Source organism: Stenella coeruleoalba, assembly GCF_951394435.1.
Source record: "Stenella coeruleoalba genome assembly, chromosome: 15".
Taxonomy (NCBI): Eukaryota; Metazoa; Chordata; class Mammalia; order Artiodactyla; family Delphinidae; genus Stenella; species Stenella coeruleoalba.
Genome location: NC_137161.1, coordinates 49,444,138 through 49,699,099, shown reverse-complemented (window position 1 = coordinate 49,699,099; position 254,962 = coordinate 49,444,138). Strand labels below are relative to the sequence as shown.

Below are 254,962 nucleotides of genomic sequence, written 5' to 3'. Positions count from 1 at the left end.
CCACCCTGTGGGCCACAGCAGAGGTGGCCACGCTGGGCCTGCCTGGACTGACCTCCAAGCAGGTGGAAATAAGCTCCTGGCAAGCGCAGAACACACGGGTTCAGATGCCTCTTCCAAAGGAAGGTCCAGCATCCCGGGGTTGGGGGCACCTCGGCTGTCTGGCGCCCACACGTGCGGTCTCGCTTGCCTGTCCCCACCCCCTCCCCGAGGACACCCAGCAGCACGGCTGCTCTGAGGAGCCAAGATGACACCAGGAGGACACCATCTGGCTGCAGGACCCCCGGCCCCCTGCCCAGAGCTGTGGCGGGTCCTGCCGGAGCCCCCAGCCCAGTCTGTGGCTGCACTGACTGACCCACCCAGGGCAGCTGTGGCAGCAATGAGCCAGGGTACGAGCCCCCAGTGCACACAGCCAACCAGCTCCTTCCACGTTTGCTGGTGTCACAGGGTCTTGGCTGGTGGGACACAGTTATCAAGGGGGTTCCCTTCTATCATCCCTGAGTGCTGGGGCAGGAATGGCTGCAAAGCCCAGAGGGGGCTTCCAGGTGGAGGCAGAAGCTAGAGGCCCTGACGCGGCTCTGCCCGCTGACCCCACCGAGACTCAGCACCTAATTACTCCTGCTCCCGTCCCAGGGCTGGCAGAGGATGCCCTGGAGGGGCTACCAGCCAGGCCATGCTCTAAGGGTCAGGGGGACAGCTGCCCGGAGAGGAGGGGACGACACCTGAGACCACAGGCACCTCCTCTGCCTCAAAAAGGAAGACGCCAGGATCCCTGGACGCAGAGGCATCTGTCTTCCCCGGGTCAGGTTAGCAGGGAGATGGCAGAGCCAGGAAAACCCGGCACACAGCCGCCTCTTCACAGGATGAGAGGGGCAATGCCCCACCCGAGGCTGGGGGGACAGCTGGCCCGCCACTGTTGGGGCTCAGGCACCACAGCTGCACAGGCAGCCGAACCCCACTCAGACCCAGGAAGCAGAGTGCACACTGCCCGGAACTCCTATCTGTACCGCGCAGCTGGCAAGGGCCAGAGGCAGCTCACGGCGGGAGCGGTGGGGGGGGGGGGGGGGGGGTTGGGGCTGGCATCGTCCACCCTTGGTCAGGGTGCCCACAGGTCCCTAAACAAGGTGGGGCACTGAGCCCAGGTCCCGGCAAGCAGCACAGGGTACAGCGGCCCATCCCTTCCCGAACGGGCGCCCAGGGCCAGTGCTGAGCCATCCTTACCAGCCTGCAAGGTGGGAACCCACATGCACCTCACAGCTCAGGGACAGAAGCCGAGGGGCTTTGTGGAAAGACTTGCCCACCCTGATGATCCCGCAGCCCCAGCCTCTGAGCTGAAACCGGCGAGTCTCTCGCAGCCTTCTCAGGACCAGTGGGTCCAAGCTGGGGCCAGGAAAGGAAGGCACCCTTGCACCGACAGGAGCAGGGCACACCCCACACCTGGGGCCACACCAGAGAGCAGCCCACAGGGCCGGGCAGCAGGGGAGGCCGCTGCCAGGGCCCCATCATCCTGCCTTACCGGGATAGGCCCCAAATCCAATGACAGTGTCCTTACAGGAGACAGAAGAGGACAGACACAGACTGAGAAGAAGTCACGTGAAGGTGGAGATGGGAGCCCCCAGAAGCTGGAAGAGGCTGGAAGGATCCTCCCATGGAGCCTCTGTCTTGGTCTGACTTCTGGCCTCCAGACTGTGAGAGGATGAGGGTCTGCTGTTCTCACCACCCAGGTTGTGGTGATTTGATCTGGCAGCCCCAGGACACTAGCACACCCACCATCCCACTCTAGTGTGGATGTGATGGGGGCAGCCCCCTCCCCAGGCTTCTTCCGACTTCTCTGGTCAGCCCTGGGGGCACACCCTTGGCCCCGGCTTCAATGGACACACCCAAGTCAGAAGCAGAAACGCCCCTCCTTTGATAACTTAGATGAAATGGACCAATTCCCCCCAAATCACAAACAACCAAACTCACCCAAAATGTAATAGATACTGAATGGTACTATAATTGTCAAAGACGTTGAATTTGCAGTTAAAACTATGGAAGAGAAATGTCCAGGCCCAGGTGGTTTTACTGGTGAATTCTACCAAACATTTAAAGAAAAAGTAACACCAATTCTACCCGATCCCTTCCAGAAAGTAGAAAAGGAGGGAACACTTCCGCGGTCAGCATTACCCAAATCAAAGCCAGAAAGGACAAACAAGAAAACCACAGACCAACATCACTCATGAAATAGAAAATGAGCCAGCAACCAAGTGGGCTCAGCTTCAAAATTTGAAAATCAAAAGACCAAATAAGAAACACCATATAATCATATCAACAGATGAAGAAAAAACATTAGACAAAATTCAATATCTATTCATGATAAACAACAACCACCACCTCTCAGCAAATCAGAACAAGAACTTCCTGAACCTGACAAAGGGCATCTACACACCCACAGCCGCCCCTCTCCCCCATGCCCCTCCTCAGTGGAGAAAACCATACAGCGGTCTGGCTGGGAACCGACCCCTCTGTTCTGAGGAGCTGGGCAAGAGCGGGGAGGGGGCAGACAGTCCAGAAAAGGCAGGACGCCACCACTGTCAGATGGGAGAAGCTGGCAGACAAGCTCCGTGTCTCAGCCAGAGCATCACACAAAGGCCACCTCCCCCAGGGCAGGGGCCCCGGCCCAGGAGACACCCCTGTGTCCCAGGGTCTAGTGCTGAACCATGGTCAGGCCCAGGGTGGGCCTGCAGACGCCCCCGCCCCCTGGGGTCCTCAGAGGCTGGGTCTGAAGGAGCTGCACCCCTGGTGTGGTTGCCCTCAGGTCCAGGCTCAGCCCGGGTGTGCCCTCCCAGCGGCTCTCAGGTGGGGGACCCTGAAGGGGCGTCAACACATCAGCAGGACCCCTAGGGACTGTCATAGGCGACAGCTGGAGGTGAGAGGCTGGAGCTAGGCCTCGAACTTGCAGGTTCACAGCTCACAGCGTCTAGGCCAAGCGGCCTCCCCACGCATCATTCCAACATGTCAATAACTTCATGGGGATTTTCGTCCTCCTGAGGTGAGAGCTTGACAAGGCCTGTGTATCGGCCGCAGGGCATCCCCCAGAGCCAGGCCCTCCAAGAAGGGCCTTGACTGGCCTGTGGCTTCGGACCCTGGCCTCACTCGGACTGACGTCCAGTGCCCGCGGGCAGCGCTCAAGGACAGAGCTGGGCCGAGGGACCCCGGCCTCCCAGCTCACAGCCCAACGTAGTGTAAACATTTGGTAGAATCTCAGTGAAGCGGCCTGGGCGTTCCTCCAGGGAGGTTTTTAAATCACTAACCTAATCTATTTCTTACAGGTCTTAGCTTCTGACAGTGAGAAAAGGCAAAGGGAAAAATAACAAATAACGAAAAGCACACAGATGTGAGTCTCCTGGTCTTCCTCACACAGGAGAGAAGGAACCCGCCTCCTTCCTGGCTGTTTCCCGACCAAATGTGATTCAAACATCACCTCTCCTGATGACGCCGTTCCTGACAGATGTGGCAGCGGGGACCCTTGTCTCCAGGTCTCTGTCCTGTGGAGACGCCTCCAAACAGGAAAGCGGCAAATCCCCTGACGGTCCCGCGGTCAGGATTCGGCCCCTGCAGGTGACCCGGCCTGCTCGGAGTCTGCACCTGGCCCCAGCCTGACCCCACACAAATGACCGAGGAGACCCCAGACACATCCAGGCCCCCTACCCGGGCACATCAAGCTGACGGCGACCCCCGCACGTCACGTCCAACACCTGACCCTCACCCTGCTTCCCTGCCCCCTGCCCCCTACCCCAGCCCCACGCCTTCCCCTCACAGCCCCCCTCCCCGCCATTGCCTCCACCCCACCCAAAGCGCGCCCCCCACCACAGCTCCACCTGCCCAGCCTGAGCCTCTCCCCCATCCACTCACAAGCCCCCACCTCCCCATGGCCCCACATACGCTGTCATCCCCAGGGGACCAGCCCAACAGCGGGTCAGCACAGCGCAAATCAACCGGGACCCCGTCCCTTGAACGTACCCACCAGCTCACTCGATTTCTCTTCCCTCATCTCTGAACGGACGCTGGAGACCTCGTGCACAATCAGCAGGAAAGCAAGCCCACCACCTGCGGACAACCATACTCAGGCCTCCCCCTCCGAACCGCTCACCTTTCTGCTCAGGGCGCACGCAGGTGGGGAGGGGGCGCAGGGTGGGGGTCCCAGCGGAGAGAGGACGAGCCCCATTGACCACAGCCCAGGCCCAAGCGGGGCCCAGACCCTACTGTGACCAGGGCCCTGAATGCGGGTGGGGCCTGCCACAGGACTTGAAAAAGGTGCTAGGACTCCTGTGATTACCCTCGCCAAGGGCTTCACGCCACCCACCTGAGCCTCGTTGAGACGCCCACACACAAAGACTGCAGCCTCCACCTGTACTGCCCTAGTGGGGCTAGCTGGGCGGGGCCTCACACCCACGGACCTGAGAGATGATGGTAAACAGGTGTGGCTCAAGCCGTGGAATTGTGGAAATCTGTTACACAGCCACAGAAATCTAATTCAGTCACAAAGGAAGCATCAGCGAGTTCCATGAAGTAGAAATGTTATAGAACTGATCATGATGCAATAAGACCACAAGTTGTTAACAGTGTCAAAAAGCAGACAGAAAAAGACTTTCATGTGGAAAATTTTTTTTAAACTATTAACTCTTGGATGAGTGGGGAAATACAACCGAAAGTATAGAATTTCTAAAAAAAATAATGACGTGAAAACACTACACATCAGAATCTATGAAATACATTTAAAGCACTAATCATAGAGCAATTCACAATATTAAACATTTTTATTTAAAAAGATGAAAACAAGTTAAATTCCCAACTCAAACAAAGCTTAGAAAAAGAACTAAGTAAATCAATAGAGAGCATAAGAGAGGAAATAATAAAAATGAGAAGAGGCATTACAGGGTAAAGAACAGAAAAAACACAATTATGATTAGTAAACCAAAATCCTAATTTTTAAACTAACAGAATAGGTCATCCATTAGTTAACTTAATTGAGAAAATAGAAGAAAACCAAAAATAATAATAATAATAATAAGAGGAGGACTTCCTTGGTGGCACAGTGGTTAAGAATCCACCTTCCAGGGCTTCCCTGGTGGCGCAGTGGTTGAGAGTCCACCTGCCGATGCAGGGGACACAGGTTCGTGCCCCGGTCCGGGAAGATCCCACATGCCGCAGAGCGGCTGGGCCCGTGAGCCATGGCCGCTGAGCCTGCGCGTCCGGAGCCTGTGCGCCACAACGGGAGAGGCCGCAACAGTGAGAGGCCCGTGTACCGCAAAAAAAAAAAAAAAAAAAAAAAAGAATCCACCTGCCAATGCAGGGGACACAGGTTCGAGCCCTGGTCCGGGAAGATCCCACCTGCCGTGGAGCAACTAAGCCTGGTGCCACAACTACTGAGCCTGCACTCTAAAGCCCGTGAGCCACAACTACTGAACCCACATGCCACAACTACTGAAGCCCACGCACCTAGAGCTCATGCTCCATAGCAAGAGAAGCCACTGCAATGAAAAGCCCACACACCGCAATGAAGAGTAGCCCCCGCTCACCGCAACTAGAGAAAGCCTGCACAAAGCAATGAAGACCCAACGCAGCCAAAAATAAAAATAAAAATTAATTAATTAATTAATTAAAAAAAAACTGGCCCTGTTAGAGATGGAAACCTTAGACCCATTTCCATGGAAGAAATAAAGTTACCAGGAAACACTCAGCCCCCTGTCCCCACAAAAAGGCAATAGGCACAGGTAATTTCATAGATAAATTCTACCAAATCTTTAAGGACCAGATGGTCTTTTTCTTTTTATTTGGAGTACAGTTGCTTTACAATGTTGTGTTAGTTTCTGCTGTACAGCAAAGTGAATCGGCTATACATATACATATATCCCCTATTTTTTGGATTTCCTTCCTATTTAGGTCACCACAGAGCAAGGGACCAGATGGTCTCAAAGCTTTACAAATTATCCCACAGCATTGAAGATGAGGGGAAAACTTTTATATTCTTTTTCTAAAGCAAGAAGAACATTGGTAACCTAACTATAATAAAGACAGTATGAAAGAAGACATTTACAAGCCAATATCACTTATGAATATTGATGCAAAAGCACCAACTAAAACATTGCCCATCAGAATACAACCCCATACAAGGAAAATAAGACACCACAGCCAAGGGGGATTTATCCCAAGACTCCAAAGTTGCTTCACTATCAGACATTCCAGACATAAAATTCACTATATTGACAGATTTCAGGTGAAAAATCATGATTCTCTCCATAAGTGCAAAAAAAGCCCTGACAAAATTTAATGCCCGTTCCTGATAAAAATATAAACAGTAAGGAAAATAGATATTGATAGATAGATACTTTCTTCACAAAACAAAATATATATACCATTTCCTAAACCCACCACCCCCCTGAACAAGAGATGCTACTGTCAGCACTGTACAGAGGCATTAGCCATTGTAATCAGACAAGAAAAATCAGTGAGGATCATACGAACTGGAAAAGAAATGAAACTTTCTCTATTTGCAGAGGCTATGATCGTCTACCTGGAAAAGCTTAGAGCAATGCTGTGCAATTAAACTTTTTGTGATGATGGAATGTTCCACATCCTCCATGTCCAAAACAGGACCCACCAGCCACATGCAGCTATTGAGCTTTGAAATAGGGCTCCTGTGACTGAGGAACCGAGTGTTTGGTTTCATTTCATTTTATTTTATGTGCATACATACATTTATTTATTTATTTATTTATTTATCTTGGTTGCGTTGGGTCTTCGTTGCTGTTCGCGGGCTTCCTCTAGTTGCAGCGAGCGGGGGCTACTCTTCACTGTGGTGCGTGGGCTTCTCACTGCAGTGGTTTCTCTTGTTGTGGAGCATGGGCTCTAGGCGCGTGGGCTTCAGTAGTTGTGGCATGTGGGCTCAGTAGTTGTGGCTCGCGGGCTCTAGAGCACAGGCTTCGTAGTTGTGGCGCACGGCCTTAGTTGCTCCACAGCATGTGGGATCTTCCCAGACCAGGGCTCAAACCCGTGTCCCTTGCATTGGCAGGTGGGTTCTTAACCACTGTGCCACCAGGGAAGTCCCTGCACATATATTTGTATCAGCAATGGGCATTAAATTTTGTCAGGGCTTTTTTTGCACCTATGGAGAGAATCATGTGATTTTTCTCCTGAAATCTGTCTATATAGTGAATTTTATGTATAGAGTTTCTGATAGTGAAGCAACTTCGGAGTCTTGGGATAAATCCCCCTTGGTTGTGGTGCTTTATTTTCCTTATATAGGGTTGTATTCTGATGGCCAATGTTTTGGTTAGTGCTTTTGCATCAGTATTCAACAGCTACAAGTGACTATCACATTGGACAGCAGGTCTGGCCATAGAGAATCAATGGGGAAAATTGACTCAAACAATAAGCGAGTTCACAAAGGCATGAAATTATCACACAGAAATCCAGAGCTTCATGTCCACACAAAATAACTCCCATCAACATCAGACACCAAGAAGATGAAACACTTTGGAATTAACCTAACAAGTGTGCAAAAGTCATTATTGGGACAATTAAAGAAATGTGAGTACAAATTGCAGATTAGAGAACACCTAGTATTGTATCGAGGTTAACATCCCGATTTTGACTTATGCTTCGGTCATAGGAGAATGAACGCCCATGTTTAGGAAACACACCCCTGGAATATTTAGGGTTGAGGGGGGCACCATTATGCAACTTAATCTCTGAAGACAAACATAGGAAACATTGACTTTTGGGTAATCTGGGAGAAAGGAATGCAGGATTCACTGACCTATTTTTGCAACTTTTCTCTAAATGTGAGATCATTTCACAATAAAAAGTTAAAGAACTGAATTATAAATGCCACGCTCTATGACCTGGCACTTCCTTGCAAGAACTTGGGTCACACTTGTGCCTGTGAGAACAGCTTCTACGAAGAGCTTCTCTGTTATGTCCAATACTTTCTACTACATTCTAACATCACTAAATTATGTGCGTCCTAACACGGCGGCTCCTTACATCCACCAAAGAAGGGCCGGGCAGATGGAGACAACCCCCCACACACAGACCACAGAAGGTGCAGAAGGGTGTGTGTGTGGAGGGCTGTGGAGGGCTCTGTGCACACAGAATGTCCCCAGGACACCGAGAAACGCGGGGTGGCCATCTCTCGGGGAGGAACTCGGAGCACTGGGGTGGGGAAAAAATTCATGTTTCAGTACATATCCCTGAAAATTAAATATTTAAAAACTTAAATAATTTTGATACTGTCAAATACAAGATGGTACAGCCGGAACCCTGCTATGGGCTGAATTGTGTCCCCAAAAATAGATGTTGACATCCTGACCCACAACATCTCAGAATGGGACCTTGTCTGGAAACAGGGTCTTTGCAGATGTAGTTAGTTAAGATGAGGTCTTACTGGAGCAGGGCGGCCCTAATCCGCTAAGACTGGTGGCCTTCTAGGAGGAGGAGGCAAGACACAGCCGTATGAAGACGGAGACGGATGGGGGATACGTCCAAAGGCCAGGACGCCAAGGGTTGCAGGCAGCACTAGAAGCTGGAAGAGGCAGGAGAAGCCTCCCCTGGAGCCTCAGAGGGAGCGGCCTGATCTGACTTCTGGCCTCCAGACAGTTAGGGGACGCACTTCTGTGGTTTGAAGCCCCAGCCTGTGTGTTAGGCAGCCCTGGGAAAAGTAACACAGACCCTGAAAGCAAACAGGCCTGAGCCCAAGGTGCAAACATCAGCCCATCAGCCAGCCTGCAAGCTCCGGCCCAGGAGCAAGGACACCCCCTCCCTGGTCGGTCCCTGTCACAGGATGTAGACTTGGCCCCACTGCTGTAGCCAGAAACCACCTCCGGTTTGTCAAGTCCAAACGTGGGCTCTTTCAAATGCTAATTGGGATGCATAGGGGGCTCCCCAAAGGAAAAGAAATAATGGGCAAAGCAGGGCCCTAAAGGAGCTGTGAGGGGAGAGAAGGGACGGGAGGCAGACAGGAAGCAAGGACACGCAGACAGGGGGTCTGCACACACTGTGCCACGTCTGTGCGCTGCCCGAGGGGGTGGGGTCCAGACCAGAGAGCGGCGGGGACGGCGACAAAGAGCCCAGCAGAAAGTCTAGTGACGGCAGTGTCCAGCACAGGTAGGAACTCAGCCGCACCGACGTTTGCAGGGCGACCCCAGGTGACCAGCCCTGCTAAGCAGAGTTGTGTCCACCAAGAGAGGACTTTGTCAGCCCCGGGTGTCACTGGGGTCGTCCACTCACCGGAGGAGCCAGGCAGGGCCCCGCTTCACATGCAGATGCAGGAGCAGGTGCCGCGGCCAACACGCCTCACCCTGGTTCCACACATTAGTGTCTTAGCTGTGCCAACATGCTCACACACATACACACATGTGCACACGCACACCCCAGCTTTGAGGAGCCCTTCTGCCTCCTTATTCACTTACTCCCAGACCAGCTTTGCCCTTTCTAGATGGGTCGGAACAAGGCAGGCATCCTTACCAGGGACAGGAGCCACAGAGCAGGCGTCCACAGCCGCAGGGCTGTGAGTGGTTACGCCGGAGGACCGAGAACAGAGACAAGTGCTCTGACCAGCAGGACTAGGGTTCCGCTGTTGAGGTAGCGAGTCACTCACACACTCAGGCAGAAATTCGAGGGAGGCTGTGGAGTTGGGTGGAATCGGGAGGCATATGGGTGTGAACTCAGTTTCAATCCAAGTGGCTACAGACCAAAGTGCACAAACGTGTGTGTGCACGTTCACGTGTTCCTTAGCTCCGTCCAAGAGCATCTAGAGTACTTTCCAAATCCTACCTCTCACTGAAGGCACCAGGCTCTGCAGAGTGGCCACGTCCAGGGCTGGGCGGGGACAGAAGAGCCTGAACACCTTCAGTCCAGAGTAAGGATAGACCCACAAAGAGGGGCTCCCACCGGCCAAGGCCCAGACTCTGGGGCAGGAGCATGAAATAGGACATTGAATGAATGAATGAATGAATGGAGAGTCCAACAAGGAGCAAGACCTTTGGAGTTCTAAGGTTACGGCGGGGGAAAGAGGCATGGCGGACACGGTGCTGATGGACCATCACAGTGAACACTGCCAGAAACAAGCCACATGGAAATCACGCCCTCCCAATCCTGCTTAGGTGAACACGCGTGAACCCCCTGTCCTGAGGCAACATTAGACACACCCAAACTGAGGTCCCCACGAGGCCATAGTCCCCGCTCTTCAAAAGCTTAAGGTCACCAAGTCCAGACAGAGGGGACGGAGATGTTCGCATGCTGGCCTGTCCTCCAGGCCCACCATGCATCATGACTGACACAGGGTCCACCCAGGTGGGCTTGGGGCGTGCTGACTTGTCATAGCGCCTTCCCTTCCCAAAAGACCCTAGAGCACAGATTAGCTTTTATGTTGAATTTGCTTTGGCTTTTCCCTAAGAACTTGGTGACCCTCCCTCAGCACAGAGACCTCCCAGAATCCAGGGGGCAGGACCCAGAGGGAAGACCTCAAGGATATTTTGCTCCAGGCAAGACCTCTGCTCTCAGAGGGTGGGCGCGGGAGGTCTGCCTTCGGAGCAAGTTCCTCCCTCCCAGGGGTGCAGGCAGAGCCACAGCTCTGGGCCAGGGCCAGTGTCAGCTCTGGGCCAGGGCCAGGGTCAGCTCTCAGAGAGAAGACCCTTCCTTTCTTCCCAGCCATCTGACCTACCCCAAATGGGCACCCCTCACAGTGTTTTCTAGGAAGCCATTTCTCCATCCTCTGATCCCCTGCGGCATCGAATGGGACCCCTGAGGCACTGTCACCCTCACTATGGCCAGGGCGGGGGCGCGGCAGGGGAGTGGGGGGGACAAGGAACCTGGTGTGTTTTCCGGGCCAGTGACAATGAAAGCAGACCTCCCCTAAACCCGACAGCCCGCTCGGCCCCTCTGCCTGTGGGGACTCACCCCGCGTGGCCCAGGCTGGGGCTCCAGGCAGCAGCGCCAGCTGGTGGAGCCGCAGCTCCTCCTCCAGAGTGTGCCCCCAGGCCCATCCTGCCTGCTCCCCACAGCTGCCTGGGGCAAGCTCGCTGCTTCTCTTCTCTGTGTGTATTTTCTCTGGAGCCCGACCCATGGGCTTTTCTGCATTCTCTTTGAGATAAAAATCAAAAACAAATCTTTAAAGACCATCTCCAAAAACCACAGAATGGCTGGAATTAAATAAAAATAAAGCTTGTGGTTTTCCTTTCAGGAACTTCCTGCTTATCTGAAAGGCACAGAGTCAGCAGCACCTCGGAGCCCGGATGGAGGTTCCCGGGGTCTCAGCCTTGGGATGGGGGTCATCCCAGCAGGTGACTGGCCACCCTGTCCCGGTGTGCATCACGGGAGGGGGACAGTGGCCAGACCTGCTGGCCTAATGCCAATGTACACGTGTGTGCAGTCCACGTGGGGGCTGACGAGTGTCCCCAAATATCCACATCCACCCTGATCTGTGCCCAGACTGTTCTGTGTTCTTATGAGACGGTCGGACATGTGTGGGCACAGAAGAATAGCTCGGGAAGACAAAGTTTATTAGACTCAGGGGTCCTAGAGATGAGGCCACACATGCAGGGCCATGGGGAAACACCCGAGTGGAAGCAGGAGTCAGGGGGAGGCCTAGGAGAGCCTTTATCAGTTCCGGGGGCGCTGGGGTTGTCCCCAGCTGTCTGGTCCCTCTTCCTGGGTGATTAAGGGCAAGGGGGAATGTTGGCACCGTGTGTGAGAGGTGGATAAAGAGGTGGTGTGGGGTCTGGAAGCAAAAGATTTCTTAAGATGTCAAGACATCACAAGGTACAGAAAATTGTAAAACATGATGAATACAACCTGAATATCAGGTTATGACTTATTTGGAAACGGGGTCCTTGCAGACGTAATAAAGTGAAGGATCTTTAAGATGAGATCATCCTGGATCAGGGCGGCCCTCAATCCAACGACTGGAGTCCTGACAGAGGAGAAACCACGCAAAGATGGAGGTAGAGGCTGGAGTGACGCGGCCACAGCCCAGGGACACCTGGTGCCCCAGAGGCTGGACCCTCCCCCTTCCAGCCCCCGAGAGCCTCCACAGGCAGCGCAGCCCTGAGACACCTGAATCTCTGATTCAGGCTCCAGACTGCAAGAGAACCAGTGTTGTCTCGGGCCCCCAGTTGGTGGTGATTTGTTGTTCCCTGAATCCGCGGTCCCAGAAACATTCCAAGGGATTTCGGCATCATCTTGAAACAGCCTTGAGAAACCAATAAAACTGTCCATTAAACTTTCCTTTCAGCTGCCATGAGAGCACCTTTGGGACGACATTAAAATTTGGGGGCAGGAGGACGGAAAGGATGCTTTTTGGTGGGTGCTGTTAGTCTGCCAAAACTGGCACCACAGAAGGATAATCGGGAGGTTTTCACCTGGAAAGCCTGTCGTTTATGACCAGGTCCTTCTGACCGCGTCCCGGACCACAGGTTCCTCCCAGGCGCCAGGTAACACATACTGGGATCCGCCCACGTCTGAATACAGCACAAAAATCTCCCTTGTTGCAAATGGAGAGCTTTCCCACACGATTAATTTAAGATGCCGGGACACATGGGGGCGAGGCATCTGAAACCTGCTCAAGATCTCTGCTGAATTCCACGTGGAATTTATGCGTATCTACGGATTGCCAGGAATAGATCTATCATACTAACGACTGCGGTCCTTAACAGCACTCACACACTTCTAGTGGCAAGTAACAGAACTGCAGGAACAAAGGTGAAAAGGAGAATCTGGCAGCTTTAGAAGCAGTCTTGTGCTCATCACAAAATTCCCACCTGTACTTGTCTCTCCCTACCCTGAAGATCACTCTCTTAGAATGTATATTCCACGCAGCCTTATCAGCCAGGAAGACTTTGTCATACTTTCTGATCCACGTTAGTACTGTGAAATAAAAATGAGTTTTATTTTTAGAAAATTTTCCAAATGCAAACCATAACGTAAAATTTAATGTGATTTTTCTTTCAGGCCATATTGTCTCAAAATCCTGACAGAGCCTCCTAGAGGTGGGGGCCGGGTACCCATCTGAAAATCACTCTTCTGGGAAAACTGACTTAATGATCATGAAAAGATATGGACTGCTTCACACACTTGCGTGTCATCCTTGCACAGGGGCCGTGCTAATCTCTGTATCGTTCCAGTTTTAGTGCACGTGGTGCTGAAGCCAACACCATGTGGAATTTAAACCAACACTCGCATGAATAACGCCGATGTCCGCGCCCCCTGTAAACAACAACCGCCTTAGGGGGCTTCCCCAATGTGTTTCATCAGCTCCTCCAGACCAATCTAAGTCTTAGTTTTTGTGCAGAATAATCTTTCTTCCTTGTATTGATGCGGGAAGAAATAATAGTTGTTTTCACAATTCACCATCCATACACGGTAACAGAAGACAGTCGCCTATCAGAACACAGCTTTGCTAAAAGTGGCTGGTTGGGAGGCAAACTCCTAATTGTACTTGGATGGGACAGTGGGTTAACTTTGCCAAGAAGGAGAGTTTGGAAGAGAAAAGAAGATACAGACAAGGAATCAGATTAATTTCTTTTGTGCAGCAAAATATTCTATCAGCTTACGGCTATAAAGTTCTAACAACTAACAAGCTTTACTGAAGAGAAGAAAGAAACCACACACTGGCCAACATGGAGCCCAAGGCCCAAAGCTGTCTTCGACTTGAAGAGATTGGAGCAAAAGCAAAGTCACTCGTGAAACAAAAGCAGAGAGGCTCGAAGGGAGCTGCACACATCAGTATTTTCAACGAATAAACATCCGCAGGCACCTGTTTGCTGGGAACCAAGAAAGAAGAGCAAAGACTTTAGAAAAAAGCAGGGAGTGAGGCGCGGGCCATGGGGACTAAAAGTCATCTAATTTTATCTGGCTTCTTTCCAACGGCAAAATCTAATCCATCATTTTCTCTGGGTGAAAGCTCTTAATGAGAATTTAGAAAGTGCAATTGAAATTCAGAATTCTCTGGGGATTCTGCTGGGAAGATATCTAACAGCCACACAAAACTCACCGCAGCCAAACCTGTCAAGAGAACAGACCACGTGGGAAGCCGTGGGGCTGTACCGTGGCTCCCGGACCTCCGTGCCCCTCGCCACCACAGGAAACATCCTCCTCCTGCTGGGGAGGAGGGGTTGGCTCCTCTAAGACCCCAGCTTACAGCTCTCAGCTCGTGAAACCCTATGGGAAGGGCCGGATGGAGAGAGGCGGCCTCTCAGCACCACACACTTGCACCCTTGACACCATCCCCTGTCCTCACTCGGACAGATGGGGAAGGAGTCTCGCTGGTCTCCCTCGTGCAACCATCACACCTGTCTAGTTCCGGACTTTTCCATCACCCAAAATGAAACCCCACACCCATTAGCAGTCACTCCCCACCCCCTCCCCCAGCCCCTGGCACCCGCTGATCTGTTTTCTGTCTCTCGATTTACCTGTCCTGGATGTTTCACACACAAGTGAACTCATGTCATGTATGTGGCCCTTTCTGTCTGGGCTCTTTCACTTAGAATAATGGTTTCAAGGTTCATCCACATTGTAGTGTGTCAGCACTTCATTCCTTTTTACAGCGGGATGATGCCCCCTTGTACGGATGACCACGTTCTGTTTATCCATCATTCGTCAATGGACACGGGCTCTTTCCACCTTACGGCTGCAGTGACTGTGCAGGAATGACCGTGGGCAGGCAGGTATGTGCTCAGGTGCCTCTTTTCAATTCTCGGGTGTGCACCCAGGAGTGGAGTTGCTGGGTCACCTGGTAACTCTGTGCTTAACCTTCTGAGGAACCTCCAGACTGTTTCCCACCAGCCATGCACGAGGGTTCCAATTTCTCCACATCTACGCCAGCACTTGTCATTTCGCATTTTTATTATAACCACCAGAGAGGGGGCAAATGGTATCTCGTGGTGGTTCTGATTTGCATTTTGCCAAGTATCTTTTCAGGTGCTTGGTGGCCATCTACCTATCTTCTCTGGGGAAGTGCATTTGAATAGTCTTTCTCCTGTTTCCACTTGCCTTTCTGTAGCCCTGTATGTAGGAGGCTTGGGCGTGCAGGGTCCCAGTGCTCACGTGAGGCTCGCAGGGTCGTCCAGCATGCCCTCCAGTACACAGGCTGTGACCTTTGGTCAATGTTTGGAAACAGGGGGAGGGGTGATCTCAGCCTTTTAATGATCTCCTGGGTGTTCCCTTGTTAAGGATCTTTGATCAAAGGACATTATCATCCAGTATATTTTATATTTTATTTTCTCCTGGGAAGAAATGGACCCCAGTAATCCCAGAGCATAAGGAATGACCCAGAGGTCAGGTTGACACCTCAAGCTGAGTAATGTAAGACAGCAGCCAGGGCTTCCACACCATTGAAACCTGAGCCCACTGCCGCCTCCAATCCCGGAGAGGGTTTGAAGAACCAAAATTCAACTGAAAAAGCCAGAAAACACGTAGTGATACCAGATGTCACCATTAAGCTTATAATAGTGACAAATAATTTTTCTACCACTTCCAAGTTGTGCCACCACGTCCATTCCCTGCACCACGAGCTCAGTATCTCCTTAATTTTCCGCCTTTGATAAACAGGCAATTCGGATTTGTTTCCACAAAAGCAGGGCCCACGCAAAATTCTCAACAGATGTACTCCAAGCACACACGATGCTAGAGAGCCGTGTTAAAGCATTTTGCATCTTAACTCTCTTACGTTCTGGAGTGTCTCGCCCTGAAAAACCAGATGATTTAAGGGAGCTCCCCAAAATTCAGAAAATATGTTCTTCTGTATCTACGTGAAAATACGGGTATGACCTCTCACACTTGCAACCTGAACATTAGGTTTCCAATGATAAACATTCTAAATCATCTCAGCAAACCTCCGCCCAGCACATCTGCACCTGGTTAGGGTGTGGCTTCCAGAAGGAGGGGCAGACGTCCTGCACACAGGTTGCTCCCAGCTCCTCCTGAGGGCAGAGGTCACCAGAGCTGGCTGAGGCCCAGTGGCTCCTGTTGGCTCAGGTGATGGAGCCGATGGACTCACTGTTCTCTCTGAGCGCCAAGGAGATGACAAGTTCAGGGTGCAGTGGGAGCACACAGCAAATTCCCCTTTTGTTTCCTATGTGGGACATTTTGAACCGAATTTAAACCAAACACAGGAAAAAGCTAAAATTTTTTTCAGTTTTCTGACACGTGTAGCCCCCAAGACGATGACGCATCGCCCGCCCTGTAGAAGGCACGCCCCTCCCTTCTCTACAACCCTTACCTGCCTTCGCTGGGACCTCTCTTCTCACTCACCTTCCTGCCTGACAATGTTTTGTTTCTGATGAAAAGCCATCTTTTGTCTGCCTAGGGGATCAATCTCCATCTTCCCACTCATTCTGGTGAGTTTTTGAGTGTGATGTCACACATAAGGGGAGGAGGGGCAGTCCCGGCTCCTGCCCTCACATCCCCATGCCCCCTCCACCTGCATCGCCTCACCCCACCTCCATGTCTGGCCAAGTTACGGAGCCTCTGTGGTGAAGGAAGCTGTAGGGTAGGAAATACCTTTTCCTTTACCCTCTCACGTTCAGTAACTGACGTGTGTGGACTAAACTGACAACAGATTTAACAGAAGAAAAAAGTTCATTCATATGCACATGGGAGCCAAGAAAAGTAGCTGGCTCAGTAAATGGTTTCAATTAGATGCTTATATACCTAATTTAATAGGGGAAAGGGAGCCGGGAGAAAAGCCTTCCTACAGGAAAAACAAGTCTCTTTAGGAAAGACAAACGGGTTTTAAGAGAACAATTGAAACATAAAAAGGTATGTGATAATGTCTCCGAGAAGGAACTTGGGATAGGATTTATTCACAGTATCGCCCCTGGAAGCAGACAGGCCCGACAGAAATTTACAGCAGCCTTATTTCCCAGAAGTTGCTCTTATTCAGATGAGGGACGCTCCAGAAAGGCCTCTTTCTGCATCTATTGATTCTCGAATGCCTTCAGCTCAAAATAAACCTCACGCCAAGGTGCTATATTTTGGCTCGGCATATCCTGATCCCCTTCACGGCCCTTAACCACACGTTTGCCCTGTCACCCAGCACTGGCCAAGTCCCCGGGGTCTGCAGGACTCGCTGCTGCACAGGCTCCATCTGCTCTTTCCTCCAAGACCAGGCCCAGCAGATCTTTTAAGGGCCACTCAATCTCCCACATGATTAGAACACCCAGTGAAGAAGGAACCAACAAGGGAGTGTGGCCCCCACGGCAGCCTGGGAGCCCATTGTGGAGCAGAGGAGAGGAACCGTGTCAGGTCCTCACTCCAGGAAGCCGGTGACAGAGGTGAGGAAGCGGGTGGCCAGACATGCCAGAGCCTCCCCCAACCCAGGCCGAGCCGGTGGCCCACGGCCCATGATACCCTAAGTACTGGTCACAAGAACGCCCTCTGACAGAGACCCTTCAGCTGGCTGCTTCCTGGAACCCTGGCTATACCGATGCTGCTGAGCGGCTTGGATAAGCATCCTGCTCACATGTGCTGCCTCCCCATCACCTCCAGCATCCCGTCGCTCCAGGGTTTACTCTTCCAGTGAAACCATGGTTGTGTTTAGAGCCTCTGATAAAGTTTTGCGACAATAACAAAAGACAAGATTTCTGTCCTGATACATCAGATATTCTTCCACTTGGAATAAGATGAATAAATTCCCCTCCCCTTCCAAAATAAATAAAGACACAAGCATTCTTAAATTCCTATACAAGACATGTGCTTGGAAATGCCTGAGACCTAAATATTTTGTCAATTCAGTACGTACTGGGGCACCAAAAAAGACCAAGCAGCGAGTCCTTTTATGATCCTCTAAATTATGTTTTGACTTTTGAGTTTATACACATCTTGTTTGTTTTTACACGGGACCCATTATATTCCTTCATATGTGTTTCTTTTCTAATATGAGAAAAACAAAGGAGATGAAATGGAATGTTATTACATTACAGTCCCACATGTTTCCACAGTCAAAGTCAGGTGGTTGGAAAGAATGGAGCTAGGACTGGGTCTATGGGATGGCGGTCTGGCATCCTCTAAATAAGTCCCGGCAGTTAGGAGTAGCTCCAGGACCTGGTTCAGTCAAGGCTGAAAAGTCCATCATCAACATCACCAACATCATCATCACCATCATCAAAATCACTGTCACCATAATCATCACCAATATCATCATCACCACTATCAGCACCACCATCATCACCATCACCATCATGATCATCATCACCATCACCACCATCATCATCATCACCACCATCATCATCATCACCACCATCATCACTAGCACCACCATCATCACCACCATCATCATCATCGTCATCACCACCATCATCAAAATCACCTTGGGGGCTTCCCTGGTGGCGCAGTGGTTGAGAGTCCGCCTGCCGATGCAGGGGACACGTGTTCGTGCCCCAGTCTGGGAAGATCCCACATGCCGCAGAGCGGCTGGGCCCGTGAGCCATGGCCGCTGAGCCTGCACGTCCGGAGCCTGTGCTCCGCAACGGGAGAGGCCACAACAGTGAGAGGCCCGCGTACCGCAAAAAAAAAAAAAAAAAATCACCTTGGGGTGACACTTACACAGCACTGACCATTAGCCCCTTCCATGATTTAATTTATCTAATCCTCACACCCTGTGGGGTTAACCCCAGTCCACAAGTGAGGAAACGAGGGCACAGAGAAGTTGAAGCCACACAGCCAGGAGGAGACAACACCAGAATGTGAACCCCAGCAGTCTGGCTCCAAAATAAGGCCCATCCCTGAAACACCAGACCATTTGTGAGCCCAGCTCCCAGGGCACAGAAGGCTCCTGGGAGCATGATCAGCAGGGGCCATCCTGCTTTCCTTTCTCTCACCTCCCTCTGTTTCTTACACAGCGAGCTCTGAGCTCTCCAGCAGTGAAATGGGGTAGCCTGTGTCATGCACAACCAAAGCACCTCTGACCCTCACTAGGGAGGGAGAAATGAGGCGTGTGGATATTGAAATGGGAAGGTCTGGCTGTTCACCCATGGCTGAAGCAATCCAGATGAGCCCAACTCAACACCTGGTTTGCTTTTCTGAAGATAAACAACAAAAAGTTCAATTTCTGGGGGGCAGGGCTGGTTCTGTTTCTGCTTTAAATGCTAAGCAGATTCCTCGGCTGGGCAGCCACGGGGCGAAGAGATGCACACAGGTGGAGGGTCTGGGAGAAGCCATGAGCCAACAGAAAAGAAGGGTCCGGAGACCGTCTCTCAAAGGCAGCAAGAACCTCTGCGACCACATCCTGCTGCCCGGGGGGTGGGGGGCTGCCTCGGCGGGTCCTGCAGATGGGAAGACTGCCCATCAGCTGTGCCTGAGAGACAACAAGAAACAGAGGCTCATTAAGAACATTTATGAAAAGCCAGGAGCCTCGATCCTCACTCAGCATCCTCACTCATTAAGGACATGTCAGTGGAGAGTGGAGCCAAACATTCTTTTTCTAGGAAGGAAACAGGCTTTTCCACAAACCAGTTGTCACCAGGACAATGAGGGGTAAGGCCCAGACTGCCATACGGTTCCAGGCTGCTCCCACCCCAAGTGCTGGGAAGGTGACAGGGACAGCCTGGAGTGGGGCCCCCACCTCCCAATCCAGCCCAGAGTATCCACCAGCCCCTACAGTCACCACCTCGTCAGTGCACACACCCATGCTCCCCAACACCCCTCCTGCCTGCTCCCTGTGGAGCCTGGCCCTCAGCAGGAGCTGGTCACCCATGACTAGCACCATCGGGGGCCTCAGAGCCTCATGGGGATCCTGAGGGGCAAAGCAGGTGAAAGCAGTGGCTCAAGGCCCTGAGGCCAGAGTGAGGCCTCCCAGAAAAGCCAAAGGGGGAGTCTGAGGAGACGACAGCCTGAACTCACAATCCCATTAGCTCACCTGAGAGCAAGCCCAGTGGGGAGACAGCAGGCTGGTTGCCCACTGGATCCAGGGAACATGGGCTGAGCTGGGAGGACATGTGATCCCCGGACAGAGCTCAGCCACCAGGACCAAGGAGTCCCTCACCAAAGCAGAGCCTCGGCTCCCCCTGAGATGAGGCCTCAGACCAGAGGGGCTGCAGGGCTCCTCACCAGGTGCTCCCACCAGATGCTCCACCAGATGCTCAAGGGTATTGGGCCTCCATCTCCCTCAGCCCTGCTTTGCTGTTGCTGCTTCTATGACACCACATGCTCTCCTGGCCCCGGGCTGCCATCCCCTCAGGCTCTCGCCCCTTCCCTCTCTCTTTCTCCCTTTGAGGAGGACAGGAAGGACCCTGTTCAGTACCTCTAGCCCCTCTCAATCTTAGGGGAGGGAAGCAGGACATACAGAAAGGTCGTGGTCCGAGCAGCAGTCACCATCTCTCTGCCTAACCATGAGAAAAACATCTGACAAACCCCAGTTGAGGGGCACCCTACGAAATCCCTGACCAGCACACCTCAGAATGGTCAAGGCCATCAAAACTAAGCCAGAGACCCTATCCCAGAGGAGCCCAGGAGATGTGAGGACCACACATCACGGGGGCCTGGCACAGGAAGAGGATGCTACTCAACACTGTGCTGGCGTTGGTTCATAACCGTGATGAGCGCACCTCACAAGCGCAGAGGTTAGTGACGGGGGGTGCGCAGGGCAGGGGACACACAGGGACTCTGTCTTTCCTGCTCAGTTTTTCTGTAAACCTAAATCTGCTCTAAGAAAGTTTTAATTAAGTCTATACTTAATTTTTTTAAGTAGCAAGATGTCCCCACAATCACAGCAGCCCAGTCTCTCCATAGACCCCAAAAGGTGAAAGGACCAAGACCCTCACAATCACCCAGTCTCTGACACAGACGGTGTCCTCTGGGAATCTCAAATATCTGGGCCTCAGCAAGACCAACAGGCAGAGTAACCTTGATTACAAATCAGATTTCCACAAGCTCATTTCTCCTCATAAAATTATACTAAATATTTTATGACTGACCCCCCTTATCTTCAACAAAAGGAATCAAAAAGCAGCAAATTTGGGCTTCCCTGGTGGCGCAGTGGTTGAGAGTCCTCCTGCCGATGCAGGGGACACAGGTTCGTGCCCCGGTCCGGGAAGATCCCACATGCTGCGGAGCGGGCTAGGCCCGTGAGCCATGGTCGCTGAGCCTGCGCGTCCGGAGCCTGTGCTCCGCAACGGGAGAGGCCACAGCAGTGAGAGGCCTGCGTACCGCAAAAAAAAAAAAAAAAAAAAAGCAGCAAATCAATGGGGACAGAACACCAGAAAGGGCATGAGTCAACCATACGTGGTTCACGAGGTGGGTCCAGGGTCATAGGGCTGCGAAGAACTATATGTTCTCACCCCTGACCTCTCGAAAGGGTACAGTGGGATATTCCAGAGGCTATGTACCTGACAAGCAAAGTCGGAACCGACTCAGCAGAAGCAGAGCCAAGAATGCAGCTCCTTTAAGAGATCTGCACAAACATAAAACGATGGGAAAATAATGCTGTTTTTCTTTAAAACGTGATGTTTACATGTAGTGGATTTATTAAGGAGAGTTAAGGGGTCCTGAGACCGAATTTGAAAGCTAGGTCCAGCGTTTGCAACGTAGGGAGGTGATTGCATGGGCCTGTGGCTCCACCTAGTGCCAGGCAGGGGACACGGGTGGCCCAGCCAGCCGAGGATGGAGCCACCTGACACCACCATACAAAGTCGTGGAGATTCAAGAGGTATCTTTTTGGGATTCGGGTGAATGTAACATGAAACTCTGTCCTGGCAGGGCTGCTGGGACCCTCCTCCGAGATGCAGCTCCACAGACCTCGGCACAAGACCGGCTCAGAGCCTCCAGACACCGCGGGGAGCACTCTCACCCTGCCATTGACGCATTTGCCCGTTAGAGATGGGCCCCCCAGAAGGTGGGACTTGGCTACCTGCACAACCCAGGCCCTGCCCAGGACCAGGCCAGGGGGCTTAAGGAGGGAGGGGCTGTGGAGGAACAAGGAGAGGCGGCCTCCAAGTTAGAACTCAGGGACTCACCAAGATAGGGTGGCAGTGGGGCCCCCTGTGGGTGTTGAGCAGCACCCCTAGCCTCCACCTCCCAGACGCCACAACTACTCCCAGTGGGAGCCGCCATCTACACCCTAGCAGACGGTGGTGGGGCAAGATTGGATGTGGATCCCAGGAGACCAGCTTCACAGGTGTGCAAAAGGTCACGGCTCCTTTGCTGTGCCTTGATTCACCAAATTTTGTCTCCAACACGTCCCTCTCCCTCCCTGCAAGCCTGCTCTACTTGCTGTCCAAGCCACAGGCCACCGGGACAGCGCCCCAAGTCCTTAACTGACTCATGCTGGAATACAAGCTTTGTCCACCGTCACCTATCTTCCCAGCCTGTAAGTTTTACACAAAACTGCCTGGTGTCCACTCCATGACACACCTCAAAAAGCACCTGGAACAATAATTAAGTGGCTAGCTCAGGTTTCCAGAACAGCCCTTTAGGAGGGAGGGAGGGTGTCCCTCGAAAGGGGCAACGTGGGGAGGGGAGACTTGAGAGGGAGGACCTGAGGAAGGGTCCTGAGAGGGGGGGACCTGCGAGGGGGGACATGGGTGGGGGGACCTGAGAGGGAGGACCTGAGAGGAGGGACCTGAGGCAGGGGACCTGAGAGGGGGGACATGGGTCAGGCAGAGGCACCCTGCCGGCTCTGTCGCCTGACTCTAACATCGCCCCTTTTTTCACGGAGTCCCGCGGCCGTTCACGCTCACCAATGCTGCCGTGAGGGTGTCCGGCCCCCTCAAAGGTCACCTACCATAACTTGACAGGAGCCTGGGAAGCCAGATCAAGGGAACACCTGAGAGTCACAGACGTGACAACACCGGCTCCCTCCACGCCACACTTCCGCCCTGAGGACGCCATCGCCCGGCTCCAAGATGGCTGCGCCACGCACGACGTCGTACCACAGAGGCCCCGCCCATCAGCCGGAGGGCGGGCCCTCTGAGCGCTCCGCCCCCTCCGCGCTTCGACCCGGAAGGGATCTCCCAAGCCGGCAGCGAGCTTCCAGTGCTACAGGCAGTTGAAAAAAGGGCAGCGGCGGGGATCGTGGACCTGCCCAGAGTTTGGCGGCCCGGAACCTCCTGCAGGGCCTTCCCTCGCGGAGCCGTACAGTACTTTCTTCATGATAAACACCCCACGTTAACACCAGTAAGACCGCCGGAAACCTTTGTTTGGCTCAAGCTTTCTAGATAAATGGGCCGTCAGCCTCCGTGCTAGGAGTCCTCGTCCAGTAAGGACTTTTGATAACGACATCTGTCGCGCGGGGTTTCCTGCCGAAATCCTGGCTTTGAGTGGAAGCCCACTGACCTTGTTCTACGGTCCCGGCGGCCGAGCGGCCAGGGCCCCGCGGTGCGTGGGCTCCTCCCGAAGCCGAGTCCCAAGAGCAGATTTGTCCTGGGTGAACCCGAGCAGCGAGCCTGGCACATCCTGGGGCCGTGAGCGTGGGGAGGGCCCGGCGGGTGTGCCCTCGGTGCCGCTCCCGCCCGTCTCCACCCCGCGAGCTCCGCTGCCCAGGGCGCGCTCCTTGCGTGGACTCCCGTTGGCTTCGTCCTCTCCCGTGTCACATGACAGACGCTCCGCCCCCCTCCCCGGGAGATTTAATTCCGGGGGTGGGAGGGGTGTCTAGATTCCTGTAACTCTAGTGTCTGCCTCTGAGGCTTCAAGTTCTGCACCCCATCTGGCCAGAGCAGCCTGCACAGACTGCATCTCCAGGTGGCAGACACGGCCCAGGGGAGGGAGCCCCACGCTGGACCTGGGAGGGGTCAACGTCCACAGTCCCCATGGAGACCTCACCCCCTGGCACAAGACGGGGGTCCTTTCTGGGAAGAGAGCTTTGTAATAGTTGAGGGTGCCCATTCACTCACTTGCACTGTGCAGTCACCAGAGCTCTTCTGCAGCTTCTGATGAAATGAGCAGATGGCCAGGGATTCCAGGTATTTGAGGGAAGTCACTAAATGAATGACACAACACCCACAGAAGAGGGTGGGACCTGGGCAAGCCCCAGAGCCTCAGTTTCCTGCTCAGCACAGGGGCCAGTTCATCAGACTACCCTAGACGGCGAGTAATGCTGGACATTGTCCTTGCCTTGGGAGGCGGCCCCTGCCTGACAGAGGTGTCTCCTCCCTTTGCTTTTGTGGAAAACCTCTGGGGACTGAAATTGTTTCTAGGAGGCCTCTTTCATCCACCCCCACGTGGTGGTCGTATTGCTTGGGACTAGAAGCACACGTGCTGAAGGTGCAAGTCCCACTGTGCTTGGCCACTGGCCCAAGGGCAGAGGAGGGGCGGGGGAGGGTGGCTGATAGGCTGGTCTGCACCTGTTTCCTCTGTGAGGCAGCAGAGGTGAACTGCTCCTGGAAGTGGCCCACTGCACTGGGCCAGCCTTGCTCCACCTCATCAGGGGGTGCATGTGTGGGGTCAGCTGTGAGACAGAGTGCGGGGGGCCCTCCACACGCCCCCAGCCCCACTCGCGTAGCTGCACGCTGCCGCTGCCCCATGCTCAGGTAGAACTCTCTGCAGTGCTGCAGACCTGGGGGGTGCAAGTCAAGAGGGAAGGCTGAGAGCCATGCCCAGGCCTTTGTAAGGACACACCGGTGGCCCGATGTATGCGTCTGCCCCACTCACCCACCTTCGTGGTGCATGGCCCTTTGGGGGTGCAGACCGGTAGACTCACCAGCAATGCACAGGACCACTGAGTGGCATCGGCCTCATCAGGAGGGGACCCCCATGGCCTGTGGGCACTGGAGTGTTCGGTGCCTCGGAGTCCCGAGATACAGACCATGTGCGTCTTCCTGTTCCACATGCTGGCAGGAGCCAGCATCACAGGAGGACTGGAGCGGGCGAGGAAGGAGATGGAGTCACCTGTGGACCGCAGAGCCGTTAGAATAAACCACTTAACCAGAGTCACTTTCCTGAGACTTTATGACTCAGAGCTTGTGCCAACTAGAGCCCATGGTTCCCTGGAATCATTTGTTGTATATTTTGCACACATGAGTCTAACAGCTTAAATTATTTTTGAAAATCGTTTTCAAAGATTATCCAAGAACTACCTAGTTTTTTGTGAGCTCTTTAACTGGGTGAAATAAAGCTTCTTTGGTATCTTCCAGTCCCTGTGTTCGCTTCTGCTGGTTTTGTTTCCAGGGACAGGAAACAAGTAGGCACATCCCCCGGGGCCACTGTTACTGTGCCTCAGGAGCGTGTCAGCCTGTTGTAATACCAAGGGTCCCACGCCCACCCTGGGACGGAGTGCTGTCAGGCTGGGCCCCCGCCAGGCCTGGGTCCTGCAGCATGGAACACTTGTCTTTTAGTTTCCTCACTGGAGGCCAGTTGTATGTAGGGTCTGACCTCCCCAAGGTCTGAAGCGAAGCTGCAGACACGGGGGAGGTGGTCTCACTCAGGCCTCATCATGCCTGCATGTGGGGCTGGATCTGCCCAGGCAGGGCACTCCATTGCTGGGGCACCATGTGGAAGAGAGCCCTGGTCTCAGGAGGACCCTGAGCAGGGAGCTGGGTCGCCAGCATGCCCAGAAGGGACCAGGTGAGAGGCCGGCCTCAGCTCTGGCCCCGCCCAGCAAGGCCATGGGTTGGAGTGGCATTGAGACAGCACCAGGCTGCAGGTCCCATCTGGTGGGGGCGTTTCCTGCCCCTGCTCCCTGAGCCCTCCTTGGGGACCCTGCCCAGAATGGGTCAGAGCACCCCATACACACCACTGTCTGATTCTTCCTGAGCACTAAACCTAGCACAACCTAGACCCTGCCTCAGGGTCTCACTGCACCTCCCCCCATGCCCACCCTGTCCCCAGGAGCCCAGCCCACACCCCCGCCCCAGTCAGGAGCCCTGCAGGTGTGGGGCCTGGAGCAGCCGTTTCTAGGCCAGTCAGGAGCCCTGTTGGTTCTCACCAGCAGCCCAGTTAGTGGAGATAATTTCAGAAAGGCTGCTGGTCTCCCGGGATCTGCTCTGGGCAACTGCAAGGTGGCGTCAGCTGGAGCACAAGCCGTCACTGCTTCTGGAGCGTCCTCCTCCCACCGCAAATCACTGGGCCTTTGCTCATTCCAGACCCACCCGGTACCCCTGGGGTTCACAAGTCCAGCCTCCCAGGAAAGTGAGAAATAGGAGTTGCTGGGTCCCCCAACTCTCACCAAGGACGGGAGCTTCACAGGCTCACATGAGCAGGCATGCGTCAGCTCGACCACCGCGTGGAGTTTTGGCCTCTGCCACATGAGGCCACCAGGGTCAGCACAGGGACCACTTCTGAACCCTGAGGGTCCACAGGGCAGCGGGTGTGACCAGCACTCACAGACAGGAAACAGTACCTCAGAGCAGGAGTGCAGACCCTGTGCCCCACACAGCTCCCTCCTGCAGGCCAAGCTCCCGCCATCCTGATGACTTGACGATGCCCAGGTATGTTCAAGTGTCATCACTAAGGCCTGTGTGCAGCTCTAAGGCTGATTTCAGCTGTGGTTACAGTGGAGCTCTCTGATCCACGGAGGAGAGATCAAACAGCGCCTGCAATGCAGGCCCCGGAGCAGACCACAGGGGCCATGCCCTGCCGGGTCACACCAGGGCATCTTCCAGAGGACTCTCAGGACACTGTTGTGCCAGAACCTGGTCCTGGGTTCCCTGTTCTGCCCACACCCTCAAGGGAAAGGCATGGGTGGTGGCAGGCCCTGGCTGGCCTGGGTCTCAGTCTAAATCTTGAGCCAGTTCTGGGGGCTGACTCGACACCCTGCCCCGAGCCCCCACCCCTTGTGAGCTGGGCCCACAGCCACAGGAGAGCCCCAGGTAGCCCAAGCAACACAGTGCACGCCCAGTCACAGGGCACCCAAGGGGCCAGGCAGGGGGGTGGAGTGAGGCCAGCATTGCCAGCCATCTGCCCTGAGGAGGATGCTGGCACCCTTGGCTCTAAGCTCTCCAACCCCCATAAATCCATAATAAAAATAATCCCTACTTTTCCTAACATGGCCCAGTTCACGAAGTGCCTCCTGATCCGTCATCACACTGATGTGCCAGAGGGGCCGGGGAGGCGCAGCTGACCTTGTTTTATGCGGTCACAACAGGGAGGGCCCAGGAGCCCAAGGCAGGCAGGGAACACCCCCTACCCTGTCCTGCCTTCTGAGTGGGCGCAGAGTCAGCCAGGGGAGGCTGCAGGAGCACCTGCCGAGGGTCTGGCCCCGGCTGCCCTGAGGAGCTGTGGGGTCTGGCCTCTGAAGGGATTGGTTGGTGAGCTGGGCCCTGCCACCCACTATAGCTGCCCAGTCTGCCTGCCTCTGGCCTGGGAATGCAGGGCAGGGGCCGGAGCAGGAAGCAACTCCACCCAGGCCCAGGTGGCCTGGCCAGAACAGGCTCACACTGTGGTGGGTCAGCTCTGGCCCTATCAGTGGACACTGCTGAAGCCCCAGGGGGATGTAGCATCTTGACCCCATCCTTGCTATTCCCACCTGGCCTGGTGACTCCAGCCCACGAGAGGCAGCAGTGGCTGAGATACAACCTAACAGCTGATGGTCTTTGGTGCTGCACAACGTGACAGCCCAGCCCATCCAGCCCAGTGGGAGGACACGTCACCCAGGGCCAGAGCTGACCCCACACTGCTCCCGGATGCATCTGCCACCCCCAGCTGGTGCCCCAGCAATGGAGTGCCCTGCCTGGGGCTGGCAGAGTGTGCCTGATGAAGCCAGATTCCCAGGGGCAACCCAGCCCTGAGGAAGGAGGGCAGAGAGTGGGGGCGGTGCTAGGGCCTGGCCCAGGTGGCAGGAGTGGGCGGGGCACCTGCCTGGGCTCTGCCCGCCTGTGTGCCCGGCTCACTCGTCCATCACTTCGCCCTCGCCATCACTTGGCCCTTGCCATCTTTGCCCTAGCGGTCACCGTCCAAGGTAGGTCTGGTGAACTGGCTCCTTGCGCTGAGCAGGAAACCGAGGCCTGGGGCTCTGGGACTTGCCCAGGTCCCATTGGGCTGACCTGGACCACCCTAACCCCCGAGGCACCCTTGCCTGTCCGTCTGCGGGCGAGGGCAGCCGCCCTGCGTGTCGCAACGGGCCGGCCTGACCGGTGGAGAGGACCCCTCCGTCCGCGGGCTGGCTGCGTGGGGAGCCGCGTCCGTGCGCCGTGCGCGCCGCCCGCGCCGCCCGCAGTGCCCGCCGAGCCAGCGCCGTGCGCCGAAGCCGGGGGCGCGCAGGGCTGGCGGCGGCGGCTGCGGCTGCGGCGGCTGCGCGCAGGTAAGGCTGGCGGAGACGGGGGAGGGGGCTGCGGACCGGGCTGCCACCGCCCCCAGCCTGGGAAGCCCCCGCCCACGTGACTCTCTGAGAACCTGAGCCGCCGGGTGGGGTGCTGGAACTCGGGGTCTCGAGGAGGGAGCCCCTGCTCGCCCCCCTGGCTGCCCCTGAAAAGTCCCCCTATTCCCCCGGCTCTCACCCTCACTCCTGGCTGACCCTCCCAGGAGCTCCCTCCACGGCCTGAGGCAGGCGAGGTCACACTCCTGGCAGGACCTGCCCACACTTCCCAGGTCAAGGAGGTCGGTTCTCTGGCTCCCAGCCTCAGTGATGAGGGCAGGGGATGGAGGACAGCAAGGGGCTCCCTGGACCCCTTGAGTGGGCTGCAGCAAGGGAGACAGGAGCGACCTGCCCTCACTTGGCCGCAGCTGGCCGGGTTTCCTGAGAGGTCTGAACCTGTGGCTGTGATGGGCGGGCCCACCCTCAGAGACGGGACCAGGGTCTTGTAGGCAGGTCAGAGGAGACACTGGGCAGTGGGAGGCTGCAGGGGTTCCAAGTCTTGGACCAGCTGCTCAGCCTGGGACCCCAAAATCCCCAGCACTTGCCCCCAGCCCCCTGGCCAGAGATGCAAATAGCAGCCTCACTCTCCTGGCCCCTGGATTAACCTGCCCTCGGGGTGGGCTTTGCCCATGCAAAGCAGGGGGAGGCACGTGTGGGTGTGGGTATGGGTGTGTGTGTCAGGGTCCCACCCCTGACACGATAGGTTTCTGCTACCGGGAGTGGAAAGTGGGTCTTGCAGGTGGAGGGTCAGGGGACCTGTCCTGTTCTGCTATCCCCCAGCACCAGGACATTACCCCACCTTCTCCAAGCCACAGGCCCAGCCTTGGTGAGGCTTTGCTGGTGGGTAGGGGTGGAAAGTTTTCTCTGCAGTTAATTAGCCCCATGGGAGGTGGGGGGCAGGCACACAGGGCCTCATTAGTGGGGCCTCAGCTCCAGCCCTGTACCCTGGTGAGTGGCATGGGCTGTGGGGGCCTCCCTAGGCAGTGAGCTGGTGTCAGTGTGATAGGGTGGGGGCTCCCTCCCTCCTTTTGTTGGGGGGGTGGGAGGGGGCTCACCAGTAGGGATGGAGCATCTGGAGGGTGATCGTAGGCTGGCAGCCCCCTGGCTCTGTTGATTCCTCCCATACCTTCTAGCCCCAGGCTGGCCACTTCCGAAGCCCCGGATGCCATGGAGGAGTGGGACGTGCCCCAGATGAAGAAAGAGGTGGAGAGCCTCAAGTACCAGCTGGCCTTCAAGAGGGAGATGTCATCCAAGACTATCCCTGAGTGAGTCCCCAGGACCCCATGGAGCCCCGGCCACACCCCACCCAAGGCCAGCCATGATCTGCATCTCGTTTCCCTGCTCTGTGCTCATTTGTATGAGCCAAGACCACACCCCCACACACTGCCATCAGGCAGCACTTGAGGGAGGGCAGGTGCCCTCGTGCTCACCCTCCCCTCCCCACCCACAGGCTCCTCAAGTGGATTGAGGACGGGATCCCCAAGGACCCCTTCCTGAACCCCGACCTGATGAAGAACAACCCGTGGGTGGAGAAGGGCAAGTGTGCCATCCTGTGAGGCCCCCACACCCCAGACTCACGCTTCCCTGTGAAGAGAACAACTGTAAAAGTGTGACTTTTATAAAGAGTTTTCAAGCATGTACATGCTTTTGTACATTTTCTAGGAGAGAGAAAGCAACACCCAGGCACCCAGTGTGTATCTGAGGACATCTGGTGTGGCTCCAGGGTGGCCGGTGTGGATCCAGGGTGTCTGGCACAACCCCAGAGTGTCCGGCATGGACAGGGGGGTCTGGCACGGCCCCCACAGTGTCCAGCATAGATCCTGGGGACGTCAAGTGTGGGTCAGAGTATCTAGCACAGCCAAGGTGGGGGCTTGGTGTGGCCCAGGCTACAGCAGGTCCCTGATGCACAGGCTGCGCCGCACGGCGTTGGAGACGCCCTCCTTGAAGCGGAACCAGACGTCGCTCCTGCCCACCGCGGTGCCCATGCGCTGCTCGGCCGTGTCAGTCTCAGGGGCTGCGTGCTCTGCAGGGACCACACGGTCGTTCCTCCACCCGACCCTGACCCCAGTCCCTCAACCACCCCCACCTCCCCACACACCTGTGCTCGGGGCTGCCGCTCTCTTGACAACCACACGACCGAAGAAGTCCCTCTCGGGCTAAAGGAGATAGGCCGGTCAGGTTCACGGGGGCTGACCCACAGCGGACAGCCCCCTACCTGGTGGGAGGGCCCAGAGGCCATCTCCCAGGGAGGAGGGGTCTCGTGGCACCTCTGGGCAATGGCCCCCTACCCTCACCCCAGCGCGGACCCTCTCTGCAAGTGTTCCCTCCACCCTTCACCACCCTCACAGTCGCCTGCTCCCTGCCAAGGTCAGGTCCAGGGTGGGAGGTGCCAGCATCCTGCCCAGATGAGAAACTGAAGCCAGGTGGAACCATCGTGCTGAACAGCAGGGAGCTGGACCTCCAGGACTTAGAACCATAGCACTCCAAGGTCGCCCACCCAGGCCCACGTGGCCCCACCCTCTGGCCACCTAGCCCCGCCCCCCCATTAGGGTTAGGGTTACCACACCTGCTCCTCCAGGGCAGCTCTCTTCAGGATGCACTCCAGCCGCTGCTCGTGGCTGCATGGGGCAGATGGCTGCGCCCCTTTCTCCCCAGTGCCCCCCAGGGGACCCCCGTCCACCTACAGGAAGTCACGTACAGTGAGCGCTGACTGGGCAGAATCATACCAGGGACGGTGTCCACTCTGAGGGCCCTGCTCTGCTCAAAGCCTGGGGTGGGCTCACCTGGGGGCCGACCCTAGCCCGGGCCAAGGCCTCCACCCGCCGCATCTTCTCCACTTCAATCTCACGGGCAATGAGCTGCTTGGCCTGGTAGGTGAGGGGCTTGCGGGTGGGCAGCTCGGGAAAGCGGCAGACATCCTCCACGTTCCTGCTCTCGGGGTGAGCAGGGCAGGGCAGGACACCAGGGCACTCAGTCAGCAGAGACGGGGCAGGAGCTACTCACTAGCACCAACCCCAACTGCCGGAATGCAACAATGCAGGACCGGGTCCAGTCCTGTCCCTGCCGCACCCAGCTCTGTGGCAGCAGGGGTGTTATCCACTCTGAGCCTCTGTTTCCCCAGCTGTATGTGGGCTTGAAGAAGGCTGCAAGGGAGGAACTGACACAACGTGGCATGGCCTGGATTCAGGCCTGGGGCTGGGTGCTTGGGAACCAGCATCATTACTGCCTCAAGGATCTGCATCTGGACACCACGGCTGCCGGTCCTCCATCCCCACGACCCTCTCAGGACAGAGAAACAGGGCCCTGGGAAGCTCAAGGGCCCTCTGGGGGTAGCTCCTGGGGGCACTGAGAGGCTCTGCAGTAAACCTCAGGTCCCAGGGCTGTGCCCACCCCCCAGTCACATCTGGGCAAGGAATGAGCTAGGACTGACTCTCCCACCCTCCAATGGGGAAACAGACTCACACCTCCAAAGCCATGCATTTAGACTCACGCCGAGCAATCACCATGGCACTTGGAGCCCAGCCCCCCAGCCTCCTGCCCCCAGGCACCCCCACCCCAGGTGCTGCACAGACTCACGGCTCCAGTCTGTAGACATACTGCCCATCGGGCGTGCGCTCCTGGCAGTAGGTGAGGCTATAGGCGAGCATGGTGCCCACGAGGCTGGCCAGCTGCTGTTTCTCTCGGGCGCTGTACAGCTGTGTGCTCACCTGTGGGATGGTGGGCAGCAGGCAGGGGTGCTAAGCGTGGCCAGGGGCCTGCCCCCACCAGGAGCCACAGCCCTTCCAGGCAAGGCACTCACAGGGCGCAGCTTGGGTGCGAGGATGTCCAGGAGCAGGCAGAGGGTGTCCAGGATGAGCGCCTGCGGTGCAGCCCGGCTGCGGGTGGCTGGCGTGATGCCCGACACCAGCGTCTGCATCAGGTTGTGTGTCCGGCTCATCCGATTCTGGGCCTGGGGTGGAGGGCGGACGAGGACCAAGTCACCCAGGGCCCCGGTGTTAGACCCTGGGTATGGGCAGGGCGTGGGGCGTACCTCCTGCTGGCTGGTGGGAAAGGTGATCCTCGGCACATGGCTGGAGGCAAAGAGCAGGTGGAACGCCGGGGGCAGGAAGGGCAGGTAGCGCAGCAGCTGGAAGCTCTGGCCGTGGTGGGCAGCCCGGCTCAGCAGGTCGTCGAAGGCGAGCCAGTCAAGTGCTATGCACACGGCTGCCAAGCTGGAGTCCCGCAGCCTCAGCCGCAAGAAGTTGTCGAAAAGGCCCTGCGGGCAGGTGGACAGGCCAGTTCCCTGAGCCCCTCCAGCCTCACGCCCCCCCAGCCCACAGCACAAGCACCACACAGTGGGACCCTTCCCCTCCCACCTGCCTGCAAGGCCCAGGGTCTCAGGCACAGCTGCAGACACCAGCAAGTAGCCACAGGGCCCTGGGGATGGGGGTGGCCAGGAAGGCCCACCCTGCCACCCCAACTCTGGTGTGACCAAGACCCTGAGACATGTGAGAAAGAAGCCCCCAACCCCTCCCTAAAGGAAGTTCTGTTCACCAGAATCAAGGACACAGAGCCCCCACTCTTGTTCCATGTGGGAATCCCTCCCCTCCAGCCACCACACTGCCCTCCACACAGTGGATTTCCAGATTTGCAAGGATCCCCAGCTGCTAATCCAAAGCTGCTTAGCCAGGGAGGCAACTTACACCAGGCTTCCCAGGGGATGGGGGGCATCCACCACCTGCTCTCCACCCCACGTGCACCCACGTCCTTGTTCCCACAGCTCACATCCAGAATCCAGCCCCTTCCAGCTACTGCCGGGGCCCTTCAGATAGTTCCCCAAGAGCAGCCAGAGTGACCCCATCATACGACCCCACGCTGGCCATCCCCCTCCTGCCAGGGTCAGTCCTTCCTCCCAGCCTGTCCCTGCTCCCACCCCTTCTCAGAAGCCTCCCGATGCCCCGTGTCCACTCCCCGCCCTCCCACCCGCCTGTTTCTCCTCGGGCTCAGCACCATCTGAAGCGTGTCCCACTCACTGTCTGGGGATGAGAAACACTGCCAGATGCTGGCCTCTTGCCCCTCAGCCCCCCGCAAAGGTTTGAGGTAGAGCATGGTTACCTGGACCACCTTTTCGTGCTCACCCGCAGAAGCGGCCACATGCAAGATGTGGTAGAACCGCTGAGAGGCCGCGGTCAGGGGCACCTTGGTAGCGAGGGGCCCTGAACCCACGTGCCCATCACCGAGCAGGAGTGTGTGGGAGGGCAGGGTCGGGTCCTGACCCACGCGGTGCCTGCAGAGAGGGCCCTGAGGCTGGAGTGGAGCCCCCGCCCCATCACCCTGGACCCAGCCCTGCCCACCCTTTCCCTCCCAGCGGCACCAGCTTGTATACGTTTACGATACCCTGAGGTCCCCGAGAAGGGACAGTGAGGGAGGCTGAGGCAGAACCAAGCAGCCCCCAGGGCCGTGCAGCCTCACACCCCGTCAGCAAAGGCAGAGCTGGCTAGCATCCCAGACTGGGGCTGGCCTACCTACCTCCGGGCCTGGGGCAGCTGGAAGACCTCCTGCCACACGGAGAAGAGGCCCTTGCGCTGGTCCTTGAGGCCAATGCGTGTGGTCTGCACAGCCTGAACGCTCAGCTCCCGCTGGCCCCGCCCATGCAGGAACTGGACATGGGGTGGGGGGTGGGGCGGTGAGAGTGGCTGACCCCCCCACCCGTGTAGAAACTAGACACGGCGGTGGTGTGGGGATGGGGGAGTGCTGGCTGCTGGCTGCCCCTGCCCCACCCCCGCCACGGCCACCTGCCCACCTGTAGGGCATTGATGCAGGCGCGGATGTCGTTGTCTGTCTTCTCGCAGAGGGCCGCCAGCGCGCCAGGGTCAGGCCGCATGCCCCGCCGCAGGGAGATCTGCAGGGAAGTGAGAGGGTGAGTGTCCCCCCGACCCCCACCCTAAAGCCACCTCCTCCCTAGAAACAGGGGTCAGCTCTTGTCCTATGGGAAGCAAAGGCCGAAAATCCCTGAGGAAGGACCTCGGTCACTGCTTGGAACCACCCACCACCAGAGACCAAACTGTCCCAGCACCTCCACCCCATATCCTGGGACCAGCTGGGAGGCTGGGGGCCTGACGGCAGAGGGAGGGCAGCCCTCACGGACCTCCTGGAGCCGCTGTGTGAGCCTGGAGGGCAGCGTGGGCGGGAAGTGGAGCAGGAGTGCCTGCTGCTTCAGCTGCCGAAGGGAGGGCACGAACCTGTGGGATGAGCGGTTTGCACAGCGAGCCCACCTGGCCAGGGCCGCCAGGGTGCGTGCCACAGCCCAGCAGGCGTGGGGCACGCCCACCCAGCGGAGACCCCGTCCCGCCCCGCCCCACTCACTGGTCATTGCAGATGCAGATGATGGGCCTCATCAGGATCCCCCCTTCCGCCCGGCGCCGCCGCCCCCCGCCCGTGGGCACAGCGGGGCCCCCTGGCTCTGCCTCCTGTCGGCCCTGGCGATCCAAGATGCTCAGGAGAACATTGATGGCGGCCTGAGGGGACATGCAGACGGAGGTGAGTCACAGCCCCCACTGCCTGCCCACCCGGCCGCAGCACACCCAGGAGGCCCACCGTGGGGGCCCCGTCGATCTCATCGATAACCAGGCAGTTGGGCCTCCCACCAGTGCCCAACACCGACTCCATCTGCGTGGCTGCCTCGATGCGCGTTCGGAAGGCCTCAGGGCTGCGGTCATCACTGGAACCAAGAGGCCAGGGAGGGGCTGTCAGGGCAGCCATGGCCTCAGCCAGTGCAGCAGCCATGGCCTCAGCCAGGGCAGCAGCCAGTGTCCCCAGCAGGACAATTTCCCAGGGCAGAGCCACCACGTGTACAACTCACGGATACTACACAAGGCCACCCCATGACACTGTGGCCAAATCCCAGTGAGCCCTGAGGATGGACAATTCCACAGCCCACCACCCCCAGGCTTTCAGGGTTGTATCCCAGGCTCGACCAGACATACCAGGACAAAAGGAGACCTGGCCCTCCCCCAACTCACCTCGCGTTCATTTCCACCACAGAGTACCCAGCATGCCGTGCAATCACATGGGCCAGGGTGGTCTTGCCCAGCCCTGGGGGCCCACACAGCAGCGCCACCTGCAGCCAAGGCAGGAGAAAACGTGCTGTAACCCACACCACCTCACGGACTCTGGGAGACCCTGACCCAACCGCCAGAGACTGAAAATCCTATCCCGTGAAGCTCAGTGCTAAGAGATGTTCTCCTGCCCTGCCCCAGTCACCAAAGGAAAACAAGCCCCTGCCTGCTGGTCGTGCAGAGCGAGAATAAAGCCTTACCTGAAGTGAGTGACATTTGTACCTGACAAGGACACAGCTGTTACTGACGTGACTAACAGCCAGAACCCACACACAGTCCAGCATAATCACTGTGGGGAGGTGCAGGGCCCTGCAAGGAGTGCTAGTCTTATCTAAGTCATTAGGAGAAAGGACTCAATTCCCAGCTCACGTTGCTGACACTCCTCACCTAGACCCTGACATCGTTCCACCTACACCCTCGGGGGCAGTAAATGTGCCTCATGGCCCCCAGAGGCTGCAAAGGTGCCAGCCATCCAGAGAACAGCCCACAGCCAGGTGGGCTCACCTTCTGCCGGGGCCGCCCGCTTGGATCCAGCTCAGCCTCCAGCATCTCCTCTAGCACCTGTCCGTGGCTTTTCCACTTGCTGGAGGCTGTGGCCTCCTTGCCACCACGGGCCGGTTCCACACTGGGTCTGGGCTTCCGGGTGGGCCACTCTCGGCCAAACACCACCAAGTCCCACAGCTTCAGCCACTTGAGGAGGCAGCGGTTGGTGAACTGCAAGAAGAGAGGCCCAGCCTGGGGGGGCGGCCACCAGCACCAAGGACTCCTAGTGCCTGCCCCTCATGTCACCCTACTGTCATGAGCCCAAAGACACACACAGTGATGCTGAGGCTGAATGACAAGTGATGACCAGTGAAAGGCTCTGTACTGGCCTCAGTTTCCCCACCTACAATTCAACGAGGCTGGTCAAATCCCTTCTCCAAATCCTGACCCCTCTGTGGGCTGGCAAAATGAAGACCTGCTAGGCCCTAAGTACTTTTCTCTCGGCAACAAAGAAGCCAGTCACACTCCACTTAAGCAAAAACAGGACCTCACGTCGTCACTGAGCAGCTCCGTATAGCGTTGGGGTGCGAACTCATCCACCCAGAGGCAATGCTGGGAAGCATCTTGGCTGTCAGCCGGCTCCTCCTCAGAGGCCCCCGAGGGCTGGGGCCCCTCCTCCACCTCCTCTGACCTAAGACTGGAGAGCATTGTGCCCTGAGCCACTGGGCCTTAACCCCATGCAGGGATCACACCCCCCAGAATACATGCTGGTGGTCAGCAGTCCAAGGACCGGTGAGGACCTCAGAGGTGGAGGGGCCCACTGTGTCACCTGCACAGTGTGTCCGAGAGCCGCTGGGCCTCTTCCAGCAGTCGCTGCCGCCGCTGTGCAGACAATGGGGTTGGAATCAGGATGGCTCAGCCAGCCATTCACCCCTGAGCTACCTCTCCCTTCCCAGCAAACCCCAGCAGACCCTACCTCGCTGTCGATCTTCTCCTTCAGGGAGGCAAAGGACACACCCAGCAGGTCCAGCTGGCCACGGCCACGCCACCGGATGTCAAGAAGAGGGCTCTGCAGGGAAGGGAGAGCATCAGTCACCCTCCTCTAGGTTATGGGATTTCTACAACCCCCCTCCCAACAGTGTTCAGGGACCTAGATGGCATTTCCTAGCATCAACGGGCCACAAGGAGCCCCTTCTCACCAGGGACCCCAAGGGATCATTGGAATGACAGCAGATCTAAGGTGGAGGAGAAGAGAAAAGAAGAAAAGAAGTAAAAAAAAGGAGAAGAAGAAAAAAGAAGAGAAAGAGGAGGAAAGTGAAGGAGAAAGATGGCTCTCCCGAGTGGAAGACTAGAGGCCAGATGGACCTCTAGAGGGGTTCCCAGGGTCAGGGTAGGGGATGTGATGTCCAGGCCCCCGCTCGTGTCTGCACAGCACCCACCTGGACCCCAGTGCCCACTGGGTCAGCCCGAAGCACTAGAAAGGCCCGGTCGCCGTCGGTGGAGGTCACATTGATGTAGTCCTCCAAGACAGGGGGCCGCCTCAGGACAGGATTGCGGGCGGCTGGCGAGGCCTTAGTGAGACCCACATCAGCCCCAGTGTCCAAGGGCCTGGGAAGGGACCATGACCATCTTGGGGATTCCTGGGGAAGGGACTTGGATCCACTGCTGGCTACCCAGCCCTCCCACAGACCCCCAATCCCCAGCCCTCAAGACGTTGTCGAAGAAACCAGATCCTTCCAAGATACTGAGATACCTGTACCCCAAGCTACACACCCCTTGCCCCATAGTTCAGCAGGGACCTCAGGACTCGGCGGGGGGGTGATGTCCTGAGTCGGGGAGTCAGGAGGCAGCGGCTCTTCCATCTCATCGGACCTGAAGTTCAGTCTCCTGGCAGCCTCCAGCCTGGACCGTTTGACCTTGGGGGCTGGGGAGACACATGGAAGGAACAGAGGTCCTTCTCCAGCCTCGAACCCCACCCCTATGCTCTAGGCCCCCGGAAAACATACTAGGGGGCAGGGGTCTGTCCCCGTGGATGTCAGCGGCCAGCTGCCTCTTCCTGGCACCGCCCTTGCTGTTCCTTGGAGGTCCGCCTGGAGAGCAGTGAGTGGCAGCGTTCCCTCCAGCAATGGTCTCCTCGAACGTCAGGCGGGGCCGGCCCACGGTGGGCCAGGGGTCCCTGGAAGGCGACATGGCGGTTGTCCCTGCGGAGAGAAAACTCACAGCAGTCATGCGGAGCATTTCGTCTGCACACAGTCACGGCCCCCGAGGTCGGCGGCGCTGCAGGGCCCTGCTCTCTCTCAGGTTGTTGCTGCCTCCCGGCCTTCGCGCCTCCCCTCCGAGCAGCCCTCCTGGAATCCCCGGGTGGGCCAGACCCCTGTCGAGCTACGGGGGACGAGGCCACGGCAGTGCCCACGCCTACCTTCCAGCTCGGCCAGCACCTCGAGCTCGGCCGCGAACTGGCTGTGGAAGTCATCCTCGACGCCGTACAGCTCCCGCTCGTAGTCCTCCATGGCCGCCCGCCGCCGGCTGCGAACCTCCCGCGCCCAGCGCGCAGCTCCTGCCCAAAGCGACCCGGCGCCGCCAATCAACGGCCGGCGTATCCGGACGCTCGCCATTGGTCAGCGGGAGGGGCGGGGCGTGGGCGGGGCTGCGCGCGCAGGCCGGGCGGGGCTGAGTCCGTACGTTGGAGCTGGAGCGGCGGGATCCGGGCGCTCTCCATTGGTCAGCACGGCCGCCCGTCTGCGCCGTGGGCGGGACGTGGGCGGGACGTGGGCGGGACTGAGCGCCCAGGCTGGGCCCGGCGAGGCGCACCTCTGTGGTCCAAGTGACTGCTCCGGGGCTGCTGGGCCACGAGGCAGGGAGACGCGAGGGCAGGAGCCAGGGCCGGGCAGCAGCATCGGGGGCCCAGACGGCGCAGCTCAGCTGCAGGTCGATCTCGGAATGGGCAGGGGCGCGGGAAGTGTTCGCAGTGGAGTCCGCCGGGCACCTCTCCGCCTGTGCCCATCAGACGCGGGAGGCGAGGGTTCCTCGGAGGGGAGGCAGGGCAGGGGACGTCTACGTGGGAGAGGGAGAGCCCCATCCCCTGCCCTGCACCCCACCCCACTCAGGAAAAGGCTCCTATCGCGCGTCCGTGGCCCGTCCGGGAAGGGTCCGTGGGAGCAGGCTGGAGGGCAAGACTGCTTCTCCCCAGGCCCGGGTCTGGCAGGACTAACCCACAGCCAGAGCCTAGGGCAACACTAGCTCCCCTGATATTGGCCAGACCCCTGCTACTTGACACCCTGCTACTTGACTCACAGGTGGGAGTGCAGGCACACAGTAGGTCTGCAAGCTTGCCTGACACAGCCTCGGTGGCTTCAGACCCAGGGCCCTGGGGAGCAGGGGTGTCCACGCCAGGTGGGCAGGACCCTGATGTGGGCTGGGCACCCCATGACCCCACTCCATGCACTTGCCCTGCATTGCAGCCACCATGGAGCCAGGCAGCGTGGAGAACCTGTGTGTCGTGTACCGGAGCCGTGACTTCCTGGTGGTGAACAAGCACTGGGATGTGCGCATCGACAGCAAGTCCTGGTGGGAGACGCTGACCCTCCAGAAGCAGCTGCGGCACCGCTTCCCAGAGCTGGCCGACCCTGACACCTGCTACGGGTTCAGGTACCCACAGCAGCCTCCATCGGTGGGAAGCGGCCCACGGCCCAGTCACCACTGATCCTCTGCCCCATGCCAGGTTCTGCCACCAACTGGACTTCTCCACCAGCGGGGCACTCTGTGTGGCCCTGAACAAGGCAGCCGCAGGCAGTGCCTACAGGTGCTTCAAGGACCGGAGAGTCACCAAGGCTTATCTGGCTCTGGTAAGGCCCAGCTGGTCCTTGGAGCAGGAGACTCCAACTCTCAATCCACTTTGATAGCCTCTGGCTGTCAGATGGGTTTCCCAGCAGTGGTGGGTGACCCCGTGAGCAGCGTGTGACCCCCTTCCTGGCAGGTGCGGGGGCACGTCCAGGAGAGCCGAATGACCATCAGCTATGCTATTGGAAAGAACAGCACAGAAGGCCGGACCCACACCATGTGCATTGAGGGCACACAGGGTACGGAGGGCAGGGGGTGGGGGCCAGGGACACAGTCGTCCAGTGGGGACCCTGGGTAGGCTGGGGCAACCCGGGCAGGCGACCTGGGATTGGGGTGGACTCAGCCATGGAGCTGGCCCAGCCAACTCTCTGGGCTTTCCTTGCTCCCTTCAGGCTGTGAGAACCCAAAACCAAGCCTCACTGAGCTGGTGGTCCTGGAACACGGACTGTATGCAGGTGATCCTGTCTCCAAAGTGCTGTTGCAGCCTCTCACGGGTGTGTCCAGGGCGCGTGTGCCCAGGTCTCCTTGCTATCTGCTGATGGTGTTCTGCCTTGGGCATCTCCTGGCACAGGGCACCGAAGTGTCCCCATCACACAGGAAAGGAACCTGCCCAGGGTCTCCCAGCATTGCTGGCCAGGCTGACTCCTCCCCCACACTCAGCCTCACAGCCTGCAGCCTCTTGCCCTGTACGAGGTCGCTCTGGCCTGGGTTCTCTAGTTGATCGAGCATCGCCCTGGCCTCACCAGGGGCAACCCCAGAAGTCGCTTCTGTTCTGAGTTCTGACGTCTTTGTGGCATGAAACGGGGAGGTCTGCTGCCCCCAGGGGTTGTGTGAGGCTTCAAGGACGGTGCTGGGCATGACGTGAATGGGTAGGGGGTGGGCATGGGGTGGCGCCCCCGCCTGACTGGCCCCCTCTCCTCCCCAAAGGACGGACGCACCAGCTGCGCGTGCACTGCAGCGCCCTGGGCCACCCCATCGTGGGGGACCAGACCTATGGCCAGGCCTCGAACCAGGAAGACCAGCCCTTCCGCATGATGCTCCACGCCTTCTACCTGCGCATCCCCACATGCACCGAGTGCGTGGAGGCCTGCACGCCCGACCCCTTCGTGCCCACCCTCGATGCCTGCTGGAGCCCCCACACCCTGGTGCAGCCACTGGACGAGCTCGTCCAGGTCCTGCGGGCTGCCCCAGACCCTGACCCCACAGAAGGGGGCCCCAGGCCCTGCAGCCCCTCCACGCCCCTGCCCGGGCCGGGCCGGCCCCCACCGCCCCCTGCCAAGCTCCCTGAGACAGAAGCACAGCGGGCCTCCTGCCTGAAGTGGCTGTCGGAGTGGACGCTGGAGCCGGACAACTGAGAGCATCGTGCTGGGGTGGGGATGGCAGGCTGGGACTCCAACGGTTGGGGGCTGCAGGTCAGAGTCCTGGACACATCCCTGCAATGGCCAGGCCTGGCCAGCAGGGGGAGCCAGGCAGCTGCAATTCCAGAGGATTAAGCTCTTGGGCTGTGGGACCCACATGGGCCTCCCTCCCAACACCCCAACCCCCACAAACTGCCCCAGAGCACCTCCCTGGTTCTAGAGCCTCAACCCCAGGAACTTATTTGTAGACTTGATCGGGGTCACTCTGGAAGAGGCAGAGCCAGGACCTGGGCCACCCTCAAGGTGGGCTCCTCCTGGGCCCCCAGCCAACACCCCAGAGCACCGTGCTCCACGCTGCTTTGCTTGGATCCTCTGTGGCCATCACCCCAGCCTGGCTGGGTTCTCCATCTGCAGACCTCAACCCTCCTTGCTAGGCCCGTCTGACCTTGTGCCTTTGCTTCTGCTAGACTCTGCCCCCTCCACCTGCATCCTGAGCGTCTCACATGGAGGTGGGTGTGGGCCACACTCCTCAGCCCCCACCTCACGTGCCATCCCTCCAGGCCTGCCCTGAGCGCTGCTCCATGGGGTCTTCCGGGCCCCTAATTGCGGCTGCTGCCTCCGTCACCTGCCTGGCAATTTCCAGGCAGGACCTCAGCCTGGGAGCAAGGGCAGCCCACCAGCCCCCCCCTCCTCCATCCCCACAACACGGCCACGCCTCCCCAGCCATAGCTGAGCTCTGAGAACTGGGAATAAACGCTCAATGACTGACCCTGCAAGTGACCATGAATGTGCCTGATGTGGGGATTTCAGGGGGCTCACACCCCCACCCCATCCCTTCACTGGACAGACCTTTGCCCTAGACCCCAACAGGAGCCAGGATGGACCTTATAATCCTAGCTGCTGACCTGCCCACCCCCCATTCAGTGAACACCCTGCAGCCCTGGTGTGGGGGCTGGGCTCTGAGTAGGGGACAGAGCTGGGTCAGCTGCATCCCTGGAGGACCCCAAGACCCACAGCCAAAACCATCAGAGCATCCACCTGGTCCCACCAGGGTTCTCCGTAGAGCTGCTGCCCTCACAGTGCAAACCTTGGGGCCCTCCAACACCTCAGAATGCCACGGGAGGGCTGGCGCCTAGGCCTCCAGCCAGTTTGAGGTCACACACCATGTCCCTGTGCCCAACTAGGCTAGGCCCCTCCTCTTGGCCGGCCAAGGCAGACAGGCCCTATTGTGGGGCTCCTGGGCTCACCCCACCTGTAACCACAGCAAGCTCTCAGCCCGGGTGGAGCCAGAGGCAGCCCCCCACCCCACCCCCACCCCGCATGGGGGCTCTGCAGAGACCCAGGCCCCAGCCTCTGCTCCCCCGTCTCCTCATCTGTAACAGGATCGGAGGGACCCACGGGGCAGCAGCCCGGACAGATGGATGGCTACTGTGATGTGCCCAGCACAACCCTTTCTTGTCAGATGGGGGCGGGGTGGGAGAGCATCACCTTCCTGGCACTCCCAGCACCTCACCTCCTTGCTGAGGACTGCCCCACCTCTCCCCCCACCACCCTCCGCTCCACCTCCTTCCCACTACCTTCACCCTCTGCCCTCCTCTCCCCGCCACCATCTGCCCCCCCACACCCTAATGCCCTCCTCTGCCATCAACTCTTACCTGTTTCACCTCCTTCTCAGCATTTCACCACTGTCTCCTCCTTAGGTCCCTGCGGAGCATCAGCCCCTCACCCCCAGCGTGGCCCGGCCCACAGACCCTGCTCAGTGAGTGTGTATAGAGAATGAAAGAATGGTCCCCAAAGGACTCAGGGCCGTGAGCCCACTTTGTGCAGGCTTCCCGCCTCTCCCCACGCCCCCTCCTCACGGCCCCACCCCCTACACCTCTGGGCGGTGCTCAGCCACTGTCATGCCTGCTGTTGCCACACGGGGTCACTGCTGACCCCGGCCCCTCATAGCCCTGTCCTCTTGAGACTGCGGTGACCTTTGGAAGTTCCATTTCCCATGGACACACCCAGGTGCTTCTCAACTGCTGGCACCTGCCAGAGGGTCTGGACCTACAGGGGCTGTGGCCAAGCCAGGACCACCCTGACAGCCCTTCCTTCCAGGGGCCCCCAGGGGCCCCTCCCCACCCAGCTCAGGCAGGGCTACCCCACAACACCCCAAAGGGTGGCCAGGTCTTCCTCCCTGTGCCCCAGCGACTGGCCACATGTTGGGGCCCTCCCTGGGGCACAGGTCCTGAACTCTGGAGGGCGTTTCTCATGCCAGGACAGAAAGAATCATTTTTCTTCAGCTGGCTGGCATCATTGCTGTCCCCCCGCTCAGGTCCCAGGAAGCTGCTGGTGAGGCCAGGGAGCCAAGGGTCACCCCCATCCCCACCCTTCTGTAGCCAGAAGTCTCGGCTGGGCCAGGAACCAGCCTCCAGGGCCCCCACCCCCGACCCCAGCCACAGGGACGGGAGCACACAGCCGACGCCACCACGTGGCCCTGGGGCTCCAGCCCCTGCTTACTGCCAAATGGCCTGAGGAGGTCAGCCAGGTTGGGGCCTTGGGACGACCCTGACTGATGGTCTGCAGGGTAGGACCAGTTGGCTGAGGAGGGGCCTAGGGGAGAGCGGAGGGCAGGCGTGACCCGCCGCAGAGCACTGACCTGGGCATGACAGCCTGGCTCAGGGCCCATGGGCTGAGCCTGCAGAGCAAGCGACAAGACAGACAGGAAGAGGGGTAGACTGGACAGACAGACAGGCAGCCACGGAGGGAGGGAAGGCAGGATGGAAGGGCAACAGGGGCCCATGGGTAGGAACTGCCCTGGGGATGTTCCATGTATATTTCCCCTCTCCCCACAGCCTGGCTCCTCCCCCTGAAGAGCCCTGTCAGCCCCTCTGAGAACCCCCAGGACCACAGATCCCGACCTTGCTCCCTACAGGTATGCTGCCTCTCCCGTTGGCCCCAGGACATGGAGTCCACCCAGTCCATCTGCCCCCCACAGCCTACTGTGGGGCAGCCCGTGAGCGGTCATGCTCCAGGGGGCACAATGCCGGCAGGTCAGGAGCACACCCAAGTGCCCAACCCTGCCCCTGCTCACTCTGTGTGGACAGGGACAAGCCGTCAGCCAGCGTGGGCCTCAGTCTCCTCGTGTGTACGGCGAGCATTGTGCCGTGCTGCTGGCGGGGGCCGGATTCCACGAGCAGTACAGGACAGAGCTGGGGATGGGTGTGACTCTCTACAGCCCAGCACTCGCTCTGTTGCTGTGGTCATTTGTCCACCCGGGGCCTTGGGCTTCCCTAGAGGCCAAACCCAAAAGGGGCAGCCAGCATCTGGCCTCCTGCACTCACTGGCCTATGGGGAGTGTCCTTCAGCCAGGCCTGGACCCTGAGGTGGGTGGAGACCCCACCATCAAGTGACATCCCACCCCCACAGACCCCTCAGCACCCAGAGCTCCAGCAAGCCCTCAGCCAAAACTGACTGCTCCAGAGCTGACCAGCCAGCCTCAGGGGGTCAGTGCTAGAGCCCAGGGTGAGCCTGCCCACCTCCAGTGGGACCTGCTCCCTGGACCCCGCCCCCCTCCAGACCCTGGGGGTCACTGTCCTCACTGCCACACACCCTGCCAAATGGAGCTGAGCTGGCCCTCCTGGTGGCCAAGGGGCCCTTGGAAGCCCATCCTGGGCCAGCTGGACGGGGAGTCACTGGACAGTTTTCAGGGGAGAGGGGCTGTCACCACAAGCTCTGGGTGCCCTCCAGCTCTAGATGCTGCAGCTGGACTCCCATGGGGCCTATCCAGGGGCCGGGGAGCGATCCTCAGCTGGTCCCTCCAGCTGCCGGTCCCCCAGGGTCAGCACCTCTGCTTGTCTGCGGGGCTGGCTCGATGGGCATGTGTGGCCCTTGATGCAGGTGGTAGTTGTTCAGCGGCTGAACCCATGTCATGGGGGCTCAAGGCCCCAGAGCCCTCTTGGTCCTGCCAAGCAGGGGCAGATGTGGTGAAAGCTGGGGCCAAGGGCCAGCCTGGGGCACCCAGCCCGCCCCACCTCAGCTGGGGAAGAAGTGTCTGTGGGCACCTTCATTCCCAACCCTCCCGCAGCCACACCTCCTGCTCTGCCTTGGAGACCTGCCCTGTGGAGCCGTCCCTGTCCTGGGCCCCAGGGTGCTGGGCCCCAGGGCCACACGTGTGGCAGGCACAGCTCTCCCATTGAGGCTGCCTGCACACCCTCCCTGCCCCACAGTGCACACACGTGTGGACATGCATAGCCGGCTCTGCTCCAGTATCCACAGTACAGAAACACGCCACATGTCACTCAACCCAGGCCCCACAGTGGGGCCACGTGTGCCTAAGATCCCTGCAGGGGACACATGAACCACATGCACCACGTGTGCACATAGATGTGTGTGCTCCTCGGTGCACACGGATGTGCATGTGTGCTCACACATGGATGCCGGCACACGTCAAGTGCAGGTGTACACGTGTACAAACGCAGGTGCGACCCTCAGGGCAAGGTCATGGCTGAGCCAGGCCCCCCAGGGGAGGGGTGTGTGCTGGGCAGCCGCCAACTGGGAGCTAAGCCTCCCGCTCCTGTGAGGCTGGGGAGCAGGTGCCCACTGCTCTTGGGGCCTCCAGGGGCTGACAAGGCTGCATCACCTGGTATAGCCCCAGCCCCTCCCCTACACATCTGCCTGGCAGGCGTCACTGCAGGAGTGGGTGGCTGGCAGGGCAGGGTGCTGAGCGAGCCATGGAGGTGAGCGGAGACCGTGGTGCCCCCACCCTGCACCACACCTGCGCCCCGAAGCTCAGTTGCAGGGGCTGACACAGAGCGGGGTGGGACCACTGGTGTCTGGAGCTCCTGGCGCCACGTCTACAATATCCCCGCTTCTGATATCTGCCACCTGGACCTGGAGCAGCCTCCTTCTAGGACAGACAGAGTTCTTGGTGCTCAGGTGAGGGGCGGGGGTGGGACGGGAGCCGCGACCAACTGGACGCACAGGGCCCCAGCTGTGAGTCTGGCCTCTGTGTGGCCCTGGGCAGGTAGCTGAGCCCCTCTGAGCCTCCGTCTTGGCCCCCACTTGGGGCGGTTACCTCCCTATATTCCTCCTGGGCCATGCAGAGTCCAGAGGCGCACAGGTGCCCCAAGCCAGCAGCCCGTGCAAGGCCGTGGTCCAGGAGCCAGCAGTGTGGACCAGGCTCCCTGGCGCAACCTCCTCCCCAGGCCTCGGTTTCGGTCTCCACCACGGCCAGAGCTGCCAGCAGGCTGCAGCATGGGCTGTGCCCGGGGCCAAGTCTCACTGGGCATCCGAGGCCCTGAGAAGGGAAGGGGGCTGCCTGGGCCACCTGGTGTGGGGGTGAAGCTGGGGCTGCACCAGGTCAGGTTGGGGGCCAGCAGGCCTCTCACCCCAGCTGCTGCAGGGTCTCACTGGGACCGCCGCCCACCCCCACCTCCGAGCTGTTGAGAGAGCTGTCCACTGGAGACACAGTAGCCCAGCTGCAGATCCCCTGAGCCCTGACCTGTGATAAGAAAGCCGGGATTTGGCCTGGCTCCCCCTCTGCTGCTCCCTTTTGTTCCAGAGACACATTGCTTGTGGGTTGTGCCCTCCTGAAAGACGAAGAGACACGGCTGCAGCCCAAGGTTCGGGGTCACCTGCCCTGCATGGCACCTGTCCTGTGTGACCCTGGGTGGTGACCTCCCCTCTGTACCCTGCCCCGGCCTCACCACCTCCTGTCTCCTCTCCAGCTTGACCCAGACCCTCTGCCTGTGACCCCGGTGCCTTCCTGCCAGGATGACCAGTGGGCACCACACAGCCATGGGCCCCAGAGCAGGTGAGATGACTCTCCCTCCCCCTCTTGGGGGGCAGCTCCCATGGCCGGCTCCTCGGGGTAGCAGGACCACCCTCTTTCCTCCTGAGCCTCTACTGGGGGTCTGGGAAGGGAAGGGGGTGGCACAGATGGGGCACTGCGGGTGGGGGTCCTGTTGGGGACAAGGCAGGGACAAGGCGGGCCATGGCTAGAAGGGACTGAGCAACCGAGGAGCAGGAGAAGGTGGTAGCTGACCCCTGTCCCTCTGCTCGGGGGTTTCAGGGCTCAGACTGTGAAGACAGAGCCACAGGGGGTGGAGGGAGAAGGTGCACACACGTGGACACGGGTAGGCATGCATACAGGCCATCACATAGGTGTGTACATGCTTCCAGACACACAGTCACATGCCACCAGCTACACATCGTCACAGAATGTATACACTGCCACACCAGCAGGCACACAGGTCTACTGTGTAGTCATGCATGCCATCCCACACATGTACACCCCACCATACTTGTGTATACACCACCACCACTGTACATACCATTAGGGGCACAGGCATGCAGCATCAGACAGCCGTGTATACAGATAGACACACTGCCACACATGTTCACCTGGTCACACAGCACGCTCAGACCCAGGCTGGCACACAGGTGACCAGCACCGTGGAGCTCCCAAGGACTCCGTATTGGGGCTGTCACAGGCCCACCCGGGACACAGGGAGCCCTGGGGAGACCGACACTGGACGCTCCCACACAGATGCTTATGGCCTGTTCTGTTCCAAGTGCCCTGGTGAGCCCAGGCCTCACCTTCCTGGTGTCACTCACTGCCCACTGCTCTCATCCCCAGGCCGAGGGTGCCACCCAGGGAGGGCTGGATGTCAGCAGGGCCAACATGTGGGCCAGGTGAGTGCAGGTTCGGAGTCACAATCAAGTTTCCCCAGCAGATTCCTTGGCAGGCCTGGGTGGGGGTGAGAAGGAGGGACCATCTCCAGGGTCTGCATTTGACGGCCCAGACATGGCCGGGGCAGGACTGACTCCCGGCTCCTATATGGGGGGCCTGGCCCTGCCTGCCCAGGTCACTCGCTGGAGATGGCTCAGGGCAGCTGGTGTCCTTCATCAGAGTCACACCCACATGGCTGGGACAGGACCCCAGGCCATCGCGGCTGGCTGGGGCCCGGGTCCCCCACCTCGGCCCGGCAGACAATCACTTTTTGTTTTTCTGGGGGGTGCCGCGTCATGCGGCATGTGGGATCTTAGTTCCCCGACCAGGGATCAAACCCATACCCCTTGCATTGGAAGCACGGAGTCTTAACCACTGGACTGCCAGGGAAGTCCCGACAATCACTTCTTGTCCTGAGGCCTCTCAGCTTTCTTCTTTCTGCCCCAAGCTTTGCTGCCCTCTCAGGTCCCAAACTGAGACTCTGTCCTGGTGGGGGTTGGAAGCCACTGATCTGCCATCAATCAATTGATCAGTCAGTTGACTGATCAGGCAGGGCTGGAGGCCAAGCTGGACCAGCTGGGCCCAGGCTAAGGTCTCATGAGACCTAACCCTCCCCTGTGCACGGATCTTACTAGATTCACATCACGAGGAAGGCCTGGCTGCAGACACCCAACAGGTGCCCTTCAAAACCTCAGCCATCGCTGGGACCTCAGAGCCCCAAGCTCTGGAACTGGGCCTCAACCAGACCCTGAGTCTGGACAGGGGCCACTTTTAAGCCCTGCTCATAGCTCAGAGCCCAGCACCAACAGGGCGCCCTCGGGGGAAATGTGTGGTATGCATATGCTGACAGCCAGAGCCTTGCTGTCCACACCTCCTGGGTCTCTCACCCCCACCCTGTGTTGAGGAGTCTGACCTCCACCCCAAATGCTGCAGTCTGGGACCCCTACTCCCTCTGCCCCTCACTGTCTATCTCCTTTCTGCCCAGTGCCAACACCTCCCTCCTGCAAGGCTTCTGGTGCCAGCCGGCCAGTCAGCTAGCCCGGGACCAGCTTGCCGCTCTGATCAGGAGGATGGAGACGCAGCATGTCCTCCTCGGAGCCTGGCAGGTCAGCGGCGGCCCTTGCCAAGACTGCCTGGGTGTCGAGGGCAAGGGCAGACTCCCTGGAGAAGGGCCCCGGGGACGGGCAGGAAGGGAGGCATCCCTGGCAGAGGACCCAGGCAGCAAGGGCCAGGAATGTGGTGCCAGGACACGGAGTAGCTCTCCTGAGCACAAGGGCCCTGTGCTGGAGAGCTGCACGATTGTCTCTAGCTGACACAAGATGCGCCCCTCAGGTCACCCAGCGGACAGGAAGTTAGCCTCTGAGGTGGGCTTCTCCCTCCCCTGGATGATGTTCCAGTGTGGCCCACTTTGGACTGTTTCCAGGACTTCTCACCAATCACCCACAGACTCCTGCCTCTTGTTCTTCGTTTGGTGAGGGCTTGCCTACCTGGCCTCCATCTGGCACCTGTGGCAGGTCCTCCAGGCTCCCCGAGGGCGAGGGATCTTCCAGCCTGCTGGCCTCTCCTCCACCTGGGCTGTGAGAGGGGCCAGCTGAGCTCACCTGGACCCACAGCTGACCCAAGCGTCACCAGTCCCTGAGTTTAATAAAAGGAAGGAAAAAAAGAAAGCTATTATTTTGTCTTATTATAAAATTAATATAAAATTAGTAATAAATCTGAAACAACCCCAAAGTAGGCCAAGTAAGTGGGACAAGACGTCCAGGCAGGGGTGCATTGGATAAGCAGATCCTCAGTGAGCCAATGTGGTGCAGTGGGGGCTGGGGTGGGCAAGGGCCTGATGCCAGAGGAGAGGGGGCTCTCAAGCTGGGTTTGACCCGTTCTGAGGCCGGTTCTCGTTGTGGAGGTTGAGGCAGGAAGAGGAAAACATGAAGTCCAGGGACAGAGAGCCAGCAGGCAGAAGGAGGGGACGGGTGGACGTGGGGACGGGGGCTGAGAGGTAGGTGGGGGGCCCTAAGATGGGCAGAGGGAAAGGGGCTTGGCAAGCCCCCGGCCGGGCAAGGAAGCGACACGCTGCCTGCCCTGCCTAGCTCAGCTGTCTGGCCAACCTGGCCGCCCGGCAAGGCCTCCAGGGCGACTTCGAGCTCCACCCCACCAACCTGCTGCTCCTCTACGAATGAGTGCCCCTCCCCGCCCAGCACCCAGCCGCGTGGGCTGAGCATGCTCCCCAGGGACACCTCAGTCACTCGGAGGCCCCCCAGTTTCCCCCCCTCCTGACAGCCCCCCAACCTTCCCACAGACTGACACAGGTGAGGGAAGCCGACTGCCAGGCCTTCGTCCGCCGCACAGCCCAGGGCAACACAGGGCTGCTGGCCAACCTGCCCGACCAGAGGGCCACCCTGCGGCACAGGGCCCTGGCCTGCCTGGTAGGCACCGTGGGCCGGCCAGGCCAGGACAGGACAGGTGACGGGCAGTGGGACCAGGCTCATGCTGACCTGCTGTCCTGCAGGGAGGGCCCCGCCCGAGCCTCAGCACCTCCGACCTGCTGCTCCTCGGGGTCCTGGTGTGTGACACAGATGCATCCAGCATCATGGCTGCAGACCCCCATGTGCTGCAGAACCTGCGGCGCTGTCCCCAGCTGATGGCTGCCCTCAACAGGCTGCTGGCCAGCGGCAGGACCAGGCTCGGGTGAGTGGGGGCCCATGCCATCTGCCCAGGCTTCCCTTCCTCCACCTGATAGAGGAGGCAGCCTGGAGATCAATGTCCACAGCCCCACTGACCTCTAACCTCTGACCCAGCTCCCACCCCACTCTGACCCTGCAGCCTATGGGGTATGGGTTTGAGATGCCCAGAGGCCTGGGGTGGGAGAGTCTCTGCTGGGCAGGCCCTGGGAATGGCACTCAGGGAGGGTAGGCGGTCTGAGGGGTCTGGGTGCTGCTCAGGGCCCGACACAGAGCCCCCTTCGCACACCAGGCCCTCTGGCTCCTGGAACCTGGAGGGGCTGCAGGCTCTGGGACCCCTAGCCACCTACATCAGCCCCAGCCTGTGGATGCAGCTGCAGGAGGTAGGGCAGCACCCCGGGGCAGGTGGGGATCCAGCCAACCTTCCACCAGCCTGCCCAGGCCTGATGGTCGGCCGGCAGCCACTCTGATGCCCAACTGCTGTCCCCAGTCGCTCCCCGTCACAGAGTTTCTGTCTGTGGGGAGGAAGGAGGGAACAGGTGGCCCTGGTGGCCCTCCCCAGGGTGTGGACTCTCCAGGCCCGCCCGCCAGGCCGTGGGCCTAGACTTCTTTGGCAGCATAGTGGCCATAGTGGCCACGGGCAGGGCAGCTCAGCCAGTGTGATGCCAGGCGCTTTGGCACTGGCTTCCTCGAGGCCAAGGCCAAGTTGGTACCCTCACGGCCCAAGCAGGACACAGGTCAGTGTGGCCACCATGGCCTGGGGATTTCGCATCTCCCCCTGCTCAGGCTCCTCATCCCGGAGTGGGGGCACCAGAGGCATGGCACCCTCTGCCTGGACCTCCTGAGCTTGGCCCAGGGTCTCTGTCCAGGTTGAGGGGAGTGGTCAGAGTCTGGTGGGGCTGGACTGGGAGTTGAGACCAAGGTCAGGGTTGAGTCAGTCTGGTCCAGGCCAAGTTTTTGGCTAGGAGTCAAGCTTGGGAAGGGTCAAGGTCAGGAGTGAGGTGGGGCCCAAAGTCAGCAGCAGTGCTGACCAGCTGGGTCCTCAACACCCGTACTCCACCTTGCCACAGGGAGACCCTGCATCCCTGGCAACATCACTGCAGCCACGCTGCACGATGACCTCTTCCTGGTACGCTACGACTGCGTGCAGCTAGAGTCCTGCCTGGGCAGCCGTGTGCTCAGGGCCAACCTGGACCCCCTGCTGCAGCACCCACTGCCCACCCAGTGCCAGAAAGTCGTCAAGGCCAAGCTGGCTTAGGTGCGCCAGCGACCGGCAGTGGGAGGCAGGTGGTGGGCCGGCCGTGTGGCCTGACCACCACCTGCCTCCCACTGCAGGTCTACCCAGGCAGCGTCCCCGAGGAGCAGCTGCAGCTCATCCCCTCGCTGGCCTACCTCTACTCCCATGCGGAGATTGGCCAGTGGCACATCACGTCCAAGGACACGGTCGTGGCCCTGCTGGCCCCAGACGGGGCCCTGGAGAACCAGACAGAGGTGAGGGTGGGGGTGGGGGTGGGCAGGGGACCCCGCTGACCCTGGCCTTGCAGACCCGAACCCTGCCCACAGGTCATCCTGCAGAAGTTCCTGGACCACATCGGCACCATCACCAGTGCCCTGCTTGTGGCCAACGGGGGCTCCCGCCTCTGTTGGATGAGCCCCCGCCAGATCCAGGCCATCCGGCCCTTGGAGTTTCGGTGAGCCCACCCAGCAACCCACCCCCCACACCTCAGAGCTACCTCCACTCCTCGGCCAAGGAAGGATCCGGTGGGGGCCCAGGCCAGGCCATCGTAGGTAATTAGCTTCCTTCGTATGGCCTCCGTAACAAAAGATTAGAGTGGCTAAAAACAACAGAAATGTGTCCTCTCACAGTCTGGAGGCCAGAAGTCTGAAGTTAAGGTGTCAGCAGGGCCGGCCTCCCTCTGAAACCTGTAGGGGAGGCTCCTTCCTGCCTCTTCCAGCTTCGGGGCTGCATCACCCCCATCTCTGCCTCTGTCACAGCTGGCTTCCCACTGTGTCCGTGTCCAAGTTTCCTTCTTCTATGACACCAGTCGTTAGATTCAAGGTCCACCCTAAATCAGTATGACCACATCTTAATTTGATTACAGCTACAATTAGGAAAGACCCTATTTCCAGATAAGCTCACATTCTGAGGTTCTGAGTGGACGTGAACTTGGAGGAGACACTACTGAACCTAGCACGGAGAGCAAGAGGAAAGCTGTGGTTCAGAAAGCGGGAGCCAGGCCCAGCGTCCAGAGGAGAAGGGGCCTCTGGCCTGCCCATCAGCCTCACCCCCCACCCAGGTTGGCCGGAGCCCTGGACATCTCCTCCTGCCCTCAGAGCCGCAAGAACGTGCTCTACGACAAGGCCCGAGAGGCCTTCGGCACCGCCAGAACTGTAGACGCCTACTACAGCTTCACGCCTCCCCCTACCTCGGTGAGACCTCGCCCTGCGTAGGGCACGCCTCCCGGAAGCCCCGCCCCTCATCGCTGCCCCGCCCCTAGGCGGTGCCCCCGTGGAGGAGCTGCGGCACCTGCCCCAGGCTAACGTCTCCGTGGACATTGACGCTTTCACCAGTCTGAACACCCGAGTGCTGCAGGTGGGCCGGGGGCTACCCGTCAGGGGGTGGGGCTGGCCTAGACGAGGATGCCTAGGTTACGGTCTGCAGGCCCCAACACCCACCCCAAAGTCGGAGGTGTGCAGGCAGTGTGGGCCCCAGGTCACTTCTCCAGGTGCGTTCTGCTGGGTCTCACCCCTGCGCTCTGGCCAAGCATTGACCCCGCCCACGACCCCTCGCTCCCTTCGCAGAGCCTGAGCGTGGGCAACGTGACGACGCTGCTGGGCCAGAACATGGGGGACCTGCAGAAGGCTCACAGCCACCCCACCATCAGCTCCTGGCTCTGCAGCCTCAATCGGTCAGCCCTGGGCGAGCTGGGCCTGGACACGGACCCAACCGGCCCCACCGGCCTCACCCACTTGACAACTGGGACCCCCAACACCATCCCCTGGATGCCCCATCTAGTCCCCACCTCAGACCGGCCTTGGAGCACTGACCCCAGCTCAGGTATGCCTGCACCCACCCTCCCCACTCCAGCGGGCCATCCCCGCTCTGCCCTGTGTGCCCCCCCTCCCCCAACTGCTACTAGCTTCTTGTCTTGCGCCCAAGAGTTGGCCTACTCTTTCCATCTGCCTCCTCGGGTGACATCTGGGTGACACTGGCTTCACCTTGCATTGCCTGCTGAGGGACACCTCCTCCAAAATCTGCTGAGCAGCAGAAAGTGGAGAGTGGGGAAGTTTTGAGGTCCCCATCGGGACCCAGAAAAGCAGCTGTACATGGGTGTCCTCACTGCTCTTCCCCACCCACAGGGATGGTGTGAGCCCTGAGCCCGGCGCAGGGGCCGCCCAGGCCTGGGGAAGGCAGGACAGCCTGGGGGCTCCCAGCTGGACTGAAGGGTGCTCCTTCCATGTTCCACCTACAGGCAGCCCACCTGGGGTATCTGCCACTTGCTGTGGCCCTGCCGTCAGGCCTCCTGTGGCTGCTGTATTGGAGCACCCTGGGGCCCAGCTGGAACCACTCACAGGGCACCTGCCCCATGGCCTCCAAAGACAGCGCTGCCCCAGCACCACTTGCAGGAAAACCGGGGCTGGTAGGTGGAGCTGGATGCCTGCCTAGACCAAGATGCCTGCCCCATGCCCAGGGGACCTGGCCACGTCCCACATCCCAGGGGCCTGCAGGGCCAGTCCCTGCCCACACCCAGCTCCCAGGACCTGGAGCCAGACTGAGGACCTGGGCCCAGGGTCACTGCCCCAGCCAGTGAGGGAGATGCTGCCCCTGCCCTCTGGCTTCTTCCAGATGAAGAACTGGGGTTGGGGAGGGGTTTCGGCGGACTGACTTCGCTGATTGATTTGAATAAAGGACAAGGTGGTCTTCCTGCCTGTGTCCCTTTGCTCTGGGCCTGAGGAGGGACAGAGACCCTCTTAACTAGGATCAGGACTCCAGCCTGCCATCTCCTGGGGCAGCAGTGTCACCAGAAGCCACCCTGAGTGTTGGCCTGGCCTGGGGGGAGACCCAACAATGGAAGCAGCATCAGGAAGGCCCTGAGGGCCCCCCTGCCTGGAGTCCCTCCCCTTTCCAAGTGCAAAGAGGAGGGTTGCAACCCAGGGAACACTGTCAACTGGGCCACAGCCATCAGGGCCCTCCCACCCAGTTCTCAGAACACCACAGGGCACCTCTTCGAGGGGGGATGGGGCTTCTTTTATTGAGCTCTGGTGCCCTCGGGGTCAGACAGAGACCACCCAGGCCTACTCCCAGCCAGGTGGTGTCTCCATGGCAGGGCCCAGTTCCCAGAGCATAGCAGTGGGGTCAGTTCAGGATCAAGGCCAGGAGCCGACTTGGGGTCACAGTGAGCACAGGTCCAGGTCCTAGTCTGAGGAGGTGAGGGCCTCCGGAGGAGTCCTCTGCACAGAGAAGAGGTGACTCAGACCCTGCCCCTCACTCTGCCCGACACCACCCGGCTGGCCACCCCAGCCCACCTCGGACGTTGAAGTCCAGGACCAGGTAGCCGTTGGGGGTGCCGCCGTGGAGCCCCAGCCCCAGACTGTCCAGGTCCTCCTGCGACTGCCAGGAGATCCAGTCCCGCAGTGGGCTGTTCCCCTCCTTAGCCTTCAGGCCCACCAGGTTTGCACCCAGAAGTTTCTGCACCTCAGCAATGGTCACGGCTGCCAAAGCCCCCAGACAGGGCTCAGGGTCTGCCTGCCTTTCCCCAGAAGGCTGCTGTCCTCTACTGTGTCCAAACCATCCCATGCTGCCCCACCCACAGACCCTTCCTTGGCCCTTCCAGACTTCGGAGGGGGCTTTGGCTGCCTCTCCTGAGAGCCCGCCACACCAGAGGCCCTGCCCTTCTCCATGGCCCTACCAGCACAGCCTCTCTCTGCAGCTTCTTGAATGTGGCCACATCCATGTTTATGTTCTGCTGACTGAGAACCCACAGGTCCTCCATGGGGGCCCCACCTGCCCACGGGGAGAGGGGCCCCCAAGTGTGAGACCTTGCAGCAACCCCCAGTCTCACCCTCTGACAACAGGCTACCAGAAGCCAATTCCTTTACCAAGAGTCCCTTTTCCTAAGAAATTCCTGGGACCCTGGTTTGCCTGGTGACCACCTGACCCTCTGGGTTGGAAGATAGGCTGGGGGTGCCCAGAACTCACAGGGTCTCAGCCTACACACACTTGGAGGGATGGAGGGCACATTGACCACCAGTCACACCACCAGCAGGCTGCCCAATGAGAGGGGGAGCCTCAGGGATCACGCCCCCCACGTCCTCCCGGGCTCACCCAGGTAGGGCTTGATCCTTGTGAAGTATTCAGACCCGCTCATGTTCTGGAAGGCGATGTGGGCCTTGGGGTAGAGGACAGCCATCTGCCATGGGCTGCATGTGTCCAGGTCCTGGGGCCTGGTCGCCCTGAGGAGGCAGCATAAGGCCGGGCAGTGAGCTCGGAGCACAGCACACCCACCACACCTGACAGACCCCAGGACTCACCAAACAACGTTGAGCTGCGTGAAGCCCAGCTGCTCAGGGCTGAGGAGGCACAGGTAGGTAGCGGGGAAGGTGGCCAGGGTGTCCAGTGTGGCCTTGTCCAGCTGGCCCCCTCCCCCTACATAGCGGGCAATGAGGGCGGCCACCTGTGGGAGGAGGCCACTCAGTGGCGTGGAGCAGGGAGAGACATATCCCCTGGGGCCTGCACAACCTCACACCCTGTGCAACCCCCAGGCCTGTACCACCTCACACTCTGTGCCCCCCAGGCCTGCCCAACCTCAAACCCTGTGCCTTCCCCTCCCCACCTCCGCAGCCAGTCACCCGAGCATCCATCCCATGCCCTTTGCTGACTTTGAGCAGAGATTTCACGGTCTCCAGGGAAGTCACATTCCACTTGTGGATGTCCTCGGGGGTCACCCAAAGGAAGAAGTACCTCAGGTGCTGGATCAGGGACTCAGGGTACCCCTGTGGGTAGAACTTCCGGGTGAAGGGACTGTGACGGCCGCCGCCACTCCCCGGGCAGCTGGGAAAACTGTGCTACAGCAGGCAGGCGGGAGTCCTGAACTACCTCATCCAATTTGCGCTTGAAAATGTGCAGCTGCTGGTAGGTGAAGGGCACCAGGTTCACCTGGTCCATCTGAGCGGCCAGCAGGGCTCCGTCCACACAAGCCTCCAGCTCCCACTCCTCGTAGAAGACAAGGTTTTCGTCCAACACTTGGGCCTTCCGCCCCGGGGGGCAGGCCTTCTCTGCAGGGGCAGGCAGTGGGTTGGGGGCTGGCCATCTCCTGTCAACCTCCTCTTCCTTCTGCACCCACGCTGAGACCCTGGGCACCACATGACTCTCCAGGCCTCAGTTTACCCATCAGCAAAATGGAGCAATTTTGTTCACTCTCCTGCATTGTCATGATTGAATGAGTTGAGTGGCTAGGAAGGGCTGCAGGTGTGGACAAGTGAGACCTCACAATGCTAGCTCCCCATCCCAGTCTCCCCACGCAGCTGGGCACCGTGCTCACTCTCTGTGCACCGCTGGGCCCTCAGAAGGATGATGGTCACCTCAGGCCGCTGCCAGGACAGGTCCCATTGCAGCCATGGGGTCATGACACCCTGAGAACAGAGCAGGGCTGGGACTGAGCCGCGAGTGTCCTGGCTTCCAAGGACCCCCACCCAGGGCCAGAAAACCCTCCCCTGATTCCCCAGAGGGGCCTTACCAGTTCCGTGTCTGCAGCCTGGGCCCTGGAAAGTAGCACCCACCCTGCAGGGGAAGGGACACCAGGCTCGAAGGGATGGCAGGGGCTCCACCCAGGGTAGGAAGGAGGCAAAGCCGGCCCCTTCCAGCCCCATGCACACTCCATGGGTGTGGAAGCAGAGGGTTAGGCCCCTCACCCTATGGTGTCACGGCCCATGACACCGAACCAGGGAGCACAGGCCTCCCACATCCTCCTCCTGGGGCCCCTCTGCTCAGGGCAGGCAGAAACCTGTCCCATGGGCACCCTTAGTTTGGCCTGTGCCCCCATCACCACCCTGCCTCTGCCTCCAACCCCATAGGGCACTGTGGTGCAGCGGGGGTGCCAGACACAGTCATCTCTGGGGGCAGAGACAAGGCTAACAGCCTGCCTGGGACTCAAGGCACCTGCCGAGATTCAGGACACTTCTCTGGAATCAGGGGCACCTGCCCAGGACTCGGGACACCTGCCCGGGAAGGGGCTGGGGGGCACTGCCCACAGCCGGAGAGGATGTGTAGAGCAGGTAGAGCCTTTCCTAAGGCCCCGACCCCCTGAGGACCCTTGGCTGCCCTCTGTGCTCTCTGCACACCAGCGTTTTGCGGCAACCCGCCCTCATGACTCACCGAGGCAGAGAAGAAGCAAGAGGCTGCCGTGGGTGGGAGTCCCACAGGACCCCAGGCGGGGTTGAGCAGTCTGCAAGGCCACAGTCTGTGGAGGACAGCCACTCTGATGTCCCCCCTGCTTCCCCGCCCCCACCATGTCACCCTACCCATGACTGCCCCGGGCCAGTGCGGGGCCTCGGGGGGCTCCCAGGTCAAACCTTCACAGGCCTCCACAGCAGTGTCTGTGCTGCCGCTGGCCCTTCTCTCAGAACCAACCAGCAAGCCTGCCCCGCCCCCTCCGGGAAACTGGCCCCTCAGCCAGGGGTGTCAGGTCTGAGTCAGCCTGGCCCCCAGCTGTGAGGGCCCCAGTGGGCAGCCAGCAGCTGGCGCCTGTCTTCTCTCCCTGCAGGGCAGGGCAGCGCAGGACAGGGCAGGAGAGTTTCGTGCGAGGAGGCAGGACCGCCTCTGGCTCTGGCTGGCCTGTTTCCCCCACTCAAAACAGGGGAGCTGGGCTTCCCTGGTGGCACAGTGGTTGAGAGTCCGCCTGCCGATGCAGGGGACACGGGTTCGTGCCCCGGTCCGGGAAGATCCCACATGCCGCAGAGCGGCTGGGCCCGTGAGCCATGGCCGCTGAGCCTGCGCGTCCAGAGCCTGTGCTCCGCGACGGGAGAGGCCACAACAGTGAGAGGCCCGCGTACCGGGAAAAAAAACAAAAAACAAGGGAGCTGAGCAGTTCTGGGCTGGGGGTCAGGCTGAGCGACCCCTCACCCTGCAGCGTGGCCACCCTCCCCTCCCACCCACAGCCGCAGGTGCTGGGCTTTGTGCAAACCCAGGGCCCTGCGCAAACCCAGGGCCCTGCCAGCTGGACAAGGCTGGCAGGGCCCACCAGCCCACTGCTTTCCCTTCTGAGGTCGCTCCCAAAGCAGAGGCCTGGGCAGTACCAGAGGGAGTTCCCTGGTAGCCTAGCAGTTAGGACTGCAGGCTCTAACTACCGTGGCCCGGGTTCAATCCCTGGTCAGGGAACTGAGATCCCATATGCCATGTGGCATGGCCAAAAAAAACAACAACAAAGGGTGATACCCTTTCCCACCTGCCAGCCCTTAGGGTGGGGCAGTGGGTGGGCATTCTGGGAAGACCCCCGTGTGCTCTCTGAAGTGGGGTTTGGGGCCTGTGGACAAGTGTGGGTGGCAGGTGGGTGGGGAGCCGCTCCCCACAGAATATTGTCCCCGAGTAGATAGGGGCCTGCAGGAGACCAAACTGCCTTCCACACCTGCCCCTCCCAAGAAGGCCTGGAGCCAGAGGCCACCTAGGGCTGGTGGAATGGAACCATCCCTTCCCCCAAACCTTCACCCAGGCCTGTGTCGGCCCCACCCCTGGCTCAGAAATTGGTGGGGGGGGGGAGGGCACAGAAATTGGCGGTGGCGCGGGGGGGGGGCACACTTATGCTTCAGCAACCCCTTTCAGCAGGGCAAAGAGCCCAGCCTGCGGGGAGTGTCCTGGGGAGCTCCCCTCCCCTACCAGGCCCCCAGAACAGAAAAGAGGCAGTTGAGTGGGGCCCCTGCCCCCGGGGTGGGTAAGGCCAAGCAGGAGCTATGCCTCCCCCTGCTGTCTCCCCTCAGCCCCCACTCCAGCCCCGTGTAACCAGGGACCCCTTGCACCCCAGGTAGGGGCTCCCTCAGAACCCCTGCAGCCCACCGTGGGCCCTAGAATCTGCAACCTTCACACCTCCTACCCCCAGATAGGCCAGGCTGGGGCCACAAAGGCACCTCAGCTGTCTTAGGGCTGCAGCTTACAGAGTGGCCCAAGTGTGACCTGCCAGAGTCACGTCTGTTTCAGGCAGTCCAGGGCACGCATATTTGTGTGACAAGGAAACAGTCCCCTCACCATGCTCTGTCTCCTTATCCAAGGCTGCTCGCATGCTTCCCTTTCTGGTACCTGGGATGGTCCCATCTCCAACCCTGAGTCCTTCAAGACCAATGTCCACCTGGTCATCTGTCACTCATTAACCACCTGCACACTCCCTGAGTGCCTACGGCATGCTGGGCCCTGCAGAGATGCTGGCACATGCTGGAGCAGGTGATTCGAGCCCTGCCCAGGACCTGGGGGTGGGCCTGCCTGCTAGCATGTGGGGTCTGGGGTCTGAGTGGACCACAAGCTCATCAGAGTGGCATGTGAGGTAGAGGCAGCTGTGTCAGTGACAGAGGAATGGCCAGCTCCAACCCTGAGCCTAAGAACCATGAGCTCACAGCCTTCAGCAGGTGTGCAGCTGCAGGACACTGGCTGAAGCTCTCTCCTACCCCACCTGTCTCACCCACCCCAGCCCAACTTCGGTCCCCAAGGTCTGGCCCTCAAGTGGTGGCAAATGAAGTCAGACCACATTCCCTGCCAGCCTCAGGCCTGTCTGGTGAGAGCGGGAAGGGGCACGGATCACAGGTTTAGGGTCTTCGATGCAGGGTCATTTAGTCTTCCCCAAGCACAGAGATGCTGTGTGGCTAGCCTGGGGTCACACAGCATGTCAGGAGCAGCTGGGGCAAGGGTAAAGCTGACCGAAGGCACAGCCCTCTGAGGCCAGGGGAGCTTGTCCTCGCTGCTCCCCAAGTGCAGTGAGGACTAGGGTGGAGGAATCCATATGGTGGGCAGGGATGGGGGCTGCCCTACCTCCCCCAGCCTGCTTGTTTGGGTCCCAGTACCAGCCTCCGCCTAATCCCTGCTCCCACCCAGAGCTGCTTGGCTGGAGGTACTGAAGGAGGTGTCCCCTCCCTCACCTCCCCCAGCATGCCCTCCATCATGATCCCACCCCACACAGACGAGGCCAAGGTTCTGCGCATCTTCTGATTCGGTTTCCTCAACTGGGAAGCAGCAGGGCAAGAGGTGGGAGCCTCTGGGGTCTGTCAAGGGAAACGAACAAGGCTCGGGCCAGCAGTGCTCAGGCCATAGGAATGCGTGGGTGGAGGCCTGGGGAGGGGCTGCAGGAGGCGGGGTGGGGGGTGGGGGGGAGCCACCTCTGCCTCTCCCTCCCTGGGCAGTCATGGGAGCTCCAGGCGGGCTGACCCGTCAGGTACCAGGCATGTGTGTGGAGCCAAGGCCTCACCTCGTGGGGTCTTACTCTCCCTTCTCAGGTGGTACAACAGAGGTTCAGTGCCGAAGAGAGGCCACAATTGCAGGGCAAGGCAAGGGCGTGGTCCCCGTCTCCACCCACCCACAGCTGGTGCCCTGAGGGTCTCCACCCCAGTCAGCAGGATGTGACTCCCTGACTCCCAGGGGTGAGTTCCAGGCTCAGGTTGGCGTGGTGGTGCAGTGGTCAGGTGGAGGGCTGCAGGAGCTCACCTGCCCAGGCACTGGCCGTCTCCCGGATGGGAGGTGGAGGCTACCTCTGTGCTGGCCAGACGCCAGTGTCCGCATGCGGATCCTGGCACCACAGCCTTTGTGTGCGCCCCTGGAGTCAGAGTCCCTGGTGGCTCCCTCGATCCCCCCACCCCGCCCCCCTGCCCTCCTATACTTTTGTGAATAGGAATTCCCTGTGTGGAATCTGTCTGGTCTCTGACCTCTCTCCGTGGGCTAGGTTTTCTATTATGTACAGTCGAGCCAAATGCTAATTAGTACAGAATTCAGGAAGGCTGCCAGGTACAAGAACCAACTCCCAGAAAGAGTAAGTGCCTTTAAAAAAAAAAAAGTCCTGTCCATAGATAACAACTGAAAAATTCTGGACAAAATATAAAAAAATAGTTCCCTGAGGGCTCTGGGGAGTGAAGGAAAGAAGCCAGATTTTGGACGGGAATTGATACTTGATGGAAAATGCCAGAGTGGATTTCCCTTTGTGGGTGTGGCTTTGTGGTGTGCGGTGCTCAAACACCAGCAGAAATCCCACCATCTTTCTGGCCGAAAGAGCCAAAGGAAGGAGCCCAGAATAACCAGACAGCAGAGAGCGGTGGAGAACTCTGAAAAGGAGAGAGCCAGAGGAGGGGACCCCAAATTCTGTGTACCAACTCTACCCAGGCCTCTTGCCGACCCCTGAATCATGTGTGTGCAAGGTAGACAGCTCAAATGACAAACTGGCCAAGACTGAGCTCTGCACTCTTTGGGAGTGGCAGAGGTCACAGTTCAAGTATGACCAAGTTCATTGCCTGCCCAAACAGAAGCAGCAACAGTCTTTGTAGGAATATAACAGAATGCAGTGTCTACACAACAGAACAGTCACAATGTTCATAATGAAATCAAAAACTGCTCGGCACAGGGAGAGCTGGGAGACTGACCCATTCTCCAGGGAAAAGAATCTGCTCAGGCTACGGTAAGACAGTATTAGAATTACCAGACAATAAGGTCATGGAAAAATGGGTTCTCATGAATGCAAAGGTAGGAAAAAAATGAAAATATTTTTAAAAGAACCAAATAGTAAATTTTAGAAATGAAAAATACAAAATCTGGAATTTAAAAATTCACTAGATGGACTGGACACACCTGCCAGGTGTGTCCAGGATCAATCACTTCCAACTGAGGGTTAGGTGGGGCCCCCCAATTGCACAGTTAAATGAATTTTGAGATGTGGATGGAAGGTTCCTCTGTGCCCACTTGCAGGAACTGCAGTTTGAGCCCAAAAGACACAGCGGCTGCAATGTGGGTGGGAATGAACAGTTCACGTCCTGTTTTAACTTTGATGGCACAGGAGGCGTATGAAACATGTTACTTTTGTTGCTAAAATGATGGTCACGCAGTACGTGTTTTGCGTGTAAGCTCTGTTTTCCCTTGTAATTTTAGGTTGCCTTCATTAAGAAACACTATCAGGGGACTTCCCTGGTGGTACAGTGGCTAAGAATCTGCCTGCCAATGAAGGGCACACAGGTTTGATCCCTGGTCCAGGAAGGTCCCACATGCCACGGAGCAACTAAACTTGTGCACCACAACTACTGAGCCTGCGTGCCTAGAGCCCATGCTCCACAACGAGAGAAGCCACCGCAATGAGAAGCCTGTGCACCACAACGAAGAATAGCCCCCGCTCGCCGCAACTAGAGAAAGCCGTGCACAGCAACAAAGACCCAACACAGCCAAATAAATAAATAAATTTATTTTTAAAAAAGGAACACTATCAAGTCAGAAGCAAAAGCTAAATTCCAAAGCCATTTGGTGTTCAATAATTCAGGTTAAAGGAACAACGTTGAATTGTATGCTTTAAGTGGGTAAGTTGCATGGTGTGGGAATTCTTTCTCAGGAAAGCTGTTTTGTTTTGTTTTGTTTTTTGTAGTACGTGGGCCTCTCACTGCTGCGGCCTCTCCCGCTGCGGAGCACAGGCTCCGGACGCACAGGCTCAGCGGCCATGGCTCATGGGCCCAGCCGCTCCGCAGCATGTGGAATCCTTCCAGACCGGGGCATGAACCCGCATCCCCTGCATCGGCAGGTGGACTCTCAACCACTGCGCCACCAGGAAGCCCCAGGAAAGCTGTTTTTAAAAGACAGTCCAAAGATCTGAACAGACAGTTCATAAAAGAAGACGTGTGAATGGCCGATAAGCACATGAAAAGATGCCCAACTCACTGGGGAGATGCAGATCAAACCCCACACAAGACACACCCGCCAGAACGAGGACACTTAAAGGGTCTGACAAGGAAAGTGTGTCTTGGGCCTGGGGCAGTGGGACTCACATCTGGTGGTGGGAGCACAAGGCAGTGCGGGCATTTCTGCTGCGCATTTTTTGTTTTTGTTTGGCCACGCCATGCAGCTTGTGGGGTCTTAGTCCCCCGACCAGGGATCGAACCCAGGCCCCTGGCAATGGAAGCGCAGAGTCCTAACCACTGGACCGCCAGGAAGTCCCTTGACTAAGTTATTTATTAAAGCCATCTCCTGCCATAAGTAAAGGGACAGAAGATCAGTATAATGGTCATCACTGGATACAAGAAGGTGAGCTTAAGGTCCTATACACTTTTCTGGTCCATGTGTGCAGAGTAATGGTCCAAACCAGTGCTGTGGTCCCCACTGGGTAGTGGTCCAGGTTCTCTTTATTCATCTTCATAGCCAGTTGGAAGTGAATTCACATGAGGATTATGGAATAGGGTATGGTTACCATCTCCCCAGGGAAAGGGCTTAGCCCTGATGCGGAGATGCGGGTAGGTGATGAACTCAGGTCTCTCCTCCTCTCCGTGGTGCTTCAGGAAGACGTTCAGCGTGCTCACTCCCACCCCAGGAAGCGCCACAAAGTAGGTGAGGGCCTTCCACATGCGAGCTGAGCCCTCCTCACCACGGCGCCACTCGACATAGGCTGCTCCAGCTGCAGCTGGGAACGAACCTCGCAGCCCAGAAACCCAGGATCCAGCTGCTGCCGCCATTTTCCACCTGGATCCGGCATTTTCTTAAGAAGTTAGGTATACTCCTAACCATACAACTTAGCCATTCCCCTCCTAAGTAATCCCTCCAGAGAAATAAACCTGGATGTGCACACAAAGTCTCGTACGTGAATATTCATAGCAACTCTATTCACCATAGCCAAAAATGGGGAAAAACAAATTTCCATCAGTAGACCAATGGACAAACAAAATATGGTATTATTCATATGCTGACCTACTGGTCAGCAATAAGAGGGAACAGACTACTCATACTTGGGGGAAAAGGATGAACTTCGACATCATTATGCTGAGTGAAAGGGGCAGATATCAAAGGGTACATAATGTATGATTCTGTTTCTATAAAAATGTTAAATTGCAAACGAATCCCTCATGACAGAAAGCACATCACTGGTTGCCGGGGCCAGAAAACTTCACTAAAACTCAGGATTCCTGTTCGCAGGAGTAACAGTGAGGAATCTTTTGGGGCTGATGGAAATGTTCTGTCTTGACTGAGGTGGAGATTTCACGGATCTGTGTAACCACCAAAGCTCTTTGGACTGTACCCTTTAAATGGATGCCTTTATTGTGCATAAACTGTACCACAATAAGATTGATTTAAAAATCAATAGCAAGGGCTTCCCTGGTGTCACAGTGGTTGAGAGTCCGCCTGCCGATGCAGGGGACACAGGTTCGAGCCCTGGTCCGGGAAGATCCCACATGCTGCGGAGCAGCTGGGCCCGTGAGCCATGGCTGCTGAGCCTGCGTGTCCGGAGCCTGTGCTCCGCAACGGAAGAGGCCACAACAGTGAGAGGCCCGCGTACCGCAAAAAAACAAAAACAAAGAATCCGCCTGCCAATGTAGGGGACACGGGTTCGAGCCCTGGTCCGGGAAGATCCCACATGCCGCGGAGCAACTAAGCCTGTGTGCCACAACTACTGAGCCCGCGTGCCACAACTAGAAGCCACCGCTGTGAGAAGCCCGCACACCGTGCAGCAACGAAGACCCAATGCAACCAAAAATAAATAAGTAAAAAAAAAAAATCAATAGCAGGGACTTCCCTGGTGGCGCAGTGGTTAAGAATCCGCCTGCCAATTCAGGAGACACGGGTTTGAGCCCTGGTCCAGGAAGATCCCACATGCCGCAGAGCAACTAAGCCCGTGCGCCACAACTGCTGAGCCTGCGCTCTAGAGCCCGAGAGCCACAACTACTGAAGCCCGCGCACCTAGAGCCTGTGCTCTGCAACAAGAGAAGCCACCCCAATGAGAAACCCGCACACCGCAATGAAGAGTAGCCCCCGCTCGCCACAACTAGAGAAAGCCCGCAGGCAGCAGTGAAAACCCAAAGCAGCCATAAATAAATAAAATTATTAAATAAATAAATAAAGTGTGCGATTCAATGGTTTTTAACATATTACATTATTAATTTTAAAACTGTGTTAAAATATATATAACAAAATTGGGCATTGTAACCATTTTTAAGTGTACAATTCGGTGGCGAGAGTTACATTCACAATGTTGTGCAATCATCGCCACTATCTATTTCCAAACCTTTTTCATCATCTCAAACTGAAGCCCCTTCCCAAGGCCTTGGTAACTCTAATCTACTTCCTGTATCTATGGACCTGCCTGTTCTGCACATTTCACATAAGTGGAATCACACAGTAGTGGCATCTGTGTCTGGCTCTCTCACTAGACACAGTGTTTTCAGGGTTCGTCTACATTACAGTGTGTCAGTGCTTCATCCTTCTATAGCTGAATGACAGTCCACGATGTGGATGGACCACATTCCTTTATCCGCATCTGCCGATGGTCACTTGGGCAGTTTCCATCTTTTGACTAGCCCCCACCTTTGCTCCACTGGTTCTGGGGGAGAGAGATGGAAACTGCCCTGCATATCTACACGCAAACTGTCCCCCTCCAGCATTAAAAGAGCCCTCCTTTGTCCCCCAGCCTCAGCCAGAGCCCCCTATGCTATAAACCCTCTCCATCGCCCCAGCCTAACTGACCCTCATCCTGGCCCCATCCCAACAGCACTTATTATCCTCACACATTTTTTGTAAACGTTCTCTGGGGCACTGCAGTGAAACTAAGTTTATTTTGTATTTGTCTGGTTCTAATAATGAGTGAGAATGTTGAGATTTCAGGCATCGAACCCCAGACTTTAGTCAGATATTGCCAGGATGGTGGGTGCTGGGGCCTGGAAGCCCACCAGGTACAGCCCCTGGTGAAAGCCCCTCTCACTGCTGAGAAGGAAGTTCCCATCCTGGGAGCCAAGAGGAGAGGCAGCAGGTGCTGGAGGAGGCAGCACCAACACCTGGGCCTCAGGCACCTGGACGTCACAGTTAACCCGCAGGTAGATGAGGTATCACCCGGTAGAGCCCACATCAGAACAAGAACCCCAGGAAGAGCACAGGCTGGAATGGGCCCCCAGCATGTGAGATCATGCCGTGCCCGCGGGTATTCTGGGGCTGATCCTGCCAAGGCACCTTCAGGACTGGGCCCACGTGGGTCCCGGGGATGTGCCAGACTCCATCACTGGCGTTTTCTGGAAAGCCCCATAAAAAGTGGTCATTACCTGTACATGACGACTCAAGAACTGAGTCCAGCCAGCAACGGTTCTGTCTCAGGTAATAAAATCTCACAGGGAACTGGAGTTTTCTCAGGCTGGTCTTTGAAATAACCGCGGACTCTCTCCGAGAACCCCAGGGCTCTGCACTGAGCCGCAGCCTCGGGAGGAACGGCTCCCCTTCCCCGTCACTCTCATTTTCTTCTCTTTTCAACAGACACTGGGCGTCTCTGCGTACCCGGCGCCCTTCTGGGCTCTTGGGCTGCGTCCGGAGCCAAGTAAAGAAAGTTGGCTGCATCTCTCCCGGGGAGGAGACGGCGGGGGCCGCACACCTGGCTGGCAGGTGAGCCCGGGACCGCGAGTGAGGCGCCCTCGCCTCCCCGCCGCCCCGCCGCCCCTCTGCCTCCCGGCCGGCGCCCAGGCAGGGTGGAGAGTGAGAGGTGCCCGGGGCCGCCAGCAGGGAACCCGCGCCTGCCAGACACCCGGCCGCTTAGCCAGTCGCGCATGAGCCATGCGGACGCTTTCCGGCAGCGTGGCGGAACCGCTTCGCCGTTTCGCGGCATTTGGCGACACCTGCGCTCGGCGGCGGGCGGCAGTGTGGCACCATGGCGTCGCTCTTCAGCGGGGCCTTGCAGCTGACGGACCTGGACGACTTCATCGCGCCGTCTCAGGTGGGCGGGTAGGGCGGCGGCCGTGCGCGGGGAGCCCCCTCCGCCGCAGTCTCTCCCCTGAGAGAGGGGCTCAGAAGCGGGGCTGCTGGGTCGCACAGCCCCGTAGCTTCCGCGTCCCCTTCCCGGGCGGCCACTGCAGCCGAACTCACCTAGCTTGGGGCCCGGGAGACCCTGCCGAGCTTCCCTGGCCAATTCCTTGCGTGTGAACAGAGTGGGACGGCCCCACCCCGCTGCGAGGACTTGGGAGGTGCTCCGCTGGAGTCACCGCGGTGGTCGTCGTAGGTGTCGCCCCTGGGGGGGAAGACAGAGCTTGCCCCCAAAGGGGACAGGACAGCTGCACTTGAGAACCGGCCGCCCTTATCTGATGTCTCCGCTTATCGGTTGCTACCAGCCGTGCAGGACCAGGGCTCGGAGGGCCATAGCTAAGCCGTCCCAGGAGGAGGAACGGGTGGGGCTGGTCCCGGCACAGCGGCAGGAGGAGCTCGGACAGGCCTCCCACTAAGGCTTTCTGGGGCTAGTTCCCTTTGGGAATGCGATGGCCAGTGAGGTGCTCCTGTTGAGAGAGACCGCGAGAACTCCAGGAGTTGGGCAAAGAAAGGAACTTTCTTCCAGGAACTGGGCGGGGCCAAGCGTTCCTAGCGACCCCTTGGCTTCTTCCCAGCAGTCGATGAAAAACTGGCCACGGTGCCCCGCCAGACGTTTACGCTGAGGAAGGTGAGGGCGGGGGTTGGTGCTGTCTGCAGACAGGTTAGCGTGCAGGCCCAGTCAGCACCGCCTCCATCTGACTGTGACCTGCAGAGCGACTCTTGGTCGGACAGAGTGTCTGACCAAGCGTGAGTGAGTAGGGAAAGTAGTGACAAAATCCATAGCGCTAAGAGTGCTTCTGGTGCAGGAAGACCGGAATCAGGGCACAGTTTTCGTCCCAGGTGGTGGTGTGGCCATTAGGCTGCCCCTCTTCTTCCGCCTCTGTGCACTCAGGTGCCCGTTGGGGTTTCTTACTGGTATAGGATTGCATCAAGCCCATGAAGGTGGATAAGAGGCCGGGAAGTGGCGTAGCCAAGATCCACGTCGAAGATGACGGGAGTTACTTCCAAGTCAGTCAGGTAAGTGCCAGCTTGGTTGGCCTGAAGCACGTTTCACTGCTCCGTCGAGTGACAAATGCAGGGGCCACAGGACCTTGCACGTCTCACCAATCCTTTCTCAGATATGTTCTGCAGAGAGCTCTTTGCAGAGATGGCAGTTCCCGCATCCCCTCCCTCTCTCCTTCTCTCTCTGAGTTGTAATTGTGTAAGATTTTCTAGTCCAGACCACTTGTTCTTAGGGAACACCTACTTCCTGTGTAATTTAGCAATGACGAGATCCTAATCCAATGGCGTTAAAATTTACCCCGACTGTTTGCCATTTGGACTCTCAAGAACATCTGTGCTGTCCCAGGGACCGCAGGCACCACCAGGCACGCTGGCCCAGGAATCCTGCCCAAGCAGGGGAGGAGCCACAGGATGGTTCACGGTAGGGCCAGACAACAGGATCCAGAGTTCACAAGGAGAGAGCCACTGTTCACTCAGCCCAGGAGGGTAACGCAGCAGCACACCACGGGTCCCGCCTAAGCCCAGCACAGCACGGAAGACTGGGTCCTTTTTAGGGACCAAGTGGGCGCTGCTCCAGAGCAGCAGTGGTTGATCTGGAGGGAAGTCGGAAGCACATCAGCCCCCTGCTCAGCACAGCATCACAGCCTGTCCTTGAGACCAGTCCAACCTGGGAAAATGCACTGAGCTCAAATTGTGGCTTTGGTGCTAAGTAAGGCCTAGTGATCTGGGCTGGAAGGGAGTTCCTGTCTTGTCAGCCCCCTGGTAACACTCTGGGCCCCTGAAGCTCGCCTGGCCCTGGCTCAGACCACTCCTGTGTGTGCAGAGGGAGTGAAGGGGCTCTACTGGGATCATTTGCAGCTAAGAAGAGTTGCCCAGCCTGGAAGCTGGCTTGAACACCAAGTTCTGCAACTGTCTGGCCGAGTCTGACAGTGTGACTGCCCCTTGTGTCCCTCACCCACTCTTCCATGTGTTGGCACTGGGCAGGCACAGCCCAGGTGGGCACAGGCTCCTGCCATCTCCTCCCTCTGCCCCTTTCCTTGTCCCTCTGTCCTTTCTTCCTTAATCTTTGCCCTTGCCTTTCTCTTCCTCCTCCATTTAGAGCCTGGCCTTGGGCATTTTCCTGTCCCCACAGCCCCGTGAGGGCAGCCTGGGGACCAATGACTGTCCAGGGCCTCTGTGATGAGTCAGCTGCTCCTTTGCAGGTTTAATGCCCGTCTCCCACCCCTGGCGGGCAGCAAGCCTCTTCAGTATGATCTGACGTGCAGCCAAGTTTGTACCGAAGTTAGAATTTGGTGCCACTATGAAAATCTAGAACGTGTATACGTGTTTCTGCAATAAATATTTAATTTCTAAGAAGTTACAGCACATAAACCCAGTAGTTGGTTGTCAGTGTTGTGAGACGGAGAATGAAGGTTTCCTGTGGGTCCCATCATCTGAGAGCTCCACGTCCTCATGCGGAGGGCCCTTGGGGTACCAGGTTCTTGTGCTTCCAGGATGGAGGGACAAAGAAGCTGGAGAGGGCCAAGATCTCGCTGGACGACTGCCTGGCGTGCAGTGGCTGCGTCACTTCGGCAGAGACCGTGCTCATCACTCAGCAGAGCCACGAGGAGCTGCGGAAGGTTCTAGGTGCTAATAAGGTGAGCGGTGGGACAGTCTTTGGAATGCCACTCTAACCCGACATCAACCCCAGCATCCCTCACTCGTGTTGTCAGGGCAGCTCATCTTCTGGTGCCCTTTGTCCTATGTCTCCTAGTGACTCCTGACGTTTTTAGGTCTCATCGGTGGGATCTCAGTCAATTACTTGTATTTTGACATTGAAGTGTTAACCCTAAACTTTAGGTTCTACGTGTTTGCAAAAATGACATGCCTGATGGAGTTAGGCTTGGAATCTGTTAAACACACAGAGTGAGCGGCAGGTCCCTTGCTTTGCAGATGGTGGCGCCCGATCAGCAGAGGCTGGTTGTCATCTCGGTCTCTCCCCAGTCCAGAGCATCGCTGGCTGTGAGATTTCAGCTGAATCCTACAGACACTGCCAGGAAATTAACTGCGTTCTTTAAAAAAATAGGTAGGTGCTGAACCTTGGGTGAGCTCCAGCTTGGACACGAGAGCTGGCGAGGGGCTCGTCATGCCCCACTATCACTGGGCTTAAACACATCAGGAACTCTATCTGAGGTTGACTTCAACTTGAAGTTCTGTTTTGATACAGAGAGCAGTGCCTTTTAATAGAAAGCTGTCTGAATTCTGATGTTGCACTTCCCCGAGTCTGGAATTTACCCACTCCTAATATTGTTTTTAAACTATCACCATCAAGGCACATCTCCCAGGTCTGATTTGGGTTCTGGCTCAGATCAGCTGGTCGACCTCTGCGTGCTGGGAGTAGGGCTGGGAGGACGTGGGGTGAGCCCCGGTGCCGGCGGCTGCCCTAGGCAGCATGCAGAGTTTGGCCTGGTCCCTGGCAGCCACCGAGCTCAAAGGAAGGAAAGCCCAAGGACACCGGGCTGTCTGCATGCACACCAGCGTGTCATGTGACGCCCCACGGGAAGGCAGAGCCCTGCTCCCGGGGCGAGGTGGGCAGCGCCTGGGGCTGTGGCCATCCTTCTTGGGGTGAGGTGGGTGCTCCCTTGCAGGGGCACACTACGTGTTTGATACCGCCTTCTCGAGGAACTTCAGCCTCCTCGAGAGCCAGTGGGAGTTCGTGCGGCGATTCCGAGCACAAGCCGATTCCAAGCAGGCCTTGCCTGTGCTGACTTCCGCCTGCCCAGGTATGCTGATGCTGCGGACCGATGTCAACAGCTGGACATGGGTGACGGGAGTGCTGGGGGAGGGGCTCGTCAGCAGGCACTGCCTGAGGGTCACCTGTAGTCGCTTCAGTTCCCAGAGGGGTGATCATAGGGACACCTGAGATACGTATCGGCGACAGCACAGTGGGGGCTTAGCGGGCTCCTAACTCCTGTACAAGTCGGTCCACCCCAGAAAGTCACACCCCTGCCCTGCTCGCTTCCCCCACCACCCCCACCCTGTGTCGGCCTCAGGCTGGATCTGCTACGCCGAGAAGACCCACGGGAACGTCCTCCTCCCCTACATCAGCACCGCCCGGTCCCCGCAGCAGGTCATGGGCTCCCTGGTCAAGGACTTCTTCTCCCAGCAGCAGGTAACAGGGACATCTTACAAAATGAGCCAAGACTGCAGTGGTCAGGACCCACACACAGAACTGTGCTCCCAGCCGTGCCTGTGCTGTCACCCCCGCCTCAGCCTTTGCTGCTGGGGCCAGGCAGCTGCACCACTGCCGTGTTCTCCACGCAGCATTTGACCCCCGACAAGATCTACCACGTGACGGTGATGCCCTGCTACGACAAAAAGCTGGAAGCCTCCAGACCCGACTTCTTCAGCCAAGAGCACCAGACACGCGATGTGGATTGTGTCATCACAACAGGTGCGGGGCCCCGAGCCTGCTGGCGCTGTGTCCCCAGCATAAGGCCCAGCACAATCCCCCTGGCTCATGTTGGTCACCCCGTCTGTGAGTTGAGCAGCCTTGCAGAGGCTCCCAAATGCTTAAAAGAAAAATGAATGCCCACCCGGGAGGCAGACGATCCAGGAAGGGTCGCTGTCCAGGGACGCAGTGCCCTGCCCACTCCAGGCGCATTGCGAGGCACCCCAGGGTCAGGCGCGTCTGCCCCACCACAGCACCGGGAGGCCCTTCAGAAGTGGAGTTGCCTCTGGCTGGGTTCATCCCCCACTCACGATCACGGGCTGGACGTCTGGCCACTCACAGGTTGCTAGGGATGCAGGTGGTGGGGACCTTTCATGGTCTCTGTTTTTGTTGAGATTCAGCTGAAGAGCGTCTGTCTGTGCTGTGGTCTCATCGTAGGAGAAGTCTTCAAGCTGCTGGAAGAAGAAGGGGTCTCGCTGTCAGAGCTGGAGTCGGCTCCCCTGGACAGTCTGTACGTCGTGCCTGCCATGTCAGGGGCAGTAAGCTTGTCCAGCATTGGGGTGCTCTTGACCTTGGGGTCAGAGGTGTCCTGGTGGGCAGCAGAAGGGATGAGGCGGGGGCAGGCACTGTCCTCGCCCCTCTTCTCTGCCTCAGCTTCCTTCTGGTTGGTTTTGCATCTGCCCCGTGGTATGTGTTGGTGTCCAGAGGTGGTTGAGTTCACGAGGCAGCCTGTGGACAATTGGCTGATGGTTATCAGAGCTGACCCCAGCTTCATACAGGTCTGAGCTCCCCAGAACAGGTGACATGACGGAGGGGACAGTCCTTTTCCCCCAGAGCCTCCTCCTGACACACCCACAAAGCCCTGGAGTCTGTGACTCATCTTCCACTTAGAAAGCAAGTGCTCTCAAACAGAAGTTACAGAGGTTACCCAGAAGCCTTGGTGGACAGCAGCCCCACTACCACCTGAGGCCATGCCCTCCTCCCCAGGTGCAGCAGTGTATCTGCCCAGGAGCCTACCAGCCATCAGGGTGGGGGCTCGGGGGGCTACCTGGAGCACGTGTTCCGGCATGCAGCCCAGGAGCTCTTTGGAATCCACGTCACTGAAGTCACCTACAGACCCCTGAGGTCAGTGGGAAGGGCTGGAGCTTGGGGCAGGGCAGCCTCTCGGGGCACCAGGCAGGAGCTGGGCCCTCCCCTCTGGCTCATGTGAAGGGGCCAGAGCTCTCCAGCCCTTGGTCTCCTCATCATAGGACCCAGTGTCCCCTACCCACAGCACGGTGACCCAGGGCCCCAGAGGCCCATGGTGGCAGGACAGTTTTCCTGGCACAGGGTGTGTCCCAACGTGAGTCCCCATTCCAGGGAGGGCGGGCTGGGGCCCTTGTCAGACCTTGGGAAGGTGGGGTTCCCATTCTACAGACTAGGAAACCAAGGCTGGGGCTGAGGCCACCTGCCCCACTCATTGAAGGGAGCCTTCTACCCTCCCCTATCACTGTCCCCCACCCGGGAGGAAGCCTGGGTGTGCCGTGTGGACAGCCTGCTCTGTGTGCCCTCAGGAACAAGGACCTCCAAGAGGTGACTCTGGAGAGGGAGGGCCAGGTCCTGCTGCACTTCGCCGCGGCCTACGGCTTCCGCAACATCCAGAACCTGGTACAAAAGCTCAAGCGAGGGCGCTGCCCATACCACTATGTGGAGGTCATGGCCTGCCCTGCAGGTAGCTGCACACAGAGTGGGCCCAATGGGACCCCGTGTGCTGACACCCTCCCCTTGACCACACTTCTGCCCGTCCTTCTCTGCCACAGGCTGCTTGAATGGTGGAGGCCAGCTCAAGGCCCCTGACATGCCTGGCAAGGAGCTTCTGCAGCAGGTTGAGAAGCTATACAGCATGGTCAGGACCGAGGCACCAGAGGACGCGCCTGGAGTCCAGGAGCTGTATGGGCACTGGCTGCAGGGCGAGGGCTCAGAGCAGGCCAGCCGCCTGCTGCACACAAGCTACCACGCGGTGGAAAAGGCTGGCTCCAGCCTCAGCATCAGGTGGTAGGAGGCCTCCAGGATCCACCCGGCCCAACACAGCCAGCACCGGGACTCCCAGGAAGGCATGTGGAGTCTCCAGCAGGGAAGTCGCCCGAGACCCCAGGGCATACCCCCAAAATGCTGGATGAGATGTGGGGACATTGGGACCCACATAGAGATGGGACTCAGGACCCCCAGCCAGTAAAGGTGACTTCAAGCCTGTGCTCACCTGGACTCCCCGCTGCAGGGGGCCAGAGGTTCCACCACCTGCTGGAACCTCTCCATGGGCCCAGAGCCCTAGAGGTGCCCTGACTCCTCCTGGTTGTGGTGGCCTAAGCTGTGAGGGTTTCAGCTCATCCTGTGGGGAACTTAAGGGAGAGAAAAGGGGGGGTTCCTCATCCCCCATTTCTAGAGTCACCTGAAGCTGCGATGTGGAGGGTGGTGATAGGCTGGACCTGCCAGGCTGGTCAAGCTCACCGCAGAGCTTGGGGAACCCTGCCACGCTGGGCAGCAGAGGACACTGGCAGGAGACAGGCACCTGGTCCATGACCCCAGCTGGGGATGGGTGCTCCCTCCACCTAGAACCAGGTGTTCGAAGAAGCTGCGGTCTCTGGGGCTTGAGAACCTCTGTCTTGGGGGCTGAGTCCAGGTGGGAAGGACTCTTGCTATCAGGCCTCAGTGGTCTCGCTGGCTGAGTCCTGTGTCCACAGCTGGACCCCCACTTAAGGGGCAGGGGGAGGGCAGATTGCATTCAGCCCACCAGGCCTGGCCCCGAAAAGCTCACTTCTAGTAAAGGGGACTCTCTCTGAAACCAGCTTCTCTTCAAGAGTGTTTACCAGCATCAAAAAAGAGGCCTTTCAAAGCTTTATTCAAGTTTAGGAGCCCTGTGCACCCCACTAGGCTGCTTCGCAAACACCCAGGTCTCGGGGCTCACTGTGGCCCAGAGAGGGGCCCCGGGTGTCCAACACCAGGAAAGGCCAGGGCGCCCACCCTCTAAGGCTGGGCAGGGCTGAGGAAGGCTCGATCCTCCTGTGGGTCAAGGGAGGAGCAGTGTGTGGCCCAGCCCACGTAGGGCTCACTTCGGCCGGGGCATGCTCAGGAGCCCCCACTGCAGCGCGAGGAGTGCCTGGGCCTGTGGCTGCAGTGGCTCAGCTGCCCGCTCAAAGCTCGCTCGCTCCCTGCAGAGCACTTCCAGGACTTCAGCTGGGGCGACCTTCCCTGTGAACTTGTGCACAGGCTCCTCTCTGCAGGGAGAGGGGGTTCGATGGGAACCGCTGGGCAAGCTGGACGTGGCGGTGGAAATGAAGCCACTGTTGGAGGGCATTTAAAGAGCAGCCTCTCCCTGGTGCCAGACAATCCAATAACCAGTCCCCCAACACCTCCCTCAGCATCCAAATGACTGCCAGGGAGGCCCAAAGGACAACAGTCCGGCCCCATGCCAGCCTGTTCAGCAGCATGGCCCCTGGGGAGGACACAGGTCCTCCCGACATGCGCTGGCTCAGGCCCTGCCATGTGCTCCCCCGCCTGCCCCACAAGAGGGCCCGCACGCTGGCCAATACTCACGCCACCCTCAGGAAGGGGTTGTAAAGGAGCTCCTCGCCCAGGGTTGAGGGCACCGTGGGCACATCATCCTCATCCCTCTTCTGGAATGACCACAGGCCTTTGTCACAGCCTTGTCTGGCAGCTCCAGGCAGCTTGGCTCAGCTTACCAGTCTGGGGGCTTGAGCCTAGACCCTGAGGGCAGGCACTCATGGGCCAGACCTGCAGGCTGCCCAGCTCCCCTCCCTCACCAGTGGGAGCCTTGGCTGGCAGAATGCCCTGGGCCAAGCCATGTCTGGTCACCTGGGTCGATCATGGTGGACTCCCCTGCAGTCCCTCCCTGGTTCCAGTCCTACCCCACCCTCCAACCTTGCCACTGAGAGGGGAGGAGTGGTCACACCTTGGCCCACGATAGCTTGGCCTTCACGTGGTTGTTGCAAGGCTCCACTTTTTGTGCGAACTCGAGGTTGCCCAGTGTGTGCTCGTGACCACAGAACACCTTCTGGAGAAAGAAGGCACTTGGGGTGCACAGCACCACCATAGGCAGAGATGGGCAGAGACACTCACCCCAGTGGCCCAGCCCCTCCCCCCTCGCCTGGTCCACCTGTCCCCACGGCTGGCAAGCAGTCATCCTGAACCCTGGCATAAGGCAGGTGCAGAGTGCACCAGTTATGTAGGGAGGCTGGGCCCCATGAGAGGGTAAGGGGCAGACGGCTCACTGTCTCAGGGGGCAGGGTGCCCAGGGTCTCCACCAAGCTGTGGTACATCTGCTGAGCTGTGGTCTCCAGGCGTGAGCCGCAGCCGGCCACAGACAATGCGTCCCCTGGGGAGTTGGGTGGGTCAGAGAAGGTGGATGGGGCAGAGGGAGGTGGGGTGGGTAGGCACAGGGCAGCCAGTACCCGAGAACACGGCGGGCGGGTCCAGACACTCATCTTCCCACAGGAAGTAGCTCATGTGGCCCGAGGTGTGGCCGGGCGTCAGGAGGCAGCGCACGTGGATGGCCCCAAACTATGGCAGAGGAGCAGGTGGGCCTGTAAGGTGGTTGGGCCCAGGGCGCTCTCCCCACCCCTCCTGAGTGCACGCTCACCCGCAGCTCCTCGCCATGTACCAGCCTGCGGGTCAGTGCACAGATGCGCTCATCTGCGCCCAGCACCACCAGGCCAGGCAGCAGCCTCGCCAGCTCCGTGTTGCCCCGGGCGTGGTCCCTGCGGGTGGGGGGAAGCAGGATCACATGCGGTCAGGGTAGGGTAGGGGTGACACCCTCCTGCCTCAGCCCGCCCTGATGGCACTCACCAGTGGTGATGGGTGGTCAGCACAGTTGTCAGTGATACCCCCTCCCGGCCCACGATCTCCAGCAGCTGAAAGGGATGGGAGTTAGGGAGATGCAGGTGGTCCAGGTGGCTGCCTGTGTTGGGGCGCCAGGCCCGGGTGCACAGTGCCCCAGGCAGGGGACGGGCCTGGGGGTAGGGGAGATCCAGCAGACAATTACTGAGCGCCCAGCACACACAGTACAGTTAGGCACCATACGCAGGGAAAAGGGGAGACCCGAGACGGCTCTAACCTCAGAGGAGACCCAAGATAATCAAGAAACCCTAAACGCCAAATAACCAGAGATGAGACAATAGGGGAAGGATCTGGCCCCGGCAGCGTAGTCTGGAAAGCCTCTCGGAATGCGGACTGACGGTCTCGGCCTACGATGCCTGTGCCCACAGCTGTGCTCCCGCCGCCCGAAAGCTGCCCTCACCCTTTTGGGCACGGCCACGTCCACGGCCACAGCCTCCCGCGTGTGCTCCTCGATGACCAGGTACATATAGTTGTCCTCAAGCACAGGGATGACTTTGACCTTCATGGTCGCAGAGCTCAGCCACCCCGCGCCTCCTGAGCCCCTTCCTCAGGGTGGGACTACCCTCTCCAGACCCTAGGCAGAGCTGTGCGTGGGAGGGGTCAGCTCCACAGACACGCTGGGGGCCAGGAAAGGAACCGCACTCCCTGCTCCCGGACTTCCCCGAGGGCCCTTGAGGAATCCCAAGCTCCTGGCTTAAGTTGACTTGCAGCTGCGGGGACCAGTCTCTAGCCAAGACTCAGCCCGCCGCAGGCCCCGCCCCCGCGCAGCAGGCCACACCCCCTATTAACCGCGCCCTCTTCCGGCTCCGCCCCCAGCCACGCCGCTGCCCCGGTAGGCCCCGCCTGCCTCCCAGGCTCCGCCCCCTCCCCAGGTGCCCTCCCGCCGCAGCGCGACCCTGGACCAGCCCCTCTCCAGGCCCCGCCCCTCAACGTCCTTCCGCAGGCCCCGCCCTCCCCAGGCCCCCTCCCTCCGAAGTACGACCCCGGTCCGCCCCCCTTTCCGGTCGTCCACTCACCCCAGCTGGGCTGCGCCAGCTGGTCTCAAGGACTGCCTAAAGGACAGCCGGACAGAGGCGGGCCTCGGGCGCCTGTCACGGGGCCTGGACGGAGCGCGCCGCTCACCCGGGCCGCCACCAACGGCCCGCGCCCCTGAGACCCGCTGGGCCCTCCTGGAACCTGCGCGCGCGGGAACCGGCGCACAGTGCCCAGAGCACACGCGTGCGCGGGAGGGAGCGCGCGCGTGCCCGAAGAGAGCTGCACGCACGTCTGGCCAGTCGCGCCCGGCGCTGCGGCGCCTCCTCCGCGAAGCCCTCCTGGCACCGGGCTGAGACAGCCCTCCTGAGTACCCCGGACCCGGACTGGGACGTCTGAGCCCGCTTCCGTCAGGCTGAGCGCTGCAGGGATCTGTCCAGTTTGTTTGCCTGCCCGTCCAGTGCTCAGCGTAGGGGCCTAATGAGTGTGCGAACCCACATGGTAGAGCAAAGCGCGCTGTGTGAGGACAACAGTAACAGCAGCGGCACCTCCATACCATGCGCGCTGTCCCACACCTCCCCAGGCTGGGCCCTTCTATGCACTCGTGGTTCCATCCGCGTCCCTGATAAATGCTGGGGTGCCGATCTGCGTTTCCCAGATGAGGAAAAGGAAACCGGAAAGAATGGATCGCCAAATACGGAAGCAGTTGAGAGTTTTCACCCACCTCCCCAACCACTTAACTGTCCTGCCTGCCCTCGTGGGCGGGGCCCCGGGAGTCTCCTGGGGACAACAGAGGCCTTGGCAACACAAACCACCGTGTTGCAGCAACAGGCCAGTAGTCGAGGTGGCACCAGGCTTGGGGCAGCCCAGAGTCCCTTTTGCCTATGGAGTATGTGGCAGCCCCAGGCTCCAGGCCAGGGGCCCCACCTCGGGCCACCAAGAATGTGAGTCCTCCCAGGACGCTGCGTTTCTGGGCTCGGGGGTTCTCCCTGTTCCCTCAGAGACCAGGAGGGGTGTAGATCCTCCCAGGACCTGGGCCTGATCCTGGCTGTGGGAGGGCCTGCCCCAGCTCTGCCAGGCTGAGGGTGTGGGGGTGGATGGCTGGTGGCTTCATGAGAGTGGAGGCCACAGCCCAGGTCTGAGACACACCTGGGGTATGAGTGGTGGTGCCTCCCTAGGTTCTGCCGCGGGCCGAGACCTGGCTGCCAGGAGTCCCTGGGGGTACCCCAACCTGGGCCACCAACCTAGATTCCTAGGTTCCCTCAGATCTAGAGCTGAGTGAGGAGCAGCGGCTGCAGGTGGGTGTGGTGGCCCTCAGGCACTGGCAGGAGGGAGAGCATCCCCAGGGCCCCACAGGCCCCACCTCTCATCCTGGCCATTCACAGGTCTGCAAGGAGCTGGTGGACCTGCAGATCAAAACCCATCGCCTGAAGGAGCAACACGAAGCTGAAATCTTCGAGCTGAAGAGTGAGGTGGGCACTGATGTGTGCCTACGTGTGCCAGCCTGAGAGCATGGGGGGAGGGTGCACACTTAGTGCCAGAACTGTGAGGGGTGCAGGTGTGCCCCATGTGACTGTGCACACGCAGTGTCTGCGAGTCCCCACCTGTCCTGTGTGTGCTGTGTTCCTGTGGATGCCCAGATGGATGATGACCTGGTCACCCCGCAGGTCCTGTGGCTGGAGAGCCGGGTGCTGGAGCTAGAACTGCACGGAGAGCAGGCAGCCCTAGCAGAAGCTAATCCGGGGCACCGCCAGGCACTGGCACAGGAGCTTGGGCACAAGGCCTGGGGGCAGGGACACTCCGACCACCACAGACTCCAGGTCACCATGAGCGCATGGGTGGAAGCTAAACAGGGGTCCAGCAGGGGAACAGTGAGGCTGAGACCGGCTTTTCTGTGCAGGCACAGCCCAAGGACTTCCTGACAGCTGAGAACGAGCAGCAGAAGCTGGGGCATGGTGTGAGTGTGCAGCCACCTAGCCCGGGAATCTGTTGAAGTTTCTCCCAGCCCAGGGTGGAGGTGGGGCAGTGCAGGGGACCCAGAGCTTGGGCTCTCACCCAGCCAGCCCTTGTGTACCCCGCAGCCGCAGGGAGAAGTAAGTCGGGCGCCAGAGCAGCACAGGGCTCGGCAGCAGGCACTGGAGACGCGTGTGTGAGTGACTGCCTCACCTGGGACAGGAGGGCCCAGCAGGGCACAGTGAGCAAAGGAGCTGTTCTTAAGGGGCAGAAGGAGTCACCTGCCCTAGGCCTGGCTAAGCCTCATACCCATGTCTGCAGGGCAGCCCTGGGCTGGCAGCTGCAAGGAGCTCAGGAGGAGGCCAGGACAGCTGGGCAGCAACTGGCTGCACAAACCTTGGTGAGGCCCACCCCTACCTGCTTTGAGGTCTGGCTCAGCAAAGGTCCACCTTGCAAGACATAAATTCAGGGCCATCTCCACCCCCAGGTATTGTCTGCCTGCCGGGGCCAGCTCCACCAGGCTGAAGCAGAGAACGCCCGGCTGCAGCTGCAACTCAAGAAGCTGAACGAGGAGTACGCCATCCGACTGCAGCACTGCGCCCGAGCCGTGGCTGTGAGCACTGGGCCGGCTGGCCCTGTGTTGAGTGGGAGGCCTCTGGATCCTGGGGAGCCCGAGTCTGGCCTGGGTGTGCTAGACCACTTCAGAGAGACTCTGACCTTGTGGGAGACTTCAGGCCCACCCAGCACACTGTCGTCAGACCAGCTCCATGGAGGGAATTGGGGGGGCAAGGTGTGGACCCGCCCCAGCCCAGCCCTATCTCCTCCAGGAGTATGCAGATGGTGCAGGCCCAAAGCCTGCATCCACAGCCCTTCGGACATTCCTGGAAACCACTCTGGAGGACATTCGGGGGGCACATCACAGCCGTGAGCAACAGCTGGCCCGGGCTGCTCGCACCTACCGCAAGCGCCTGGCAGATCTGAGTCAGAGGCACGAGGAGCTGCTGGCTGCCCACAGGTGGGCCCCTCCCTGAGCTGGGCACCTGGGGTGGGATAGCCCTAGGTGACCTGGTGCGGGGTTTAGTGTGCAACAGGTGCTGGTGGAGCCCAATGGGGCACCCAGGATCCCCAAGGCTACCTCTGGTGCAGCCACCTCAGACATGGAGCCGCCGCCCCTGCACATGGTCACCAAATTCGGCCACCTGAGGGAGGACCAGGCTAGGCTGGAGAAGCAGCTCCAGAAGCTCCAGGCCCAGGTGACCCCTCCCTGCTGCCCCACAACTCGCCCCAGGACCCATCCCAGGCTCAGCAAAGCCCCAAGCCCAGGGCCTCTGAGCAGCCTGCCTCATTCAGCAATCGCTGTTCTTGTTCCTACAGAAAGAACCCAATGAAGCCTCTCAGGGGGGCCCATTAGAGCCACAGTGAGTACCTGGTGTGGGTGCTGGGGAGACCCATTCATTCATTCTGTGAACTAACTGCTTAGAGGGGTTCTGGTTGCTGCAGTGGACAAGGTGGCCCATCTGTATTCTCCAGTCTCGGTCTGCTTATGAGACACTAATAATCGCACAAAAACCAACTGCCTGGAGAGAGGAGGGACTACCCTCCTGGATGGGAGGGGGCTACCCTTGAATGGGAGGGTCAGGGAGAGACCCCGAAGAAAGGACACTTCAGCTGAGACTCGGAGGACCCATAGCTGAAGACCTATAGTGGCACGGACGATAGAAGTCTTGACCCCAGGACAAGGCAGGAGCAGGCTACCTGGTGACCTTCACAGCCTTTGCCTCTGCACCTTCATGTTCTCAACTGTGCAGTGGGCAGAAGCTAGGACAAGTCACCTGCCTGGGGTTTTGGGAAACCCCCCAGCATGGGGGGAGGCCCCCCACAAGCATCTTACAGACACTGGGGTCACTGTCCCAGCTGGCCTTGTGGCTTAGCTTTCCCTGAGTGGCCAGTGGCTGCCCCCATGCACAGATGGCTCCAAGCCTCACAGAGCCCACAGTGGAAAGGCAGCCCTATACTGTCCCAAACTCGCTCCCAGCAGGCACCTCAAGGACCTAGGGGCCCTGACTTGAGCAGGGTCATTGGTCAAAACCTGGGTCCATGCCAGCTTTCACGCCCACCCCTCCTCCTCCCCTCACAGGGGCCTGGAAGCTGCATCCTGGGCCCAGATCCGCCAGAAGCTACAGGACTTCTCCCGTGGCACCCAGGTAGTGGGCAAAACCTGGCCAGAGGCCCTTCCTCACACTGTGCCCAGGCTCATGGCTTATGTTCCCTCATTCCAGGCAGAGCTGGAAAGGGAGAGAGCACAGCTGCTAGTCCGAGCCACGATGGCTGAGGAGCAACTTTCTGAGCTACAAGAGTATGTGGACCAGCACCTGGGCAGGTGGGCTCTAGAGGTGGGCTGGGTAAGACCCAAGGACCTCAGTCCCAGGCACTAGCAGCAGGGCTTGTCCACAGCCAGGTGGTGACTATGCCTAGTTTCTCTGAGCAGGTACAAGCAGGAGATCCTGAGGCTGAGAAAACTGGTGGGTACAGGGAACCCCTGGAAAGCGGGGGCCACACCTCCAGCCAAGCCGCAGCACCCAAGGACTCGCAGTCGTTAGCTGGTCAACAGATAAACTTGGAGCAGAACTCTTCACAGCCAGCATGGAGCCCTCCCCACAGCACCCCCTTGGGAGATCATTCCACCCAGCTCAACACCCAACAAAAATCAGGCTGGGGGCTTCCCTGGTGGCGCAGTGGTTGAGAGTCTGCCTGCCAATGCGGGGGACACAGGTTCATGCCCTGGTCCAGGAAGATCCCACATGCCACAGAGCGGCTGGGCCCGTGAGCCATGGCCGCTGAGCCTGCGTGTCTGGAGCCTGTGCTCCGCAACGGAAGAGACCACAACAGTGAGAGGCCCACATACCGCAAAAAAAAAAAAAAAAATCAGGCTGGAACCCACTGAGTCTTTATTGTGTCCACTCAGCCAACCTGAGAATTGGGGGCTCCAGGTATGGAGGCAGAACTAGGCCCTGGGACAGCCTGCCCAGCTGGCCCACCACTGTGGACATCATAGGCCCAGACGCGGTCCAGGCCCTCACCCAGTACAGCCACAGGTTGCCAGGTGGGGAGGGGGAAGCGCCCAGACACCACTCGGGCTCCTGCAGGCAACTCTGCCTGTAGCTTGTCCTCCAGCAGTGGGAGCTATGGGGGAGAGGGGAGGTTGGGGTGGGCAGGGTGGAACACAGCTCCCCCTACCCAGCTCCTCCAGGCCCAGCACCTACACTGGGGATGGCTTGGGCCTCCCATGGGGTCAGCAAACCCCAGACCTACCACGCTAGGAGCCAGGAACACAGACACATTGTGGCAGTCCCTCAGGCTCACCTGCAGGAAAAGGAAATTACCCCAGCAGGGATTGGGGCCCCAGCAGGGAGGGAGGTTTGGTGGGCATTGGGTAACTGCAGCTTCCAAGTCCCAGCTCCAGCCTGCCCAGGTGGCAGAGGTACCTGGCACTGTCAGCAGGGTGGCCAAGCTACCAAGCTAGAACCGGAAGCATGAAGATCAAGGGTGGGGTCTGAGAGGGTCCAGGACTCCCTGGATTACCTTCCAGAGGTTCTCACGGCGGTAGCTGACATTGCCCGCACATCCTGCTCTCCAGGCATGCAGCCACGCCAGCCCCACCAGCCACGGGTTTAGCTCATAGCCCACAGCTGGGCGGAGACCGCACTTGTGGGCAGCCAGCACCTGTGGGCACAACGAGCGTCAGGACCAACAGATGGGGCGGTGCGCTCAGGGGAGGGGTCAACAAAGACGCTCCCCAACACACACGAACACGGTCCTTACAATCCTGCCGTCGCCAGAGCCCAGATCCACCATCTTTCCTGGACGGCCTCGCAGCAACGACAACACGTGCTCCACCTGCCTGGCACTCGCGCCAACATAAGGCACCTGTACAAGGAAGCAGGCGGGAGTGTGAGGGTGGGGGGGCCTGCCTCCTGGGCTTCCATTCTTAGAGTGGCCTGTCCGGTCCTACCTGAAGGAGGTCCCAACCCACAGCCGAATCGGCCCTGGAGTAGCTGCACCGTCCGCCTTAGCGCCACACTCCAGGCCCCGCCCCCAGCCCGGACCCGCCCGGCCGGCAGCTGGTCCCCACAAGCCTTGGCCCAGCACCTGCAGCCGCAGCGGCACGCGGCGGAAGCCCGGCTGCAGCAGCAGCGCCCACACGGCGTAGGTGACCAGGCCCGAGCCCGCCGCCACCTGCAGCAGCTCCAACGCGCCTAGCCGCCGCTCGCGCAGCTCCGTCAACGCCTCGGCCGGGTCGTCCTGCTCCATGGCTGCGGGAGAGCGGCTCAGGGTTTCCCCACCTCAAGGCCCCTCCCTGGCTCAGGTCCGAGACCCTCATGCCCCGGCCCGGGCCTGGAGAGGGCCGTCCTCCCCACCGTCCGCGGCCTCCGCGGCTCCCCTACTCCCTGCTCCGCGCCTACCAGATCCGCGGCGCCGCGCCGGAAGAGGCGGACGCGGCGAGACACCGGAAGCGGCCGGGAGAGCCTGAGCAGCCGGTCCGCTCGCGTTCCGCTCCGTCCGGGTCCAGGGACCCTCCCGCGGGTTCCGGACCGCGGAGCCCTGGGGTCCGGGGCTACCCTCGCGGGTTCTGGCCGCACAACATCCTGCCTGTAGCCCGCGTCGCTCAGCCTCGTTGGCCCATGCCGCAGATGGTTGCTGCGGGCCTGTCTTGGGCGCTGCGGACCCCTGGGGCTGCACATCCCAGCGCGGGGAGACGCCCGAGGGAAGCGGTGCCGTGGATCCAGTTGACTGGCAGCGGAGGTCCGTGCGGTGTGGCTGGAGGCCAGGGGCGGCGGTCAGCCCGGGGGGAAGGGCTTACCGGGGAGACGCCGCCCCGCACACCCCGATAGCCAACCAAGCCCAGGAGCAGTCGCGGGGAGGCCACCCGGGCCCCTCCCACGGCTGAAGGCAGCCCGAGTGCGCAGGAAACGCAGGATGCGCAGGCTTCGGCGGGGGCGGTGGGAGTTTGAGCGTGGCTGAGGGGCAGGGCGGAGGGGGTTGATAAGGAGAAATTTAGCAGAACCGAGAAAACAGATGTTGGCTCTCTCTGAGCGTCATGGGAGGGGAGCCGGATGTGAGGTGCTGGGCGCTCTGGCAGCTGGCCCAGTCAGGTGGATGGGAGGAAGAGCCCCAGGAACTGGGGAGACCACCTTCCTTCTCCAGAAAATGTAACACACACGAAGAAAGATTGAGTTCCCGGAAGTGACCTGATGAAGCCTGGGAATGAGAGAGGCAAGTGCGGGGACAGAGCCAGGACCCCCTCCTTACCCCACCCTGAGGCCAAACGTCCTTGAGTGGCAGAGACTTGTCTGCACACAGGCCCTGGCCTGGCTTCTCATCCATCCACGGCATCGGTCAGGAGGGACGGAGGCTGCTTCAGACAATGCAGGCATGCTGGAGACCACTGCCCCCATCCCCAAGTGCAGACTGCCGCACACTTGGCCCCAGCTGCCTCCACTTGGGAAAGACAGGTGTTCCTGTGGCAGGAAACCCCGGTGCCATGCTCCCAAGACCTGAGCACTGGAGCGGAGGAGGGCTGCTCCCCACCCCCATCTCAGAACCTTCTGTCTCCTTCCTGGCTGTCACCTGGCCCTCCCCATAAAAGGAGGATGTGCACTGGGCTTACACAGCATCCCATTCTTGTCTCTTTTGTTCCTTGTATTATTCCTGGTGCTAGAGCAGCACCTGGTACCTAGAAGAAACTCAATAGAAGCGGGTCGACTGAATGAAGGCACCTACCCCGACTCCCCAGTGTGCACACCCAAAAGTCCCTCACCTTCACACCTGCACCCTGCTCCTCACCTTTGGGTACTGGGCACTCGAGTGCATACCTGTGTGAATGCACATGCCCAGAGGTGCCCCAGAGGCACCTGCTCCCATAGCCCCAGCCCTCATGCTCACCCACACCGTTTCCCCTTGGCCACTCCCCTGTGAGCAGGCATGAAGCCCCTGGCCCAAGCCTTCCAGGCTCCTCCCAGAGCACCCTGGGGCTCCTCTGACCCTGTCAGCCACACCCACTTCTGCCCTTTCTGCTCCTTTTGCTGGTTGCAAAGCCAACACTTTCTCTGGAGGAGGGTGTGTGCATAGGAGGCGCTTCCTGGGGCAGGTGGGCAGAGGCCAGTGTCCAGCCTAGGGCCCAGCCCAGAGAAGATGCCCTACATTTTTCTGGACAGATGGTCCCAGAGGTAGTCCACAGTGACCACACTGCGTGTGGCCATGGGCCTCTGTCCAAACAAGGCTGTGGGGAGCTGGCCAGAGAATTAGGGCAAGAGCCAAGGGTGAGGTGCTTCTCAGCGCTGGAGGCGAAACACTCCTCAGGTCGGGGTCTGCATGGGCAGTGCAAAAGCCTCCCAAGATGAAGAGGAGGATGACAGGAGAGCACACTCACCTCCTCCTCCTCTGGTCTTTACTGAGATACTCCCTGGTGGGGGGAGGGGGAAACAGGAATACAAGGGTCTGCAGTCCAGGAGAGAGGTCCAGGCTGGAGATCCAAATGTGGGGTCATCAGCACGTTGATCGTATTTAAAGCCAGAAGGCTGGCCCAGTTCTCCAATGAGGGAATGTCGGAATGTGCGTGGAGAGGAGAGGTCTGGTGCCTGAGCTCTGAACAATCCATGGGTGCCGGTTTGAGTTTGGGGACGCGAAAGGGCACAGCAAGGAGCCTCAGGAACAGCAGAAGGTGGAAGGAGCCCAGGGGAGCCTACCATCCAGGATGACTGTGCTCCCACCCACAATTCTCACCAGTCCCCACAGCAAATGGCCCGTCCAAGTGAAAGGAGTGCGTACCCGACACGAGTGTAGCCTTAGACAGCCTGCCCCACGGAAACTCCAGGGCAGCCACTGGAGTGATGCAGTGTTCACACAGGGCGTGGCAACATGAGGTACCTATATCAGCCGAATCTGGCAGAAGTGGCCCTGTGTATCCTTGTTCCTCTCCCAGCCTCAGTTCCTGCCTGCAGGATGGCAGGGCCCCTTCTCCAGTGAGGGCTGCCAGGCAGAGATGGGAAGTTGTTTCTGGGGCTCAGCCCAGGCACCCCACCAGATCTGAGCTGTGGCCCTCTTTCCCAGGAGCTATGGGTCTGGGTCAGCAGAATCAGCTCCCTCTGGGCTCAGTAGTCCCACGTGCACCCCCATCCTGGGGCCTTTCAGCCTCAGGGCCGTCAGCTTTGTCCAGACCGCGCTGGCCCTTTATGTGGCTGAGGCTGGAGAGGAAGGCGGGGGCAGCGACAATGAGGCCAGCGGCGGGAAACGGTCCTTAGAGACCCCATTGTGTGCCCCCGCCCACTAGAAATGGGCAACAAGCAGGACCCTGCAGAAGAGACCCCACAGCTGTCAGGATGCTGGGCACGTTGCAGGGGCCTGTGGACAGAGGGGCCCATTCTGCCCCAGGGGCAGAGTGGGGCCAGGATGACTCTGCTGGGCTTGCAGCGAACCACGCGGGGAAGTCGGTGGCCCGCCAGATTGCAGCCCCTTCCCTCAGGTTGGGAGTGGTGTCGCCTGCCTCCCCCTACAAAGGCCTCCAACCACCTCAGACCTTGGGTGTTATGGCCCCTTTTCCACTCCCACTCTGAGAAGTGGAATCACCTGGCATTGGGGGCAGCAGAGCTGAGGGTGACGTGAGTGGGGGTCCCTGCATGCCCCCACCCAGCAGCAGCCCCTCTCCAGGGCGTGGGCTGGGTGGCCTTAGACATGGCACCACTGCCCCAGAGCCTCAGTCTCTGGCTCTGTGAAGCGGTAACTGGGCAGTGCCCGGGGCTGTGGGAGAATAAAATGAAGTGAGGCAGGCCCAGGGCTGGGCTCAGGCACGAGCACCCGATGCAAATTGGCTAATGCAAGCTGCGTTCTTATTGGTTATTGCTGTTACCTCGGAAGCAGTTGGTACTGTGATGCCATCTGGAGGTCACCCCCCCACCCTCCTACCCGCCCCTCCCCAGCACCCTGCTCCCAGGCCCCTCAGTCCAGCACCACCTCACAGGGGTGGAGGTGGTCAGCATGGGCAGCCGTGTAGGCACGGCTGAATTCCTGGAAGCGGGGTGCACAGCCCAGCCAGGCCTCACCGAAGCGGCTCCAGCCCATGAAGAGGAAGGTGCCAGGGCCAGGGTGGACGCCGCAGTGCAGTGGGGTGCGAATGGAGGCCTGCGCCTGGCCCCCAGGGCCCCCCACCCGGAACAGCGGCAATGTCTGGCGGAGGACACGGGCGGCGGCCACGGTGATGACAGACTCCTGCAGCTCTGTGTCATGGGCAACCCCGTGGATGGTTCCATGGACCACTGTGGGGACACATGTTGGACAGTGGCATTCAGGGGAGGGCAGGCCCCTGGCTCGCCCCACAGCAGGGACACTCACCAAAGTCACTGGTGCACACGGCCAAGAGGAGCTCGGCATCACTGCAGGGTCTGCAGGCACCTGGCATGCAGGGGAGGTCATGAGTGGCAGCCCTGACCTCTCCAGGACTACCCGAGCCCTTCCCCAGCTGGACACAGGATAGAGAGGGCAAGCTACCAGACCCCCCTAAGGGCCTGATGGCAACTGGGGGTCTCAGGGACCATGTGTACACACCCTGAAGACACCCTGTACTGGGGGTGACACTGCAGGCTCGTGCATGCATCACACACGTGCACAGACATGGGCCTGGGGGCTGTGCCCAACATGCAGGCACGAAGACCCACCGAGCTGGAGCTCAAGGGTCTGGGTGCACGAGGCACATGCTCTTGAACACCCATCTCACAGGCAGCACCAGCACCCTTGGTCTCCCAGAGCTGCTTCCTGGGGCCCAAAGTCACCGGCCCAGCCCACGTGGCAGGAGGTTATGGTGGATTCGAGGGTCAGGAGACAGAGCAGAGACCCCCCATCCCCTGTGAGGTTAGGCTCCAAGCTCCAGGAGAGCAAAAAGCTGGGCCTGGTGCCCTGCCGGGAGGCGGGGCTGCATCTCCATGGTGACCGGGCTCACAGTGGACTTCTGTTGTATTGGGCTGGGGGAGGGGAGGGAGGTCACCGCTGGGCCAGGGAGCCCTGGACAGCTTTGGCCGTCATCCCCTCCCCCAACCCTTCAGGGACCAGGGGCCCGGGTTGCCCTGCCCGGCCTCCCCTTCCGGGATTCTGCCCTCTGTCAGCAATTTCCCTAACCCGCAAGGTGAGGGATTGCCCCTCCCCCCCACCTGTCCTGGCGCTGCTACTCACTAGCTGTGTGCCTTTGACAGGCTGCCTCGGTTTCTCCCTCTATGCAGTGGGGAGGACAGGCAGGTTCCCACCCAGCGAGGCCAGGAAGCGACTTCCCGACTCCCACCTGTCCCCACCCAGGCCTGCACTCACCATCCGCACTGAGGCCGTGGGCCTGCGGAGGCAGCTCTGGACGCCCGTCCTCCCGCAGTTCGAAACGGAAGGAGGCCACGCGACGGCTGATGTCGGGATGCGGGGTGGCCTGCAGGAAGAGGGCCCGGCGCTCGCGGGGACCCCAGCGCACGCATCGGCCCCCGGCCGGGCCTGGGCCCTCGGCCAGCAGCAGCTCCAGCACGCCGCCCGCCCGCTCCGCGAAGACTTGGGCGCCTGCGAAGGGCCGCGCCGGCCGCAGGCAGGCGATGCCGGGCCGCACGCCGGGGTCGGAGCCGCCCAGGGTGAGGCGCAGCGCCCCGGCCGGGTACAGCCACTCGATCCCGCCCTCCGCACAGGCCAGGGCGAGCTGTCCCACGCTGCCGGGCTCCTGGGTCAGGCCGCTGCGGACCGGAGGGTCGGCGCTGAGGCGGGCGGCCGGCGTCCACACCCGGCCAGCCCGCTTCCGCTGCACCCTCTCCCCGCAGCCATCAACAGCTGCGTCCACTTTGTGGAGAGGAAACTGAGGCCCAGCGTTCTGGGACTCGGCGGGGGGCGGGGAGGGCAAGGATTCGGTGCCGGGACGGAGCGCCCCCATCCCAAAGGGCTGGCGACACATCTTCCAGCCCCCTCCTAAGGGGTGCGCAGAGTCCCAGGGGGTTGACCCGCGCGGGGGTCCAGTGGGGCTCGTACCTGCCCCTCCAGCTGCAGCGGTCCTCCGAGTAGCCGGCGCGGGCGGCCGTGGCCAAGAGGCCGAAGCAAAGGGCGCAGAGCAGCGCCGGGGGCGGCATGGCGCGCGGGGACGCGCGGGGGCGCGGCGGGAGCAGCCGGGGCGTTGGCCCCGGCCCCGCGCAGCCCCCACCGCCCGCGCCTGCCGGCCGCCCACCCGACCGGGAGCCTGGAAGCTGCCGGGAGGCAGTGGGCGGGCCGAGCAGCCAATCGCGCCGCGGTGCCCGAACTTTCCACCAATTGCAGCGGCGCTCTCGGGGGTGGGAGGACCAGCCCGTGGCCCAGGAGGCGCTGGGGAGGGGGCTCCACGGCCGGACGTGTTCAGTGTCACCTCCTCGAGGTACCCCCCTACTTCCCCCGCCAACCCCCGCCTCCAGCCTCGCCTTGCTTGCAGTCCTGGTCGGGCCACTGTCCTCCAAGCCCTTGGCCAGGGTGGGGGTGGTGCCCACTGGAACCTCTGGGGGAGGGGAGTTCATCTGGGTGGCTCTCTCCAAGACTGGTACCTAGGCTTCCATCCCCCATCTCTCCCTAACCTGGCCCTGGTGACTTCCCACAGGCCACGCGGTAACCCAGCGATGAGAGTCCAGGCACTGGGGCTGCAGGCACCGTGGAAAAGCAGGAGCAAGGACAGCCCTGAGCCCCAGAATCAAGCCCCTAGTAGGTCGGGACAAGCTGAAACGGGGCCCACTCTCATAGAGGAAACCCCGCCCCCAATGCCAATGTGTAGGCTAGGGAGGAGGTGGGCAGTAGGTTGTCAGATGGCGACTGGAGAGAATGCCAGACAATGGGGAGGAGCAGACAGCCTTGGCCAAGGCCCTGAGGTGTGGACCCGGTGGATGGGACCCAAGAGCCTGGTGAAACCGTGGGGTCAGATTACAGAGGCCTTAGGCACAAACCCAGGACTCCAACCTCACACTGGAACCCTTGAGATCACTGAAAGCTTTAGCTGACATAGACTCTCTGCCGCCTGTGGGTGTGAAGGGTTTTTTTTGTGTTTTTTTTTTTTGGCTGTATTTGGGTCTTTGTTGCTGTGCGCGGGTTTTCTCTAGTTGCAGCGAGCGGGAGCTACTTTTCATTGTGGTGGCGGGCTTCTCTTGTTGCAGAACACAGGCTCTAGGCACGTGGGTTTCAGTTGTGGCACACGAGCCCAGTAGTTGTGGCTCGCGGGCTCTAGAGTGCAGGCTCAGTAGTTGTGGCGCACAGGCTTAGTTGCTCCGTGGCACGTGGGATCTTCCCTAACCAGGGCTTAAACCCGTGTCCCCTGCATTGGCAGGCGGATTCTTAACCACTGCGCCACCAGGGAAGCCCGGATGTGAAGTCTTTACCCCACTGTCCCCCCACCCCAGCCCTCCTGCTGCCCTGGGCCAGAAGTGCAGGCTGACAGATGAAGGCAGATGGCGCCAAGGGGAAGGGAGGCATTGGAGCCGCTGCCAGACTGAGCGTACCACTGCCCCCTCCCCTGGCTCCAGGGCCCTTCAGGGCCAAAGAGGGGCAAGGCATCCTCAGGGCTCAGCTGGCCCCTTGCCCTGGGCAAGGTGCGGTGGGAACCAGCCATCAATCACGATAGCCCAAAGGTGGACACAAGCCAAGTATCCATTGACAGATGATGGGTAGACAAAATGGGGTCTATCCATACCGTGGAATATTATTCTGGTTAAAAAGGAAGGAAATTCTGCCACATGCTACAACATGGATGAACCTAGAAGACATTATGTTCAGTGAAATAAGCCAATCACAAAAGGACAAATATAAGTCTATTCATTTGAAGTACCTAAAATAGCCAAATTCATAGAGAAAAATTAGAATGAAGGTTGCCAGGGGCAGGGGGATGGGGAGTTGGTGTTTAATGGGGACAGAGTCTTCAGTCTGGGAGACTGAAAACGTCCTGGGGATGGTGGTGACGGCTGCACAACAGTGTGACTGTACTTGACACTCCTGCACACTTAGACATGGTTAAGATGGTAAGTTTTATGTGTATTTTACCCAATTACAAATTTAAAAAGGGGTACACAGGGCCTGGCGCTGGGCACATAGAAGGCAAAAGAGGCCCCACTAGAAGGAAGGGAGCGGGCACCCCCATCAGCTGCCCTTGCTGAGACAGTGGGTCCACTTCTGGCGGGTCACTGGGGCCCTGACTGCTCTTGCACAGGCCTGGGAGGCGGACAGTGGGCTCCAGGCGCCCTCTGGTGGCAGTGTGAGGAGTCAGCCTCAGCCCCACCTCCCACCAGTCTGGGGCCCCTGGCTCCCCACCCTCCTCCTCCCCCAGAAAATGGGCTAGTGTCCGTGGGTGCCTGGAAGGGGTTCCTAAAGGGTGACCTAGTCTGGAAAGGACTGAGCTGTGGCCCCCCTCAACACCAGGCTTCCCCTGCCTTCTGCCGCAGCTGATTCTTCAAGGGGCCCAATGGTGATGCTGTCACCCACAGAAGACCACAGAAGGCTGCCTCTCCTCACAGCTCCTGGCCCCACGCCCTGTGGGTGCTTCCCTGAAGCACCCAGTGGCATAAGCCATTGGAGGTCTGCCACCCACAAGACAGGGCGCCCAGAAGGCCACGCCTGGCCTTGCTTGCTGCTGGTGCCGGAGCAGACATGCTCAGTAAATAACCTGGAGAGTGAGTGCATGGATCGATGAATGATACCCCAAATCTCAGGTAACTCCCTCAACATCTGTGCTCAGTTTGGAGGCTCCTTCAGCCTTTGGAGTGCCCCCAGCTCCAGACCCTTCAGTGCCCTGACCCTCCAAAATGGGCCTCTCTGCATTTCCACTCAAAACCCAAGTCCTGGCAGAGGACTGGAGCAGATGCTGGGACAAGGAGCAGTCCAAGTGAGCCCTGCCCTCCAGCAGGGGAGGCAACCCCACAGGGTAAGGGGCACAGATGAGGAGCACATGTGACCGAGGGGGGCGCTGGGCTGGTCCCGGGCCGGTGGGAGCAACACAAAGGCCAGACAGAGGCAATGGGGGTGGAGGGATGGGAAGAGTGCCCCAGGTCTGGATGGAGCTTAGGGCCAACCAGGGACAGGAAGCTGGCCAGTGGGAGGTGGAACTTGGCTTCGAGGGGACAGTGAGCCTAGCTCTTGAGGAAATGGTGAGAAAGCCCAAAAGGGTCAAGTTCTCCCAATTGTCCAAGACTTCCCACTTGGGCTCCCATTTCAGCAGAAGTGGGGGAGAGGGAGAAATGGGGGATAAGCAGAGGCCAGCTCAGCCTTGCCCCGAGCTGAGTCTGTGGCCGCCCAGGCCCCTGCAGCCAGGACCTCTTGAATGTGTGCTCTAGTTGGCCCAGGGCAGGGCGCTGCACCCCTTGCGGGGGCTGGGAGCATGGGAGCAAAGGACAACGGGGACAGTTCCCACAACTGAGAGCCAAGGGTGCCAGGAAGCTGCCACCAAGTGACACGCTCCAGTGGTGCCCACCATGAACACTGGCCTGGAATGCTCCTGACCAGCCTGACCTAGGGAGCCCTAGGGTGCTGGAGTGACCAGCCCTCCCAGAGACCCCATCAGGGAGACAGTCATATCTGCCAACTCTTCCCGGCAGCCTGAGCTGGTTCCGCTTCACCTGCACACACCCCCACCTCCACTCCCAGGTGGAATCTGGCCTTGCCCACCTATGAGCCTGTACCTTGGGACACATGACAAGTTTCCTCCCTTGATGAGAAATCCACCCCCCTCCCCGCCCCACATACACCTTGCATCTTCTCTAGGAGCCAAAAACGCAGCTGCAGACTGATTTGCAGCTGAGCTAAAAATAACTGCCAGGCTCCAGCCAGGGCCCGGGAAAATATCCCATTGCTAGGAGACGTTACTGGGAGACCGCCATTGCTAGGCAACAGGGTTGCCATGGTGACAGCTGGGCCCTGAGTCATCCTCAGCCCCGGCTGCTCCACCCCCCTGCCCCTGGTGAGTCGGGCCTGCGTCCCAGGAGGAGGGAAGGCAGGAAGCAGAAGCTAGAAGCAGCAGAGAGGCCTGCTGCCCACCGCCCGCCACCCACAGCTGCCAGGGCCACCCCACGCTGCGAGGTTCTCACTTCTGTGGGCGCCCATCTGGCTTCGGTGGTGAGGACTGGCAAACACACTTGTGGCCTTCCCACCCCACATGGTTCCCTCCCCAGGCACTCTCGGGGCTCCTGCCTCTGGGTGGGGAGCAGAGGCAGTGAGGGGCCCAGTGTCCATGTGGCCCCGCAGCTTCAGAGCAGGAAGCTTCAGAGCCGGCCTAATCACTAGGGAGCACGAGGCTCTCACCACCTGTGCTGCACTAGGATCTTCAGGGCAACCCCTTGGACCCCAGACTCATTTTCCAGGCAGGGAACTACTTGTCTGAGGCCCCATCCACAGAGAGGAGATTTGGGCCCAGGCATGTGGTTCCAGGGCACACGTATCACCCCAGAACTCCCAAGGAAAGGCCTGAGGACCTCCTGTGAGGAGCTTCAGGGAGTTTTAGAGCCACTGCCCCAGGCCTCCAGAGCCATGAGGGTGACCTCCATGGTGAGAAGCCCCACTCCCTGATGTGACAGTGGCTCCCTCTCTCATAGCCTTCCAAGGTCTCAGATCCTCACCCCCTCATGCTCCAGAGCTGGAAAGCCCTTGCTGCCTGGACTGGGGAGACTCCTCCATGCCTAGGCATCAAGACAAGGGGTGCTCCAGTTGAGGGGTGAAGGTACTCCAAGTGAGGGGATGCTCCAGGTGAGGGGATGCTCCAGATGAGGGGTGCTCCAGGTGAGGGGATGATCTAGGTGAGGGACATGGTGCCCTCCTGGCCCTGGAGGGAGGCCAGTGTAGCTGAGACTCCAAGAGCAAGAGGCCAGGTACAGGGCAAGGCTGTGGGCTGGCAGTGCCAGAGACTCAGGGCTTTGCAGGCTTCAGCAAAGAGCAGAGGGAGCCCTGGGAGCATGGGGATCGCATCTGCACTGTAAAGTGACCCCCCTGCACCTGGGAGAACAGGTGGGGGCAGAGGTGAGCAGGGCACAGGTGTTCAGGAGGCCCCCACAGAGTACGCATGTCCCTCTGAGCAAGAGCTCTTCGCTCAGATTCTCCCAAGGCAGGTGGCCTCTCAGGCCCCTTTGAGGGCATAACTTGCTCTCTGCCTGGGGCCCTGGCACTGCTGAGGGGCAAGAGCCCCTCAAAGTGCAAAGTGAAGTCCTGCCTACCAGTCAGGGCGCTGTCCACATCGGGGTCCATGCCGACCCACGCATGCTCTCATGGGGTGGAGGCTGAGCACACACTGGACGTTACCCGATGGGTCAGACAACAGTCTCCCGGTCACCCCGAAGTCTTCACGCACCCCCTGCCTGTCCCACCAAGCCTCCCCCTTTGATCAGTGTCAGCAGGATGGTGACTCTTAAGTCCCTGCCACACAGAAGAGCTGCCTTCACCCCCACCGGTGTCCCACACACAGCCAGAGTGGCACCCCCCAAACCAGCCAGGGACAGGCCAGGCTGCTCCCCCTCCACTGCCCTCACCTCACACCAGCCCCACTGGGTCCAGCTTCCTGTCAAAATGTTGCAAACAACAGCTGGTTTCATTTTCTGTTAAGGCTCTGGGGGGCGGGGGTGCTGCCTCTCTGCCCTGAGGCTCTTTCCCTGGTGTGAAAACCCAGCTTTGCTCTCCCTGCACCTGGTCCTTCTGCCTTCTCCACTCCCAGGAGGTCCCAGGATGGGCGATATTAGCCGCTGTCCTCTGCCCTGAGCCTGCTGGGAGGCCTGGCATCCCCAGTGGCCCAGACAGAGCCCTCCACACCCTCCCGCCAGACCCCACTGCCCCCCACCCAGCCTGCCCTATAGAGCTGCCACCACCGAGGCCTGCAACCCATTCCAGAGGGAACTTGCCTGGCTCCTTAGGCCTCAGGACCTTTGCACATCCCTTCCTGAACAACTTCGTCTGCCCTCTCACCCTTGGGGCACTCAGTTTAAGCGTCTTGTTTTCAGGAGCCCCACTCCCACCACCAACCTCGCGCGGTCACCATCACGTGACCCTCTTGAACGTTCACCGCACTCGTCACTCTCTGAAATGATCTACTGGTCTCTTGTTTCTCGGCTCTGCGGGTGTGCAACTGCGCTCCTCACTGAGGGAGGTTCCTGGGCCTGGCACCCCGCAGGTGCGCGGGAGATGCGAGGGCCGCTCAGGGGGCCTGGCCACCGGCTCCGCAAGAGGGGCCAGGAGGGGGAGGGTCGGACGGCCGGCGCCCAAAAGCTCGAGTCCTCTCCGCCCCGCAGGATTCGGGGTCCCCACAGCTCCGCAAAAGGCAGGGCTCGCACCACCCGGCTCTCCCTTTGCGCGCCCGGCCCTTCCTTCGCCTTCCTCCCTCTCCCGCCCTCCCCTGCCCTCCTCTCCCCTCCCCGACCCGCCGTGCGCCAGGGTTTGTTATTGTGCGGGCGCCCGCGGCGAGGGGAAGCGGGGGTGAGGTCCGGGCTGGCGCGTGCCCGTGCACGCCGCCGCGGGAGCGCGCTCTGCGCGCGGTAGGGCGCGGCGGGGCTCAGCATCCTCAGCGCCCCCGCCCGGGCTCGCCAACCCGGATTGGCTACCGGCAACGGGGGCGCGCGAGGGAGCGGCGCGTAAGGCCGGGCGGGGGGCGGGCGCGGCGCCGCCGGCGGCCGGGGAGGAGCGCGGGGAGGAGGGCAGAGGAGGAGGGCGGGGAGGAGGAGGGCGAGGGGAGGGAGGAGGCGCCCGCCCGGCTCCCTGCAAAGCGGCCTTATTTATCTGGGCACAGCCTCAGCCTCCCTGGTGGGAGGCTCGGGGCGGCCGATCCTCTCCCACCCGGGAGCTCTTCTTCGAGGCGCGGCAGAGGGGGCCCGGCCAGGCCGGGCGCGGGGCGCGGCCGGGCCCTGCCTGCCAGACCAGCACCTCGGCCGCCTCCCCGCTTCGCCGGTGCCCATGCCGGGCTCCCCATGACGGGAGGACGCCCGGTGGACAGCGTGGCATGAGCCAGGAGCCCGGGCCCAGGTAAGGTGTGTGTGCCGGGCCAGGCTTACAGGGCGGGTAGGGGGCCAGGCCACAACACCGCGGAGGCCACAATGAGGACGACGCGGGGAGGGGGCTTGGGACAGCGTCGCCGCCACCCCCGGAGGGCTTACGTAACCGCAGCCCCTTCCCTGGCTGCTGCAGCTGGGCCTCCAGCCCTGCCAGGCCTTCCCGCAGCCCTTCACCCCAGTGGCTGGCCTGGTCGAGGCTCGATCCCCATGGCAACTGGACCAAGGCTGGGGGTCGGTGCCACGGTGCTGTGCCCCTGTGGAAGCCGAATTGCAGGACCCCAGTTGGGTTGGCTGGGTGAGGTCCTGGACCCCACTGCACTCTGGGCTCCCCACCCCAGCACCATTAGCCCCTGCCCCTGTGAGACAGGTGTTATATACAATTACACTCCAGGAGGAGCTTGTGAACGTGTGGCCCGGTGGCTGATCTGCCTCTGGACACCTGAACCTGGCCCTGTTTGGAGCTGCCACAGTGGGAAGACGAGGCGAAGGGAGGGGGCTGGCCACGTGCCTGGCTCTGGAGGAGGGGTTGGGCGATGTCCAAGGCTGAAGGGCCCCAGAAGGAGAACTGGGCACCCTGAGACTGCTGGGGGAGGGTCTTGTCCTTCTGGGAGTTTGAGTGGGTGGGGAGAGTCCCCACCCATGACCCCAGAAGGAGAGAAGGCCTGGTTGTTGGAGCCCAGTGGCCACTCCTCCAGCCCCTCCCAGCCTCTGCACAGGAAGCCTTCCCTCCACGGAGAGGGCAGACGCTACATGCTGCTTCACCTGCCGCCTCCGAGGGCCCACTGACCAGGGTCAGCTCAGGCCTCCCCGGGGCCACGTGGGGCATGGGGCCCTTTCTTCCAGCAGGCTCCTTTGAGAGATACTGGACAGCAGCCTTGGAGCAGAAGGCCTGAGCTAGCTCAGGACCTTGAGAGGTTTGGGGTCCCACAGGCCAGGGCAGAGGCCTGATGGAGACCCACTGGCTTGGCAGGAGGTGGCCATAGGGCTGGACCGAGTGCTATCTGGGGAGGAGGGAAATTCAAGCCCCAGTCATAAACACTGGCAGAGCAGGGAGGGCTGTTCAGCCCTCAGGGACCCCAGGATTCATCTGGCCCAGTGCCTGCCGCGTCCACAGCCTGGCCTGGCTCCCCCACCTCTACCACCCCTCGCCTTGGGAGGCCTATGGGCACCTCTAACGCTGGGGAGGTTCATGGGACAGATGCCACCCTGCAGCTCACACCCGCTTCCAGGGCACTTGCATGAGTCCTGTTTCCCACTGCTCAAAAGGAAACAAGTGGCCCCGAGGTCAGGGCACCTGGGACACTCAAGACAGCTGGGCCTCAGGCAGGCCTTCTCAGCCAGGGAGACACCTCACCTGGAGGTCGGGGAAGGGGTTCCTTGGCTGGCGCTGTCAGCTCTCCACAGCCCCCATCTTGTCACACGTGGGAGCTTGCTGCTGCGTCTCAGAGGGCTGGCTCAGGGGAAGAGCGACGGTGGCAGCAAAGGAAGCACTATGGGGTAAGTGGGTGGCCCAGAACCTTCCTTACCAGTGGCCCGGGAGGGGCCTTAGCCAGACCAGCTGCAGAGGGTGGGCTCAGGCTACATTCCTTCCCTTGGCAGTGTTTGAGGCACTAGATGCCCCAGGCCTAGGCCCTGTGGGGCTCAGGTCCTTCAGAGCAGAGAGGCCAAGATGAGGACTGAAGCCCAACACCCACCCCCGAGGCACCCGGCCCCACATGGCTGAGCTGCCCTGAGTTTGGCCTCAGGACTTGGTCTGCTGAGCACCGACTCAGGTCTCTCCTGAGGCCCACGTGCTCCCTTCCCAGAGCCCCCACTGCACGGGTGGGGCAGCCCGCACCCCAGAAGCATCTCCGAGCTGGGGGCGGGAGGGGAGCGCTGCTGCTAGGACGTGTGCAAAGTGGCAAGGATGTGAATGTGCCTGAGTCACAGGGCTTGTCATGGAATTTGTCAGCCTGCGCTGTGTCCCCAATCCCAAACTATCCTAGTTGTCACCCCAGCCCCTGGGGCCAGCACTGCAGATCGACCTGATGTGAGTTTTTCTGGCTACCAATGCCCTGCCCAGCTCCATGGTCTTCAGCTAGCAGGGAGAACTGGTCAGTGCAAGTTCTACTGGGGCCGGGCCCCCCAGCATCCAGGGCACACTGCATTACGTGGGGGTATCAGGGATGGAGGAAGAGACCTCTGAGCTTAGGGCCATGAGGAGTGGGGGGTTTCCTGGGCATGAGCAATCTAAAAGAAGAGTGTGCCAGTGGTTGACATCAGCTTGCAGCCTCTGGAAGGAGCACAGGGGCATGACAGGGGCACGCTGGGAGAGACCCCAGCGGAGGGACCCAGGCTGGAAGGGCACAGGGACTGAAGCAGAACAGAGCAGAGAAAAGAGGCAGCAGCAGGCTGGTGGGGGCCCGGGGCTGCCCTCTGGACCACCATGCCTGGCCTGAGTCTTGGGGTCAAATCCCAGCTTTGTACAACTTCTGAAAATTCACTGTCCGAGCCTCTCTCTCCCCACTTGTGGTCAGGCAGTGTTTGATGGGCTCAGACCAGCATTGGGTGGAAGGGGGGGCACGTGGTGCTGGGAAGAGCAGAGCAGGACCAGGCTTCCCTCCCTTCTGGTGCTTCCTGTCCCCTGCCCCCCAGGTCTTCCTTAACTCTGCAGCTCTCGGGGGGGGGGGGGAACTCAGTCAAAAAGGAAACATGAGCCGTCCTCTTCCCAAAGGTCAGAATAACGGCAAGGCCCACCCCAAGCCCCAGGGTCTTGGGAGCCTTCTCAGGGACTCTGGCACCAACCCCTCCCTCCCCTATGGACACTGGCCTCTGTCACCAGGACTGACAAGCTGAGCTACAGCTTCTCCACTGACTGCCTTCCATCCCGCCTCCTGGGCCTCTGTCAGCTGCACCCCTTTCTGCATGACCCTGATAAATGGACTGCCATTCTTTTCATTCAGCAAGCACTCAGAGGCCACTCAGTAGTCACGCTGTCTGTCCTCAAGGAGTCCCCAGCCAAGGAGAGGCAGACAGGTAGACGGTGATGATAATGCACGTGATGGCGGAGACTCTGGTTATGCTTCCCCGGTGCTGGGGGTCCCCCAGGGAGGGGCAGGGGCAGTGCTCACACTGAAGGATGGAAGAGAAGGAGCTGGCAGGGTTACGGAGCAGGGAGGCCTACTGAGCAAGCAGGGGGACCAGCATGTGCCCAGGCAGAGAGGGGAGGGGAGGAGGAATGCAGGACAGAGGGTCTGGCTGAACTGTAGGGTCAGGACGAAAAGGGGCTAGAAGTGAGGCTGTGAGGTGGACTTGCTGAGTCTCGGGGCCCAGTGACCTGACTTGCAGGAGAGGCAGCTCCTTATGAAGCCCCAGCATGGCAATCTGCAGACCCTTAGCCTGGAAGCCACCAAGGTCTGGAGTCCTCCCGCGAGCCCCTGGGACCCCCCCATGCTTCACATGAGTCTGCTGGGGAAACACAGAGGCATGGTTAGCTCTCCCAAGTGGCACCCTGATCCAGCTCTGGCTCAGGCTGATGAGGACAAGACAACTAAAGTAGTGACCATCACCTCCCTCCTTCTGGGGTGAACCCAGGACCCTCGAGCCCCTGCAGCCTATCCCAGGAGGAGGCCTCCCCCAGAACTCCACTCCACACAGAGACACAACACACCAGGGGCTGAGGCTAAGAATAGTGCAAGCCTGACCATCTTATTTTAAAAGCCTCTTTTCCTGGCGTTAGCTTCTCGTGCTTATCCCTAAAGGGGAAGTAGTCCCCAGTGGACTGGCAGCTGCCCCTGCCCCATCCTGGCAGGAAAATCCAAGCAGGTCCTCCTAGCCCCACTGGGGGCAGCGGGGGCAGGTACCAAGAAGGTGGGAGGCTCTGCAACCCGTCTGGCTGGGGGGGTGGGGCCAGGGTCAGGGCCAGGCAGAGGGGCCCTCATCCCAGCCCCCCAGGGACCTCTTGCCTAACTGGCAGGCACACCCATTTCCAAAGTGAACAGTGAGCATTCTCCCAAAGCCCTGACCCCTGGGCTAATGTGTGGCTGTTTCCAGTTTTGAGCTAAAGAGCCAGGGCTCAGGCTGGGTGAGAGGCTTAAGGATGAGGAGCAGCTGGAGCACAGGAAGACCGTGGACAAGGCTGGGGAGCAGCAGGGCCGCCTCTGTGGGAAGGCAGCTCCAACCCAGGGCATATATGGGGGGGTGGTGCTGACCAACAGGCTGACCAGTGCCTTCTGGCCGGGGATGGGGTGTGGGATGAGGGGCAGTCAGGCCTTGGACACGCCTCACAGGCTGCTGCGGGCCATCTTTGGCATGGCCCCTCCCTCCTGTGTACTCTTTTCCATGGGCCAGTTCCACCCTGAGGTCTGGAGGGTGGGGATGGGACTGTGGGTGTATGCAAATGTGAGCTCCTGTGGGGGACGGGAAGGGAGCCCCGCAGATGCCCGGGGCATACACGTGATCCCCCCAACTCAGGCGCTCCACGTGCACACCCATGGCTGGGAGAATTTTCAACCTAAATCGGCACTGCTCTTGAGTTATTTCTCCCCTGGTGCCGCCTCCGCCGCCTCCTCCTCCGGATCTTAGCCGAGCGGGCGTCTCCTCCCCCCGCCCCACACCCCAAGCCTCCAGGGCCCCTCCCAGCTCCAGCTGAACTGGGTTTGCCGGGCCGTACCCCTCCCTACCCCACCCCGCCGCTGTCCGTGGTGGAGCGGGCCGGGACTGGCGTGGCCTCCTAGCCCGCGCGAGGCGGCTGGAGGGGCGCTGTCCATGGTGCTGCCTCCGGGCGTCAGGCCGGCCGCGCCTGCTCTGCAGAAAGCCGGCGTGCCCTGCTCTGGGGACACAGAAGGTATTCAGGCTGGGGCTACCCCTCTGTACCCAGCACAAACCGCAGGAGGGAGTTGCCAGGATAGCCTCTCCACTGGCCCCAGTAGTGGGGCAGGGGCAATTGTGGGCTTCATCCTGTCCCCCATGAGGCACTGCTGTCCCAGGATGGTCCCCTCCTATGTACTGGCATTAAGCGATATCGGGCAGCCCTCATGTCAGGCCACTCCTGCCACTGTGGGCCAACTGTACCTCCTGGGAACCTCCGGTTCCTAATCTGAAAACGGTGGTAACAGTAGTGCTTTCCCCTGTGCCCCCCACCCAGGCTGCTGTAAGGTTGAAATACACAATTATCCCAGTGGGCATTCAGCAAATGTTGTCAGGGATGTCGTGTATCAGCCAGTGTGAGGCTGCTACTACCCGGTCATGAGCTGTAGTGAAGGGGCAGCCAAGGTGTGGGAGCCTCCTCGGGGGAGGGAGGCCCTGGGGTGGACTGCCAGCCTGAAAGTTCATGGCTACCAGGGCAGGAAGGCCTTTGGACCCAAAGCTGGTTGGCAGCCATGAGGGCCACATGTTACAGTAAGACCCTTGGACCCAGCCCAGGATGCACCCCCTCCCCAGGTGTGGAATACTGGCAAGTGTTGTCCTGTCCAGGGCTTGGACGCCAGTGGAGGGTGTGGTACTGGGAAGAGCAGGGCAGGACCACTGGCTCCCCTCCCTCCTGGGGTCTCCTGTCCGCTCACCCTTTGGCCAGCAAGCTCACTATGAGCCATGCACTGCACGTAGTCCTTGTCACATGCTGTCCCGTGGGGCAGTATCGTCACTTCCCAGGCTTTGAAGTGAGGAAAGTGAGGTTTGGGGAAGGAAGTGGCTCCCCAAAGCCACATAGCCAGAGTGGGGTGAGCCACTGGGTATGCTGCCTCCTCGCTGAATGTCTGAGGTGGGGATGGGCAGGAGATCTAGAATGTGGGACAGATGGTAGCGCTGTGGGGGTCCTGCTGCCCCTTCTCTCCAGGTTGTCTGTGCCCAGTGCCCTCTGCCACCCATTCACAGCCTTGGAGGCCTGAGGAGGGGAGCTGGGGGTTGGTCTCAGCCCCCACCCTGTGGGAAGCTCCCTACGCATAGCCTTCCACAGCCAGCTCAGTGTCCATGTCTTGGCTCCACCACTTACTATGACCTCAGGCAAGCAACTCATGCTGCCTCAGCCATGATTTCCTCATCTGTACAGTGGGTACAGTCATCGTCCTCAGTGGGTTGAGTGGAGGATTAAAGAAACAGTATGTGTGCAGGGCTCACTGTGCTGGCATCACGGTAAGCACCCTGGGAAGACACCTGCCCTTTCTCTCAGTAGATTCTGAGCCACAGAACCTCCTGTAGCCACTGAGATTCTCAGAGGCTGGTATGTGAGTCTCAGATGGCTTACTCAAACCACTCCAGACAGCTACGCTGGCACCCCATAGAGGAGTGGCCAGAGAATGCCCCAAACCCTCAGTTCCCCAGCCCCTGTCCAGCAGAGGCAGGCCTGGCAGACATTGATGGTGAGCAGCAAAGGTAAAGGGAGCAGTCATGGGCGAATGTCCCTCCATCTCTGTTCTGTCATCTGTAAAATGGGAGCCATAGTGCCTAGGTATCGAAAAGCTCTGTGAGTGGGTGGAGGTTGAGCTCAGTGCATACAGTAGGTGCTCAAGGAGTGTCGTGGTCATGACCAGCCCTGCCTTCCTGTAACTGCTCAGTCAGGGAGGGAGGGACTTACACTCAGATCCTTTCTGTTGGGTGGTTCTGGGAATGGCATGGGAGGGGACGCCCATGGATGGAAAGGAGTTCAGTTCTGCCCTGGCAGCAGACTCACTACCCTCTCTCCTGGACACTGTCTGCAGACCGAGCGAGGAAGATGTCGAGCCCGGGCGTCGACGGCGACCCCAAGCCTCCATGCTTGCCTCGCAATGGCCTGGTGAAGCTGCCAGGCCAGCCGAACGGCCTGGGCACAGCCAGCATCACCAAGGGCACGCCGGCTGCCAAGAACCGCCCCTGCCAGCCACCCCCGCCCACCCTCCCACCACCCAGCCTGGCTGCCCCACCGCCCCGGGCTGCTCTGGCCGGGGGCCTGTGCCCCCAGGCAGGGCTCCCCCTTGGTGGACCAGCCTTAGCCCCAGTGCCCGGGCCCCCAGTAGAGCGGCCGCCACTGGCCACAGACGAGAAGATCCTCAATGGCCTCTTCTGGTACTTCTCAGCTTGCGAGAGGTGCGTGCTGGCCCAGGTGTGCAAGGCCTGGAGGCGTGTGCTCTACCAGCCCAAGTTCTGGGCAGGCCTCACGCCTGTGCTGCATGCCAAGGAGCTCTACACAGTTCTGCCTGGAGGTGAGAAGGAGTTCGTGAACCTGCAGGGCTTCGCAGCACGTGGCTTTGAGGGTTTCTGCCTGGTCGGTGTCTCCGACCTGGACATCTGTGAGTTCATCGACAACTATGCCCTCTCCAAGAAGGGTGTCAAGGCCATGAGCCTCAAGCGCTCCACCATCACTGATGCCGGCCTGGAGGTGCGCACCACCACTGGCCCAGAAGGGCAGGGATGGGGGGCAGGGCCAGGCAGCAGCCACTCAGCACATGTGGGGGGAGTAGGAAGAAGCTTGGGCACACAAGCAGCAAAGCAGCCGAGGGTGGGGTCGGTGTCCTGAGGAGGAGTGTAGCTCTGGGGTGGGGGGAGCAGGACTGGCTACATAATTTGGGGGACCAAAATGAAAATTCGGGTTCCTTGTTCAAAGATGACTAAGAATTTCAAGACAGCAACAGCAAAGCAGTCAATTAAATGCGAGGCCATGCATGCCCAAGAAGCTCACATTGGGTAGGGAGGATGCTGGAGGAGGTGGGAGAAACGGGCAAAGGTCAGAGGAGCAGCTGTGGAGGCAGCCCCTTCCCCGGGACCTGGACTCTTAACATCACATCATTAACACCTATGGCTCTGAGCACCTGCTCTGGCCAGGCCCTGGACTCCCAGGCCCCCTGTGCCCTGCCTCCTCTTTTAGATGTTGTTCAAGTGTAACGAACACACTGTAAAGTGCACTTGTCAGAATACAGCTTGATGCATGTTTACACCATATACACGCTTAAAAACACAGCTTCCTGCCCCTCGGTGGGCTCCTTCTGCTCTGTCTCCTACCATCCTCACCACGCCCTGGGGGAAGGGGCGTGTCTGGGGAAAACGTGGTAGGGTTGCACCCTGGCGAGGGGGAGGTCGGGGCCCCCTGACCCCGCGCCTGCCCGCCCTCAGGTGATGCTGGAGCAGATGCAGGGTGTGGTGCGCCTCGAGCTGTCAGGCTGCAACGACTTCACCGAAGCTGGGCTGTGGTCCAGCCTGAGCGCGCGCATCACCTCGCTGAGTGTGAGCGACTGCATCAACGTGGCCGACGACGCCATCGCGGCTATCTCTCAGCTGCTGCCCAACCTGGCTGAGCTGAGCTTGCAGGCCTACCACGTGACGGACACAGCACTGGCCTACTTCACGGCACGCCAGGGCCACAGCACGCACACGCTGCGCCTGCTCTCCTGCTGGGAGATCACCAACCACGGCGTGGTCAACGTGGTGCACAGCCTGCCCAACCTCACCGCACTCAGCCTCTCTGGCTGCTCCAAGGTCACCGACGATGGTGTCGAGCTTGTGGCCGAGAACCTGCGCAAGCTACGCAGCCTCGACCTCTCGTGGTGCCCACGCATCACCGACATGGCGCTCGAGTACGTGGCCTGCGACCTGCACCGCCTGGAGGAGCTCGTGCTGGACAGGTGTGCGCGTCCCCCACCCCGGGGCCTTGGAGGGCAGGGCTGGGCGAGGCCTGCCGGACCTCTAAGCAGGGAGCCTAGTGGACTAGTGGACAGGCCTATAGCTAGAGTAGGGCTGCAGCAAGGGGGGGCGGGGCCCTCATAAGAGGCCTGCCTAGTGTGGGCTATAACACGAGAGCAGGGCTGAGCTATGTCCCGCCAGTAGGGAATACCACCGAGGGGTCAGGTGGGGGCGGAGCCTGGTGGGGCGGGGCTATGGAAAGGGCGGGGCATGTTGGGGCAGGAGGGGAGTTCACGACCGGGACACTTCGGGAAAAGGAGGAAGGGGTCGGGTGTTTTGAAGGTGGGCAGCCTCCTTCTGTTGCGACCACAGGTGTGTACGCATTACGGACACTGGCCTCAGCTATTTGTCCACCATGTCGTCCCTTCGCAGCCTCTACCTGCGATGGTGCTGCCAGGTATCAGCCCTCCATGCCTCCAGAGATTGGGGAGTAGGCAGGGGAGGTGGGGGGCACGGGGAAAGCCTCCACCCAGACAAGCCGCTGGCCTGCACCCGGCCCGCTCAGATCCTGTAATGAAGTCTGGGATCCCTCCACACCCAAGCGGCCGACGTAAGCGAAGCGCAAAGAGTCCCCAGGGCCTCACCGACTCCGTGGGGAACTGAGAACCCCCGTTTTGAACCCACCCCCTGCCCCCTATGGCCTGACCCCAGGAGTGGGGCTCCCTCGGGGCGCGAACGGAAGTAGTTAACTCGCCCCGCCTTCCCGCCCAGGTGCAGGACTTCGGGCTGAAGCACCTCCTGGCCATGAGGAGTTTGCGTCTCTTGTCTCTGGCAGGTGAGACCCCCCCCCCCACGCCGTCCTCCTGGGCAGTGACCACCCACCCCCATTAGTCCGACTCCGCCAGCCCTGCCGGGTCCCCTGTGCAGACCCATACCTGGTGCTGACTCGCTGCGTCCCAAGTCCCAGTCAGAAGGCGGAGACGCCGGGCAAAGTTTAGCCCGGCCTGCTCCTGCCCGGCCCCCGAGCTCCCTCCCCCCAGCCCCGCCCTCCGGAGCCCTCGGGCCGCGCCCACTCAGCCGCCGCCCCGCCTCCCGCCCGACGCAGGCTGCCCGCTGCTGACCGCCACCGGGCTGTCGGGCCTGGTGCAGCTGCAGGAGCTGGAGGAGCTGGAGCTGACCAACTGCCCTGGGGCTACCCCCGAGCTCTTCAAGTACTTTTCGCAGCACCTGCCCCGCTGCCTCGTCGTCGAGTAGCGCAGGGCCTCCCCGCCTCTCGGCCCCTCGCTCTCCTCCCGGCCCCGCCTCGAGCAGGGAGGGCGGTGGGCGGGCCAGCCCCGCGCACGCACGCACGCTCGGGGAATTTGTGCATGCCCCTCGCACCCGCAACTGCACGCCCGCCCTCCACCACGCCACAGCCGCAGCCATCCTTTGCCCGCCCGCTGGGTGCGGGGGGCTGGGGCTCGGTCCTGCGGGCGCTTTGAGCTCGTCAGACGGCCGCCCCTACCGCCTTCCCCGCCACACTCCTCTCTGTCTCCCCGCTGTCCCCCCCACCCCTGGCAGGGCCCAGGGGGATTGAGGGGAGCTGGGTCCCCTCAGGACACGGGGGCCCGGAAGAGACCCTAGGGCTTCCCGCATTTTCCACTGCACCGCGCCTGGAGCCCTCCGAGGGGTGCGAGGGGAAACAGGCCGCCGCCAAAGCCATGGCCCGCCCAGGAGCCCAAGTCCCACCCGCCCTTCCCCCACCTCATACCAGCCTGACCCCAGCGACCTCCCCTCTTCTTTGCCGCTGTGTGAGACAGGCCGTGCTCGTCCCACCCCCATACACAGGCCTAAGGTCCTTGGGCCCTGGCCAGGCTAGGGCAGAACTGGATTAGGAGAGGGACCGCTGGGCTGACAGTGACCCTGGCATAATCAACATTAGCCCAGCTGGCTCCAGTCCACCTCAACCCAGGGGTGGTAGAGCTACCTTGAGAGACCTGAAGCTGGAGCGACCATCTGGGCCTGCAGGCCTTGGGAGCAGTCCTGGCTGGACCCTGCCCCGCAGCCCCTGTAGCCAGCTGGGCCCAGGCCCCTCAGCATCACACTTCACCCAGGGCAGGTATCCGTCAGGTGGAAGCTGGGAAAGGGGGCCCCAGCCAGCGGCTCCGATCTTCCAGTGGCCAGCTCACCCTCAACACCCAAAGGAGGGAGGGCTCCTTTCTAGCCTCACACCCCTCCCCAGCTTCCCAAACTTCTACTTGCCCACATGGGTTCACCGTGTTCTGTCCAATCCCAAGATATTGGGAGGTCCCGGGGGTGCTGGCACATCTTGGCAATTACTGAGGAGGGGGCTGGGACCCCTTTCCATCCCAACCTTGAGCCCCAGGATATACAGCACCCACATCCAATCTTGGGACACTCCCCCCACCCCCCATCCGGTTGGAAGAGAGTAACCAGTTTCCAGAGAGCCAGAGAGTGAGAGAGAGAGAGAGAGAAAGAGCGAGCGAGAGATGCTGTTGAAGAGAAACAGTTCAACAGCCCAAAGATTTCCCTGCCCCTGGAGCGCTGGCCAGAGGCTCCAGGGCTGAGGTGGTCAGGAGCCAGTTTCTTCAGCCCCTCCTCCCCACAGCTCCCTAGTGGGGAGGGGCAGCTGTCCATTTGTCCAAAGTATTAATGCAACTGAAGCTGTGATATTTCCAACGACTGTAGGAGGAAAAATTAGGGGGAGAGAGGAAAACAAAACCAACCAACCCCTAAAATCATTTTCTTATTGTACATACGACCTCATTCTCCTGTATATGCGGAAGATATAACCTTATATTTGGTAAGTGTTTCTTGTGCTATTTTATCACGTGACCTGTTTATAAAAATATATATTAAAAAAGTTGTAAAAACACATGTCTGATTTGGTTTTAGGTCATGACGCCATGGTGGGGGGAAGGTGTAACTGTCCTGAGTGGCCCAAGTCTGAATTTTTGTGCACCTCTCAACTCATCAGACTTACTGGTTCTTTCAACAAACGTGCAGAGGCTGGTAACACTGTGCCAGACTGGAAACCCAGCAGCGACCAACAGAAGGTCCCTAACCTCTCACTGCTTCAGAGGGGGAGAGACACTAAAATTATTACACATAACATTCCCTCCAAAATATCTAGGATCTAGCCTATCCTTCCAGAAGGGCAAAAATGAGGCCTGTTTCAGGCACAGGGTAACTAAGGATAGGAATGGGTCAGGGATATCCTAAAACGGGTCCACAACACCCCCCCACCCCCGACTGCACAGCAGAAGGTGAGCGGCCGGCGAGCAAGCGAAGCTTCATCTGCCACTCCCCATCGATTGCATTACCACCTGAACCATCGCTCACATTACCGCCTGAACCTCCCCAGCCAACCCCGTCCCACGTCTGTGGAAAAATTGGCTTCCACGAAACTGGTCCCTGGTACCAAAAAGGTTGGGGACCACTGTCCTAAAAGATCACACAGTGCAGCACGGACAGACCAGGGCTCATACCCAGGAGAGAAAGGCAGGCTCACAGAGTCACTGATTGAGCCGAGCCGCTTGTGTGAACAGGTCGGGTCAGGCACTCGAGCTCTTGGAGACAGAGACAGATGTGATCTCTGCCTGGTTGAGTTCATACTCGTGTGCAACAGATGACAACCAGTATACAAAGGAATGGGTTGTGACAAGCGCTGTGGAGGTGACAGTGGAGAGGTCACGTTAAATGGGGTGGCCAGGGAAGGCCTCCAAGAACGTGACATGTAAGCTGAACTCTGAAGGAGAAGGAGATCCCTTCTGGAGAGGACAGAGGGCGAAAACGTGCGATGGCCACGAGGCAGGGAAGAGCTTGCCCAGCTGGAAGAAGGGCTAGAAGCCGCCGTGGCTGGAGGTGCGCGGAGAGAGGAAGAGGCCGGGAGTTTGGGATTTACTCACAGCGCGGTGGGGACTTATGGGGGACCTAAGGCCAAAGAGTGGTACCTGACTGCTGTGCGGGGTTCAGATCAGGGGAAACGAGGAACCCAGGGAGAGCCGTTAGAAGGCTGCTCTTGGGGTCCCGGGGAGGGCGAGAAAGGAGGCGGAGACGATGGAGGGATTCAGGACTAGTTTAGGGATGCCTGGACTTGCTGATGGACCTTGGGGCAGAGATGAGCATTAGCATTAAAATACTGCAATAGGGGCTTCCCTGGTGGCGCAGTGGTTGAGAGTCCGCCTGCCGATGCAGTGGACACGGGTTCGTGCCCCGGTCCGGGAAGATCCCACATGCCACGGAGCGGCTGGGCCCGTGAGCCATGGCCGCTGCCTGCGCGTCCGGAGCCTGTGCTCCGCAAAGGGAGAGGCCACAACAGTGAGAGGCCCCCGTACCGCAAAAAAAAAAAAAAAAAAAGTGATTAAAAAAAAACCCACCACCACTCGAGGCGGAACCGGGGGAACCCCTCTACCCCTAGTCCCGGTCAACCCCTCCGCCTCCACCAGCGTAGCTCCCGGATCCGGAACGTTTGTAGTGTGGGCACCCGCCTCCGGCGAGGGGCTGGCAAGAAAAGGACCACGTCCGGCGGGGGGGCAGGAAAGAGACGGGCTGCTTCCGGCGCGGCGGTTCCTCCCCGGCCCGGCAATTTTAGGAAATGGTTCGGGTGCTCTCGGAAGGAGAGACTTCTCCGTTCGGCTAGCTCTGTTCCCGCTGCCTCCGCTCGCCCGCAACCTCCGCGCCGCCAGCCTCTCCTGCCTCCGGTCTCGCCAGACCCCCCCAGGCTCCTTAAACAGCTCGGTCCTTGAAGTCCCTCTGTGTCCCTCGCTCCTTTATAGCCTGTGTTCTCCGGGCTCCTCTATCCTTCTGCCCGCCTTCCAGAGGCCGACTTTGCGGACGGTGGGAACCACCTGGCTTCCCCGGGCGGGATTGACTGACCGAACGTCCAGTGACTATCCTAATCTGGCAGTTGGGGGGTTGGAGAGGTGGCCTGGCCTGGGACTGACCAGGTAGGGTCTTCCCCAGAAGTCAGACATGGGACTCACTGGCCTCAGGGCAGCTATGGCGCCTTCTGACTGCTCAGCCAGGGTGATGGAATTTGCCTGTCAGACTGACTAATGGTGGACTGCCCTGGACTAAGCAGTTTTGGAGGAACCACCCAGGGTAAAGGCTCTGAACTGCCAGGTCCCTACCCCCAGGCTGACCAGCCCTGCCAACTTCATTGACCTATCCCCACCACCCGTGCACCCATGGAGAAGATGTCTCGCGTGACTACAGCCCTGGGTGGCAGCACGCTGACGGGCCGCACCATGCACTGCCACCTGGATGCACCAGCCAATGCCATCAGTGTGTGCCGTGACGCGGCCCAGGTGGTCGTGGCAGGCCGCAGCATCTTCAAGATCTATGCCATTGAGGAGGAGCAGTTTGTGGAGAAGCTGAACCTTCGTGTGGGCCGCAAGCCCTCGCTCAACCTGAGCTGTGCAGATGTTGTTTGGCACCAGATGGACGAGAACCTGCTTGCCACGGCGGCGACTAATGGAGTCGTGGTCACCTGGAACCTGGGCCGGCCATCCCGCAACAAGCAGGACCAGCTGTTTACGGAGCACAAACGCACGGTGAACAAAGTCTGCTTCCACCCCACTGAGGCCCACGTGCTGCTCAGTGGCTCCCAGGATGGCTTCATGAAGTGTTTCGACCTTCGCAGGAAGGACTCTGTCAGCACCTTCTCGGGTGAGGCCCTTGGAGGCGGGTCGGGCAGGTGTGCATCTCTGCAGGTGGCTGGCCTGTCTAGGCAGGTTGAGAAATGTTGTGTGCATCAAAGGCCCTCAGATGTACTCTCAGAGGGCTTCCTGGAGGAGGAGCCAGCCGAGCTGGCACTGGAAGAGTGGGTGGAGGTGAGCAGGAGAGGGGCAGGGCAGGGGTAGGCCTAGTGGAAGCGTGAGGGGTACCTGGAGTGTGGTCACAGCTCTGATGCACTTATGGAGTCAGCAGGAGTCAAGGCTGAGTGTGAGATCAGGGAGAGAGCAGGGCCTGAGCAGATCCACAGCCCACCTGGGCAGCTGAGCAGAGGGTTTGTTTTGCTGTCTCCTCTTTCCTTGCCTCAGAGCTCCAGGCCACCTCATTGCACAAAGTCTACCTCCAGGGTCCTCAGCCCAGGGAAGCAGTGGGGAGTGGTGCACTGCCTGGTCCCCCCGCAGTTCTCTTCCCAGCAGGCCCAGCTCCCTGACAACCCCCCTTGAGCCAGCTCTCCCTTTTCACCTCGCTGAGACCAAGTGAAGCACAGGGCAGAGCCCAGAGAGAATCTGAGGGCCTCTTAAGACAGACCTTGAGCTACCTGTGCTGGGGAAAAGCTGGACACTGCACTCAGAGGCTCTTGGTGTGGTGGTCCACAGGGGTGGACGTGTACCCTCAAGGTGTCCAGTGCTCTGGGGCTGACTTGGCGGCTCCAGCTCAAGGTGTAGGGACTGGGCAGATCCTGGGGCATCCCATCCATGCCTCCGTGGGCCTCAGGCCCCCGAAGGATTGTATTCAGCCCACTGAGGCCCCTGTTCATTCAATGCTCTGATACCTGGTCCTGAAGCCGACCACAGCTTCGCCCAAGGACTGATGTCAGTTGCAGAATCCAGGGAAAATCGAGGTCCAGGAGCCTGTGTCAAAACCACCCAATGCCTGTGTCCCTCTCACCAGCCCAGGCTATTGTGTCTGCTCTGCCAGGCCTCTCCTCACCCTTGTCCACCCTGGGCAGGCCTTGGCAGTATCTACTCCACCCTCTAGGCCTCCTGGCCTGCGCCATGGGCAGGCATGTGACACCAGTCCACATTCACTCCAAGGGATACCCCTTGGTTGCTCTCCCTGCTGGAGTCCCTGTAGGCTACCCACCCACCCACCCCCAACTCTCCCTCCACTGACGTCCTGCCCACAGGCCAGTCTGAGAGTGTGCGTGACGTCCAGTTCAGCATCCGGGACTACTTCACATTCGCCTCCACCTTTGAGAACGGCAACGTGCAGCTCTGGGACATTCGGCGGCCCGACCGCTGTGAGAGAATGTTCACGGCCCACAATGGGCCTGTCTTCTGCTGCGACTGGCACCCCGAGGACAGGTGTGGGGTGGGGTGGGGGCCGGGGCAATGGGGCAAGATGGGTGGGGCTTATGGAAGGGCTCTCTCACTGCCTCAAGACCTGTGAGACAGAGTGGGGAGCCCTCCCACCCCAAAAGAGGTCACTGAGGACCTCACGGGCCTTCCACAGGGGCTGGTTGGCCACAGGTGGGCGTGACAAGATGGTAAAGGTCTGGGACATGACCACACACCGCGCTAAGGAGGTGCACTGCGTGCAAACCATTGCATCCGTGGCCAGAGTCAAGTGGCGGCCTGAGTGCCGCCACCACCTAGCTACGTGCTCCATGATGGTGGACCACAACATCTACGTGTGGGACGTGCGCCGGCCTTTTGTGCCAGCTGCCATGTTTGAGGAGCACCGCGATGTCACAACAGGCATTGCCTGGCGCCACCCGCACGATCCCTCCTTCCTGCTCTCCGGCTCCAAGGACAGCACCCTATGCCAGCACCTATTCCGTGATGCCAGCCAGCCTGTTGAGCGCGCCAACCCTGAGGGCCTCTGCTATGGTCTCTTTGGGGATCTGGCCTTCGCAGCCAAGGAGAGCCTAGTGGCCACTGAGTCGGGGCGCAAGCCCTACACTGGGGATCGGCGCCACCCAATTTTCTTCAAGCGCAAGTTGGACCCTGCCGAGCCCTTCTCAGGCCTCGCCTCCAGTGCCCTCAGTGTCTTTGAGATGGAGCCTGGCAGCAGTAGCATGAGCTGGTTCGTGGACACGGCTGAGCGTTATGCCCTGGCTGGCCGGCCACTGGCCGAGCTTTGTGACCACAATGCGAAAGTGGCTCGGGAGCTTGGCCGCAACCAGGTACATAGGGCTGGGTTGAGGGCCATGATCTCGGTGTAGGGTCAGAGAGTTCCTCTGACTGCTGTGCCCAGACCCTGCCCTGAGTTCAGTGCTCAGTTCTGCTTGAGGTCACCACTGGCTCTTGCCCCAGTAACTAAGGGTGTCCAGAGCCCCAAGTGGGCCAGATGCCAGTGCCATTCCTGGGATGCAGGTCTGGGGTGCTGTGGGGCTGGAGCCCCCTCTTCTGGCTTATCCTTGCTTTTAGACTTCCCAAGGTGTCTAGCCCTACGCAGAAGGCCCACACTGCCTCACTTATCACCTCCTGGGGACCCCAGGCTCATTTCCACTTTTCTTTCTGTGCCTCTGCAAGTTTGAGGCTGGGGTTTTTGTCTTCCCATGGGCATCGATTTCCCACCTGGGGCGGGCCAGGACGTTGGGTCCCTGGGGCAGCTGAAAGCTGAGGGTTTGTGGTTCCATCCAGGCAGAGGGGGGCCTGCACGGGGCGCCAGGGACCCAGGACCCCCGTGAGTGAACAGTGCCCACCCCTAGGTGGCGCAGACATGGACCATGCTACGGATCATCTACTGTAGTCCTGGCCTGGTGTCCACCACCAACCTCAACCACAGTGTGGGCAAGGGCAGCTCCTGTGGCCTGCCACTTATGAACAGGTAGACATCTGGGGGTGGCTTTCCCCAGAGGGTGGGATTGTTGGGGCCCACCTATCCATCGGCTTTCCCTGCCTCCAGTTTCAATCTAAAGGATATGGCCCCAGGGCTGGGCAGTGAGACTCGGCTGGACCGCAGCAAGGGTGATGCACGGAGTGACACAGTGCTGCTGGACTCCTCAGCCACACTTATCACCAACGAAGGTAGGCTGGGAGCAGACGCAGGGCATTCATGGGAGTGAGACTGGGGCCTCCCAGAGTGAGCTGGTCCTGCAATGCTCTCCCTCCCTCGGGCAGATAACGAGGAGACCGAGGGCAGCGACGTGCCTGCCGATTACCTGCTGGGTGATGTGGAAGGTGAGGATGACGAGCTGTACCTGCTAGACCCGGAACACGCTCACTGTAAGTGGGGGCTTGGGGAGGGGTGGGGCCAGGAGGCGGGGCCAGAGGCTCATACCCTGCCTACCGCCCCCCCCTGCATTGCAGCTGAGGAGCCCGAGTATGTGCTGCCCCAGGAAGCCTTCCCACTGCGCCACGAGATTGTGGACACCCCACCCGGGCCTGAGCACCTGCAAGACAAGGCCGACTCGCCCCATGTGAGTGGCAACGAGGCAGATGCAGCCTCCCTGGTGCCTGTGGACTCTTCCTTCTCACTCATCTCCGTCTCACACGCACTGTACGACAGCCGCCTGCCGCCTGACTTCTTCAGTGCCCTGGTGTGTGACATGCTGCGCTTCTATGCGGAGCAGGGCGACGTGCAGATGGCCGTGTCCGTGCTCATTGTGCTGGGTGAACGCGTGCGCAAAGACATCGACGAGCAGACCCAGGTGGGTGACAGGGTCTGGGGGGGTCTCCCTGGAGCAGCTGCCACCCCCAGGACTACCCCTGCACGCCCCGCCTGCACCCGCCCCTCTGTCTGTGCCCAGCACACTTGGGGGAAGCTCCTCAGTGTGCCCGAAACCCTGGTCTCTTACCTCCTTCCTCCCCTCCCTGCACCACCAGGAGCACTGGTACACGTCCTACATCGACCTGCTGCAGCGTTTCTGCCTCTGGAATGTGTCCAACCAGGTGGTCAAGCTCAGCACCAGCCGTGCCATCAGCTGCCTCAACCAGGCCTCCACCACCCTGCACGTCAACTGCAGTCACTGCAAGCGGCCCATGAGCAGCCGGGGCTGGGTCTGCGACAGGTGCCACCACTGCGCCAGCATGTGCGCCGTCTGCCACCACGTGGTCAAGGGTCTGTTCGTGTGGTGCCAGGGCTGCAGTCACGGCGGACACCTGCAGCACATCATGAAGTGGCTGGAGGGCAGCTCCCACTGCCCCGCCGGATGCGGCCACCTGTGCGAGTACTCCTGACCCGCCTGCCGGACCTGGATGGGTGTGCGGGGCTTGTGAACCAAATAAAGGAAGCGGGAGACGTATTCTGAGGCTGCCTGTCACCCGGTCGCGTCGCTTACGGTCCCGCGTGGGCGACTCTGGTGGGCGGGTGGCAGTGTGTCCACGGGAGCTGGCAGTAGCCAATAGCAGCTCTTGGTGCGACCTTCGTCCCGCCTTCCGGAAGTGCCCCCTCTTTCCAGGACGGGCCAGAGGAAGCCGCTTCCGGGAGCCAGCCTGTTGCCACGACGACGGAGCTCCCGGCATGCCTCGCGGCGGCGGGATATGGCGTTGGGGGTGCGGCTACTCCTGTTGCTCGCGCTCTGGACGCTGGTGGTTCCGGCCCGGAGCCTCCGGGAGGCAGGCGACGGAGGGTGGTGAGCGGCGCCGGGCGGCAGGGCGGAGCGGGGCGGCCGGCGGGGCGGCCAAGGGCACTGACCAGCTGTGTCGGCAGGCGGCGGCCCGGGCCGGGGGCGCCGGCGGCCGTGGCGGAGGAGGAACGCTGCACCGTAGAGCGCCGGGCCGATCTCAGCTACGCCGAGTTCGTGCAGCGGTAAGCGCGTCCTCTTGTATGGCCACACTTCCCACGCCTGAAAACTCGGGGGCTCCGTCACCGTGCACCGCTGAGGCCGCGCACTGGTCGCCGGCCCGTCCTCCCGGGCCTCCTTAGGCCGCTTCCCCTTGAGCTCGTGCGAGCGCGTGTGGGCGGGGGCGGACGATGGGCGCGGATCAGACTGAGGCCATGATTCCTCCTTTTCTTCTAGCTACGCCTTTTCCAGACCTGTCATTCTGCAGGGGCTCACAGACAACTCGGTGAGTGCTCACGCTCCTCGCGACCACCACTCGCCCGTGCTGAGCTTGGCCCCTGAGTATTTTCCCCGCCCCCACAGAGGTTCCGGGACCTGTGCTCCCGTCAAAGGCTGCTGGCCTTGTTTGGGGACAGCGTGGTCCGGTTGAGCACTGCCAACACCTACTCCTACCAGAAAGGTGAGCTGCCCCTCCCAGCAGCCCAGCCTGCCTGCCAGCATCTTGAAGGCAGCACCAACCAGTCCTGACCAACCCCTTTCAAACTGCAGTGGACCTGCCCTTTCAGGAGTATGTGGAGCAGATGCTGCACCCCCAGGACCCCTTCTCCATGGGCAATGGTGAGCCAGACAGGTGGCCATGGGGTGGGGTGGGGTGACTTAGTACCCAGGTGCCAAGATTCCTGCATCCTCTTGTGTGTTTTGCTGTCAGACACCCTGTACTTCTTTGGGGACAATAACTTCACGGAATGGGCATCACTTTTTCGGCACTACTCTCCACCTCCATTCAGCCTGCTAGGTACCATTCCTGCTTATAGCTTTGGAATTGCAGGTGAGTGCCCTGCAGGACCAGGGGACTTGGGAACTGGGTGGGGGAGGATTAGGCTTGGTAACCAGCTGCTCGTAACTCACCACACAGGTGCCGGCTCTGGGGTGCCCTTCCACTGGCACGGGCCCGGGTTCTCAGAGGTGATCTATGGCCGAAAGGTCAGCAAAGGGTGGGGCTGAGACTTTGGGTTCACTGACCACAGCACAAAGAGTGACCTTGCTGCTCCCACCCTCAGCGCTGGTTCCTGTACCCTCCTGCGAAGACACCTGAATTCCACCCCAACAAGACCACACTGGCCTGGCTCCGGGACACATACCCAGCCCTGGCACTATCTGCACGGCCCCTGGAATGCACCATCCACGCTGGTGAGGTCAGTGGCTGGCAGACAGGGGCCAGGCTGGGCTGGGTCAAGGGGCCCCAACCAATCCCTGTGTCCCCCCCACTCCCAGGTGCTGTATTTCCCTGACCGATGGTGGCACGCCACACTCAACCTCGACACCAGCGTCTTCATGTCTACTTTTCTCAGCTAGCCAAAGGGGGTGGCTGGGGAGCCCGTCGCACACCAGCACATGCCCCTATAGTGCTCACAGATTTTATTACAGGGACAGAGATGGCAGCGGCAGCCTCAGCCCAGCCCACTCTCACCCACTGTTTCTGGCCCAGAGGGGGATGGGGGAGGCTCATGACCCAGCAGAACTGATGGGGGTGGGTTGGGGACACCAAGATAGGGATCTAGGGACACAAACTATGTACAGCGGCTAGAGACTACTGCCCAAGGCCCTCCTGGGCCAGGGTACCAGGCAAGGCGGGTGAGTGGCTCACACACTCGCCCTGCCTCAGTAGTCCTCCACCCAGCCATTCTCGGAGATGAACGCGTCAATGACCTCTTTCATAGCCAGGTTGGGGATGAGCTGTTCCTGGGTCAGGGGGCTCCGAGTCACAGGGTCGAAATGGCCCACACGCTGCAGTGACAACAGAATCAGAATTAGGAGGGGCTCAGTGGGTGTGGGTCCTGCTCCCAACTCCCATGGGCCCTCACCTGCAGGTGCTCCTCAATGTCCTTGCGGTCATAGGTGATACCACTGGGTGTGATGCAGGGCTCCCGCATCAGCTCAAAGCTGATCTTGCCACACAGGTAGTCGGGTATATCTCGCTTCTGCAGCACAGGGTCAGATCAGGGGCTGGGAAGGGGCACTGCTCCGACTCCTGCTACCCACAGACCCCAGAAGACAGGCAGCTCACCTTTCTCTTCTCGTCTACCTGGGAGAAGAGTTCATCCATGTCTGCCAAGTACTTGTCCTGCAAAGAACCAAGCAGCTATGTTTGTGGGCCTGACACCCCATCTCCCTTCCCCAGGCACCGAAACTCACAGACCCAGCAGGAGCCAGGGGCACCTCACGTCCATTACACGCATGCAAATACACACAGGACCCACACTTGGGCTGGGGCACCCTCACATGCTTGGCCTCAATGCAGGCCTGTTGGGCCCGGAGGTGGCCATCGTCCTCATCACCCTCATGGTTCCGCTGACACTCTTCCAGCTCCCTGGAGGTTGACCAAAAGCTGATCAGAGATGGGTCTGGCCAGGAGGTCAGACTCCACTCCAATCTTAGGCTCATTCAGGCCTCATTCCCCTCCATCTCCTGCGTGCCAGAGTTGACCTTCAATAAATGATTGTGTTCACGACTCAGAGTTAACCTAAAAGTGGTGACTTCCGGGGGGCGCCTGTCATCACCACAGCCCACCTCTCACGCTCGGCCACAATGAGCTGTGTGAGGTAAGAGTGCAGCTCGTTCTCCTGGTGGATGCGCCGCTCCTCAATGCTGTTCCAGCGCTTCTTCTTCGCGATGCGCAGAGCACTGGGGATGTCGTCCCCAAAGTTGAGCCGCTGCTCCTTGGCCAGGTTGTAGGCTGGAGGAATAGAAGATTTGGATAAACCTCCAGCCAGTCCACCCGCCTGGTCCCAGGCACCCTGGCACCAGCCAGCCTGTAAGCCCACCTCGCTGCAGGTTGGCAATAGCCTCATCATAGCTCTCCATCTCCAACTGGCATTGCCCCAGGAAGAAGTGTGCCTTCACAGACTGCCCGTCCAGCTCCAGGGCGCGCCGGCAGTCAGCCAGAGCTTGCTCATGCTGCTGCATCTTCAGGTAGCACAATGCCCGGTTGGTGTAATACACTGCCACCAAGGGATTCCGGGTCTGGAGAACAAGGGCAGACCAGCCAGCGTGAGGGAGTGAGCTCAGCCTACCCCCTCTGTCCCAGCTTGAAGCCCATAGCTGGAATCAAGACACTACAGGTTTCTCCGCTTCCAAGCCTCTGGGTTCTGAGGGAGGGTGGAGCCTACCTGAGCCCACCCTCTGGACTCCAGTGAGTCTTGTGAAGGTAGCTTTTCCAGATCTGTGGAAATCACCAGCTTTGGGCTTGGACTCCTCAAAGGGCAAGGGTCCCTGGCCCCCAGCCGAGTGGGCCTCAAGCACTCTGAATCTCCCACCCGCCACAGTTCTCTGGCAACCAGCACTGGCTCTGGAGCCGTGGCCTTGGCCCCTTTGGAACAACATCATCACTGAGTTCTCAGAGCCCAAGCACCACCCGCCTCCGAAAGTCGGGCGGGGGTGGCCAGACAGGGGCTCCGGGGAGGACGCGGAGGCGAAGCCGCAGTCCGGCCCCTCCCCTGGCTCGGACGCCGGCCCCCTCCCGCGGTGCAGGCGCACTCACGATGGCGCGGCCATAGCAGGCCGCCGCCTCCGGGTACTTGCGGCCCACGAAGAGCCGGTTGCCCTGCTCCTTGAGCTCCTGCGCGCTCGGGCTCTTTTCCGGGCTGCCGCCGCCGCCGGCGCTCAGCCGCGCGCCGCCCTCCTTCTCCTCCTTGCCCTTCATGGCGCCGCGCGGCACGGCCCGGGCTCCGCTCCCAGGCTCCGCGCCGGGCCCGCCCTACGCCCTCAGCCCGAGCCCGCGATCCGCTCGGGCCCGGTCCAGCGCTCCGCCACCGGAACTTCCGGCCGCGCAGGTGGGCGGGGCCAGCGGGAAGGATGGCCTGCGAGCGGGCGGGGCAGCGCGTGCACCAGACGCGAGGCGGAGGACGGGGAGGGGGAGGGGCGGGGCAGGCGGGGGAGCATGCGCTCGCGGCGACGCGACGCGCAGCGTCTGAGGCCTGAGAAGTGCCGAGGTCGTCGGGGCAGGAGCCCGCTCGGGCACTCCGACGCCCCGCCCCCGAGGCTCCGCCCAGGCGCGTGGGGATGGCGACTGCCCGCGGGCTCGGGCTGTGAGGACTCGAGCAGCTGGGCCAACGTCCTGGGGTGCCACGGGGAAGTGCTGCGGGCGCGCGCGAGCCCCCAGGGGCGGCTGGAAACCCTGGAGCGATGGTAGGACGGTGGGGACATCGGGCGGGCCGACCCCCGTGGCTCGGATTCCCCGTCACCGCCCTTCCCCAGGTGTCGAGAGGAGTTGCCCGCAGCCATCGAGAAGCACGTGACACGCGACGAGCTGGAGCAGTTGCTGGCGTGGAAACTGGCGGTGAGGAGCTTCCCACGTGGGGGACGGAGCCTTCCGGGGCGGGACGTAGCGCCGTGGGCGTGGCTTCATCCTGGGGGCGGGCCCTCGCGCCTGGGGGCGGGGCCCCTAGCGAGATCCACCAGCCGTGACCCCAGACCCGCCTTGACCACCGAGGGGCCACTTTCGGCCGCGCCTGCAGCAGCTCTTGACCACCAACTCCCCGGAGCTGGTGGTGCAGCGCTCGGCCGCCGCCTTCTGTCTCCTGCCAGACGTGAACGCAGCGGTCACGGAATTGTGCGCCCTCCGGGGCGTGGGCCCGGCTATCACCTCGCGTTAGTAGGGAGAGCTGGGCGTCCCCCCGGCGAGGTCGTGGGCGGAACCTGGCGTGTTAGTGGCCTTATCTGTGAAATGGCCAGATACGTGACACCGAGAGTTGTTGGGAATGGCAGCCCCACGTCGAGGTGGGGCTGAGTGCTGTCCATTTACTTCCCGCGGCAGTCCTGGCTGCCAGAGCTCTCGAGGTAGCAGCCTTCATGTCTGAAGAGGCAGTGGCCGCAGTGCCCGGTCTGCCAGCCTTGCAGTACACCCTGAAGCACTACCTGCTCTACCTGGGCCGGGTGCAGGAGGGTGCCACAGCCCTGAGCCAACGTGCAATCTGTTGGCGGCCAGAGAGGGCATCCAGGACTCTGGTCAGGGTGATGTGCAGAGTTATCCAGCAGGGTAGGGTGACTGGTGCCCCTGAGCCCCAGACTCCCTCTGCCCCACCCCAGGCAGTGCCTCAGGCTGTGGACTCCTCACCGTGTGGAGACAGCACTGTGGATCTGGGCTGTAGGGCAGAAGCTGTGCCCTGACCTGCTGCCTGACCTCGGTCCCAGCCTGGCCACCCTTGAGGACACCAGGCCAGCCAAGAACCACAGGACCCAGGCCTACTGACTTGGCTGTGGCCCAGGGCTTGCACACCTACCCTGTGATCTCAGGGCACAAGTCTTTGGACAGGGGGCTGGCTGCTGTAGGAGCTCAATAAATGCTTGCTGAACTCAAACCTGACTATGAGGCCCATGACTCTCCCCAGGGGCTCCCATCTCCCATACAGAGACACCTCATGCTGGGTACAGAAAAGCAAGGGGGAAGCCCAGGCTGCTGTTTGTGTGGAGGGAAGGGCCCTCACAGTTTGATCAGTGAGTTGGGGGGAGACCAGCCCAGCCCGCAGTGCCCAGTACAGCCACCTGGTGCTGTGTAAAATATTTATTCATTCTCCAAAAAGGCTCAGACTGCAAGTCTCATGGGAGAGGCCAGGGCAGGGTCTCCTCTGGGGCCACCCTTGGGGACCTCCACCACTCAGCCCAGTCCATCAGTCCTATTCCTCCAGGCCTGGGAGGGGGTGGCCAGGGCTGGTGTAAGGCTTGGCCTGCAGTCAGTGGGCCACAGGGGCCACCTGCACCCACCAGGAAGAAGCAGCCTCAAGACATACATTCACAGAGGACGAACATGCAGGCCTCCCTAGTGGCTGGCCCACGGATGCTGCGCCCTGGCTGGTGTGGCCCTGGGAACTCTTGTCAGGGTGGCGGGGGAATGTGGGCACCCAGCAGGTCGTAGGCAAAGATGTTCCAGAAGATGGCGAAGAGCAGGAAGGTACCATAGGCAAGCAGCACCACCCACCAGCCACACTGGTCTCGCAGGCGTTCCTCATAGCTGCGCAGGATGGTCAGGCCCATGCTGACACCCACCACCGCGCCCGCCAGGTGTGCCATGAAGCTGGGCTGTGGGCCCGAGGCAGGCAGTGGCGGGGAGAAGCGCAGCCACACGGCCCGGCCCACCTCGGAGCTCACTACAGAGGGAGGCAGCAGGTGAGAGGCACCCTAGCCATAGGCTGAGGCCCCTCCACCCTGGCTCCCTACTTACTGCACACCAGGGCCAGCACCATCCTCAGCAGCTTGTAGGGACATCTCATCCCAGCCCAGTTCTGATGGGGTGTGAATAAAAAAGGCTGTGAGGGAGGCCTTATGGGCCCCTCCCCGCACCCCGCCGCAGGGGCTGCCCCGTTACCATGACGACATTGGCCAGGTGTGCAGAGCACAGGGCGTAGACCCCGCCGGAGCCCCCCACCACAGGGGCCCGCATGTCAGTAATGGAGACGGTCAGGGAGCCTGTGTGAGCAAGGGGAGAGCCGTGAGGGTGAGGCCCACCAGTGAGGTGGCCAGGGCGCACACACCTGCCTCACCTGCCAGCACACCAGCCAGGTAGAGCAGGCTGATGCGGAGCAGGCCATGCACCATCTCCAGGGGCACCCCGATCATCAGCTGCAGGAGTGCGTTGAACCCCAGCTGCTCCAGCCTGGCCATATGGGGCAAATAGGTGTGAAGGGTGGGGTCCGCCAGGGGGCTACCAGCCCCCTGCCCCCACCTCGAGAGGCTGAGCCCTCCCGATCCAATCCGAGGGGTGCCAGAGGTGGGCCCACTCACCCAACGTGCATGAACATGTAGGTGAGAAAGCGCCAGGCCCGAGCACGGTGGCCGGGGTGGTATACCAGGGGGCTTTTCATGTACTCAGGGTGGTAGGTCTGCAGCACCCACTTGTTGAGACGGGCCCCGTAGCACAGGAACACGATGATCTGGGAGGGACAAGTGTTGGGGCCAGGCAAGACCAAGGATAAGGGAGGCTCCCGGGGTGGTGGGTGGTGGACGGGCAGGCCCACCTGGGCGAGGGTGACCGAAGCCATAAACACAGGGGGTGGGCAGCTGCGGTGCCGGTAGAAGTACCAGTGGCGGTCCACCTCTCGGGGCAGGATCTCGTAGGCCACGTAGCGCACGAACCGCTTGTAGACACCCAGTCCTGGCTCGTCCAGCAGCCCGTCCTGGGGCAGTGCCCGCTGTCCATTGGCGATGGCCCGCTTGAAGCTGCTTGAGCGCTTGCTGCTGATCTGGGGGGCGGGGCCTAGGCATAGGCCACGATACTCCCCCCATGGCTGCCCCTCCTGAGTGGTCCACCCAGCTTGTCACAGGGTCTGAAGCCCTGCCCCATGGCTATAGCCCTCCCCAATGGGAAAGGCAGGGAGGAGGGGCCGCCTGCCCAACCCATGCCAGCCAGGGCACTGCGCCCATACCCCAGCTGCCCACCCACTGTGGCACTGACCAGGTCCACCAGCTCCTGGTAGCAGACCTGGCCCCGCTCGTTGCTCTGGGCCAGGGCCACCAGCATGTCCAGTTTGGCCGGGTCCAGGGGCAGCTCATGGCGGTGCACCAGGCCAGCGAAGGTGTCCGCACCGATGAAGCCAGTGTTTTCAGGGTCCAGCTGCTGGGGTCGGGGAGCCAGCAGCCAAGGTCTGAGGGTGGGCCGGGCCCCAGGACCACAGGGCTGAGCCACGTCAGGCGGGAGAGGCAGGCTCCGAGCACCCTGGGTCCAGGCCCCTGTGCCCACATGGTCCCAGGAGCTAGCTGTAGGCACCGGTACCTAGGTCCCCGGCCTCTAGCTCCGCTAGCTCTCCAGCCGTCTCCCCACCTCATTTCTGCCTTGCCCATCCTGAAAGGGTAGGGCCAAGGTCTGAGGGCAATCACCAACCCTTTTGCCCCTCCCCAAGCGCCCTAGTCTGGCTCGGTCTCGTGCAGGGGACCAAGGTCGTGCAGGGAAGGGGCTGTGCTGAGGGTCTCAGAGCTCCGTCCCCCCGGCCCACCCAAGGGCGGGGGGCCGGCAGCGGGGGCGGGGCCGGCGCCCCCCACCTCTCCACGCACCTGCTCCTGGATAAGCTGCAGCAGCGAGCTCCTGTCCATAGAGCCAGGCCGGGCCGGGGGCCGGGGGCCGGGGGCCGGGGGCCGGGGTCGGCGGCCGCGGCCGGGAGGGGCTTCTCTGCGGACTACTCCGCTCCGCCCCTGCCCTCCGGCTCCGCCCACTCCGCTCGGCGCCGCGTCACGGAGCCGCCCGCCCCCGCCGCACACGCCGCCGCTGCCAGCCCAGCCACTCGCGGTCAGGACACGCGCGCGACCCGCACGCGGACGTGCCAGGCAAGAACTGCGCGGGGCGCTTGGCTCAAGTGCCGGCGCCCCCGCCCCGCCCCGGGCTGCAGCTGTTCGTCCCGCGGGGCAGCAGCCGGGAAACTGAGTCACGCGCGGCACGCAAGCCCCTTCTGCGCCCACCCTTTTGCCCCGGTCTGGGCCTCAGCGCCGATGCCACCTCCTCGGGGAAGGCTTCAGGGAACAACCCATTGCTGGGGACTCCCCCCACCGGGCTCCCTGAAGGCACCTCCCTCCCTGGCAGACATGCTTGCCCGTCCCGGCAACAGCGGCTCCACGGCCCCAGCGGCGAGCGCTGAAGCCAACTGGGCAACTAGCAGGGTTGAGGGAGGTCCCTGCAGCAGGCCTTGCTCAGTGGGTGGGGACCAACACAACTTGGGCTGAAGGTTCCTGACTACTCCTGTGGCCACAGTGCTAAACTGACCCATGGACATGGGGGTGGGGAGAGCCCCCCAGTGGACAAGACCGCAGCTGGGATGGAGAGGAGCCCTACTTCCCAGGGAGAACAGGTAGACCCCCTACAATAAAAAGGTGACAGGCTGTGGTAATGTATAACCATAGCAACCCCTGACAGCACCGCTCAGAATGCCTGCACAGCTGAGCCTCAGGACAGATGCAGCAGCTAAAAGTAGCATCCTGCCCTGCCCAGCTTTAGTAAGAACTGCACCAGGGGTCCTCAGGTCACTGGAACTGGGGGGCCAGCGGGATGGTTGAAACAACTTAAGGGTGTGACCCCCAGCCCCTGTTGGGTCAGGCCTAAGCATCCCCTGCTGAGGAGGCACCTCCCCCGCCTCTAGAAACAGCTTGTCAGGGCTGGGGGAGGGGCCCTGGCCTAAAGGCCTGTCTTGCAAAGAATGACTAATTACAGGAAGTAGAGGGGGTACTTGTCTGGCCAAGGTCCTCCACCCAAGCACACCACATACTGCCTCTGCTCCACGCCCAGAATGCACGCCAGAGTGAGCACCTAAACTCCAAGCTGAGCCCCCTCCTCAGCCCAAGAAAGGTTCTCTGTCCCCTTGTCCTTAGGCTGGAGCTCTGGCTGTCTCCTGCCCAGTGGGAGGGGCAGAGGCCTCTGGGTGGGGTGTGAGAAACAGGGCAGCTCCCCCAGACCAGGGCCACCTCGCACACCAGGACATTTCAGCACATCCCAAAACCCCAGATCCTCAGCACACCTCAGCCAACCTGACAGGATGCTGAGGCTTGGGTAGTGACTACACCTGGCTGTGGGGAGGGGTCACATCAGGGGGGTCCTCAGGTATCAGGCCCCCTCCAGCCTCACTCTCAGGCCAGCATGGACCTCAATGGACCTAAAGGCCCTGAGGCTGCAGCTGGGCCATAACTGGTCCTTATCCTGGCCTGAGACCTCAGGATGGTGACCCAGAGAGGAGGCGAGGGGGTCAGGAGTAGCATTCCCAGCCCACACCCAGACCAAAGACACGTTTTAGTTAATTCAAGAAGTCATCCTCAGAAAGCAGGACCCAATATGTAAAAGACACAAGTGAAGTTTAATCAGGAAACCCAATCTCATACGTCTTCTGTGAGAGGCACAGACCTGGACCTGTCTTCAGATTGGGGGGTGGGGGCGCGCACAATGGTCCAGCCATTTCTTGCCTCCACGCCCCTGCCTTTGGCCCAAAGCTCTGCCCTCTTACCCCCTTCATACCCTCTGGCCACATGGGACCAGGAAGGAGGAGTGGAGCCCTGAGAATTCAGGTCTGGGGTCACTGACTTCCTCACCCACACCTCCCGGTCCCTCCAACACATGATGCCCACAGAAGAGGGTCATGCCCGGCACCTGCAGCAAGGCCGGACACAGGCTGCTGGGAGCCAGGGCCACCCTCGGGGCTGAGGCAGGGGTGGGGCAGCAGGTGGACTGTCCTCAGGAGGAAAGTTGAGAGGGTCTCCATCCCCCACCAAGCAAGTGGCCCCACACCAGCACCCTGAGATCAGACTGTGGGGTCTGGGACCTCATCGGCTCTTCACCAAGACCCTGTAGAGTGAGAAGCTGAGAACGGCAGCAACGGCAGCCCCGACGGCCCCCAGCGCCACCCGGAGCCAGAAGGAGGTGGCGTGCAGCTCCCCGTGGACAAGGTGTCTGCAGGAGAGAGGGGAGTCTTGCTGCTGTAACCCCACCTCCGTCTCCTACAAAGTCCCAGAGCCCGACTCAGCTGCTTTGTGTCAGTGCCCAGCATGGCAGTACCCCCAGACTAGAGGGCAGCCTGTCAGGCCAGGCCCCGAGGGCCCCGCCTGAGCATCGGCACAGGCACCAAGGCCCACCCTGCAACCTTGACTGACTCCAGTCCTGACACCACAGCTGTGCCACTCTCCTGGGACAGGGAGGGGTCTCCCACACAGGGGCTTCGATCCTGGTACCCACGGGAAGGCGGCCATTGTGGCGAGCCGGGTGAAGATGGCCGCGCGGGGCTCGGCTGGGCCGGCACAAGAGAACAGGGCGGGGGCGGGCAGCCGGTGCCTACGGCAGAACTCAGTTGGAGACAGACCAGGCAGCAAGACGCCTTCGGGCAAGTCAGCCTTGGAGGAGACGAAGAGGCAGGGGGTCTGCCTGTCCATGTAGTGGCGCTGCAGGGGGAGGGGCCATGTGAGTGTGCTGGGGGACACCTGCCCACAGCCCTGCTATGCAGCAGGGCCCCCAGGGTGGGCGGGACCTTGCCTTGTAGACACTGGCGCACAGCGAGAAGGACCTGGGGTGGCTGCTGTCAAACATCAAGCAGGCGATGTCACAGGTGGCGTCGGCCGAGGTGGTCAGGAGGCTGTCTGCACCCACCTCACACAGCTGAACAGAAAGGGTGGCCTCAGAGGGGCACAGGCTAGGTCTCCCAGGGCCACGTTGGGCGGCTCCCTCAGCGTGCACGCTCTAGGCCTACCCTGGGGACCCCGCACTCACGATCAGGTACTTCTCCTGCCCGTTGACCTGCACGGTGTCGATGGTGTAGGCAGAGGACTCCCCGGCAGGCTCCCCAGCATCCTGGTGCAGAGGAGGGACGCCCCTGAAGCTCACTGCTTGGACTCTTTCCAGAACCCCTGCCCCCCAGGTCCACGCACGGCACACATGGACACTCACCCCCAGGCCATGGCCAAGGAAAGCCTGCAGGAAGGAGGACTTGCCCACTCCGCGGGCCCCTACCACCTTGCACAAGAAAACGTTTCTCTGCGTTTGTCCCTTCTCCTGGTCCAGCCTCTTCTCCCGGGTGACTGTGGGCAGGGAGCAAGGATGAACGTGAGGGAGGGGCTGCCAGGGAGGCACTGGCTGGGGGCCGGTGTGGAAGCGGGCACCCACCTGTGATGGCGTGGGCCTGGGAATCCTGCTCGCAGAGGGTGGGGAAGCCCAGGTAGCCAAGGTGCTCAAGACAGTGCTGGACGTCCAAGTAGGTCACCAGACTGGGGACGGGAAAAGTGGGGATGTGGTGTTACAGCAGGGCAGAGGGTGAGGCCATGTCTCAGTGGGTAAGGGCTGCACTTACGTCCACTGGCAGAGATACCCGTGCAGAGGCAACCGACCGGCCTCGGTGCGGACTGTGCGAGGGAGCTGGGGGCCCCAGGGAGCAGCAGGAAACACGCTGAAAAGGCTCTGCAGCTCTGCTGGCGAGAGGGCGCCATCTCGGTCCTGCGGGCAGAGGAGCTGCGGTGACATGTGCGGGTGGGAGGCCAAGGGGGTCTCAGTGGGGCCCAGCGCCCTCACCTGGTCATGCTTCTCGAACATCCTCTGCACAAACTGGTAGCCGCGGTGGTTGAGCTCGGTGCTGCATCCGGGGGGCACATGGAGCCTGCGGGTGCCGGGATGGGGGTGGGGCTGTGCACACCTCCTTGTGCTCCGCAGGGCACCTCCTCCGAACACAGGCCATCCAGGCAAGCAGAGAGTCCCCCCGCCAGGGAGAGATGCCCCGATGGCCCCCAGCACAGGGTCCAGGAGCCCCAGGCCCCATCTGACACAGATGGGAGGCGAGCCCTGAGCCCAAACGCCACTCACGGTGGGCAGAGGTAGTTGGCCGTCAGCTCAAGCGAGTCGCCATAGCCAAAGCGCCTCAGGATGGTCCACGTGGTCTCGTGGCGGCCTCGCTGGATGAAGAGCGTGTTCAAGAAAAGGAAGCCTGCTCAGGAGAAGCAGAAAAGGGAGTAACACCAGGCACAGCCCGGCCCTGCCCCACACCCCACGCCCGATGTAGGCAGGGTGTCGGGCCTCACCGTCCAGGGTCAGCCGGTCATCCCGCACGCCTCCTGCCACATTCTTGCTCACCACCACCTTCACATCCTCCAGGGCCTGCGGGGCAAGAGGGTGCCCGAAGCAGGACATCTGCTTCCGAGAGAAAGTCGCCGTTAGTCAGCCAGCTGCCCTCTCCATCCGTCACAAGGGCAGCCAAGGCGTGGGGTGTGGCTGCAGCTGGGAGGGTGGGTACCGCGAGGAGACAGAAGGGGGCGCACCTGGAAAGCATTAAGCTCCTGGTCACTGAGCACCTGGTCCATGTCCTGGTCTGAGAGCCTGAAGATGCGTGTAAGGGCCTGGGCGCACTCGGGCATCAGCTGTGGGGACAGCGGCTCAGCACCCCCACCACTCCCTCCTGCTCGCCCTCCCCACCGGTGCCTTCAGCCCACCTGCTTGGCCTCAGGGTCATAGAGGGGGGCCGTGGGGTGTAGCACGGCCTTCTGTGCGTAGTAGAACAGCTCTGAGATGTTTTTCAGGTTCTTCGCCGAGCACTGGGACACGTGGGAACAGACTCAGAGGGGGAGGCAGGCAGGCCCCCTGTCCTCGCCTCTGCAGTCCTGGCACCCCCGGGGCCCTGCCTGCTCACCTCCACACAGGTCTCGATCTCAGGGAACTGGCTCATGATGGGCAGCACAGCCTCCATGGAGCCCCCTGGCCGCAGGTCCGACTTGTTGCCCACCAGGATAATGGGGACCCTGGGGGAGAGACCCACGGTCACCAGGGATCAGGGAGCTGGCGGGGCCCAGCCCCCCTCCCCGAGTCCTGCCTATTACCTGGGCCCCCTCTTGGTATCCCCATTCACCAGCGGGATCCATTTGGTTCGGATCTGAAAGGTAAGACCTGGCCATGAGAATGGAGGCCTGCCCGGCCCACAGCTCCCATGTGGAATTCTCACTTGGCTCGAGGAGAGACGGGGGAGACTGAGGGCCACTGAGAGCCAAAGTCACGGCCACTGGCAACAAGACCAGTGGGGAAGAGCAGCGGGCAGGTAGGACCTCATCTGATCCTAGCAGTTCCCAAACACCCACAAAGGGCCTGAGATCAGCAACTCCTCCTGCAGGCCTAAGAGATTCAGACGCAAGGCCATCCACGCTCTCGGCGGGAGACAGGATCATGGGAACTCAGGGGGAGCTTTGGGGGCCGTGGCCAGGATGGCTCCGTGAAGCTCCCCAGTGGGGCCAGCCACGGGTGCAAGTTGCCCAGAACCCGGGTCAACTGAGCGTCCGCCTGTGGTGTGTGCAGAGAACAGGTTGATGACCAGGCTCGGCGCCAGTGACAGAAAGCTAGGATGGACAGAGAGTTCCCTTGCTCACCTTCTCAATAGTGGCCTCCTCAGACACGTCATACACCACGCACACCACGTTTGCCTGTTGGGGGCAGGGAGAGGGACTGTATGGTGGGATCTGAAGCTCCCTGCTCCACTCACAAGCTGGACAGCACAGGGCTCAGAGACTGGGGAGCCCACCCTTCCAGCTGCTCCCAGGCCGAGTCACTGGCTGTTGGCTAGGCACACCTCAGGCCAGCTCTTCCCTACCCACTTCTGCTGCAGATGCCAGGCCCCAATACTGCAGCTCTGGTCAACGAGTCCCCTGAGGGCTCAGGACACAGCCACCCTTAAACTTGACTCCCCAGCCCCAGCCTCAGCCCTTCGCTCCCTGGTCACTACAGGCAACAGCAGACAGAGGACAACAGCACAAGGTAGGGGATGATGGCAACACAGTGGCTGCGGCCTGTACCCTTGCCCAGTGGCACCCCCAGGACACAGCAGATGCTGCAGGGGCAGCACCCCTACCAGGAGCTTGGTCCAAGCACAGGTCTTCCTGTGCAGAGGAGAGCAGAGAGCTAGCTGTGCAGCCCACAGCCCTGGTCATGACACCCGGTGCAGCCCAGAGGCCCAGGACAGTGGGCTGGACTAAGGAGTGGGGAATGGGGGTGCTGGGCACAGAGTTCCCCAAGGGATCACTTTCAAGGACTTGGAGACTGCTCCCCAAGGTCCACCAGAAGAGGGAAGGCTAGGCACGGAGAGCTGTGGGCTGGCCAACCACGCATGCAAGAGGAAGGAATGGGCCTTCCTCCTGGCTCCCAGCAGAGTGCATCACAGGGACCCCAAAGACACTCAGTGCTAACAGGTCACAACAGAATTAGCGAGGCTGCAGACATTCTGGGCACCTTAATCCAATCCCTCAGAGGCTGAAGCCGATCAAGCCAGGGCAGCCATATCCCCAAGGCCTGAGCCCTGCACTCCCTTCCCCAGGACCCACCGTACCTTGTGAATCTCGTCCTGAAGCTCCTCGACTGTCTGCTCAGCCTCTGGGTGGAAAAAGAGACCCTACTGCAGACCTGCCAGAGATGCCCGCTCCTGGGCGCAACCGCGGGCGGGCGGCCCCTCTACCTGAGTAATCCACGATGTGGGTGGGCACCTTCTCTGGGGTGACGTCCGCGGGAATGGTGATCTCTTCTGCCCGGGGAGGGACCTGGGGCAGACGCGGCCGTGAGGACAGCCGGGAAGGGCGGAGGGCGGCGGCGCCCGGACCTGGGCCCTTCTTGGGCGCGGGGGCGCGCTCGGCCTTACCTCCTCGGGAAACTCCTCGCCCACCAGCGACAAGATCAGCGACGTCTTCCCCACCTGGGCTGCGCGGGGCGGCGCGGTCAGCGCGGCGGCCAAGGTCGCGGCGCCTCTCCCCGCCCCGGCCCCAAGATCCCCGACCAGGCTCGACCCCCGCCTGACCCAGGCCCAGGCGCCTACATACCCTCGCCAAGCAGCAGGATGCGCACGTCCCGCTTCATGCTGGCCGCCGGGAGCTGCAGTCCGACACCAGTGCAGGCCCGGCCCCCGCCCACGACCCCGACCCGCGCTGTAGCTGCGCCCGCACTTCCGGCCCCCGCCCGCGCATCCTCTCTAGCGAGGCGGGCGGGCCAGACCGGCCTAGCTGCCCGGCGGCGCCACCGCGTGGGCACGCCGGGCACTGCCAGCGCCGCGCCGGCCAGGGGGGCGGGGCCTTTGCCCAGTGCCGCCCCGCCCCCGCAGCTCATGCAGGGGTCAGGATCCCTGGCAGGGAGCAGGAGGTCTGGAGGTTGGGCAGAAACTGAGCTCAGGCAGTCTGGAGTGACCAGGAGACAATGCCTCAGTGCAACACCCACATTTATTTGAACTGTACAAGGTAGAAACAAAAGCCCAAAGGAAAAGAAGCAATAAGCACTTCATACATGTTCAAGGTCTTGATGATTTGCACACACTCCTGGGCAGCCGGGTGTGGAGGGGTGAAGCCCACCCAGCCATCCTGGCCCAGCACAAGGCCCCCGGCCAACCCAGCTTCTCAGCTGAGCCTCTGCCCAGGCCAGGTGCCCGGCTGACCAGCAGGGCAATACCTGACCCCACACTCCCCACTGGGGGTCAGTGGCCTGTGACTTCCCACACCAGTATCTCATTGTGGGCCGCCGTGAAGAGCAGCCGAGCAGATGGGGCAAACCTGCACAGCTGCACCGAGTCATCATGGCCAGCAAAGTCCTGCACGGCCCCCGACGCACAGTCCACCAGCCTCAGCACACGCTCTGCTGGGGGACAGCATCGGGTGGGCTGGGACAGTTAGGGTGCCGTGGGCCCTGTGCCTGTGTCTGTATAGTTCCAGGACCCAGGGTTCCTCCAACCCACCCTGGCTCTGTCTCCAGCTGGGGCCAGTGCCTCATTGGGGGAACCTGGCCCCCCACCCCCCTCATTTCCTGACCCTACCCGAAAGACTCCCCTGGAGCAGGTGTCCTCACCCCACTTTCAGGGACGAGGGGTACGGCTCAGTGTGGGGGCACAGGTGTACCCACTGGGCCTCACTCAAGACACCAGCACTCACCAGAGAAGCCAATGGCCATAAGGTGGGCCCCAGGGGACAGGCTCATGGACACAGCAAAGAAAGGCAGTGGGATCTTCTTCATCACCTGCAGACAGCAAGCGTGAGGCACTGGGCGGGGGTTCCCGTGGCCCCGAGACCTGTCCCTCCCCAGCCCCGGGTCCCTCAGGCTCCCAGAACCACATGGAGGGGTGCATGTGCCTGCTTCTGGCAGAGGCTGTAGAAGACGACCTCATGGTGCACGCTGAGGCCCGCACACACCAGCAGCGCCTCATCCCAGGGGCAGAAGGCGGCGAGGGAGGGTGGCGGGCAGCTGGGAACCTGTGGAGGGCACAGCACATTGTGGCAGGGTGGGGGGGCACCCCGCCCGCAGGGCCACCGGGACTCTTACCTCCGTGAGGGCGGGCGCTGGGAAGCTCAGCCAGTCCACGAGCTCACAGCGGTCCTGCAGCCAGTTGGAGACCCAAACGCTGACCTGCTGGTCCCCGCTGGCAGCCAGCCACAGGTCCACACCCTCTGCCCCGAAGTCTCCATACTGGGGACATAAAGGCTGGTAGGTGCCGTCTGCCCTGCTCTCCCATCCCCTTCCCTGCCAGCACCCTCGGCTCAGGCCAGGCCCTGCAGGCTCACAAGGCTACTTCACCTCTCTTCTCGTGCTCTGGATGGTGCAGATCGGGGCTCCCCGATGGTCATTCAGCACACGGAAGGTCATCCCCGTGCGAGGGCGACTCACAGCCACGAGCCCATCCCTGTCTCCGGAGAGGATGGTCTGACCTGGGCGAGGCAGAGACCAAGCTGTTACTCGTGAGCCCCTAGCCCTCAGCCCAAAGGTGTGACCTGGGCCAGGCAGAAGCCGTGCTGTCACCGTGAGCCCGGCCTCACCATCAGCAGAGAAGGCGATGGCCGTCAGTGCAGCCGAGTGGGGATGCATCTTGAGCTCCATCGCTATGAGGGGGATGCTGAAGAGCCGCAGCGTGCCGTCACTGTAGCCCGCTGCCACCCACTGCTGCTCTGGGCGTTCGCAGGATGGGGGGCTCCAAGACAGGCAGAGGCAGCTCTGGGGACCCACGGTAGGAAAACATTAGCACTCCCCTGGGGAGAGGGGAAGGGTCCCAGGCCCAAGGCCACAGACAGACACCAAGGCTGGACGGAGGACGAGGCTGCCGGAGTCCCGGGCGTGCACCCCAGCCCCAGGCGCCCCCCAAGTACCTGGCTGAGCACCTGGAACTGGATCAGCAGCTCCATGCTGGCCACGCTCCACACCCTCACGCTCCCATCGTCACTGCACGTGGCACAGTGGGACTCGCTGGGGCTGAAGACCACCTCGTTCACCTGTGAGGAGTCACCACCCTACCTGAGGCCCACGGCCCTCGAGCAGAGAGGGAACACAGCATGGCCAGGTCATTCATGAGAGCATCCATCTCCCCCTTGAGCCTACCTGGCCCCGGCCCACCATGTGGCACAAAGAAACTGTCCTGACCTCCCTCCCTCCCAAGTGTCCCCACACTAGACCTGGGTGGAATCCAAATTGCAAGAAGCCCACCAGTCAGTTGAACTTGACCATCCACTTGCTAGGACGTCACAGAAGGAACTGTCCTGACAGAACCTAGAACACGGGACTCCCAGGGGGGCCACTCCTGGGCCTCATCACAGCAGGGGGGGTGGGGCTGAGATTGTCATGTGTGTGTGTGTCATGTGTATCAAGGGAGAAAGCAGTTGTATGATTACACAGAGTCAGGATCTCTGGTGTAAAAAAAAGGAGACAGAAAATAAAATTAAAATAAAAATTAAAAAATTAAAAAAAGGAGACAGGCCGTGCACCAATGAGGTAAAACAAAATATCCGAGTCCTGAATGTGAATTTCAAGCATTAAGTATAAACTCCTGATGCATTTTATCTTAGAAAAATAATAATTTAGGTCTGTTTGGCTGAGAAGTGATGGGCCCCTCTGGGCCTCAGACCATGACCTCTAAGCCCATTTCCCACTGGAGGGGCCCACAGGCTCTGGAACAGCCAAGTCCGGTCTTGGGCGGAGCTGCAAAGGGAGAGGCTGGAGCACCTGTGGTCCACAGAAGAGGGGGACCACCAGTGACCACCAGCTCAGGTCAAGAACTCAGCACCCTCGAGCTCATGCCCTGGTGGGTGGATAAACTCATCCTATCTGTACCACAGAAGCGTATTTAGCAGTAAATAGGAGTGAAGCACTGACACTCGCTACAACTCAGATGGACCTTGAAAACACGATGCTCAGTAAGAGAAGCAGATAGAAAGCACCACAGAGTGTGTTTCTGTTCACAGGGACCATCCAGAACAAGCAAACTGACAGAGACAGAGTCGGTGAGCGCCTGCCAGGGGCTGGGTGGTGAGTGTTTAATGGCTGGGGGGTTTCCTTCTGGGATGAAAGTGACTGCGGTGTTGCACAGTTCTGCAAATGTTTCAAAATCCATTGATGTTACATGGGTGTGTGGCCCACAGATTGTACCTCGACATAAAGCCATTACCAAAGAAAAAGGAAACATGTAACCCTCACTACCTCACACAAGAGTTTCTTTGTTGGCTACTGTTACGCCTGAACAAATGAACGTAGAATTTTTTTAAAAAGACTCAGGAGCCAACTTGAAGACCCTGCCACCAGCCAAGGCCAGGACTCCACGAGCATCAAGAGAAAGTGACGGTGGGGAAGCCAGACCCACATTTCCACCCACCAGCCCTTAATAGCTCTCAGAAAGTAACACATTGACTGCTGCTGGGGGGCCTGGTCCACGAGGGAGACACTCATCTACCTGTGCCCTGTCCCAGCCCCGGGAAACCTGAGAGCTCTCGAGGCCACTTCCCTTCTGAAAGAACGAGGGATCTGACTACTGCCACCTGCAACTCCTGCCGCCAGACAAGGGCATCACTGGTGGGAGACACAACGCTCCCAGAAGAAAGTAACGTTGGGACTGGCTGGCCCTGACTAGACCCTGGCCCGGCTTCCAGACCCCTCGGACCCCAGGGAAGCATGTCCAACAACGGTGGTGAAAGACTCCAGGGTGGATGACCAGTTTTCTTCAACACGTAAATTACAAGAGAATAAAGTGGCGGAAAAGAGGAAGGGTCAAGAAGGCCACAGGGCCTGGGGCTGCTGCACGTGGACACGGCATGGACCCCATGCCCACGGGGAGGGGCGCGTGGTTCCAGGGGTGCAGCTGGTCCTGGGAACGCCTGGACACTCGCAGCTTCGCTTGGGCTGGGAGCACCCAGGGGGGCGGGGACGGAGGGAGTGCACGGCAGCTGCCCGGCTTGTGCGGGCTGGGATCCCCTCAGAAATCCTCGGCGGCAAGCCGGTGGCCCAGCGGCCTCACCTTGCTCTGGTGGCCGCTGACGAGGCGGGTGCTTGTGCCCTCAGCCCAGCTGACGTACCAGAGCGTGCCCGCCGTGGTGCCCACCACACCCATGTCCATGCTTTCGTGGAAGACTGCACTCACGACGGCCCCGTCAAGGGTCAGCTCACGCTCCATAAACACAGAGCTAGACCTGGAGGAGCAGGCGGTCAAAGGGGTGGCAGCAGCGAGAGCCGAGGGAGCCAGGTGGTTTGGCCCACGGGCCCTGGCCTTGCCCGAGCATGTCCCCTGGGGGACGGGCCCAGCTGGCAAAAGAGTGCCAGCTCCCAGACACACTGTAGACGCTCACCTGGCCCCGGAGCCCTTGCGCCTCAGCTCTGGTACGGCCCCCACGGCCCATAGGCGCAGCCGCCTGGTGTTGCTGCCACTGACCAGACGCGCGCCCGAGCACAGCAGCACTCCTGGGGGACAGGAGATGCCGTGAGCCACGTCCCCAGATGCCTGGGACTCAAGACGGTGTCCACCGCCCCAGCACTGGGACTCCCAGGGAGAACCGAGCCCCAAGCTGTCAAGGGCCACGGAGGCTCCGTCAGACACCCACCGATCTCACCGTCGTCCGCCTCCCAGGCCAGGAAGCAGCAGCTGGCACACATGTCCCAAACACACACCTGGCCAGCATTGGAGCCGCAGTAGAGCAGGGGTGTGGTCCCGTAGCAGAGCGAGGTCAGCTCCCACCCCCCCACCTCCTCAGGGATGGGCTCTCGGTGGACCTGGAGGAACACGAGCACAGTGTGGGTCAGCGATGCCCTGGGGTCCAGCCAGACCCCATCCTCCAAAGCCTCCTCTGAACCCTGGCACCTGGAGGCTGACATCGCCCCCATGCTGCTGCAGAAGCCACAGGGTGATGGCACCCTGGCCCACGCAGGCGAGCTCGCCAGCGTCCCAGGGGTTGAAGGCCATGCCGTATACTGGCTCTGGGAGGCACGTGGAGGACACAAGCTCGTAGGTGGCCATGCTCCACAGGGCCAGGGTGCGGTCGCCATAGTCCCCTGGGGGAGATGCAGAGTGACCACGTCAGCTGCCCAGGGTTCCCAGGACAGGCAGCGGAGTCCAGAGACCACTGTCCTCCGCCCCCACCCTGCTGACCCAGAGTGACGAGGAGTCTGTCGTCTGGTGAGAAAGCCAGGGCCTGAACAGCAGTGTCGTGGTGAGAAAGGAGCTGCCGACAGGAGCCCCCTGGCACGTCCCAGACACGGATCTGGCAGCGGGAGGCAGTGCTGCTTCGGCCTGAGGCAGAGGCCAGCACCTGGCGGGCAGGCAGGTGGGTGGTCAGCAGGGAGGGTGCAGTCCACGGGCCCATTCCCACTCTGTGTAAAGGGCTGCTCTGGAAGCGAGAGCGAGAGCCAGCTGCACGCAGTTCAAGGAGCCAAGCTCCGAGGCACACCTTGGCCCTGGGCATTCAAGGCAGGCTGCAGGACAGGCACCTGGGCATCGTGGCTGAGGGCCAGCGTGGAGATCTCCTCAGGGTGGCCAAGCCAGTGCTGCTGGACACCAGAGTGCAGGTCCTCCACCACCACCAGGCGACCACACGTGTAGGCGAAGAAGCCTGTGGGCAGGGAGGAAGCGCCCGCCCCGTCAGCCCCACAGCCCCAGGCACTCGTGCCCACACCCCCCAACCCCACCCCAAGGAGAACTCCTGCTCACAGCAGGAAGTGCCACCAGGAGGACACGCCCGTCCTGCAGCCCAAACCACCTGCGGGCCCCTCCATGGGGCCTGGCCTAGGGGTGGACAGAACTGAGCCCACCCTGCAGCGTCTGGGCCATGGCCCCCACCTGTGTCTGGCCTCCAGACCAGGTTGGCGCGCCCGTTCCCGTTGTAACCCATGACGGCCTTCAGGTGCAGCCGCTCATCGCCGACAGCAGGGAAGGAGAGGCCCTGTGAGGAAGTGGACCCAGGACGCTGGCACCGGCCCACCTGGCCCAGGCCCCCAACCTCAAGCTCTGCCCATCAGGCCGGGCGTGGGACTGAGCCTTGGGAGATGCATGCTCCTGGGAGGAGGCAAACGGCAGGTACGTGGGCACCAAAGTCTGCACGCGGTGGCCAGCGGGGCTGGGAGCCTGGCATGCAGCATGCAGACAGGGAGGCAGGAGGAGGAGACGGGAAGGCGCCTGCCAGGGGGGAAGTGAAGGGGAGCCAGGACCACGGAGTGAAGTGAGTGTGTGGGCTTAGCAGGACACGCCTGGGTCCAGTCACTGCGTGACAGTGAGAACCTAAACCAGTCCGGTGAGAGCATGGGGCTCAGGGCAGAGGGGTGACCCGTGGGGCAAGTGCCAGCAAGGCCTGGGCTGCTGTCAGCTCTGGGAGCTGCCCCAGGGAAACCCCAGGGAGCCTGTGTCTACCAGGGAGCAGGAGTACCCCAGACACCACAGGGCCATGCCACCTGGACCCCTGGGCTTCCAGGATATCCACTGGTGGCAGGGCCTATGAGGATGCCCCACCCAGCCAACCTTGGGCAGCAGGGAGGCCTTGTAGCGAGCTGTGAAATGCCGATAGGAGTCCGGGCGAGTGGGGGGCTGGGCCCTGGCTCTTCCAGTGCTGCAGGCACCTGTCAGGGAAGGGAATGAGGCTGTGAACCCCCAGGGACCACACAGTGACCCTCCTTGCAGGCACCCTGCCCTGGCTGGTCAGACGCTTGGGTTCAAAGGGTACAGACGAGCCACGTCCCATCACCCACCTGGCCCAGCAGGGGCCTTGGGCTCTCCATTTGTCCTGTAGGTGACCATCCCTTGTCTGCCAGGGGCAGCCAGGTCTGTCCTTAGGCCACCTGGAGTCCACGTGGTACATGCACCTGGGCCCTGGTCCAGTTATGAGTGACCCTGCCCCACCCTGCTGCCCCTCCCCTGCTTACTGGGCCAACCACGGGGGTTGGGAGGCCTGCCAAGGTCCCAGGGGCCCCCCATGGCCCCCCAGGCCCCATCACCGGCCCTGCCAGCCTCCTTCTGCACCAGCACAGGTGGGCCTGAGGCCTGGCGGAGACCCTCAGGGCCACGGCTCTCATCTGACATGGAGAAAGCGCCTGAGGAGGGTGGGGAGACAGTGAGACGAGGGAGCAGAGCACCCCCATGCCCTTGCCCCTCCCCCAGGCCAGGAGCAACAAAGCATGTCAGGATGGGAGCCAGGAACACATCCCCTCCAGGCCCTCCTAGGACCCCTGCCCTCACCATCATGGTCCTTGGGGGGCCTGGCACAGATGTCCAGCCAGGGTGGGGACGCCTGGGATGGCATGGGCACCTGCTGCCGGGGAAGCCCATTGGCCCCGGACACCATGTCCTCCAGCTGTCTTGTACCCAGGCCTGAGGACGGAAGGAGCTCGGCTGAGCTCAGGGCCTGGGGAGGGCAGAGCAGGAGGCGTGCCCAGCCCCTCACGCCCAACCAGCTCTGCATCGGGACCCTCAGGAAAAGAACAGTGCTGTGCACCCACAGCGGTTACAGCGCCAGCACCAGACATCACCATGGAGACTGCCAGTGTGGTGGGACCACTCACCAGCTTCGCAGGTTGTGGGGGCCCCGGGAGAGCCTTGGACACTGCAGAGGTGACAAGAGAGATGGTCGGGTGGGGCGAAGGGGTGCAGAGGAAGGCCTGGCAGATGCATGTCGAGGGCAGGAACTTGCCTTCCTGGAGGGGACTTCTCAGAGGGCGCCAAAACGTCCCATAGAAAGATGGCGTCTCCCACACTAAGGAGCTGCTGCTGGTCGGGGGTGAAAGCCACGGCCCGCACAGGTTCTGAGTGGCCGATGTACACCTGAAGGCAACAGCACACGGGGCCTCCTATATTGCAGCAGTGTGGCAATATAGAGACCACTGAGGCACAGCTGGAGACACCTGGCCACCAGACTGCAGACTGACCAAGAGGACCTCGTGCAGTATCAGGCCCCAGCAGGCACGGGGTAACTTCAGGGACTGTCCTCCACCCTCCTTCTTACCCGCTGTGCGCCCGCCCAGGGCACACACCTGGCAGCCAGGGCCAGCCTGTGCTGAGTAGTCCCACACCTTGATGGCCCGGTCAGCGGCTGTGAGCAGAAAACGGCCATCCCCGCTGAGAGCTAGGACAGAGCAGGCCGCAGGGGGGACACAGGACAGCTGGGAGAGAGAGGGATTGCTGAGGGAAAAAGTCAGAGCACACAGGACCACCAGTTGGGGGAGCCCCCTTCTCACAGAACACAACCTCTAGGGAGCAGCAAGCAGCCCAGGGCCTCCCCTCCTCTGGGCACTGCGGGCAGCAAGGCCGGAGCCGGGAAGGCGGGGGAGGCCAGGCCACCAGCCGCAGTCTTGGGCTCACCTCCCGGACCAAGCGGCCCGACGTGGCATCTAGCACTGCAACCATGTTAGAGGACGTGGACACCAGCAAGTGGCCAGGGGGTGCAGGGCCAAAGCAGACGGCCACAGCTGAGTCCAGGCAGCTGCCAGCCAGGTCCAGAGTCCTGATGTCAACCCTCAGCAGCTGAGGGAGAGCAGCAAGTGTCCTCACCATGACCTCCGGCCAGAGCTCGAGCCCCCAGAGCTGGGGCCCGGGCCATGGGCGGCCTTGGGCACCCATCCGGCAGGCTGCCCACAGCTCACATGTCCTCTGTGCTATGAGGGGCGCAGGGCCCAGGTCCTTTCTGAAATGAGCATGGCCTCCCACCCAGGGAAACACGCAGCTGCCAGGGTCAGGGTGCCCACAGGGTCTGTGGGCCAAACTGGCGTGACTCCACCCTCAGTGCACACAGGGAGGGTTCCAGTTGACTCACCTCATGCAGTGAGGCTGTGTCCATGACAGTCACTGTGTACTTGGAGGGACCCACAAAGGCCAGCAGGTGGCTGTCCCCACTGACCACCAGGGCACTGGGGCTCGGGCAAGCCTCCTGGCACACCACGTTAGCTGCCGGCATATGGGGACAGGCAGTCAGCTGGGTCAGAGTAGGGGTGGGGCACCAGAACAGACACTGGTCAGAGACCTACTATTGCGGGCTGGGCAGGGCAGATCCCACAGCAGCCAGCCCATGGGGCCTAGATGTGAGAGCACCAAGACACCAGTGGGCACCACGGACTGCCAGGAAATCTGGGGGTTCTCCGAGTGACCACCAAGTGACCATCTGGCTGGCCCGAGTTACAGTGGCCATGGGAGGGGGCTGACTCCCCTGCTGGCCTGGTGCTCAGGCTTCAGGTACTCACTTCCTCCTGGGGAAGGGTGGGCACAGGCTCTCACTGACCTTCAATCTCGGGGGGCTGGTGAGTCCTAAAACCACACTTGGCTCTGGGGGTCTCAGTAGTGCGACTGTAGAACGCAGTACCACAGTCGGGGGCGACACGTACCCCCACCCCCGCAGGGACCTGACCAGGGAATGGCTGGGAGGCCAGAGTGGGGCTGGGGCTGGGCCTGGGGGCCTGACCTGTCACACGAAGGATGCGGCACTGGGGCGCGCTGCTATGGTACTGGGCCAGGGAGCCCCGAGAGCAGGAGCTGAACAGGAGGCTGCCGTCGGGGCTGGCGGCCAGGCCGGTGATGGCTCCGCGGTGACACCTGCACACACGAGACGCCGTTGCCTTGCCCCTGAGCTGCACCGTCCCAGACCTCCTGCAGAATCCCGGAGGGGCAGCAGAGGGCGGGGCTTCCAGTAGACGGCCCTCCCCCATACTACCCGATCTCCCAAACTCCCCAGGGGACCCACAAACCACTGGAGCTTCCACCTCGATCGTCTGTGGGGCCAGAGCCGGCTGACCACCCACCTGTGCTCCACTAGGACCTCGGTGGTCTCCAGGCTGAAGGAACGGACGGCCCCGCTGCTAAAGCCACAGAAGAAGGTGGGCTGGGTAGGGTGGAAGGCAACAGCACACGGGGCCTCCTCCGGAGACGCGAAGTCGTACAGCTGGAGGACAGGGCCATGTGAGGGCGGACAGGCTGGGGCAACCAGCTGGCCACAAGGCCCGAGAGCCAGTCTCTCTCCAAGTGCCTTGAACCTTCAGGCCCCAAACACAGGCAGAAGAACTCAGGGCCCCACCCACCGGGCCTCAGTATGGCCTGCGGCCCTCCAGTCCCTCCCTCCTGGCTGGCTTCCCTCCGGCCACACCCCACCTGCTGCAGGGTCGCTAGGTCCCAGATGCGGACAGTGTGGTCCTGGGACACAGTGGCCAGCTGTCCCCGGCTGCTCTCAGTGGCAAGGGCCAGCACCGGGGCGGCGTGGGAGCGCACCAGCACGCTGTACTCCCGGGACAGGATGTCCAGGAAACCCAGGTGGCCCGAGGAGGTGGTGGACAGCACACGCAGGCCGTCAGGGCTGACGCAGACGGAGCTGATGGGGCCCTCATGCTCTGCAGGCAGGGTAGGTTGGTGATCGCCCAGGCCTGTAGTGGGGTGGGCCCGGAACCTGGGCCAACTGGGGCAGGCTGACCATATCCATGCTGTGCCTGTGCCCAGCCCCTCTGCCCAGGACACTGAGAAATGCGCTTCCCTGCTGCCTGGAGCCCCATCTCCCTGTGAGCTACAACAGGTGCCTCCCCTGTGACCACCCACCCCTGGGCTCAGCAATGGTGGACCCCAGCTCAGGACACAGCCCCTTGGAGCCCCATGACTGCCGTCCAGCCCAGGGACACGGCCCTCCTGCGGCAACCCTGGTGGCAAGGTGATGTCGAGGCCCCACCTGCCTCCAAGAGCACAGAAGAGAAGTCCAGGGGCCAGAGGCGCAGGTAGCCGTCCTCGGAGCCCATGGCACACTTGGCCTGGGAGATGCTGAGGCTGCTGATGGCGATGCCGGGGCCTGGGTAGGGGGAGGCACGGTCAGCCCAAAGCGTCAGGGCCGCTCCTCCCAACACAGCAGGGCCCACCTACCTGAACTGAAGGTCTGCTTCTGTGGGAGGGGGCCACCAGGGGTCTGTGTAGGCAGGAGGCGGCGAGCGCACCGCACAGCCATGCGCTGGTGGTCAATCTCCAGGATGTGGCCGCTGCGGCTGCAGACGTAGCTGCCCAGAGAGGCAGAAGTAACAAGTGAAGGCGGAGGGACCGAGGAGCGGGGCAAGGAATGGGCGGGCCCTGGCCATTAGGGGAGGGAGGGTGGGGCTCACAGTATATGGCCGTCCTGGGCCTGCCTGAAGGCCAGGTCAGTGAACTCCAGTGCGTGGTGCTCCCCCAGGTCCACAGGGCAGGAGCGCAGCCCCCCACCTCGCAGCCGCCACAGCCGCACGCTGCCCCGCCCGCACGATGCCATCCTGCGAGGGGTAGGAGGTGAGCCAGGGAGGAGGGGCCAGCTCACAACTCGCTGGTCCCAGCACGGAGGATGGGCAGGTGGGCAGCCAATCACCTGGTTTCATCGAAAAAGGCCACCTCGAATGCCTGGATATCAACGTCGCTGTGCACCTTCGTGAGGATGACGGCCTCTCCGCCTCGCCCCACCTGGGCCGTGCCCCACACCACCACAGTCTGCAACAAGTCCACGCTGAGCACCCACCACCCGCCTGGCCTCTCCCACAGAAGCAGGCGCGTTGGGCTGCAGGGGGTGGGAAAGTTGGCCCCTGCGGCCCGGAGGAACCTACATGTGCCCACCCGGGGTTTCCACAGACATATGTATGCAGAAAGGAGCAGGAGACACAACCACGAGTGGAGGAGAGACCCCGGGTGAAACACCCAACTTCAGAGATGCTGTCATGTTAAACACGCCCAGCTCAGGCGTGGGGGACTTGCCACTGAAGAGGGTGAGGCCGGTCGAGGCCGGTCAGTCAAAGGTCAGCTCCATCCACGAGGGAGTAACACAGACACTCTGGCAAGTATGGCGCAGTAGTGCCCGGCGGGGCTGGGGGAGGCCTGCGGGGGACCCTTGCTGCCTGCCTGCACCCCAGGATGGGCTGCCCCACCTCCCCCGGCCTGGCCTGCTTACCATCCGCCCGTGGCGGTCCTTGCCGACACCACAAAGCACCTCCCCACTGTCAGAGAAGCTGCAGATGGAGAGGTGGAGGTCAGTGTTGCAGGCGCAGCCCCCACCCCCCTCGGAGACCCTGCACCCACCTGAGGGAGCAGACGGTGTGGACTGGGCTTTGGAAGAGGGACAGGCACTCCCCGGTCTGGAAGTCCCAGAGACGCAGCATGCTGTGGGGCCGTGCCTGGGCTGAGGCCAGCAGGGAACCGCTCCCGTCCAGCGCCAGGGCAGAGACCTGGGGGGCAGCAGGGTGAGGGAGGGTGTGTGCCTGCAGAACAAGCCACCCCTGGGCCAGGGTGCCCACCTTGTCTGTGTGGCCAAGGAAAAGACGCTGCTCCCGGGTGTTGACACACAGGACGACGATGATCGCATGGCAAGGGTACACGACGGCGGCCCCATCCCGGGTCCACAGGGCCTGTGCACAGGGGCCGGAGGCTGAGGTCACAGGCTGGTCGGCTTCGTCCCCCCACCCCAGCACTCCGCCGAGCCCCACACACAGGAGTCAATGGGATGCATGTGCCAAAAGAACAGAAAGAGCTCGGGTGCACGTGCGCAAAAGCAGGGCTTCCTCTAAGCCCTGTCCGCAACACAAGAAACTTTGGGATTCAGGTGACAAAAGGCCAGAGAGCCCACAAAGACTCGGAGTTCGTGTCCTGGAAGGCCTGGCGAGCACACAGCCTCCTCTCCTGCTGCTGTTCCTGCAGGGTCCCACAAGTCTCGCCCATACCCGGCCCCACTCGGCTGGACAACACGCATCAAAGCTTTAAAGGGTGAGCAAGGGCTCTCAGGTCTCTGGAAGCTTGAGCGATCGGACCAGCACCGACCCGGCTGGTGTTCACGACACAAAGGGACGCCTGCGACGGGATGTCATCACGTCAAGGAAGCACCGAGCGTGTGAGGATGCGGGCAGGGCTGGGCGTCCGCAGCGGTGAAGGGACCCGACGCCTGGGGGAGCTCGGCTGTCCACACAGCCACCTCAAGGAAACACGGGGTGTGCCCACTGTCCCCTCTGTGTATCTGACACTTGCACGACCCAGCAAGAACAGAGTCGGACCCCTCACCCATTTGGTGCTGTGACCCCCAAAGCCGATGACCCCCTTGAGCCTCAAGACTGGATCCGGGAGGAAGCTCTGAAATAGGCAAACTCACAGTGAGACCCCGAAGTGGCGAGGCTCCTGTCCCACCAAGGCTGCCCCACCCAGAGCTGGTGCCTGCCTCCCAAGAAAGCCACCTGGTTCTAGTGCCTTCTGCCAGCTGCTCTACGGCAGGAAACCAGAATTCCAATCACATTGCTAGACCCTCCAGGTACCCCAGTCCTGCGCCTGCCTGGAGCCTAAGCCCGCCCCCCACCAAACCACTGGGGCTGGGGTCAGGGCACCAGCCCCCTCCTTACTCTTTGTTGAAGACGATTCTTGCCCAAAGCCACCTCCTGTTGGTTCTGCTTTCTGCCAGGAGACTAGATGGGAAGAGACCATCTGCCCCACGCATGTTCCCAGTGGACAGAGGCCCAGCAGCCCTCCACCCACACCTCGTCCACATCCCACCCCCCTCGGTGGCACAGTCCAGCCCCACCTTCCTTGGGAAAAGCACTCACCTCTTGTGGGGATGCATCCTCTGGGGCCGTGGGCTCCACAGTCGTCTGATGCACAGACACGTGAAGGCTGTCACTGGCCACGTGCTTGTCAGTGGTCTCCACCCAGGCCAAGGGCTCCTGGCTACGGCCACTGGGGCCACCCACACTAGAGACCTTGGAGCGCTCACAGGACACACTGACTTCTGGAAGGGGCCTGGGCACAGAGGGGGCCTGGCGGGACTTCGGGAGGACAAGTGCCTGTTAGCACCCTGTGGCCACCACCCTCAGCCCCATCTCCAAGGGCACAGGGCACTCACGGCTGTGGGGCCACGCTTCTGGACCATGAGGGCCAGGCTGTCCTGAACAGGCTTGCTGAAGTCCGCTGGGTGAGGAAGAAGCCGCAGCACAGGCCTCGCTAAGATTGCAATTGAGAAGAACCCACTGAGCAGAGTGCAGACAAGCCTGTGAGAACGTGGCCACAAGGCACTGGGCAGGGGTCAGCAGTGGGCCCTGACCTTGCCCACTATGCAGGAGGGAAGCCACAACAACAGCTGTAGCCTACTCTCCCGTGGGCCCCAGCACCCCTTCCCAGTTGGAAAGCTTGAAGCCACCCGGCACTCTAGTCGGAACCTCCCACACTGGGTCTGGGGCCTCGAGACAGCCTCCCCTCACCCTTGCAGGCATCATGCTGCTGCATTCACCTCCCCAGATGCAGCATCAGGCCCCCCTCTCCCGCCGAGCTCCATGGGCCCTTCAGGCCTGAAGCTGGGTCACCGCTGGTCCCACAGGCCCACCTGCCTCAGAAGGGGAACAGCTCTTCTGAACTGCCTCGGAGGGTGTTTTTGAGCTGTCGCTTGGAAACCTTGACGGGGTGGAAGGACAGTCAGCTTCCAAGGGCGGCCCTGCCATCCCTCCACCCGGCCGCCCTCATGACAGGCAGAGCTGCTCACCGGATGTGGACATAGTGGTCGTGCCAGCTCTCCCCTTTCGGCACCGGGAATGCCATTTCTCGAGGTATGGGGGTGATGGGCAGTTTTGCACACCGGGCTTCAGCGACAGTGACAGCTACGAAGAGCAGAGTCCAAGGAAGCCCACCCAGCTCCCTCTCCCAGCCCAGACAAGACAACACCAGGTGCCAGCCAGCAGGGCACTGCCTGGCCACCAGCCCAGCCACCCTCTCCCCCAGTGGCTGCCTTGGGAGCTGGGAGGCTCAAAGATGGTACAGCATGGGCATTTTCACCAAGTGCCAGGGAGGGTGTGGAGGCCAGCACACAGGGAGTTAGAGCAGGTGGGCTGCAGGCTAAGCACACCTTTAGCCCTCACCGGGATCGAAGCACAGGTCGCTGGTGTAGAGGTTCCTGACCAGCAGGCTAGCACACAACCTGATGCTCTTGAGGTGACTGTACCGTCGGTTCAGGTAGACCAGCAGAATGTCGTGCAGGTCGAGCTGCAGGCAGGTCCAGCGGGCACCAGGAGAGCCCACACCTGCCAGGTGTGCAGGACAGGAGCAAAGGTCAGAGCCTACCCTCACCAACTGGCCCACAGCACTCTCTGTCCTCGGCCTGTCCCCACTCTCATGGCCACAGCCACATGCCCCTCCACCCAGGCTGTCCCTGGCCTGCCTCCCCGCTGAGCCTTCTGGCTGCCTGCCTCTTCCAGACCATCTGTGACCCGTTCACACCTCATCTGCATGTTACCTTTCCTGGGTGTCTCAGTCTCACAGATGAAAGGGAACTGAAGCCATGTGGCTGTGGACTTGAAGAAGTTGGAGAATGACACTCGGACGACCTGGCTGCCCTGTGGGCATACAGCATGGGCGTGAGGAGAGAAGACTGCAGCAGGAGTGCAGGGCCCCCACCGGCAGCTCCCGCTCTCCAGCTTGTAACCTCGGTACACAGGTCCAGGTGAATGACAAAATGCTTGGCGGGCAGGGGCCGAAAGAGCACGTACAGGTAGCGTCCGGTCAGCCCCAGGGACTGGGTGCTGGTTTTGGGGAGCTGGATGTAATTGCCAGCAGAGACAGGGCCCCGCACGCGGTACACCGTGCACTTGAGGGTCTTGTCCTGCAGAGAGACACGGGAGGCATGGCGTCCCGCTCAGCCCCACGGAGCGCCAGGAGGGCTGCAGCAAAGCGGCCCAGGAGACAGAGGAGAAGCCGCCGCTCCTGCTGCCAGGTGCCCCGGCCCACTTACCGTCACGACGGCCACGTCGCCCTCTTTAGAGGACCGCTTCCACTCGTCCACCTTGAAGTGTCTGAAGACGTTGAGGAACGGCTGCTGCCACACTGGGGGACACGGGGGCGTGAGGTGCCAGACCCACCGCGGGTCTAGGGAGGGGGCCGGGGCAGGGTCTGCGCGCTCCCCAGCTGTGACAGCCAGCGCAGCGCGCGGACTGGGCTCCGGGCGAATCTCAACACCGACCCGTCCGCGGCGGCGCCGGATCTCGGGCCCCAGACCCCGGCGCCCGGCCCCGGGCCCCGAGCCCCCGGCCCTCCCGCCGCGCGCCGCTACCTCCGGCCATGGCGCCGCCGCTCGCGCTTCCCGCCTCGGCCACCGCGCGCTCCACGCAGAGCACGCAGTGCGCGCCTAGCAACGGCCGCCTGGCAACGACGCCACTTCCGCCGTTACGGCGGCAGGGCACGTGATCGCGCTTCAGGGTCGGGGCCTGACACGTGACCGCGTGACGGGGCGGGGCCTGGTGAGTGACCGCGCTGGTGGTCTGGACCCCCACCTCACCAGCTGTTTCTCGGGGCGCCCCCAAACCTTGCCCGACCACTTCCTCTTCTCTGCTGTCGTGCCCTGGGGCATAAGGAGCCTCCGCCCCCAGGCCTCTGCGGCCACTCCCAAGCTGGGACCCCCTGGGGGTACTCTAGCGCCACCAGCTGTGGGATCCGAGAAGGTTCCTGACTCCCTCTGGGAGGCATCTTTGTATAGGGTATGAGATGCAGCACAGAAATTGTGAGCTGCACTTGGCAGGAGCTGTCCCCACCTACCCTGTTGCTACCTAGCTCTCTGGAGGCACGTGTGTCAGACGCAGGCAAAGTCATCTGGCCCCACAGGCAAAGCAATGTCCTACAGGACCCCGAGGGCTCCCCACCAGACCTGGAGGATTCAGAGACAGCACCAGGCGTCCTGAGACCTGACCGCAATTCTGGGTGGCTGGGGCGCCATCTCAGGGCCAGTTATGTAACATTTCTGGGTCTTGAGGCCGGGTTCAGACACCTGCCAATGACTACGGGGGTGGGGGGGGGCGGTGTCAGGTGGGGCGCGGTGGCATTTATAGACTTCTATGCAAAATGACCTGGCCCAGGACACAGGAAGGCAGCTGGGCAAGAGGCTGGGGGGGACCAAATTTAGACAAAGCTTCAGCTGTAAAGAGATGAGGCTACAATGGAAGGTTGGGCTGGGCCTGGTGCTGGGGCACAAGCGCCCCCTCCCGCATCCACCCCCCACCACCCCCAAGTAAAGGCCTTTCCAAAGGGCAGTTTCTCAACTTTATTAGCCTGGAGCTCCTCCCTGCCAGCCCCACAGGCTGGTCCCCGGGCACAGTGAGCAGGACTGAGGTCAGACAGTTTCAACCCCTGGCCTCTGGCAGCCTGGAACAGCTGGGCCAAGGGGTCAGCAGGAGCAAAAGTCCAAATTCTGGCACTTCAGGTGTGGCCGGCTCCTGGCCAGGCCCAGGGTGAAGCACGGCACACCGCAGCGGGTGGACAGGGTGCCGTGGTCCTCTCCTGGCAGAGGGTCCAGCGTGGGGCAGGGCCAGGCCCTGCAATGGGCAGCGTTCCTTCCAAAGCTGCGACTAGGAGCAGTTGGTGATCCTGGCCAGGAACTGCTGTGCCCACCACTCGTCCAGGTCGATGGGTACGAAGTCTGCAGGGGGGCAGAAGGCTGGGCAATGATGTGCCTCCCAGGCTGACCAGCGTCTCCCACCTCGAGCTGACCACAAGCCCCTCACCCAGACCCCAACTGTAGCAGATGCTGGGAAGAATTGGGTCAGGCTCCAGTCCTCTTCCCAACCCCCTGGGGCAAGAACCTGGCTGAGCCAGATCAGGGTTGGAGGAGGTAGAGGGGACACCCTGAGGGCGGGGGAGGGCTCACTCTGCAGCCGGGGGTTGGGGGTCCTCTCCACGTATTGCACTGGCCTCGGCCCGCTCTCACCGGCTGGGCCACCACCCAGCTGCTGCTCCACTTGCTGCCAGGCTGTGGGGAGAGGATCGTCAGGCTGAGCCAGGCCCCTGGCACTGTCTCCCACCCCAGGGCATGGTGGCTACCCTGGACCCCAGCCCAGAACTGGGAGTGGGCAGCCTGCTGGATGGTCACAGGAGAAGCAGGCAGAGAACCCAGGAAGAGCCCAGGCCTCTGGCAACTTCGAGTGAGGTTACAGTGGGAAAAGGACCAGTGGCCCAGGTCACACCCTCGGGCCGCAGCACTACCTTCGGACACAAATCGGACGTTCTCCTCGTGAGCCAGTGTATAGGTCTCCTGGGTTCCCTTGAGGGACGGGGATGTGGCAGGTGGCCGCCGGCCATTCACCCGATTGAACACGAGCCTCGGCCCTGGACTGCAGGAAGGGGGAAGAGATGGTCAGCAACTGTTCCAAGCCCAGGTGTTACCTGGCAGAGCTCCCGGAGCAGCCTCAGGCCACCCTCACCACCCCTGGGCCAAGCCCAGCCTGGGCACTTCCCTGAACCACAGGAAGGCTGTGTGCTGCAGCCAGTGGCCAAGGCCTTTGTCGTGCAGGCCTGCGCCCCCAGCAGCTCAGTTCACAACTGCAGCCCCCCGACCCTGAGCCAGGCCTAAGACTGCAGGGGTGGAGTGGGGCCTCTCTGTGTCCCCAGATCCCCTGCAGAGCTCTATGCTCAAGGCACATAGGCGGCCCTCCGAGGGTCTCAGGCACCCCCACTGCCACCAGCCACCCACCTCCCCTGGACCAGCCAGGCCTCCATCACCCTAGGTTTTGACCTGCGTAAAGGTCACTTGGCCCAACCCCACCCACCAGGCGCAGTTCTTGGCCACTTTCTCCCCCACAGAAGTCTCTCCATCTCACGATGCCCCCCAGTGTGGGATGAAGGACCCAAACAAGAGCTGATGGCCTTTGCCCTTCCCTCTCCCAGCTGCCCCAGGTCCCCAGGGACAGCTCCTGGTCTGGCTAGACAGCACCAAGTGCTGAGTGGGCCATCCTGAGTAGGGAGGGTGTGACTGCAACCCTGGCCCACCCCTGCAGGCCCCAGATGAGGGGCTATGCTCTTGCCCACGGGGGCAGGAATGCTGAGTAAGGAGATGGCCCTGGGTGCTGGAGCTCGGCCTGGTGGGCATTCGATGTCCAGGTGGCCACTGGGCCCATCCCGGCCAGTCGGGCCCAGGGCATTGGTTGGGCTGCCCTGGCCAGTGGCAGCTGGCCCAGCCCTGTGCACATGAAGCCCGGGACAGGGCCGTGGAGAGTGCGGGGCCCACACCTACAGCAGGAGGTGGGAGCCGGGAGTCCTGGGCTGCACGTGCCACTCCGCCAGGCACTCGCGGTCCCGCCGGCCTGCTCGCCATCCTGGGCTCAGGTGCCCCACCGCCGCTGGGGTTTCCTCCTCAGTTGAGAGGGGCACTAAAATAAAGAGGAGCGTCTTGAGGGGCACCAGTCCCACCAGCTCCAGGCTGGCAGGGTCAGGTGGCCACGTAGAATGTGGAGGGGCAGGGCTCCTCCCAGGCCTGAGCTATACCAACCAGAGGGCATAGCTATTTGTCCTTAACTGGAACAGCCCCTCGCCTGCTACCCTTAGCCCTAGAAAAATTTGGAGACTGAACATCAAAGAAGGAAAAAAAGAACTGCAGTCAAAGGCTGTAAATCGCAAGTACCTAGACGGTGGCCTGGCCAGGGCTGAGAAGGGGCCCCAGCAAGCGGGCACCTGGCCGCCCGCTGCCGGCAGTTACATAAGGCAGTTCTGCGGGCCCTCTGGGGGAAAGGGCACAGCTCCCTGTGCACCTATGGACGAGTCCAGCGTCCGTCTTCCCCACCCTTCTCTGTGCCAGCGCCCAGGGACTCGGCCCGCAGGAAAGCCCCGCCCACAGGCAAGCTCTGCCCACGGCAACAGCAGCACCGGAATCCCTGCTAGGTGCCTGCTGATACAGGCCTCGCTTCCTTTTACTTAACCCCCTTCACTACTCTCCAAGGTAGACCACCCACCCGTTTTCAGCCCAGGAACCTGGGTTCAAGAGAGAAGTGACCTGTCCAAGGTTACATGTGGTGAGTGAGTGGCAGCATCAGAACTCTATGCCTGTCTGACCCCAAAGCCCACAACCCAGTACAGCTTCCAAGCCCCCTCCTCCACCAGTCCACCTCCCCTGCACCATCAGGTGGCCCCATTTTCTCTTCTCCCCAACAGTTGATCTTATTCTCTCTTGCTGGAAGGGAGAACTCATCACAGGCACAGACTCATGTGGCCTGTCTACCACCACGGGCAGCGCCCGGCCAGAATCTGAGCCCGGACATTTAGCAGGTCAAATGCTTTGAGCACCTGTGGTGCACCAGGCACAGAGGGTGCAGCAGTGGCTCAGACTCCTTCCTCCTGGGCAAAGTCTGGGTGAGGGAGGGTGGACAGGAAGTCTGGGTGGAGTGATTTCAGAAGTTTCAGGGGCTCCTGGTGTGGAGGACCTGGTGGCTGCTCTGGCCTCCCAGCGGGGGTACTCTTCAAGGTCCCTGAGACTGGCAGGGGGCAGCTCAGGGAAGGAGTGACCTCAGAGGGAAGGGGGGACGGCATGACCAGCACACACTCTGCCTTCCTGCCACTCCCCTGTACTCACAGTGCCACACAGGACTGCAGCAAGCTGAGGGGCCAAGCACCAGCACCCCCCTGAACCCCGGGACCTGGCAAGTTGCAACATCTTAAGGGCTCTGCTTTGTCTTTCCCATCTCTCTCCCCAGCACCCTGATCCTGCCACAGACGCACATTTCCTTCCCCATTCCCCAGCAAAGGGGCCATGGAGGAAGCAACAAGTTTCTCCAGGTAAGGGGCGGGGAAGGCTCCCTGCTTGGGTGATTGGGGGGTGGTCTACACACCTATGCCTTATTCCCTCCCCTGGGAGGTAGGGCGGCTGTGAGGACCAAGGCTGATGTCACAGGCAGTGTCACAGCACAGCTGGGTCCTGGGAAATGCCCCCCAAGGTCCCACTCACCCCTCTCCCCAGGATGCACTTGTGGCCGGCCTGGAACATTTTCCTCACTAGGACCAGTCTCAAAGTGTCAACATGCTCCTAGCAGGAGGCCCCAGGAAAGGGCCTCAGCCAAGAAGGGTCCTCACAGGCTGCCCGCACCTGTGGCATCTGAGGCCAGTAACTGAGGGAGAAGGTCAGGCTGTGGCCTGCAGCACACAGCCCCCACCTCTTAGCCAATCCTGGAAGCTGTTTGTTCTCAACTTGGGAAGAAATCCCAAGGCCTGGTCAGCGCTGCCTCCGGGCCCTGAGTCTGCTGCCCCCACCCATCCACAGCCCAGCTCAGGAGCCCTCAGGCCTGTGTGGGCCTGGACTAAGCCCTGGGCCCAGAACATGCATAGAATAAATGAAACCAGAAGCCAGGACCTGAGCCAAAAAGTGAAAGGTTCAGTCCTGGGGGATGGAGGATATGACCTCCAGGTCACAGTCACTTGGAGGCCAAAGTGGTTGAACTGAGCCTCCTATGGCAAAAATGCTGGTCAAGAAAGGCGGAAAAACCACAACTCCAGCAAGCCCCGAGCATCTGCGGGGGTCTCCGCGCCCAGCCAGGGTGTTTGGGGTGAAGGGCAGAGGCAAGCAGTGGCCTGGCAGAGCCAGAGGGAACCACGTGCACTTCTCCCCCAGCTGCCCCGCAAGCACGGTGCTGGCAGCCTCCAGCCGCGGGCAGAGGCAGGCCACCTGCGGGCCAGCGTCCTGGGCCACCGCGCTCCCGCCCTCTAGGGCGAGTCCCCAGCAGTTCGTCTCAAGCCCCAAGGTCGGCCCAGGCACCTGACTTAGCCGCCCGGAGCCCCTCAGATCCAGGAGCCGGTCGGCCTTCTCCCGACTCGGGGTCCGCGGGATCCCAGAGGACTCGGAGGTGTGTCACGCACATCCGGTCCAGCCCCCTCGGACCCAGCCAGGTGCCAGGTGAGGCGGAGGTGCGGTGCCAGAGCTGCACGCGCGGGCGGGGTCGGCGTGCTCCGCCCCCTCCGCGCCCGCCCGGAGCATGTGGCCCGATCTCCGCTAACCTTTCCCCAAGGTCACCCTCAAGGCCCCGCGGCGGCCGGCGGGGGAGGGGAGGGCCGGGCTCCGGCCGCGGCCGCGCGTCTCACCTCGACAGGGGCCAGGGTCCCGGCGGCTGCGCCCGTGGGGGCTGCGGGGTCGGCGGCGCGAGATGCCGGCATTTCAGGAGCTCGCCGAGCCTGCTCTCCACCTGCTGCTGCGTGGGACCTGCAGGCACGGGCAGGACGCGTCAGCCGCCGTCGCGCTGGGGGCGGGCAGCGCGTGCGGAACTCCGGTCGTCCCCTCCCTACCTTACCCGCCCCCGCTGCGCACCTGTGCGCCGCTGCGCGACCAGCTTGCTGGGTCCCTTGGTGATGGTGTACATGGTGCGGAGGGGCCGCAGCGCGCCCGCGCCCTCCGCGCCCTCCCCGCCCGCCGGCCCGCGGCCAGATCTCGCGCCCTCCGCCCGGCTGACACTCGGCGGGTGCCGAGGGCGCGGCCCCTTTAACGGGCGGCCGGCGCTGCGGGGAGGGGGCGGGCCCGCCACACACCCCCGGCCCTTAAAGGGCCCGCGCCGAGGCTCGCGGCAGGGGTGGCGCTTGGGCCTTTGGGAAACTGGCTGGACCCGCGGCGGGGCCCGAGGCTGGGGTTGGGCGGCCGCAAGCAGCGCCCACCCCTCTGGCCCAAGGCCTAGGTCAAGGAAGTTCCCTGAGGCCTGGGCCGCCGTCCGCCACAGGAGGCTACGGGAGCCATAGGCACACAGACGTGGCGAGGTTCTGGCCCAGGCCCTCGGTGATGTCCAAGGAGCTGAGGCATTGACAGATGCTGGGAGTGAGCTGTGTGGACCCTGGAAGCAAGGGTATTCCCACTCACGTCGGAGACACTCCTCCAAGGTGCCTGGGTGGGCCTGGGCCAGTGTGCCGGTTCACCCAGTCATGGGACTGAGGGGGTCAGAGATGAGAAAAGGCGGCCAGCCCCCGGGTTCGGGCAGACATGACGCCGTGGGAATCTCCCTTTCATCCCATGGGGCAGGAGCAGAAAGTACATTCTGCCGCAGCTCAGCCTTCCATGCTGATGTTTGCCCCCAACCCCAGGGAGGTGGGAGGCCACTTACCAATCCAGGAGCATCGTGGGGGCTGGATCCTGGGGATGGAGAAGGTGGGTGAAGCAACCCAGTTTATGTCATTCCACAGGGGAGAAAGAGCACTTACTCCTCCAAATCCCCCAGGCAGTGGGGTCAGCCGCAAGACCTACTTCAGTGACAGTGCCTCAGGAGGAGCCAGACCTGCCTGCCAGAGGAGAGCGGTTGCTGTGCCCTAATGTGCCAGGCAGGCCCTTCCCTGGGGGCTCTACCCACAGGGTTCCTTCCTGAGAATTAGATAGAGATGCCCCTTCCTCCCAGTTCACAGGCTGCTTAGGGCTGCCTCAGGCTGCCAGTGGGGGCAGGGTCATCACAGGGTCTCACACACAGCAGCCTGGGTTGGGGGAGGGGGAACCACACAACTCTTGGGTTTGTGAGCCTGAGGGCCTTTGGATTCTGCAGGAGGCACCCATCCTCCCTTTGGTTGAGTTCAATCCTTAATGCCCCCCCCCAAAAAAAAAACTCTGCCTGGGGTCATCCAGGGGGTGTGGCATCCGCCTCAGAGGCTTGTGCAACCACGTTGGTCCCTCAGGGCTCCTACACTGCTCCCACAAGTATTTGGGGAGGCTCAGTCGGGCCAGCACCAGAGCCTGGGGTGTGTCTCAGTCTGGGATCCGCTGCCCCAGGGGGCAAGGGGGCTTCCCCTCAGCACTGTGGCCCAGTGGGTTCCTGGAGGGTACCTAGCGCAACTACCCCCACACCCCACACCTGAGCGGGCCTAAAGCCTCCCACCCAGGCAGGGCTGAGAAGCCAGTTCAGGGGCTAGAGCACATCTTTCTCCTCGTATCCTGTCCAGACAACAAGTACTGTGTACAACATGGCGGGGGGGGGGGTGGCAACCAGCGGGAGGATGCCCCCAACCCCCTACCCCATGCACCTGTGTAGCTGCTGGTTGAGGTGGGGGCACTGGGCCTGCTGGGGCTCCTTCAGGGAAGTCTGCTTCCTGGGGCAGCTGTGCTGTCCTTCCTCCCAAGTCCCCCATAGCCCCTTGGCTCTGTGTCTTGTTCTACCCAAGGCCAAAGGATAAGACCCCTATCCCCGGCCCCAGCTGCCCACTCTGTGGGGCTGGGCTGAGCAAAGCCTGTGACCCTGAGAGGGGAGAGCATGCCCAGGGAGTCTGGGCATGAGCACAGCCCCTGGCCAAGCTGGCCCCCCTTTCCACCCGAGGTGCCCATCCCTCGTCCCGCCCCCCAGTTGTGTCAAGGCCACCACGCTCCTGCCCTGGTCTATGCTGGCTGCCCTGGTCTCCCTGGTGGCCTCGAGCACAATGCTAACTCACTCAGGCTGGGTGAGGGGCCCGCAGGGTGAGGGGCCTGGGCGGGCCTGTGTCCTGAAGGCATATGTTCTGGGCAGAAGGAGCCAGGCCCTGGGGTGAGGGAGTACCTCCCCCCAGGTTGACATGAGAGCTCCTCCTCTCCCAGGCACCCCCTCAGGCCAGGGTGAAGAGGGGAAGGACAGGGCCTGTTGATGAGCGGATAGGCCTGGCCTTGATGGTGGACAAGGCTGCTAGACTGTAATGTCCCAGCCCTGCCTACGGGCCTTGTCTGATGTCAAAGGTTGGGTCCAAGACCCCTTGGAAGGGCTCCAGGAAAGAGGAGCAGAACAGAAATGGTCCCGACAGGCAGGAGAGGAGGGGGTGCAGGACAGGCTGGGCCTAGGGGAGAAGTGAGAGAACCCAGAGGTCCCCAAAAGACACTGAGCTAAGGGAGAGGGGAGCCAGGGAGAGAAAGGCCCGGTTGTAGGGGACAGGCAGCAGAGGAGGGCAGGGAGGAGGGTGGGGCTGATCTCCCCCTGAGGCGCCTTTCCAGCCTCACTGCTCCCAGGACTCAAGTGTGAGACCTGCTCTGGCGTGGGGAGGGCCCAGCCAGAGCCTGGGAGAGGTCAGGGTCTGGATGGGCCTGCAACCAAGATCTCAGTTTGGTTCTCCTGTTAGGGTAGGAACCCTGGCCAGCCTGGCCTTCCCTGGACTACACTGTCCATGACGGTGTGCCACGCTGCTAAGCCCCCGTAGAGATAGCATCTTGCAGCCGGCAACATTCCCTATTGTCAGAGAGCCTGGAAACCCATCCTGGAATTGGAGTCATGGGCAGTTAAAGAGCAGGCAGGGGCCTCACCCAGCAGGCTGAAAAAAATGGGTGTCATAGTAAGGAAAGGCCTTTACCTCACTGACCCCAGTTAATCATAATAAAAACAAGTATTGGTTTTTCTCTTCTAAAAGCCTCTAAATATGATACAAAAATGTCATGTTAGAAGAGAAAGATGTTTAAGTTTTCAGTCATCCTCCATCATTTTTCAGATCTGAAATCCATGCCCTCACCAACCCAGACTAGAGGATGGGCTTCTGCCAATAAAGGGTGATCGGTGGCCCCCAGGAAAGGCTCCGGCTGGATGCTGCCACACCTGCCACCGAGTTTCTAGGGATTGCCCATTCCTTTTTTTTTTTTGGCCTCGTGGCTTGCAGGATTTTAGTTTCCTGACCAGGGACTGCACCTGGGCCCTAGCAGTGAAAGTGTCGAGTCCTAAACACTGGACCTCCAGGGAATTCCCAAGGGATTGCCCATTCCCATACCCAAGTGCAGTGAGTTGAACAGTGGCCCCCCAAAGATACATCGCCCAGAACCTCAGAACATGACCTTATTTGGAATAATGGTCTTTGCAGATATAATTAAAGCAAGGATTTCGAGATAAGGTCATTCTGGATTAGGATGGGCCCTAAATCCAATGATGAGTGTCCGTGTAAGAGAAAGGAGAGGTATATTTGGACACAGAGAGACACAGAGAAGACCAGGTGAAGACAGAGGCAGAGACTGCAGTGAGCCTGCACAAGCCCAGGAACGCCTGGAGCCACACAGAAGCCGGAAGCTGTGATCACGAAAGGGCTTCCTGTAGGGCCACTGGAGGGAGCTGACATCTTTATTTTGGGCTTCTGGCCTGCAGAACTGTGAGAAAATAAATTTTTGTTTTAAGTCACCAAGTTTTGAGGTAATCTGTTATACTAGCTCTAGAAAATTAACATACAGAGGGAAGCAGTAGTGGGTGACGGTGAGGGAATGGGAGGGGAAGTGCCCAGGGTGCAGCACTGGAGGGCTTGGGAGGAAGTTCAGTGAATGGTGGGCACATGGGCCTGGACCTCAGGAAGGAAGCTGGACCCTGCTGTTGGCTCTGGACACTAGGGGGGCTTACTCCACAGCCCTCTGTAGATGAGCATGACTAGCAGGAGAGGCCCCTCCGGCTCCAACAGTAATCCGCAGGAGACACAACCCCAGGAGGTACCACTGAGCACAGGCCCAGGTCTGGGACACTTCCAGGTGTCCCATGTTCAGCATCCCCTGGGGGACTTGGACCCTCCCAGAGTCTGACACACATCTGGCACTTTACAGGAAATGTGTGCTCACACTTGTTCACCCAGCTCACACATGCTCACATGCATGCATTCACACACACACACGCACTGTAGCAAAGGCCACCGCTTGGCTGCACCCAGCTGCTTCTGTCCCAGGCTCTGAGCTTGGAGAGTGCAGAGGGCAGGTGTCAGTTCCCACAGCATCCAGTCCAGAGTGATGAACGTGGCAGGGGGACGTCAACCTGAGGTCAAGTGCCGTTAAACAGAAGACGTTGCAGGGCATGTGGGCAGTTCCTCAAGCAGCACCATACAACATGGGGGAAGCAGGCTCCTTCTCTCTTACAGGACATGAGTGTAAAGGAAAAACTTCTTTTTCTGTACTCACAACACTTCTGACACCAAAAGTGGGGGGGGTGGTTCTTATTGGTTCTCTAGTGAGAATGCTCTAGTTCTCTTTGGACACCAACTGGGTGTCCGACAATTTAACTGGATTCTAACTCTAACTGCCCAGCGTCCACACAGACCCACGGGCTGAGGGCTCAGTCCCTCAACACTACCCCCCACCCCCGCAGACGCCAATGAGGAGTCCAGGCTGTCACCTGTGCTTCTGAGCAACCAGATGTAAGTCAGGGTTCCCACTACCCCCTCCTTGGGTTCCATAACTTGCCAGAATGGCTCACAGAACTCAGGGGAACATTTTACTTATATTTACTGGTTTATCATAAAGGACACGACTGTGGAACAGCCAGGTGGAAGAGATGCCCTGGGAAGGTGTGAGGAAGGGGTGCGGAGCCCCCACGCCCTCCCTGGGAGCCACCCTCCCAGCACCTCCAAGTTCACCATCTGGAAGCTCCCTGAACCCCTCTATTTGCGATTTGTGTGGAGGCTCCATTACAAGAACAGGGCTGATTAAATCATTGGCCATTGGAGATTAGCTGTGTCTCCAGCCCCTCCCCCTCTCAGGAGTCAGAAGTCTGAGTAGGGCAGAAAGTTCCAACCCCCTAATCACAGAGTTCCCCTGGCAACCAGCCCCCATCCTCCAAGAGTCACCTCAATGGTATAAATCCAGGTAAGGCTGAAAGAGGCTTGTTATGAATAACAGATGCTCCTCTCACCCCATCACTCACGAAATCTTCAGGGTTTTAAGAGTTCTATTCCAGGAACCAGGACGAAGACCAAATATCTGTCTCTTATTATACTATAATATGACAGAGTGGCCCGTGCCCAGGAATGCCATGTTAAGTCACCAGGAAGCGTGGTGCCTCTCGAGTGGGCAAGGAGGGCTGAGGGGCCTGGTTGGTGAGGCCTCAGATGACCACTGATCATTACAGGTGACGGTCAGGGATTCACATTGAGGGACACCTCTTCTCCACCTGGAGACACAGAAAATGCTCAGCCAACAAACTAGGAGGTGAAGCAAAAGTGACTCAGGTAATGAAAACTCGGGGCCATGAAATGGGAAAGTCAGCTACGAAAAAAGGGTGGTCGTAATGCAGAATGCCAAAGGGGTTGTCTGGAGGCCGACGCACTGAGTGGAATTTTCGCATCTCCCGTCCCTAAGATGCAAGGTTGTCCTCCTTTTCTGACCACATTCAGACAGCGGCCTCTGGTCCCACTCTGCATGCCCCCTCAACAGCAATCCCAGGCTAAAGTCTCGGTCAGTGCCATTCTCAGAGCTCTTGTCAGAGCGACGTTGGGTATGGGGGGAGGGGTGTCTCACGCGAGAAAAAGTGCCCAGCAAAGGAGATAAGCTAGTCCTGACTGCAGAGCACGGTCTCCAGCCTGCTGAAAGGGCCCCTTCTGAGACATGGGCCCCAAGAAGACAACCAGGGAAAAACCGTGGACACAACACAAATCGGCCTCCCACTTGACTCAGAGGTCACTGACCCCGCACAACATCCGTGAACCCTAGGCTAGCGCTGGTCATCTCAGTGTCACAGAGAAGCCCTGAGCATCACAGGCTCAGTTCCGGCAGGCTGGGCCCGCCCCTCCCGGAGTCCCACCAGCCACAAGGAGCCCCGCCAAGCACAACCCCGCCCACATAAGAGCCCCGCCCCAGAACCCCGCCCAGCTGCAGCCCCAGCCCCGCCCCAGTGGAGCCCAGCCCACCACAGGGAGCTCCGCCACACAACCCCACCCACACGCAGCCTCCGCCCAGCTAGGAGCCCGCCCCAGCCACGAAGGCCCTCCCATGGCCCCGCCCCCACAATTTCCGAATGCCGCGGTTGCCGTGTTTTCCACAGAGCACGCTCGAATCCAGTCGGCTGCAAGCCCACGTAGCTCATCCCCGCTCCTTCCCCTCGAGTGCTGGGTGCCCGAGCGACACCCCGAGCCCCCCCACCATCGCGGACCCCGCCAAACCTGGTGCACCTAACCATTAGCGACGCATGCGCACCAATGTCCCTGCGCAGAGCCGGGAAGGCCAGTGTGGGAAGGGTAGTGGAGGAGGCTAGTAGTTGCGTCACAATCACCTAAGTCTCGCGGGCGAGCTGATTACTAGCAGCGCCGCTGGTGTAGTGGTATCATGCAAGATTCCCATTCTTGCGACCCGGGTTCGATTCCCGGGCGGCGCATGTCGTATTTTTTCTTTCCCCTCAACTCAAAAAAACCCCGAGAGATTTCATAAAGGAAAGAAAGACTAGAGGGAAGTATCCCATTCCGATGCGACACGAACAAGACTACTTTGGAGTAACAAGCGCTATGAAAATGTGCCAGGACAGCCACGGGCACGGGGTGCTTAGCCAATGGGTGCCTGTAAACCAGCCCCCCACAAGCTCCTCGCCCCGTCCCCCTGCGGAGGCCGCGGCTAGCTACCCGCCTCTGCGGCTGCGGGGCCTTTAAGGCGCGGCGCGTGGCCTCCTGGGAATTGTAGTCTGTGGGTGTGGGGGGGGGCGCCGGCTGCTCGGCGGCTAGGCCACAGCTCCCGACGGGCCCCGCGGTGCCGGACTACCACTCCCGACGGGCCCCGCGGACCACAGCACCACTCCCGACGGGCCCCGCGGTGCCGGACCACTACTCCCGACGGGCCCGGCGGTGCTGGACTAACACTCGTAACGGGCCCCGCCGCGCGGGACTAGAAGATGCTGGTGGCGGCGGCTGCCGAACGGAACAAGGAACCCATCCTGCGCGTGCTGCAGCAGTACGTGGACCCGGCCCAGCGCGGCGTCCGCGTGCTCGAGGTGGCCTCGGGCTCTGGCCAGCACACGGCCCACTTCGCGCGGGCCTTTCCCCACGCCGAGTGGCAGCCGTCCGACGTGGACCAGCGCTGCCTGGACAGGTGCGGCGGGAAGGCGGGACCCCGGGGGTGAAAATGTGCCCCGTCCCGCTGCCCTGGATCCCCACGCTATTGTGATCTCTCTAAGCCTCCCCCAAGTAGTGTTGCAGAAATGGCTGCAGAGGCCACCCCACCCACGGGCTGCCTTCCCGCAGCATCTTGGCCACCACTCAGGCCCAGGGACTGCCCAACGTGAAGGCCCCGCTGTACCTGGACGTGAGGTGGGATTGGGAGCAGTGGGGCGGGATCCTGCCGCAATCTTTGGACCTGCTACTCTGCATCAACATGAGCCACATCAGCCCCCTGAGCTGCACCGAGGTCTGTGGGAGCGTGGGTGAGCTACCCAGGGGCCACCCACCTGCGTCGTGCGGCATTCCTTCCCCTGCACTGGGAGGGAGCGGGATGCCAGGTTTGCCCCGAATCAGAGACAGGGCACTCAGGCCGGGGGAGGTCAGGCTGAGATTCCAGTACTGGGCCCAGGGCTCTTTTGGGCCCTGGGGAAGGCTCCTCACTGCTCTCCTGCTTCCCCCACTTCCCAGGGGCTCTTCAGAGCAGCAGGACACCTGCTCAAACGCAAGGCGCTCCTCATCACCTATGGGGTGAGTGCTCCTGCCTGAGATGGGCCTCTCCTGGCAGGACCACCCCAGCCAGCCTTGGCTGTCCCCGCCTTTCAGGACTCCTTTCTTGTCTCTGTATTTTCAGTTGCCCTTTTCCCCAGCTTCCCATTATCACTGAAACACACCCAGGCCCTCCCCTCTCCAACACTCCTGTCATCTGCCAGTCTTTCTGCACCCCGTTGGCTCAGCAGCTGGTCCTCAGCTGTCCCGCTCTGGGAAGCAATGAGGGGTGTGTCCTTTCCATTCTGTGGGTGCCATCCTGCAAGTCTGCCCAGTGGATGACAGGGGATGGCTGAGCCTGTGGATAGTACACAGAATCGTGTTCTCTGTCTCCACAGCCCTATGCCATCAATGGGAAGATTTCTCCCCAGAGTAACGTGGACTTTGACCTCACCCTCAGACGCAGGTCAGAGCTGGGTGGGTAGGGGGTTTGGTTGGGGGGCAGGTGGGCTGGGTAGACCCCCAGGCCGATTCCACCTCCTTCTCTCCTGCAGGAACCCAGAGTGGGGGCTGCGGGACACGGCCCTTCTGGAGAACCTGGGCCAGGCCAGCCAGCTGTTCCTGGAGAGGATGGTAAGTGGGGAGGACTGTGGTCACAGGCAGCCTCCCTGGGGACCAGGAGCAGCTTCTCCAGCCAAAGTATCTCCCCCAGGTGGACATGCCAGCCAACAACAAGTGCCTCATTTTCCGGAAAGAGTAAATCCCTTCTCCGCCATGCCTGTGTCCCTGGGACAAACCCAGATCACCAGCCCCTACCACCCTGGGCCAGACTATGGGGACTGGCCCTCCCCAGACTGGGGATTCTTAGCTAGTGGCCACAGGGCTGCTAAGAGCCTGGGAATAAAGTGTTTCCTGCTGTCCCATTGCTGGTATCTGCCATGCCTCCTCCTGGGAGCACTCCTGCAGGGTGCTGGGTGGGCAGGCTGTGTCTCCAAGGGTTCCATTCTGGGGACAAGAAGGGTCTGGCCTGTGGGTCAGGGCTTGGGGGCATCCTGGACTCTGCTGCTCCACTCGGGCAGAGAGGGGAGGGAGGGAGGAAGGACCCAGGGGCTGCTGAGACACGACTGAGCTGGCTGCCTGGCCCTCCAGCCATGGGAGGTGATACCCACTTCAGAGGCTGGTTCTCACTGGTGCTCCCTGGTGACCTCAGACTGGAGCCAAATCCCCGTGTGGTGGCAGGACCCCCAGCACAGGCAGGTTATGAGATCCAGGACGCTTTTATTCAGGCGGAGGGCGGGGAGGGCGGGGCGGGCCGGGAGTGGGTGGTTTGTGGGGAGGGCGGGGTGGGGCGGGTGGGCAGGCTAGTCTTGGAAGCGGTTGAGCAGCTCGCAGGCCTTCCTCTCTAGCAGCTCCGAGATCTTCTTGATGCGCTTCTCGCTGGCTGCGCGGACGTAGCTGCCCGCATCCAGCATGGCCACGCCGTCTCGCACCTCGCCCATGATGACCAGCGGGCTGTCGCCAGCCGTCACGTTGGGGCAGGGGCAGGCCCGGTCCATACCGCTCAGCGTCACCTCCAGGTACTTGGTGCCCAAGAGCCTGAGGCCCATCTTGTCATCCTTGAGCACGTCGTCCAGGGCCACGCGAGCGATGCCGCCGCCGCCGCCCACCTCGGGCTCCTCCAGCACCTCCGTGAGCCGCCCCACGATGGCGAAGTCGCTGCGGCACAGGCTGAGCGCCAGCTTGCTCCGGAGACGGCAGGCCCGGCAGGGCGGTGTCCGCGGTACGGGGCAGGCGTCCTCGCAGCTCTCGCGGCTCTCGAAGTTGTTGCCATTGCCCTCGCAGCCGCTGTACTCAAAGGGGTGGCACTGCTGTAGCAGCGGACTGTAGGCCCAGCGCGGCTCCCAGCCCTGGCAGGGGCCCTGCACGGCCGGCAGCACGCAGGCGTCCCTGGGGCCACGGGCGCAGGCCTGCTGGCACGCCTCATAGGTCTCGAAGCCCTGGGCACCCCCGGCACAGCTGCCAACTGGGAAGGTCATGCAGCCGCCCCGCTGCGGGTCAAAGTGCCAAAGGACCTGGCCAGAGGGGGTGCCGACACAGGCCTGCGTGGTGGGTAGGCATTGGGCTGGGGCGGCGGCCACTGGGGCCCCGTCCTCGGCCGGCTCCCGCTGGACCACGGAGAGCGGGAAGTCGGCCCGCAGCAGGCCAGCGGCATTGCGCGCGGTGCACGTGTAGAGGCCGGCGTCCTCTGGCCTGGCATTGTAAAGCACCAGCTGCCCGATGCTCGTGACCACCACGTTGCCATACATCTGGTCTGGCCGCATGATCAGGTTCTCCCGCTGGTCACTCTGCTTCTCCCAGGTTACAGCGGGTGGCGGGCGGCCACTGACGTCACAGTGGAGGCTGGCTGTGCCCCCTACATACACTGCCTGTGGGGAGGGGCTGCTGTAGAGGGCAGGCGGCACCAGGGCATCCCCGGGTGTCGGGCGGGCGGTGGTCTCGGGGGGCCCGGGGCTGCTGGGTGGCCTGCTGAGGACATGCTTGCAGGGCACGACGTGCAGGCGGAGGCCACGCAGGCAGGCCTCTGCATCCATGTAGCAGCGGTTGTAGTAGGTGAGGCCGTCCGAGGCGCAGGTGAAGCTGGGCTCCTTCTCACAGCGGTCACGGCAGCGGCACACAGGCTGCCCATCCCAGATGTCGCAGTCGGAGCCCTGCTGTGGGCACACGAAGCCATCACATGAGGCCGCCAGCTTGGGTGTGGCCAGGCCGCTGTCAGGGAAGCGGGCTGCCACGCAGCTCTGCAGCCCACACACGTTGGTGCAGCACTTCTCAGTGGCAGCGCAGTCCTGTGGAGGGGGCGGGAGCGGACAGCTCAGCGGACACCCAAATACCCCTCCCCCTTCAGCCCTGCCCCAGCATGCCCAGCGAGGGCAGTGGTGAGTCCCCTGCTGCCTCTCCCTGAATCTGTTTCCCCTCTGGGAGCCGAGCAGGTCTGCAGGTTTGCTTTCCATCTGGACAATGAACTACAACTGCCTGGCGCACCCATCACATAGGTCATCTCACCGGACCTCACGGAATCCTCAGACCCCTGGCCACCAGAGCAGCTTTTTTTGTTATCCCATCATACACATGAGGACACTGAGGCTCCGGGAGGACGTAAAAGTGCTCAAGGCCACTGCAGTGGTGCAGGGCTGGGCTGCAAAGGCGGGACCTCCAAACAGGTTCCCGCCTCTCTGCCCCGCTGGACCTGAAAACAGCTAGTTGCAGGGTGGGGGTGGGCAGGTCTGAGAAGTGAGAAGGGGGCCTCCAGTTTTCAGATGTGAAGGCAAAGACGGGGCGGCTGTCCCCAGGGCCCCTCATGGAGCACAGTGTGAAACCCCAGCAGAAGAGTGGGGAGCCTGAGGAGGAAGTGACTTCCAGGGTTGAGGGTCCCCTCTGCAGGCAAGGCCTGGGGCGTGGGGGAGGTCCTGGCTTCTCCCATGCTGACCAGGGGCCCCCAACGTAGTCTGTCTCCCCCCCTCAAGCTGGGCCAGTGGTGACAGTGCCTGTGCTCACCTGGTCTCTGACGCACTCACGCTCACAGGTGCTCTGGGCGTCCACCCACAGGTTGGGGCTGAGCTGGTTGGGGCACACACCCGGGTGGCTCCTGGGCCCCGGCGGCAGGCTGGCCCCCGCAGTCAGCCCAACCAGGAGCAACAGCAGCAGGAGTGGCCTCAGGGCCGGCATGGGGACCGAGGGACCAGGGGGTGGGGGGGTGTGGCCGCTAGCCCCTCCTCAGGCCCTGCCGATCCCCACTCCCTGCAGGCATCCACCCTCCCAGATCTGTGATCGGTGCCCCTGCCCCCTGCCCCTGGACTCCCCTCTGTCCCCCAAGGTTGGAGCTCACAGCAGACGCTCAAGTCTCAGGCTGGGTGGGTTCCGGGTCTCTCCGAGCTGAGTCTGTGCCTGTGGCACCGGCCCCTCCCCCTCCTGGCCCCTCTGGTCAGCTCAGGGCAGGGGGCGGGGAGAGGAGAGGAAGGCTGGGGAGGGGCCAGCGCCCAGGAGCACAGAGACACTGGCCATGAGGGTCACCAAGGGGCGGAGAAGGGCGGCTCCGGCCGGAGAGAGGAGGGGGAAACGCTGTAACCGGAGCCCCTCCTCCCTCCAGGCCCTGGGATCAAAGCTGGCCTGCAAAAGGGGGCAGGGCTGGCCAACCCCTCTGGCTCCCCCATCCAACCCTGGGCCTGGGTCTTCCCCAGAGCAGGCCAGGCTGGACTGCCACCTGGTAGTCACTACGTCCAGGCAAAGGTGCAGGGGCTCTGTGTTAAGCCCAGCAACGGTGGGGTTCTGCTCCCTTCCCAAGGAAGATTCCACAACCTTCCCCATACCCCTTCTCGTGGTCACACCGTGCCAGCAGGTCTTGGGGTCAAATCTAAACCCTTCCTGCTGGAGGTGAAGCCTTTGCAGCACAAAGGTACCTGATGGGCACGGCCTGGGGGAGGCTGACGCATGGCAGACCTTTGCATTTAGAGAGCCTGCTTCCCGCCCCGTCTGAAACCCAGGCGCCTGTCTCCTGGTCCAGGCCCTTCCTCAAAGGGTTATGGTGCTTGCCAAAAAAGTGGGGTACTAGAGCAGTGGACAGGGAGGGAACGGTCTGTGTGTGCTGGCCGGCACAGGCGCCGGTCACAAGGGCTGTGGACACTAGAGACGCGGTGAGGGTGTTTACTTGGACTGATCTGAATCTCAGCGGCTGTGTGTGGCCCTGCGTGGGGCAGCACAGTCCTGAGAGAGATCAAGGGCATCTAAGAGCACCCTGAGAACAGCGTGTCCCAGGAGAGCTTAAGGAACTGCAAGGACCCAAAGGTCTTCGCCTGCCCCTCCAGGCCCGTGACATTCAGGAAGGATGGAAGCTCCTCCTGGGCGTGGGGGCAGCGGGGAGATCAAACGCAGCCACCGCCAGAATGTGCTTTTCCCAGGGGTCTGGGGCCCCAGGAGTGCCTGCTCTGAGACTGGATGGGAGAGTGTCCTGTGACCCTGTGTCTGACTGGCTGACCTGAGAGGCAGGGCAATAAGAGCCTGGTTTGGTCCAAATGAGACCAAGAGACACCCCAGGTGTGGAGGACACCATGGGTCCCCTGCCCTGTATAGCCACAGCCACAGGCAGTGGTCTTCAACCGTGTGGGCTACGTTCAGAGCAACTGCCCCCCTAACCCCAGCCCTGCTGACCTCCAGGGCGTCTGCTGCACCCCTGAGCTGAGCCCTACATACCCTTTTAAGTGGGTGGCTCTCCCACGGAGGGTGCTGGCCCCAAGGCCTGGGTTCTCAGTTGTGGTGAGTCTCGGGGGACAGTTCTTCTGGTCCACCACCTGCTCAAGCAGCAGAGGGAACCTGGTAGGCCCTGCCCAGGACACTAGTGAGGGCTCAGTATCCCAGGTTCTGGCCCTGGGGGCAGCAGGCAGCAGATGCTCCCAGCGGCCATGGGTTGAACTACTGCACAGGCAGGAACAGCTGGGGAAAGCTGCTTCCAGGTCCACCTAGAAACGCAGGGAGGCCTGAAACCCTTCCGAGCTCAGCAAGGGAGTCATGGGGGATGGAGCAGGAACAAAGCAGCCCTCTGCAGTGCCACCCCTCCAACCGCCACTCAGCCCAGTGGGTTAAAGCCAGACTTTCATTCACTCACAACGCAACCTGGAGGCCAGAGCTGAATTATGTTTACTACACAAAGAAACTAAAACTGTCCAAAACGAGCCCAGGAATAGTGCAAGTGTGGACAGCAGCAAAGGGTAGTGTTGATATGGTGAATGCAGGATCATCCGTTTCCTCAAAACAATGTCCAAAGAAGGGGCTCCTGCTGGCAGGACAGGATGGGTGGGGCCTCCTCTGCCCACCCAACCCTGCTGGCAGCCAGGCCTCAGCCAGGATCCTGCTCACAGGCGCTGCAGCCCCTCCCCACCTCACCTCCCATAACAGCAGCCCTCGGGGCACCCACCACAGAACAGTCCCGAGCAAGGGGGTCACAGGCCAGGGAGGGGCCCGTGGGCAGGAGGTAGAGTTGAGCACCAGTGACCTGTGGCCACGTCACCAGCCAGGTGGACGGAAGGAGGCCAGGCCTCCAGCTCAGGCTGGCCGGTGGGTCCTCGAGGAGGGGCTCAGCGTCCACCACTAAGAAACGGGTGAGAAAGGTTTTGGTGACATGTGACCTCACAGAGGGGTGCAACTGGGTGAGGAGCAGCTATGGGATCACACCCAAGGTCAGAAGACAGAAGCTGGCCAGAGAAGGGTCTAGACACCCCAGGAGGCAAGTGGGGCAGGCTCAGTCCAGACTTGCCCAGGGCCTGGTGGCCCCAGTGAGCACTGCCTACAAATAGCTCTGTGTCAACTCGGAGAGACGCCGAGCCAGTTTCATGCAGCAACAGATGTAAACGGAACTGAAGGTGCAGAATCACAGAACGAAGGTTGATGGCCCCCACGTGGGGAGAGAGGGAGCTGGGGAGGGACGTGGGGGGTGCACCCCGCTTCCCCTTTTCCAAGCAACGTGGGAACCTGCGAGTCGCCCCTGGCTCTGAACCTGTAGCTCCATGACACACACGGATGTCATCCAGGAAGGCCGGCGGGAGCCCTGGAAACTGCAGCTCCACCACGGAGACTACTGGGGCCCGCACCCTCAGCACATGGCGGGCACACTGACCACCATGCTCAGAAAGGCCAATGCATGTAGCTGGGGAGTCCAAGATTGCTGCCCAAAGCTTCCACATGTTCTCCACTGGCCCCCACACAGCCCATAGCCCCATGTGAAGTGTTATGTGAATTCAGATTCAAGCCTTGATGGTGGATTCTTTCCCATCTTTGCCTCAAACACCTCCTCTCTCCCAATGTCCCAAAGCTCGTCCCCTCAGCTGTCATGGGCTCACCGCGTGGTTGCACGGAGGCTTCCCTGCTGGTCCTTTAAAAATGTACAAAAGGGGTGAACCATCTTTTACATAAATAAGAAAGGGAACCTGGTCTCCCAGTCCCCAGGGACAGCCCCCTCACGGCTGGGGCCAGGCAGAGCCGCCTCCAGGGGTCTTCTCAGCCACACCTCGGGGTCCTGGGCGTGATCTGCCACCATCCCAGCAGCATGGCCCTCCACTGTCCTGTGGAGCTGGTCTGGCTGAGACCACCAGCCTACTAGGGGCATCCCCACGCTTCCCAGGAGGGACTGTGTGGCCAAAGTTTTCCCTGCACACAGCGCTGGGCCCAGCGCCCAGCCAGGAGCACTCCCCAAGCGTGAGCCCTCCCAGAGTGCATCTGGATGGGGCACAGCCTGCCGAGCTAGGAGATCTTGCAGTTGCTCCGCGAGCAGTTCTGGGGTGGGCTCTGGGGTGGTCGGATGGACTTGGACCGCTTGAGGCTGTTGCCCTTGCTGCCGCCGCCCCCTGCTCCAGTAGCCAGTGAGTAGGAGCGCCCGTGCATCATAACAGCGTTCATGCCATTGGCCATCGAGAAAGACTTGAGGTGGCTCTTGATGGTGACAGGAAGCGGGAGCTTGTCGATGAGGTGCACGGGGGTGCAGGAAACGATGGCCCGGCAGCAGAGGTCCTGCAGACTGAACACTGCAGGTGGGGGTCAGAAGATGGGGGGGCGGGGTCAGACCGTGGGGAGGGGATCAGACCATGGGCAGGTGGGCGTGAGGCGCGGGTAGATCTCGGTGGCCAGTGGCAATCTCGCCAGCAGGTAAGCACAACTGACGCCTAGAAGGGGCTGGGGATTGGGGAGGTCTGCAAAGCTCCCAGGGCTCCTGAACCAGAAAACCCCCGGACCCTGCTCCTGCCCAAGGCATGCAAAGAGCAGCCACTGGACGCCCTGCTCCCGTTTCATCCCCGGAGCCACGGCACACTGAGAGGTGCCCTGGGAGACCCTGCAGGGCTCGGCGGCTAGACCTCCAGCCCCTCAGCCTGGGCGACTACTGAGCTTCCCTGGCCGCCTTGGCAGCTCTGTTCTGGTGGGACTGCTGAGTCCAACGGCCTGGGAGGCGGAGCCTGGAACCTGTCCGCCTGCTGGGGGTGGGACAGGTCAGTCACGGCCCCGCCCCTCCTGAGCCACACCCCCAGCCCCACAGCCGGCCCCGCTGGGCACACTCCTCACCTCGGTTGGGCCTCCAGATCTTCTCCATGCCGTGCCGCATAAGCACGATGCGGGACAGCTCAGTGAAGGACTCGATGACGTTGAAGTTGCACAGTGGGCTGACCTCGAAGAAGGTCATGCAGTTCTTCTCCGCGTAGGCACGCGCCTGCTCTGTCGGGACTTGCCGCTTGAAGGCCAGGTGCAGCCGGTTCCCAACCAGGATCCGGGGGACCCCGGGTGCATGCTAGGTAGCGCACAGGACTCAGCAGAGGCAAGAACGTGGGACGCCCCCTCTCTGTGCTGCCCCCCCGGGGGGGCCCTCTGTCGCTTCTCTGATGAGGTGGGGCTGCTTGGGGCACAGGACCCCACTGGGAGAGTGCCATAGCAGTCAGTGCATGAGAAGATGCAGAGCTGGGGCACAGGAGGGGCTGAAAATGGGGGTAACAGAGTCTCCTCATGGGGGATGTGAGCGCACATGCTGGGGAGGGGGTGACCCTGGAAGGGGGTGTCCACAGGAGCACACCTACCTCATCGATCTCCTTGATCCACCGGTCAATGCCGTCGAAGGACCAGCGGTTGGTGATGTCATACACCAGAAGGATCCCCTGCAAGGGAAACGCGGGCATTACGAGGCCCAGGGGGCGCCCGGATGGAAGGGGTCTGGTTCAGGCTTGGCCCTACACCACTCCCTCCCAGCACAGGCAGGGCCAGGGACACTGGGGCACCAGCCAGACAGCTGTCAGGTGGACCATACAGTTTACTCAACAGGTGGCATCGTGGGAAATGTGCTTTGAGCTTTCCTCTTTGCGTTTCAGGGCGGCTCTGTGCACAGGGTTCAGCTAGCCCTGTCCCTGTCTCCTCACCATGGCCTGGCCCTGTGGCCCTGGACGCTGCCTGTGTGTGTGGGCTGCCTGACTGTCAGGGATCTCGTGGACTCAATACTGCCTCCTCCCTCCCCCTGAGGACTCAGCTGGGGCAGAACTGGCATTTTTTCAGTGTCTTTCCTCCAAGCACGTTGTATTACCCTGTGATCATTTAAAAGTCACTCGACCTAAGACAGGTGCACAAAGGACCACGTATGGTGAGGGGCTGTATCGCCACACTACCCAGCAGTGCATTCTTCCCGGGGGGCACCGAGCAGAGGTGTTTCTGAGTTTTCCAACCCACACTTGCTGAGGACTCCAGTCACTCTGGCAGCTGCCCCCACAAGCCGCACAGAGGGTGTGCTGCAGGGACTTTCCTGTCACGTTCCTTAGAGACCAATTACTCCATCTGCCCAGCTCTCCTTGTCGTCTGTGCCTGGTACATCTCAGCGGGGACCTGTCACAAGCCTCAGGAAGGCAACTCCAGCAAGTGAGTGTGGCCCCCAAGCCCACTCTGGCCTTACATCCCACCCTGAAGCAGTCTCCTCCAGAACCCAACCCCAAGCAGGACTCACACCCCTCCCCATCCCAGGAAGTCTTCTTCATTCAGTCCACGTCTCTATCACACACAGGGGAGGAGAAAAGTGCAGCTGAGATGGAAGGAACAGGGCACCCTCCATCTCAAAATGAGGAATTTTAAAGCCTTTCCCCTTAAAAATGTCCTTCAAATTCCAGAAGATGAGGTCCTGTTAAGACAAAGGTTGAGATTACTTTAACCCATCCTGGTGGCTCCTGCTCCCTGGATGGAAAGTCTTGCGCAGAATAGGGCGGAGCTGCCTGCTAGGGAGGAATGCCAGGCCTGGAGGGGAATCGGTTGCTGTGGTGGTCGACAGAGTACACTGACAAGGAATTCATCCTGTTCCCGGGGGCACAGGGACCAAAGCCCTCTCCCTTGGTGTTGGGATGGGGGTAGAGCCACCCGCCTTCCAACTTGGAAACCCCCTTCTAAGAAATAATTAGGACATATCTAAAGACCAGCTTTGCCAGATGCTCATCACGGCATCGCTCGTAAGACAAAGAGCAGGAAACAAACTAAACATGTGGCCCCCAGGGCTGCTGAGCAGTCCAGCGAGGTGCAGACTCCCCTGGCAGGCAGGCAGGCGATGAAAGTAAGGATTCACTTGAGAGCACCTGTGCTGATCACATGCATAACAGACTGCAAGGTGACAAACACGGATCCCAAATGTTACAGACAGGGCAGTTTTTTAAAAAATACAAGTATAGGGGCTTCCCTGGTGGCACAGTGGTTAAGAATCCGCCTGCCATTGCAGGGGACACGGGTTCGAGCCCTGGTCCGGGAAGATCCCACATGCAGCGGAGAAACTAAGCCTATGCGCCACAACTACTGAAGCCCGCGGGCCCAGAGCCTGTGCTCTGCAACAAGAGAAGCCACCACAATGAGAAGCCTGCACCCGCAACAAAGAGTAGCCCCCACTCACTGCAACTAGAGAAAGCCCGCGTGCAGCAGCGAAGACTCAACGCAGCCAAAAATTAAATAAATGAATAAATTAATTTAAAAAAATACAAGTATAAGCACTCCACACACCACACAGAAAAGGTTTCCACGGACGTGACCACACATGGAAGGGCTGGATGGGGACTTACTTTCTTGCTTATGCTTCCTATGTAACATTATTAATTTTTTTATTTTTTGGATTCTACCATCTTTATTAACCTATCAATGTTACATTTTATACATAATATCTAGTTGTGTTCTCAAAGGGATCTACTTTAGGGGACTTCCCTGGCGGTCCAGTGGTTAAGACTCTGCGCTTCCACTGCAGGCGGCATGGGTTCAATCTCTGGTCAGGGAACTAAGACCCCACATACTGTGCAGTGAAGGGAAAAAGAAAATAAGGATCTACTTTAGTACATTGTGTTAATAGTAAAAAGCCAAGTAAGATGGCTGAACTTCAACCTAGCATTTAGTTTTTAATAAATTTATTATTTTTTGCTGCGTTGGCTCTTCGTTGCTGCATGTGGGCTTTCTCCAGTTGTGGTGAGCGGGGGCTACTCTTCGTTGCGGTGCGCACGCTTCCCATTGTGGTGGCTTCTCTTGTTGCAGAGCAAGGGCTCTAGGTGTGCGGGCGTCAGTAGTTGTGGCTCCTGGGCTCTAGAGCGCAGGCTCAGTAGCCCTGGTGCACGGGCTTAGTTGCTCCGCGGCATGTGGGATCTTCCCGGACCAGGGTTCAAACCCGTGTCCCCTGCATTGGCAGGCGGATTCTCAACCACTGCGCCACCAGGGAAGTCCCCAACCTAGCATTTTAATATCCTCTGGACAAGGTAAGCTAGAAAAGTCAATCACTTTGCGCACATGTAAGAGTAGTGTTCCAAAATGACTAGGAAGCTGCTACTTTTAAGCAGGGGAGGAAAAAAACCTTTCATTTTGGTCTTTTATTTCCCCAGCAAATTATACTTTCAATTAACAGCAACAATGATATCATAAAAAAAGGCTCTGCTTTTTTTTTTTTTTTTGGTACAGGGGCCTCTCACTGCTGTGGCCTCTCCTGCTGCGGAGCACAGGCCCCGGACGTGCAGGCCCAGTGGCCGTGGCTCACGGGCCCAGCCGCTCGGCGGAACGTAGGATCCTCCCGGACCGAGGCACGAACCCACGTCCCCTGCATCGGCAGGCGGACTCTCAACCACTGCGCCACCAGGGAAGCCCTATGCTCTGCTTTTTAAATTTCTGTACTTCAGTACGAATTAAAATAGTAGTATTAGAGTCTTTTGGGAGTGTAACGGAGCCTCTTTATCGATAACCTGGTCCAGGTTGGGTATAGCCCTAACTGAAGGGAGGACGGCTATGTGCATAAGGATTAGACCCACTTGGTACTTCCAGGAGGTAGAGTGAAACCTGGTCTTGGTTGACAGGACCCGGGTTGGCTTGGAGCCATACTGGGTTGTAAGGCAGGGGCCACAGTGTAACTAGTGGGTTGAAAGTCTATGGAGGGTGGGTAACTGCTCGCCTGGTACTGCTGAGCCGGGTGAGCAGGCAAGTTGCTGAGACTGACCAGAAAAGGCAGGAGCCGGTGCCTGAGAAGTTGGTTGCTGGCCATGTCCCTGGAACTGCTGAGGCTGTTGAGGTGCATTTGGCCGATACAGCCTGAATACTGAATACCATTCTGCTGTAGTGGCTGGGAGGTGCCTGTGGCTGCTGAGTGCCATGGCCGGCCTGCTGCAGGTACTGCTGGCACATCTGACCTTCACTCTGACCTGCTTGAGTCTGAGCTCCTGTACATGGTGGCTGCTGTGGCTGAATTCCTGGTGGGTAAGCTGCAGAGGAGGCAGCAATGCTGTTGCGAGTTCCTGAGCAGTCTTCTTTCTGCAGGAGCACTGGGTGGCCCTGAAACCTGATCATCTGTTAAGCCGAACGCTGACAGGACATTTTTATTGATTTCACCTTGGTTTTTTTTCTCTTCTTAGATATTTATTTATTTAATTTATTTATCTGACCACGCCGGGTCTTAGCTGCGGCATGCAGGATCTTTGTTGTGGCATGCAGCCTCTTAGTTCCCGACCAGGGATCGAACCTGGGCCCCCTGCATTGGGAGCATGGAGTCTTAACTCATTATGGACCAGAGGATTTTTGCAGAAACTTAACGCCTGTGGCTGGCGATTTTTAGTTTGGCCGGCCAAAATGTTAATTCTTCTATTTCACTAACACTTTGTGGGTTATCACATTCAATAGTTACACCTGACACACCTGTAAAGTCCTCTAATTTTCAAGAAATGTTGTCTTCGATCCACTTTTCTGCAGAAGCAAAGGAGTTTCATGTTCACTTTCCGTATCAGAATCAATCACTAAAGTTTTTTGTCTTTTTGTTGGTCTACTATTCACATCGTCTGAATCAGAACTATATTCTGAAGAACTATCATCTTCTGAGACACTAGGGTATATGTCGCTTGGACAATCAGAGAAAGCATCTGCATAAAATTCACCGAAATATTCTACTTCACTCAAAATTTCGCGATGCGTCATTTTTGAAAATTTTACATTTATAATATACACAAGGTTGGAACAAAAACCTAACGGAGCAAAATGTGAATGATAACGACAATCGTAAGTTGTATAATGAACCCATGATCAATTTTAAGCTCTAACAACTTTGCATGCTGATGTTAATCGTATCACTCTCTAAAAACATATTGATACATCTCCGGGCAATAATGTGTTAACCACTTGACCACCAAGGAAGTCCCTCACCTTGGTTTTTGAAAGGATCAAAAGCTGACATACTTGCTGCCATAACCTGAGTAGACTGTTTTCCAGAAGAATCAGAAGCAGCAGGCCTTTTTTTTTTTTTTTTGCGGTACGTGGGCCTCTCACTGTTGCAGCCTCTCCCATTGCGGAGCACAGGCTCTGGACGCGCAGGCTCAGCGGCCATGGCTCACGGGCCCAGCCGCTCCGCAACATGTGGGATCTTCCTGGACCGGGGCCCGAACCCGTGTCCCCTGCATCGGCAGGCGGACTCTCAACCACTGCGCCACCAGGGAAGCCCAGCAGGCTTCTTCTTTTAATGTCCTTTTCTAGCAGCAGGCTTTTCTTCCCTACCATTCACAGTATCACTTTCAGGAATGTTGGTGGATGGTCCTGGTTCTCCAGGTGGTTCCAAGCTATCCAATAAGTGATTCACTTTATTTAGAAGCTCCATCAGTTCTCGATGAAGGTATTTCACCTGACTTGATTCAAGGGGTGTTGGTTGGCAGTTAACAAATAATGTCGGTTTCAGTATCCTACTACACTGAATTGCAAAGGAAAGGTCAGAACTATCAAAAACTGTTATAAGATCTCCATCTTCATGTTTATATTTTATTGTAATTTCATCATTACTCAGAAGTTTTCCTCTGAAGAGTCACTGCATCATTAGCACTAATTCATCATTAATATTATCTTCATTATGAATGGGAATTCGCTGAATATCCTCCCCAAGTTGAGCTTTGATGATTAGCTTCCCACTCAGATTCAACTGCCCAATCATGGTGGACTCCAGGATGTTCTATATATAAAAGTCTAGAGAAAGATGGTTTGTCCAGGTCACTGCTGCCGCCCCTCCACAGGTCTCCACTGATCAGATCGGTGCGAGGCTGCCACTGCTGGACTCTGGGGCATTGGGGGAAGGCTGTGGTCACAGCCCACTTGGTTGCCCTCCCCAGGGCCGCCGCATCTTGCTGGCAGGCTCTCACGGGCCCCGGCCAATCACACAGACCCACCAAGCCTAGCGAAAGCTCGGGCCAGTACCGGCAGGTGGGGAAAGAAGAGGGGCGGGCCTAAAAGCTCAAGCAAATGAGGAGAAGCCCATTTCTTGGGTTCAGGCTTCAACTGCACCCTGAGGCTGTGGAGGAGCCTGCCCTTGGCTGCTCCCCCTGGCTGGCACCAGCCTCTGCCCACCACCAACAACCACCACCTAAGTCTGACAGGGCAGGGTGATGACAGAGAGGTCACAGGAGGAAGGACACAGAGCTGGTCACACTGCAGACGGGGACCAAAGTGATCATGGGCTTGGCAGGGAAAAACACCTAGGGTCGACCACAGGTGGGATAGTTGAGAAACCAAAATGAGGCTCCTGGTTACCAGGACTACCCCCTCAAAGGACTCCAGAATCAGCTGTGTATCTCAAAGAGCCAGAGGAGGGGCAAAGAGATTCTCACTATATTTCTTTTCCTTTTTTTTTGCTTAGCTTTTTAAAAGTTAGTAAGTACTCTAGGGTATAAATAGAAGCTCTGGTCCCTTAACCCGCCCAGGAATCACCTGTCTTTCAAGCATCTCCCAGGCGTTTCCTGACCCGGACTGGGTCATGGTGCAAACCGCCTGGCACCCGCAGGGCCCTTCCCCCACAGCGGCCAGCACCTCATGCCAGGCTCATCAGCTAGCACTGCTGTTGGGTTTCAGGTAATGCACCTAATTTTATTACAAACATCAGCGATGAACCTCTGAGTATATACATATAACTCGAGCTGTAAGAGAGAATCTCTGGATGTGGAGCTTGGGCCTAGGAGTGCACACCCTTATTGTTGCCAAGGTGATTTATTGACCTTATACACCAAAAAAACGCACAGGTTTTAGGTATGAACAGTTTGATGACTTTGGACAAATATATATACCTGCGCAATCACCACCCCAACTAAAGCACAGAGGTGCGGTTTTTAATTAAGTTAGTTTTGGAGTGAGTAATGCATTTGTGTGGTGAAGCTGCCAAGGAACCAGAGACTGTGGCTGAACACACCTGCCCACACTCATATGCATGGGCTCTGCCCAGAAGCCAGCGCACTGACAAGGGGAGTAGCCGTCAAAGCTGTTGATCCACACGCGCCCCACCCAGGCGGGGCCGACTGGCAGGGTGGTGTCCTAGTCAGCACTCACTGGGCACCCAGACCGCTCTCCATGTGAAACCTGAAACCCTCCCTCCAGGAGACCAGTGCCTCACTGAGCTCCCCCTCGTCCTAATCCAGCTGATCCCAAACCCCAACTAAACAGGACGTCGCCCACCGCTGGCTCCCTCCACACGCACAGCCCCGGGGGAACTGGCGCAGGGGACCGCTCTCCCCCCTGAGCCACGAGTGGCCACCTCAGACCTCGGCAACAGAAAACAAGGGCCACAAGACAGAGAGGGCCAGGGGTTGGTCAGTGGCTCTGTGGCCTGGGCCCTGAGAGATCTGCAAGGCCTCTTTGTTCTTAACCGAGGGTAGGAGGGTGACAAGACAAGAAAAACAAGACTTGGGAAGACAGTTATGCCAGCCTGCACCATCGGGCTGCACAAAGCCATGCTGGTGCCAAATCTGGAAAACACCAACCAAGCAGGATGGAAACAGGAAAGGCGAAGCACTACTGTTTAGGTAGGAGCACCCACGGTCAGCTTTGCAGCCAAAAACCACCTATCCACCCACCATCCAGGCCCGAGATGCGCACTCAGAATCTGCAACTGGCTCCTCCAGCCCAGAAGCAACAAGAACCTCTGGAATTAGCACAGAATTAAGCGCAAGCAACGACACATGCACACTGACTGCTGATTGCTCTGGAGAGGATGTGGACGTGGTAAAGGTGTTCCCTTCCCCAAAGCGCGTGCTCTGGCGAATGCCCAGGTTCTCAGGTGTGCCCTTCTGTCCTGCTCCATGGTCACATCCGAGCAAGCGGACATCTGAGCCCGTTCAGGTTCAGTCTCCCAGGACCTTCCTTGATATTTCCCAATCGCCCAATTATCATAACCCAAGGTAACTACTCCCCTTATCGCCTCATTTTCTTTTTTTATCGAAAAAGTAACAATGTGTGTGCCATAAAAAACTGGGAAACATTCAAAAGCAAAGGGAAGACAACAGAACTCATCAGTAATCCCATGGTCCAGAAATAATGAACACCTCCCCTCGGAACATGGCTTTCTCACTTCCTTGTATGTATGAATCATTGTCAGGGTCCCTCCTCTACAGAAGGTAGCCCACGGAACATTCTCCTTGGTGCTCAAGCGCTCCCCGTGCATCCACTGAGGGCCTGGCTGTGAGGGCCTTGTCCTTCCTTAACCTCACATCCAGTGCCGTCCACACCAGAGGGCTGCTGTCCCTGACCACCCAGCACCAGCTGCTCCAGGTGGAACTGCCAGGTTAAGCACCACCTCTGCGGCCCCTCACACCAGGCACACACTGGGGGGTGGAGCCAGCGGACAGGCAGCACCACTGCAGTCTGGAGCCTCTGAGCCCAGCCTGAGGGTCCTCCACCCACATTCACACCTCAGCAGGGAGAGAGGCGCTCTCACCACCCCTGAGCGTCTCCGGCTCAGGAGGGGGAGCCTGGTCACCTGAAGACACCATCGATTCCTGCTCACCAGGCAGAAAGGACGCCCGGGGCTCCCCACTACCCAGGCCAGATTGAAGGGGTGACAGGCTCTACACAGCCAGAGGCCATGACACGGGCCCATGGGCCCCCTGGCGGAGCACCCTGTTTGGGGAGAATGGTTGGACAGGGCTGACTGAGGGCTCTCCTCAGCAATTCCAGAAGCCCAAGGGGTCATGGCCCTGCCCTGCACAGACAGGGCTGGTCTTGAATCCAGTCCCCTCACGCTGAAGCAGCGAGTGGGTAGCTGGTCTATTCACACAACTGCTTCTTCCCCTCCTTCCAGCCTTGAATCACAAACAGACCCGGTCAGCATGCAAGCCCGTCGTAGGGAGCCCAGGAGACACAGAGAGGGACGAGCAAGTCCCCAGGCCCCCCAGTGAGCCCCCTCGCCCCTGCGCAGGCCACAGCTTAGGTGCTCTTCCAGGGCAGGCCCCGCCTGGGACAGCCCCCATCTCCGCTCCCTGCTAATGCCCTGCCCTTTAGGACCTGTGGCAGCCCCTCCCACGGCGGCTCCAGCTCCCAGTCCCGCGGTCTGATGAGTGATCCAGACCGGCTGGCCTGGGAGCTCCAGCAGCCTCCTCACTCAGCACAGGGAGAAGTCACCCCTGGTGAACCAGGTGATGGGGGACCTCTCCACAGTACAGGGTTCCCACACACCTCCTGCAGCAGCTCTGGGCAGCAAGGGCCACAGGAGCTCGTGGGGCCCTGGCACCCTCTGAAGGCTGAGGCCCCTCCACTCGGGGGCATCCTTGTTTGGGCTCCTGGTTGGAAGGCTGATGTTCAAACGAAAAACTTCCTTGGAAAGAACCCTGCACGTGGTGTCTGACAGCACCGCACGTGTGAGGAGAGCGGCCCCTCTGGAGAACAGCCCCGGCAGCACCGCTGGTCTTACCTGTGCGCCCCTGGAGTAGGACCTGAAGATGGTGCAGAACCTGCCCTGGCCCGATGTGTCCCTGAAACAAAGGCGGTTGGGGATGCGGCCCGTGGGACCCCAGCATGCACAGCATGACCCCCTCCTACTCTGCTGCACATGCTGGCCAGCCTCCATGGGCCTGGGCACCCCAGGAGACTGCCCTGTGGGGCGGGAGAACCCCAAACCTGGACGAATTTACAGCTCAACTTTGAGGTTCTGGAAATGCCCTTAATGTGGAGCCCAGTAAAGGGCAAGGTGAGAGGGGCTGTGGCTCCTGTGGAAGTGAGTCTTTGTGGGCAAAGGGAGCTGGGCTCTGCCCGAACAAGCAGCCCTGGGCCTTCTGGTTTCTGCATCACGTTCCAGCCCATGTTTATACAGGGGCGGTATCAATAGCTAGTCTACTGACACGTAAACAGGGCGCCTTCCAGTCTCCTTAAGGATTCCTGAGTCACTTCACTTGGCTTCCCGGCCCGCACAACAACTGAAGTGTGGCAGCCAGGCACCTTGGCCGCACAGCCCGACTCACCAGAGTTCCAGCTTGACCCGCCGGCCGTCCAGCAGGATGGTGGTAGTCTTGTAGTCGATCCCTGCAAGGAAGCAGAGGGTGGCTGAAGGACCCACCTGGCCAGCGCCCAGTCCCTGAAGCCAAGCAGAAGTGTGGCTCCAGCCCAGGCAGCCCAGTGACCCCAGCTGGCCACCCTCCTGTCACCCCAGAGACGCAAGCCGGGTACCAATGGCACCGGCCAAAGGGAGGGCAGCTGGTCTCAGCATCGGCCCACGTCGTGTGCTTCTCAAAGCTAATGGGTTTTCTGAGTTCTTGGGTTCATTGCAGCTCCCAGGTACTGACAACGGGAGCGTGCTTGGAGCATGATTTAGTGGTACAGTAACGTCTAAAATGCCATTTCTCTGGAGAGGTATCTGGAGAACCTCTGCTTGCCATGTCTTTAGTTTTTATTCTTTATACTTTTTTTTTTTTTGCGGTACGCGGGCCTCTCACTGTTGTGGTCTTTCCCATTGCGGAGCACAGGCTCCGGACGCGCAGGCTCAGCAGCCATGGCTCATGGGCCCAGCCGCTCCGCGGCATGTGGGATCTTCCCAGACCGGGGCACAAACCCATGTCCCCTGCATCGACAGGCAGACTCTCAACCACTGCGCCACCAGGGAAGCCCTATACTTTTTAAAATTGAAGTATAGTTGAATTATGTTTCAGGTGTACCGCAAAGTGATTCAGCTATATATATATCTCTATCCTTTTTCAGATTCTTTTCCATTATAGATTTATATAAGATATCGAATATAGTTTCCTATGTTACACAGTAGATCCTTGTTTATTATTTTTTCATACTTTTAAGCGAAAAAAGTCAGTCCAAGAAAGGTGGGTAGGAGCAGGGCCAGTGCTGGATGCATTACTTTAGATGTAAGATCTTCAACTGGTTTATAGGCCATCGGGAAACTTCCTAAAAGCTGTCTTTTCTCCTCCTCCCTTAAGCCTTAAAGATGTCATCAGCTTCTTGGCTGTTTATAACACTTGCTCTAAGAAGGCTTGGAAATGGGCATTTTTAATGCAGACACTGCTCTCACACATTGTGTGTGCATGTGCAAAGCCAACCTCAGAGAGCTGCACGTGAAGCCTCTACCCTCAACGTCCTTCCATCTGGCTAACTTCTAACCATGTGTCAAAACCTGGCTCCCACCCATCAAAAGACACTCAACGGAATGAAAACACAATCCACGAAATGGGAGAGAATATTTGCAAATCACGTATCTGATGAGGAACTGATATTCAGAAAATATGAAGAAATCCTACCACTCAACAACAACAAAAATCCAATTAGAAAATGGGCAAAAGACTTTCTCCAAAGAAGATATGCAAATAGCTAATAAGCACATGAAAGGATGCTCAACATCACTAATCAGTAGGGAAATGCAAATCAAAACCACATGAGAAGGACTTCCCTGGTGGCGCAGTGGTTAAGAATCCGCCTGCCAATGCAGGGGACACGGGTTCGAGCCCTGGAAGATCCCACATGCTGCAGAGCAACTAAGCCCGTGTGACACAACTACTGAGCCCGTAAGCCACAACAACTGAGCCCGTGTGTTGCAAGTACCGAAGCCCACGCACCTAGAGCCCAAGCTCCGAAACAAGAGAAGCCACCGCAATGAGAAGCCCATGCACCACAACGAAGAGTAGCCCCCGCTTGCCCCAACTGGAGAGAGCCTGTGTGCAGCAATGAAGAACCAACGATGAAGACCTGATGCAGCCAAAAAATTAATTAATTAATTAAAATAAAGAAAAAACCACATGAGATACCACGTCACACCCACTAGATGGTTATTATCAAAAACCCGGAAAGTAAGCAGCATTAGTGAGGATGTGGAGAAATCGGAACCTTTGTGCACTGCTGGTGGGAATGGAAAATGGTGCAGACACCATGGAAGACAGTATAGCATTTCCTCAGAGAATTAAACACAGAATTACCACGTAATCCAGAAATTCCACTTCAGGTTTATACCGCAAAGAAGTGAAAGCAGGAAATCGAACATGTATATATTTGCACATCCACGTTCACTGCAGTGTTATTCACAATAGTCAAAAGGTGGGCGCAACCCAAGCGTCCAAAGATGGATGAAGTCCATCTGTACAACAAAATATTATTCCACCTTAAAAAGGAAGGAAAGGGGGCTTCCCTGGTGGCGCATTGGTTGAGAGTCCGCCTGCCGATGCAGGGGACACGGGTTTGTGTCCGGGTCTGGGAAGATCCCACATGCCGCGGAGCGTCTAGGCCCATGAGCCATGGCTGCTGAGCCTGCGAGTCCGGAGCCTGTGCTCCGCAATGGGAGAGGCACAACAGTGAGAGGCCCGTGTACCGCAAAAAAAAAAAAAAAAAAAGGAAGGAAAGGGACTTCCCTGGTGGCACAGTGGTTAAGCATCTGCTTGCTAATGCAGGGGGAATATGGGTTTGATCCCTGGTCCGGGAAGATCCCACATGCCGCAGAGGAACTAAGCCTGTGCGCCACAACTACTGAGCCTGTGCACCACAACTACTGAGCCCATGCTCTAGAGCCTGCGCACCACAACTACTGAAGTCCACGCACCCTAGAACCCACACGCTGCACCTACTGAAGCCCGTGCACTCTAGGGCCCGCATGCTGCAACTACCGAGCCCGCGTGCTGCAACTACTGAAGCCCACGCTCCTAGAGCCTGTGCTCTGCAACGAGAAGCCACTGCAATGAGAAGCCCGCACGCCGCAATGAGAAGCCCATGCGCCACAACAAAGAGTGGACCCCACTTGATACAACTAGAGAAAGCCCGTGCACAGCAACGAAGACCCAATGCAGCCAAAAATAAAAATAATTTTAAAAAATAATAAAAAAAATAAAAAGGAGGGAAAGTCTGACACATGCTACAACATGGATGAACCTTAAAGACATTATGCTCGGTAAAATAAGCCCTACACAAAAGGGCAAATCCTGTATGATCCCTTCTACGAGGGCCCTAGAGCATCAGATTCAGAGACAGAAAGTAGATAGAGGTCGCCAGGGGCTGGAGGAGGGGGTGGGGAGTTAGTGCTTAGTGGGGACAGTTTCAGTTGGGAAGATGAGAAATTTCTGGAGCTGATGGGGGTGCCACTGAACTATACACCCAAAAATATTTAAAATGGTAAATTTTATGTTGTGTATATTTTGCCACATTTTTTTTTTTTAAAGTGAAAGAAGATTCTCCTGCACATATTCTCAAGCTAAAGAAACACTCTTCAGGGAGGAATAGAACTCAGGCCCGTCTCCACCGTCCTTCCTCTGCATCCACCCCTCCCCCCAATTGCCTGCTGATAACCCACTTCTTTGGGTGGAAACTCTTGGAATTCTCTGTCAAACAGGAAGCTCAGATTTGGCCCAGGACACCCTCCTTTCAGTCCTGGCTCTACAGCTGCTGTGAGAGCTGGGCCCCATGAGGACAGTGTTGGAAACAGCAACCTCCAGGAAGGCTGTGGATGGGGATGCCCATCCTCTACACAATGTCACCTCCATGTGGTGGACCAGCCCAGCAGGTTCTGGCCATGGGGACTGGATACCCTCTGCCAAGGGCAGCCCCCATGAAAGGACCCCGATCGAGGTGGCACCATGGCCCAAAGGCCCAGCCTGGAGCTGCAGGAAGGAGCGGGCGCCCAGGAAGGGCCCAGGAGGAAGCAGGGCACAGGGAGCGGGGCTGCTGCCCTTGCCCGCCTCTGGGGAGGAGGCCAGCCTCTGCACACCGTGAGGCTTGCACAGCTGGGCGCCTTGCCCACCCACCGCCTGCGCCCAACCGACCCCTTACTCACGACTTCAACTTCAGAAAGGATGACCAGTCCTCACCCTCCAGGGGCTCTGCTCAAAGCTCTGCCAAATGCCCAAGAGAGACCTGTGGGGACAGGCACTCAGAGCCAGGAGCAGGCACCATGAGGGATCAGCTCTGCACTCCTCCCAGCACGCCCCCCCGCACCTCCCACAGTCCACCAGCTGGGTCAGAGGGCTCCCGGAGAACAGGGTTCCCAGGGAATGGGCCACTAAACCAGTGAGACTCCCGCCCAGGAGCCCTCCCTACAGCACGGCACTGGCACCCCCAGAAAGGCTGAGCAGCCTTGTGAGGGGACTGAGGGCAGTGGACGGCAGGTCCCCACAGCAGATGGCAGTGTCCAGCTGAGAATGGCCGGGGAGCTGGCCGTGCAGAAAACACGGACAGCCCTCAGGCTGACACGCTCCCTCAGAGGTAAAAAAATCTCAAGTAGGGGGCTTCCCTGGTGGCGCAGTGGTTGAGAGTCCGCCTGCTGATGCAGGGGACACGGGTTCGTGCCCCGGTCCGGGAAGATCCCACATGCCGCGGAGCAGCTAGGCCCATGAGCCATGGCCGCTGAGCCTGCGCGTCCGGAGCCTGTGCTCTGCAGCGGGAGAGGCCACAACAGTGAGAGGCCTGCATACCGCAAAAAAAAAAAAAAAAAAAAAAATCTCAAGTAGGGGACTTCCCTGATGGTCCAGTGGTTAGGACTCTGTACTTCCACTTCAGGGGGTGGGGGTTTGATCCTTGGTGGGGGAACTGATGAGATCCCACATGCTGTGCAGTGCAGCCAAAAAATAAAAAAAAACAAAACGAAAAAACTCACGTATATTTTTCACGCTTGCTCTGCCTCTCACCTGCCCACCTCCCAAATCTGGATAAAAATGTACAGTGTGCTTTACAAATTCATAGAAAATACTGACAAAGCAAGTCCAAAGAGAGGCCTGCCCGAAGAGGCAGCACCTCCTGTAGGCAAGGATGGTGCCAGCCAGACTCCACGGCTGAACCAGCTCCGACAGCTCTTAGGTCTCAATATCTGCTGTTGCAGAACTTCCATCACCTCTCCCTCACCTCACCCCACCCGTGCTTGAGAACGTGAGGAACAGAGGTTTCACGGAAAGCATCTAACACCTTGTACAGCACAGGCATGACTGCTGAGAACACAAACCAGCTCTCAGGAGCTGGGGCAGCTGCCCGGTGCGCAAGGGGGCGGGGGCAGCTCACACACGAGGAGGGGTTCCCAGGTGACCAGGCCTCAGGCTCTAGGACTGTAGACACTCCCTTGATGGACACAGGGCTCGGGAGGCCACCAGGGGCCAGAGTAGACCTCCTGTGTCCCCACTGGGGGCTGCCCAGCCACTTGGCCCCTGGCTCGGGGGTCCCTGCTGGCCCCTCACAGCCCAGGCTTCAGCTCTCTGCCCCTCCCAGACTGTCAGCCCCTGTCACCTGAGGTGTTCACGAGTTGTTAAGAAGGTCTTCCTACTGTTTCATGGGGTTTATGAAAGGAGTACAATTCACTTGACACAAGAGGCTTTTTAAACTTCTACTGTCCACCAGGCATCCAGCTGTCTCGGGCAGCACCCGGCCAGGATCTGCAGCCTGAGCATTCAGATTCCCACCGACGCGTCCCTACCGGCTGGGTATTCACGGCGCAGCACCGGTGGCTCTCACTCTGTGCCGAGACCCTGACCCGCCCCGCACAACGTGTGGGCCCCACCCTCACACCACGTTTTGCAGGGATGCTTCCACCTTGTGAATCACAGGAGACTCTGTCTTGTTTGTTCAGAATTTTAACGAGAATTGTTCACCATTTTGGAAAAAAAAATCACATCACCCACAGTAATACCTATATCAGGTACATTTTCCTCGTCACTTTCTCAGCATCTAGTACAACTGTCCCCAAGCACTGACTTGCTTAACCACAAACGATCTTACGACATTCCACTGCACCCCTTTCTTCCTCCTTTACATTACCGAAGTATGTATACGTATGTGTGTGTTTTAGTTCCTAGTGTGGGTAGAACAGATGATCTACTAACTTCACTCCTTTTCAGGACAGTAAAGGGGATGCTGCAGAGCACTGGTCCTGCCGGCCTCCTACCCCATTTCTGCATCGCTGGCCTTGCACCCAGCAGGGAGGAGCTAAGCACCAAGCAGCTCACCAGCTCTGGGAAAACGTGACAGGCTGGAGAGGCAGGAGCACTGTAACTGCCTGGCTGCTGATGCTGCCGCCTGTGCAACAGGTGCTTCAGAGCACAGACTCAAGAGATGGGGGAGGCAGAAGGAAGAAGGCTACCAAAAAGGTCACTCAAGTTTCATCTTTTTTTTTAAAAGATTTTTAACAAATATTTTCTTTCTTTTATTTATTTATTTAGTTTGTTTGGCTGTGTTGGGTCTTCGTTGCTGTGCGCAGGCTTTCTCTAGTTGCGGAGAACGGGGGCTACTCTTCATTGTGGTGTGCAGGTTTTTCATTGCGGTGGTTTCTCTTGCTGCGGAGCATGGGCTCTAGGCGTGTGGGCTTCAGGAGTTGTGGCACGTGGGCTCAGCAGTTGTGACTCATGGGCTCTAGAGCGCAGGCTCAGTAGTTGCGGCGCATGGGCTTAGTTGCTCCGCAGCATGTGGGATCTTCCCGGACCAGGGCTCGAACTCTACATTGGCAGGCGGATTCTTAACCACTGCGCCACCAGGGAATTCCTCAAGTCTCATCTTGACAGCTGCTCACATCCTAGTGATTTGGGGAGTCTACCGGGCACCCCCACAGGCCCCCCGAGACAGGGACACACAGGAGGAAGGCTGAGTGCTGGGTGGCACTGACCAGCAGGACACACCCCTGTCTTTGCAGCCTCCCATATTCGGGCATGGGGCGTTTCCACCTGAGTGGGGCATCCACAGCCACGGCTCCAGCCTGTCAAGGACAACCTGACCTGGTGCAGAAGCCACGTTCCTTGGGCTCCTTTTCTCCCGCACGGCCGGTCCTCCCTCAGGAGTCACACTTCCCACATCTGTTGGCACCAACTCAGAACAAAAGACCCCTAGAAAATTCATCTTCACTCCACCCCTAGGAAATTACAAGGTAATCAGGGCAAAGGGAACAAACCAAGTTAGTTTGCAGCTTCAGCTTGTGCGTACAAACCAAGACTGCAGATGTTTCAAAGCCTAGTTGTCCATCACTCCTAGGGAGCAGAAGCCAGTGAGAATGAAGACCACTAGGCACAGCCTGACTGACCCTGGGTGGAGGCATTTCCCACATACCTGTCCAGGCTCAACTCAGACCCACCTGCAGGGAATGGCAAGGAGGGACATCCCACCACACAGCACATCCCCCAACCTCTCTTCTGTCTTTATGTCTATTCAGTCAACACTAAGTGCCTAACCATCCAGCTACTTTCCAACAACATGAAAAGCCACAGGACAACTTGTTAAAAATTCATAACAAAGAACAAAAACTGAGTGATAAAAGACTGAGTTAGGAATGAAAGAGAAAATGTTAATCAATGCCTTCCTCTGCAGTATTAAATCCAGCACCTGAAACTGGCAGCCCTAGGCTAAGCGGTCCTCCTGGACATGCCTGACCATCCTTTATGCATCCTCCCAAGGGGGAGGCCACAGCACAGGCCTCTGTCAAGGCCACACACCTCGCACCACGGCGTGCGTGGAGACAGAGGAGGGTCTCAGAACAGTGTGTGGGCACTAGCAGGTGGGCACAGGTCCCGCCTCCCGGCACTCCCACCCCAAACATGCCCCTCCCGAGGGTAGTGGGATCTGAGACTGGCTTCTGACCCTTGGAATAGGGCCGAGTGACGACGTCCCCTCCGTGATCACGTTGCACAGGACTGTCCTGCTGCTCCGTGAAGCAAGCCGTGCCGGGGAGAGGCCCATGGCCAGGAAGGAGGGTGGCCGGCTGCTGCCAACAACCACATAAGCTCAGAAGGGATTCTGCCCCAGCCCACACCTGGGCACAGCCTGTGAGAGACAGAGGTCCTGTGAGGCCCGGCCAAGCCATGCCCAGATTCCTGACCCACAGGAACTGGGCGCTAATAAGTAGGTGCTGTTTTAGGCCACTCAGTTTGTGGTATTTCTTGGTTGGGTTGAATTCCACAGACTGGGACTTCCAAACAGCAGACATTTATCTCCCACTGTCTGGAGACTGGGAGTCCAAGACCACAGTGGCTGCAGATTCTGTGCCTGGTGGGGCGGCTTCCCGCTGTGTCCTCAGGGGCAGAGGGGGTGAGGGAACTCTCCAGGGTCTCTTTTACAAGGACAACAACGCGCCCTCCTGACCTGATCACCTCCTGAAGGCCCCACCTCCTAAGACCACCACCTAAAAGTCAGGTGTAAGTGTGTGAATTTGGGGGGACACATGTTCAGTCCACAGCAGTTAACTAATCCTGGCAGCATCTCGCAGAAATGCAAACGTGCACTCCTCCGACCAGCCTGTAAAACCCTACCAACACAAAATAACAAAAAGAACCTTTCATCAGGCTGTGGTGGGAGAGTCCTAGTCCCTGGAACCTGGGGACATGCTTCCCACAGGGCAGAGGGGCTTTGCAGATGTGATGGGTTATGGGCCTCAAGAAGGGAGAGGACCCTTGGTTACCCGGGTGGGCCCAATGTCATCTGGAGCCCTCAGAGTGGGGACCCTTTGCCGGTGAGTCTGACAGATGAGACGGCTGACCTGGCTTTGGAGGTGGAGGAGGGGGACATGGTGAAGAGTGCAGGTGACCCTGAGAAGCTGGGACAGCCCTCTGTTCACAGCCAGCAAAGGAACAGGGACCTTGGTCCTACACTGTGACTGATCACTACACCTACAGAACAGTAAGATGACGAGGTACAGCAGCAACAGAGAGGGAACGTCTCAGGGTACCAGTAACCGACGGTATTCACCTCAGCATCGTTTTCTATTATAAACAGACTCAATACAGGCTAAAAATCCACCCACTGGGAGGATTTAACAGGAGGTGATCCACAGGATGGAATGCTGTATGGCCCTCAGCATGGCGAGGACGGAAGCAGGATATAGAGCGAACACAACTCTCATACCCTCCTGATGGGATAGAAACTGCTTAACTGCTCTGGACCACTGGGTGGTATCTACTAAGGCTGCACCTGCAGCCCAGCAACTCCACCCCTCACTGCTTCCCATACAGAAACACAGACACTCACTCACCAAAAACACGTGTGAGAATTTTCACAGCAGCACTACTCAGAGTGACCCAAACACGGAAAGTCTCCCAAAGCCCATGTGCAGAGTAGATGAATACACTGCCGTCCTCATGCGTGGAACGCTGCACACAAAGGAGGCATGAACCACAACTACACACAGCGACGTGGCCGAAGCCCACACGACACGGGGAGAGAAAGAAGCCACACACAACTATACACCGTGTGGTTCCGCTCATAGAAAAACACCAGAAATGCAAACCAGTCTGTGATGTAAAGGTCAGCGGTGGCCAGGTCTGGGGCAGGGGGTGTAGTCTGCAAAGAGTGGAGGGAGGTGATGGCTTCTCAGGTGAGTGCACCTGTCAGCACAGCCACTGAACTGCAGGCCTTACACAGATACAGGTTCTGGGTTACATAAATTACACCTCAATAAAGCTGATTAAAAGGGAAAGAGGCTGACAACAGCCGAGGCTGGCCAAGATGTAGAGCCACAGAACTCTACGTGTTGCCGGTAGGGACTCAAAATGAAAGGTCACTTCAGGACCCAGTCTGACCACTCCCTGTACGGGAAGCAGACACACACATGGCCAGCAACCCCACTCCCAGAGACAGGCACACATGAGGATTTGTGCGTTTGAATGTCTCATGTCACTGAACCAGACACTTACAAAAGGGCCAACATGATAAATGTGTATTTCACCACAAAAAAATATTTCTTTTTAATTTTAAAGGATTTGTACAAGAATGTTCATAGCAGCATCATTCACAGTAGCCAAAATCAGGAAACCCAAACCGTATTGATAGGTAAATGGACAAACAAACTGGGTGCCTGCGTGCACAGGAGTGCCACCAGGGATAGGACGGCACTCGCTGCAGTATGCGAATGTGAATGGACTTGCTGAGCTGAACGAGCAGATGAGAAAGGCCATGCTGTATGGTTCCACTTACAGGAAGTGCTGGCAAAAGGAACATAGAGGCACAAGAAGCAGGCCAGTGGGGACCCGAAGGGGCACGAGAGAATCACATTTAACGTGCTGACCACGCGGACGTTCTAGGGACAAGGACGATCTGCTGGCTCCAGCACCTGCCCTTCTCCAGACAGGGTCGGCACCACGGGTGCATGTGCCAGCCTGCCGCCAGGGCTGCTCAGGAACAGAGAGGACACAGAGGCACCTCATACAATTCAAGACGTCCTTGTATGCTGGCACATGGGATGGGGAGCAGCTCGAGGGCGGTTTGTGGGCTGGTTTCCTCAATGCCTTAAAAACCACACCAGACCAAACCAAAGCAAAAGCTTTCTGCCGTCCATAAAGAGCAAGCACACTTCGCACACAACACCTGGCGAAACCCGGAACATTATAAAAACAAACAAACACAACTACTCATAACCCCAAAACTCAAAGGTTACCATTAACATTCTCCTAGATTTCACTCGACGATTCTGTCCTTCATCTTACATACATTTATACACTATGTAATTCGACATGCTTTTTTTCCCCACTTAACAAGATAACAGAGAGATTTCCCCATATCATTGAATATTCATTAAATATTGTTCCAAACCAGCATTTTTAAAGGCCCTATAATATCTCACTCTACAGATATACCATATGTCCCCTGCCAGACCCCTGGGCTGCTTCAAGTTTTTCATTTTTATTAAAAAAAAAAAAAAAAAAAAAAAAAGGGTTTCCCTGGTGGCGCAGTGGTTGAGAGTCCGCCTGTCGATGCAGGGGACACGGGTTCGTGCCCCAGTCTGGGAAGATCCCACATGCCGCGGAGCGGCTGGGCCCGTGAGCCATGGCCGCTGAGCCTGCGCATCCAGAGCCTGTGCTCTGCAGCGGGAGAGGCCACAATAGTGAGAGGCCCGTGTACCGCAAAAAAAAAAAAAAGCCTTGCTTTTCTCCACTTGTGTCCCCTTATGTTCCCTAGGATAGACTCTTGATCACTTGGTGGAAAGGGAAGTGTCTCACAGCTTCGGACACAGGCTGCTGAGTCCCCCGGCAAGATGGCCAGCGCCATCAGACTTGCTCTGTGAGGAGCTCCCGGGTGAATGTTCCATCCTGCTGGATTTTAAGGTTAAATATCTTCCATGTATTCTTCACCAGGACCTCCTCTCTGAAGGGTCTACGTGTTGCCAAGTGACTTGAAGTATGGAAGATACTCCCAGCAATGACAACACAATCAAGCTGTTCCTGCTTGTTGAGGGGCCTCATCGCTGCCGACTGGGACCCAACCTGTGTGCGCAAAACTGTGCGCATGTGTGTGCCTGCACATGTGTGTGCCTGTGCATGTGTGAGCCAGTGAGCATGGGCCGCGCTGAAAGGGGCCTCTGCCGGCCACGCCGCACCGGAGCCCGTGCTCAGGGACACACCTCCTCCTGCCCCAACTACGTCAGCAGGAAAATCAGACTCAGCTCCCAACACACTCCAGCAGTTTGAGGACTAACAACATCGGACTCAGGAAGAGAGAGAGGCCTAAACAAGGGGAAGCAGAGATCAATGCAAAACAACTGGCTAAAACTAGGGGACTGCTATAAGCCACACCAGCCCAGGGCTTAGGAGGCAATGGCCAACAGCGGCAGGTGGGCAAAGTGGCCAGGCAACGCTGCTGCCGAGTTGGAGCTCCCAAATCCTCCGTGGTGGCTTCTGGACCTAAACACAGACCCTCAGCACCCTGTTAGACATCTCCGTGTTCCAAGGCTGCACAAAGCATCTTATGTCCCTGTTATCAGCCCTCCCAGCAAGATGTTGCACAGACCTCATCTGCAGGCACCCACCCTACCTCTGCCCAGGTGATAGACAACCACTGCCCAGGAAGGTGCAGGCCGGCAACAGCTCAGCTTACTCCCTCAAGAACCGCTTCAGTCCCAGCGCATCTGCCCAACCCCAGGGACCACAGTGCTGCGCTCTGATTCACAGGACACACCGGGTGGCCTCCTGGGCTCACAAACATGTGTTTATCACCAGCCAAGACCTTTGCCCAGGGGTGACACTGACTCCCTCGCCCAGACCTGGCACCTGGCTGCCTGTGGAGCGCCGGTCCATGTCCAGGGCTCGGGCCGTCTCCACTCTGTTCTTCCTCTCTGTATGCTGGCCTCCTGACACCACACCCTCTGCACTCCTTGGCTAAACCTTGGTTAGACTCCTCCTCACTTTCCTTCCCTCCTCACGATTCTGGAAGCCTGTCTGCCAAGCAGCCCTCCTCCTGTGTGAACAGCTTCCCTCTTCTGCGTTCTAGCCAAAGGGCCGTGAAGAGCCGAGGCTGCCTGATCACGCCCCACCGCCTCCATCAGCATCAGTTTACCCCGTTACCTCTGTTCCCCTATCCCTCCTCTACCTTCTGAAAGACATATGTCCACAGCCAACGAGGTCCTGGACATTCTGACCTCCGCAGAAGAAAATCGTGCAGCACTGTGGACACCGGAGTCTGTCCGTCACTATCAGACCCCAATCATGACCGGAAAACCTAGGTTACCACCTTACCCTCAGAGTTCAAGTTCACTTTATTCACTTTTATTTCCCAGCTCATTCCCAAAGGACTTAAACGGCCCACCTTCCCACACTAAGGGTGACCCCGCACACCCGGTTTTGGCGCGGACGGCCCCATCTCGGTCTCTGATGCCTGCACTCAGTCCCAACACCCTTCTCCCGAGTGCCCAGGGCAGTAAATCCAGGCCCACCCGCCATCTCTCCCTCCCTTCGCGCATTCCTTTTGCAGCTCACACCAAGCAAGGGTGCCGGACACTGAGACCTTCCCCACTTTCTCCAAGCGCCTGATGGACGACGCCCTGACTGATGTGGCCCCAGGCCCCACGACACCCTGTAAGCGGCGTGTCCCCACACTAGATGCTCCCCGCTCCCCGGCCTGGCTGCAACCCTGCCTCCTCCTCCTCCTCCCCCACTCAGGCCCAGACCAGGTAAGTGGCCAGCTCTTCACGGACCAGCCACCATGCACCTTGCCAATTCCAATTCAAAGAGAACAGGGGCCAAAAGTGCCCCAGGACCCTTCCCACCTGCTTCCCCACCCCCTCTTAGGATTTCCTTCCTGAAACACACTTCTACCTGGTTCATCATCCAAGCCACAAACACTCTTGCTGATGCGAACAATGATATCATGTGTGCACGACACAACACAGCAGCATTGCTAGGACCACGCAACCCCTCGAGGGAGACCAGCTCTGCGCTGCCCGCGCCTGCCACTGAAGCCTTCGCTGTCCTCTGCTCAAACTTACGGCATGTGCTGAAAGCTGGGGAAAGTCTTTCTAAAACTGAAAATATTCTAGCTACACACTTAACTATTACCTGAAAATCTAGAAAAAGCCATGCCTATCCAAATTACAAATCAACGTAACTAGCATAATCCAAAGCAGGTACCAAAATCCATCCCTCAAAGCCTGCCATCCTCTTGGGTAGGGTAGGTTGGTCTTTACACCACATGTAGCATGTGAGTACCTCCCACAAAGGGGCAGAGTAGAGGAATCCCGCCAGGCGTGCAGATGGGTCTACGTGTGACCCTGGCTTCCAGAAACTTCTCTGGAAACTGGTGGTTTGCTGTCCTGGTTAGTGGCTGACCCTGGGCACTCTTGGGGCTCTGCTCTGCTGGCACACCCAGGAGAGAGGCAGGCAGAGCAGGAGCACTGCAGTGAAGTTAGAACAAATGGGCCTTGGTGACTGGTCCCAGGCCCCAGAGCAGAGGGAGGGGCCCCAGGACCTGGGACAGAAATGCCAAGAGGGCAAGAAAGTGCAGGGAGAAAAGAAAGAGCTCAGCTTGGGATGCACTGAGGACAGGAAGCGCTGGAGGGGAGGGTTGTGGTCATCAGAGAGAGGAGCCAGGCCCAGGCCCAGGGTGGAGGCGAGGGTAAGGGCCCAAGAGTGAGTGGTGAGAAGGGGTCACCCCCGCAACCACAGTGCCAGGGCTCCTGGCAGCCAGACTTTAACTGGGGGCGCTCAGCGCCCAGCTGCCCAGCGCTGCCTGAGCCTCGGTTCTTCACCTATAAAATGGGAGGATACTGGTGTCTCATCCAGGGTGGTGGGGAGGAAAGGATGAGGAGTGCCTGGCACACATCACATTTGGGCCCACACCTCACCTCAGAATCTCGCACCTCCCAGAGGAAAGGCAAACCCAAAAAAACCACCCAGAAAAATGGGTGAAATCCAGACACCGGCACCCAGGCAAGCACAGAGAAAGAGAAGGGACTGGGAGGGGTTGTGTGGTGACCATCAGCACAGGGGTGCCACACCAAGCTGCTCCCTGCACCTCCCGTGTGCAGCTCTCAAGCTCGCACTGGGGACAAAGCAGTGGAGAAAACACCAGGTGTGCACAGTCCAGCACGAGAGCATCTGAAGATGCAGTTTCCCTTAGCTCTTCACTGAGGACAGAAACCAACTTACAGCCAGAGAAACACCTGGAACTGTCCAGGGACATGGTGACGCACTGGCACGCTGGGGCGCAGGCACACAGCATCGCTGGGTCCCAGAAACAGAAACAGCCAGCAGGCCCCACAGGTTCAGGGAAGACCTCCACACTGGCCATGCTTTGTGCACACCCGTCACAGTCATGCTGATCCTCCGGCCATCAGACCTCCTTCCTTCCTTCCTTCCCCCACGCCCTGGGCTCAAAGGAGGCGAGCTCCCACCAACACTGACCCCGAGGAGTGGACAGCGAGGATGGAGTTATGCCCACTCTCTAGCCTTCCAGGACGTGGGCACATCAACCACGATGTGTTTTCCTGTAGGCCCCCAACCCTCCATGTGAAGACTCTTGGGAACCAGGGTACGGAGAATGGAATTGCCTTAACCGAGGCTGTTCACCGCCCTCGGTAGAGTGGGAAGGGCCCAAGCATGGCAGCAGAACACTTCCCGAGCTCCGGGGCGCACCCGGAATGCAGCCTCGGTGCCAACACTAGCCTGGCGCCCCAAGGGCCCACCAGCATGGAGCAGACTCTGGTGCTGCGCTGGGGAGAAGCTGCTTCCAGAGCCTGGCCCTCCCTCCTGCCAGCTTCCACCATGCAGACTCCTGCTGCCCATGCTCTGAGCCTAACTAGCCAGCGGCCGGCCCTCAGGAGCCTTAACAACGCCGCCGCCGCCACCACCGCTGCCAAGTCCTGACGCGGGTACAGACCCCTCCCCTCAGATCACTACTGGGTATTAAGAGAAAGGAAATCAGAGCTCCTCAGGGGAGCGAGCTGATGCCCTGACCGAAAGGACTGTCTAAGAGGGGGCTCTCCTCACCGGTCTGGCAGACGGCCGTCCCGCTGGCCCAGGTCACTGTGAGTCCCTCCGTCTCCACCACCTCAGGCAGGCCTCAGCCCTGCTTCGGTCAACGTGTCACAGGAAGTGCGGCAACACATCACTCCCTGACAGCGGGGACAGGAGGCGGGTCCCCCTCTCCACCTGTGGCTGTGTGTCCGCAAGCACTCGCTGCACCCGGCTAGAGGACCCTCGGAAGCAGTGATCACGTCCTGGGAAACCGCTGCCGCCCTGACGGAGCCCAGGCCCTCACGCTCTGCCGGACACACACCGCCAGCTTCCTGGGCGCGGGGCTCTGGGAAGCAACAGCACCTCTGGGGAGGCAACTAAAGCGCCCACCATCTGCATCTGGAGGAACACCTGGCAGTGGCGGTGAAGGGGCTGGCTCAGCCCCGGAGACCTCCTGCTTTCCCTCCCGCCCCTAAAACGAACCCAGGGCCCTGCTTTCCTGGCCTTCGCTGGGGCTGGGAGCATGTGCTCGGGGAAGCGGCACAGCCCCCAGCAGGAAGGGTGCTCGGCCAGCCCAGGTAACCCCACGACCCTAACGAGTCCTAAAACGAAAGGGTGGGAAAGCAGCGCCCACACTCTCGGCCGCTACAGGCAAGCAGTTTAGCAAACAGTCGCCGCTCGCGGTGGTCAGGCGGGACCGACAACAGCCCAAGACACAAAGCCACAAAGGGTGTGCAGAATGAGGACGCCAAGAAGCAGAATTCGTCAGGAAAGACAGCCCAGCCAGGAGCACGAAGGTCCTCGGGGAGGGAGGGCCCGTGAGCCTGGGAGGGGCCGCAGGGGTACCGGCCACAGGGCCGCACTGGTCCCTTCAACCGCGGAAGCTGAGGAGAGCTCAGGCAGGTGCCAGTGACGGGTATTTGCTGTGTATTTTGGCCACACGTCCAGAAATCTGGAGAGAACATTTAATCCCGTCAGGAACGGTTATCTTCCTCCAGCACAAGGCATTGATGCTCTGAGCCCTGAGCCAACGGCTTGCCTTTGAGTACACCCAGGTATGCACACCTGGTGCGGACCCGCGACCAAAGAAAAGCCCTTCTTCCTCTGGAGGCCCGCGGCCAAATCTCCGCCCCCAAAGACGCTGCGGGCCCCAGAGGGCCTCGGCGAGCTCGGGTCGCTGCTCCCCCGGCCCCCGCCCGGCCCCGGCTCGAGACCAGGCGGACGGCAGGTCGCCGGGCGGTGCCAGGTGCGCGCAGCGGCCCGCCGGCCGGCCTTACCATTACTGTAGGCGTACGGGGACTCGGCCGCGCCGTCCTGCAGGCTCTCCAGGATCTCACCCTTGCCCACGTCGCTGTCGCCCACCAGCAGGAACTTGAGCAGGTAGTCGTAGCTCTTGACCGGGCTGCCCTGCGTCCCCATCGTCGCTCACGCGCGCGCGGGCCTCGCCCGCATGCCCACTGCGCCGCAGAGCCCGGCGGCGGAGGCCTCCGACCGACCTGCGGGCGCCGACGCGGGTAAGCGGGGCCGGCGGACGGCGAGGCCGCCCCGCCCGCACCTGTTCCACCGCCCCCGCCTGGACTCTTCTTACTCAGCCTCAGCGCCGCCGCCGCCGCCCCGCCGCTTCCCGCACAGCGCCGCGCAGACCCGCCGCTCCGCCCCGCCCCACGCGCCGCCATTGGCCGCCTGCCACCTCCTTTCCCGCGACCATTGGCCGTTGCCCACGTCCGTCAGCACCACTAGCGCCCCAGCCCCCTCCCCGCTTCCCAGACTTCGCTGCGAGACCTCCGCTCGCCCCGCCCCGTCACCGCCCCGCCACCACACTGTTGCCATAGGTCACCCACTGCCCCCCTTCCCGCGGCCATTGGCCCGTGCGCACGTCCATCACACATGCCCCGCCCCCACCGCTTCCCACGCAGCTCAGCGAAGCCTCCGGTTGCCCCGTCCCATCGTCGCCCCGCCCCTCCTTCCAGCCGTCGCCATTGGCCCTTCGCCTCCCGCTTTCCAAGAAACAGTGGTCCGCCTCCACGTCCGTCACAGCACTACCGCCCCCGTCGCTTCCCGCAGAGCATCCCAGACTCACCAGCAACCCTGCCCACTGCCCCCGCAACTCCTCACGGCCCTCGCCCGCCCCCTCCCCTTCGCCATTGGCCACCGCTGCCGATCTTCCCAGAGCCACTGGACCGTCCGCACGTCGATCACAGCCCTTTAAGCCCGCCCTGCTCACCCCGAGCTTCCCGCTCCCTTCCGAGACGCTCACCAATCAGGAACTTGGAACTCCAGGTTGTTTGCATACGCCCCCTTCCTTCCGCAGACGGAGCAGGATGGTGGCGGTCCCCGAGTTGAGGTGACGCGGCTGGGTCCAGCAATACTGAACCCCCTAGAAAGCTGTGGCCGCTGCTCCCACAGAGACCCCGGAGAGGACAGCGGGGCCCACCCAGAACAGCGCTCTCGGAAGCCGCTGTCCCGCGGCGGGGGCGCGGCGAGGGCGTGGCAGGGCGTGGCGGGATGAAGGCGGCCAATCGGCGCTCGGGGTGGCCGAGGAGGCGGGACTTCCGTTCCTGCATGGGGGGCGGGGCCGAGGGGCGGTGGGGTAAGGTGGGGGTGGACGCGGAGGGGGGGCGCAGGTGGCGGCGGGGTGACGCATGTGTGCTGGCGGGGGCGTAGGGTCCCCAGCTCGGCGGCTCTGCTCTGGCCCCTCGTCTGCCCCTCCCTTGGGCAAGACCTGCAGGTGACAGCGGGGCTCCGAAAGCCCAACGCTGCGGAACGTCGGGGTCAGTGGGCTGGTGGTCCTCCAGCTCCAGAGACGACGGCAGCACCGGCTCTGAGCCTCCTACCCGGGGAAGAATCGGAGTCAGGTCAAGTGGAGGACCCAGGAGGGCCCAGGAAGAGGGTGAGGGCGTGAGGCTCTGAGGCTTGACCAGGGGCACTCGAGGAGCAAGTGACTTTGGGGTTGTTTACAGAATGGGTGGGTTATGAAAAGCGTATGAAGTCGTGCGAAGATACAGTTTTACTCTGCAAGATGGAAAGTGAAGCAAAGTAATACCCTTTTCATATTAGATTGGCAATGTCGCATGTGGGCCAGGATGTGGGGAACAGCTCTCTGGGAGGTTGGTTGAACAGCCTAATAATTCCATATCTCACTGAGCCTGGAGAAATTCTCAGAAATTAGCTGAAAGAATTTCACTGTAGCGCTGTGGTGATGGTGAAAGTAGTGAAGCCATCTGGAGCCCCCGATAGGGTGCCATTAAATCAACCAGGTTCACGCAGCCCCTTCGATGAACAAGGTAAGATGCAGGCAATACTGACCTGAGAAGACAAGTAAGCAAATGATAGTACAGTATATTCAGTGTAACTTCAACGATTATGCTTTAAAAACTTAGTTCATTTCATTCTAGATTTACATATAGCAAAATGTAATGTATGCACAGGATAAAACCTGGAATGATGCTCACCAAATGGATAGCATCGTTTCCTTTGGGGTTGGAGGTGGAGAGTGATGTTCTCGTCATTGATAACATTTTCACGAAAACATATTCACATATGACATGTAATTGACAACTAGTAAGTCAAAAAGTTCAGCATAAAAGTACCATACAATGCAGCAATTCCTCTCCTAGAGGAATGAAAATATACACTTAAACAAAAACTTGTGCATGAATATTCACAGCAGCATTACTCACAATAGCCAAAAGGTGGAAACAACTCAAACATCCATCAACAAATCAATGGATAAACAAAATGTGGCCTATCCGCACAATGGATTTTCATCCATAAAAAGGAATAAAGTGCTGATACCTGCTACATTTCATTTATGTGAAACTTCCAGAATAGGCAAATCCACAGAAAGTAGATTAGTGGTTGCCAGCGCCTGGGGGAGGGGAAAATGGTGAGTAACTGCTTAGTGGTACCCTGTTTCCCTTTGGGGTGATGAAAATGTTCTAAAATTGGTGATGGTTATACTACTTGATAAAATTATTAAAAATCCTTGAATTGCACACTTGAAATGGGTGAATTTTATAATATGTAAAATATGCTTCAATGAAGCTGTTAAAAATAATAAATCAATCAAAAGGATACATTGTCCAAGCTGAGCCACTAGACTCAGCTGGACGAGGCACTGAGGGTGCATGCTAGGGAGAGGCCACGTGTGGGTTGGGGCTCCCTAAAAAGCAGATTTGTGCAGAGAGAACAAGCACATCATCATAGTGACCAGGCCCCGAGGGCTGCACCAAGGACAGCTGGGCTGGCACATCTGTCCAGCAGGCGAGAAACAGGGCAGCAAGAACTCCTCCCAAGGGATCACTGAGCCTGGGCTGTGTCTCCAGCAGCAGGTGGTCTTCATAGAGAGCAGACCCCTGCATGGGCAGGGCACAACACCAAGTGACCACCCCCTACAAGCTGCAGATAACCCTCATTGGGCAGTGAGCCATGTGGACTCTGCTGTTTCACTTTGGTGGGGTGCCCGGGGAGGCTTCCTGAGGAGCTGGTCCCTCTGTTGGGTGGGCAGCAGGCACCTGGGCCTTTCTCACCTGCCTTCAGGGAGAGGCTTTCCTGGTATCCTCCTGGCCCTCTGGGACATTCAAGAGCAGAGGCTGGCCAGGGATGGGCAAGGCCACCTGCTCATTCGTAATCCACAGAGTGGCCAAACCCTGGATGATGGCTTACAGCAGACATGGCCCCCAGCGTGTACAGAAAGGGCACATGGGGCTTCCCTGGTGGCGCAGTGGTTGAGAATCTGCCTGCCAATGCAGGGGACACGGGTTCGAGTCCTGGTCTGGGAAGATCCCACATGCCGCGGAGCAACTAGGCCCGTGAGCCACAACTACTGAGCCTGGGCAATGAAGAGTGGCCCCCGCTTGCCGCAACTGGAGAAAGCCCTCGCACAGAAATGAAGACCCAACACAGCCAAAAATAAATAAATATATTTATTAAAAAAAAAAAAAAAGAGAAAGGGCACATGCACCCACAGCACAGTGTTTACAGAAACGACAGCCAGTGGGCAGAGTCTTGTTAGCCTTCAGCTGGTGGGGGCGGGGAGCTGAGTCCCCACCACCTGCCACCCCCCAACCATGGCCAAGGCGGCCTCTCTGGCAGAGGTCACTACACCCAAGCTGGAGCCCGCCTCAGCCTGGCTTTGCCTACTCCCTGCTTGGAAGTCACTGAGGCCCCTCTCTGGGGCTGGAAGCCATGTGGGGCTGACATGTCCTCGGTTTCTGAGGCTGCCCAGAAGGGATGGGGGGTGAGAAACTATTATCATTCCACTTTGCAGAGAATTTAAACCAAAAGCACCCTTTGTACATCAGGACTTCCCCCGAAGGGGCTCCAGCAGCTGTAGGCCCCGCTGCCTGGTTCTCCATCACCAGGGACGAAGTGAGGCCAGCTGGGTCCTTCCCAGCACAGCTTGTGCAGCAGGCGTGACCATCCCTAGAACCTGTCCACGGAGTCTGATCCTGGGAGCAAGACTCAGTAACCTGTCAGGTGCTTCCTGTCCTCCTGATTTACTGGTTTCCTGTGCTGCTCCGGTTCCCTCTGACCTCCGACTTCCCAACCTCAGAGCAGAAAGGCACCGCAGGAACCCACAGGGTCTGGGGCAGTGGGGCCCAGTCAAGGGAGGGATGGCTGGAGGGGTGCCATTCCCTGCTGTCCAGGAGGCCCTGTGGGTGGAGGAGCCGGCCTCCAACGTAGCTGCATGCCCTTCTGCAAGGACGCTCTGGGACCCACTAAGTGCCAGGCCTGGCCCAGGGGACCTTGGAGGAACCTCAGGCCAAGGACAAAGCAGCCCAGAACAGCCCTCCGATCGCAGGTCCTGGGTCAGCCCTGCGAGGCGCCCGGGTGTTGGGTGGTCGAGGGTAACTCTGAGTCCCTCTGGAGGCCCCAGAGGTGTCTGGTGAAGAGCCCTGACAGTCTCCCCTGCAGTTCCCACACCCACTGGCTCCGAGTGAGGATGGGCGCCAGGCCTCCAGACTCAGCCTCTGTCCAGGAGGGAACAAACAAGTGGTCTGGGGTGCCTCCTTCCCCCCACTCCAGGATACCCAAAGCTGTCCACTCAGAAGGGCCTGGGGACCACCCATTGGGGCAAACAGACCTTGGCCCTGGTGCCCTAGGAGCTCTCACACAAGTGTCAGTTACTTGACCCCCAGTCCAGGCCTGCTGCCAGGAGAGGCCCCACTCAAGTCCTACAGGCAGAGGGCGTGGAAAGCTGTGTGTACCCAGCAAGAATCAATGGTGGACGCTGCCAGCTAGTGGGCCAGAGGGGGAGGAGGGACGGGACGGTCACGTGGTCGAAAATATCTCTGTACTAATCACTTGTTATGTAAAAGGGAGAGTAGCTTTGCAGAGAACCTGGTGGGTCAGGTTGACGTCACTGGTTTGGGCAGACACAGTGTTCCTCCCAAGGCAATGCCTGAGAAGGACACAGCGGCATTTACATGTTCACACTAAGAGCACAGGAACTGAATCTCAGAATCATCAGATGAACCCCACATAGGGACAGGCTACCAAGTGACTGGCTGGATCTTTGAGGACCCCAGTGCTGGGAAAGGCAGAGACGGGCTGTGGGGTGGCTGAGGGCAAAGGGTTCTTGAGACTGGCGCCCAGGAGCATGGGAAGCAAGGTGGCCCCACCCATGCTCCTTGCCGTGCCCTGGTTACACAGGTCAGTCCTTGGCTTTACAAGATATACACTGGGCATCTTAGGAGCACAATTAGGGGCAACTGATGATCAGATGGTTTAGAAAAGTTAGAGCACGAGCACGAAAAAGCAGCTGTGGCAGAACATTAGCCCCAGGGAATTTGCTGAAGCTTGTGATGTGCTAGCTGTTTCTTTGAGTTGAAATCACATCAAAGTAAGTTTTCAAGGACAGGAGGGAGCTGGCGGGAGTGAACTATGTGGCTCAGACCGCTTGCTTCAGCAGCTCACCTCCCCTCTCTGAGCTTGTCTCCACACTGGAAGAGCACAGGGCCCTTCTCTGTGGGTGGCCGTGAGGACCTGTCTGGGAGGTGGTGGCCCCAGCTGAAAAGGGAATCATCCACTTTTCAGGGCAGCCTGAGGATCAGCCTCGGAGAAGTTGTAGGACAAGGCTCTGCCAGGTCAGCGTGGCAGGGGTGGTCAGAGCCCTGGGTTGAGGATGAGGGGCCACAGATGAAGGCTGTCCCTAGGCAAGGGCTGTACAGGTCCAGGGACGACACACAGCATAGGAGCAGCCTAGGACATGCAGGTGGCATGTCTTGGTGGCTGCTAGTGGCTGGAGTGACCACTGTTCCCTCGGCCAGCTCTGGTGCCAGGCCTGGGCTGGCCCTTGGGAGATGGGCAGGCAGCCCCACACCTGGCATGAGAGTGACAGCTGCCAGAAAAGGCCTGGAACACAGCCACCGCCGCCCAGCAGGCTGGGCGGAGCAGGGGAGAGAATTCAGCGGGAGGTGAGGCAGGCCCCATGGGCCATCTCTGTGTCTTGGCATCTAGTGACTGGGAAGGTGGCCCCAGAAATGCAGGTGATGGAGGCTCTTCTCAGCAGGCTCTGGGGTGTGGTCCTGCCCACCAGGAGCCATGTGGGGCCCTCTGCTGACCCTCAGTGATGATGCAGGCCTGGCAGTTGCTGAGTGACCTCTTTGGGCTCCAACCCCCTTGCCTCCGTAGCCAGTACAGCAGGCACAGAGGAAGCCACCTGAGGGCCCCTGGAGGCTGCAGGTCAGGCAGAGTCCATCAGGGAGAGCCCCTTCCTGTGTGGAGTCCACAGGTTTCAGGTGGTGACAAATATATATATCAGAGCTCACCCCTGCTCCCAGAGAGGTCTGCACCCCTGCCCCCAGCCCTGCCCTGGGAGCTCCTCATGCCACGGCAAGGCCAAAACTGGAAAGCAAGTGGCCCTGGGTCCATCCATCCACACGAGGACATCTTCAAGAGGCCAGAGCCTACGTACACACACACCAGACCTGCAAAGAGGCCTGCTCTAGGGGACAGGGAGCCCAGTGCCCCGCAGCTTGGCAACAAACAGGAAACAGGCATGGTAATCATCTCAAGACAAAAAGTGGGGGCCAGCTGTCCCGCCACCCCAGGAGAAGGGGCGCCTCCCCAGACCCACTGCCCACGTGGTGATGGGAAGGCAGAGCGCACACTCCAAATATGTGGGAGGCTTTATTGTCCCAGCAGAAAAGACAGAGCCAGTACCCCTCCTGCCCGACCCTGGGCTGGTGGGGACTCCTCCAGGCCCCCTCCCACTGTGGCCCACAGCCAAGGAGCGTGGGTGGCAGAAGTGGACAGTCCCAAGTGCCTGGGATGGACAGAGAGCGCTGCCCCGCTGCCTACAGCATGAACATCTCCAACTCCACGATGACACACCGTATGTGACGCCAACCGCATCTTGAGGCTTCCTCCCCCTGGGGATTCTGGGGCTCACACCCACACTCAGATTCTGCCTGTGGCCAGCAAGGAGATGCAGCCTGAGTGCTAGGACCCCTCCCTGGGGGCTGCAGGAGCATCTGCCCAGGAGAAGCCGGTGAGCGAGATGGAAGATTTGCAGGGGTACAGGGCAGGAACGGGGCAACCGGGTGCGTGGGTCTTTGCTGACAGCTCCAGGCACCCCATGTGGCCTGGCTTCACACAGGGACACCCAAAGCCCTGAGGGCAGCTCCTCCTGCAGAGCAGTCTCTCCAGGAGCATCAACAAGTAAGCCCTATGCGAATCAGGGCGTGAGGGGCGCTGCTGCCCAGGTTCCTGGAGCTGCTGGACTGCGCTGGGGTTCAGCAGTGGCTTGGATCCCCCAGACTGGCTGGCGGTAGCTCCACTGAGACAGCTGGAAGGCACTGGGGACCCAGGAGGGCATCCCCCAGAGAAGGAGATGCTTGGGGGCCAGAGTCTCAAGGACACTTGAGTGCACCCTGGGAAGGATCCCCTCCACGTCATGATAGGATGGGGCGCCAATGAGCAGCCAGAAAGACCTGCCAGCCCACCCCACTGGGAACGGGCATGGTGGGCAGAGGCAGGGCTCTGCACCCCCTCCTAGGGTCTGGGTATAGACTGGGGTGGGGGGCAGGACGGGGGTTCTGGATAGGCCTGGGGGGCCGGTGCGCACCAGGTTAACCGTGCCATCACAACAGGTCAGCAGGGGGTTCCCGAGGCAAATGTGCTGGTGCTGGAGCGTGGGCCACTGGCCTGGCTGGCCGTTCCCGCATCCTCCTGCTCACTACTCCCACGACCTCAGAGACAGGAGGAGATGTGGCAGGCAGGGCCCCGGCAGGGCCTGCAGAGGCCCCAGGCAACCAGGGGCAGGAAGGCAAAGAGCAGGACCATGTGCTACCCTGACACCCTGGCAGGAGGTGGTGCTGGGCCGGCTGGTGGCCAGGGCCCCTCAGTCCTGCTTGTTCCCTCTCTGCCTCCAGGGGTAGATGAGCTCCCCGAAGAACAGCTTGCGGCACAGGGAACCCCAGGAGTGCTTGGGGTGGCAACCACAGGTGGGGAGGCGGTAGGTGTGCACCACGCGACTGTAGGGCAGGGGGTTTATCTGGAAGCACAAGGGCAGCGGTCAGCGGGACACAGCCCCCAACTCCCTGGGAGTCCAGCTCTCTAGGACCGGCAGGCCTGCGTGGGGGGTCCCTGGGCTGGACAACCATGGGGCAGGGCCAGCTCTGTGCCAGATGCGCTCTCACCTGGGGCACACGGGGGTCAGGGTGAGCGGCTTGGGAGGCAGGCTTGGGCCACGGTCAGGCGGGCTCCGCTCTGGCCCGGCTGCGGGGCACCGACCCCTCCATTCCAAGACTCACTCAGCTCCCTGGAGCCTCCTCAAGTGGGACTCAGGACACTCCCGAGAAAACCACACAGGGCCCAGCTGCCTCAGCATCTGACTTCTCCCCTCAGGCCAACCGGACACCTGCATTCAGCAACACCGGCACCTGGCCTGCTCCCTCCCGCTAGACAGGCCCCAGACTGCTTAAGATAAAGGAGCTCAACAGAGTAGGCCTCAGGCGTGTCCTGAGGCCTTTGCCAAGTCTCTGCTATTCTGCCTGGAAGGAGAGCCCGGGGGCCCAGGGCAGGAGACAGGGATGCAGGCCCAGCAGGCAGGTGCCCTGGGTGGCTGAGGGTGTCTGGCACAGCATACGGGACCCCATATATGGGCCCTGCTGGGGGAGGTTCCAGGCACAGAGGTTCATGGTGCCCAGAGGCCGTGGGGGTGGGCGAGTCTCCCCCGGGCCCCACCCCTCAGCTTTGCTGGGCCCTCCTGCCTGCACCTCACCCAGGCCTGTGAGGCCCACACCCAGGGCGGCCACAGAACATGCCTCAGAACATGGGTGGCCTCATGGCGGGCAACAGCATGAGGGCTGTGTGGAGGCCTTACCTGCATCAGGAGGCGGAGGGGCCTGCCAGTCTCGTGCTCCAAGACTCGGAACTTCACCCCGGCTGTAAGGAGAGCAAGGTCCCCGTGAGGGAGGGTGGCCTTCCAGGGCTCCCAGGGCCCTGCAGGCCGCCCCCACCAGCGCTCCTGCTCCGAGCGGCATTCCGAGGGCTACAGGCTGCCCGGGCAGCAGCTCGCCTCTCCAGCCCGTCCTTCCCATCTGCCTCCTTGAGCTGCAGCCTGGCCCTCGTCAGGGCCTCCTGCAGAACTGCACTGAGAGACCAAAGCTGCGGGTCTAGCAGGCGGGGAAAAGCGGGCAGGTTGTGCTGCTTTCTGAGTAGGACAGGGGTTTTCCCAGAGTGGACGAGGCACTTGCTGGGTGGTGGGCACCCTGCTGGCATCTCAGTGCCTTCCAACTGCTGTGTGCACGGCTGACTCAGGGACCCACCACACTCTGGCCTGCAGTGTGGGCTCTCAAGCCTGGGGATTCCCAAGGCGGAAGGTCTTGAAAGGAGAAACAGGAGCTAATTATCAATTGATGAAGAGGCCCCAAGGCAAACTCGGTGGAGAGAAGAGGCGGCATCTGTGGCCTTTTATGTCAAGTTAAAAGGACTCTGCTCTAGCTGTGAGCTGAGGGCTGGGAGAGGAAGGTGCCGGGTCCAGGCTCTCCACCTGCCTGCTTCCAGGCGTGCTGAAGTGTGGGTGGGGGCTGGGGGACCAGGGAGCATGGGCAGCACTACACATGGGCCCCTGGCCTGGGCCACCTGGGGGTCTGTGGAGAACGTGGCTTGGAAAGAGGGTTTGAGGCCATCCAGCGGGCAGACTCAAGGCCCAAAGCCCAGGGAACATGCACATTCATGTCTTCTGACTCGGAACTGGCTGGGAGCAGCAGCCGTGAACTCTGGCGTGCGGCCGAGCTGCCATTTGCAAACTAGTCCAGGGGCTCCTGGGCATGCTGGTCAGCTCTGGGGCCGTGCCAGCAACTCCTCAAGTTTCCTGTTATGTTCAAAGCCCCTGAACCGGATGAGCCAACCCACAACTCAGTGACCAGTTGGGTCGGGCCTCCCTAGGCCTGCAGTGGGGACAGCCTCCTGTCAGGGGCATCTGGCCAACCCGTGGCTGGTGTCAGCATGCAAACAGGGGCATCACCTGCAGAGGGGATGACAGGAGCAGCTGAGCTGGTGCGTGTTGTCCCCGCAGGTGGTGGCCTGCTGGGGGCGGGGCGGGAGGCACGCCTGTCACACAGCTCTGGCCAGCCCGGCGTCCTCCACCCTGGCCGGTCCCCTCCAGGAGGAGAGGCACCAGCAGGCACACACAGCTCCACACAACCACACGAGACACGTCTTTTCTGAGCCACTTTCAGGCACCACCTACAGGACTACTGCAGACAGACCTCAGAGCAAACGTCCACACTCGTCACAGGGGAGGCTGAGGGCTGCCTATGTGGCCTCTGAACCTGAGGGCAGGGAGCCTCTCCCTCCAGCTCAGGCCCCGGGACCAGGTTCTTGTCCTCCCTGCCCGCCCCACACACGGCTGCATCCAGGGCCCGCAGGTGCGCCGCCTAGCCAGCATGCAGACCTACCTGCGAGCCTGTAGGGCCGGCAGAGCCGGAGGCCGAGTGAGTACAGTGGCAGGGAGTTGATGAGGTCCACAAGCAGATGGATCAGGCCCTGTACAGCGACCACCAGGAGCCGGAGCTGCATCACAGACAGTGCTCAGGGTCTCTGACCTGGGACTGTGGCCACAGCCACACTGCATGCCCCTGAGCAGAACAGCCTGACGGGTCCCAAGAGGAGGGCAGGGACCCCCGCCCTGAACCTGAGGCCTGAGCACAAGGAGGCAGGGAAGCCACAGGCTGGAGCGGTCTGCCCTGCTGCCAGGTCAGAGGAGGTGGTGCTCCAACCCAGGGAAACATGCCACTGGGCCCTCAGCCCAGCCACCCGGGGGCCACTCCCCTCCTGCTGTCTGTGCTCGCCTCCCCCATAACACGGGAGACCCCTGCCCTCTGTGAACCCAGATGCGTGTCCCAGAGCAGTAGTGGGTGGTGTCCCCCGCGGGTGGGACCCCTGCCTGTTCCAGGGCCAGCACACACTGCCCAGAGTCCAGAACAGCCACACCCCATGTGGCCGGCAGGGATGGACGACCTGCCCACAGCTGCTAGCAGTCACCACTCCACGCACTGTGGGCTAGGTCCACTGGCCAGGTGACACGCCCAGCACCCCCATGGTACACAGCACTTGGCTCACCAGGGTGAACACCAAGTAGTACAGGGCCGTGGTGGGCAGAAGGAAGACCAGGATGGTGAACAGCAAGGTCCCGATGAACAGCTACAGGGAGAAAGGATGCCAGCATCAGCGACAGCCCTGCCAGCACTGGGCACACCCGATACCCATCCCACTAAATCCGTCCTGTAATTGAGCAGAGATGGAACGCCTGCCAGCTTCCTGAGACCATTTGGGGAAGCCCACTCAGGACAGCTCTCTCCAGTACTGGGAGGGACACCTGCCTCCAGACCCGGTGACACATGGGGTGACAGGGGTTGGGGAGACCAGCTGACAGGGTATACAGCCCGTACACTAAAGACAGGAGGGTGGTGAAAATTAGGCAGCAAAAAACGTGCCCTGGAAGGCAGCACTCAGGGTCCCTGTGTCAGGTCTGAGCAAGCTAATGGGACTAGCCAGAGCCAAGCCCTGTGCAAGGTCACCTTAAGCACCTGCAGCCCCGCAGCCTCCTGAGAGCAGGGTCCATCCCCGCCTGGGCAAGGTTCGCCCTGTCTGAGGTCCTGCATACACCCTACCCCTTGCAGCTCCCCATACACCCCGGAGCCCTGCAAAACAGGAGTGAGGCTGCCCCTTGTGGTGCCTGAGCAGTTGCACCGGCCCATCGGAAGGGGCAGCTGGACTGGAGCTGGAGCCGGTACCTGGTCCAGGTCATAGGAGCAGGAGTCCACGCGCTGGCGCAGAACATTCCACTTCTTCCCTCGGAACAGGCGCCAGAGTGAGGACAGGCCATGGATCTTCAGGCAGTATAGCCTGCAGGACGTGGTACCATCAGAGCTGGGCTGGTGACCCCATGCCCACCCGGCCCCGGAAGCCTGTCTGTGGTGCCCAGGGCTCGGGGGGCTGCACTGGGTCAGCCCGCAGGAGTGGGGGGGTGCACACCCACCTGGCGCCATAGACATAGAAGCAGTAGATGTGGAAGGTGAGGAGGGCTATGATGTCTGAGAGGATGGACAGGGCGACCGTCAGGCCCAGGCAGGCTGAGAGGCCCACATGCCACAGGATGCGCTCAATGAAGGGGGACATGAGGTGGATGTAGCCTGGTGGGATGGGGGTCAGCCTTGAGGGGGGAGCCCAGGGAGGTCCTGGTCCCCCCCAAGCCCACCATGAGGATGGCTGCCCCAAGCTTCTGGAAACTGTGAGTGGCCAGCACAGCATAGCAAGGCTCCACACATGGGATGCTGGGTCAACAGGAAGCAGAGACCAAGGGGACAGGGCCTGGCTGGGCCCCACTGCACCCCCTCAGCCAGGGTCTATGTCCCCGGGGGCACGGGCTTCAGGAGCCAAAGTGCGGGTCAGTGGGGCTGGGTGAAACCCCGAGGCGGCCCGCCTGACCGCTGGCACTCACTGATCCACAGGTGGATGTGGTACAGGAAGAAGCGGCCCAGCACCTGGTCCAGCGCCCGGTTCATCTTGAGCCCAGCGGGTGCGCCCATCAGCCACTGTAGCAGATGCTGGAGCTCCTCGGCCACGTGCTGCGAGGACACATGAGGGCCACACCGTCCATCAACTGGCCCCACCCCAGTTACCCATCTGGGTGACCCTGAGTGAGAGTGAGGGGGTCAAGCCCATCAGGGGCCCCCGTAGAAGGCGGGCAGGGAGGAGGTGGGTGCTGGAGGGTCCCGCAGAGGGAAGAACAATGTCAAGTGAGGACCAGAGATAGCACAGGGACCCTCACAAGCAAGCAGGGAGGCCAACTACTGTCCTGGCCGCCCCAGGAGGAAAGCTGTGCCAGCCCTGGGAGGCAGGCCTGCAGGACTCCTGGCCTCATCCCCAACACTGAGGCCACAGGACCGACATCCCTGCCCCAGAGTCTGCCAACTCCCTCCCACGTACCAATGCAGGCCTTTTCCAACCCTGGGTGAAGGCCTCTGCCGTGTCAGGAGCAGTGAGAAGGGGAACAGAATGTTCTTTATAAATAGACCTTATTTAATATTTAAAGGATAAGAGCTTGGCGTCAGGAAGAGGCTTTCATTTTTAAATTAAATATTTATATTTCTGAGCAATTTTGCAAAAGGGAGGCCTAGGATGAAGCTGGCCAAAAGGCAGAGCACCCTCCTGCCTCCTGGGCCAGGCTTCCCTGAGAAGCTATGGGACTCTTGGCCTGTAGGGGCTCCTGCCTGCAGGGTCCTGGCCTGGCCACAAGCAGGCCCAGTGCACACTTGTGCCTGGACGCTGATGACAGCAGGCAGCAGCTGAGTCCACAAGGACCTCGCAGCCAGGCCGCAGCGGCTCTACCACACCCAGGGCCAGGAGCCCCACAGAGGCCTGGGCAGAGGGGGAGGGGGGGTGGGGCACTGAGGGACCAGAGGGGCTGCCCTAGGCAAGAAGACAATCTCCCAATAGAAGTGACAGGGCCTCTGAAGGAGGCAAAGAAGATGAAGGCTCAGAGCCAGCACGGACAGACAGTGGGAGGATGACTGTGGAAGGGAGAGGAGGCTGGGGCGGTGCCCAGGCCCTGGGAGCGGCGCACAGACTGTGCAGGGCAAGTTCAGGAGCACAGCCGATGAGCTGGTGCCTCTGGCTCTCAGCATGGGAGATACAGAACTGGTGCAGGCATCAGGGTGGGAGGCTGAGCTCGACCACACAGACACCGGCACGCACACAAGGTCTCTGTGATGCTGACTGTGCAGAGCGCCCAGGCCAAAAGTGAGCCACCCCGAAGAACCAGGAGAGCAGAAATGGTCATGCACGGTGGGGAGGCAATGGGGATGCCATGACACTGAGCCTGGCAGGGAGGTGGCTCCCCCTAAAAGTCTCCAACACAAGGGGGCTCCAGACAGGCCACCTGCAGGAAGAGGCCAGGAGCTGGAGGGCCCAGGTCTACACAGCCCCACCTATTCTGTAAGACACAGCAGCTCCTAGGGGACTTGTCTGGGGTCAGGGGTGAGCTGCTCTGGCTGGCTGAGGGGGCTCTGCTGCCCCCAGGAAGGGTCCTGCCCCCCAACCCTGGGAAACAGGTGTTCAAGTACACCTCAACCAACTCACGTCAGCCACAGGGATGAGGGCATCAGCCAGCTGCCCGATGAGGTCCTTCCTGTGGAGCCAGGACAGCAGCGTGAGGCCAAGGGCCACATCCAAGAGCACAGAGACAAGCATGTTGGCCTTCCTGGAAGGAGGGGTCCAACAGGAGCGAGTGGTGAGGATGGCGTGGCCAGAAAGGGTCAGCTTGGGCAGGCCTGCTGTGGGGAAGGGGCTGGGCCCGTGGCGCGTCTGGCCACTGTGGAGGAGACCAGGGCAGGACCCGCACCTCATCAGCTGGGCGGGGTTCTTAGCCTTCCGGGTGCTGAAGATGAGTGTGAGCTGCTCCAGCCGGTGCCTGAGCTGCTCGCACGTGGAGAGTTTGCTCCAGATGAAGGACAGTGGCCACAGCTTGAACACCCTGCGGAGGAGGGGAGAAGGATGGACCTCCGGGTCTCTGGGGTTCTTCTGCCCACCAGGGAGGGAGGGCCGTCTCAGCCGTGGCCAATATCCCTCAACGTGCAGAGAGGAAGGGCCCTGGTCTCCCCAAATACCAGTAGCCACACTCCTGAACTCAGCGGGGCGGGGACACGGGGGGAGGACCCAGGTGGGCAGCCCAGCGGGGGTTGCGGTCACTCACAAACATCAACTGGGAACGCAAGGTGCTGACTCCAGGCACTGAAGCTGAGTGCCTGCCGGACGCGTGTCCGTGTCAAGGGTTTCAGCTGACCTGACTGCTCAACGAGAATTATCTCTCACGCAGCAAAGAAAGAACCAGACACTTCACAGACATGAAGGCATTGAGGGGAGATGTTCTCAAGCAAAGATGGACAAAGCGTCCAATGGCAACTCAGAGCCTAGCTCCCACCCAGAGCCCCACTGCCGGCAGGAGGGACCTAAAGGGCTCGTGCAAAGTGCAGAGCTGCCAGATGATCACGCTCAGGCCCTCGGGAGGAAGGAGGTCTTGACCTTGAAGGTTTGAAGCTTCTGTCCTCAGCCAAGCCACTCTGACCCAATTCCAAGAGTGAAGTGTGGTCTGCACTGCACCCCCCATTCCAGTCCAGTGGAAGGCAGCCTCGCATGGGCTGCAGAGACCCCCATGCAGGGTCTCCCCGAGGTTCAGACCAGCCCTGGGCAGCACCTGCACCTGCCCTGGGCAGCAACAGCCATGCCCCACATGGACGTCACAGGGCTCCTGACCTCCGCCAACAGCCAGCACCTGCCTACCTAAGGGGCAGATCGGGATTCGGGGCACTCAAGCGGTTCATAACCTTTCTTGCTTTCTTTGAGAGCTGACAAAAGGAATTTCTCTTCCCAAAGTTGCACGCAGGCCCAGACACACTTTCACACGATTCATTCCAAGGGGCTGTGAAGCTCTGAAACCCACCGCTCACGACAGGATACCCAGCAGCCCCCACAGCCCAAGGTGGTGTGCACACGTAGCTGCTGGGGTCTCTCTGCAGGGACAGGCCCGAGCACTCCCAGAGCCCCTGGTGAGCCGGCGAGGCCAGTCCCCAAACCTGACAGTCGAAACCCTGGACCTCAGGATGCAGCACAGTTGTCCCATACCAGGTGGTACCACCAGGGAGGTGGCTTCTCATAGAGAGAGGGTCCTGTGGCTAACTCGCCAGAACACCCACGTGCTGCCCCAGCATCCTCAGGGCCCCCAGGGGCTTTTACAAATCCCTTGACCAGGCCCGCAGCCAGGAGTGTTCCGGTAATTCTAGAGAGCGGCCCAGGCTGGGGACCACGCCCCCAGCCCCACAGACAGCAAGTGGATGCTGTCCCACAGCCTCCCAGGGCTGCCTCTCCTGCGAGGTCGGGGCCAGGGAAGCAGGTGGGCCTGTGGGTCTGCAGGACAAGCAACTTGCCAGCAAGGCAAACAGTGGCCGCTGCGCGGCAACAACCCGGTCTGTTCATCATCTAATTCTCCTTTCAGGGACCTGAGCTGTCTGAGGGTCACCATGTATCCCTACTCAGTGTGTCCCACGCAACCACAGGGGCTTCCAGGAAGCCTAGCTTTGCCACAGGAGCGAGGGACACCAGAACAGAAACCACCACTAGGGTATCCTCTGAGCTACAGTGCGGAGGGAGCGTGGGATGAGAGCAGGGGTGCAGGGGGCAGCGGTAAGCTTCAGACGGGCCATCTGGGCCTCCATGATCCCTGCACACCAAGGGGTGGGCCTAGGCCTCAGGGGCCCAACTCTCCCTTGCCTGGCCAAGGGGCACCTACCGACAGGAGCTGGCAGCTGAGATGAGAGACAGCAGGCAGGCCAGAAACAGGCAGACAGGCCCTGCTGCCCACTTGGCCAGCTCCACGAGGATGCTAGCCTCCATGCCCTCCGACTGCCAGTGGCTCAGCCGCACGGGGCCCTCATCGAACCGGTCACTTTGGAAGAGTGCCTCGCTACGCGCCACTGTGTCAAAGACAGCAGCCAGGCCCCCCGCGCTGGCTGTGGTGTCCCCAGCCTGGCGGTCGGGCAGGGCCATGGGCGGGTGCAGTTGGGACAGCAGCACCTTGCGCTGGTCGTAGAAAATAAGCATGACCTGGTCCTCGCCGGAGGCGGCAGGGGAGGCGGGCCCCCGCCAGTGGGTGGCCTTGCAGCTCCAGGACTTGCTGCCTCTCTCCCGGCATAGCTGGAACCAGGGCTTGTGGGAGAAGATGGCGCCCAGGCCCTCCAGGAAGTGGCCCAGGCTCTCCTCCAGCTCTTGCCGGCGGTGGCACCAGGTGCCCAGCACAGTCACGCCCACCTGACTGGCCTGCTGCACCTGGGCCAGGAGCTCCTTGACCTGGACGGGGATGAAGGGGAAGTGCACCACAGCCAGGACCACGGCACTGCTCTGCTCCGGGACCCACCGTCCAACCAGGAGGCCGCTGTCCGCCGAGGCACAGCACGTGGGGAAGAAGGCCTTGAGCACCATGCCGGGGCCTCTGGAAGAGAGGAGGGGCTCAGCTCAGAGCTGCTGCCGGTGCCACTGTGCCCCGAGGACCCGGGGTGGCTGGCAGTGCCAGGGCTGCAGGTCCTGGCCAACAGGTGGCCCTGACAGACACATCCACGTGGCCACTGGGCCCATAGGTGGGGGCAACCAGCTTTGGGTCTGGTCACGAGGCTGGCAGGGGGGCCCAGCTGTCCATCTCTGCCCCTGGCTGCTGTGAGTACAGGCCCAGGCCACTCCCATTCCTACCCTGAGGCAGGGCAACGCTTCCCCACTCCAGACACAGGCAGGCTGATACAGGTGAGGTCACGTGACCTGCTCAGCACCACTCACAGGCTGTGCCGGGGTGAGCACAAGGGTTTAATTTTTGTTTTTAGGGAACTGATTAGTTTCTGATGTGTAGCACATGGAAAAATCTACAATCTCATTAACAATTAAAGTAATTTAAATATCTAACAAACCGTGATTTACTTACTAAGCTAGCAAGAATAAAGATGAACATTTAAACAAATTGCCGCTGAGCTGAGGGAAATCAGATGCGTCCACACCGCTGGCAGCTGTGGGCATTGGTACAGGTGCGCCAGAAGATGCCTGGGGACATGCCTGGTGCCAAAGCCCACCTCCCTTCCCAGTGAGCCCCCTGGGGGAGCCTTGGTGCTCAGGGAACAGGTTCAGCTCCATGGGGCTTCTGCTTCTATCCCAACCCTCCAGCCTGCGGCTGTGCCCATCCTTCCCTGGGAGCCCCATCCTCTTGTCACAGCTGAGCACCTCCTTCAGGACTACCTATTCCCGCAACCAGGCAGTGTTCTAGAAATGGGGGTGGGAGAAGTTCTCCAGCCCTGGAGAATGGCTGAGGGGACACCAGCCTTCCCAGGACCTCTGAGCAGCAATAACATCCCCAAGCAGCTGCAATTCCTGAATCCTGTGGGACTGTGAGCCCTGCCTTGCACAGGAGTCAGCTCACTGCGGATGTGGATTCTCAGCAAGCAACTCATTTCCCACCTGAGCCCTCCTAGACAGGGCCTGACGGGCAGGAGGTTCACCTTGGTGAGGGTTCACCTTGGAGCTCGCCCTTTCCTAGACACTAACGACCCCACTGTGTCAGCACAAAGGGCAGAGAAGCTGCCCTGAGCTAAGACCCCCAAGTTGGAGATACACCTGAGGGAGGGACACAGGCCTCAGACTGAGCCTGGTCCTCCAGGCCCCAGTGCTCAACAGGCCCTTGGAGAGAGGGGGAGAGAGAGGGACACACATGTTGGGGAGGTGCGACATTGAGGGAGCCCTTTCCTGAGGATCAGGGGGGCTGTGGGAGGAGCCTCAAATGCCCAGGGCTTAAGAGGCAACTGGTAGGACTTCCATGGTGGCACAGTGGTTAAGAATCCGTCTGCCAATGCAGGGGACACGGGTTCGAGCCCTGGTCTGGGAAGATCCCACATGCCGCGGAGCAACTAGGCCCGTGTGTCACAACTACTGAAGCCTGCGCGCCTAGAGCCCACGCTCTGCAACAAGAGACGCCACCGCAGTGAGAAGCCCACACACCACAATGAAGAGTAGCCCCCACTCGCTGCAACTAGAGAAAGTCCACCCACAGCAACGAAGACCCAACGTAGCCAAAAAATAAATAAATTAAAAAAAAAAAAAGGCAACTTGGTGAAGCCGCTTTCCTCCCCTGCAGTCCAGAGTGGGGCTGGAGGGGCGAGGCTTCTCCCACCTGTGGGTTTTGACTGAAAAGCATCCCTCTGAGTCCAGCAGCAGCTGGACTCCCAAATACCCCTCCCCCCCAGAGACCAGAGAGGGCAGGCAACATGGGTGTCAGCAGGGGAAAGCCTGGAGCCCAAAGGCAGCCCCGGGGCTAAGTTCCTGTGGCCATCAGCAAGGGCATCAAGGACCACCTTGTCTTCCTGACACTTCTGCACGGGCATCGTGAGAGACACAGAGCAATTCTGCCTGTGAGGATCCCAGTACATCTCGCTTGGTGACCACCATAGGGGACCAGCCATCATGGTCCAAGCCTCTCAGCACCACCCTGTCGGGACCCACCAGCTCAGCCAAATGGCACAATCACACCCTGCTCAGGGACTTCTTTCACAGGAGCTAAGGAAAACTGCCCAGAGCTACTGTCAGAAAATAAACACAACTGGCCTAACACTGAGCAGATGCTCTGGGCGAAGCTGGTTACACGGTGGGTTCACTTTCAGAAAATTCACTGAGCTGTACACATACGATCTGTGCACTTTCTTTGTGTGTTTTATGCTTCATCTACAAAGTTTACCTTGAAAAAAAAAAGCTCCTCATGTCTGGGGAAGAGCGGAGGGCAGAGGTTGGTGTTCCCATCTATGGGGTAGTGAGAGAGAACTCTTAAATCACGGGGTAAGTTCCCATCCCCACCACTACCTCAGCCTCTGGGAGTGACCAACACAAAGAAGTCTGCTCAGATCAGACAGCCAGGAAAAGATGAAAGAGGAGGCAATCGATAGCAGAGGTGCAGATGGGAGAAAGCGGGGCAGTAACACGCAGCCGTGTGCATCTTTAAAGACTGTGATAAAAACAAGGGCACAGGCCTGGGAAAGCTGCCTCTGTTATGAATGACACCTGGTTCCCTGTGACCCAGCCCATTCCAGATCAGTCAGGGCATGCAGTCACTAGAACGACCCTCCCCACATAACCTGAACTCAACCATCTACCTTGTGAAGTGGACATCCTGTCATCCTCCACAAGACCTGATTCAGAGCAAAAGCCCAGTTATGACTGGCCAGGGACATCTAAATGGCTAAAACCATCCTCTGCGGAGCCTCCTGGTCACTGCTCCTCAGTAGCTCACAAGAATTCATTGTTACTCCATGTGTTTGTGTTTAAAAAACAACAGGCATTCAGTAAAGAATGCTCTTCCCCACAGGCTCTGGTTTTTGCCCTGTACTGCAGTCAGGAACAACTGTAAAGCTCTGACAGCCAGTTCCATTGACCATGAATGCCCTTCCAAAGGGTCCACAGAGGGACCCGGGTTGGGGTGGGCCAGAGGGAACCGGCCGGCCGCCCTTCACCCCACAGGGCGGGGGTCCAGACTCCCCGCCAGGGCATCCACGCGGCCCGTGGGGCTGGGAGGGCGGGCTCCTGCAGGGGCTGGTGGGTCCTCACTGCCCTCCCAAGTCTCAGGCCCACCCTGGCCGGCGGCCGGCGGCGTCCCCATTTTACAGATGAGGAAATAGAGGCTCCGAGAGGCAAAAGGCCTGCGCCGCCTCCGGGAGGAGGCTCCGGAGACCCTCGGGCTCCCGGCCCTGCTTCCGCGGCCGCCGCGGCAAGAGTCGGGGCCCACAGCCCGGCGGGGTCGGCTCCCCAAGGTCGCGCCGCAAGGACGCCGGCCCGCCCCCCGATTGCTCACCGGCTGCTCCCCGGGTCCGCGCCCTCAGCTGGCGGGGTCGGGGTGGGGTTGGGGACCGCGTCAGGCGGGCCCGGGCGGTCAACAGCACTCGCCGCCCCCAGCCCCGCCTCGGCGGCGCCGCGGGACACGAGCCCCATTTCCGTCCGCTCCCGGCGTTGCCGCGCGACGGTCCGGCCCCAAAGGCACCCGGGCTGCCCTCCGGCCCTCGCCCGAGCGTTCCGTGCACGCAACGTTCCGGTCGCCAGAGCCGGTGGCCCGTGCGCGCAGCGCCCTTGTCTCTACTGCGTCCTTGTCCTCCCCATGCCCTGTGCACAACGTCCTTGTCCCCCATGTCCTTGTCCCCCTCGCAGCATCTTTGTTCCCCCTCCAGTCTACCCACAGTGTCCCCAACACCCCTGCCTTCCAGTTCCCCACCTTCCCACAGCCACCAAACCTCCCCCATGCCTGGTTTCTTCATCTGAGGGATCCAGTAGACCTGACATTTGAGGGTCCCAGACTTCATCTTGTCTCCACCATCCCAGGGTGAAAGGATCCCCAGGCCCTGGGTAGGGTCCCAGAAAAAGCTGCCACCCCAGCCCCAGACTGGCCCCTTTGCACCCTAGTCCCTGTAGAGGCCAAGTGAGCTACGAAGGTTGGAGGGCCAGACCAGGGTCTGAAGCCATCTGATCTGATGGTCAGGAGGCGTCCCTGGCCCCTCCTGTTCCAGGGGACAATACCCCTAGCACCAGCAGCAACTACTAAAGTTTACAGAGCACCTGCCCCACACACTTCCTTACACTGACCCACTTAATACTGCCCCACCTTTGCAGGGGCTGGGACATATGGAGGGGACCTTGTCAGGCAATGGCCTAAACCACAGACCCCTGAGACCATCCCCTCACCAGCCCCCAGGGGCAGGACTAGGCACTGGCCCTTTCCCCTGAAGACCACCCACTGGAACTAGGAGCCTGGCTGGGCTCCTGACTCAGAGTAATCCCACACACCCCCTACCCCTTCCGGCCTCATTTTCCTGCTATTTTTAAGCAGCAGGAGTCTGTCCTCACAGGAAGGCTCTTCTGCACTTGACCACTGCCCGGAACTCTCCCAGCAACCCCACCCATGAGCTTGGAGCTGTTTGATCCTCATTTGCAGTGGAGAAAATGAAGGCTCAGACAGTGTCACATGGGAGAAGTGGACCAGGAGCATGGAGGCTTCCAACCCAGCCATGTGTCACCCCAGGGCACCTCTGGGGGGGGCCCCTCCTCTGCTCCCCCCTTACCTCAGCTGGGCCCAGAGAAGCTTCAGGAGGCTTGGCACCTGGGGCACCTCTGAAAATGGTGGACAGTGCAGGGCCGCGCCCCTGCCCAGGCTGCCCAGCCCAGCCCAGCCCGGCCCTGCCCGCCCAGCCACACCCTCCCTGCCTGCCTCTGTCTGATTAGGAGGCTGGGGCTGCGGCACCTGGTGGGAGATCCTGCCTGGGTAAGTGCTGGTAGCTGGCCCAACACGCTGAAGATCTCCAGACTTCAGCTGCCAGCCCCAAAGCGCAGGCCTCTTGGGCCTTGGAGGCTGGGAGGCAGCTGATCCAGGCTGTGGACCAAGTCTGAATCCTCTCCAGGAGGAAGACAGGAGGCCAGGCCCGGGCCCGACAGCAGTGCTCAGGAGTGTCAGCAAATGTACAAGGTCAGGAAGGCATGGCCAGCAGCCCTGGAGGACCCTGCAAACCCTGAACATTCCTCCTGTCGTGGTCCAAACTCCGGGGGCTGGACCCATGCACAGTGAGGGGCTGCTCCCGTTCAAGCCCACCGGATCAGGCGAATTCCAAGTAGGACTGGTACACTTTGATGTAGCCGTCCTCTGCATCCGCCACCATGAGCTGGCCCTGGGGCGCACAGGCCACACCCAGGGGCCACCTCAGCCCCTCGGACACCAGGCAGATGGGCGCCCTGGCCCAGGGGAACAGGGTCACCTGGTGCCGCTGCTCGTCCGCCACAATGACACTGCCCGCTGCGTTGGTGCACACGCCTGCTGGGCTGCCAAAGTGGTGCCCAGTCAGGTCCCCCAGGGAGCACAGGGGCTGGCGGGCACTGCCAAACAGCCACACGTCCCCAAACTCCTTGCTCACAGCCAGGCCCCCATCGGGCCCCAGACCCACCCAGCAGGGGCCCTCCAGGCCCAGCATGGAGGCGGGGGCCAGTGGCTCCAAGGCAGGGCCCAGTGTGAAGCTGTGCACAGCCCCGGGCACGTAGTCTGTCACCAAGAGGTGGTCAAGGGTGTCCACAGCTAGCCCCCTGGGGGCCAAGAACGTGCCCACTGTCACCCAGCGGCCTTGAGGGGCTCGGACGGTGTGCTGCAGCACACGGACAGCCCTGTGGACCAGGTCACTGATCACCACGAGCCCAGCAGCTGTCACAGCCACGTCCTCCGTCACGAAGGCCCTGGCCCCTGGCACAAGGCAGGGCAGGTGGCAGATGGAGCGTCCCTAGAGGTCCAGCACGTGGATGCAGGGTGCAGTCCCAGCCGTCAGGAAGAGCAGGCCATCTGGGGAGCAGTGCAGGCCCCAGCCCCTGCGGGCACTGGGATCCACCCAAGCAGCCGGGGCCACCAGGAGTGAGTGGGGTCTCCAGGCAGGTCCAGTGTGAGGCGTGGTCCCTGGGACGTGGCTGACCCGCTGGTGGGGGAGGCCCAGGAGGTCAGGGTAGGAGGCCAGAGAGCTGGCCGGTAGGCGGACATCACAGCCTCAGCCTCTCTGAGCCAGTCCTCCAACTGGGCCAAGTTTGGGGCTGCAAAAGAAACGACACCCCACCATGTGCCAAGCAGTGTGACAGTGGACCCCCTGCACACTTCCCGGCGGTGCTGGTTCCTCCTGTTTTACAAATTTGACTCTGTTCCACCAGGTCCCGACTTCCAGCCGTGCTTCTGGGCCCTATTTTCCCAGATGCGGTCCCTGAACACAATTCTGGGAGACACATGACCCAGGAGGGCTGCTGTGGGTTTTGTTCTGAGGCCGGAATGAGCTCAGGGGCGTCTAGGTGTCCGAGGTGGGGGGAGGGGTGACAGATGAGCAGTGTTTCTCAAACGCCTCCGCCCATAGAACCTTTTCTCCAGACAGGGAAAGTGGCCCTTGTTGGGGGCAGCCCAAGCCCCTGCCCATTGCCCCACACAGCCCTTGGAGACTTCCAACTCCTGAGGGGTGAAGCAGGAGTCCTTTCCTAGGCCTCTCTGGCTGTGGGGAGGGGTCTCCTACCTGGGGGGGCTCGTGCTCTGTTGCTGGAAACCAGAGCCTGAGGGGGTGGGAGGAGCCACCTGGCAGAGGAGGGGGGGAAGGGGGGAAGGGGGGCAGGGAGGCAGAGCTCTGGCTGGGCCACCTTTGAGCAGCACCCAAGGAGGCTCTAAGGAGTCCAATCACTCAGCTGCTGACCCCACCACGTACCTTCCAGTGCTGCCACATTCCTGCCTCGGGGCCTTTACTCTGGCCTCTGGGACATTCTTCACGCTGCCCCTGCACAGCTGGTTGCACTCACGGTCCTCTCAGCCCACCCTCCCCAGGGGGCCCAGGGCCTCCACCACCTGCTGTCTCAGGAGACAGCACCGCCTCCGTCCTCCAGCAGGACTGAAATCTCAGGACCTGGGGGAAGGGGCTGTGCCCCCAACCTGCTGGCTGGGTCACTCACCAGAGTCCAGGGCGGGGGCCTCCAGGGGCTGCATCTTGCACCCCCACAGACTAGACAGGTTGGGTCCTGTCTCTCTGATCCTGTTCCTGCACCAGCCTGCCAGCAGGGTCAGGCTTATGTCTGTCCATTGGGTGATAAGAAGTCGGGGTGCGGTAGCCAGGTAGGGGTGCTAACGGGAGGTCAAGGTGGGGTGGGTCTCCCTCAGACTCAGGACCTGGGGATTCTCCAGACACCGCCTGACTCAGCCCACAGCCCCTCCAGGAAGCCCCTGGAAGGTGGGGGTCAGCCGTGTCTGTGACCCACAGCACTCCCTACCTGACCGCCTGCACCCCAGCTCTGGACACTGCGGAGGGGCGGGCGGCGATGCTATCTGCTACCGGTGCGGTTAATGGGGCGGCCGCAGGTCCTGATCCGACTGGCCCCAGCCCGGCTGGCCCAGCGTGGGGAGCCAGGCACAGGCAGGAACTGCCCTCCCTGGGGCCATTGCTGGGTGGGCGTGGAGGTGCGGCCAGCTCCCAGGAACAGAAGTGATTCGCTGGGTCCGAGGGTCCCCCGGGCACCCCTCCCCGCCTGCCCCCCACCCCCCACCCCCGCCTGTGGGAAAAGCCAAGTCTGGTCGCGCTGGGAGGGAGGCAGCGAGCTGTGAAGGCCACCGATGCCTATCGTGGCTGCAGGGGCTGGCAGGGGCCCAGCGGAGGCCACGCTGGGCGAACAGCCCTGGGCCACAGAATGTGGGGGCACCGTTGAACCACAGAGGGAGCGGCCTCCTGCATGAATCTGACATTAGGCCTGTCCTGCCAGATGGGGGCTGAAGCATGTCCAGGGGTCCCTGCCCACAGCCCATGTGCAGAAACACAGGCCTGACCAGGGCTGAGACCGTGCACACCTACCTGCCTCCCCCCGCCCCACTCTGCCCCCCCCATAGAAAGCTCCCCACTCTCTCCCCAGACTCCGGCCCCCCAGGGAGGGCCCAGTCCACAAGAGGAGGTCTGGACACTGCCCCCCTGACGCTCAGTCTGGGGACATCTCTGCAGAAGGTGACGCTAGACCAGCGAGGGATGAAGGAGGCCCAGACGGGGTGTGAAGGTGGTTTCCATTTTAATGTCCACAACTGTGATCACTAAAGAGCCATGACCCTCTGCTGTACTTGTGTGGCCCCAGAGACGGGTATGGCCATGGCGGGTGGGGTCTGTCCACGGGCATGCTGGGGCAGGTGTGGGGCCAGGCAGCAGGCATGGGGTTGGAGAAGGGCCCCTGTCTGTTAAGGACAGAGATGGCAGCAGGGGCTGTGGTCAGACCTCGGCACCCGTGGGGTTCTGCAGGCCAGGGACAGCCTCAGGGGGCCAGGAGCCCCCAGGCCCACCACGGGTGCCCCAGCTGCCAGGAAGGACAGGGTCCTCTGGGGCCTGGAGGGGAAGACCCGGTGGAGGGACACTGGAGTCAGCCTCACACTTGGTGGTGTGGCTGGACAGAGGCTGGGCTGCCAGCATGCCGGGTGGCTTGGGGGTCCCCCGGACCAGCATGGGGCCCAGCTCCGGCTGCCCCCAGAGCCCTGGGGGCACCTCATGCCCCTTGGTGGGTGCCCGTTTCACAGAGAGGTCGAGGGGAGTGTCAGGTGGCCGCACGGCCCGCTCCAGCGCCTGGTGGATGGTGAGCAGCTCCCGGCGGATCTTCCCCAGCTGCTCCCGCAGAGGCCGCGGGGCCAGGCCCCCAGCAGGCGCCAACTGGCCCAGGCGCTGTTCCACCCTGGCACAGTCACCAAGGGCCCGAGTCAGGTCCTCGCCCACGTGCCCAGGGCCCCCCAGCAACAGGCCCAGCGGTTGCTGGGGCAGGGGGGCCGCAGGACCAGGGCTCTCAAGGTCACTTAGCTCCTTGTCCTCAGGCCACAGCATCACGGAGGGGCCGGTCCTCAGGCTGGGGGGCAGAAGCCAGTCAGGAGGCTGTGCTGCGCACACAGTGCCCCACCCCCTTCACGCCCCTGTCCAGCCTGGCGCCCTGGCCTAGGGCCTCGGAACCCCAGAAGGAAGGACAGTTTGGCTCTCTGGTCTCAGTCTCCCCTCTGCGGCCTGAAGCCCCTATTCCTGGTGACTGAGCTCCAGCTGGGGGCCCAGCCACCCTCCCCCCCAGCCCTCTTCCCACCTCTCCTAACACCCCCACGACTGGGGCCCCTGACACCCACCTGCTCTGGGAACTGAATTTCATCCTGCTGCAGGGGTCCTGTGGGGCTTCTGGCCTGCCTCCCAGGGCCAGCTTCCTCTTGGGGTCGCTCTGGGCAGCCCGCTCCAGCCCCCCCTCCTTCCCCGGGTCCCTGAGAGCACCACGGGGCCAGGGCCCACCCAGCCCAGGCACTGGCAACTTCAGCAGCCCAGGGACCAGAGTCTCGGGGGGCCCTTTGGGGGGGGCGGAGGGCTTGGCAAGGGCAGTCTTGCCTGCCGGTAGCCCCAGGCTGTGCTCCAGGAGCAGGGGGTAGTACAGGCGAGGGACCAGGGCCGGGCGCTCTGGGGGCTGTGGGGCAGGGAAGGCAGTGGCCGGGGGCAGTAGGGGGCTGGCTGAGGCCAGGAAGGGCACGTGGGCGGCAGCGGCCAGGGAGGGCCCCAGGTAGGAAAAGAGGCCCGGGCCGAGAGGGTAGTTGACGCCCAGCAGGGACAGGTGGAGGCTCTGGGCCTCAGGGAACTCCCCGGGGGTGGGCGGGGGGTAGCAGGGGACACTGCTCTCAGGGCCCGTGGCAGGCACGTCCACCCCGGACGTGCTCCTCGGGCCCCCACCCCTCCCCGGCTTCCACGACTCGGCCAGGAGGCCACCGAGGCTTGCACCCTTCTGGGAGTCCCTGGCCTCAGGGAGCAGTGTCTCTGGGGACCCCTCGGCCCCTGGCCTGGGGCCCCCAACCCAGCGGCGCAGGGAGAGGACATCGGTGACCATGTGGTCGGGCGTGGCGGGAGCGTCCAGCGCTCCTTGGGGCCGGCCGCTGGGGTCCATGGGGTCCGAGGAATCTGCGGGGTGGCCTGGGGTGGGTGCACGTGGCCGGGACGCAGCCGATGCCCGGCGGCAGGCCCAGTCGGGGGAGTCCAGCAGGAGGGAGAGGGAGTCCTTACAGAGGCTGTACTTCATGTGGTTGTAGAGGTGGGACTTCTCCAGGCAGGTGAAAGGGCACTGGAAGCACTTGTAGTTGTAGGGTTTGCCCCAGGGCCGTGGGATATAGTGTGGCTTCTTAGGCTTCCTCGCCCGGGCCCGTGCCCCGGGGCCCAGGCGGCATGAGCCTGCCTCTCCGGACATGGCAGCTGCTAACGGGCAAGCCCCGGCCCCATGGCCACCTGCGGACAGGGCCTCGGTCATTGCCAGCCGCCCCGGCCGATGCCCCCTCCCCTCCGTCACAGCTCAAGGCTAAGCATCCAGGCACCGGCACCCGCCCCCTCCCCCTCCCTGGCCTCTGCCAGCAGAAGTGGCCTCCCTGCCTCACTCTCTGTAGGGTCAGCAGACACACGGCAGAAAAAATGCAGGATGCCCAGGTAAATGGGACTCGGGTAAACGGGAAATACTTTTTTAGTATGAGTATGACCTAGCCAATATTTGGAATGTGCACTAAAAAAATTATTTGTTGTTCATCCGAAATTAAAGCTTAAGTCCTGTACTTTATTGGTTGACCCTACACGCATCTCTCCCCTCAGGCCTGGCCAGTCCCCAGCAGGCCCATTTCTGGTGTGATTCCATCCACGCCCATCTCCCCCACACCAGCAGAGCCCGGGTCTCCGTCTACCCCACGGGCACTGGGTGAGTGACTGGAGGAAGCCAAGTATGACCAGACTCACTCCTGGGGACACGGCCCTTCCTTGTCTTAACCCCTCCAGAGACTTTCCTGCCCGCGGGAAAGCCAGGATAAGAGCCGTGAGATGAGAAACCAGCAGAGGTTCTGAGCGCCTGTTTACACAGTGTCCCTGCTCTGCAGGGCGTCGGGTGGGCACTGTGGTCTCTGAGGGGGCCAGCCTTGCATGGGCCAGGCCAGGCTGGGGGGCGTGGATGTCCAGCATGGCCTCACGGCACAGCCACCTGCTCAGCCTGGCTCCATCTGGGTGGCTGCCGGCAGGTCGGCAGCCGAGCCTGCAGCGGCCGAGCTTGGCCAAGACCCTCCTCTCCCCATGCCCCCGCACGCTTGCTCAGAAGCCGCTCTGCACTCCATCTGGGCTGCCACCTGGGCTGTCCACCGCCCCAGTGTGCGCCTCAGCCGGGTGCTCAGCGAGTGTGTGCACACAAGCGTACAGCTCCCGCTGAGCCCTCCTCACTCAGCGCCTGGAGGGACCACCTCTGCACGGCTGGGCTGACTCGGAACAGAGAGCAGGGCGGCCACCAAAATGCAAGGGGCCCAGGCACACGAGGCTCACACTCCACTCAGAGTGGACGGGGTCACTGTACACATGAATGCACTCGGCACGGCCGGGGTGTGAACAGGCACAGGGCGCATGCACACACACACACGCACACCCGAGGACACACAGGGTCACAGTCACTCACGGATGTAGACACATGTACACTTGCCCTGCTCCCGGGGTTCAGGGACGGCCAGGGCACTGAGCAGGGCAGGGCTGGGGTAGCTGGGCAGCCTTTGGGAGCAGGCCGTCCTCCCCACTGGCCTTCGGGCTCTGTACATGGCAGGCAGTCATGTCTGCTGCCCCCAAACACTGGATGGGCACCCCCATTATGGAAACAGCCACAGGGGTGGCGAGGGCTGCCTGTCCAGATGGGCCCTGTGGAGGTGGGGTTGGCATGGCCATGGCTAGAGTGTGGAGGGCAGGGTGAGCAGAGGCTAAGTGACTAGCTTGTGCAGGGATGTCCACATCGGGGAGGGGACAGGGCTCCAAGAGGAGTGCATGGTTGGGAGGAGGCGGCTGTGCCCAGGAGAGGAACTGGGGCTCCCTTAGGGGCTGCAGACACTCCCTGGACTTGGTGGTGGGTGCAGAGGCAGGCCCCATCCCTGCCCCCCACCCCCCCAAGATACAGATGACAAATGGGTGTGTGTGCTCTGGAGATGGAGGCGGCTGTGCTGGGGCCATCGATCACCCAGCCCTGGGAGCCACACAGCTGTGCTGCCTCGTGCCACCACCCACCCCACTTCCCAGCCAGACCCCTGAACTGGGGGGGCTCCTCCTAGGCCTCTGGACTAAGGGGGCGAGGGGCCCCTCCTGTGCTCCCGCTTCAGATCAGTCATCTGGCTTGGGGTGGGGGGGGCTTGGTTGGGAGCCATCTCAGCACCTGCTGACCCCACAGGGGCCCAGAGAACACCTGGCACCTGCCCAGCGTGCTTGTGCACAAGCAGAAGACACCCCCAGACAGCAGCACACACCCCCAAAGGCACATTCATTCGCACATGTGTCCCAACCCGTGACTGGGTGCGTGTGCCCAGGGCGGCCTGCACCCGCAGTGTGCCTGCGCATACACCTGGTCCCACTAACCTTTCCCTGTCTGGGGCAGAACTGGTGGCAGGCCAGGCGCAGGAGGCCTCACCCCAGGGTGGGAGAGGGGGCACCCAGTGCTTGGAGCCACCACCAGCCACCAGGGGATTGATTATAGCTCACCCATCCCGGCTGGCGCCCTTGGGACTTGGGAGCACCCCACAGGGCGTGGTGCAGAGGAAGTGACCAGGCTCCTCCTCGGCTGAAGTCGAGACCCCAACTCCCTCCCCCCTTCCCTCCACAGCCGAGCCCGGAGGGCGCCCTCCTACAAGGATGGGGCTGCTGCGCCCTGATGGTCCCGGTGCGCCGAGCCTGGACGCCGCTAAGTGGGGGACGTGGGGACTGGGGGTGCCCCGCCCGCGCCCCGACAAGCTTGGCGTCCCGCCACCCCGGCGCCCCTCACGCCCTGCCGGGCCCCGCGCAGCCCCCAAACTTCCGACCCGCCGCCGCCCCGTGCCCGCCGTACCTGCGCCCCGGACGGAGCAGAACCTGCGGCGCCCCGATAAGTCAGCGCGTGGCCCCGGGACCCCGCGGGAACTTCCCGCCCCGCCCGGCGCCCCTCCCCGCCCGGCGCCTGCCGCGACCCCGCACCCCGCGGGACCCGCACAAGCTCTCGGGGCGCAACTCGGACTCCGGCCTGGGAAACTGAGGAGCGGCCCCCACGCGGTCTGCGGTCACTCACTAGGCAGCGAGTCCCCGAAGCCTCCGCCACGGACCGCGTCCCCCCGACGCCGACTCGCACCTACAGAAGTTGGCGGCGGGAGCGGCCGCGCGTGCGCCACGGCGCCGGGCTCCGGGGGGCGCAGCGACCTCCGACCCGGGCTCGCGGTGGGGGTGGGGGCGCGAGCGCCGGAAGCGGTCTCCCACCGGCCACCTCAGGTGCACCCCCCCCCCCCGTCTCTCCCACTTCCCTGCCCACAGTCGCCCCCTCCGCGCACTCACCGGCCTCGCGCGCCCGGGACCCGCTCAGCAGTCTCCGCCGCGCCGACAACTCCTGGATGGAGCCGTGGCCGGTGACACCAGTGGCGCCACCAGAGCAGGGCAGGGACGGGTAGCGTCGCGGCGGAGCCGAGAGTGGAGACGCAGGTGTGCTGCCGAATGAGGGGCTCCTGGCACCGTCCCCGCCCCCGTCGCCTGCAGGCTGCCGCGGGGGTGCGCAGAGGCAGCCAGGTCTCCCGGGGTCCCCGCAGCAGTGTGATGGGGTGTCAGCGGCCGAGGACGCAGGGAGTGGGGCCGTCAGCACTCATCCGTCAGGGCAGGGCTCTGGCCCCTGACAGCCCCTCCGCCTGAGCCAGGGCCTCTGGGCTGAGCCCCGGGACAGGGGGACCTTGGAGAACAGAGCCAGCCTGGGGAGGGCTGCAGCCCAGCCCGAGAGGGGACAGAACTTAGCTCGGGGAGGGCTGCAGCAGAGAGCCGGCAGCAGAGCCCAGCACACACGGCGGAGCAAGCCTCCTTTTCTGGCCAAGACTTGCCTGCAGTACCCTTCCCTCTTCTCCAAACAGGAGGCTGAATGGGTCTGCACCCCCAAACCTCTGTCCTGCCCACTGACAGCCACCGGCTCAGAAAGAGGGTCACATGCACTCACTCCCCCTTTCTAGAAGCATCACCCCCCAGCCCCTACTCCTCACTCCCCTGGCAGGTACCCAAGGAGGGCTGCATCTGCCTGCTGTTGGCAGGACTCCTCTCCACTGGCTGTCCCTCCTGGGAGGACCCGGGTGAATGAGGCGGGGCCTGGGAAAGGGCCCACCAGAAAACTCCCGCCCCTAATGTCCTCACGGCCAGAGCTGCTCCCAGCCCCACCTCCCAGGGTACTAGACTCCATGTTGATCCCCAAACTGTCCAGACTTAACAGGGAGCCCACTTCTCAGCTGGGTCCTAGCGGAAGTTCATCTGATCAGCCAGGACCATTCCAGAAGTGGACACAGATACTCAAGACAGGCCAGTCACGTTTCTCAAGAAATTTTTGCCTTTGTTCAGGGGAAGGTGACTTAACCCAGAGATGAGCGGTGTGCCATCTCAGGCATGGGGTGGGGTCTGCCGTCGGAGGGGTGTGTGCTGCCCCAGGCCCACTCTGTGGAGGCACAGAGGTCCCCGTGTCTACTTGGCCTTCCCTGTAGGCTCAGCTACAGGCTCCTGGGGTATCTCAAGCTCAGCTTGGGGGGCTGGGGTGCTTTGGAGAAAAAAGGAGTATCCAGTAGGGGTCTGTGGGATGGAGAACACTAGGTCCAGAGTCTAGTGCCTCCTGGGCCCTGTGAACCTGGCCTCAGTTTCCCCAGCTGTGCAGGAGGGTGAGAGGCTATGGCCCAGTTGTTGGGGCTCTGGTCAGCCACGACAGACATCTGTAAGGAGCAGGGTGCCATGTCCTGGGGGTGCCCAGTGCAAGGACACTGATGTGAGGGTGACTGCTTAGTGCCACCTTCTCTGACACAACCTGGGGGACCCCATTTCTCCCCGTAAAGTCCACAGGGCAGAGCGGGGGCCTGGAAGACTGCTGTGGGTGGCAGAGCCCACCAGCCTTTTCCTTTCTGCCCGCCTGGCCTGGCCCAGCTGACCAGCTGACCGTGCAGGCAGCCCCAGGCCGGGAGACAGCTTGAGCGGTCGTCACGCCAGCAGCCCTGTGGAGAGTGGGGGCCGGGAGGCCTGCTCCTTCTGCACACAGACCCCACTCCGGACATACTCAGCCGGGCCCAGGCCCCTATCTTGGGCACTGCCCAGAGAGGGCAGGGGGCACAGGTCACCCTGAGCCAGTGGGGGTGGGGGTCTCAGGGACGGCTCTGTGCTTCCTGGCCCTGCACTGCTGACTCCTCTGAGGGTCTGGGGAGGCCATGCTGCCAGCACAGGGGGCGGGCAGGTTGGAGGGTGTTACCGTCCTCCAAGGGAAGGGAGGGGCCTCTCAGGGTGCGGAGGGTACAGCCCAGTGAAGCCAGGTGACCAAGGAGCACCGGAGAGGGGGGAGGAGGCCAGGCCTCACAGCATGTTGGGAAAAGCAGGAGTCCAGGGAGGGCAGCTCAGAAGAAGCCGTGGAGGCCGCCTCTGTGGATGGGCCTTTCCAGAAGTCTGGGTGGGAGGAGAGGTGTCGGCATCTCCAAGGGGCTCAGCACCTGAGAGGCACGACTGGGCTTCCAGGAGGGGTCTTGCCAGGGGTGCAGGTGGGCCCTGAACTTGCCCCAGGGGTCCCGAGAGCTTGGCCATGGCTGCAGCCTAATGGCCTGTACACGGGGGTGCGAGTCAGGTCAGCCCATCAGGTGCACTGACTGCCGGTCTGCAGCCAGGCGAGGCCGGACAGCAGTGCCAGCCCCTGTGCCCCTGTGCTGTCTGCCTGAGGCACTCCCAGGCACATCTGCTCCCTCACAGCTGGCACAGTGTGCCTGGGGCCTGTCCCACTTTCCACCAAGGAGTGGGGCGTGGTGGTAGGTCATGACCCACCCACTGGACCCCACCCTGCAACATGTTGGGGAAAGCTTGGGCGCAGGGAGGTGGCCCCTGCTCCCTGAGGCAGTGTCAGGGATCCCCGAGCTTTGGGGCTTGGTCCCCCATGTGACCTGAGCCCTGAAACCCCTGCCCAGGCTCCTTGGCATCAGTCCCCTTGTCCGCAGATTGGATGGTGGAAGACCTGGTCTCTGGGTGCTTCTGGCACCAGTGGGGTCCTAGGGAGCAGTCTTCTCTCCTCAGCTTGTCCTGGTGCAGGGTGGGGTGGGGACATGCAGCCCCTCTCTCTGCCCCCAGCCAGAGGCATTGTGGCCATTAACGTCCTCTGCCTCCTTGCCCAAGGCTGCCCGCCTGTCACCTCCATTAATGCTGGTACTTGTGCGCCAGGGGCACGTGGGCTGGACAGACAGTGGGTCCAGGGAAGGCAGGGGGACGGCGGTGCAGTGCCCAGGGCAGGTCTGTCTCCTCCCCTCAGTGTCCACACACGGCCTCACCAGGACAGGTGTCGGGGCTGGGCCAGCCTCTGCTTGCCCCGTGGGTAGAGGGACGGTGGTAGAGCCTCTAGGCAGGGTTTGGGAGCCCCTGGGAGGGGTCAGTGCCATGCAGGATGATGGCCACGGCTCATGTTCACCCTCTCGCTGATGAGCTCTGGGACACATGGCAGCCCCCAGAGTGTCTGAGGGCCCCTCCACAGGCCAGTGTGAGTTGTCCTTGGCACTTCCTTCTCCTTGCCCATCTGAGGTGGCCTCAGGGACCCACGGTTTTGTCCAAAGGGGCAGGGTTGGGACTTCCCTGGTGGTCCGGTGGTTAAGACTCTGAGCTCCCCACGCAGGGGGGCCCTGGTCAGGGAACTAGATCCTGCATGCTACAACTAAGACCCAGTGCAGCCACATAAACAATTTTTAAAAACCCAAAAAACCCACAGAGGGGCAGGGTCACACCTGAGGGCCCTGGGTGCCAGTCTGAGTCCAGTGAATCTGAGAGCACTGGGGAGCCACAGCAGGTTCACAGCGGGTCTGTGAGGGAGCAGCAGAGCCAGAGAGATGGTGCTGGGTGACTGACTGTGTGGAGAGGGCTGCAAGCAGGTTTGGGGAACTCCACTATAAACCTCTGAGGGGTGGGCAGTGTGGCCCATGGCGGGCACATGCAGGGCCCAGATATTCCCCAAGGAGTGTATGAGGGTGCTGCCCAAGCTGGTCCAGGGATGTGGGGTGGAGCGGGCCCCCCTGAGGGAAAGGGCATTGGCTGGGAGGCTCGGGGCACCGGGGACCCCAGGAGGCCTCTGGTCCCAAACCTGCTCACTGCACCCCTCCCCCAATTAGCTCCCTCCTCTGGAAGTCACCCCGGCCAGCGCTCCCTGCATGCTTGATTAGCCGGCCACCCTGGGGTGAGGTGGGGTGGGGTGGGATCTGATCCTCCATCTGCCTCAGGCCCTGGGATGGAGAGGCTCCTGGACGCTCTCTGGAGGCACCAAGAGAGGCTGCAGCGGGAGTGAGCTCTCCGCTATGAGAGGCATGCCAGCTGGGGCAGGGGCCTTTCCAATCACTGAGGGAGCAGCCTGGCCAGGCGAGTGGGAGGAATGGCTCAGGCCGCGGAGCCCCAACCTAGAGCCCCCACCCAGCTTCCGAGCTGCCCTGGCAGAGCAGCGCCCGGGGCCGGCAGCAACCATATGTTGGAAGAGGAGCTGCGCAAGTCCCTCCGCGGCCCCCGGGGCCCAGCCTTCCTGGGCCTGTCACAGGCGATTTTCCCTGCCTGAGTGGCAGGCCGGCCAGCGGGCGGGGTGGGCGGGGGCTGCAGAGCCTGTGCGTACTCTGGGTCTGTCCCCCACGGTTCTTGACACTGACCCTGCCAGTCGGGGCAGACGCAGGTGCTGGGCCTGGAGTGGGAGACCCCGACATCCCGCCAGACACCCGCCCCTTGCGGTCACCCCTGTCCAGGTCAAGGTCGGGGGCCCAGAGAGGAGCCCGGGAGAGGAGGTGGTCAGCGGGACCAGACCTGCTGCTCCGTCGTGGGTGGGCGCCCAGGGCAGGCGGGAGAGTCAGCCCAGCGCCCAGAGCCGTGCGGAGGAGGCGGGAGGCCGCGGCTAATTTGTACACTAAGTGCTTCTGACAGGGATGCCTCACAAGTGAGAACACAGCACCACCCGCCTCAGGAAGGCCACCGCGGCCAACGGGTGGGCAGCCAGGCGGCCTGGGTGAGGGGCAGGAAGGGGGTTGTGGGGGGATCTGGCCCAGGAGAGACAGGGAGGGGACCGGGGTTGTGGGGAGTGGGGGTGGGCTCGGGACAAAGGGCCCCTGTGGCCGGAGGGTCAGAGACTGAGGCAGGGAGCGGGGCCGGGCGGTGTGGAGGCGGCTTGCCCTCTTCCGACCCTCGTCCACCCCTCGCACAGGCCTGGGTCCAGGTGCCACCCGATGAAGGCCGAAGGCCCAGCAGGCCAAGTCCAATCCTCAGGCCGGCTCCCCCTCCTTCGAACCTCATCACAGTGGCCGTCCCCGCCCCAAGCCCTGACCCCGGCCGGGCCCCCACCTCAGCCCCCACCAGCACCTCCCATGAGCTGCTGCGTCCCCACCGCGGGGGGCCCCCAGCTCCCATTCCCCTCAGCCCCTCCCTGCTGGAGCAGAGGTGCCAGGGGAGCGGGCGCTGGCTGGGGTGAGCCGGGGTCTCCAGGCCAGCCGACAGGATGAGCACGCAGCCCCCACCCCACTGTGGAGACCCCTGCCAGACCTCTCTGAACTCGCTTCCTAGGCCATCCTGGGGCTGGAGGAACGCGGGTTCAGGCTGCCCGGGACGTCCCAGTAGTGACGGGGGAGCCCAGCCCCCACCCCACGGGAGAAGGTCCGGCGTGGCCGCGCAGCCGTGGAGCAGGGCGGGCGTCTCTGGGTGCTGAGGGGAGATGTGTTGTGGCAGCTCCCCTGCTGCCCGAGGCCCGCCTGGAGCCAACACTGCTGGTGGCTTTAATTGCTTTCACATACGATAGGCTGGCCTGTGACAGGCCTCTTACACCCGCCGAGCGGCCTCTGCACCCCAGCCCCCCTCTCGGCCAGGAGGCTGGGCCCGCCGCCGTTCCAACCTGGGAGCCCAGGCTGGGGCTGCAGGCTGTGTGCCTGGTCCTGGCTGCCACCGGTAAAATGGGACAGGAGGGAGGGGGCACAGGACCCCACCACCTGCGGGAGACAAACTTTTCTCCCTGCCCCTCACTCCTCTGCTCCGTCCATGACTCTGATGGATCCAGACAGGTACCCTGAACGCAGATGCCTCTGGGAAAAGCCAAGCACACATACGGCCCTCCTGAGGCTTCGTGGGGACCAGTCCGCCAACCACTGCGGGGTCTGGCCTGAGCCTCTGTCCCACCTGGATACCCAGTCCTTCCTGGGATGCAGGCAGCTGGTGAACAGGGTACCCCTAAAGGCTCCCTGTGAGGCTGGCCTGGGCACTGGCTCAGCCACCCCGAGGAGCTGTCACCAGGTGGGCCTTGGTGCCCTTCAGCCCTTGGAGGAGAGGTGAGGGGCCAGGAACCCCTGGGAGAGAGAGATGAGGAGGAATCCTTACAAAACAAAACATTTTTATTTGGTCCATCGGAGCCTGAGTCTGGAAACACCCATGGAGAATCATCCTACAGGGATGGTACTGACGACTGATAAAATAGCCTCTGTGTCAGAAGAGCTGCCGTATGTACAGGGTTAAAAATACTCACAGCTCAGAGTAAAAGGAGAATAGAAAGGAGGCCCAAAGGGGAATCTAGTGCTTCTGGGTGCTTCTCCAGGTGTAAACCCACCCGCCTACAAGTCCCACGGGAAGCGAGGGGCCACAGACTGGGCCACCTGCTGCCTGGGGGCTGCAGGACAGTGAGGCCAGGCGGCCCAGGAAGCCGGCCTCAGTCATCCTCAGGCAGACACAGAACTCAGGGCTGAGCAGCCACAGGGAGGACGCTGGGCTTCTGGAGGGGCTGGGAAGGGCCACACCCTGCATGTGCCTGGACAGGGCTGGCCAAGGATTTCTCCTGGACTGTTCCTCCCAGCAGAGGTCAGGTGGTGCTGAGGACAAACCCCCTCACCAAGCACAGGGCTGGGCCTGGGCTCAGGACCACCTGACCCACTGCCCCAACCCCAGCCTGGGGCATGGCTTCGATCCTGGCTGGCGCTCCAGGAATTGCATAGTGTCCCTCCCCACCACTGCTTGATCCCATGGTCGCCAGGCACCTGCCTCCTGGGACACTGCTGGGACTCCAGGAACCACTGCTTGCCTCATGAGGGCTTGGGGGGAGATGGGACCTAGGGGCAAACTGCGGAGAAAAGGCTCCTGACCTCGTGCCCCACAAAGGGGGTGGGTCTCTGCTCTCACCCGGGGTTCTGGCCTGACCCCACAAGGAGGGGTGGTAACTGCTCTCACCTGGGGTCCTGGCCTGACCCCACAAGGGGGGTGGTCCCTGCTCACCCCAGGGTCCTGGCCTCTGGCCCCCCAAAATGGGGGTGGTCCCTGCTCTCATCCTGGGGTCCTGGCCTGACCCCATAAGGGTGGGTGGTCCCTGCTCACCCCAGGGTCCTGTTCTCTGACCCCTCAAAACAGGGGCAGTCCCTGCTCCTACGCTGGGGTCCTGGCCTCTGACCCCCCAGATTTGGTTTTGTGAATGGAGCTCTTTGCTGCCAGGCAGGAGGCCCCAGGCCATGGGAAGGGGCAGCCTTACCTTGGCCCTGGCAATCTGGGCCAGATCTCAAGGTGGGCTGGTCAGAGGAGCTGGCACACAGCTCCCTCGAGCTAGAGGCCGCTTCGAGGTATTCTGCTTGGTGGCTATGAGGCCCTGGGTAGGAGGGAGGGGCAGGAAGGAAGGCCCAGGGGAAGCTGCGCCATGCCGCTGGCGCTCCCTGGGTGGGGGTCCTGAGATTCTGGTTCAAGCATTCCTGTGTTGGGGTCTTCCTCGTAAAGTGCATGTGGGGGCAGGCAGGTGGGGGCAGGGTGGTCACAGCGGCCGGGGCCCATGCAGGCCAGCGACCTCGGGCGTGAGTGGGGGGCTGTGGCTGCCCTTGGAGGCCGTCCAGTCACTGAGGAAGGCCTGGGCCGCCTTGCGGTGTGCCAGGCGGTGGGTGATGGAGAAGCCGGCGTTGCCCTCCAGCTGGGACAGGATCACCAGGACCTGCCTGGGGGAGGGGGGCCGATGAGGGCCTGTGGAGGCTGGGGGCCGCGGGGCGGTGGGGTGGTGGTGGTGCGGGGGTGCCCACCTGTGCAGGGGCGGCACACTGTCCTGGGTGCGCAGGCTGCCACGCGTGGACACCACGTTGAAGCTGTCTGAGCAGTCGCACTGCACGTGCAGGTAAGACTTGGGGTGCCGGTTCTCCACCACCACGATGAGCCCTGCCCAGCCATGCGTCAGGTAGTAGCAGGTCATGCCCTCACGTCCCTGGGTGCAGGTAGTGCAGGGGTCGGTGGGTGGGTGGGCGGGCAGCCGCCTCCCTCCCCCTCCCCCCCGGACCCACGCCCACCTCATGCCGCTCGCCCCTGCTCTCCGTGAGCAGGATGATGGCGTCTGCCAGCGTGGTCGGCTGGGCCTCCACGGGCTCCACCATGACGAGTCTTGAGCTGTACACAGCCAGCACGTGGCCGGGTGGCTCCGGGGTGCCGCGTGGGACCCCCGCTGAGGGGCCGGAGACTGTGGGGGGCACTGGGTGAGGAGAGCGGGCAGACATCCCCGCTGGGTGCAGGCAGGGCTGTGCTGGTGTGGCAGGGCGGTTACCCTGCGGAGCGGCCAGAAGGCATGGGTGGGGGTCCATGCTGGGCCGGGGTGGGAGTTGTGTGGGCGGGCGTGGGTCGCTCACCCTGCGCAGCTGGTGGGCCCGGTGCAGGGCCCCAGTGGTTGAAGGCACAGCACACCACGGCGTACTCGCCGGGCTCCAGCATCACATCGCAGTTGACAAACTTCTTGACTGCACGCTTGCTGTGGGCCAGCAGGCGGCCCAGGCTCAGGCGGCCACCACTGCCGAAGGAAGCCCGGAACACCAAGACGCACAGGTCCAGGAGGTGGCTGTCCACCGAGTCCGTGCGCCTGCGGTGGCCCGCAGGGGTCACGGGTGGCCAGGCCCTGCCCAGCTGTCCCGCCCCTTCCACCCCGGCCAGGCCCCACCCCTGCTGCCCGGCCCCCACCCACCTGCTGCCCTCCTGGAAGAGGGCGAACTCCAGGGACGCGCGCTCCAGCACCGTGAGGGCCGTCACGCCCACCGGCCCGCTGGCCGAGCTGGGGAAGCAGCCCTGCACCCGCGCCTCCTGCCAGTCCGAGTGCACCTTGCAGATGTCCACGGAGTCAAAGTACCTGGGCAGCGAGAGGACAGCCCTGCTGAGCAGCCCCCACCCTCGCCCCGGACACGGCGCCCGTCCCTGGGCAGGGTAACCCCAGCAGGCATCCTGCCCATCGGGATCTCTTGGGATCAGTGTCCCAGAATCCCTGGTCTTGGCTGTTGCCTGTGGACACCACCAGGGGGCGTCAGGCCGTAAGGCTGACCCACAGACAGAGCCCTGGCAGAAACACCCCCACCCTGTGCTGACCCGAATTCCAGGATGGACCAGGCCTCTGGTTGGCAGGAAGGACACCCCATACACTGGGGCGAGCAGGGCAGCCATGGGGCCGACACTGGACGTGGCTGCCCAGCGTCCAGTACCTGATGAAGTCGCTGTACTCCATCCAGAAGACGCCTTCACTGCTGCCGTGCGGCATGAGCTCGCTCCGCAGATGCCCCGGCCAGTGCGGCCACTCGTCCGACCAGCTGCCGTTCCAGGAGAAGCGGCCCCACGGGTTACGAAGGCGCAAGAGCCTGCGGACCACAGGGTTGAAGGCCACTCTCATGCCCCCACGCCCCTGCCACATCCACACGCCCACACTTACCTGGAGCCCTGGACATCACGGACGTCCAGGACGGAGTAGGCGTGGCGCGGGCGCAGGCCCAGGCTCTCGTAGGCAGCATCGTCCACCTTCATGTTGCCTCCCCCACAGGAGGCGCCCATGAGGAATCTGTGCAGGCAGAGCAGCCCCGCTGACCAGGGAGCCCCTCAGTAACGGGCCTTAATGATGGGGGGGGTGGGCTCACTCTCCAGGGGACCCCTGCCGGCCCAGACCTGCCTCCGGGGAGGTGCAGCACGAGATAGGGGACCCTCCCTGCCTCTGGGAGACCCACGTGAGACACATGGGACTCAGGAAGTGCTGGCCCAAGAGCTCAGAGGGCTTGGGCTGGGGGACAGGCAGACCCAGGGCCTTCGGAGGCCTGGTGAGGCCGGCTGATCCTGCCAGCTCAGGGCTGCGGCTCCCTGACGGGTGGGGCCACCTAACTGCCCAGCAACAGCTGAGTGCAAGGGTCCTAGCACCAATGAGCTGTCTCTCCCAGGCCTGGGGTCAAGGACCCTCCCCAGACACTGGCCAATGCGTGCTGGGGCTCAGAAGTCCCCCGACTCCCCCCACCTGTCTGCCCCGGCTGCTGCCGCCAGGTGCCTCTGTGGGGCTCACTCCACACAGTTCCACAAGGACGCTGATGGCCATCACCGGCCCAAGTCAGGACAGGGCCTTCAAGGTACAGGCCAACGGACAGCATCCTGCCTGCTGCTACCCTGCCAGGGCAGGTGGGACGGCCAGTGCAACATGGGAGCCAGGCTCCAGCTGGGGTCAGCCCATGCCCGAGATATCTTGTGAGACGTGGTACAGGTCAGAGGGCGCTGGCCCTGCCTCTCCCACTACTCCATGCCCCAGCATGGCCACCCCTCTTACCCAGCCTCCTTAGAACTCAGCATTTTGGCCCAGATGAGGTCAGTGTCAACTGGTTCCTCGCGGGGGTTCGTGGAGCTGACCTGCAAGGCCAAGCTCTCACAGGGTGCGCCGGTGAGTGTGGCCAGGCCCTCGATGGCGCGCCCGGCCTGAAGGGCAAAGTAGGAGCCGTGCAGCTTGGCCAGAGCCTTCTCGATGAGGGCCACCCACAGCTGCTTGCGCTGAGCCTGCAGGGGGGGCTGGAGTTGTGAGGCCTGCTGCCGCCCGGCCCATGCCTGCCGCCCACCCCGCGCCCGCCGGCGCCACCTGGGAAAAGAGGAGGAAGCCGGCCTCGTCGCAGGGCAGCATGTCGTCCACCAGGACCGTTGTCCATGTGCCATCCTTGCAGAGCCGCACCTGGTAGGCGCCCTCTGCACACAGGCTGCGCGTGACCATCACCCGCTCGACCAGGTCTGGCCGCTCGGCCAGCACCGCCAGCGCACTCAGGAACCTGTGTGAGGTTGGGGCTCACGGAGAACACGGCCTGCTTGCCTGCCGCCCACTGGCAGCCCACCCCCGAGTGGGTGCCCCAAACTCACCAGCAGTTCCCCAGGAGCCCCTGAAGGATGTCTGAGGGCCGGAGAGTGTGGAACACAGACCACGAGGTACTGTGGTCCCTGAACACGGAGCAGTTGATCTCGTGGGGCCTCAGCCACTGTCGCACACGCTGCTGGACGCTGTCGCCCGCGGGGAAGCCCACAGACTTAGGTCCAGGGGGGAAGCTGTCATCCACAAAGTTCACGCCATTCTGCAGAGACCATGGCCACAGGCTCAGGTCAGGCTGGGCCCACTGCCCAAGAGAGCACCCTGCTGCCTGAGCCCCAGAGGAAGAGGTGGGCACATGTGTAGCCCCCTGACCCCTGTGGATGGCTTGGCCGGGCAACAGGTCAGTGGGAAGTATGTGAGCCCCAGGGAGAGGGTGCAGTGCCCAGCCTGTAGGCTGCGTGGTGGGCATGGGTCGCAGGGAGCCTGGGTGACCTCCCTGCACAGCCCACTGCACCGAAGGCCCCAGGAATAAAAGTGGGGGGACCTGACAGGGGCAGGGCAGCCAGAACACAAGCTCCTGGATGGGTTGCCAGCAGTGACAGAGGGTAGCAGCATGAGGGGGGACGGACACCCTCTCCAGGTGCCCCTGGGGGTGGGTGATGCCCTGGGCTCAGCCCTCCTGCAGCTCCAAGGGAAGAAGGCATGAAGGGGCACCCCAACCCTGAGTTTCAGCAGGGTTTCTGCGGCTGCGGGAAGCACCAGGCCTGCCTGTTGGTGTGAAGCCGCTACCTGTCCCCACCTCCCTGTGGGGCCACCATCTGCAGGAACTCACAGTGGGGCCGAGGGGTCAGGACCACGGAATGTGGGGTCATGGACCCTTGTGGACACAGGGAGAAGGGCCCAGCACACTCAGGCGAGTAAGTGACCTGGTGGCCCCACCCAAGTTCAGGGCCAGCCGGTGCTCTGAGCTTTGGGAAGAGAGTCCCACCCTCCCCCAAGCTGGAGAAGAGACAGTGGGGAAGGACAGACGATGCAGAGGGGCCTCACCTCCCGGCAGAAGGCCACAATGTTCTCCCATAGGGCCTTGGCCTCGCCCTCGTCCGTCTGCCGCCGCTTCTCCACGTGCATGCTCTCCCTGCGTCTCAGGGGCGCTGTGCCCCGGCGCTGGGTCACCAGGAGCTGGGGGGTGTGGCAGGCGGCACAGTGCTTGGCTCGGGGCGTGTTGAGTAGGGTGCAGGCAGGGCAAGCCCACTGGCCCAGGCGCTCAGACGGTGCTGTGGGAAAGAGGTGGCCAGCCTTGTGGGCCAAGCAGGGCCCGGGCTTGTCCGCGCTGCAGTCGGGGCATCGGGTGGGAGGCTCGCCGTGCTCCTGGAAGCCATGCAGCTTGGAGCAGCCGCACGCCGTGCAGCGGGAGGCAGCTGTGGGGTTCCTGAGCGTGCACTTGGCACACGACCAGGTAGTGAAGTCAGGGCTGGAGGGGCTAGCGGGCGTGTAGCGCACGGTGTCGCCGGCCAGGTCAATGACGTCGCTGCCCGGTGTGGTGCCAGCCTCGCAGTGGGCGGGGCTGGCGGGACCAGGTGGGCGCAGCGTGGTGCCACCCTCAGCTGCCTCTTCCTCCAGGAAGCTCAGCCGCTTGCCCGACAGTAGCTCCGCCAGGCGGGAGGCCCCAGCCGCGGTCCGCCCCAGGCCCTGGGGGGGCCCCTTGGAGCTGGCAGAGGGCGAGGGCTGGGTGGCCTCAGGCACCGGTGGCTGCAGCTGGGGGGGCACCTCGCGGCGGCTGCGAGGCACAGGGTTGTTCTGGAGGGTAGGCGAGAAGGGGCTGAAGGGTGGCCCCCGGGGGGGCTCCTGGTCCGCAGCGGAGGGAGGGTTGACATCAGTGCCTTCCCCGGGCTGGGGCGGGGCAGGCATGACAGGGAAGCCTGCGGGAGCCACGACTTCTGGGACCACCAGGGCCTCGGGAGGAATCCTGGGCAGCGAGAGTTTCCGCGGCCCCCCACAGGCCGAGCAGGAGCTGGCCACTGGCGTGTTGTGCAGTGTGCAGCGCTGGCAGGCCCAGCCACTCCCAGTTGCGGCCGCGCCCCCCTCTTCCCCCTCCACCTCCTCCGGCCGCCCCCCCGCTGGCTCCATGGCCGCCAGCCCTGCCGTCTGTGCAGGCCCTGCCTCCTCCCCGCAGCTGCCCTTGGGCTCCGGCAGGACCCCGTTGATGACGGGTAGCAGGGAGGCCCCAGGGACGGGCTCGGGGGCAAAGCCGCACACTTCGCAGGCCCCCCTGCCCAGGAGGTTGCGGAATGTGCAACGGGTGCAGGGCCACTTCTGTTCCTCCACGCTGAGCCGCAGGATCTGGTCGAGGTCAGGCTTGTGCCGTGGGGCCTCGCAGATGGAGCACTGGCGCTGGCCGGCCGGGTTCAGGAAGGTGCAGCGTGCGCAGGACCACTCCCCGACCGCAGCCATGGGCCCGGGCGAGTGCGTGTGGCTGCAAGGGAAGGCCGCGGTCAGTGATTTTTGACAAGGGTGTCAAGATTATTCAATGGGGCACAGACAGTCTTTTCAATCAATGGTGCTGGGAAAGCTGGGTTTAAATGCTAAAGAATGAGCCAGAGCCTTACCTCATGCCATATTCAACAATTAACTCAAAATGGATCAATGACCTAAATGTAAGAACGAAAACTGTAAAACTCTTCAAAGAAGAAAATGTGAGTAAATCTTCATGACCTTGGATTTGGCAACGTATTCTTAGATATGATACCAAAAGTACAGGCAAACAAAGGGGGACAAAAAGAACTTCATCAAAATTAACAACTTCCGTGCTTCAAAGGACACCATGAAAAATGTGAAAAGATAACCTACAGGAGAAAATATATGCCCATCATCTATTTCTGATCAGGGTCTAGTATCCAGAATATATAAAAAGTTCTTATAACTACGCAACAAACAATCTGTTTTTAAAAATGGGCAGAGATGGGGACTTCCCTGGTGGTCCAGTGGTTAAGACTCCGTGCTCCCAATGCAGGGAACTGGAGTTTGATCCCTGGTTGGGGAACTAGATCCTGCACGCCACAACTAAAAGATCCCACATGCTGCAACTAAGACCCAGCACAGCCAAATAAGTAAATAAGTATTATTAAAAAAATGGGCAGAGGACTTGAGAAGACTCCCCCAGAGATACACAAAAAGCCCATGAAAAGATGCTCAGCACCAGCAGCCATCAGGAAAATGCAAATCAAACTACTACAAGGTACCACCTCACACCCAACAGGGCAGACGGTAACAGCACTGGCGAGGATCTGGAGAAACCACAGACCTTCCCTACGTTGCTGGTGGGAATGTAAAATATTACAGTTGCTTTGGAAAAGTCTGACGATTCCTCAAAAAGTTAAACAGCCTTACCACAATTGTGACCCTGCTATTCCACCCCTAGGTATATGCTCAAAGAATTGAAAACTGGTGCTCTTCACAAACACACATCCACACATGTCCATGGCAGACCTGCTTACAACAGTCAAAAAGTGTAAACAACCCAAGCATCCATCAATGAATAAATGGATAAACGAAACATGGAACATCATTCAGCAACCAAGAAGAACGAAGCACCAACACACAACACCAACGCGCCCCGGAAGACACAAGAGGCCATACGTGGCGTGATTCCATACACAGGAAATGTTCAGGATGGGCAAACCCAAAGGCAGAGAGGTGCCTGATGGTTCCTGGGGGCTGAGGAGCGGGGTGGGAGCAGGGCTCTGGGAGCCTCTGGGGTGGGCAGAGCTGGCCCCACAACCCGCCTCTTGAGGACTAACCCGGGTGCAAGGGGCGTCCACACTCCACACACACTGTCTCCTACCCTGACTGTAGCTGCTCTGCTTGGCAGAAAAGTCAACTGTTCTTCATGACAAGTCATGAAGTTCGTGCTTCTTATGGTATGTTTGTGCCAAATCCTTCAGGAAGAAAACTTCCCTCTTCAAAAAAAACAAACAAGGGACTTCCCTGGTGGTGCAGTGGTTAAGACTCCACACTTCCAATACAGGGGGCCTGGGCTCGATCACTGGTGAGGGAACTAGATCCCACATGCCGCAACTAAAGATCCACATGCCTCAATTAAAGATCCTGCATGCCGCAACTAAAAGATCCCACATGCCGTAACTAAGACCCAGCTCAGCCAAATAAATAAATATTAAAAAAAACAAACAAAAAATGTCCCCCGAGCAGCGCGACTGTTCCTTGGCCCAGAGCAAACTGTGAAGCCGCCTTCTCGGGCATGTGGCTGAGACTCACAGGCTGCCCACAGCACCCAAGTGGGTGGATGGGCCCTGGGGCGACCAGCACGGGGGTGGGGCCTGGCCAGGTCAGCTTTGGCCTTGTCTTCTGCACTACCAAAAGCCTAAGAAATCTGCCTAGAGATGACTGGAGCCTCCCCTGCTGCTCCCCACTGACAGAAGGGCCCACGGTCAAGGCATGGGCACATGTGTGCCCACACAGACACACACGTGCACACACACGCTGGGTCCCAGGCAGCCTCCACGTGGGCCCCAGGCTCAGAGGATGGTCTTTTGCCCTGGGTGCCCCACCTGGCCTGCAGAGCTGGTCTGACCCTTTGTGGACCACCTGCTCCTGGCAGAGGGGTGTCCAGGGAGAAGACTCGGGCTCCCGCCCCCAGCACAGGACAGGTGGGCCTGGGGCCCTCCTAGGACACACCTGCCCTCAGCTCCAGGCCCCTGGTGGTCCCAGACATGCTGAGAAGACACAGGATGGGGAGAGAGCCCAAGTCCCACCCACTCTCATGACCCAACAGCTGGCCAGTCCCTTGGCCGGATGAACATGAGGCCACACCCAGGACACACAGCAGGTGACACCTGGAGGCGGTGGGAGCTATACTCCCTCAGGGACACCTGTGGCCCACACCTCAGCGTCACCAGGTGGGTGGAGATGAAGTGGCTCTGGGGTCAGCGACCAGGTGTCCAGAGGAGCCCTGGGCCTTTGCCCCCACCCCCTCAACTACCCTGCTCCGGTCTCCACACACAGGGTCACCCTCACGGCCACCCTGATGCGCTGGGGGCCCAGGACCTGGACCCCTAGAGTGTCCGAGGTGAGGCCAGAGCACCAGACAAAGCCTGGAAGTCGGAGACCAGCATACTGAACTCCAGGACACGGGTGTTACTCCGCACGACAGGAAGGCCAGCCAAGTGGGAAACGGACACCAAATACCTGGCTTTGCCCTCAATTCTCTGGGGCTGCAACACTCAGCTCCAATTCAAAAGGGAGGTGATGGAAGGGCCTGGGACACGCAGGGTCTGCAGGAGCCTGGGGACGGCCTTTTCCTCCGCAAAAAAGCTGAGAGGACTAAGTATTGCCCCCACTCAAGGACGTTGCTCGGTCAGGCCAGCAGACCCAAGCCCAGGCTCCCAGGCAGGATGTCGCCACCTGACCCCTTGCTGGTTCTGAGGTGCACGTGGGCCCCTCCCTCTAAGGTCATCCTCAGCCAGCCTTGGGCTGTCCTCTCCGCCTCTGTGTACCCAGGGGAGGCCCGAGCTCGTAGGTGGTGGATGCCCGTTACTCCTCAAGGCCTCACAGCTCCTGGCCTGGCTTGGTGGTGGGTGTCATGCCCAGACCTGGAGGCTCTTCAGTGAAGGGTGGGCTGCATGCGGTGGGTGTCCGCATGATGCCCGGGGCCCATGAGAGCAGGGGAAGAGTCAGCCGGACCGTCCGCACGTGCATGTCCACGTGTCCAGGTATGGGTGTGGGGAAGGGTCCTGGCAGCCGACCTTTCTGCCCCTCTTCCTGCATCTCTGGTGCCCAGCCCCCTGCGCCGCTCCTTCTAGTGTCCATGCTGGGTGTCTGGATTCCTCAAGGTCACTGGCAGCTCTTCCCACAACTTGCTCCCAGGGGCAGACAGTACCTGCCTGGAGTGCCAGGCCGGATGCGCCAGCCTGCGGAGAGGCCTGGCGGGAGGCCAGAGAGTGAGAGAGGGCGCTGCCCGCCCAGGCCGCTCGCTGGTCAGCGTGAGCCAAGATCCAACAGGCACACACGCGCTGGGGCACAGGGTCGCCACCTCTGCTGCTCGCTGCAGCCCCCCCGCCCCCCACCCCAGTAATTCTACCCCTGGCGATTTATCCTGAGGACATAAATACACAGAAATAAAATGACACGTGTGCATGGAGAAAGGCGTGAAGAGGTGCACCAGCCACTGGGGATAAGCTGATGAAACTAGCATGAGCGACCACCTCAAACCACCAGGAGGCCAGGATCAGAACCGCGGGCGGTAACAGCATTGGGAGGGTTGGGAGAAACCAGAACTCTCCCTGCCCGGCTGGTGGGGATGGGCAACACTGCAGCCACTGTGGAAAACAGCCTGGCCGTTTCTCAGAAAGTTAAACATAAACTTAAAATAAACACGAGCAACTCATTTCTATGTATCTACCCAAGAAAAGTGAAAACACACGTCCATGCAAAAACCGGTACACAAAGGTTCACGGCAGCAGATTCATAAAATCCATGGGCAAAGAACCCAAATGTCTATCAACTAATAAGCAGATAAACTCCACACAGAGGAGCATCATTCAGCCATAAAAGAAGCGAAGCACTGATACTACACCGTGGATGAGCCCAGAGAACACAATGCTCGGTGAGAGAAGCAAACACAAAGGTGTGATTCCCTTGACGTAAAACGTAAAATGTGCACTTTTGGTCTCTGTGGCAAATCCACAAAGACCAAAAGTGGCTGAGTGATTTCCAGGGGGTGGGAGGTGACTGCAAATGGGCAGGAGATGGGGTCTCGGAGATGCTGTGAAACTGGATTGTGCTGATGGCTGCACAACCGCACACGTGGACTAAAACCACTGAGCCACACGCTTAGGAGCGGAGGATCTGGCGGTAGGTTACGTTACACCCCAATAAGACTGATACAGTAACTGATACAGTAACAAGTGAACTGAGGCGATTTGCTAACTCCTGGTGCCTGCCACCATCTGCTTCCCAGCACATCCCCCTGGACCTTAAGCCCTCATGACTCCATCCACTAAGGGTAACTCAGACAAGACCACTCATACTACCCCTGAAGCCTCCCAGGAGGCGGGTCCTGCTCCCACACGCCTCCTGGCCACCTAGACGGTGAGCCCAGGACATGCATGGGGCCCACAGACACCAGGAAACTGTCCTGCACAAGTGAGCTGTGTCCGAGAGAAGTGACAGCCAAGGGCAGCTGGCAGGGGCCTCCGGGAGATGGAGGAGGGTGTCTGCTACCCACTAAGCCCAGGCGTGGGGGCCCAGGAGAGTGAGGCTACCTCTGGCCGGAGGTCCGTGGACCCTGAGTGTCTGCTGTGCACCAGGTACCTCTCCCTCCAGTGAGGCCGCAGGACGGGGCAAAGGCGGGGGCGTCAGTGTGTGCGTGGCTGACGTTGGAGCCCAACCCACCCAGACGTGAGCAGTGGGCACAGTGCCTGGGCTGCCCCACGCCCGTCACCCCAGCACCCCAAGGGGAAGCTCTCCAGGTGATCCAGGACAGCCTGGGTGGGTCTGAGTGCAGCCACGGCTGCAGCTGGCGTGTGCAGCCTTGCCAGCGGGGACCCACGCCCCCCTCTGCTCCCTTGCAGGCAGCCACATCAGAGCAGGGTACCACGCACGGGTGGGGGGCCAGGGCAGTGCCCCCCAAATCCCATGGGAAGCAAGCCAGCATTCTCGGTGCATGCTGTGCCCCTGCCCCTCCCCACCCAGCAAGAAGCTCCAGCTCCAGCAGACAAGCAAGCCCCCGGGCTCAAGGTGGGCTGCAAGGCCCCGTCCCAACCACCTCCGACCAGCCAGGCGAGACCTGAAGCCCGGCTCCAGGAGGGGCCAGCATCCCGGGCCTTCTCTACTGAGTGAGCAACCCCAGAGCCTCTCAGGTGTCTGGGGGGATATGAGTTGCCAGAGGACCCTAAGGAACAGGGACCCCACTTCTCTGAAAGTCCCTCTGCCGAGGAAGGGGCACCTGACAGCAGCACCCGCCCCTCAGGGTCCCTTGGGGCCACGCCGTCTCCACCTTCTTACCTTCGGGCCCGGGGGCGTGGGGGCTGGTGCTGTCGGGTGACCAGGGTGTCACCCCAGACAGGCTCCCCAGGGCCGCTCCTACACCAGCCGGCCGCTGCCGGGGGCCCTGGGTAGGGCAGTCCCCTGGGGAAGCCGTGGTCCGACTCGGTCTCAGTGGCCAGCGAGGAGGCGGAGCTCCCCATGGCCCCTGCGACAGTGGCCACGCTGAGAGCCGGACCTGGTCACATGTGGCCGGCGGCGGCTGGCGAGGTGGAGCATGGAGGAGGGCACCCACGCAGGAGACAGGGCGGCCGGGCTGGTCCGAGTCACACAACAACAACAGAAATGACACAGAGAATAGAGAGAGAAGAGACAGTGTGATTCACAGGCACCAAGCCCCCAGGAGCCCAGGGAGGTTCCCAGCACACAAGTGGCCTTAGGGTGGCAAAGGAGAGCCCAAAGTAGGGGTCCCCACAGCCAGGGTCCCGACAGGGCTGCAGCCCCGGCACACAGCTCGCCTCCACCCTGGAGTGGCACCCCCTTCTCTGCTCCCACAGGGGAGGAGCGGCTGTGCCACGGTCGCTGGCCAAAAGGGTATCAGCCTTAAAAGAAAGGATTTAGGGGATATTTAGGCAGAGAAAAGAAAAACAAGGGAAGGGAGCCCAGCGAGGCAGGCGAGCCCTGGCAGGACGGCCTCTGGGAGGGGCACTGGGCAGCGTCCAAAGTCACAGGGAGGTGCAGTCACCACCATGGCCTTTCCGGAGGGACAGCTCCCTCCACCCAGAGATGGGTGACCAGGGAGGGACCCGGGAGGCTGCCCGCCTTCCAGGAGGAGGCCAATGGGCCCAAGATCATCCGCCCTGAAATGGGAGGCCAGGTGCATCTCATTTCAAATAAGGCGAGTTCCAGTCAGGTTCAGGGAAGATGCCTGGGCCAGGCTCTGGGCCAAGGTGGGCGTCCAATTGGCTTTTTGGCCAAAGAGGTGACCAGCAGCCCTGCCCCCACCCCCAGGTCCACCGTCACCCAATGACACCCTTCTCCCAGCTTCCAAACAAGTCCCTTGGACACAGGGGCCAGCAGCAGGGGTGGAAATGGTGGACGCGTCCTTGCACAAAGGCAGGCTGGAGGGCGCCCAGGCCTCTGAAGCACTGGTCCATGCTGCGTCCAGGGGACACGGGTGGGGATGCCCACACCTGAGTGGCTAGCAGCACACGCAACTCTGGAGGCTGAAGGGGCGGGAGAAGTCTGGGCCCCTGCCCCATAACAGCTTCAGTCAGACCAGCCGAGTCCCCTGTAGCAATACTGTTCACCTGGACCCATTCCTCCAAGGGACATGGACAGGATAGTGCAGCGTAGGGCCCGAAAGGCCTGGAGATCCTGAAAGTCACTTACCACTCAGGCCTCCCCTGCTCAGTACGACCAGAGCCGACGGTGGGGGCAGAGGCCCCAGTGGCCTTTAAAGCCGACACTGCCCACTTGGACCCTGAAGGAAGGGCTGAGGCTCCTGCTGACAGGAGTGCCGTCCAGTGGGAGCATCACACGAGCCTCAAGTGTCATTTCTAACCCTCTGACAGCCACAAAAGAAAGGCAGGACAGGTAAACGGAATCTCTGTAGCATATGTTACATCACCCAACACGTCCAATGTGCTGCCAGGTCAGTTTGGAATCAGGATGCAACCCGCGTGAACCACGTACCACCTATGTTGAGTTGAGGTCCTTCCTCTACTGTGGCTGATGCTCACCTCCACGAAGATGGGCCACACTCCAGGGGCAGCAGCCATGGCTGCCCAAGGTTTCCGTACTGGGCTGTGCTAGAGCACACCCCCAGTGGTCACGTCCACCTCGAGCAGGGTCACTCAAGACACCTGCTTCTCCCATGATTACGAGTCGGACACCACAACAGCTAGAACAGCCCCCAGGCTCCTGAATCCCACTCCACATAGGAACCCTTCGTGGGAAAAGAGCCCAAGCGTTTCTGACACTCCCCTTTCACAGCCAAATCCTGAGCAGGTGAGGGCTTGAGCTGAAGCTGAGCCCAGTGAAAGGTGTCCCTGGAGCAAGACTACTCAAGCCTGGGTCCAGGCCGGTGTCCACTGTGAGAACAAAGGACGGGGGGCAGGTAGACAGTCCACCCGCAGCCAGGTCAGGGCTGGCATCACGTGTGCCTGATGCAGGTAGAGCCAAGGGAAGAGTGAGGACACAGCCCTGGACCTCCCGGGGGCCTGTGGGCCTGGCTCGCTGGGAGGAAGGAGCACCAAGGTCCTGTGAGGACCCGCCTGCTCTTCACCGATGCTCTTAGCCTCAGGGGACTGAGCGCTCAGGCCTGTCACAGACACTTGGGGTACCGCATGTGAACAGCACACGAGGCACCAAGCAGAGCCCGGCAGCAGCTGTACCCCACGTGCCAGCCTCCCGACACACCTTCAGGAAACTCTGACCCTGCAATCAAGAGGGTTGGGGGAGGGTGACCTGGAAGGGCCTCTCTGGGGAGTTCTGGGGATGGCAGCACCAACACCCCCACACCCTGCTCGGCCCGCCGGGGTGATGGGGAGCCCTGGCTGCCTGGTCCAGGCCCTGTGCTCCCGCCCCGAGTCAGGTCCTTTCATCCATGCCTTCCTGCATCCTTCACTCACTCACCAGCGCCCAGGCCACCTGGGCTCCAACGGCACTGCCCAGGGCCGCTCCCTGGCCGCTTTGTCTCAGGAGCAATGCAACATAATCGCGTCTCCCGGCAGAAGCCTGGGCTCAGACGCTGGCAATGCCAGCCTCCCGAGGGCCCGAAGGGTGGGTGTGCCTATCCCACCGCCCAGACCAAGCCAGTGCCTCCTTGCCCTTGTTCGGGAACTGCTGCCCTAGATCTGAGTGGGATGGTGGCCTAGATCTGGCCTCAGGGAAGTGCAGGCACAGGGCTATGGCAGCCCCCCACCTGGCGTTACCAGCACTCCCCAGCTGCTGGGGACAGCAGGGGACCCCTCCCCCAGAGTGACAAGAGCATGAAGGGCCGGACGAGGGTGAAGCCTCCTCAGGACCCTGCGTGGTGGCAAGCCGGGTCCTGGGGGTGACACCCCACGGCCTCACCCAGCTCATCTCGTCCCACTGCCCACAGGGCACTTCCCGCGGTGGGTTACCCGACTGAGGACTAGGGCTGAGCCAACACCTGGCAGAGGCTGAACCCCAGGTCCAGGGCAGGGAGGCGCGGGATCCTTACTCCCTGTACCCCCAATGCTCCGGGGGCTCCCGCGAGTCCTGCGGGCATCAGCACAGGCTGCCCCCGCTAGCCTGCGGGGCACACACACAGGGCACCAGAGTCCCTTGGGACAGCCAGGCTCTGCAGACACGGGCCGCCTGATGATGCTTCCACACGTGCGTACACGCTTCGCCCAGCCGTGTTCACAGTGCACGTGCCCCATGCCTGGCTGGTTTGCCATGTGCCAACTGCACACCACCTCCCACTCAGGGCCCCGGGCGCAAGTCTCGTTAAATCTCATCTCGTAACAATGGTGCTTTCACAACTGCAACAACCCCAACAGGCCGCCCAAAACCAGCCCAGATGGGGCATGGAGGGAGAGCAGCCATGAGGGGACCCCAGGCTTTCCCAGAGCATTGCTCCCTGTGCCCGGGTGCCCCAGCTGCACCCACCAGACGTGAAGCCTGGTACTCCTGCCTGAGGGAGGGACAGGCCAGGACAGTGAATGAACCCACCTACATCCCTTCCAGAAACCAGGCTGGGACACCCCCCCCACATGCCAGGAGGCCCCTGTCCCAGCATGGGTGGGACAGCATCCTCCCACGGCCACCCTCGAGGGGTCAGGCACCCATATCAGCAGCTCATGGGCCCAAACCCGCAAGGTGGGAGGGCAGTGGGGTGGACAGTTAGGGGCTGGACCACTGGGGACGTGGTGGCTCTACCTGGGGAGCACCAAAGGGACAGCAGACACAGTCCAGGAGACATGTCTGCCTTGCAGTGTGCCCAGAATGCCGGGACCACAGCCCCAAGCTTCAGGGGCATGGCGGCCTGCAGGGCTGTGAGGAGCAGGGTTCTGAGGGGGGTGCCCACATCGCTCCACTGCAGCCGGACAAATCCACGGTGCTCGTGCCTGGGCTCTGCCTTGGGAGGTGAGGCTTCGTGGCAGGTTTGCCAAGAGCACATCCACCCAGAGGGCATGCCTTGTCCCTCTCTTGGAAGGGTCTGGACTCTGGCCCCTGGAGCAGCAGCCCCAGCCCCCAGGCTTATCGGCAGGAGCCAGAGTCCATCGGAGAGTGGTGTCGACCGGCCACACGGCTCTGCCTGCCACCCTGAGACCGGGGCCAACCCCGAGGCAAAGGTCACACAGAGGCCGCCCCACCTCCACTGCCCCAGGGAAACACTCCTATGGGAAGTGGCCGGGGACTATGTCCCTTTAGAAGCTGCACCTGTCCCTCACCCAGAGGTTGGAGGCCCCAGGGGTATGGCCTGACTCAGCTGCTCCTCGCTACCTGGTCCAAGGCCACAACTACTTCTAGGCCAGCCAGGGTCATAGGGAACAAGGCCTCCCTCAGCCTGGCTCTGCCCATGGCTGGGGCCACCAGGGAAAGGTGCCCAGGTGGGGCAGGGCTCTGGGCAAGCAGCCAGTAGCCATTGAGACTCATCTGGACCCAGGTCCTGGCACCATCTGGCCACTCCAACTGCCCACAGGGCACATGTCCCCCTGCCAGTCCTTTCTAGGAGTGCTGTGAGGCCCAGATGTCCCCCCCCCACAGCCAGGCCAGCACCCCACAACAGCATCGTCGACCTCTGAGAGGAGACTGTGGAAGTTCTGCTGAAAATTGCTATCAACGCCCCTAAGAACCAGGCCCAGGAACAAAATAGTAATGAGCACTCCCTGCCATCCAACTTGGGGAGAAATGCTGGAGCCCCAGATCCCTGCCTGCACACACTCTAAGGTGGCCGCTCTGCTGGCGTTTCTGGACTTCTCTGCCTGTCCAGCACCTCAGCCCTGAAGCATCCAGCCACGGGTTAGAACTCAGGGCCCCAATGGTACTGGTCACATAAACGACCAGCAGGTGTCAGGTGGGATTTGCTCTGCTTCTAGGGCCCCTGCTTTCTGGGGAGGGAGGAGCGGAGACAGGCCCCTCAAAATCAAACCCATGTGTGAGGGGCAGCTCGCCAACACGGAGGCTGAAGGACAAGCTGCGGGGGTCTGGGCTGCCTCCCAGAAGGGGACAGGGTCACGGCGTGTCCTGTGTCTTTTGAGTCGTACCTGCCTCAGTCGTACGTCGTGGAAAAGGAAATTATTGTCAGGGAATCAGGGATGCCACCAAGATCTCGCTTCTAGTTCACGAGTTCAGTACCGTCTGATGATGAGTGCGCTTGGTTTTGGCACTGCCACATTTCTGTTCGCCAAGTGGCAGCAGGAGCAGCCCTGGCCCAGGCAGCCCAGTGACCTCGGGCCTCGAGGGTGGCAGAGCCACCTCACAGTGAGGGCACTGGAGCCTCCAGCTCACCCCGAAGGGAGGGACCTTTTCAGGAGCTGCAGGGCCTCCAAACACGCGGCCTTTCCCCTTCCGTGGGGGGAGGGGAAGGAGGTTCTAGCAGTGTGGATGTGGGGGGGCCAGGTGTGGGAGGACTTCCCCTGCCCTGGCCTTTGGCCAAGACGACCCAGAGGAGCAGAAGCCATGGATGCCTTCCTCAGGACAAAGACACCATGACTCTCATCAACAGCAGCTATCAACCTATTTTCCTTCTGATATTCTGCAGCACCATCCAGCCACGTCCCCCAGCCTGGCCACCAGGGAAAGGGGGAAGCAGACAGCAGGGTGTGGAGCAGGTGCTCAAGTGAGATGGTGCTGCCAGGACAGGCAGTGAGGCCGTGTGTCCCACTCGGTCTTGTGCGAGTCCACCCCGGGTGCCCCAGACAAGTACTTACTGGAGGGACAGCACATCCTGCAGGCATCGGGAGGCCCCATGCTGCTCTCCCACAGCCCCTGGCTCCCTGCACTGCCCTGGCAGCACCAGCACAGCCATCTGCAGAGTGACCCAGGATGACAGGGTGTGGTTGGGCAGGTCTCCAAGCCCAAACTCCACCCACAGCCTCCTTCCAGCTCATTCAAAGAAGGTGGAGACCAGTGACCCTTCCTCATCCATGAGAGGCTGAGAGGGGCCATTCTGGATGCCTCCCTCTCCAACCCCGGAGTTCCCGTCCGAGTTCAGAGCTGGGTCACCAGAGCTGCCTGCCAGCGAGCAGCTGACAGAGGATGCTCGCTGACCACCCTGCCCTGGGTGCGAATGGGGCAGTGCTGGGCACAGGGGGAGCCGGAGACAGCCAAAGGGATACCACAGGCCTGCTGGGCATTCTTGGCAGAGCGGGGCAGGGGGTTGGGGGGAGTGGTCCCTGCCTGTGAACTTGGCAGAAGGTATTAGGCAAGAAAGACACAACCATATTCCTGCTTTGGGATGCTCCTGTGGGTGCCGGGTGGGAGGGCCTGAGGCAGTCCAGGCAAAAGAGCAGGGTGAGGAGCCAACTGACCCGGAGGCCACGGAGCACCCTTGGTCAGGGTGTGGGCCGCACCACTTAGGCTCTTCACCAACCAGCTCAGGCCGGTGAAAACATCTGTGGTTTTAGAGAATTTTTAGGACAGCAGAGTCCTTCCCAGCTCCATGTATAAAAAACAAACCGTCGGTGGTGGAAGGAAGAGGCTGAAAGGCATCGTCGTGGATCAGACCTGGATGTGCAGCCCCATCCAACCCTCCCCAACAGCCACGCCTGCCCCTCAGCCTCGGCCTCCGGGTCTGTAAAGTGGGGCTTAGTAGAGTGCTACCTGAGAGACAGGGGCCCAGAGAATTTCATGCAGGGCCTGAGAGCAAGGAGTTTCAGCAAAGTTACCCTGTCAAGAAGGGCAGAGGGGTTTGGAACCATCCTCCAGATGCAGGATCGGAGGGCCCAGCCACTTCCTGCTCTCAGAGCCCCGGGGCTCAAAGCAGAGACACAAGATCCGAGACCGAAGGTCCCTGTCTAAAGCTGTGCAATCACTGAGCTTTGGGCCCAGCGGGGCTTAAGCCTGGCTCTCAGTAGGTCACGAGATCACCAGCCTGGCTGCTCAGGAGAAGCAGCTCTATAGAGTTTCAGATGCAGAAGAAAAGAGGGGTGCTCCTCCCGGGAGCAGAACGACCTGAGAGGAAGTAAGAGGAGCTCAACACCAGGGCCGGGCTCAGCTGGCCTCTCCAAGACCTGCTCCCACCAGCCAGGCTGCAGAGTAGTGGCTCTCAGGCTCCCCGTCCATTTGGGGCCCTCCTTCTGCAACTTGGGCCAGGGAAACACTACCTCTCTCCCCACATTTGAGGAAAGCACTCAGAAGTGGAAGGATCGACTTACCCCCTCCCCCCAGCCTCTGGGGGCGGGAAGGTGATTACCGGTATCCTCCTAACAGTGGTTCACGCAGCCCCCCAGACCCAGGCAGAGGGAGGAGCTCAGGGATCTCCAAAGGAGGGGCTCCCAGAAAGAGCTCAGAACTACCAAGCACCCAGCTGAGCCCGTTTCCCTCACAGGACGCCATGGCTCCGAGCCACAGGACCCCAAACTCCCAGGCCTGGCCTCACTGGGGTACTGCTGCCTGGAGTCCGGTCACAAATTCCTGTGTGTTAAGGGGTCCCAAGAGCCAGCCCAGTCAGGGCCACTTGACGACCCAACAAGGCTGCACTGGTCAGGATCAGAAAGGCCCCTCCTGTGGGCAACAGGAAGAGCTGGGTCGGCCGGCAGCCTAGCAAACATTCTCAGGGCCACCATAGGTAACTTTTCGGTTCGCTCCAGCGGCAGCAAGAGAGGGACGGGAGGAGGAAATGTGGTTGGTGGCCAGTGGGCACACAGGGCGCGCCTGCTCCCCGACTCCACGGGGCCGCCCCAGGACACATCCCCTAACGTCGCCGGGGCCGAGACACTGCCCGGAGGTAAGGGCACTCAAGGGCAGGAGGGGCTGAGGCCGCCTCCCGTGTCCTTAGCACCCCGGGCTGGTATCCCTCTGCTCGAGGTCCCGCCGGCTCCCCTCTCCAGCAGCGCCCCCAGCCCGGCCGGGACCGGCCAATGCCCAGGAGGTGCCGCCCGTCGACCACGGCCCCTCGGGGGTCCAGGCCGCGCCCCCGGCCCTGGCCTGGCCCAGGAGCGGGACTCACCTCCGCAAACCCGCGGCGCCTCCTCAGTCCCTGCGGCCCGGGCTCGCTCGCCTGCGCCGGCCGGCCCACAACTTGTTCTCGGAGGGCGGGCGGGCCCTCTGCCGCCGGCGCTTTGCCCCGACGGCCTCCCGCGCTGAGTGGCGGAGCGGGCAAGCGCACCGACCCGGCCCGACCCGTCCCGCGCAGCGCCCTGCGCCGCCTCCGTAACGTAGCGCCCTGCCGGGGCCCCGCGGCTACGGCGCGCCCGGGGCGCACGCGGCGCTGTGAATCTCTCGCCCGGACTACCACTCCCACAAGGCGGCGCGGCGCGCGAGGCAGGCCGGGAGGCGGAGTCCGGGGCGATGGCCAGTAGCCGCCTCTACTGGCGCTCTCCCACTTCCCGGGGCGCCCAGGGAGGTGGCCGAGCCCGGTCCCGGGCGGCGCTGCGTGCTGAAGAAGGCCCCGACGGGACCGGGACTACAACTCCCAGAACGCCCCGCTTGGAGGAAGGGGCGGGACCCCCAGCCCTCCCCGGTCACGGCGCTTCCGGTTGCCGTGCAGGTAGGCGCGGGCAGCGGCTGCTGACCTCTCTCGGGCCCCTGAGGTCTGCGGTGTCCGCAGACCCGCCACCTCCCTTACGGGGTCCTTCTGGGCTTGTCTGCTTCCTCGGGTCCCCGCAAAGGCTTCATGGTCCGAAGCTCCGGTTCGCTGGGACCGACCTGGGCTGACCCAAGGCCGTGCCACTCAGTGTGACTTGGGCACGTTGCTTGTCTGAGCCCCCGTTTCTCCTCGGCCACCGGGGAAACCAGCACCCCGCGCCGCTGGGAGGACGGAGGGAGGCGCAGTCCGGCGCCTGGCAGGAAGGAAGCCGGTGTGGTGAGCGGGGGGCCTCTGAGCAGAATCCGCCCCCATTCGCAAAGAGCCTCCTCAGGGGCGGCCGCTCCCTGTCCTTTGGGCAGCCGGAGGTCCCTCTGTCGCCTAGAGGCTGTGGAGGCAGCAGGATCTGCTGAAAGCGCTTTGGTGTCAGCGGTTTACCAGGCACAACCGAAGCACGGAGAAGCCACAGCGGGGAGTGGGGATGCTGAGGTCGGAGCTCCAGGGACCCTGGTATTCAGGGGCGCGTGGGGATCCTGAGAAGGCACGGCCCATGCAGGAGACACGGAAGCAAGGCCCCTAAGCTAAGACAGATTTAAGGAGAGTGGTTGTGGTCCAATTCTGCCTCCAGATGGAGAGGAGTTTTGCAAGGGGAGGTTAGGTAATGTTTGCTCCAGCGTCCAGCCAGTAGGACCTTCAGGGACAGCGCTGAATGCTCCTGGAAAACCTCCATCTTATTCTCCAGGTG

At 60.7% G+C, this 254,962-nt stretch overlaps 26 protein-coding genes and 2 pseudogenes across 66 annotated transcripts; 10 read left to right on the top strand and 18 right to left on the bottom strand.

Moving 5' to 3' along the window:
* Positions 1-28,602: 28,602 nt before the first annotated feature.
* On the top strand, positions 28,603-29,814 carry GNG13 (G protein subunit gamma 13; the record flags this gene model as incomplete). Its single annotated transcript, XM_079945171.1, has 3 exons — positions 28,603-28,646; positions 29,392-29,523; positions 29,709-29,814. The coding sequence occupies exons 2-3, from the start codon at positions 29,426-29,428 to the stop codon at positions 29,812-29,814; spliced, it is 204 nt and encodes a 67-aa protein (XP_079801297.1). The 5' UTR covers positions 28,603-28,646; positions 29,392-29,425.
* A 37-nt stretch (positions 29,815-29,851) lies between these two features.
* CHTF18 (chromosome transmission fidelity factor 18) lies at positions 29,852-39,044 on the bottom strand. Of its 2 annotated transcripts, XM_079944987.1 has the most exons (23): positions 38,521-38,676; positions 38,258-38,395; positions 37,845-38,039; positions 37,612-37,762; positions 37,278-37,446; positions 36,815-36,907; positions 36,668-36,720; positions 36,391-36,535; positions 35,860-36,069; positions 35,260-35,357; positions 34,835-34,958; positions 34,604-34,755; positions 34,386-34,479; positions 34,041-34,139; positions 33,767-33,897; positions 33,353-33,524; positions 32,289-32,513; positions 32,058-32,207; positions 31,835-31,965; positions 31,042-31,186; positions 30,825-30,938; positions 30,357-30,414; positions 29,852-30,281 (listed from the first exon to the last, which is right to left on the bottom strand). In XM_079944987.1, the coding sequence occupies exons 1-23, from the start codon at positions 38,555-38,557 to the stop codon at positions 30,145-30,147; spliced, it is 3,021 nt and encodes a 1,006-aa protein (XP_079801113.1). In that variant the 5' UTR covers positions 38,558-38,676; the 3' UTR covers positions 29,852-30,144. The 2 variants fall into 2 exon arrangements, with proteins under 2 accessions (XP_079801113.1, XP_079801112.1); XM_079944986.1 differs by having other exon boundaries at positions 32,058-32,513; positions 38,650-39,044.
* RPUSD1 (RNA pseudouridine synthase domain containing 1) lies at positions 38,646-42,194 on the top strand. 2 transcript variants are annotated; one of them, XM_079946243.1, is made up of 6 exons: positions 38,646-38,766; positions 39,300-39,486; positions 39,560-39,683; positions 39,815-39,917; positions 40,071-40,172; positions 40,606-42,194. In XM_079946243.1, exons 2-6 carry the CDS (start codon positions 39,305-39,307, stop codon positions 41,031-41,033), a joined length of 939 nt encoding a protein of 312 aa, XP_079802369.1. In that variant the 5' UTR covers positions 38,646-38,766; positions 39,300-39,304; the 3' UTR covers positions 41,034-42,194. The 2 variants fall into 2 exon arrangements, with proteins under 2 accessions (XP_079802369.1, XP_079802368.1); XM_079946242.1 differs by lacking the exon at positions 38,646-38,766 and having other exon boundaries at positions 39,227-39,486.
* Positions 42,195-46,274: 4,080 nt separating this feature from the next.
* On the top strand, positions 46,275-54,315 carry LOC307198474 (mesothelin-like protein; the record flags this gene model as incomplete). The annotated part of the gene is given in 20 exon segments (XM_079945446.1): positions 46,275-46,384; positions 46,582-46,642; positions 46,748-46,833; positions 47,595-47,714; positions 48,737-48,857; positions 49,839-49,924; positions 50,048-50,174; positions 50,258-50,436; positions 50,722-50,812; positions 51,021-51,064; positions 51,066-51,172; positions 51,500-51,684; positions 51,765-51,920; positions 51,993-52,120; positions 52,727-52,841; positions 52,844-52,859; positions 52,928-53,022; positions 53,232-53,487; positions 53,903-54,070; positions 54,182-54,315. Coding segments are annotated over 20 exon segments (2,385 nt in total).
* A 600-nt stretch (positions 54,316-54,915) lies between these two features.
* On the bottom strand, positions 54,916-57,056 carry MSLN (mesothelin; the record flags this gene model as incomplete). The annotated part of the gene is made up of 7 exons (XM_079945445.1): positions 54,916-55,142; positions 55,267-55,434; positions 55,756-55,883; positions 55,962-56,165; positions 56,209-56,435; positions 56,527-56,705; positions 56,972-57,056. The coding sequence occupies 7 exons, from the start codon at positions 57,054-57,056 to the stop codon at positions 54,916-54,918; spliced, it is 1,218 nt and encodes a 405-aa protein (XP_079801571.1).
* A 6,595-nt stretch (positions 57,057-63,651) lies between these two features.
* LOC307198146 (cytochrome c oxidase subunit 6A1, mitochondrial-like) lies at positions 63,652-64,100 on the bottom strand (annotated as a pseudogene). The gene has a single exon. The product of its transcript is annotated as a cytochrome c oxidase subunit 6A1, mitochondrial-like (transcript).
* Positions 64,101-67,247: 3,147 nt separating this feature from the next.
* Positions 67,248-74,018, top strand: CIAO3 (cytosolic iron-sulfur assembly component 3). The gene is made up of 11 exons (XM_079944511.1): positions 67,248-67,333; positions 68,341-68,436; positions 69,915-70,058; positions 70,354-70,486; positions 71,049-71,183; positions 71,454-71,572; positions 71,725-71,854; positions 72,290-72,362; positions 72,839-72,976; positions 73,405-73,562; positions 73,651-74,018. The coding sequence occupies exons 1-11, from the start codon at positions 67,268-67,270 to the stop codon at positions 73,887-73,889; spliced, it is 1,431 nt and encodes a 476-aa protein (XP_079800637.1). The 5' UTR covers positions 67,248-67,267; the 3' UTR covers positions 73,890-74,018.
* A 67-nt stretch (positions 74,019-74,085) lies between these two features.
* On the bottom strand, positions 74,086-77,268 carry HAGHL (hydroxyacylglutathione hydrolase like). The gene is given in 9 exon segments (XM_079944522.1): positions 74,086-74,953; positions 74,955-75,105; positions 75,425-75,504; positions 75,801-75,902; positions 76,120-76,285; positions 76,287-76,408; positions 76,488-76,605; positions 76,694-76,857; positions 77,145-77,268. Coding segments are annotated over 9 exon segments (1,107 nt in total). The 5' UTR covers positions 77,250-77,268; the 3' UTR covers positions 74,086-74,854.
* A 426-nt stretch (positions 77,269-77,694) lies between these two features.
* Positions 77,695-82,607, top strand: CCDC78 (coiled-coil domain containing 78). Its single transcript, XM_079945444.1, is given in 14 exon segments — positions 77,695-78,660; positions 78,895-78,969; positions 78,973-79,014; positions 79,102-79,188; positions 79,384-79,616; positions 79,686-79,865; positions 79,991-80,069; positions 80,157-80,282; positions 80,497-80,684; positions 80,751-80,922; positions 81,044-81,087; positions 81,807-81,873; positions 81,949-82,049; positions 82,158-82,607. Coding segments are annotated over 14 exon segments (1,566 nt in total). The 5' UTR covers positions 77,695-78,600; the 3' UTR covers positions 82,270-82,607.
* ANTKMT (adenine nucleotide translocase lysine methyltransferase) lies at positions 82,605-87,481 on the bottom strand. 5 transcript variants are annotated; one of them, XM_079944514.1, is made up of 6 exons: positions 87,296-87,481; positions 84,133-86,698; positions 83,492-83,596; positions 83,252-83,392; positions 82,982-83,032; positions 82,605-82,852 (listed from the first exon to the last, which is right to left on the bottom strand). In XM_079944514.1, the coding sequence occupies exons 2-6, from the start codon at positions 84,409-84,411 to the stop codon at positions 82,631-82,633; spliced, it is 798 nt and encodes a 265-aa protein (XP_079800640.1). In that variant the 5' UTR covers positions 84,412-86,698; positions 87,296-87,481; the 3' UTR covers positions 82,605-82,630. The 5 variants fall into 5 exon arrangements, with proteins under 5 accessions (XP_079800640.1, XP_079800642.1, XP_079800639.1 ...); XM_079944516.1 differs by lacking the exon at positions 87,296-87,481 and adding an exon at positions 83,819-83,982 and having other exon boundaries at positions 84,133-84,250; XM_079944513.1 differs by lacking the exon at positions 87,296-87,481 and having other exon boundaries at positions 84,133-87,153.
* Positions 87,482-87,664: 183 nt separating this feature from the next.
* Positions 87,665-89,972, bottom strand: METRN (meteorin, glial cell differentiation regulator; the record flags this gene model as incomplete). Its single annotated transcript, XM_079944512.1, has 4 exons — positions 89,714-89,972; positions 89,024-89,424; positions 88,058-88,117; positions 87,665-87,981 (listed from the first exon to the last, which is right to left on the bottom strand). The coding sequence occupies exons 1-4, from the start codon at positions 89,809-89,811 to the stop codon at positions 87,665-87,667; spliced, it is 876 nt and encodes a 291-aa protein (XP_079800638.1). The 5' UTR covers positions 89,812-89,972.
* Positions 89,973-96,393: 6,421 nt separating this feature from the next.
* Positions 96,394-108,033, top strand: FBXL16 (F-box and leucine rich repeat protein 16). The gene is made up of 6 exons (XM_079945222.1): positions 96,394-96,679; positions 103,386-104,041; positions 104,773-105,281; positions 105,652-105,736; positions 106,051-106,114; positions 106,385-108,033. The coding sequence occupies exons 2-6, from the start codon at positions 103,400-103,402 to the stop codon at positions 106,531-106,533; spliced, it is 1,449 nt and encodes a 482-aa protein (XP_079801348.1). The 5' UTR covers positions 96,394-96,679; positions 103,386-103,399; the 3' UTR covers positions 106,534-108,033.
* Positions 108,034-109,867: 1,834 nt separating this feature from the next.
* On the top strand, positions 109,868-115,402 carry WDR24 (WD repeat domain 24). Of its 2 annotated transcripts, XM_079944505.1 has the most exons (8): positions 109,868-110,949; positions 112,142-112,319; positions 112,468-113,140; positions 113,669-113,787; positions 113,866-113,987; positions 114,081-114,185; positions 114,270-114,610; positions 114,786-115,221. In XM_079944505.1, the coding sequence occupies exons 1-8, from the start codon at positions 110,469-110,471 to the stop codon at positions 115,137-115,139; spliced, it is 2,373 nt and encodes a 790-aa protein (XP_079800631.1). In that variant the 5' UTR covers positions 109,868-110,468; the 3' UTR covers positions 115,140-115,221. The 2 variants fall into 2 exon arrangements, with proteins under 2 accessions (XP_079800631.1, XP_079800630.1); XM_079944504.1 differs by having other exon boundaries at positions 114,270-115,402.
* Positions 115,397-117,094, top strand: JMJD8 (jumonji domain containing 8). 3 transcript variants are annotated; one of them, XM_079944508.1, is made up of 9 exons: positions 115,397-115,534; positions 115,612-115,710; positions 115,922-115,970; positions 116,048-116,144; positions 116,234-116,302; positions 116,394-116,513; positions 116,601-116,650; positions 116,746-116,880; positions 116,960-117,094. In XM_079944508.1, exons 1-9 carry the CDS (start codon positions 115,443-115,445, stop codon positions 117,038-117,040), a joined length of 792 nt encoding a protein of 263 aa, XP_079800634.1. In that variant the 5' UTR covers positions 115,397-115,442; the 3' UTR covers positions 117,041-117,094. The 3 variants fall into 3 exon arrangements, with proteins under 3 accessions (XP_079800634.1, XP_079800633.1, XP_079800635.1); XM_079944507.1 differs by having other exon boundaries at positions 116,601-116,668; XM_079944509.1 differs by having other exon boundaries at positions 116,601-116,668; positions 116,746-116,875; positions 116,960-117,088.
* Positions 117,095-117,333: 239 nt separating this feature from the next.
* On the bottom strand, positions 117,334-119,532 carry STUB1 (STIP1 homology and U-box containing protein 1). Its single transcript, XM_079944506.1, has 7 exons — positions 119,226-119,532; positions 118,510-118,708; positions 118,256-118,421; positions 117,968-118,055; positions 117,753-117,809; positions 117,550-117,666; positions 117,334-117,472 (listed from the first exon to the last, which is right to left on the bottom strand). Exons 1-7 carry the CDS (start codon positions 119,385-119,387, stop codon positions 117,347-117,349), a joined length of 915 nt encoding a protein of 304 aa, XP_079800632.1. The 5' UTR covers positions 119,388-119,532; the 3' UTR covers positions 117,334-117,346.
* A 92-nt stretch (positions 119,533-119,624) lies between these two features.
* LOC307197956 (uncharacterized protein) lies at positions 119,625-120,910 on the top strand (the record flags this gene model as incomplete). Its single annotated transcript, XM_079944510.1, has 3 exons — positions 119,625-119,872; positions 119,942-120,023; positions 120,773-120,910. 3 exons carry the CDS (start codon positions 119,625-119,627, stop codon positions 120,851-120,853), a joined length of 411 nt encoding a protein of 136 aa, XP_079800636.1. The 3' UTR covers positions 120,854-120,910.
* Positions 120,911-121,558: 648 nt separating this feature from the next.
* Positions 121,559-123,892, bottom strand: RHBDL1 (rhomboid like 1; the record flags this gene model as incomplete). Of its 2 annotated transcripts, XM_079945756.1 has the most annotated exons (8): positions 123,731-123,892; positions 123,135-123,296; positions 122,698-122,922; positions 122,465-122,613; positions 122,224-122,336; positions 122,049-122,149; positions 121,905-121,965; positions 121,559-121,830 (listed from the first exon to the last, which is right to left on the bottom strand). In XM_079945756.1, the coding sequence occupies exons 1-8, from the start codon at positions 123,767-123,769 to the stop codon at positions 121,559-121,561; spliced, it is 1,122 nt and encodes a 373-aa protein (XP_079801882.1). In that variant the 5' UTR covers positions 123,770-123,892. The 2 variants fall into 2 exon arrangements, with proteins under 2 accessions (XP_079801882.1, XP_079801883.1); XM_079945757.1 differs by lacking the exon at positions 122,698-122,922.
* Positions 123,893-125,495: 1,603 nt separating this feature from the next.
* Positions 125,496-131,241, bottom strand: RHOT2 (ras homolog family member T2). 6 transcript variants are annotated; one of them, XM_079943810.1, is made up of 19 exons: positions 130,982-131,047; positions 130,804-130,862; positions 130,624-130,705; positions 130,498-130,541; positions 129,545-129,598; positions 129,005-129,057; positions 128,818-128,926; positions 128,621-128,722; positions 128,450-128,548; positions 128,213-128,321; positions 127,998-128,118; positions 127,710-127,794; positions 127,492-127,634; positions 127,308-127,408; positions 127,092-127,222; positions 126,915-126,995; positions 126,681-126,803; positions 126,383-126,589; positions 125,496-126,104 (listed from the first exon to the last, which is right to left on the bottom strand). In XM_079943810.1, exons 1-19 carry the CDS (start codon positions 131,016-131,018, stop codon positions 125,889-125,891), a joined length of 1,956 nt encoding a protein of 651 aa, XP_079799936.1. In that variant the 5' UTR covers positions 131,019-131,047; the 3' UTR covers positions 125,496-125,888. The 6 variants fall into 6 exon arrangements, with proteins under 6 accessions (XP_079799936.1, XP_079799938.1, XP_079799939.1 ...); XM_079943812.1 differs by having other exon boundaries at positions 126,387-126,589; XM_079943813.1 differs by having other exon boundaries at positions 130,498-130,539; positions 130,624-130,862; positions 130,982-131,241.
* WDR90 (WD repeat domain 90) lies at positions 131,127-147,464 on the bottom strand. 17 transcript variants are annotated; one of them, XM_079943802.1, is made up of 45 exons: positions 147,431-147,464; positions 147,113-147,204; positions 146,807-146,983; positions 146,618-146,717; positions 146,244-146,405; positions 145,871-145,985; positions 145,715-145,782; positions 145,238-145,335; positions 144,942-145,160; positions 144,741-144,803; positions 144,409-144,477; positions 143,652-143,762; positions 143,437-143,582; positions 143,309-143,366; positions 142,736-142,854; positions 142,500-142,643; positions 142,267-142,397; positions 142,079-142,195; positions 141,514-141,749; positions 141,168-141,307; positions 140,831-141,015; positions 140,189-140,319; positions 139,738-139,899; positions 139,410-139,538; positions 139,070-139,200; positions 138,942-138,982; positions 138,619-138,750; positions 138,306-138,473; positions 138,132-138,221; positions 137,905-138,002; positions 137,230-137,332; positions 136,881-137,002; positions 136,543-136,702; positions 136,255-136,445; positions 135,998-136,166; positions 135,746-135,857; positions 135,418-135,589; positions 133,283-133,405; positions 132,956-133,130; positions 132,717-132,847; positions 132,465-132,608; positions 132,275-132,394; positions 132,077-132,161; positions 131,702-131,786; positions 131,127-131,383 (listed from the first exon to the last, which is right to left on the bottom strand). In XM_079943802.1, the coding sequence occupies exons 1-45, from the start codon at positions 147,438-147,440 to the stop codon at positions 131,272-131,274; spliced, it is 5,646 nt and encodes a 1,881-aa protein (XP_079799928.1). In that variant the 5' UTR covers positions 147,441-147,464; the 3' UTR covers positions 131,127-131,271. The 17 variants fall into 17 exon arrangements, with proteins under 17 accessions (XP_079799928.1, XP_079799929.1, XP_079799930.1 ...); XM_079943803.1 differs by having other exon boundaries at positions 131,702-131,783; XM_079943804.1 differs by having other exon boundaries at positions 136,007-136,166.
* A 377-nt stretch (positions 147,465-147,841) lies between these two features.
* Positions 147,842-153,612, bottom strand: MCRIP2 (MAPK regulated corepressor interacting protein 2). The gene is made up of 5 exons (XM_079943815.1): positions 153,434-153,612; positions 153,211-153,328; positions 149,353-149,480; positions 149,018-149,119; positions 147,842-148,789 (listed from the first exon to the last, which is right to left on the bottom strand). The coding sequence occupies exons 1-5, from the start codon at positions 153,483-153,485 to the stop codon at positions 148,719-148,721; spliced, it is 471 nt and encodes a 156-aa protein (XP_079799941.1). The 5' UTR covers positions 153,486-153,612; the 3' UTR covers positions 147,842-148,718.
* Positions 153,613-160,397: 6,785 nt separating this feature from the next.
* Positions 160,398-162,309, top strand: METTL26 (methyltransferase like 26). Its single transcript, XM_079944926.1, has 6 exons — positions 160,398-160,861; positions 161,014-161,176; positions 161,398-161,457; positions 161,814-161,881; positions 161,970-162,048; positions 162,128-162,309. Exons 1-6 carry the CDS (start codon positions 160,665-160,667, stop codon positions 162,173-162,175), a joined length of 615 nt encoding a protein of 204 aa, XP_079801052.1. The 5' UTR covers positions 160,398-160,664; the 3' UTR covers positions 162,176-162,309.
* A 467-nt stretch (positions 162,310-162,776) lies between these two features.
* On the bottom strand, positions 162,777-165,199 carry WFIKKN1 (WAP, follistatin/kazal, immunoglobulin, kunitz and netrin domain containing 1; the record flags this gene model as incomplete). The annotated part of the gene is made up of 2 exons (XM_079944868.1): positions 164,968-165,199; positions 162,777-164,258 (listed from the first exon to the last, which is right to left on the bottom strand). The coding sequence occupies exons 1-2, from the start codon at positions 165,136-165,138 to the stop codon at positions 162,777-162,779; spliced, it is 1,653 nt and encodes a 550-aa protein (XP_079800994.1). The 5' UTR covers positions 165,139-165,199.
* A 71-nt stretch (positions 165,200-165,270) lies between these two features.
* On the bottom strand, positions 165,271-197,237 carry RAB40C (RAB40C, member RAS oncogene family). Of its 4 annotated transcripts, none has more exons than XM_079945315.1 (7): positions 197,083-197,170; positions 196,103-196,321; positions 179,682-179,742; positions 179,135-179,195; positions 170,022-170,099; positions 169,516-169,738; positions 165,271-168,983 (listed from the first exon to the last, which is right to left on the bottom strand). In XM_079945315.1, the coding sequence occupies exons 2-7, from the start codon at positions 196,242-196,244 to the stop codon at positions 168,703-168,705; spliced, it is 846 nt and encodes a 281-aa protein (XP_079801441.1). In that variant the 5' UTR covers positions 196,245-196,321; positions 197,083-197,170; the 3' UTR covers positions 165,271-168,702. The 4 variants fall into 4 exon arrangements, with proteins under 4 accessions (XP_079801441.1, XP_079801443.1, XP_079801442.1 ...); XM_079945317.1 differs by lacking the exon at positions 197,083-197,170 and adding an exon at positions 196,906-196,927; XM_079945316.1 differs by lacking the exon at positions 197,083-197,170 and adding an exon at positions 196,414-196,450.
* Positions 171,967-178,217, bottom strand: LOC307197996 (protein TFG-like; annotated as a pseudogene). Its single transcript has 3 exons — positions 178,163-178,217; positions 177,936-178,049; positions 171,967-173,790 (listed from the first exon to the last, which is right to left on the bottom strand). The product of its transcript is annotated as a protein TFG-like (transcript).
* A 6,809-nt stretch (positions 197,238-204,046) lies between the features above and the next one.
* PIGQ (phosphatidylinositol glycan anchor biosynthesis class Q) lies at positions 204,047-216,845 on the bottom strand (the record flags this gene model as incomplete). Of its 2 annotated transcripts, none has more annotated exons than XM_079945596.1 (11): positions 204,047-204,324; positions 205,156-205,217; positions 206,735-206,849; positions 207,399-207,479; positions 208,073-208,184; positions 208,318-208,471; positions 208,780-208,906; positions 210,420-210,540; positions 210,682-210,813; positions 212,626-213,324; positions 216,709-216,845. In XM_079945596.1, 11 exons carry the CDS (start codon positions 216,843-216,845, stop codon positions 204,172-204,174), a joined length of 1,893 nt encoding a protein of 630 aa, XP_079801722.1. In that variant the 3' UTR covers positions 204,047-204,171. The 2 variants fall into 2 exon arrangements, with proteins under 2 accessions (XP_079801722.1, XP_079801723.1); XM_079945597.1 differs by having other exon boundaries at positions 210,420-210,468; positions 216,709-216,838.
* A 1,649-nt stretch (positions 216,846-218,494) lies between these two features.
* NHLRC4 (NHL repeat containing 4) lies at positions 218,495-219,085 on the bottom strand (the record flags this gene model as incomplete). Its single annotated transcript, XM_079945443.1, has 1 exon — positions 218,495-219,085. Exon 1 carries the CDS (start codon positions 218,864-218,866, stop codon positions 218,495-218,497), a length of 372 nt encoding a protein of 123 aa, XP_079801569.1. The 5' UTR covers positions 218,867-219,085.
* Positions 219,086-221,618: 2,533 nt separating this feature from the next.
* Positions 221,619-223,659, bottom strand: PRR35 (proline rich 35). Its single transcript, XM_079946326.1, has 2 exons — positions 222,538-223,659; positions 221,619-222,272 (listed from the first exon to the last, which is right to left on the bottom strand). The coding sequence occupies exons 1-2, from the start codon at positions 223,629-223,631 to the stop codon at positions 221,651-221,653; spliced, it is 1,716 nt and encodes a 571-aa protein (XP_079802452.1). The 5' UTR covers positions 223,632-223,659; the 3' UTR covers positions 221,619-221,650.
* A 9,148-nt stretch (positions 223,660-232,807) lies between these two features.
* CAPN15 (calpain 15) lies at positions 232,808-253,887 on the bottom strand. 4 transcript variants are annotated; one of them, XM_079944922.1, is made up of 13 exons: positions 253,642-253,887; positions 245,517-245,811; positions 238,545-239,970; positions 237,551-237,759; positions 237,279-237,462; positions 236,976-237,199; positions 236,103-236,228; positions 235,879-236,031; positions 235,371-235,532; positions 235,042-235,268; positions 234,709-234,875; positions 234,448-234,626; positions 232,808-234,366 (listed from the first exon to the last, which is right to left on the bottom strand). In XM_079944922.1, exons 2-13 carry the CDS (start codon positions 245,696-245,698, stop codon positions 234,189-234,191), a joined length of 3,417 nt encoding a protein of 1,138 aa, XP_079801048.1. In that variant the 5' UTR covers positions 245,699-245,811; positions 253,642-253,887; the 3' UTR covers positions 232,808-234,188. The 4 variants fall into 4 exon arrangements, with proteins under 4 accessions (XP_079801048.1, XP_079801049.1, XP_079801051.1 ...); XM_079944923.1 differs by having other exon boundaries at positions 235,042-235,199; XM_079944924.1 differs by having other exon boundaries at positions 234,232-234,362.
* Between the last annotated feature and the right edge of the window lie 1,075 nt (positions 253,888-254,962).

Bases quoted from the DNA above. Each gene is read 5' to 3' on its own strand.
- PRR35 (XM_079946326.1), bottom strand. From the start codon at position 223,631: ATGTCCGGAGAGGCAGGCTCATGCCGCCTGGGCCCCGGGGCACGGGCC. The intron at 222,273-222,537 runs GTGGGTGTCAGG...TCTGCCCCCCAG, and splicing joins AAATTCAGTTCCCAGAGCAG to CCTGAGGACCGGCCCCTCCG.
- CAPN15 (XM_079944922.1), bottom strand. From the start codon at position 245,698: ATGGGGAGCTCCGCCTCCTCGCTGGCCACTGAGACCGAGTCGGACCAC. The intron at 235,269-235,370 runs GTGGGTGGGGGC...GGGCCACCGCAG, and splicing joins CTCTTCCAGGAGGGCAGCAG to GCGCACGGACTCGGTGGACA. The intron at 234,627-234,708 runs GTGGGCGTGGGT...ACCTGCACCCAG, and splicing joins GCAGGGGCGAGCGGCATGAG to GGACGTGAGGGCATGACCTG.
- WDR90 (XM_079943792.1), bottom strand. The intron at 141,750-142,078 runs GTGGGGCCTCGA...CCCTGCCTGCAG, and splicing joins TTCTGTGCTCTTGGAGGCAG to AGCATGAGGGCCCCATCAGC. The intron at 133,406-135,417 runs GTGAGGCCGCTG...GACTCCTCACAG, and splicing joins TCAGCGGCCACCAGAGCAAG to GTGAACGAGGTGGTCTTCAG.
- RPUSD1 (XM_079946242.1), top strand. From the start codon at position 39,278: ATGCACTTGCCCTGCATTGCAGCCACCATGGAGCCAGGCAGCGTGGAG. The intron at 39,487-39,559 runs GTACCCACAGCA...GCCCCATGCCAG, and splicing joins GACACCTGCTACGGGTTCAG to GTTCTGCCACCAACTGGACT. The intron at 39,918-40,070 runs GTACGGAGGGCA...TGCTCCCTTCAG, and splicing joins GTGCATTGAGGGCACACAGG to GCTGTGAGAACCCAAAACCA.
- CHTF18 (XM_079944986.1), bottom strand. From the start codon at position 38,917: ATGGGGCTCTCCCTCTCCCACGTAGACGTCCCCTGCCCTGCCTCCCCT. The intron at 38,396-38,649 runs GTGCGCCTCGCC...CGCTTTGGGCAG, and splicing joins CAGTCACTTGGACCACAGAG to GAGCTGCGCGCTGGGCGCGG. The intron at 36,070-36,390 runs GTGAGGTCCTGT...CTCTTCTTGCAG, and splicing joins CGGAGCTGCTCAGTGACGAC to TTCACCAACCGCTGCCTCCT.
- WDR24 (XM_079944504.1), top strand. From the start codon at position 110,469: ATGGAGAAGATGTCTCGCGTGACTACAGCCCTGGGTGGCAGCACGCTG. The intron at 110,950-112,141 runs GTGAGGCCCTTG...TCCTGCCCACAG, and splicing joins CTCTGTCAGCACCTTCTCGG to GCCAGTCTGAGAGTGTGCGT. The intron at 112,320-112,467 runs GTGTGGGGTGGG...GGCCTTCCACAG, and splicing joins GACTGGCACCCCGAGGACAG to GGGCTGGTTGGCCACAGGTG.
- CIAO3 (XM_079944511.1), top strand. From the start codon at position 67,268: ATGGCGTCGCTCTTCAGCGGGGCCTTGCAGCTGACGGACCTGGACGAC. The intron at 71,855-72,289 runs GTGCGGGGCCCC...GTCTCATCGTAG, and splicing joins GGATTGTGTCATCACAACAG to GAGAAGTCTTCAAGCTGCTG. The intron at 72,977-73,404 runs GTCAGTGGGAAG...GTGTGCCCTCAG, and splicing joins GTCACCTACAGACCCCTGAG to GAACAAGGACCTCCAAGAGG.
- FBXL16 (XM_079945222.1), top strand. From the start codon at position 103,400: ATGTCGAGCCCGGGCGTCGACGGCGACCCCAAGCCTCCATGCTTGCCT. The intron at 105,282-105,651 runs GTGTGCGCGTCC...TTGCGACCACAG, and splicing joins GAGGAGCTCGTGCTGGACAG to GTGTGTACGCATTACGGACA. The intron at 106,115-106,384 runs GTGAGACCCCCC...CGCCCGACGCAG, and splicing joins GCGTCTCTTGTCTCTGGCAG to GCTGCCCGCTGCTGACCGCC.
- JMJD8 (XM_079944507.1), top strand. From the start codon at position 115,443: ATGGCGTTGGGGGTGCGGCTACTCCTGTTGCTCGCGCTCTGGACGCTG. The intron at 115,535-115,611 runs GTGAGCGGCGCC...CTGTGTCGGCAG, and splicing joins GAGGCAGGCGACGGAGGGTG to GCGGCGGCCCGGGCCGGGGG. The intron at 116,303-116,393 runs GTGAGCCAGACA...TTTTGCTGTCAG, and splicing joins CCCCTTCTCCATGGGCAATG to ACACCCTGTACTTCTTTGGG.
- ANTKMT (XM_079944514.1), bottom strand. From the start codon at position 84,411: ATGTGCAGCCCCAGGGGTCCGCAGCGCCCAAGACAGGCCCGCAGCAAC. The intron at 83,393-83,491 runs GTAAGGACCGTG...TTGTGCCCACAG, and splicing joins GCTCTGGCGACGGCAGGATT to GTGCTGGCTGCCCACAAGTG. The intron at 83,033-83,251 runs GTAATCCAGGGA...CTTTTCCTGCAG, and splicing joins GCCGTGAGAACCTCTGGAAG to GTGAGCCTGAGGGACTGCCA.
- METTL26 (XM_079944926.1), top strand. From the start codon at position 160,665: ATGCTGGTGGCGGCGGCTGCCGAACGGAACAAGGAACCCATCCTGCGC. The intron at 161,177-161,397 runs GTCTGTGGGAGC...CCCACTTCCCAG, and splicing joins GCCCCCTGAGCTGCACCGAG to GGGCTCTTCAGAGCAGCAGG. The intron at 161,458-161,813 runs GTGAGTGCTCCT...CTGTCTCCACAG, and splicing joins CGCTCCTCATCACCTATGGG to CCCTATGCCATCAATGGGAA.
- RAB40C (XM_079945315.1), bottom strand. From the start codon at position 196,244: ATGGGGACGCAGGGCAGCCCGGTCAAGAGCTACGACTACCTGCTCAAG. The intron at 179,743-196,102 runs GTAAGGCCGGCC...GCTTCCTTGCAG, and splicing joins CCCGTACGCCTACAGTAATG to GGATCGACTACAAGACTACC. The intron at 168,984-169,515 runs GTGAGGAGTGTG...CCCCACCTGCAG, and splicing joins GATCTGGAGGCCCAACCGAG to TGTTCAGTCTGCAGGACCTC.
- STUB1 (XM_079944506.1), bottom strand. From the start codon at position 119,387: ATGAAGGGCAAGGAGGAGAAGGAGGGCGGCGCGCGGCTGAGCGCCGGC. The intron at 117,810-117,967 runs GTGAGGGTGCCC...GGTTCTTTGCAG, and splicing joins CCTGCATTGAGGCCAAGCAT to GACAAGTACTTGGCAGACAT. The intron at 117,473-117,549 runs GTGAGGGCCCAT...TTGTCACTGCAG, and splicing joins ACATTGAGGAGCACCTGCAG to CGTGTGGGCCATTTCGACCC.
- MCRIP2 (XM_079943815.1), bottom strand. From the start codon at position 153,485: ATGTACACCATCACCAAGGGACCCAGCAAGCTGGTCGCGCAGCGGCGC. The intron at 149,481-153,210 runs GTGAGACGCGCG...CCCTTCCTGCAG, and splicing joins GGACCCTGGCCCCTGTCGAG to TCCAGGGCCGAGGCTCGTGT. The intron at 149,120-149,352 runs GTAGTGCTGCGG...CTCTCCCCACAG, and splicing joins CGTCCGATTTGTGTCCGAAG to CCTGGCAGCAAGTGGAGCAG.
- RHOT2 (XM_079943813.1), bottom strand. From the start codon at position 131,018: ATGAAGCGGGACGTGCGCATCCTGCTGCTTGGCGAGG. The intron at 128,549-128,620 runs GTGGGCTGAAGG...CTGTCCCCACAG, and splicing joins ATGACCCTGAGGCCAAGCAG to CTGATGCCCGAGTGCGCCCA. The intron at 128,119-128,212 runs GTGAGGCCCGAC...TCTCCTGAGCAG, and splicing joins TGACCGGCTGACCCTGGACG to GCTTCCTTTTCTTGAACACG.